General features: G+C 44.9%; 6 protein-coding genes and 2 long non-coding RNA genes across 30 annotated transcripts in view; 4 read left to right on the forward strand and 4 right to left on the reverse strand.

Annotated features, from left to right (window-relative positions):
* Positions 1 to 290: 290 nt before the first annotated feature.
* LOC121077556 lies at positions 291 to 968 on the reverse strand. The gene is made up of 2 exons (XR_005824151.1): positions 828 to 968; positions 291 to 672 (listed from the first exon to the last, which is right to left on the reverse strand). It is a non-coding gene; the product is annotated as an uncharacterized LOC121077556 (long non-coding RNA).
* A 4-nt stretch (positions 969 to 972) lies between these two features.
* Positions 973 to 101,685, forward strand: MBNL3 (muscleblind like splicing regulator 3). Of its 21 annotated transcripts, none has more exons than XM_040572826.1 (10): positions 973 to 1,092; positions 35,857 to 36,831; positions 65,012 to 65,176; positions 74,350 to 74,550; positions 76,065 to 76,301; positions 84,378 to 84,528; positions 86,839 to 86,874; positions 89,130 to 89,224; positions 90,754 to 90,827; positions 93,374 to 101,685. In XM_040572826.1, exons 2-9 carry the CDS (start codon positions 36,658 to 36,660, stop codon positions 90,808 to 90,810), a joined length of 1,116 nt encoding a protein of 371 aa, XP_040428760.1. In that variant the 5' UTR covers positions 973 to 1,092; positions 35,857 to 36,657; the 3' UTR covers positions 90,811 to 90,827; positions 93,374 to 101,685. The 21 variants fall into 21 exon arrangements, 16 of the variants coding, with proteins under 16 accessions (XP_040428760.1, XP_040428768.1, XP_040428763.1 ...); XM_040572834.1 differs by having other exon boundaries at positions 84,483 to 84,528; XM_040572828.1 differs by lacking the exon at positions 973 to 1,092 and adding an exon at positions 1,604 to 1,731.
* A 4,239-nt stretch (positions 101,686 to 105,924) lies between these two features.
* LOC121077557 lies at positions 105,925 to 110,099 on the forward strand. The gene is made up of 2 exons (XR_005824152.1): positions 105,925 to 108,134; positions 108,704 to 110,099. It is a non-coding gene; the product is annotated as an uncharacterized LOC121077557 (long non-coding RNA).
* A 3,546-nt stretch (positions 110,100 to 113,645) lies between these two features.
* On the forward strand, positions 113,646 to 122,986 carry RAP2C (RAP2C, member of RAS oncogene family). The gene is made up of 4 exons (XM_040572482.1): positions 113,646 to 113,786; positions 113,874 to 114,273; positions 116,094 to 116,413; positions 120,529 to 122,986. Exons 2-3 carry the CDS (start codon positions 114,001 to 114,003, stop codon positions 116,370 to 116,372), a joined length of 552 nt encoding a protein of 183 aa, XP_040428416.1. The 5' UTR covers positions 113,646 to 113,786; positions 113,874 to 114,000; the 3' UTR covers positions 116,373 to 116,413; positions 120,529 to 122,986.
* A 9,178-nt stretch (positions 122,987 to 132,164) lies between these two features.
* FRMD7 (FERM domain containing 7) lies at positions 132,165 to 143,308 on the forward strand. Of its 2 annotated transcripts, none has more exons than XM_040572492.1 (12): positions 132,165 to 132,520; positions 136,652 to 136,760; positions 137,124 to 137,168; positions 138,383 to 138,461; positions 139,168 to 139,265; positions 139,366 to 139,480; positions 139,645 to 139,792; positions 140,927 to 141,022; positions 141,140 to 141,303; positions 141,523 to 141,591; positions 141,680 to 141,755; positions 141,896 to 143,308. In XM_040572492.1, exons 1-12 carry the CDS (start codon positions 132,464 to 132,466, stop codon positions 142,937 to 142,939), a joined length of 2,100 nt encoding a protein of 699 aa, XP_040428426.1. In that variant the 5' UTR covers positions 132,165 to 132,463; the 3' UTR covers positions 142,940 to 143,308. The 2 variants fall into 2 exon arrangements, with proteins under 2 accessions (XP_040428426.1, XP_040428427.1); XM_040572493.1 differs by having other exon boundaries at positions 138,428 to 138,461.
* A 4,077-nt stretch (positions 143,309 to 147,385) lies between these two features.
* Positions 147,386 to 179,449, reverse strand: STK26 (serine/threonine kinase 26). Of its 2 annotated transcripts, XM_040571884.1 has the most exons (12): positions 179,169 to 179,449; positions 178,931 to 179,050; positions 162,880 to 163,110; positions 156,574 to 156,630; positions 154,776 to 154,884; positions 154,530 to 154,687; positions 152,025 to 152,210; positions 151,263 to 151,411; positions 150,591 to 150,684; positions 150,075 to 150,137; positions 149,849 to 149,985; positions 147,386 to 149,392 (listed from the first exon to the last, which is right to left on the reverse strand). In XM_040571884.1, exons 2-12 carry the CDS (start codon positions 178,934 to 178,936, stop codon positions 149,368 to 149,370), a joined length of 1,215 nt encoding a protein of 404 aa, XP_040427818.1. In that variant the 5' UTR covers positions 178,937 to 179,050; positions 179,169 to 179,449; the 3' UTR covers positions 147,386 to 149,367. The 2 variants fall into 2 exon arrangements, with proteins under 2 accessions (XP_040427818.1, XP_040427819.1); XM_040571885.1 differs by lacking the exon at positions 179,169 to 179,449 and having other exon boundaries at positions 178,931 to 179,072.
* A 21,068-nt stretch (positions 179,450 to 200,517) lies between these two features.
* IL13RA1 (interleukin 13 receptor subunit alpha 1) lies at positions 200,518 to 217,348 on the reverse strand. The gene is made up of 10 exons (XM_040571887.1): positions 217,106 to 217,348; positions 213,456 to 213,613; positions 211,486 to 211,621; positions 210,163 to 210,283; positions 207,753 to 207,937; positions 207,203 to 207,354; positions 205,830 to 205,962; positions 205,327 to 205,423; positions 204,751 to 204,835; positions 200,518 to 203,349 (listed from the first exon to the last, which is right to left on the reverse strand). The coding sequence occupies exons 1-10, from the start codon at positions 217,191 to 217,193 to the stop codon at positions 203,230 to 203,232; spliced, it is 1,275 nt and encodes a 424-aa protein (XP_040427821.1). The 5' UTR covers positions 217,194 to 217,348; the 3' UTR covers positions 200,518 to 203,229.
* Positions 217,349 to 220,500: 3,152 nt separating this feature from the next.
* Positions 220,501 to 285,569, reverse strand: part of DOCK11 (dedicator of cytokinesis 11) — an 82,368-nt gene continuing 17,299 nt past the window's right edge. Inside the window, 54 exon segments of the mRNA XM_040571979.1 lie at positions 220,501 to 224,750; positions 227,351 to 227,489; positions 228,955 to 229,055; positions 229,701 to 229,891; positions 230,181 to 230,391; positions 231,445 to 231,591; positions 233,864 to 233,977; positions 234,889 to 235,011; positions 235,982 to 236,088; positions 237,477 to 237,534; positions 237,616 to 237,831; positions 239,542 to 239,655; positions 240,367 to 240,549; positions 245,564 to 245,701; positions 247,525 to 247,640; positions 248,290 to 248,432; positions 248,966 to 249,013; positions 249,497 to 249,563; positions 249,711 to 249,822; positions 251,839 to 251,942; positions 252,267 to 252,342; positions 253,023 to 253,139; positions 255,131 to 255,309; positions 258,869 to 258,980; positions 259,412 to 259,495; positions 259,937 to 260,083; positions 260,486 to 260,557; positions 261,123 to 261,248; positions 261,328 to 261,397; positions 263,803 to 263,921; positions 265,375 to 265,464; positions 266,804 to 266,890; positions 267,326 to 267,447; positions 268,107 to 268,206; positions 268,208 to 268,231; positions 268,647 to 268,709; positions 268,711 to 268,740; positions 268,913 to 268,987; positions 269,089 to 269,162; positions 269,165 to 269,272; positions 270,409 to 270,485; positions 270,666 to 270,788; positions 271,831 to 271,913; positions 272,804 to 272,926; positions 273,463 to 273,672; positions 275,326 to 275,392; positions 275,394 to 275,464; positions 277,412 to 277,495; positions 278,062 to 278,141; positions 278,602 to 278,776; positions 279,902 to 280,036; positions 283,094 to 283,186; positions 285,452 to 285,466; positions 285,468 to 285,522. Of these exon segments, the coding sequence (XP_040427913.1) occupies positions 224,628 to 224,750; positions 227,351 to 227,489; positions 228,955 to 229,055; positions 229,701 to 229,891; positions 230,181 to 230,391; positions 231,445 to 231,591; positions 233,864 to 233,977; positions 234,889 to 235,011; positions 235,982 to 236,088; positions 237,477 to 237,534; positions 237,616 to 237,831; positions 239,542 to 239,655; positions 240,367 to 240,549; positions 245,564 to 245,701; positions 247,525 to 247,640; positions 248,290 to 248,432; positions 248,966 to 249,013; positions 249,497 to 249,563; positions 249,711 to 249,822; positions 251,839 to 251,942; positions 252,267 to 252,342; positions 253,023 to 253,139; positions 255,131 to 255,309; positions 258,869 to 258,980; positions 259,412 to 259,495; positions 259,937 to 260,083; positions 260,486 to 260,557; positions 261,123 to 261,248; positions 261,328 to 261,397; positions 263,803 to 263,921; positions 265,375 to 265,464; positions 266,804 to 266,890; positions 267,326 to 267,447; positions 268,107 to 268,206; positions 268,208 to 268,231; positions 268,647 to 268,709; positions 268,711 to 268,740; positions 268,913 to 268,987; positions 269,089 to 269,162; positions 269,165 to 269,272; positions 270,409 to 270,485; positions 270,666 to 270,788; positions 271,831 to 271,913; positions 272,804 to 272,926; positions 273,463 to 273,672; positions 275,326 to 275,392; positions 275,394 to 275,464; positions 277,412 to 277,495; positions 278,062 to 278,141; positions 278,602 to 278,776; positions 279,902 to 280,036; positions 283,094 to 283,186; positions 285,452 to 285,466; positions 285,468 to 285,522 (5,821 nt within the window). The 3' untranslated portion in view covers positions 220,501 to 224,627.

The following is a 285,569-nucleotide window of genomic DNA, read 5'->3' on the forward strand; positions in this document are numbered from 1 at the left end:
AGGCAGGGAAACTAAGGCACAAAATGCTCAGGATGGGCATTTTCCAAAAGCATCAGGTGATTTTGGGTTAGCTGTGGATTAACCTGCCATTTTCTCTCAGGTGGGTCACCCCACCGGCTGCTTCAGAAAAAGCTGGCCCCATCGATATGCCCGCAGCCGCCCAGATAACCGGCAGCAGACATAAACAGAAGCCAGACCCCAGAGGCACAGTCCTGTGATGCAAACCTGAGATCGTCCTTCCTTTTTTAGGAGCTAATCCTTTGTCCTTGCAGCAAGAGGCATAAATGCAATTTTTTTACACATCATTGTGCGTTTAATGTTTAACAGTGGGATCGTTACAGTTTTATTAGCAGTATGTAATGCTTTTTCATCTTCAACTGACTTTGCAAACATTAACTAATTGATTTCAACTATGAATTGGCATGGTGGTAACTAAGAGAAGTGATCTGCTCCTGGCCGCAGAGGAAGTCGTTCTCAGAACAGGGTGCAGAAAGCAGGGCTCCCGGTGTGCTGCTCAGACCGCCAACACCGGCGCGTTTATTACAGTCATTTCCATCGGTGCTGTTTTCAGGGAGGGCCATTCCGCATGCGATAAGCAACCCTCGTCTGCCACTTTCAGCTTCTGGTTGAGCTTGACAAAATGTAGTATATGTCGCTGAACCCCGTAAAACGCTGGTTTAAAAACAAAAAAAAAGAAAAGAAAAAGGTGATCGACTCAGTTTTCTTATGTGATCCAACGGTTGCTGGTTGTTTTCAGCTCGCCCTGACAAAACGCGCAATTAAAGTGTAAGTATTCGTGGGAATGAGACGCCAAAGTCAGAAATTACCGGGGTTGCTTGTAATCAAACAGCGATATCTTTAAGGGCCGCTCTGGAGAGGTCTGACTTGAGGCATCCTGAAGACGTCTACCAGGAAATTAGCTCCTCGTCCGCAGCATGCAGAGCGCGCACGGCGGCTTTACGATTTACTCCCTCGTCCGCCTCACGCTGCGCCTCTTCTCCCTCGCGGCTGTCCTGGCGCAGGGCGATTTTCTGTTGTAAAACACGAGCGAAAATGAGCACTGCGGTGCGGACGAGCCGCGCCGCTGCCGAGGTAAGGGCGGCCCGGGCTGGCGGGGACACAGCCCCCTCCTCTGCCCGAGGGGGTGAAGTGACGGTAGTGCTGGGGACCGGGGGGGGGGGGGGGGGGGGGGGGGTGACGGTGGCTTTGGGGACAGCGGGGCTGCAGCCCCTCGGCGGGGCGACACGGCCCGCGGCTTTGGCGATCGGGACGCGACAGGGCGAGGGGGTCTACGGGGGCAGAGGGGATGCCCGGGACGACTCCGGGGACAGCGGGGGCGGCGTGCCGGCGACTGGGCCGCTGCCCCTCGGCGGCAGGACGCGAGGCCGCTTTTGCGGGGACGGCTGCGGGGAGGGAGGCGGCGGGGGCTCGGCTGGGCCGCGCTGCCCCCCCCCCCCCCGGTGAGCGGGGCCGGGCCGGGCCGGGCCGGGCCGGGTCGGGTCGGGGCTGCCGGCGGGTTGCCATGGCAGCAGCCAGGCGGCGCGGCGGCGCGCGCGGCCGGCGGGGCGCGGCGCGGCGCGGCCCCGGAGCGTACCATGTGCGCCCGGCGGCGGGAGGCGGCGGAGGGGCCGCGACGACGACGACGGCGACGGCGGCGGCTGCTGCTGCTGCTGCTGCCGCCCTGCTAGCTCCGCCGCGGCGGGCACGGCGACCGGGAGCCGCTGCGTCAATGTAACGGCGGCGGCGGCGGCGGTGGAGGGGAGGGGAGCGGGGAGCAGCGGGGAGGGGGCGCCGCTGAGTGACATTTCCACGCCGCGCGTGGCCGGCCGCCGCGGGGAGGCGGGGGGGGGGGGGGGGGGAGGGCGGGGAGGGAGGCGTTAAAATGGCGGCGCGCAGCCGGCCCCCGTGCTAAACCGGCCCCCGTGGCTCGCCGCCGCCGCGCGTGGCACGGAGCGGCCGCCCGCTGCCCGCCCGCCCGCCCGCTTAGCGCCGCCGCCGCCGCCGCCAAGGTAAGGCCGCTCTCCCCCCCCCCCCACCTCCCCCCCCCGCAGCGGCCCCGGGGAAGCCCCCCCCCGGGGGAACGGGGAAGGGGGGGGGGGGCACGGAGACGGCGGCGGAGCGGGGGCCGGCTGCGTGCGGGGCGGCGCCGGGGGGAGCCGCGGGGCCGGGGTACGGGCTGGGCCCCGGGGGGGGGGGTTGGGGCGCTCCGGGTCTTTGTCTGAGCCGAGGCTCGGCGCTGCTCCCCCCCCCCGAAACACGCCCGGCTGCTGGCGCAGGCTGGCGGAAAGCATCCGCAAAAGCTCGCCCCTGGCTGCTGTTCGGTTCTGGGCTTTTATTTAAACAAACGAGCAAACAAACAAGAAATAAAATTAAAAAAAAAAAAAAAAAACCAACCCAAGCAACAAACTAACTAACTCGTTTCTGCAGCCGTCGTGGCTGCTGAAAGTGTGCCGGGCGGCTTTCCGCGCTAATAGCGCGTGGCGTAGCGAAATTTGCCTTCAGAACGAGGCCGAAGCGGAGTTTCAGTTCTGAAAAAGCAGCACAAACTGTTTGGTGGGCTCCCCTCCTGCTACAGGAACGAGTGGGGGCTTTGGAGGGGGGATTTTTTTTTTTTTTTTTTGGACTCTTATTAAGACATGCGCATTTGTTCGTTCTTGCCACTGCACTGGAGTCTGCCTAGAAACAAAGAACACAGCCTGGCGAAGTTGATGCTGGCTCTGAAAGTGTCTGGCTTTTTTTTTTTTTTTTTTTTTTTCTCCTTCATCATTCACTTGTGCCGTAGTTAAAAGGCTCTAGATATTTCCATGAGTTACCTCCATGTGCCTGCAGATAGATTTCCCCCCCCCCCCCGCCCCTGCCCCCCTCGACCCTGCCAGGCCAGGTCTACGCATTTCAGAAAGTGCAGCCATGATAGAGAGAGCAACTTCTCCCATTTTCACCCAGCCCTGTGGTATGACAGTTCGTGGTAGGTGTGCCTTCCGACCGGGAGCCACCCCCTTGCTGAATCATTGCGGAGCGATGGCCGGACAGCTCGTCTGCTCGGGGAGCAAAATATTCCCCTGTGGAGCATGAGGTGATGGCGAGGCAAGAAGAAAGTAAGAGACCTGTTAGCGTTCGGTTCGGGCTCGGCCGTGCGGTCGCAGGGAGCGAACCGTCCCCTCCCGCGGCAGCGGGAGCTGTAGGTGCAGTTTGGAGCTCAAAGGCGAAATGCGCGCCGCTGCCTCTGAGGTAGCGAAACTCTGAGGGCCTGATCCTGCTGTGGAGGCTCCGTGTGTATCGGGACTCGGTGCGAGATCGACACCGGCTTTCGGGAGCGGCGTGGGAATTGGGGGGTGTTGTGCAGCTACGGTTATAAGCAGTAATCCTGGGACGTGTTTGTGTAGATAAGCGTTTGAGCAGCGCCGTGTCCGTGCTGTTTGCCTGAAACTGGGTACTTGTTTATTCTGCACTGGTGAAAGTCGTCAGCTTCATTACTGTGAAGAAATAATGACTTTAGGGGGCTTGGGGCGTGTGCACGTCAATTAGTAAAGGGCTGCTTGGTGTTTCTGCCTTTATTCAAAGGATGCCAGAAAGTATAGAAGTGAGAGGTGGGATGAGCAATTTTGAGCTGGGGTGTATCAAGCAAGACTAAATTGCAGTGGTTGTTGGACATGTAATGTGATCCTGTAATTAGAGCGAGGTAATAGTCTATATACCATGTTGAAACTATCGAGTGTCTGAGTTGGAGCAGTCTGAATTAAGCAAGTTCTGCTGGGATTATGCAGTAGCAGAAGTAATGCAGTTAAAGTTTCCATAAGCAGCTTCAATGGGGTTGCAGAGATGTTTTCCCCCTATGGGTCCTCCTTGCGGGTATTTCGCTTTTAAGGTAGCGCGTAGAGGCTGCAGCGGTGCTGCTCTCCAGGTTGGAGAAATACCTTATGTGGCACAGTCCTGCTCCTTGGAGCTTTATTTACAAGTGAGCGCCTGAATTGCACATCTCGTTCCTAGGGGGAAGAAATAACCTCCCGAAGGAAAGGGCTCGTGGGTTCAGCTTTGTGCAGTTCGCACAACTGAGGGGGATTTTAAGGGCTCTGTAATTTGGTCTTAAATCTTCCCTGCCCCCACCACTCTATACCCCAAAAAGATCTGCGTTACCAAGAGGTCTGGTCTGGAGCCCGCGGGCCGTGGTCTTTCCAGCGCTCCCTGCCAGCGGGTGGGAGCTGGGGGGGCTGTCGGACAGGGCCTGCCTTGCTCCGGGGCTGCGCGGCTCCCGGGCACACGCAGTGCGAGTGCAGAGTTCCCGTGTGTGGGCACTAGCCCTTCTTACAAATGCTGATTTCCCCTGGTGTGTGTGTGAGCGCATAAATATGGTACATATTTAAATTAAGTCATTTCCAAGTAGCGATGGCCCAGAAAAGTTTGAGAGCTATTTTGGCATTTGAGTGTTTCTATTTGAAAGACAGTGGACTGTACAGAAGCTTCTAGCTATTATGGGATGCATCTATAGCGAGAGAAGGTGCAGCCTGTTCTCATACGCAGTCAGTCTTCCCGGAGCAGCTGCGTCTTACGTACCTGTTCAGTCTGGATGCATCTATAACAGGTCTGGTACTATCTTCCAGGAGGTTTGTGATAGACCCACTGGGGTCCGGAGCAGCCCTGATGGTTAGGGAGGAAACTAACCCATAGGTGCTGTGATGCTCAGCCTCCCGCAATGTCTGGCCGAGTCGGGAGAAGTTGGGGTGCGACATCCTCTTCCCCACTAAGGGGGAGCGAGGGCCCTCCAAGGAGGGTGAGGAAGTACATCTAGTGACTGGCCTCTTCCCTTAGCTGCCATGGGGAGGTTACCGAAAAGCAGGGGTGCTGGGGTGTCAGTGCTGCAGTAACGGATGCAGTTTGGCATCCACGTAGATGATTTTCTAGTGGTTTTCATGCACAATTCCACTTCATAAGCAACAGTGGCCTGCTCTGCCTCCTTTTTTGATGAAGAACGTCTGGCAAGAGGCTTAAGTGTTTTTCTTACATTTTACAGGTCTAGAAGTTTTGTTCTGTGTGTTTAAGGGAACATCAAAGTGGGACTTAAACTTGCGACCCCGAACTGGGGGGCTCTGGCTTTCTTACCTCTTGCAGTGTAGTTTGGAAATCAGTTTTGAAGCTGGTGCTGCAGTGGAAAAAGTGGTTCTGCTTCCAGCCTTTTGCTCTCATGCCTTTGCCATCCTTGCTGCTTAAAAATAATCTTTCAGAGTAACAACAAAGAAAGTGACGCTCTTTCAACAGTCACGGCTTCCCCGGTTTGTTTTTCCCCGTAGCCACACAAACAGTTGTGCTAGCACACGGACCTGGGGTATACAAGCAGGACAGGATGAGGCCGGACTGCCGCTTTTGTTAGCGGCACTGACTTATGCCAAGTTAAACTGATGGCAAAACTGCACGGCTGGTGTCTTGTAAATGGCCCTTTCTTCATGAACAAGTCAAACCACGGCTTTCCTAGGCACCAGTGTCTGCAGCTTAGTCAGGAGCCTGAAAGCAAATCAAGATTTTTTTTTTTGTGTGGATGATGCAGGCACAGGTGATGATTATGAATCTGCAGTCAGAATTTGGTTACTGATGCCTGCAGCAGGACACCCTTGCCATACCAGTGGTAAGAGCTTGGCTTTGGCAGTGGAGCAAACCATTGTGTGACTCAGACATGTTGGGAAAGAATATGCAGCCTTTATAGGAGCAGGCTTTTCTGACCATGAGTGTACTAGAAGTCACGTGTGGAAACCGAGTACTAGAAACACGATGCTGCTCATTCAGAGGGAGGCTGTGCGCTGAAAAGCAGAGTTTGCCGGGGTCTCACCTTCCAGATGTAGTTATAAGAGCTGCGGCTCTTTCACTGTGCTGTGAAAACAAAGTCCAAATGTCCAACCAAAGATCTGCCGTCTCAGACAGACACGGCATTGCACATTTGGGTTACCCAGGTCCAGCCTCCTGGCTGGACCCAAAGCACAAAATGTGAGAAAAAATCTTTTGAAACATGATAGAAACGTTTGGCTGGAGGGTGATCATAGCCTGGAAGGCAGAGGATGTCTTTCTTTGTTGAACAGTGTGTGTTTGCTCTTAAAATCCCTTAAAAGCTCTGAAGCTCAAACTTGCTTGATTTGCTGTGTTTGCCACATGTAATATCTCAGTGAGAAGTTTCAGTTCTGCGTGGCTGAGTTAGTGCAGGAACTGTTCCCTTTTAGGTGATAGGGAACTGGTTTACTCACGTAATGCGCTGGTTTGCTTGTTGGGTTATTTTCCAACTGTCTTTTCAATCAGTATATTTCAGACCTCTGGGCAGTGCATGTGTCCTTCCCTAGGGCGTTGCTCAGGTCCCACTTTGGCATATGTTTCAAGCACAGACGCGTCTCTCTTTGCTGAAGTGCGGTCTTTGAGCTGGAGCCTTTATAATACTGAAACATTTTGTAATTCTCTGTTCACCTTTAATGCAGCATCACGGGTACTCCAGACTTTGTACGTGTGTCTTCTCCTGGAACAGACTTCCTCATTGTGTCCACTGAATGTAGAAATGGTATAAACCGTTCCTTTTAGTTTGCTTTCTCTAGGCTCATGTAGGCATGCAAATTGCTGCTCCTGGGTAGGTTGTTTGCCTGAATCAGTGCTTGTGACATTTCTGCAACTGCGTGCCTTTTGCCTGCGAAGCTGTGGTAGTGCGTGTTCTCTTAAAAGGTGTGTATCCTCCCATTTTTCCATGCCATCTTCCAGGAAGGATAGTCTACCCAGAGCGATGTTATCTTCCCCCATTTTAAGTGGTGTCAGCAGATATTTTTTTTCCTTTCTCCCGTCCTGATGCTAAGTACCCACCGCTGGGATGAGTCGTCTTGTATTACTCACTTGGAGCAAATCTGTGGCTTGGCCTCCAAATTACATGGCCCTGCTCAATAAGGGTGAGGTCCTCGGGAGCCCAAGTCAGGGTGCCAGGATCTGCTCATACGCCGTTTGTAAAAGCACGTATGGTAATAGCAAGCCAGAAAACCAGTGGCCTTCAGAGCTCAGTATTTTATGTCTGAGGGCTTCTGAATGCATAAAATCAGAGAGAATGTGTCTGTGTAATCCGATCTGTTCTTGAAAGCCTTGCAGAGGGCTGCATGCTGCAGACATAAGCTGTGTCAATAAGAACTCTATTCACTCTCTGAAAACAGCCTCGTGATCGGGTTTGACTGGCAGGCTTCCTAAGGGAGGGCCTTTTTTGAGAAAGAGCTTGGATTTTGGCGGCAGTTCTGACTGCCTTTTCGGACTCCCACTTATTGTTCTTTCCTTGGCGTGATAAACTTGGATTTTGCTGGGAGGCTTCTTGGGTACAGTGAGAATTTCATGCAGCGTGATAACGGGAGTGCGGCGAGAGTTTCCTTCCTCACAATGCAACCCCTCTGCCGAAGCAGCATTTAGGAACACGAAAGTGACAGATTTAAAAGAGTATGAGGTAGGACTGGAAATTGCTGTGTGGGGGAGATCGTACTTGCGTGCACGCTCAGGGTACTTTATTGCAAAACAAAGGCACAAAATGCACGTCCATGTAAAACTTGTGGATTGTAATGGACAAAATGTATGCTTGTGCACATTTATGTGCCTTTTTTCTTCGTTTCTGCAGATGCCTGTATGGCCCAGAAGTGTTAGAGGGTGAAATTCTGCTTTCACTTATGCTGGCATAAATCTGCTGCAAAGCCAGTGTGGTATTAATGACCGTAATTTGGCTGGTTGTGATTATTTAAAAAAAGAATTTAAAAACAGACAAATACAAAACAATATTCTTATTCTACTTCATGAAGTTTTCTAGACCTGTCATGTAGTCTTTTAAAATCTTGTAGTAAAAATCTGCTTGATACAAGCAGTGTTTATAAGATTTCTTCGGAAAGCTGAATTTTAATCAAAATATTAGACTGAGCTGCAGTTTAGTATGTAATGTATGTGTAAATGGCTTTTTTGTTGCATTGCATGAGTGCTATTCAACATTTCTTCTGCTTAAGTCAATGTCTTTGGCATTTAGTTACCATTTTTAACAAAAGAGGTGCTGGACTATCAGTTTTGTATATATAGATATATATATATTTTTTTTTTCTTGAAGATCCCTTGGTATATCTGGCATTTCTTTAAAGCTTCAGCTCCTTGACTCAAGTTATGATTTTAAAATTAGCTCATCTGTATGTCTTTCTGGGTTATTCTTGTACCTGCAGAGGAAAACTTGAAAACATAATTAGGATGTAATATACATAAGCTCAAAAAAAAAAAAAAGTAACACAGAACTATTGTTTAAAAGAAATGCAATTATCCTTTAAGCCGTTTGAGGCTTGACTTAATTTCTCAGGGTTTGCTGGTGACAACGCAGTAAAACCAAAGTTGACTCCTGATAAATGCCTGTACTGAGTCAGGAGTTTCACTGCCGAAAATGGAGACGGGGCCGTGGGACAGCGGAAGCCCCTCGATGCCTGGAACCAGGCGCTGGCCCCGTGAGGTTCACACCCCAATTCCTGTCCGATAAAGGCCCGATCTTCTCTGTGAGAGCTGTAGAACAAACTGGTAGCGGTTCAGGTGGGATTAGGACCAGGCCCTAGGAAAACAGCGAGCAGACGCGGGCAGTGGTGGGTTGTGACAGGCACTGACAGGAAATGCTGGTTTCTCTGCTGCTGCTCAGAACTCGGGGAGGCCGCAGCTGGGTAATTTGTTTTTACTTCCTGTTCCCAATCTGTTTGGGTCAAAAGTAGCGGTGTTTTTCCATATTATGATGTTTGGCTTCATTCCACGAGGCAGCAATAAATTTCACACCGTGCACAACGTGTTTCTTATATTTCGGGGGCTCTTTATTGCTGCCCTGACTTTTAATTTGGATGGTGAAATCTTTATTGGTACCTCTCTAATTGCATGGACCTGCTTTTCAGGGAAAGCAGAAAGCTTTTTTTTTTTTTTTTTTCCTTTTTCCTTGCCGTGTTTTGGAAAGCCTTCGCAGCCACGGGAAGGCCGCGCTCCGGAGCTGGCGGTGGGGAGGGAGGCAGGCAGCAGGCCTGGCGGCCATCGTTGGCCTCTCCGCAGCCTCGCGGGGACAGCTCAGCCCAGTCCCGCACTCCCTGCTTGCCAGGGGATACGCTGCCAGGGCTAATTGGGACTGAACTCGTTAATATCTGTGAAATGTTCTTCCCGGAGGAAGGTTCTCGGGGCGCAGGGCTGCGGTGCCTCTAGCGGGGTGCGTGCGCCTCGCGAAGGGCAGGCGGATCTCGTTCTTGTGGTGGCAGAGGTGCCGAGCTGCTACGTGTGCGTGGCTTCCCGGCGGGGAAACCTGTCCCCAAAAGAAAACCCCTGAGAGCAGGAGTGTGGCACGTGCTGTGGCGCTGCTGCTGGGCATTGCGCTCCAGAGCGCTGGGTCCAGGATCACCCTGCGGGGTGCGAGGCGCTACCGCGGGCCTCCAAGCCCAAAACTGGTGGGGAAGGGAAGGGAAGCGGCGTCCTTTTGCACACATTCTTAAACAAATGAAAATAAGCAGCTCCCCTTACATTTTTAGATACCCTTTGGTAAAGTTATTTTTGTACAAAAAAGAAACAGTAGCATGGAGCTGTTAGCAGGGTTACACGGTAGCACTAAGAGGTAACTGTCTGTCCTCTTTCCCCCAAAGTTTGCAGATGCCTGCACCATACCCGCTGAGGAACCCAGAGCGTGCAGGTGCCTTCCTGCCCTCGGACAGGCTTCCCGGGTTATGGCACTGCCCCCCTGCCTTGTAGTTGCTGCATTTGATTCTGGGGTCCGGAACCAAACACCTCAGTCCTAGGTCCTCGCTCGACCTCGGTTTGTTCCCCAGACCAAGTCCTCCACCTGCAAATTTGGCGTGGCTAATTGCTGAGTAAAGTGCTTTGTGCAAGAGCCCCTGCGCCCTTCCTTGTGCATGGCCGTGGTAACAGCTCCCGTGGGCTCTGACGTGCTCTGGCTGATGCAGCAGCACCTTTCATGTGGGGCTTGAGGAAGCAACGCTGCAGGCCATGTAAATGAAGCTGACCAGAACTGGGCTGGGGACTTTCCAGCTCTGGTGGCTGTGTCATAATGTGACACATTTGATAGCTGATGCTTGGACATCAAGGTTGGAATGCTGCTGCTGAAAGTCAAATTCATCATGTGTCCTACATTAGGTGGAAGGTTATACTTCTGAAAAGACCCTGAGATCAATCCATAACATACAGGGAAGTTTCTGGTGTATCTGACAATAGATTTACTTATTTACTGTATGGTGCCACCATCTCATCCCTATAGTGATACCAGATTTATAAATTCAGCACAGCTGTAGAGTCTGTTCCAGATTCCCTTGGGTGGGTGACTACACTATTTTGCATACCAGCTTACATTAGAAGCAGTTTCTCCCCCAGGTCTTGGAGCATCTCCACCTGCTCAGCCAACCTGGGGGACGCAGTATCTGGCAACAGAGCATTTGGTTGCAAAATGCTGTGGGATTTATCCTTATCATAGGGTCTACAGCCAATTCCTCTTGTGTCTCTGATATAGATGACTTCCAGGTGCAGGTAAAGAGAGAATCAAACTTGTGTGGAACTTGTGTATGTGGGGGAATTGTGAAAGCTGCGTGAGAGAAGCATTGCCAAGGCTGCTTGAGTACCCATGGGCTCCACATGGAATGGAACCTGCTGTTTCATGCCCTTCAGAGGGGTTTTGGCACTGAAAGGTACAGTCTCTTTCCTCTCTTGCAGTCCTCATTCCTCTGCCTTGTGCTTGGTCTCATAAATGTTTGTCCTGGCCAGGAGGGAGGGCAGGAATGAGTCCTGAGGCCCCGTGGGAGGGCACAACTGCCCAGGCTGATGGCAGCCTGTGCTTGGGTCAGCTGGAAGTGGTGGTGAAATCTGAGCTGGAGGCTGCCCAGGCCTGCAGGAGAGCGTCTGCACAGGTGGGGCCGAGCTGCTCAGTGACAGCCTTTTGCAAGGTGCTGTTTTTTTTTTTTTAATTCAATAAAATGCTAACTGTTGTAGTTACATACCAATTATTAAGAGTAGTGCTTAATACAGCTGTTGCACGAGCCTGTGAGCGAAGGCAGGTGCCTTTTACCAGTGGCAACTCCCTTTTTGAAACAAAAGGACTGGACAGTTGAGTTGGACTGATCGCGTGCTACTGGAATTCGCCACAAAAAAAAATAACTGCACACAGGTGCCTGCACTGAAGGCTTGGAAATGTGTTGCCACTGTGGGGACCGGGTGAGCAAACGTGGGGGCTGAATCACGGAGACTGGCCCTGCAGGCAGCAGCCGCGGCCCCGCCAAGTGCTCCTGCTTTGGGGCTGGCAGGCAGGGACTGGCAGCTTGGCTGCCACGGAGTTGCCTTTCCTACAGTGAAACAGAGATGTAAGCACATGCGGGAAGCCTTTCGTTTAGAAGGGCGGCACGGAGAGGCGTCCTTAGGTTGAATGTGAACGCTCATGGAAGCCACCCGAGTTCGAAACCTCGGTGTGGTCACCGGTAGCAGACGCTTTGTTGGTGCCCTTTGTCTCTGGTGCCTGTGGATGGTGCCGAGTGCTGCTGGCTCCCCCTCCCCGGCAGAGCCCTGGGCTGGACCGTGGCTGTGGCGCTGGCACTCGCTCGTTCTGCCTGAGTAACGCCGTGCTGGTGAGACTTTCCCATTGCCTGGTGAGAGGGAAGAAAGCCGTTAGAACTGCAGAACTTATTCACAGAGTTATGCAGCAATTACCAAAAAAAAAAAAAAAAAAAAAAGAAAGATAGGATGCTTGTTAAACTAACACTACAAATGCTTTTTTTTAAGACTCCTAGTACGACAAAACTGCTGAGGGGGAGAAGTCCATTACAGTGATTGTAGTCCAAACATAACATCTTTGTGATAGGCAGAAAGCAAAGCTGACTACAGATAGGAGCAAGACTGGGAGGAAGGTTTAAAAAGGAAAAAAACAACAAACACTAATATTCTGAATGGTAGAAGAATGCATTTAAATTCATTTGATGTCAATAATCTTTGTTATTAGCTGTAATCTGCTGGTGGGAAGCGCGCAGTCTTGACTGTCCCCACCCCGCTGCTTCCCCAGAACTGCGTTAATAAGAACAGAGTTTCTCCTGACCTCTGCCTTAAGACTATGAGCTCCCAAGAGCACAAATTACTCTTCTGTATTTTTGGACAGTATCTGCAGGTAGTGAAAGCTGCCACACACACACACACACACACACACACACACAAAAGATAGCAGTGCAGCTAGGAATGTGCTACTGCAGTCCCAGATCACTTAGGAAGGGCCTGGTCCTGCGTGATGCCTACAGGAGGATGGAACTGGGGCTGTGACTGGATCTCAGGTACGTGGCTGCTTTTAGTCTCATCCTAAACCTGTCTGTTTCCAGAGTGGTTCTCAGCAGGGTGATCTCGGGAGGAGGCTTGCTGAGCTTGGAGAGCAAGAGGGGATACAATCTGCTGTGTTTGCTGGTGTACACCTTCCTGGGAGATGTACCGAGGGAGAAATATAAATGCAACGCTGCTGATGTACCTGATGCAGTAATGTTAGGTAGATTGTGGTGACAAAGAGGTGAGATTGGCTTTAAGATTGTTGTTTGCAAAGATTGAGCTTTTAGTGTTGGGAGAGCGGAGCAGCAGCACCTAATACCTTTGGGTGGGAGGTTATCACGCTTGTCTTCACGCATCCCTCTTTTCTGAGGGAGAGACTGGCAGTCATCCCTGTGCACGCAAGTTTGCGTAGATTTCTGCGGTAATGTGATGTTGCTCATCTTGGAGATTCAGGCAAGTGAGAGAATTAAAGTGTGAGATCTGCTTGCTCATGACCTGAATCCCCTAATCACAGCCTCATGTAAGTGAAGGTCTTAGGCTGGATTGAGTAGAGGGCGTCTCCATGCAAGAAAATGTACATCTGTTCTCTGCCTTCCAGAAGTAGAGCTTATTCGTGATGAGATGGAGTGGTCTCCTTGCCTTAAACCAGACCTGCTGTGTGGGCATTGCTTCCCCCGTGGTGAGTGCTCCACAGGAGCCTTGGCGAAGGTGGGTATGTGCCACCTGAGCTTCCCTTAGTGGGGGAGCCTCACCCGGGTGCCAGAAATGCCTCTGGGGTGAGTCTGTGCCTTTTGGAGCTGTGCCTTAATAGGATGGACTCAGATTAGAGCCTTAATTTTATTTAATTTGAGCTTTGTGCTGCTGGTTTTTGTTCTTTAGTCTGGGAAGGAACATTAGCGTGGTTCATACAATAGTGTGGCCGCTTTCACTGACCCTGTAATTTGCTTTTGACTGTCTCTGCTTTCTGTGGATGTTTTTCATAGGGTGCTTCACTAATGCCAAGCCGGTGGTAATCCCACACTTTGAACTTTGTGTTCAGCTAATTCCAGGTTGTAAGACTGCAGCCAGAAATGTAAGACTAGCTGTTTTTTTTCAAGTAGGTGGCTAAACTGAAAATTCAATTAAAAAAGAAAAGGATTTTATTCCACTTTAGGTAAACTGGTAAAGAGTCTTTGGCTTCAGTGATGAGCTGAAAAAACAATCCCATTTTCTGGCATAGAGGCATAGGGAAGAGCATTTTTGTTGAGAAATATATAGTTTGTTTATTTGTTAGATGAAAGGTAGAGATACTTGGCCTTGAAGCATAGTTTCAGCTGAGGTAGAGGAGGAAAAAAAAAAAAACAAGTGAGAAAAACCTAACGCTGCTTGCCTTTTGTGAAGAAATGCTCCGATTTTTCTTTCGAAATGATCTGAAAATTCAGGTTAGTCGCTAAAGCTGAATAAATAATTTCCCTGAAAAAACACTACCTAGCTTGCAATCATTGCAGACATAAAGGCGGGTTAAAATATTTTGTGAAAGGACTTAAAAAGCACATTCGGCTGGAATCTGTCGTTGTGTAAACAGAGGGAGCATCTCTGATTCTTGTTTTCTGAGGATCTGGCCCGCATCTTGTTTTTAATCTATTTTTCTCTCCCTCCCCCACCTACTCCTGTGATATGAAAGGTGAGGCTGTGTGGAGGCTTTCTTGCAGCACGTGTTTGAGGAATGCTGTAGAGCTCAGAATTTGATCGGGAGGCTCCTCCTAGCCCCAGTGGGGTTTTGTTTACAGCTCCTGTGCACCGAACATTAGCTCAGTATCAGGCCAGACACTAATATTTGGGGTTTTGATCATCCCCCCACAAACTTTGTAGGAAACACCATGCAAATGTCTCTGAGAACCAAGAAACACCTGTGGTGTTGCCTGAAGGTTGGTGTGAGGGTTTTTTTTTTTTTTGTCGTTGTTAGCTGGCTGCCTCCTCAAATAAGCTGATAAGAGATTAGTTGCTAATATCTCATTCACAGGTTGATATTTCCACTGCTGCTGTTGATATGCCGCTGGGGCCGAGGTTTTCTGGTCACGAGGTGGATGGAGCACAAAACCAGGCCAGAGGCATGGGGGTCCCAGCAAGTTGGAGACTCAGAGCCACACAGGCTGTCAGAGGTGTGTGGTAAAGGAGATTTTGCAGGTCTCTGCAGGTGAAGGCTCCCAAGGCGCAAGACACGAGACTTTTGATGGCAAACTGAAAAAGTAGGGAGATGAGGTGGGTGGGAGTCAGGATTTTGAGGGGGGGGGATAGTTAGCTTTGAGAGTGAAGACGGGGAGCTTGTGTGAAGGGATAGATGGAGGAGAGGGGTAGGAGGGAGAGGCAGGGCTGGGGCCCAAACCAGAAGAAAGGTGTTTGGACGGATGGCAGCATGGCAGGGGGGAGTGTCAGGGGTGTCAGCAGGGGCCTCTGTGTGCTGGGCTTGGAGCGTGACTTAGTGCCGTGCAGCTGGGTCTGTGCCCGTGCTCCCATTGTTCCCCACAGGATCCGAGGCAAATACCCTGCTTGTATGATGTGTCTGGGCGAGACAGGACAAGCTACTGTCCGTCTGCCCCTGGCCTGCAACTCCTGCGTGTCGGCTGTGTGGTGTGGGGACAGAAAGGAACGTGCCGAATGCGAGGTGGCGTAAGAGCCATGAGCTAGCTCTTAATTTGTAAGTACTGTTGCAGCGAGTAGCTGGGCTGGGCTCGGTGAGGTACTGTTACAGGGTGACATGGTAGCTGGCTGAAGTCCTTTGTGCTAAATGAATGTACTGTGTTGATGTCTCTTTGCTGAAGGATGAAAAACCTTTAGACGAAGCTGGATGTAGCAGATCCTTCGGTGTGAGGCCAGGGCTGCATTTGAGGTAACTTTTTTGGGGCTGTTAATTGAAGGTTCGTGTCCTGTCGTGCAAGTGCTAGGATGGGGACTTACCTTGCAGAATGTAAAGCCCGTGTTTCCCATTTGCTTTCTGTCTCCTGAATGCATGTGTGCTTTTAAAGAACGTGAGGTTCTAAGGGAGCCTTTTGTCAATAAACATCAGCATTTGTGCAGCGTGATCAAGAGTCTCGTGGCTCTGCAGGCTGAAGGGGAGACTGAGCAGAGACAGGCCCGTGTTGGAGTCCCTGTGTGTTCGCTGTGCCCTTAAGGTAAAGGATTAGGCTTGCAGAAAAGGAACGGGGTCAGGTCTAGACCAAGAAGTAGACTCTGGAATCCGGCCAAAAGCGTAAGTAAGGTTTTTCCTGTAACAGCATCCTAGATGTGGCAGTTGTGTTGACTTAGCCGAAATGAGGCTGACATCTGTAGGTCAGGCCTGATTAAAAGCAAAGGAGGGTGGAGAATAGCTCCACAGAGTAAAGAGGATTTAAAGATAACGGCGGGGGGAGATGCATAGCCCTTACTTGCAGAATTTGGCTTGGCCTTGGGACCTTGGGACTCTTGCCCTGTCTGAGAGCTGGGAGCTCCTGGTCGCCTGGTTTCTTTGTGAGCCTCCAGAGTGCTGTGGCTGCTGCTCCCTTCTTCCCTGGTTCACAAATGTTTTCTGCTTCATCCCTTCCCTCCAAGTCTGTGAGTCTGTGGATAGAAGTCTGACTCGAGCTTTCTCCCTCTCCTGTTCAAGGAAAGCCTTCCTCGCAAACCTCTGGCTTGCTCTAAAACCCCATGGCGAAGGCAGCACCCACCCCTTGCTTTGTTCTGCTAAAGGGTTAAACGTCTGGGCCTTTTGCTGGGTGCAGATGAAAGGTGCTGTATTGCTGAGCCGGGCTGCGTTGCTGAGCGTTATGTGCCAGAGGCTGCTTCAGAAAATATTTCTGTGTTCCTTTTGACCTCTGTTGCATCTTCCTGCCCACCCTCAGTTGTGCTGGCTGCTGAGGATGCTGGAGACTGTTTCTTTGCTAAGAGGGGAGGAAAGAAGGCAATAGCACTTCTGGAGCAATAACGCTTGTGCTTTAATAGGGCATCGTGTTGTTTCCAAACTGTGGTTCACTGTCACTAGCTGCTTCTTAACTTATGTTTTGAACATGCTGCTTTCCGAAGGGTTTAACGCAGAGGATCGGGATCGCCATCATTTGGGGTAGGTGAACTGAAGCATGGAGAGGTGACATGACATACTGCAAACTCAGTGAAGGAGCTTGGTGCTGCCGCCACAGTCAGTAGCGCAGTTAATCGGTCTTTTCAGCGCTTTCCTAGGAGGGGACAGTGAGCCAGGAGGGAACCGGGGCTCAAGCAGGCTTTGAGTGTGTTTAGGGAGGTCTGCAGTCTGCTGCCAGCCTTGTGAAAGAGGTGTCCGGCTGCCCTCAGCTTCCCAGCTCCAGTGGCTGTGTCTGAGCTGCCTGGGCTGGCCTCTAGCCTGACTCCATAGGAGGGCTCGGATTTTCTTGCTGGGGACACCGGTGCGGTCTGACCGCAGCTCCCCGGGTATTCACGTTTATTTGATTGGAAGCATTCAGGGACTGGTCCAGTGTTCGGACTCTTCCACTGAAAGAAATCGTCATGGAAAAATGGCTTATTTGATTAGATGAAAATTTATGTAGTAAGAATCTGAGAGGAAAAGGGTTCTTGGTTTCTCCCTGAAGCAGGGGTTTCTAAAGTTTCTAAATGAAGTTTCTAAATGAAAACCGTTCTTAGCAAGATAAAAATAGAGAATTACTTGATGGGGAAAGTACTGACTTCCCTACCAACTCCGAGTGGCCTTTGGCTGGGAGGAAGTGGGGAAATTAGATCAGACCTGGTGGTTTTCCAGTGAAGTAGCTAGAGTTACACCAGGGCCGTGTTTTGCCCCCCTTAATTTAAGGGGTATATGAATTGGTATGAAAATTTAATATAAAGTCCTGCCAAATAATACTCTCTATAGAACTTGCCATCTGCACAGCATTGCACCGTGAAGTGTCCACAGCGCTGCATGGCAGTGCTCTTCCCGTTCAGGCGCTCAGTCCAGCTAAATGGCACCGATAGCTGCGGTAACTGTTCACGTCAGCCCGTTAATAACTTTTATACTTGGGGAAGTAACAGCACAAGCCCTAATACCCTTGCATAGAGTTCTGGGCCTCTCTGTCAGGAGAGTGGCAATTGTTTGATGATTTTGTGGAAAATAAATGATCTCAGCTCTCATTGTAGTCCCTAAATTCATTTTCAGCTGTGACAAGAGCCAGGATTTAAGCCTGGGTCCCCAAAAGTAAAATGCAGTTAATTAGTCCACTCTATCATGTAGCTGTTCTCAGTTTACCAAAGGCAGTACATTCAGCCAGGCAGTTCTTGCTCGTAAGTGACGCTAACCTTTTGAGCTGCACGTATGGCAGTGTGCTTGCTCAGAGCCTAAAGTCCATATGTTTGCATCCCTTTTCAGCCGTGCTTCTTAACCCCTCTCTACAGCCTCATTATGATGCTGCTGATCTCCGGTTGAGAAACTGCTGGCACCAGTGTGTGTGTGTGTGTGTGTGTGTTAAGCTTGGGTGATGATTCGTGTTACGGCGGTGGCTGTGGGTTCGTACCATGATCAGTCTGCTGCAGAATAAAAGGGGAGAGGGTTTTTACCCTGAGGAGCACGTAGCCCTCAGCGTGGACATACAGCGCGTGGTTTCTGGGCTGGAGGAGGGATGTGTGGGCGCTCATCCTGAGCCCTGGCTTCGTGTTGTTACTGGACCAGATCTCCTCTCAGCCTGGAAACCTGTTTGCATCAGATGCTGGTAAGCAAGAGCTCCGCACTGAATGCTGCCGTGGGACATCAGGTGTGGTGAGGTGCAACCTGCAGTAAGCCAGCAGAGTGAAGAAGTGCTGTCACTGGGCGCTGTGCTGCACTTCTCCTGGCAGGTCGGGGGATGTAGGGGACGATTTTGCTTGCCATCTCCCCGTTGATACGGGTCTAGCCCATAGAGAGGATGGGGCAGGGCAGCGTGCTTCCTGAACAGGACAGGCCGTTGGGAAGTTTTCCTACGCAACCACTGACCTCAGGCGGGGCACTTATCTCTCTTCTGCAAAGGGACTAAAGCTTGGATTAAAGTTTCTTGATGTTCGAGTCCTTCATAATACCACAAGGGTATACAAGCTCAAAATATTATTTTTCTTCGTGTAAATATGAAAGTTTGTCCGTTGCCCCTGTAGTGTCAGAGCATTTAGTAAACTGGGGCCGGGGGAAGGGTCCTTAGTCTGGGTATAACTGCTGGCGGTTTTCCAGGGGAAAAAAACAAAAAAACAAAACAGTGCTTGCACTTTAAAAAGCATGGGGCCTTATTTTCAGACCCTGGCATCTTTTTGATAGAATCGTCATAGGATGGCTCGGCTTGGAAGCGACCTTAAAGCCCGTTCAGTTCCGACCCCCTGCCGTGGGCAGGGATGCCACCCACTAGGTCAGGTTGCCCAGGGCCTCTTCCAGCGTTGAACACCTCCGGGCGTGGGGCGTCCACAGCTTCTCTGGGCAGCCTGTGCCAGTGTCTTGCCACCCTCTGAATATTTAGATTCAGGCTGCTCGGTAAGTGCACGTAGTTGGCTGCTTACAGAAATGTGCACTCGCTGGCGTCGTAATCCAGAGCTTGTGTTTGCAGGCAGTGCCTCTTGGTTGAATGCAATCCCTGCACAAAAAATCGTCTGTATGTAGATGCTAGAATGCGAACAGTGCTGGCTGTGTGACTGGATAACGGGTCAAGACCCCCTGAAAATAGAAGCATATTGATGTTGTTAGCAAAAGCTGTGGAGCATGTTTTCCTTGAAAATTGTTATTCAATATTGTCCTTGGTGTCTTTGAATTAAACATACCGTACGAAATGGTTTGCTGGAATTTTGACTGTACTGGAGGATTGGATATTGGGTAGTCATTAGCAGCAGCCAGGGATGGTAGCATGGCCTACTGAACAGACAGCAAGATGCATAGGTGCTAGCAGCAGGGAAGTCTAAGATGAGAAGGCATGGAAATATATGTACAAGGTAAAACTTGCGCAGCCAGCCCTTATGCAGCAAATAAAGCAAGGTCTTACTGACCTTGGCAGCTGTACAGGGCAGCCTTTGCATAAGAATGACTTGTGCTTAATATGCTGGAGAAATTATTCACGGACAAATATTCTTGTTTCCTGCAGCACTGGGGATGCGATCTTCTTACTCCACCTCCGTTTGCAACGTAGAAACACGAGTGCATTGTGGACAGGGTAAAAAGAGCACCCGACTCCCCGCAAGCTCTTTGAGTTTTTTTTTTCTGTGGTCTGGAGAAGAAATCTGGTACCATCCTGCCTGAGCTGAGCTTTTCCAGTGCCTTATAGCAGCCACCTTCTCTTGGAGACCTGGCAGTGGCTGGATATAAAGGCAGCGTGGGGGGTGTCTCCCTTAATTAGTCCAAGCGGTTTGTGTCTTCTAACAAGAGCTCTGCTCTGTTGCAGGCACGCAAAGTAGTAACAAGGAAGATTGATAGGAAAATGCTAGTGTGGAGGAGGGTGGCGTTATTGCTCTGTGAAAATGAGGTTTTTCTTTTTACTCACAAATCTAGGTGTCTGCTTCTCTGGAGCTGGGTCAGGGCTGGGACTGTCCAGCCCCCTGGTAAGCCCCTGCAGAAAGATTGTGTTCGTGGATCCCTGGGGGCAGAGCTCGGGGGCAGGACGGCACGGCGCCTCAGAGGAGCGCCTTGCACTCCACGTTGTGCTGCGGTGAGGCAAGCAGAGGGACCTCGACCTGCAGGCTGGCACGGTGCACGCTACGTGCCGGGAGATCCTGAGCTGGCAAAGCTTTGTTTTCCCCGACTTCCCTGTCAGCATCTCCCGTGCTCCAGTTCTTGCGTGCGGCTCCGAAGCCGGCCAAGGACAGCTCACCCGCTGTTCCGTGTGGGCAGGAGTCGCCACGGAGCCTATAAACGGTGGCTCCCCGCATCAGAGCCTGGTCCCTCTCCAGCTGAGACGGGGGTGGGACAGATGGACCCTGAGCTGGCTGGAGCCTCCGCTCGGCATGTCCTGGGGCCTGGCCAGTCCCCGCGCCGCCGCCGGATTGGGGTCTGCGCCTGCTCAGCTCCGCGTGGGCTGGCAGTCGCTTCCCCTGCTGAACCAAGTCGGCGTTTCGCCCAGCTCCGCGGCTATCTGCTAGTGCAGATTCTCGCTACTTACTCGGCGCCGTGGGTTTTTCTTTCTCGTCCTCGCCCACTGAAGAGATCAGTGCCGTAAGTGCCCGCGTTCAAGAACAAATCCCTCTCGCGAGTTTTGTTGGAGCGAGGTCTGCCAGGGCTGTTCCTGAGGGATATCGGGAGAGGGTCAGAGATGGTGTTTGTTAATAGTGATCGTGGGGAGTGTAATTAATGTGGGTATAAAGTGTTAAATGTTAAATTAAAATGGGAGATTTGAAAGCAGTCAATAGATCAATTCTGAGGCTGGGATGAAATGCTCAGACTTTCAAAGAATAATCAGATTTCCAATAAAATCTCCATTGTGTATAATTAAAGGGGTTGCAACATTAAATCAGGTGTTAAGGGAATGATATTTAGAGGATGCTGACAGAACAAAGATCCAGACAAAAAGAGCCCTCCTATCTGCAAGCAGAGCCCCTGACTGGGCAGAAATGGTGTGGAGAGTGGGGAATGCACTAAGCCAGCAACTAAAATCACAAAAAGAGGAGAGCGATGGGAAAGCTGCCAAGTCCCTGCTGCAGTGCTCAACATCAGGCCGGCTTTGTCCTGGTAGGTCCCTTGTACTCGATCCGTCCGTGTGCGTGCACATGTGCCTGAGGTCCTCGTGTTGGCAGGCCAGCCTTCAGAGAAGCGAGGACAGCATGTCAAAACCCACCCCAGCAGGGACTATCCCACGCAAAAGTCTTCCCAGGAGAGAGGGGAAGAAAAATATTAAGTTACCAACCACCACGATGTTTCAGTGATATCCCAGCTAGTCGATAAGAGCAGAGGCGTATGATCAGTGCTTTGGGAGCTCGCAGAGTAGCAGTTAAGGAGAGGTAAAGTTAGGCTCAGCTCTACATCCAGCGGGATGTATGGGGTGTCCGAGGGCACGTGGTATTTCCAGGACGCGTCTTTGAAACTTGTGTTTTTTTTCCCCTTGCCCTATAATTGGTTCAGTCGCCATCCCTGGAGGTCTTTAAAAGACATTTAGATGTAGTCCTTAGTGATACGGTTTAGTGGAGGTCTTGTTAGTGTTAGGACAGAGGTTGGACTAGATGATCTTGGAGGTCTCTTCCAACCTAGACGATTCTGTGATAATCTGTAAATATGTAGGAAAGGGTGTGGAGTAGCAACTTCATAGTTTAACTGGCCTGTGAGTAATGGTACCAAACAAGCCCTGCTTTGTGGGGCAGCATCAGGCTTTGCTCTTCCAGTCAGCTTAATTTTCCGATGCCGCAAGCCACGCGGGAGGCCGTAGGAAGCACCACAGTACCCATTCCCCAAATATGTATCTTTGCTCTAATCCCTAAAGGGATAATTCAGAATATAGGACAGACGCAGAATTTGCTCTGGGCTCTGTACCTGTCAAGGTAACATTACCATGAGATGGAGGGGGAAAACACTTCTGTGCTAGGTAAGATGAATGAACTTGCTCATTAGCCCTGGGCATTTATTTCCTAACCTTGTCCTGTACCTGTGATGTGATTATCTGTGAAGACGTAGCTGTAAGGCTCTCCAAAGCCTTGAAAGACGCGTGTTTCAAGAGTATGTTCTCATTTTGTTTTTATAATCCCGGTGGCAGCCTCTGCTGTGTAGTTGTGGAGGTTTAAATGCTGATCAGGTTAATGGATTGTAATGTAACCCCACCCAGCCGGTCATCAGCCCCTTGGAAATGCCTTGTGACTGTGATCATTATTGCTTAATTGCAAGCCCTGCCTTACCCGTGGACTTGGCGAGGCTGGAGCTTACCCTGCTCCTTGAAGAGTGGGCAGGGAGGTGTCTGCAGGGGAACGCTCTCCCGGTGCCTTTGTGTAAAGGTCCCTAAAATTTCCGCTATGGCCTAACTGGGCAGAGGTAACGTGATCGTTGGAAAAAGTGCCCTTGTGCTGTAGCCCACAGAAGAGCTTCTTGATCAACAAATCCTGAAGGAGGGTTAGTTATATTGTAGGCCTTGTTTTCAAGGTCACTCCTAATTATTTTTTTTTAATTGCAAGTTTGCTCCCAGATCTGACATTGCAAATGAGACTTGCTGCAGTGAGCGTCCCCAAATGGTTGGGAACTGTGACATTTCATCTCGAGATTGCTGTGTCACCCTGCCACTCCTCTTTATCTACGAGAAAAATAAGCTTTACAAACTGCCATACGCAGACTTTAACTGGAAGCTCCTAAAAAGAGATGTCTCCGAGAAGAGACTGGTGCTCAGCCTGCAGCATATCATAAAAGTACGGGGCGGGCAGGGAGATCAAAGCGTGACTGTGGCCAAAGGCTCCCGAGGAGCTTCATCTTCCTCCTTCACAGAGGAGCTCTTGAGGTCCTTGCCGAGAGAGGCCATGGGTGTACAAAGCTTGCACAAGTGTTGGGGAGGCCAGACAAGCGCTAAGTGGGGAGCTGGCTGGGGAATACCGAGCGGGCCAACCACAGCAGGCTCAGGAAATCCTCCGAGTTAAAAAATAGCGGGTGGCTGGGTGAGCATCACGCTGGGAGATCGCGCGTGAGTGCCTTGTAACTCTTGGGCGGCTGCTGGGCTCCAGGGGGAAGGAGGGCCGTTCCTCCAGCCCTGTCTGCCCCCGTCCTCGGGTGCTCTGAGCTGCGCTGTCCCGTGCTGTCGCTGCCGCGGTGAGGACTGGAGTTTGGGGCCAAAGGTTCTGCTCCGAGGAAAAGAGCAACCTGCTCTGTGGGAGGGTGGGGAGGTGCTGCGGTCCTTGGCGGGGCAGCAAGGAGCTGGGGTTAAGCGGAGCCTTGGTGTGGACCTGGGGTGTTTTTCTTGCGGTCTGTGCTGTACGTGCAACGCTGCCGCTCGTATACGTGTCCTGCCACCGACCCGACTGTGCCCTTTGTAGTGCTAGAGGGGCTCCCCAGATTCAGCTGGGCAGTGTGCTGCTCAGGGGGATGTTCCCTCTCTGCCTGCGCCTGCTCGCAGGCAGGAGCAGAAAGACTTGCAGGCAACGTACCGCTCAGAGACGTCGTGTTGGAGGGCTTGTGTGCTGGAAGACGAGTGCAGCCTCCCGTGACCACCCATCAAAGAGCAGTTTCTTGCCCTCCCCGGGTTGTTCCTGTGATTCTGGTCCCAGCCTGCTGGATTCCTCCACCTACGTCTTTCTTCGGTACGAGCAGGAGACCTGGGCGGCACAGGAGGGGTGAGGGGGTGCTTTGCCCCAGTTCTCCCAAAACCGTACCCCTACCAGACAGCCCCCCGGGTTAGCCCTGTCTGTGCTCGTTTGAGGGTGAGGACCCTCAGAGCGCTGTTCCTGGTGGGCAGAGCTCCTCCGCTTGGGCTCCGCTGATCCTGGCAGGGCAGCAGCAATGCGTGCGCTGTGCCCGTGTCGAGTCCCAGTCCTGTTTTTCCTGACCTGAGCGCGTGGAACAGCTTGTTCTCTATTGTCTGTTAACCCTTACAAAGACGCTTAATCTTGTTCTCCTTTGTTCTGCATTGGTTGTGCTCGGCAGGGTCAGGTCCCTGCTTTGGGTTTAGGGGCAGAGCCGCGCTGAATAACTCCGTGCTCCGTGGGGCAGAGCCTGTGACGGAGTTAATTGCCGAGTGATGACGGCCCTCCCCTGCTGAAGATCTGCTCCCATGAGCTATTTAAGCCTCTGTTTCTTGTATCTCCGTGCCAATCAGATTAGCCAGTGCCAGGAAACAGACCGTGGCCTGCTTGCTCTTGAATGCACCCTTTTTCCTCCTTACCTGTTTATCCCAGTCAAGCCACTTCCCGCTCCACCTTGGTTCTTTTATTTAGTTTTGTTTCTTCCTTTTCATTTTCAGTCTCATTCTGGCTCGTCTCTCCCTGAGGCTGTCTCGCTGCGTTTTGACACCCAGCCTTAACGCTTAACAATAGACTAAATTCCGTTCCCTGCCCTGGTGCGGGATGCTCTGTTGGCGGCGTGTTGGTGCACCGTGCCCCTCTGCTCTGCCATGTCGTGCTTTTCTTGCTCTTGCTTTTCTCCGCAATGCTCGTCCTGCTGTAACTCGGATTCCCCTTAACGTGCAGAAGTAGAGATCTCAAGTTCACTGGAGCTACTGGAGGTACTCGTCTTTGCAGCAAAGAAAAGGGAACGTGGCCAGGAGGGGAGAGCGTTCTCTGCTCATGTGGCTAAGAGCTGCTCAGCTGCGATCGATCCCCGTGGCTGTTGCTGCCCAAGCATCCAGGCATCGCGCTGCTCGTCTCCGCGTCGGACTCTCCTGCTCTCTTGCTGCTGATTTCAGTAAAAGCTTTGCTGTTGCAAAAACAAGCTCAACGCCCCCCAACCTCACAGGACCAAGCGTTCCAGCCTGGCCGTGTGCCCTAAAACGGGCCCATCCCCTGTCTCTTGCAAAGCCCCACCTTTACCCTTATTCTAAAAATAAAACGCAAGGACATTCCTTCCCAGTTACCCTGTTCTGTTGGTGTGACCTCATTAGACTTTCCCAATAGAAAATTTCATTGAACTCCTCTGAGTGGTGAAAACAAACAAGACCATTAGACTTCCTCTGGAAAAAATGCAACTGTATCACAGGGAATTGCAGGGAGCCAAATTTCCACAGCTGAGTTTGTGCTGTATGCATATGTTCCCTTGTATGCATTTTGTAAACAAAGTTATCTTCACACTTAGAAGAATTTAAAACAATTTTTGTCCTTTAGATCTGAACTGATTCGCCTCCCCGGTTTGAAATAAATAGCTTCTGTAACGTTATAAGGAGCAGAGTGGCTGCTACCTGGGGTTGCAAGAAGAGAGGCTTTTTTTTCTCCAGACCCCCAAGCTAAGTATATGTTTGAGGCTTATGTATGTGCACGTACGTAGGATTGATAGCCGGGTGATGGATTGCTAAGCCACATCATAAATTCAGTTTGTCGGACACCTTTGATTACCTCCTCTGCACTATGCCCGTAATCATTCTCCTTCAAGCACCCTTCTAATGTTCTTAACAGCAGCCAATTAAAACAAAGACTCCTCTTGCCATCTATCCCCTCTTCCCTCTGCCATCGCCCAAGCTCCTTCTCTTAGGGGAAGGAAATAAATGCGCTGATGGAGGTTCTGAGTGTGTGCTCAGGGCTTGGGGGAATATATCCCTGTTTAGTTTTCGTCTGCTGCTTTTAAAGTCAGCTGACAGGCACCAAACGAAGCGGGGGTGGGTGCTTGTATGTCTACATTGCTGCTGACCCGAAGCAGCTGGGGGCTGCAGGGTGCCGGCAGGAAGGACAGGGCAGGCAGAAGGCGCCGCTCATCTGGACACAGACCCTGGCTAGCCGCAGCCCACCTCCTGGTTCTGGTTCAGTGGTTTCGTATTAAGTCAGATGTTTTCTGGAAGAAAAGAATGCCGCAGGTGCTACGTGGGAAACTGGAGGTAATTCAGGTCCCCGAGACTTCCATGGGGGAGAAGTTGGAGGCCATCACGGTGTGGATGCGGGAAGGTGAGATAACTGAGGATTTGAGGACTTCAGCTGAAGTCCGTGACTCAGGCATCTTAGAGACAAGGGAGGGTGTTCAGTCACTGGGAAGCTGATTCATCTACCTGGCAATGAGATGAAGAGCAACGAATAATAGATTTTGGGGTGTGTGGAAGGCAAGAGAGGCCAACGCGCTAATTCGAAACAGCTTGGAAAGTGCCTCAAGGGTGACTTTGACTTCTCCTTGCCTTTTTTCAGGGCTTAGCTCTGTTGGCTCCTCTCGGTGCAGATCCCCAACCGTTCCCTGTCCCACGGGAACACCAGGCGGGCAGCCCCTGGGGCCTAGCCGAGCAGGTGGCACTGGATGCCAGAAGTACACTTCCAAAACTGGCACCTAAACCTTCCACGTGCCTCTCGGCTTGGCTCTTCCCCCCACGTGTGCTGCAGCAGTGCTTCCCTGCCATGCCAGCGGGGTGTTTATTGCTGTGCAAGCAAGACTGGAGCTGTTGGACATGCCTTTCATCCTGTTGCAGCCTGCTGGATTAATGGGGCAGGTGTGTGTGCGTGCTTCCCCTCCTCCCTTTCTATATCCTGTTTCACGCTGTAATGGCCATGGGGTCCGAGAGATCGCTTCATCTTGTACTTGCACAGCCTTTTCCGTAGGCATTTCTTAATGCCCAGTTGCTGTTCCTGGGTTTCACGTGCCAGGCGTCGTGGCGGGGATAAGGAAGTAACAGCCTCCATTTGCAGAGAGATTGAGCAACTTGTCCGGTGTCCCTGCTGGCGCCCGTGGCTGAGGTGGGGTTTGGGGCTCTGTCTCCGGAGTCTGGCACTTGCAGACTAGAGCACCTTTCCTGTGACAACAGGTGTGAAAATAACGCCTCTGGGGCTTTGGGACGAGGCTGCTCCAGATTTTCGCTAGCACTTGGAAGTGGAAAGTAAGCCCTTAGCTGTTGGTATGTTTGCTTTTCCTGATCTCCTCTATGTTTTTTTCAATCCTGAAAGAAATTATCCTAATTATCTTGGATGCTTTTGTTGCCTCTCTTTCCATTTCCTTCTGTCATTGCATATTTGATTTGCTACCTGAAGATGCTGTTACAGGTTTGAGCTGAGGAATAATTCAAGGCTTTCCTTTTCCTGGGTCCCGAATCATTTCACAAATGATTCTTCAGTACCTTTCTATGCTTTGTGCCCTTCCGTGTAGCTCAGAAGTGACAGGTACGGTCATCATTGCGCATGGCTCCTCATTTTATAACGCGTCGTGTAATTCGGATGGACTTGAATGTAGTAGCATAAAGACTTTGGAGGCCTGCCCTGTGCGAAGGGGAAAATTACTGTCTGGCCCAGAGCAATGGCTTTGTGATGACTGCATTGTGTTCTGGTGCTCTGTGTTTGTACCAAACTGGTTCGCTGCCAGGTTACTTACGGCTTATCCAAGCGCTCAGTACAAAGAATGCCAAAAGAAAAACTATTTTTTGTTTTCTGCGAATTCCTCCAGCTGGGAGCATTCAAACCGCTGTCCAAGTGGCTGTGTCCTCTCTCTGCAGACCTGTTTTCACCAGGTCGGGCACAGCTAACGTGTTACTGTGTGAATCTACGTGGGGGGGGAGTGCGTGTGAGAGCACATTTTACTTTGAGGAGGTGCAGCACGAGACCTGAAAGGGAGATGCCTCCCTGTTATTCCCCTGGAGGCAGTGGTTTGCCTCTTGGAGAAAATCCGTCTCCTGGAGCACCAGGCTCGGCATAATTGGCAAGTCCGGAGCGGGCTAGCCGTAGCCACGACTGTGCTGACCCTGCAGCATTTTTCCTCAGCTCTTTCTTGTGAGGAGGCTTCGCCTCCCTCCTGCAAGACCCGCCGCCCCTCGGTGTCGCAGGTGTGCAAGTCGTCGTTCCCCGTGGCCGTCCCGTGCAGTGGGCCGTCAGCGCTGAGCCTGGGGAGGAGACCCGGCGGCTGTGCCGGGGAGCACGGTGCTGGCACCCAGCAGGCCGTCCCCTGGGTCAGAGGGGAGCAGCGGGGCTGCGCAGTGGGAATGTTTTAGGCGCGGGGCCGTGCACGTGGGCAGAGGCACCCGTGGGGCACCAGACCTGCCGAGCCCGCCCCGTGCGGTAGGGCTGCTGCCTTCCTGAAGCTCGAGGCCTTCTGTGCAGCGCTCCGAACGACCGAACCGGCCTCGTATTTCAGTACTTCTGCTCTTTCGTGGCATGCATTGTCTGGCTGAGGGGCTACGGCCGTGCTCGAAGCTTAGGAAGGGCTCGTAGGTTGCTGTTGCCAGCAGAATCCCACAAAGGGCAATTCAGTAAAGGGATTCCTTCCCGTCAGCCGTGTCCCTGTCGGCCTGCCCAAACACGCGCGGACACTTAGCTGATTGGCAAGGACCTTGGGGGTTTCTTGAGCACTGAGCAGGATAATCAGATAGATTGTGGGATACATCTGCTTGATCCTATTTCTTATGATTACGTGGTGGGGAACAAGCCTTAATGAGCCTTGGCCTTTCCCGTCTCCTCTGTAAATCTGTTTGACTCAATTGAGCTCTCTTTGTGTGCGACATCTCTCTTTGTGCTTGGAGATGGAAGCATCTACCTCTGAAGCTGGCTGTGCTTTGAGCTGGGGTGTGGATTAGCTGACCTCCAGAGATCCCTGCCAACTTTTTTTTTTTTCCCTTTCTTTTTTTTGCGTTTGCAGATGGTGTAATTGTGGTCCTAACCCCTTCCTAGCGGTGCTGGCAGTGGAGGGGATTTTAGCACCAGCTCACAGCAGCATGCCGGCTGTTTTCTGTGCAACAGAGGAAATGCTGCTTTTGGGTTAAGCACCTTGCTCTAACGTGCTCCCTGGCCCTTGGTCCCAGGAAGCTGCCTCCCGTGTGCTGGAACGATGCTTGAGCAACGCTCCCGGTTCACTGCCTGCACAGCAGAGCATCCCTGGGGAACACCCGTATCTCACCTCGGGGCGCAGGCAGTCTCCATCACTCGTAGCAGAGAGCACCACAGTCCTGTCCTCCACCTGGTCCCAAATAAGCTGATAGGAGGAAAGCAAAAGCCCGCAAGAACAAAGATGACTGTGGTGGTGGGGTTGCTATTTCTAACAGTAAACCTATTCAGCAAAGCAGGGAGAAGTTTCCTTTGAACCACTGTACCGCATGTGGCCCCGAAACACCCTGTGGAAAGGCATTTGTTCTGCTAGGCACGCGTGCGGGTCCAGCACGGTAGCTTCTCTCGCTTTGTTCAGAGGCAAACAAATAAACAAAAAAGATCCTTAAACTGCAATGCGTTTGTAATACCTTTTTGTCTTAGAATTTCCCGGCAGATAGCGGCAAATAGCTGTAAGCCTTTTGCCTGTGGAAGCATTTTGGAGAAGAGCTAGTCCTGCAGGAGCGAAGGGGAGAGGTGTTCTTTGGACTTGAACTGGACAGGAGGTGGTGGAGGTTGGTGATGAAGAAAAATGGATTATGAGGATTTCAGGTGGCTGAGGGAGTAGGAGCACCACAGGGAAGAATGATAGATTTCAGAAACAATTTTTTTCCCCCAGATGTTTCATTAGATTTGGCAATTATTTTGCCTGTGATTGTTTGCTGCAGGTTTTAAATGCGAAGAATTGCATGTGTGTCATGGAGGGTAAAGTTCCCAAAGTTTATTTATATTTTTCTCTGCACTGAAGCACTTCCCTCCCTCACAGAGCTTTATTTTATCTGATGTTTTTTTTGTCCTTCTCCCAGTAAGAGAAGTGCCTAGGTCAGCCTAGGTCGTGCCAGAGCCGTTATGAGCAGCGTGTAGCATCCAGAGGCCAGCGATGGATGATCCATTTTCCCGAGGACACCAGCACAAAGCACTGTTGTCCCTGCAGAGCACCACGTCTGTCTTCTGGGGTGCCATAAATCCTTTAGCAAGGTGCTTCCTGGCAAGCTTTCCAAGGTGCGATTTGTGCAACTGCAGCCGCTGAGGAACGGGAGGATTTTCCTCATGCTGCTCTTTCCGTAGAGGTCGTGACTTGGTAACCCACACCCTGTAAGGTTGCTCCAAGCCATAGACGTGAGTGAGTGTGGGGCAACAGGGCTGAGTTGTTGGTGGCTCTTTGAGCGTGGTATTTACACGCCCAAGCATCCGGCTGTCGTGCACAGCCACTTCTGTCGTTGGTTTGTGTCCTGTCAGTGAGGCTTTTGCGTTGCAGCAGCGTTGGGGGGCGTTTTATTTGTGTGTGTGGTTTCTGGGTTTGTCTGTCCTTTTCTGAACAGACAGCAATGAGGGCTGAAGCTGGCTCTTGGGCACACAGTGTGATCCTTGGTGATTCGTGGCCCCCAGCGTCTGCCATTAGGCCTTGAACGGAAACTTTCCATGCGTGGCCACAGTAGAGAATCTGCTCTTTCTGTTTAACTGGTAGAAGGAAAAAAAGTCTTTTTTTTTTTTTTTTCTCTTTTTTACTAGCTACGAAGGTCTACCGTAAATTAAGTAAACTGTTCCCTGAGGGAGAAAGTGTCCAGGTACAGACTGTTCACAAAGGAAATATTCAAAGTGTCTACTGAGCTCCTAAAGTGTTTGCTTTAAAGTATAAGAGCCAGAGCGATAAACAGAATATTTTCTTATTTGAAAGCAAAAAATACCTCTTGCAGGTGGCAGAAAATACATGGACCTTCTTCAGACTGTATCCTGCAGCCCGTGAAGTGCAGAGGCAAGGAGCAGGAGCTGTTGGGAAGCCGATCCCTCTGTTCCTAGCACACGGGGTGTGCGGGCCCGGGGGTGGCACCCGGCCCGCTGCCTACACGCTGCTGGCACTGGCACAGGAATTTGAGTCTACAGCAGCTTGAATGCTGCTGATTTTTATGGGGTGTAGGGTAAGAGCCCTGCTAATCTGGACTTCAGTAGTGGAGGATCCGTGCCTTGTTCTTACGGGGCTTATTTTTGTGGTACAGCCTTGCCAGTTCCACTTGTGAACCACTCCCAAGAGAAGCAGAGCTGCTCTGTGATCCGGTCATGGCAATGCCTCACTTGCCATGGGCTCTTGTGAGGCTCAAACTGAATTTCTTTGATGTCAGACAACTGAACTAATGTCATCGTGTTCCTGGCTTGGTAGGCCCTGAATGAAGATACATGATTTTTTGTTTTTCCCCTCACCGACTGTGAAAGCTCCCTGCAAACGATGTGGCTTACCTTTTGTCATGCATGACTGCCATTAAATGTGCCAGTGCGGCACTCCCCAGCAAAATCTTGTCTTTGGCTGTGCCCTTTTGGTTCCCCTGAAGAACAAGATGCAGCTTCCCATGTCCTTCTTTATTCCTGCTGTGAAAGTGGAGGAGAAAGAAAGCACTGGGGAAGATGCTCAGGCTTGGTTTTCTATGGGTATGCGAAAATCCTGTTGGATGGTAGCAGTGTTCTGAAGGCCTTTGTTTCTCTTTCAGAACAAAATAGTTCAACGTGCTATTTTTATTGTTCCTGTTTCTCTTTGCCATGCAGTATTTCCAGGAACACGTCGTTTATTTGGAAGATATGTTTTTGTCGCTGAAATCATGCCGCTTCAGCCTGTGAAGGAGGGGTTTCACCATCCCGGCTTACCCAAGGAGGCGGGAGTGGTGCCCTAAGCTTCTCTGCACCCGTCAGAGTGCAGTGAAACGCCAAGGTTCCAGAATCATCTACAGGTGCAAGGGCTGAAGAGTGACGGTGTCACTTGTGCTGTCAGATGAATTTAGTTCTTTGAGGAAAAAGCCATAGGAAAAAAAAAACAAACAGAGTTTTGCTGGCTGAAGAGCAAGGTTTGTTGCTGCAGTGAAACAAGGTATTTACCCATCCAGGCTGGCTTGGTCTGAGCTTTCAGGGACAGCAAGTCGCAGAACTGCGGAAAGTGTGCTGCTGTCTGGCGGCACAGAGCCGAGCTCAGGCTCATGGGAACGTGTCCTTCGTTCCTCTGGTAAGTGCTGGTGGCTCATGTTGAGGAAAGGAGCATGGAGAGTGCTGGCTGCAGCAAAGAAAACACCGCTGGAGCTTGGCTTTGAGAAAGCTCCAGTGCCCCCTCACTGTCTGCCCTGGCTCCTTTCAGCTGAAGGGAGATAGCTGCCGTTCTCCCTCACCAGGGCTGTCAGCTTGGATGAAAGCACTTCTGCTTCTCAGCTGAGCAGTCATGACCTGGAAATCGTTGAGGGACAATTAATATGGAACCCCACCTTGCTGCTTTTCCTGAGTCACTTTTGTATTTCTGCAGGAGAAAACAAACAAACAAAAAAACACAGAAAAAAGGGGGGGCGGTGTGGGGGAGACCGCCCCAGCTCCTTAAATAGCATCATTTATACATGGAAGCTGCTTGAATCCACCCTGTCGCATAAATAACCATCTCCGAACCCGGCTGTCAGGAAGCATGCTCATGAGCTGACGTCCACGGGGGGTGGCAGTGGAAGGGGATCGGTTTCGTGGAAAGCAGGAGGAGTTCAACCGTTGAGTGAATACGCTTGTCCTCACGTTACCTCAAGCGGCGAGGGCATCTCGGTCCTGCCAGAGGCAAGCTCCGGTGTGACCTTCGCTCATCGCACTGCCCTTGTCCTGTTCCCTTCGGTAGCCGCAGGACTGGGTCTGACGTCTGGAGCAAGCCCCTGGCCTGCTGCATTTCAGGCAATTAGCGCCTGGCCCAGCAAGAGGCCCTGGAGCAGGGGCGCTAGGGTTATTGTTTCCTTAAAGGGATAAAAAAAACACTGGCCTGTCTCTCTTTTGCTGCTTTTTTTTCTCCAGCTTTGCTGCTGCTGCAGTTGCAACGGGGTCGGTCCGTCTGGTAGTGGAGGAGCTGAGCTCTGCCAGACAAATCTGGCTTGCTGAGCAGCAGCGCTGGGAAGGGTTCAAAAGGCAGCACCTACCCTTTGTTGTATTTCCTGCAAGCTAACGAAACCAGTGTTTTGTGGAGCTACTTTGTAACCTTGTTATGTTGGTTTTGGCATGGATGCTTTTATTCCTCCTGTTTGAAGTGAGTGGGAGAACAAAGTGACTGAAATGCCAATTCCAAAAAAAAGGGTAATACAGCGTTGTAAAGATGTATCGCGGTGAGAATGGTTGCAATTGTTTGCTGCCAGGAGTTGAAACGCAGGGAAGTGAAACTCCGTAGCGTCAGGGGTGGGTTTCTGTCAGATGTTTTTATCTTCTGGCTGCCTGCACGGAGTCTCACTGCAGTGTTACGAAGGCTCTGTGCGATGTCAGCCTAGAAAGCACACGTTTTAGGCTTTTCCCATGGCCACATGGAGAGGGAATTTGCAATAATCCAAACATTGACAGAACCGTATTTGTTGACTTGCGGAAAATCCTAGCTCGTGCTCCTCTGGGCCGCGAGCGCGTAAGCCTGAACACGATGACTTCTGTCTGCGCTTGCTGCTCTCCCGGCCTCAATAAACCTGGGAACCAGATTCATTTATTTAGGCCCCGATTCAGCAGAGCACTTAGGTACAGGCTTCAGCTCTCTCCTTCCCAGCCAGCCTGTCGGTGTGCTCGGAGTGAAGCGTGTGCGCTCTCCTGAGCGCGTAACAAGCGAGCGAGCCGGGGCAGCGTGCGCCTCGCCTGTGCTTTCCCCTTCGTCAAGCAGGCAGCAGAACCGATGTCCTGGTATTAACGTGATTTATTTAGCTCCCCCAGTACAGGAGCCCTCGTGCTAGGGTCTGAGATGGCGGTCTGCCCGCCTGCAGAGCTGGGTGGTTCCCGTGGCACCGAGTATTCCTTGTGTCCTGCTCTTGCCTGTTGAGCAGACCGTTGTGCTCTTCTGCAGGGCGTGGGGCAGGGGTCCCCTTTCTGTTTCCATCAGCAGAACATCAACAAGTGTTTCTTCGTAGTGTGTTTTTTTTTTTCCGTAACGGTTGGAAGAGAAAACATCAGTCGTGTCACGTGTATCTGAGTGTTTTGGTCTCCGTAGCTTAGCGTTTCCTAGGATTCACGTGACTTACCTTCCATTAACGCGCTTCTCCTCATTGCGAGGATTCTCAGAGCAGCTTACTGCACGCGTGTACCCGTGTGCCTGTAAAGCCCGTGCGTGCACACGTGTGTTCCTGAGTTACGCGGGCGACGGCAAGGTGAACGTTTCCTTTGTTGTGGCCGTAGGGATTTCTCAGGGCGAAGGTGCTAGGAAGTGGCAGTTGCAGTGCTGCCTGTACACCTGGCCGTAGCTGCGTGAAGTTCAGAGCCTCGCTTCCCCAGGAGTGTGAGGCTGCGGAACAGGCAGCTCATCCACAAGATTTCAGTCTGCTCGGAACAGCTCCTGAGAGCATTCCTTCTAATCCCCACCCATATTTGACCTGTTCTGGCTCGTTTTGAAGAGCTGCACCCAGCCTGTCCCTAGCTCTCCGCACAAAGCTTTAGCACAGCTTTTCCTGTGTGCTGAGCTCATTTGGACTGGGAGCCCAGAGATCAGCGAGGGGGATTCATGTATAGATTTGCCCCACTCGCAAAATCAGAATCGATTGAGAGCATCTCTGTTTCTTACGAAACCCAGAAGACGTGAGCGTGGCTAGATACGCTTTTTTCCTTTGCTTTGAAGTTTAAAACATGCCTAGCAAATCTGATCTTTGCAGTCTGTTCCCCACCTGATGTGCAAAAATGCAGAGGTCTTTCCAGAAGCATGGGTTCGCTGAATCGTTGTGCTGAGGGTGCCGTCCTGAACGCAGAGGTCTGGGCAGTTTCTGTTATGAACTTGACTCTAATTAGCCTAGACAATACTTGTAGCGTAGGTTTAGCCAATGTTGTTTTTAATGTGAAATAATTCAATCCATGAATCAAACAGCCTCCCTGCCCCACCCCCTACAGCTGATGACAGCATCTTCCCACACTCCTTCCTCGGTAGCATTGTTTGACTGTTCCAGCTCCAGTAGGTTTCAGTTACCAATCAGCGTAATTGCAACAACACACCAATAATAAGAGGAATTTAAGCTTCCTTTTCTTGTAGTTGAAGGCTCCTCTGCAGAAGTTTGAAGTCTTAATAGCGGTCACACGAGCAACACGCTGCACCCGTTAAGTGGCTGCAAGGGGGAACGGCAGCGCTTCAGGAGGATGAAGGGCTGGATTTGGGGGACTCAGAAGCAGCCCGGTCCTATCAGATGGTGGTGGTACCTCAAATATGAGAGCGGAAAACTCTTACGGATGGCTTAACGTTTCGGTGGATGCCAAGGACACCTTGAACAGGGACGTTCTGGGAATTGCTTGCTGTATAACGCAAGTTGCTGGGATGGGAGCAATCAGAGCTGTCTTTAGTCTCGCAGAGAAGTACGGCTGTGAACAGCGAGTTAATGTTTTCCCCTTGCGCGTGGCTCAAGTTTCCCCGTCAGGTTTGCTTTTTGTTCTGCAGGTTCCGAATTTACAGAAGGCACGTGAACTGGTAGTTTGTGCTCAGGGGGCGTCCCGGCCCGCTGCTGGGGCAGCGCCGCCGCCAGCAACGGGTTAAACGCAGCACCTCAGAGCAGTCGGCGGGCTGAGCTGTAGCAGCTCCTTCTGCTTTGTATACAAGAGAGCCACCGGCTGCTCTTCCTGCCAGCACGCTTCCTACAGAAGGGGGAAGGAGGGGGGAAGACAAATGGAAAAAATACACATATCGAGAAAGACCGAGCGGCGAAATATTCCTCCTTTGTCTGGGAGGGCTGCCCGCTGGTGCCGCTCCCGGCCGGCCTCCTCTTGGCGGAGGCGCGCAGGCAGTCGGGGGGTCGCAGCCACGGGTGTCGGGGCGTGGGGTGCCCACCGGGGTCGCTGGGTGGGTGGGTGCGTGGGCGGGCGGGCGGTGGCCCAGCGGGGCTGGCAGCAGCCAGCGGTGCCCGGTGCCCAGTGCCCGACGCCGAGCCGTGTCCTGGTGGTGCCGGCGGCGTCGGGCTAAGGCATTTTCTGTGCAGCGGGCACAAAAATGAACGTCTGCCAGAAGAGATCGATGTGAAACCTTCCCTTTTATTGGGTGGCCGCCCAGACCTTCTGCTGCAACAGTAAATGTAATTGGTTGCTTCCTCCTCCCATGCGCAGCTTCATGTGGGAAATGCCCTTTTCATCTACAATGGCTGACTGCGCGGTGCCGCACTGCCAGTGCCTGGGGAGCCCCTCGCCAGCGAGTACGGCTGCTGCTTACGGCTCGAGTTCGGAAAGGGGGCGATTGTCTTGTTGTAGCTGATTCTATTTCTCTTTTTCCTGCAGGTTGCTGAAAAGTGCCTTTCCTGAAGCCACCGCTGCTTGGATTTCTGTCTAGGGCTGCCTCTCTCTTCCCCCTTCGCCCCCCTTTCTTTTTAATTTGGCGTTGCTTGCAGTTCATACCCTGACGGCAACTCATCCATCCTCTTCCTTTTTTTTTTTTTTTTTTTTGCTCCCCATTTACACACAGTTTGCTCAGCCATTTTTCTTCCCCGAGTATGTAGCAAATATTTTAAAAAAGGAGAAAAAAAAAATCTAACATCCTTCTGCTTGTTTTGATGCTCGTGAACCGTAATTTTTAGAAGCAAGAAAAAGAAGGAAAAAAAAAAGTTTTCCCCCTAAGGACCGAGACCATTCCACAAACTGAAGTGCTGCCAGCAGCATATGCTTTTTGCAAGAATAATTGAAACCATTAACTGGAGAGCACAGAATTCTTTTGAAAGTCTGCCAGTTATTTTCAAGTAACTTAGGCAGTGGCACAAAATATAACACTTATATTTTAACTTCTACAATTGCACTTTTAGGAGCTGGCCTCTAATTTGATTTTCAGTTGTTCTGATAAGATTTCTATTTTATGATTGGCTTTATGTTTAATTCTTGTTTAAACAAACACGATTTGACTTAAATGAAAACCTAAGTGCTGATGAATAGGAGTTCTACCAAAGCAACAAGTTAGTTATTTCTTCACGTTTAACTTGAATTCACTTTTTTACCCTTTTTTTAAAAAAAAAAAGAAAAAAAAGATCAGCAGTAAATATTGCCCTAAAGAAGGGTGTGATTGCTTGCATTTTAATTTTTGTTTTTAATATGGCTGTAAACGTCTCCCTGGTTCGTGATACAAAATGGCTGACATTAGAAGTGTGTCGAGAGTTTCAGAGAGGTACTTGTTCTCGGTCTGATGCAGAGTGCAAGTTCGCCCACCCGTCACGGAGTTGCCATGTGGAAAATGGTCGAGTTATTGCCTGCTTTGACTCCCTAAAGGTGAGGACTGTCTAACACATGCATTACCTAAGCTCACTTGCTTTCCTTCTCTTCTGAATCACTCGGCGTGCTGGGATATGGGATGTATAGAACAACTGGGTTTTGTTCCGTTTCTGCGGAGAGGTTGCTGTTGGTGTGGGATGTAACTCCCGAAATCTAGGTTAGCCAGGAGTCTGCTTTTCCTTTGTTCAGTCTCATTCAAAAACTGGAAGTTTCAGACAGCTTTTTGTTTAGAAATCGTAGTGATAGTAGAAATAAGTGATGGGGGGGAGACTCTGCAGCAGTTCTGTTTTGATTGAGTCTGACATCAGGTGCAATTGCATGAAGTGTCAGAGATCACAGGGGGAGAGAGAAGGAAAAAGAGGATTTCATCCAGAGCATTTTCTGATTTGTACCTCAGGTCTGATACAGTTCTCCTTGAAATGGAGAATTCGTGTGGGCAGCAAATGAAACTGAAATGAGAAAAGTAGAGAACTGAAACCCAGTGCTTTAATTTGTGTCCAGAGCACATTGGCTATGTATTCAGTGCAGGGATCTGAAATGTGCTTTTAATGAGCAGAAATAAAAGCAGCATTTCAAGATAATGAATCAGCGTTATGTGTATTTCCTGGAGACGGAGTTGCAATTGCACTCTACCACTGTCCTGTAGATGAGGAACAGGCAAAATATTTGGAGAGTGGTGCTCACAGGGAAAAAATGGTTGTTGGGAAAATGCATTCTGCAAAGGATATTAAAACATGATTGTTCTGCTAGTATTGTCTAAGTTAGAGCTGAGCCTTTTTGCTAGTGATCATCTTTGTAAAGTCAATTTTGCAGGGAGTAAATGGTTCTTGGTTGCTTGTCACTGTCGCAGTTCCAGGGGTAACTTTCAAAACTTCTGAAATAGTCAGATTGTGAGTCAGGGCGGGTTGACAGGGGACACTCTCTGGGGCACTTCACTGGAGGTCTCTGGAAAGGAACTTTTTTTTTTTCCCTCTCCCCTGAAAGTGGGGCCCCTCAAAGGTGTTTTAACTAGGATGATAAAAACCTTGAGATGTCACGGATAAGTGATTGCTTTTGAGAACTCTTGACATTGTGTTTAATGTTTTGATTTGAGTAATTAACCTGTTTGAATATCTAAAAGGAATCTGGTAAATTTTATCAGCTTAAAAATTTTCCCTTGAACTTCAACTGTTGCTTGAAAAGCTTTGGGTTTATTTTTACGAGCACAATGACTAACAGAACTGGTGGAATTATGTATGTGCAGGTTCAGACCAGGACTGGATCTGGTCTAACATGGGCTTACCCATTTTATTACTGTTTGTGGCTTCTTCATAGCTTCACTTCTCTTCCCTTTTACCAAGAAGTTCAAGCTTCCTATTTGCATTTGGTTTTGCTCTTTTTAATCTGAGTGTATACAATGACTTAGTTGTACAGTGACTTTCAAATGTTCATTTACATTGTTGGCCTGCTGACAGTAAGAGACAGAAATATTCTTTATCAGAGGGGGGAAAAAGTAATGTTCTTTATGCCCTTGAAACTTCTTGAATTGTGGCCAGTGGCAGCGCAGATATTTTGAATGAGGAGATTAATATGTTTACGTTTTATAGCATTCATTTGTGAACTGAAAGGAGTGCTGGAATGCCATGTACGATGTTACCACGTCCTTTGCAGCACCTGCCCAATGCTTGCAGCTTTCTGAGGGGGGCATCCGCTGCGTAGCCACCCCTCTCGGTTTGGCACTGAACTACCCTGAAAGCAGTGCCCAGCGCACGGCGATTCCCCGCGTGCACTGGTTGCAGCACGGTGTTTGTAACGCGCCCAGGCTCTCTGTGCTGCGCCTTCCTCTTCCTCTGCGCAGCTCAGGCTGCGGGATGTGCAGGACACGGGTATTCACAGCTCAGGTTCAAGTCCCTGCTGCTGGCAAGAGCGTGCACTTCTCCCGCATCAGCACTGAGGAATGCGATGGGGAACACCGTGTTGAAAAGGGGGAAAAAGAGGAAAAAAAAATCTGTCGTCTCTATTGGTATGGTCTTCTACAGCTCAGCTTGTTTCCTCTGTAACCGGCTGTTAATAATGTTCTCATTGCAGTTCTCTCCTGACACAGTAGCAGATGCCCAATGTGCGCTAGTTATGGGGCCTGAATTTTCATGGGAACAGGTTCTCCAGATTTTTCAGGCTTACGATAGCCCTGCGGAGGGCCAGCAGCTCTGCCTCCCAGGAATTACAGCTGGCAGAGAGCAGACCGTTCAGCACATGGCCAGGGGTTGGGGGGGGGGGGGCTAGTTCTGCACCTCCTCTTCCCCCCCGCAGCCCTTCCTTCCTCTACCCCACAGCCCCTCTGTGTAGCCCCGTGGGTCCAGGTGCTCTCGTTGGGCAGAGCCGGGTTCTGCCATCCCGCTGAAGGGTGCAGCTCCCAGCCCTGCTTTCCCGGCCGTCGTGGCAGGCTAACAAGGGTGGCTAGGTGGATGTGTGAACGCGCACCGCCCGTTTCCCAGCGGAGATAACCGCCCTGGTGACTAAACGCCCGAACAATAGTCTTTCTGTTCTTGGCCCTTGCAAGCCCGGCTCCAGCCCTGTTTGCAATGGTATCGAGGGGCTTGTGGTCATAACAGCGGCCTCCCTTACCGGCGGCCAGGGCAGCGTTACGCGCATGTCCAGAGCTGTAACCGCCTCCGCTGCCTGGGCGCGTAACTATTCCCTGATAGTGGCTGCGATGCGTAGAAGTTCGTCTTTGTCTCTCACCATGCTGCTGCCTGCCGGGGCGGGGAGGATTGTCAGTCCTCAGGCCCACCCCAGGGTTGGCCCAGCGTTGTGCTGAGGCCCCCCCGTTAACGCTGCTGCATTCTCAGACCTGTTACAGGGAGGTTTTCCCTGCCCGTCCTGTGCACATCTTTGTGCGCACAATTGCTCTTCCCCTCCGACAGCTGTTGAACACCAACCCTCTCCTCTCCTGCGGAGGGCTTTATGACTGCTTAGTGCTCTTTTCATCTTTTCACGCCCTGCATTAGCCGAACATCTGTGTTGCTTTATTGGAGACAGGATATAGGATGCTTGCCGCTAATAAGTTTTCCCGTTGTCTTGCAGTCGCCCAGGGCTTTGTTCAGAGGTTGCTTATCTGCATCCATTGTGTAGTGCTGCCGCTTGTTTTTTCTCACAGACCTCTCAAGCCCGAACAATGCGTTCATACAGGAACTCCTGATAACCCAGCATACAATGGTTTCACCTCACTGGTAGGTCACGCACAGCATCTATACGCTTACTGCATCTCTTTTGTTTTTTCCTTCCCCAGTCTCACACAGCAGTTCTGCTTCTGTCGCAGTGGTAAGAGCAGCAGCGCTTCCAGAAGTAGTCAGAACGCTTTGCTGTGTGTTGGCTCACGTGTGAGGGTGTGCTACCTGTAAGCATTTAAAAAAAAACCAAAACAGGACTCGCGGTGAGGTAATGCAGGGGCTTCGTTGATGCACCGCTGGGATTCACCAGCACGCGCTCTGCAGGAGCCATGTGCAGTTGTGAAGAGCTTTGGTCGTGAAATATTTGGGTCTTGATTAGGTTGTAAGTGCAGGGCTTGGATCTTGTTGTCCTGGAACTGTGGTTCTTCGAAGGGGGAGTTTGCACATTTGTAGGCAACAGAAGGAACCTTTCTCAAGCAGATTGATACGAAATTTAAAAATAGTTCCTGTGAGAAGCTGTTCACAGATTTGAATGAGATGCCAAGAGATCTCTCACTCACGCTTCCCCCCCCCCCCCCATTAGTCTTTAGGAACAGTGTTATTTGAATTAATTTGCCTGAATGGAAGGGCAAGTCTGCCCTGCTCGGTGAAGGGCAGCTCAGGGGTACCCAGTCCAGCTGCAGCCGTGCCGGCCCCGTTCCAGAAGGGAGCACAGAGGCAGCTGGGCAGTGGCCAGTGCCCTGCAGTACCCCCTGGGCAGGTCCCGCGAGGACACTTGGGCATTACTTAACAGTGCCATTGAAGAAGAAAGGTGTGGTCTTCGTGAGGTGCCCTTCACATGCAGGGACGTCGGTACAGGCAACAGCAGACTCATTTCACAACAACACCATGGGCTCATCCTTTTCCAGAGGGAAGACCTTGCCGCCACCTCCCCCCCCCAACCCCAGCTGCTAGTTGGTGAGGTGGCGTGAAGTCTGTTATGTTTCGCTAAGGAACATTTGTTTAAGAAGCTCTAAAGTAGAAAATAACATTTGAGCAAAGGAGAAGACTGTACTGTCGTCGCTGTAAACTGAGATGCCCTTTGTGTTCATTCATCAGCTTTTCTCCCAGGCTCGGTATGCCCTGGCCCATGCATAGCTGGTGGTTTTTATAAGGGTCAGGACATGGTTTGCTGGCTCATGGCAGTTCCTACAAAGGCTCGTCATGGCACTGTGGTGGGCTGTCTGCAAGTGCTCATGGAGTCATTAACCTTCCTATTCAGATGGGATCAGGCAGCCGCAGTATGAGCCTGTCTGCTTCTTAGTTCACTGGCCAGCAAATCGTTAGTTGTGTTCTTCGGCCTCTAAGGATGGCAGGAAGAAAAAGGAAAAAAAAAAAAAAAAAAGGTTTGCTTGAAACACAAATTGATAAGCAGTAAGCTGATAGAAAGAGCATTAGTAGATAGTGAGGTGGTATTTAAAGAATATGTGGGTGATACACACCAGGTGGTCAAAGAAGCTTGAATCTGTATTGCTCGTAGTTTGGGCATCTGCATCGTGGCCTCGTGGTTTAAAAAAAATACAAGCCTAGCTTTGTGGTTTTTTTATTTTGTTCGAATTTGCTTTATAAATAGGTGTTTCCATATGCAGATTAAAGTTTTGAAGAGCGCTTTTGAAGGAAAAAAGATCGTGTGGTGAAAGTTTTAGGGTTATGAATTTTGACTTGAGGAGATCAACTTTAAAAATACTCATAAAGCCGCTAGGTGTTTCAATGAAATTCTAAAGAAAAGTTGTCTGTGAACATGCATGAAATCAGTAATACGGTTTTGTTTAAATCCTCTGCTCTCTAAAAGAGGTCACTATCTGGTAATAGTATTCAAAGTCCCACAGCAACCTGAAAAGCTGACTGTGTCTAGGCCTGACGCTGGAGTACCTGCGGTTGTTCCTTCCAGTTTTCATGCTAATTTGTACTTGTTTTATGCTGACTTCATTAGAACTATTTCTGATTGTTACTGATTTGCAATCAAATCTTTTCAACTGAAATAAACTACAAACTGGCAAACAACTGAAAACGCCCACCAAACTTAGCATATGGTTACACTCTTACAGAGGAAGAAAGCAAACGAAGCCATAGAGATATTTCTGGGGAGACCCTGACTGTGTATCTCAGCTCAACATGATGAAGGTGCAAATAAGTCAGGTGAACAACTTTAAGCCAAGTTACCTTTGTGAGAAACCTTTACTTCCCGTCAGTTAAGTCACTTACCTGTGTAGTGGCAGCTTTTGATGATAAGACAGATTTGCAGCAGCATGCTGTTGACACTCGGTGTCTCGTCTGGATGCTTGCAAGTCTTACGGCACGCTTTAAGTGCCTTTTTTTTTCTAGTGAATCAAATATCTGGAAGAGGGAGAAATGTATTTAGACTAAGTTTTTATTTATAGGAGCTGTTGTTAATGTATTTCTCTCAAAATAGTCACTTCTGCTTGAAGCACCGCTCTGGTTTTGACAGCGGAAGCTGGCATCACACACCTGTGTGTGCTGGTGAATCTTGCTCTGATGGTTTAAAAGGATGCTGTCCTGAGCTGTCCTCTTGCTACTCTGCCATAGGTTTGTACCTCTACAGCAGGGTTAGCTGGAGGACAGTGTGCCTTAGGTGCTGAATAGCAAGTTGAACATCTGAGCTGAAATCCCCGTGGTCCTGGCTTTTTGTTAAGGTGCTGGACGGGGAACTTAAAGCAACTGGAAACAGACCTGTGTTACCTGCTGACTCTGCAGAACAGTGACGGACAGCAAGGGGCAGGAAGGCATTATTCATTGCAGCTATTTGCAAAGATGTAAGGCAGAGCCTTTGGCAGGAATCTCTTGTCTGTGCTTTATAGCAAGCAGGTGATTTTGAGGCACGCTATGGAGGGAGAAGGGGTTAGCCCTGTCCTTATCTCCACTGGGTCCTTCTGCAGCTGAGCAGCCTCAGCAGGGAATGCTTTATCTTGGCCTTGATGTTTCCAAGGATATGTGGCTTGTAAAAAGCTGGTGTTGTCCAAGGATAACATGACAAGAAAGACAAGATGTCCATAGATTTCCTTGTACATAGTCTAGTTTTGGTGCTACGCTGGGGGGGTGCTCCCTTCTTAGTTCATTGCTAGAAGAGCAGAGGAAATATTGAGAGTATCAAGTAGCTCTGGTGGAAACTGAGAAGCGAGACCCCATCCTAGCGTAGAGGGCTTCTTGGGGATTCCCGGAGATTCACACTTTCTTAACTGATTAGGTTTGGGCGACTTCTTCCTGAAAGCGTTGGTCCTGGTATGCCAACTTGGCCTGAATGGCCCCAGACTCTTATACCTGTGGAGGGTGGATTTTGGGTGCTTGCTTTCCCAGGAGTTCACGTGCTTTGCAGCGGGTGCTTGGCAAGCTTGGTGCTTGCTGTTACGCCGGGATTTAACTCGTCAGGGAGATGCCGAGCAGATCTGTGTATGGCAGTGTACAGTTGCCTGAATTTGGGGTGCCGCTCTCACATGTGGTGTCCTTGGGTCAGGTTCAGAGGCTGGCAGAGGTGTGGGTGCAGACTTGCACTTGAGGGCTAGGCCCCTGAGGCGGTCTTGGTGCAAGGAGCCACACAGGACCTCCGTGGTTTTCTTTTGTCATTTAGGTACATGATTATTTTTTTTATAACTTTTCCTTGGGAGAGTTTCTCAGGTGTGTTTGCATTTTCCCTTGAACATGTCGGAAGGCAGAGCCGTGGCAACAAACTTGTCCTGAGACCACACTTTGGAGGCCAGCCTCTTAGGGGAGACAGGCCAAGCAAATTCAACAGTGGGATTTTCCTGCTGACCTCTCCTCTCCTCATCAGCCAGCCCTGGCAATGCGGGGCCTCTGCTCCTGTCTGCAGTTCAAAATGTCCTGATCTTGTCCCCGTGGCGTGAGCAAACCACTATCCCAAAAGGATAAAGCCAGCAGCATTTACATTATTAATATCAGCCAAGAGTAACCTTGGTTTTCTGGTTGGGAAGATGATGGTAAAGTGCTGACTGCTGCTCACAGTTGCCTAAAAAAGCAGGAGAGAAATTCTTTTGGGATGTGACTCTAAACCCTTCTGAGTTACGGCGTCCGCTTAAGCACATACATTTTGAAACCTTTTATGGGCATATTGCAGTGTTGCATGGGCCATGGCATGCCATCTCCTGCTCCTGAGTCTTCCTTCCCTTTTGTAAGGGCAAAGCCCTCCAGACCGACGTTCCAGTTACGTGAAATACTTAAGTCTGACTTTAAGCGGTTCAGAATTACTGTGGTAGGCGATGAAGTCCTTGTGCTGAAGTGAGCTGTTGAATCAGGTTTTGAGAGAGGGAAATGGTCCTCTCAGCCCTTATGCAAGGGGAGGAACCGCCTGTAGTTTCCTCTCTTACCTTTGGCTTCCCAGTTCAGGAGAGCTTTCTTCACACATGCTCTTGGAGCTCACAGTCCTGCCAGCTCTGCTCGGATGTGCAAGTACAAGCTCAGTGCCTGTGACCCAGCGCAAATGCAACGCTGTGCTCGGCAGGCCCCAGGGGTTGTCTCTGCACGGAAAGGAGAGAGATGGGGCTCTAAGACCCAGCTGGCAAGCTCTAGGAGCTTTTACATTTACCCTCGTGTGTCTGTGAGTCAGAGGCAGGAGCTGGCCAAGGGAGTGCAGAGGGGTTGGTTGTGCCTAAAGTGAGCTCTGGCACCTCAGTGTGCACTGTAATGTAACCTGCAGCGTCGCCAGATCCACGTGGGGAAGGAGGTTCAAGCCTTCCTTCTTCTAGCCCTGATCCGTAACAGTGGCTGACGCTGGGATTCAAATCGATGCCCCAAACCTGCAAGTCCCTGTCCCCAGGGGGGGTTGGGGCAAATAGGATCCTTGTAAATGTGGAGCCACACTTGGGCATGGTGTCCCGCCTTGCTGCTTCGTCAGCAAATCTACCCAGCTATTTCTCTTGATTGCATTAGCCTGATGAAGTTGGCTGCAGGGAAGAGGGTGGAAGATTCCTTCAAGGAGAATGACACCGAACGAGCACATGGAGTTGGTGGATTTCTTCAGCAGTGTAGCATCGGTTTGATGTAATCCCTTTGCTGACGATAGCATTCTGCTGCTTGGTTCACTCATCTGAAAGAGGGTGCAGTAATGTGTGTTTATGTAATTGAGCTGTTTGGAAGCTTTGAAACAAATACAAACAAGATGTGCCAGGTTTTCTGGAGAGCCCATAGTCTGACATCTCCCACAGAACATTTAAATAAGTGGTTAGATTTCCAAGTGAGGAGCTGAGCTCTTTGAAAACCTGCCCCTATAAATATTGTTAAGCTGGTATTAAAATAAATGAATTTGAGGCACTTGGGTGAGTGTTGCCCCCATACAAGCACAGTTTTATTTATGGCTTATTAATGTTGTTTTATTGCTGTTTTTAAAACCGCAGAGAACCGTGCAGTGACCACTTCTTGTCCCATTTACTCTCTCCTACTGTGTCAAACGATGGCCTTTTGATTAAAGGAAAAGCCAAGGATTTGGAAAAACAGCATTCGAAGCCTTGCAGCCTGCTTTAAAGTGTTGCAATGCCGGTCTCCGTGCCTAATTGCACTTCTTGACCTCTCAGAAGCCACACAAAGAAAATGCCTTAGAAGACCGAGTGGAGTTGAGCTACTGTAGGAACGAGACTCTGGGTGTCTTAGATGTCCTGACTGAGTAAGCATTTCAAAACCTGACTCTGTCTAAATGAATAGCTATCAAATGTGGTTAGTTCTGCAAACAAGACTGCGTGTTATTGAAAGCCCTCTCTCCTGCAACAGAAGGGAAAATATTCTGCTTAACTCTAGCTAACGTGTTAAGGGGGTAAAATATTTCTACTGTCCGTGCGCTATAAAGTACGTGGCACAAAAGGAGTGGTGATCTGTGCTCTCAGGAGCCTTGGCACTTCTGACATCTGACTCTCTGAACATCTGCTCAGTGTCTGGCCTTGGTGTTGGCTTTCAGTGACTTGGTTACTCTGTCCCCACCGCCAGAAGAGTTGGAGGCTGTGATTCTGGGCTGGTGGATTTTAACCTCGAAGTGCATTTTCACTTCTGTCTGAAGCTGGCACCTTGGTGTGGCTCTGTGCTGTTTCCTGTATTATGCTTGAGCTCCAAGCTGGAAAGCTGGGATCTAGAAGTGCCTTTCTGTAACGCTTAGTTTAAAACCGTGGGGGAAGGTACCTACTCCTGGGGGAGAAAATGGGCTTGCTGAGAAATGAGTGTACTCAAACCAAGCACACTTGCAATTCCCAAAGTTTGTAGCGAAATGTTATAGCAGATGGCCCGCTTACAACGTGGGATATTATTAGAACCATGATCAGTGCTAATAAGGTCATTGACAGTGGGGGAGGAGGTCGGTGTCTGACCTTGTTTGCAAGGTGGCAGCCTGCGCTCTAGGGGACAAGTTTTTCTCTTGCAGGAGTAGAACGTGAATGCACAAAACAAGCTACTTCTGCACGCATTAATATGGCTGCAGAGGAGACAAACACCCGCTGCCCAGCCCTGCACATCTGCTGCAGGGACACTGCTTGCTGTGACCCTTGGCTGAGGTAAGCTCACGAAGCACCCTTAAAAAGTGGAGACAAATTCTGCTGACAGTAACAGCCCCAAGAATGGGAGCCCAGGATCAGTTTAGCTGGTCCTACAGAATTAGTATGCCATCAAAGGCATTGCCTGGTTCCCTGCTAACTGGTTAGTGGTGTGCACTGAGTTATGTCTTGCCTCTGCTCTCAGCGCTCCCTCTGGGTGGGTCTGCTGGAACAAGCCTTTCTTTTCCAGGCACAGCCTCTCCGTGTCAGCGAGTTCTGGTCCTCAGTGCATGGGGGAATTGGATCATCTCATAGCAGAGAGATTGGAAAAGTAGCTCAGGTTTAGAAAAATTAAGACTTGGGCCTCCTGAACCTTCTCTGAGCCCAGCTGGAGAGTCCCCATTTGGGGTTAGCAAGGCTTAGCTGCCACTGGGATGGCTGGAGAGGGCTGGTGTGCATCACTGCTAGGCAGGAAGGTTTGAGGGAAAAGGCAGCTCTCATCCTCCCAGCTCCTCAGTGAAGCAGTGTCTTTTAAATGGATCAACTTGAGGCAGGCTTATCTGAACACTACGTTAACACAGCGTTTGCTTCTAGCTGGTCTCTTCTAAACGGGGTGTCAGAGCAAACCACGACAGACAGGAGTTTGGGGATCAGCTGGGTTGTGTTAGTGGTGCCCTTGTCCCTGCCCAGCAGTACCTACACCGGGCTCTGATGAGGGTTTAAGCCCTTAGCCCAGATGGTGATGCTTTAACTCTGTCTCCTTGCTTCTGCTTTGGATGGGCGGGTAGCTGCTCTGGAGTGCTGTGGTCAGATCCGTGCGCTTATGGAGAGAAAACAGCTCTGCCCTGCCTGCGTGGCCCCGCCGCGTTGAGGGGCTGCAGGGAGAGCACGTGAGGTACCTGTCTGCTTTTGCTGGGGTCAGGATTCGGCCAGGGCAGTGCAGCCACAGGACGGTTGCAGCTAGCCTGCCTGAGAGCGCAGCCTTTATGTGACGGTGGTTCCTAAGTCCTTGTTATCCGCAGGGGCACGGCTGGCGCTGGGAACAATCACATGGAGATTAGCTCCTTAAAGAGCCCCCGCCACAACCGAGCAAAGTTTGAAAACAAAACCTCAGCGTGTAATCTCAACTGCACCGGCTGATCCTGCTGGCCGGCATGTCTTCCTATTGCTGTTAGTTACCGCAGGATCAGAGCGTGAGCTGAGCTTTCTTTCTGACCATTAAGTTCGACTCAATCGTGCATGCTCCCTTTGCGCAGCGCTGTGCCACGTGCAGTGCTGGGGCTCTGCTCCTGGGGGTCCCTTCTGCGTGGCACTGCGGATACGGGGTGCTGGCTGGGCTGGGTGAGTTTGGCAGGAGGAAGCGGGAGCCTTGCTGGGTTAGGCAATTCAGCCTATGCAGAAATGCCCGAGTAGCCCGGACGGCAGGGAACTGAAAGCAGGAAATGGAGACGAACCTTCAAGGAGGGCTTGGAAAGTCACGCAGATATGGCAGAGGTGACTCTCAGAGGTTTGAGGCCAACTGTGGGAAGTAGAGAGCTTTACTCCCTGTGAGGGAATCTTGTTTCATAAAACAGTGGATTTCTGAGGCGCAGGCTTGTCTTCCGCTGCGGTGTTGCTTCTTCCCAACCTCTGGAGCGGCAGGTGTTAAAAATGCAGCTGGCACTTTTTGCAGGAGTCCTCCCAAATCTCGCTCCCATGTCACAAGACTTGCAGCCTTATTCCAATGCCCAGCGTCTCCTCCTTTCTGCTCCGTATCCTCCTCCCCTCTGGTTTTATTCGTCCCCAAGTCTTCCTGCGGCTCCGCTGCCCTCTCCACCCCTGTCATTAGGTGGTGGTGTCTGTGGGGACTGAACGAGGCAACCTGGGGAAGTCTCTGCCTCTCCCTCCTCCTGTTGCATCTGTGGTCACTTTTTAGTTCCCAGTGCATCTGGTACACTCGCAGATAAGCAGTAATCATCACGGTTACCTCCCCGCAGACTTTGGCTCCCTGCTGCGTCAATCGTGTCGCCTGCAAAGCCCCCGTAGCGTTCTGAGGTGTAGGAGCTGGAACAAGGCAAGCAGGCTGAGTGACTCAGAGGTGCTCAGAGCTGGGGAGCTGTCAGGTTGACGAAAGTAGGCCAGAGATGCCTGAAATGTTCACGGGGCTGGGAGAGGTGGGTGGCAGGTGGTGGGGGCCACTGCAGGCAGGAGGGGAGTAGCTCCGGGGGGCTCCCAGGGCTGGCACATGGGGTGGGGAGGCTGGGCACGGGCACGCCAGCCTGAGCGGCATGGGCTGCCTGCCCACCGCGCTGTAGCAGGGGGGCGGATTATCCAGCACTGCCTCCCCGCCAGCTCTGTGTCACAACTCTGTCACCGGAGCCCACTCAAAGGGTTTGTGAGCCACGGTTCGGAGCGTTTAGGAGAAAAGTGCCTCGGGGGCGCTGAGAGGCGCATGGCCGGGGTTGCTTTCAGCTGGCGATGCGGAGGTGGGGAGAGCGCCCTGTCTGCTGCTGGGAGGTAGGAGCTCAGCACCGAGGGCCACGTGGCTGCAGCCGCAGCGGTCCGGCGAGGAGAGGCTCATCTGGAGGCTCGCTTCCAAGTGAATTGTCTGCCTGAGTTAGCAAGTCTTTGAGGAGGGAGCGCAGAAGCGGTCTCCTGCAGAGCCTGTGCGTGCAACTTGCAGACTGAATTCAATTGCCTGTATGTAAAATGCAACGGAGTCAGTCCTCCTGCAAGTCTCAGCAGAATCATAGCTGGATGCTTTCCCCCCATGCTGCCACACGGCCTCATGGTTATGGAGGATCGGTAATTTGGAGATGATTCATAAAGAATGGTAGCAAGCAGTTCTATATTGTAGCTCCCTGCAGTGCAGAGAGGCCTGGCAGAGAAGGGGACTCTTCACGTGGCAGATCTGTGGTGTGACTGAGGCTTCTCCCAGCAATAGTGTTGTTTTTTCCACCAAGTCTTGTGTATTGAGACTGTGAAAACTCTTCAGGCAAAGACCGTCTTGTTCTATGTTTGGGTAGTGTTCGGAGCAGGACCCAGAGCTGTCTCATCGATGAGTATTTGTGTTCCTACAGACAAAAAGCCCCCGTTGTGGCCTTGTGTGATGTAGCGCAGAGTGGATTAAAAGGATTTTTTATTGCTGCTGTTTGTGTGTTTCTCTGTGTGGGTTTTTTGAGGAGCCCAAGGTAATGTAAAATCTTTAGAAGCATTTACACAGAATAGAGCTTACGTTAGCTAGGATGAAAACACCAATGTAAATGATTTTTGGTGTCTTCATTTGTGCCGCCTCTAGGAAAACGACTTTAAGCGTCCTCTGAGTGTAACCCTGTCAGGAGTAGCCCAGCAAGATAAAAAGTTTTAGTGCTATTCTTTAAATGTTCCTCCTTTGTATCAGAGGTACTTAGAGAAAAGTTTGCATGGGATTTCTGCCCAGGCTCCATCGTAAGTCCATCTATCAGTTTAAACGAGTGAGAGCGTTTTTTCCAGCCGGGTGTTCACTGACGTAGGCACCGGTCGTGCTGCATTCCAGCCTCGCTAATGACACTGGAGCTTCTTTGCAGCAGCTACTCCTCTCACGTGGCCAGAGAGGCTGCAGATGTCCTCAGGAAAGGTCACGCTGCCTTGCAGAAAAATCTTTCCTCACCCCATGCGCTATGGGCCCCGTCTTGCTTAAACGCAAATTAACGTTTGCATCGCAGCTGACTCTCATCCTGGCTCTACCTGATCAGGGCAGTGGAAGGTCTTTTTCTTGCTGTCCTTTTAAGACAGGATTGTGCTGGCTCTGAAGGTCTCTCTTGTTGGTGGCAGCGGCAGAATACACGAGGTCGGGTGTCTGCCAGCTTATGTAAGGAAGTCATATTGTCAAGATAGCTTTTAAAGGCTGTTTTCTATTAGAAAGCAAATCTTTGCATTCCTTTGTGTCTGCAAAAGGTTGAATGGCAGGCAGGCTGCATTGTACGGGTGACTGGGACAAGGATAAGCAGCTCAGAGTGGAAGTTGAGGGCAGGAGTTTGGAAAGTAGAGTGGTAATATGGAAAGGACAGAAAAAAACCACAGTAATTTGATCAGTTTGCTTTTTGCGACTGAAGCCTGAATAAACAAGTGTGTGCACATGGATGTGCTTTAGTTCCTTCCACCTCCCTCAGCTTTTATGCTGTTGAACCCAAATAGATGAATCTGGCAGTTATTAAAAACAAACTCCAAAAAACCAAGCGAATGAAACGAAAGCTCTGGTCAGTTCCATTTCCGTCGGTCTGCTGAGATGGACAGACAGACACACACACACACACGTCACGTTCCCCTCTTTGCTGTTCTGTTACTGAGCAGTGTTATTCTGGGCTTGTACTAGTGCCGCTCAGAAGAGAATTTAGGTCAGGATTTCTGGCAGGGCAGAAGTTGCATCCTGCAGGAGAAAGTGGACACATCCACCAAATAAGGCTGTACAACCTTTTTTCAGCGTCCTGTCCTACAGCTCTTGTTACATGAGAGGGAACAGATCTAATCAGCAGCTACATGAAATTAACCTTTCAGCGTCTGAAATTGTTTTCCAGAAAACACGTTATTAGTTAATCCCCATTGCTGGCATTGTTTGGAGAAAACAAATGTTACTAGATTTTGGGGTCTTTGGGCGGTACGTTGCCATAGCTGCTCTGATTTCCGGGCCTGTAGGTCAGCGTGGAATAGAGGATGAGCAAAAAGCCTCCTTGAGCAAGCTGCCTTGCAGCCTCCTTTTGGCTTCTGTCCTGGGAAGGGTTTATTGTCTGACTGTGCTCTGTTAGGAGCAAGACTGTGGATCTGCTTCGGCTGAGCAAGGTAGGGAGCCTGAATTTGCACAGACCCTCAAGAGACTCTGGATAGCAGACTGGGAGGAAGAAGGGTCTACAAGGAGCTTTGTAACGAGGACAGATCATCAGAAGTTTTTTTCTGTGGCTGAGGCTGCTCTAATAAATCCATCATAAATTAACAGATTTTCAGATGCTGGCACAGAATTAGGCATGCTGTCCCTTAAGACTAGCTGCCCCTGTGGTACTTGTGACGAGCACACATGACCTGCAGTTAAATACGTCCCATAGTTTGCAGTGTGTTATTGACCAAATTCTCTTTGCCCACAGAGATGGCATTGCGTTGTCTTAATGTCTGTGGACAAATTACCGTCTGTAAAAGACTCGTCCCCTTGCTGCTGCAGCCCATGTGCTCCACTGCTGCTGTGGTGGAGTCACTGCCTTTACCTTCCTTTCACTTGGGATTGCAGCAAAGATTGGTCACAAATCCGCTTTCTAGTGCTAGGCATTTCTTAAAGAACACATCTGAGGGAATTTTCTTAAATGAAAAATCCTCCGTGACTTAAATGTGCATACGTTACTGGCTGTAATAAAGTGTAAAGAACACAATCCAATCTCCAAAAGCTAACCAAGGTGAAATATTTGCCTGGGGCAAGGCAGGTTTTATTTTTCTTTTCCTTTATTATTATTTTTTTTCCCCAGTTCATTTCTTTTCAAGCCTTGCTGCCTCGTAGATAGAGGAGGCCTGTGCTTCAATGTCACTTGGCCTGGATGCCCCCCTTGGAAGCTCAGACCTGTTTAAGGTGTGCGGTCCTTCCCATTGTGCTTAGCAGGCTGGAGGAGCTCTCCTGAAGGTGCTTTAGGTATCAGCAGCTTTAGTCCTCTGACTAGCAGCAAGTCCCTTAAATCACAGGTGTGAAATCTGAGGCTCGGCGTGCTTTATTTGCACCAGTCTCAAAGGCCTGTGGGAGGTGGTGGATGGTCTCCAGCTGTAGCTGACACCCGGGAGTGTAGCTGCCAGCAAACCTGAGCTCATCAGCTGTGAAGTGAATGCTAAGCGAGTATCTGGGAGCAGATCTTACGGTGGCAGCAGCTGAGGACATCACCCTCTGCTGTGTCTGCCTGTAGTCACCTTCTTCAGTGGGTTAAGGTGATGGACGGAGGGGCCATCCTGTGCTGTGCTGACATCTGTTGGTGTCACCAGCAGAAGGGTGGAAAGCTGGGGTTGGCACTTCTGTGGTGTGCCCCCCTCTGATAGCCGCAGCTATCCGAGCCCAGCCAGCATCTTTCCCTGCCCAGAGAGCTGCTGGCACAACGGTGCAGCTGTGTTACTCCATGGCAGCCCCTCGGTAGCTGAGGCTGAAAAACATCCTGCCAAGTTATTTTTCCAGACTGAGGATTCTCCCTGTGAATTGTCAGCCCAGATGGAATTAATTTTTTAAAACGTTTTCATTATTTTTTGAAAAACAGGAATCTGCTCATGCCCATTAAGCTGTTGCTTTCAGAGTGAAGCAACGACACAAACAAAAAAAAATTGGGCTAATTCTCAGATGGTAAGATGTTATTTCCTGCCAAGTTCTAAAAAGGAGATGGGGGAGAGAGGTTTTTATTTGCAGGTTCATTTTCTGTGTTTTTTGTTTTGTTTTTAATTATCTCCAAAGCACAGGGAGGATGAGGCTTTCTGAGCATCACTTTGCCCTCCATAGGACAGGAGAGAGGCTTTGGGGGTTGGACTCTCAGTTAACAGTCTGTACTTCCTTGTTTGTCTTTTCCCTTGTGTAAACTCAAGGAGTGAGGCAGCCAGAGGTGGCCACATGTCTGATATTTGTATTCATGAACACAGTGCTTTAACATTTATTCTCCTGGGCTTTAATGTACTTCGCTTGGTTCTGTCTACGTGTGGTTTGCCTGCTTCAATTGTAATATTCAACAGACTGTAGGTAGAGGAAGGTCAGAAGCATCAACTTTCCATATGACCTTGGCAGATTCAATCAGCCAGTGAAAGTTGTGGAATTGGATTATGGGATTTGCGATGAAAAAATGGTTTAAGGGGCAAGAGAAACTACACTTCTCGTTTTCAAAAGCTGGCCTGGTGTAATAGCAATCTGGAGCAACATTGACAAAAGGTGTAAAACATATTAAAGAATATTTTTGTGGTTTTTTTGTTGTTGTTGATTTTAATACTGTAGTTGTGCAATATTGTTCGAGACTGGCATATTTTTTGTAAATTATTACAGAAAAAAAATCAATGAAATGCCAGCATTTGTATCTTCCAGGTAGAATCGATTTCTTTACTTACAAATATCTCCACACAGAAACGTTCACCCCTAGGAATATTAACATTGGAGGATGTCACCTGCTTCATGTCCTGCTCTAAATACATGCAGTGATCCTAGGGCTAAACATGCTTTTAAACTTGCTCTCTTTACGGGGCACTAGATGCATTCTTTCATAATTGTTATTGATCAGTTGCTTGAACAGTTCCAGGGCTAAGGATGTCTATAAAAGCTTGTTGCACTTGGAGAAAACCTGCATTTGATACTGTATTAAAGAAATATTTCACTATGCTTTTAACATTCCTGAACCTAGGAGCAGAGCAGAATACTTTGAAGACATCAGATATGATCAAATGATCAGTTCAGAACTCCAAACTTGATGACACTTCGGTTCCGTTTTAACCTCATTTCAAGTATGTGGTGTTAACAGATTGTGAACAAAACATAACCTGATCAAGATGTATTGCTGGAGAAATGTTAAAAAAATATATATATCTTTTTTCCTCTTTTGTGGAGTGAGATTGCTGTTCAACACAAGTAGTAATCTCTCACATAAACATGTTTTCCTGCTCTTTGGCTCTGCAGTTCATAAAAAAATATGCTTTGACAGTGCTGTACTCTTTCAATATATATTTCTTGGACTTGGTAAACACTGTCCATGGCTTGGAGCAAGCAAAAATGTTCCACAAAACAAAAAACGTAAAATCAATACACGTTTTTCATTGAGCATAGCAGAGCATGCCATTGGCCTGAATGAAGAGAGCTTGGCAGGAGAACAGAGCTGGAAAGAGTTGTCAAGTTGTAAAAATATAATGAAGGAGCTACAGGGCTTTTCCCCAACAAAATAACTGGTCTGAGTTTGTAAGAACTTCAAGTATAACAAACAGCTTGGAATGAAAATCCTGCATGAAAGCAGGACAGCCATGACCTCTTTGTGCTGTCCTGGGGAAATTCGGCAGAACATTGCTGTATTCAGCACTGTGCAGAAGTAAATTTCACCCACGGCAGCTCTCAGCTTTCCTAATTGCCAGGTGAATGAGGAGTTGGGAGACTAAGCTGGTGCCCGTGGCTACTTGGAGTCTACCAGAATACAGCAGAGGCATGTCACCCTTGTTTCTAATTAAAATTTTTAAAAAATGGCCAGGGCGATGGTACTTGTTTAAATACACGAGCTCCCTGCTAACAAGCCATCCCGTCTGTGTGGAGCAGGATTTGCCTGCAGAGTTCCGTGGTTTGGAGTGCTTGGTAGCAGTTAGGGCTGTCACTGGTTAGGGTGATACCAAAAAGGGTACAGCGATGTAGAAATGTTGCTGTGGTGGCGTTGTTTTTCTCTTGTGTTCTGTTATGAGCTATGTGACAAAACACAAACATTTTTAGGCTGCAGACTTTTTAAGGGAGTCCTAGATAAGCGTGTTTGTATCCCAGCAGAATGCCTCTGATCTTGAGAAACCCCTGGCCCAAGTGCTTTGTAGTTTTGTACACACCGTTTTGAAAGGACCAGTGTCTGCAATAGAATTTGTCCACACTGTGCATCTGTCTCCAGCCTTTTGCTTCCGATGACTACTTCTTAACAATATTTCACTCACAAAAAAGTTGTGCTTAGCTTCAAAAGTACTGGTGAAATTGTTTAGTAGCTGAACTGTTCCTGTCCCATGATGGGAAGCATGTCCCCTGTTTGAGCAAAGTGCTGCTGTTTGTCACACAAAGCCTGTTGATGAAGGCCTGTCAAGCTGTAGGACAGGTGCACGACCAAAGGCCCGTCAGCTTGGGCCTGTGTCAGGTTGGAAGGGCGGCTTGCTTCCCTGTCCTGGGGTGGAGAAGGGGTTGCAGTGTCAGGTCCCCGGAGCTTGCCTGGGGTGCTGCGTGGCCTGAAAAAGCCACAAAGGGGGAAATAATGTGTTTGCTTAGGTGAAAACTCCTTCCTGGGTCATCAGCGCAGCTGTTGTTTAGTACCTTGTCTCAGCTTCTGAATACCCTGCTTGTCTGTCTTCAGCCCAAGGCTGATGTTGGGCTCCAGCACAGCACGTTCCCCCGAGGCAGGGGTGTGCAGGGACATGGTCTCTTCAGCTTTGGTGTGGGCTTTCGTGGACAAAGGCCTGAATGGCAGAGAGATGGAGGTACAGGTCTGCAGCACTGTTAGTTCAGCAGTCCCCTCAGCGGGCTGTTGATGGCTTTTGTCTGGACTCAAATGTACTTGCAAAAATGATGCTGACGTTTTGCTTCCCCCGGCCTTCCTTCCATCTCCCTGCAAAGCAAAAATATTCTAGCAGAGCAGTCACAAGGGTCAGACGGGGAGGCTGATGAATGGTGCCAATGTGCTAGAGCCAGGGATTTTTGTCTCAGCTTCCCATTCCTTCTGCATTTTTCTAATTTACTGGATGTAAAGAGCCTCACTAGACTGAAGTGATTATATTTGCCCAATCTGCCTTTTTAAAAGCTGCAGAGGAACAGAATATTTTTGAAGCCCAAATCCTTGCTTACCTCCTGGTTGGCCTCCCAGAGCTCTGCCCACAGCTGTGGGGAGAGAACAGGGCAGAGCAGGACTGGAGAATGTACCAGCATCGTTTCCCTGGGGTGAGCACGATGTGGCTCCTTGGTTCGCTGTGAGAGCTTGCTAGCTCCCCTATGCTTGCACCTACCGCTGGGCTTTGCTTTGAGCTTTCAGTTCTAAAAGACCCAAAACTCTTCGGAGCTGCCAGATGTCACCTGCTTTCATTTGAAATCATGAAAAACATCAGGGTTCACTCGCTTCAGTCAAAATCACATCTAGGCTTGCTCAGAAAGGGCTTGACCTGGCGCTCATTGAAGCCAATGGAAATTCCGTTGCTATTTCAGTGACAAGCCTTGGTAGCTCCGGGAGCTTGTGGCAGAGGCACAGTTTTTCCCCTGAAGTCTGTGGATGTCTGAGGCAACTTGAGAATTTCTACTCCTCTATGGGAAGCACCTCTTCAAACAGTACGTAGGAGATGGCAGCGTTTCTCTTTCTGCCAGGAAATAAGATGGGGGGTAGGGTGAAAGGGAGGTCTGACTTGCCCTCTGTTCCCTGACGAAAGACATGACCTTCTTCATTTGAGCAGCCTGCGTCTGAACTGACAAGCTGCTGCTGCAGCAGAGAGCATCGTTTCATCGGAGCACAAGCTGCAGCGTGGTTAGACGCCTCGGCACCAGCCCTGAGAGGGGGGGATTGCTTTTGTCCCTGACGTGAGGCCAATTTAAGTGAATTGCCCGGTGACGTGTGGAATCATTTTTCTTGTTTGTAGCACTCTTCTGAGTTATATGATAGCAGGAACTTGAAAAGCATTTGGCTTTGTTCTGTTTGCTCCCAACAAAATCTGAAGAGGTTTGTCTAGCTACTGCAGGGGGAGCTGACTTAGGACAAAAGAGCACTTGGGGTGTTTCCAGCACTTTTCTTCTAATCTGTCTGCACAGGCTCGGGGAGGTGGCTCTTTGGATCCAGAAGGTGAGAAGTTCAAAGAAGTGAGGCAAAGCTCATCCTATAGACATTGCAAAGCTGTGGCTTTGTGATTTTTATGGATTGTTTGAACTGTATTTCCAGCAAATTACATATTCATGAACTGTACTCATTCTTAGCTAGACCATGCATTTCACAAAAGCTGTATTATCTGTGACTGGAAGTTACCAGATCAGCTGTAACTCTAGCATTTTTATGCATATAGGTTGATACTTCTGAACAGTAGGAAATGTGTGTTGCTCCCCCTCTGTTCAAGGCTGATCAGCCATCTGGTAATTCTCACTAGAAGATACGTTATGCTTTTTCAGCTATGAACTGTTCTCAGCAGGGCTCTACATCTTAACAGGAGTCTTTGGGCTACTGAGAGGTAAGTGGGTGTTACGCCTGCATTTGAAAAATGTCAGGTTAAACCAGCACCTGAAGAAAAAAACAAACAACCAAAAAAACAACCCACAGATTTGCTGTAGTGTTTTATTACACCGTTGCAAGTAACTTCAGACCAATAGTTCCGTTGTACGAAACATTATGTACAAATGCATGCTTGATTGCAAATAGGAGTCCTGTCCCAGGACGGGTGCAGACCACTAGCTCTCTAGCATCCCTACAAGGATGGCGAGAGAGGAGCGGAGGAAGCAGTAGAATTTGAAAGCCTTTGGGGTGGGTTATTTTAGAGACATGGAGTTGGAGCACTGGCATTTGGTTTGGGAGTCTTTGTGATATGGCACAAATCAGTTTCCAAGCAAGACAGGGAATAAAGCATAGGAGAAACTTCTGTGTGACAACCTGTAACTGCTTGGAAGACTGCTAAGAGTTCAGTAGCAGCCTGGAAGGATGTGATTGGCAAAACTGATCTTTTTTTTTTCTTTTTTTTCTTTTTTTTTTTTTTCTGATGACTTGAATGATGGAATAGAGATTGTGTTTGTTAAATTTGTAGGGTGTTCTGAGCTGGGAGGAACTACAGGCACTTCAGAGAACCAGGTCTAGAGTTGCAGATAATCTCGATAAGTTGGGAAAATGATCTAGAAAAAAGGTATAAGTACAATAAATCAGCATGAAATGAGAAGTAAATAATCAGCTGCCTGATGGAGGCTTGTTGAGAGTCAACCAAAAATGTTATGCTGCTACAAGCAAAGAAAATGTCATACCGGGATGTATAAACAGCAGCATCATCTACAAGGCAGGTAGGGGAAAAAAAGTCAAATCTCCACAGCAATGGTAAAGGGTTTTCTGGAGCTCTGTACCCCGTGCACACACACATCAGCAGGGGTGCAGGGTGACTGGAGAAAGCTGCTCCTAATAATGGAAGGTTTAGAGACCACGTTCAGAGTTGAAAGAGTGTGGTTTGCATAGTCTAGAGAGGTTTGAGGAGGGAGATAGATGTGACTGCAGTCATTAAGTATGGGCACTTTCTCCAACAGGAAAGGAATGATTGCTGTTCTGGCCCTCTGGGGTGAAACAAGGAGTTTGGGACTTCAGTTACAGGAGGAGCAAAACTGCATTTGGGAATCAGGAGTAGCTTTGTAGCTGCAGGGAGAGTGGTGTCTTGGAGTCCCTTGCCTGGGAAATACTAAACAGGGGGAAAATAGGTGGAGTTGATCTGTGTTGGCCTAAGGATGGTCTCTCACTTATCCAGGTCCTTCTAGGCTTGCTTGTTAAGATCCTTGTAAGTGGGCCAACAGCCACTGAGAACAATGAGAACACATTTGTGAGGAGCAGGGCTTTGTACATAATCATATTCTAAAACCTCTTTCTGAAAGTCAGCTGCTCTAACGCTACAAGGAAAAAAGCATTGCAATTAAGGAGAAGTTATCTGATGTACTGTGCTTTGGTCAATGTTCAAGGGAGGCTACAAGATTGTACTTCCCACTGACTCGGTTGGCAGCGTAACTTCAACATTTCATTAGTCCGTAGAAAGGAATTGCAGATAAGGTATGTACAGAACTAGTCTTTGAACTGCAGCGAGTGACAGCTTGGCTGCATGAACACCAATCCGTGAGACAGCACTTGCTAATGATCAGGCTGACTTGTCTGCCCCAGCTTCCTTTGTTTTCCAGTTGCACTGGAAAACATGCCATTTCCATGCTATTTGATGTTTGCTAGGCGTTTCGCTCCCGCAGTGAGATGGCCAGCCTTCGTCCTCCAGCACAACCCTGTACCTGTGCGGGAAGAGGAATGTGGCACCGCACTGGAGACAGCAACACGAGCCACACGGTGCAGTAAGCATGCTAGTTGTTCATCCGTGGAACAAGTTGCTTAGGGACAAACTGCAGGGAGCATGAAACACTTGAGTTAGGGGAGTGGGTGGGCAGTATTCCCAACTCCCCGGACATTTGCATTCCTGGGAAGGTAGCTTTGAAGCTGCAAGTCCCCACAGGGTTGCCAAAAGACTTGGAGCTTGGACCAGGTGCCAAGTCTGCCTGCCAGTGTCTCTGTCATCTTAAAGAGCAGCTAGCAATAGGGTTAGACCTGGGGCAGCACACGCGGCTCCGTACATGCTCATAGCATGGGCACAGGGGATGAAGCCCGGAGCTCCCCTGTTGCTGGCTCCCACCATCACGTGATAATTCATGCATTGTGGCTACGTCTGCTGCCTGGTCTGTGTCTGCCCTCCAGATGCAGTTGCAAAAACCACGGTGGCCGAGGTTGTGTTGCACATCACGCACGTGAATGCTGTGCTGGGCTCTGGCAGGAGCGAGGATCCCCCCGGCTAGGAGAAGGCCTCCGTGCATGTGCTGAGTGGGTGAAAGCAGAGCGCTTCGTGCCGCAGAGCTGGAGCAAGAGGCACTGAGTAAGCAGGGCCAACGCATCTATGACTCTGCCTCCCCACGGAGTTCCTCTGAGGGGGGAAAATCTGCTGTTTCATGCGAGGAAAAGTTGTGTAGACAAGCTGTGTTTCGGTGCCTGGTTTTGTGCAAAACATGGAAATCCTTTCCTGCCTGGTCTCTTTTCATTCCTTTTCCTGCCAGTCATTGCACGTGTCACCAGTGTCTGTGGAAAAGACAGCACAGCCAGGGCCCAAGACTACTGCAGCCTCTAGTGTGTGAAAAGCAACATTAGCTTAAAGATTTTCACATGAGAACTGCTGGTGATTGACAGGACGTAAAGCACAGTCATTAAAACCAGAAATGTGTCTGCTCTGGAACCCCTCACTGGCATCCTGAATTAAAGTGTATAACAAACTTCCTAGCAGCGTGGTGCAAATGTGAGCACAGCCTTGGGTTTATACTGAAAGTTTTTTGTTTTGGTAGCATGGTTTGGCTCACTTCGGCAGCCAGTAAGGGGAGAATTTGTGCAGCATGCTTGGGGTTGGCTCCCCCAGCCGTGTGCGGGTGTGCAGTGTGCTCGTAGCCGCATCTAGCCCCGCTAGGGTGCAGACGACCAGATGCAGCCCAGCAGACTCCAATGAGGCAGGTGTAATACAGGTATTCTGACTGGATTTAAGTGCGTTGCCATCAGTGCTACACTCAAAACAGCTGGCTTTGTTACCTACACTGCAAGCTGCTGTCACGTTAGCTCATGTCAGATGCCAGCCATTTACAGCATGCGCCATCACAGCATGACTTCAGTTGGCAACACAGAGTCAATCACATGCCAGCAGCCTCCTGTAAGGGTGGGGGAGTATGTGGGAAGAAGGGGGAGAAGATACTCTCATAAAATGCTTTAATGATTTATTTTTAATATCCATTTTTTAAGCCTGGGGAATTGCAGTCCATATGCTTTTCCCTCCTGGCTCTAGTTGGCAAGGAAGCTGATGAATATGGTCCTTCATACTCCTTCCATTTCGTGAGGAGCCAGAAAATATGGCTATATTTAGCACGTTTCCAAGGCCAGCAGCAGAGTCTGTTGCTGGGTGGTGATTCCCTGGCTGGAGGCTCATGTGCCACCCTGGGAAAGGGTGGGAATGTGTGTTGCCTGGAATCGGTACTCGGGCTGAAATAACAGCACCAAAACAAACTCCACCAGTTCCGGCGCAATGGATGCAGTGGTTACAGCAGGCTCAGCACGCTGCTCACTGACGTGGGTCAGTCTCTCGCCGTGCCTTTCCTAATGCACACAGCCGTCCAGTTCAGGTGCTTGGTGGGCGCTTTCCTGTGTGGTGCTCAGTGCTTCTGTGTAGGGCTCTGAGACCATCTCGTGCCCTTGTGCTGAACATCGATATGCTGGAGCCGCAGCTACTCACTGCATCAAAACAGTCGGTGCCTTTTAGTGGTAAAAAAATGTTCGTCTGAAGCTTAGGAGCCTGACTCCTGTTTTATTTTCGCTTCCCATTTTCCTAGGCCAACCCAGGTGTAAAATGGAGCTGTCCTTATTTGTCCCCATCCCACTATCCACGCAGCAGATTTGCTACCAGTTCCCTGTTGTTTTCCCCGCTGTGTTTCAGCTGGTACTGAGAAGTGAATAATGTCAGTTCCTCCTTCCTTCTGGCTGCTTTCGTAGAGCCGAAATCAGTCTTGGAAAGCTTTTGTGTTGCTGAGAAGTACTGGGAACTGTGGACTTCGTGATAGAAGTGTAGAAGAAGAGATTAGCCCTACCAGCGTGGATGTTCAGTAGTGCCCATTGCTTTAGAGCGATTTTGAAAGTTTTTTTCATAGCTGGATGTCTGAACCGGGGTTGCCGAGAACAGGAATGTTTTGTCTCTGTCACACCATCAGTTCCTAACATTCATCGTCAGATGAAGAATCGACAGTGGAGTTGGAGAGTGAAACTCTTCTCGATTGTGGCTTTTAAGCAGTCATGGTGAAATGCAGCAGTTAACGATGCTCGGGACCAAAATGATGACAAGTGGGAGCGAGGTTGAAGGTGTGATTTTGAATTTGCATGCCATGGTGATTCATTTAGTCTTCCTGGAGCCGCAGAAGGCCTGAACGACAGCAGTGCTTGCACTTTGCAGCCTTTGCTCTGCAGTAGCATCTCTGCGCACCTCCGCAGCTCTTAGTTCCTTGCAAACGAGTATCACAAATCCTCACTGAAACCGGTAGCCCTCCTTTTGGGCACTGATTTCTGCTCACGGCTCTGTCTGCAGACAAGGCCTCATGTCCTGTGTTGTTTTCTTGGTAACAAAAACATTTTGTTTTCAGAACCCCCCAACCGGAATCAAATAAACTCTGTTTTGAAGGGGGAAAAAAAGAGTCAAAGCTTGACACCAAGCTGGGGCGCCTGCTATCAATGACATGCAAAATTTCAGTTAGAATAGCAAAGTCCTTTTCTAGCTGAAGTAGACCCTATAAGTATTACAAAAACGGTAGCTGTTTTATCTTCTCCATTCCTGCAGTGTGGAAGCAACTTCCCAGATTTATTCCAAATTTGGTAGAAATTTAGTGTTTTCCCAACACAAGGTACTCGTGCCAAGTTTCGACCAGGAAGAATTTCTAGGATTAACGTGTAAGCCCTTGAAGGCTGTAGCTTAGACGGCACGCGGCTCTGAGTGGGTCTGCATCCCTGCAGAAGCTGTGGCGGTGGGATGCTGCAGACGTGCTCTGAGCCTGAACGCTGGGCTCCTGTTTGGTTCCAGGTGATGGGAAGGGCTGCGGAGGGACCTGGTCCTATGGAGCCGGACAGACGCCACCTTCTTTGTGAGCTCCTCGGTGCACACGGGTTGGGGAGGGGAAGGCCGTAAACAGATCACAGAAACAGCTTGGTTTGGAAAAATAAATTCAAGATGGTGTCTAACGTCACCTTGAGGCAACGCGGTTGCTTTTGCTGGTCCTCCTGTCTGCAGGCAAGGTGAGCAGGGTCAGTCTGGGAAGCAGGAAGGGCAACCCAGGCCAACCTCATTCCAAAGGAGTCTCCTTCTCCTCCTGGTTTAACGCAGTTATTTACCTTTTAGTAGTGCTGTCTTATCTGGGCACCAGCGAGCTGCGTGGTGCCATTTTACCCTCACTTCAAGCAGATGTAAGAAAGTGTCTGGCGATGAGGATTCATGTACTCAGGGCCTGTGAGCAATTAGCTCGCTGCTAGGGATCTGGTGCTGTTGGATTGCAGAGAAGCCAAAAGGAGAGCGTTAAAAAGCCTCCTCTTTTCCAGTTTGGTTGTCAGGAGACACTTAGCACCTCCTCTAGGAGCAAGGCACGATCAGAAGCCTGCCTTTGCAGAGCGAGAAGTTTGCGAGCGTTTTTTTTCCTGTCCCAGCAGGTTTAGCACATCACTCCCTGCGTTTAATTATTTGCCTCTAAATAACAGTGGTGAGCCAGGAGTTTTGTTTAACTGTGCTTGATCGCCTCAGAGCAGGTAAGAGGAGTCTGTCTCCGGTCTGACACTCCGTTGTACAGCCCCTTCCACGCTGCAGACCAGCTCTGCAGCCCTCTTCTCCGCAAAGTCCTTGTCCCTACCAGGAAAGGGGCGGCAGAAAGCACACCTAAAGCTTGCAGCTCCAGCAGCCTGCCTCTCCTGGTGTGCTGAGAGGGTTAAAACCCATCCTCTCCAGTGTGTCACTGGCTTTGTGCAGTGATTCCACCTGTACTTTTGTACTGGCAGAGACAGGCCTTAAAAATCCCCAGGGGAGCACCCTCAGTTCAGGCAGGGGACGTCGCAGAGAGGTTTCCACGAGCCTGAGGAGCCCTGTGTCCGGTGACATGTAACGGGGTACGGACGTGGATCTGGTTATGGGGTTATGGTTATGCTGTGTGTGATCCTGCCAACAGGCAGGGACAGGAGATCACCTCGTTTGCCCTTTTGTTTTTTCGAAAGCACACTTAATTATACTGAGGCTGAGAACTCGGTGTCCAGCCCTCGGAGAGAATGCCCGGGACACAGGCTGGGTAATGGATGGTCCTATTCCTTTGCTGTCTGCAGTCACAATTCTTAGTTATTCGTCATGTAACAGCTCTGCGTCCCTCAGGTCTGGCCCTGTTCTGTTAGGCTCTGAACAGCCACAAGGAATTAATGCCCCCTGCTCTTCCCTCCTCCTCCCCCTCCAAAAAAAGGCACAAAACCCAAAACCACACAAACGTTTTTGCATAAAAGTTACTTATAAAACTTGTGCATGAGTTGTACAAAATGTCTCTGTTATTCTGTGTGCCTCTTTTCGAGGAGGAAAAACATAGAGAAAGGGAAAAAAAAACCACGTTATTTTTAAAGAATTATTTATTCTTAATGTTAAAATTTGTCACTAGTTTTGTGTGCTTAGTGGACTATTGGCATTTATTTTTTATTTATTTATTTTATTTTTAAAATTTTTGTTTTATTTATTTGAAGATTCATATGACTGCTTGCAAACACTATTAAAGCAAGGTACTGTTTACAGATGGTTTTTGAAAGTGATTCTTTCAGTTTATTTCAGGTAATTTGTGTCATTCGTGATACTCTGCTTTTTTGGGAGCCACAGGTTTCACTTGTACTTTTGTTTATTTAGGGGGGAAAAGTAATCAGTGACGCAAAGTACTGTGGCTTTTAATGAATGAAAGCACAAAGGGGAAATTGTTTTAGTTATTATTCCTGTTACTGCTAATCTTCAGTATCTCAGGCTACATGTATGCTGAAGATCAGAGGTACTTTTTACAGAGAAGTTGTCTGACGTTTTACCCAAAGCAGCTGGGGAAGTAAGTGGTAGAGACAGTTTTGTTTCTCGCTGTCTGGTTGTCAGGGCCAATTAAGTGGCCTGGGGTTGGAAGGGAGGGGAAAAAAAGAATCACAAGAAAATGGGGAATTTTTGACGTTGCTTCTGGAACTGTTGTTGCTGGCTTCTCAGAATAACGGTGTTTGTGTTTTATTTTTTATTTTTACAACAATTATGTTAAGGTCAGGAAGCTTCACTTTTGGATTTAGCTTGATAGCGTTCAGTTAGTGTTACAGCAGCAGAAGTCATGTTGCCCTTTTCTTCACCTAAGTATTGCGTTGCTACAGGAAAATCACAAAAGTAGCACAGTAGGTACCAAAATGCCTCTGCCCGGATGACTGTGTTGTTACAGTAACCCAAACAATCCGTAATTAAATTTCTCTGGCTGCCATGAGTGTTACATGCGCTGAGATGCTGTTTCATTATGTTTTTCAGGGCCGGTGTACCCGAGAGAACTGCAAATATCTCCACCCTCCCCCACACTTAAAAACGCAACTGGAAATAAATGGACGCAACAACCTGATCCAGCAAAAGACAGCCGCAGCCATGTTTGCTCAGCAAATGCAGTTCATGCTACCGGGCGCGCAGCTACAGCCAATTGTAAGTTACAGCAGTGGATTGGGTTCACGCTGCTCCAGATTTGTTTCCTGTTTGCTTCTGGAGGCCTCAGCCCTGCGCTTGAGCTCAAACAGGCAGATCTTCCTTCTGCACCGACTCCGGCAGCATCTGGGTGGGTGCTGAATACTGCCTGAGGGCATCCAAGTGTGGGACTGAAGAGCTACAGCAAGTCTGGCCTTCGGGTTGGTCTCATCCAGTCTCTGTTGTCACACGCTGTAAGCAGAGGGCTCTGTGATGCTGCCTCTGCATATTCTTGCAAGGTGTGGCGCTCCTTTCCTCTGATAACTATGTGCCTGTGAGATTCAGGGCATCAAGTGGAAGCATCTTAGCGCTAGCCGGGTTTTTGACCAGTTAATTCATGTACATCGCAGAAATTGAGTGTCTTGATTCCAATGTGTCATGTTTTGGATATCTGTTTTGCACTGGGATGAGGATGCTGGAATTCTTCTCTTCTGTGGCAAGAAGCCAGCTGAGTCCCTTGGACCAGGCACATTGCACTCGAGGGCTAAAACCAGGGAAGATGAATCGCACCCAGACTGTAAGGTATTTATGGCTGGGAGTGAGATGAATTTCATTGCAGTTGCCCCTACTGCACGGTTTTTCACAGTAATGCTGCTTTATACCTACAGCAGGAAAGTTTTACTTCTCTTCAGGTAGGGAGGGAAGCCTGTGGGAGATAGGTGTTTGCAGAGCAGGTGGTTTGATGAAGCCTTCATTAGCTGTCCCTGCTGTGGACTATCAGTTAAAGCAGGTTTTCAGGCTGGAGAACCCTGTTAATGCCAGGGAGAGAATGGCTTGTGCCTGCTGGCTGGTGTATCTGGGAAGAGGCAACAATCGTCTGGTGAGTTTGAGTCTGTCACTGCGTATATCTTTAAGAAAACGTCAGAGGTTTTGAAGTAGCTCTTCAGTGCTGACATAAATAAGCTGCACATTTTTAACCGTGAGCCTAATTAGGAATTTTCCATTTAAAGTCATGGCTGGATGTCTTTCCTGGGGCGGTGTGCACTTGATGTGCAGTTGCTGGGTGAGGCTCCTTGGGCTGTGCCACACAGGAGGTCTGACTAGATCCCTAGGACAAACTCTTCTAGCCTGAAGACATACGAGTCTGTAATCCAGCCTGCACTTGGCCTCGTGGCGTCCCATCTACAGCGCCTGACTTCTCTGCACAGATGGGGCTTCAGACTCAGCATCCATCACCCCACTTTTGACAAGTTTGGGTATCACTGGTTTATCTTTATAAGACGTTGAGGGAGTGTTTTTCCTGCTTGGAGGCTGTTGTGCTGTTTGCTATAAGAGTTTGTGGTGATGCTGTGCTTCACTGTGCCACTGGACTGAGGCATTTCTGCAGTTTGGCACGTTCTTTCTTTCTTGTGAAGGCTATTCCATGATCATCCTGCATGTGCTAGCAGCTTTATCTTCACCCTGCCATGTAAGATAGGGAAATGCTGTTAATTCTTCCAATTTCAAAGGTGGGAAAGTAAAGCAGAAAAGAAAATGGGCCACAAGAAGTCATTAGTTGCTCTGGATCTTAAACTCAAATCTGCTGCAATCTTTGCACCTCTTTTTGTGGAGTTTGCTTTTCACCGAAGTGCATGTACATGAGAAGGAAATCCTGGATTCCCACAAAATGGTAGCACTGGTTTCCTAGCCCTGTGTCGAAAGCAAACCTTTCCCATTTGGGGTTTTCCTCTGTGGGGAATTCACAGTGGATGCTCTTTGGCTGGCTGTTCAAAATATCTTTGGGATTTCCTCTTTGGAAAGTTCCCATCTTCCCACTTCGCAATCTTGCAGGTCCAGTTCACTTCTACCACAATTTCTCTGCTGCCTTTTAAATTGCCTCTGAGACCGTATCTGTTGCTTTGTCTAGTTAGTGCTCTCATTTCAGAGGTAACCTTATCTGATGAGAAAGGTCCCTGCTTTCTAAATTGTGCCATGAGGGAGACATGGGCAAAGAAGAAAAATAAAAATTTGTTCTGCGACAACTGTTCATTTCCTGCTTTCCCACACGTTGCTCAGAGTAAACGAGCTCTTGTTGTAATTCCTGCTGCCCAACTTGTTCCACACCAGTTTCAGGACAAACAAGAGACTGCTCTTTCACCTGCCTTTGATTTTCCAAAGATGCTGCCAGTGGAAGCAGGCTTTGAGAACTTTTTTTTCTCTCTTTCTAAATGAGAAGGGTGGGGCCTCCTTCTGGCTACACATGAAATTCTTCAAAGCAAAAAGCATTATATCAGATGCAGCAGCAGAACAGATCCCATGTGATCAGAAAGCTGATCAACGGTATGCCTGCTTAATTGGGATGCTTGCCAGAGACGAGATTTGAAGCAGTATATTTGATAGCTCCGAACAATAGCTGAATGCCTAGACGTTTTAAAGTGCATTTTCACCAGAAGAGCTACTGTGTAAAAACAGTACTTAATTTAGCAGCTTTGCATCGCAATTCCTGAAATGGCATTGGATGTGTCTGTGTATGAGCTTGCATCTGAACATTCACCATCAGATCTTCTTGCACCACTGCTGATTAGCAAGAGCTAATCTTCCCGTTGAGCCAACAGTCAGGACCCTCATGATGCCTGTTTAATGAAGCCACTGCTTGGAGAACTGTGTCCCAGGTGGGTTGCCTGCTGCACACAGCTCACAGAAGCCTACTAGGTGCGAATTAATGGTTGCTAGCGTGAGCCTATTTCTCTGAAGTCTCTGGTTGCTCTCTGATGTTGCTGTTAACCATCCATGCAAAGCTGAGAATCACATGAATGTTTGATGCCCATGATGCAGTTTTAAACAGAAGGCTTCATGCAGCACTTAAAAACAAGTCAGGCAAGGACACAGAGGAGAGTGTTTACTCTGTATGTTATACTCCTCTTAGAGGAACCGTGGGGAGATCACACAGGTGCCAAGTAGGAAGGCTTTGTAGTAAAATTTCAACTTTTAGAAGTCCGAATTCGCCTTAACTGCTGGCTTTGGCTGAACTGTGCTGGAAGCTCTCTGGGATGGTTTTGCCTATGTCTCTGTTGAAGACCAAGTAGAAGTCAGCTTGAAGGTGGATAGAGCTGGGTTCTGGCATTGACACGGAGAGCCGTTTCAGTCAGTGCTCAGATGCGGTTACTTTGAGACGTGTGTGCAGAAGTAAGGACACCAAAAGGTGATGCGCTCTGGGCCTGATCCACACCCTTTTCATTCTGTTTTATCCCTTTGCAGCGGTATGAGGCAGACTTCTGGAGCTGGCCATGGAGGTGCTTCAGCACTGACTCCTGAACTGACCCAGCGGTGCCTGGTTGTGGCTTGCGAAGTGCTGCCCTGTTAGTGCTGTCTGAACGGATGGCTGCATAGAGCACTGCAGTGTTGGTACAGCTGCCTCTGCTGCCTTGCAGCTGCTTCTACTGCTGCCCTGGGAAGTTGTTTCCCCTCTCTGCACTCTTTGCTTTCAAGCCCTACATTTTTTCTTCCTGTCACGCTCTTTGTAGACTGAACTGTCTCTCCAGGTGTCTTGACGTCACTCCGTCACATGCACCCCCAATGACAACCTGATCCAGGCTTTAACCCAGCCCTGTGTCTCTCTCCTGGTGCAGCAGGTCTCTGCCACCGCCCTGTGGTACTGATCGAGGGGATAAAGCACAGGGTGACCAACTTCCTTGGCCGGTAGCATGGAGTAAGTGCAGCAGATTTGAACTGGTATTTTGGGCACATGCTTGCTCCGTGCAGCAAAAAGCTGGTCCTCTGGACCTGTAGTCAAAAGCATAGTAAGAATGGATAAGCACAAGTACCTTCGCCTGCCTGGGAGCTGGTATCTGCCAGCAGCCGGTGTCATGGGGCATTTACACCGGACTTTTATGCAACAGCAGCCCAGTCTTTGAGCTAGGAGTGCGTCTTTGTGGTCTGACTGGGGAAAGAAGCATCTGTGGTAACAGGCAGCTGGACACTTTGTCCAGCTGGGTTCACTCCAGCATGCTCAGCCTTCATGCTAAAGCAATTGTCTTGCAGCAAGTCTCATGCAGTTGCATTGCATGGGAACACAAGTGTTTGCTTTTTCTAAACAGTACCACTTGTGTCTTCAATATCAGGGTCTTCAGCCTTGTCAGTACAAGATCCTTATCTTTTATATTTCCATCACCAGACTGTAATAAAAGCTGCCTTTTTTTTTTTTTTACTGGGTCTCTCATTTTCAGGCTTTCCCTTTTTAGGGGCTGAGGTAACTCAGAATCAACACTTCCCGCCTGAGGCAGCGCTTGTGCTGTGCTCAACAAAACACCAACCGCTCCACTGCCTTCCTCTTCACACCCACTCTGTGTTTCTGCTGTAGCTTTAGCACAATTTCTGTTAGGCAAATTGAATGCAACTTCTAGTTTGTTAACAAAATCAGCTGTTCCAGGTCATATGTCATTCTGGTGACACACGCTCCTCCCTTGGACAGTCCCTTCTCAGTGCTCACACCTTCAACCAAACACCTCCTGTGCTCTGCATCTGGGAGGAGCTCAGAGCTGGGCAGTCAAACGGTTGCTGTGGACAGAGCCGCCTGAGTCTTTGGCAGGTGTTCCTCTGCGAGATAGTCTCTCAACACCCATTTCAGCTGTTTTCATTCTTGCAAGCATTTTAATACTTAGTAAACGAGTCTTGTGAGCTGCTACTGGTTTGAACCCCTCTGCTACTACACGGTAACCTGTTTTCCTCTGCTCAGGAGTTACTGGTAGTGTTTGCATATGCTAAGCTTAATAAAAGGCAGTCTGCGAGGAAACCTGTCCCTGTATTTGCTGAACTTGCAAGAGCTCTAAGGGGGGATAACAAGGGAAAGTGGTGATGTTTTCCATTAGGCTGTTTTACCCCAGAGCATACCAGTACTTGTGCAGATAGCAGGCTCCTAAGTCTGACATACATGAAGTCTTCAGGGAAGAGTCATTTCAGTTTCTTCAGACACACCTGGTGGAGTTGATCCCTAATTCTACTGCAGCCGGGCTGCCTGCTCCCAGGGGCTTCCCTCTGTCCTCAGTCGGCATGGGGACCTGCGGGCTGCATGCCCTGGTGTCCTGCAGCTCTGAAGGTGATCATCTGTGCTCCCAGTCGTTAAAAGGAGCCTATTACGCAGGTCTGTCATTGAACCTTCTTAATACTGTCCGAGCTGGCTGTTGCCTGTGTCGTAGCAACCTGTGTCAGACCTCACGCTGCTCAGGCAGCAGGCAGAGCTGATGGCCGTGCTGATGCCTGGCAGCTCGAGGTGGTGTTGGGACTGTCCCATGGTGTCTCCAGTGTCAGCGACTTCACCCAGCCCACCGGGCGCTTCCCTTGCATGTGTTTGTCACAGCCTGTACCGCCACGGGTGCTCCAGGTGATCGCCTCAAGTTACAGTGGCAGTCGTTTGGAATTTCTGATAATCTTCAGGGCAAGCTAAAGCATTTCACCATTCCCACAGAGACGGTGCTTTCAGCCTGCTATTCAAAAGCTTCGTCATGATGCTTCATTAGTGTTGTTCCTTCATCAGTGATTTGGAGTTGCATTGTTGGGTTTTGCACTGAAACCACCTTAGCAGCCCTCTATCAGGGGCTCACAGCGTGTGTGCCTGTCCACTGATTGTAAGACTTTTTTTTTCATAGCGTGCAGTCAAAATATTGATCTGTCAGGCAAGTCTTCTGCCCAGATGCAATCACAAGAGATGGATGGGAGGTACGTTAAGGGGAAGAGTGCTGTTTGGAGTAGAAATTACAGTTGGGTTCTGGCTGCAAGGAGGAAATTTGCTTCTATTCCCTCGGGACAGGCCTGGCACAGGGGACCTGCACAGACGTAAAGGGAAGAAAGATTTGGCTGGCAACATCTTTATTACTGGTACTGATGCATAAGCCAGACTGGATTTCCCAATCCAAGACAGGCAGCCGGGGCTGGCAGTGAGCACAGCCCATCTTTTCCCCTCATCAGCCACAATAAATACAGAGCTCCCTGATGCCAGCTTACAAAGGAGCAGTTTTCAGTGCATTTAGCACACATCAGACTTAGACACCCAGTGTTTTTAGGTTTAATGCATTGAGTGAGGTCTGTTCATTCTCTGGCTGTGCATCTGGATTTTAATACAGCCTTCCCCCAGCTAGGCTTTGCCTCTGCTCTCCTGGGTTTCCTGGAAGGAGGAGCCCTGGGTTGGCTTCAGGCTCTTGTTCACATATGGGGTTTTCCGGGAAGATCTGCTGACAGGTGTGGCCTGAGGAGGGCTGGGGAGCTGCATCAGCGTCCAGCAGGGCAGGAGGGGAACGTGCGGGTCTCCCGGCGACAGTGCCCGCACGGCTCCTGAGTTTCAGTCCCCTGCCCTCGGGCAGGGTGTGGAGCAGAGCTGTAGCTTTCAGTCAGCAGCATCAGGTGCACGGTTCGGGCAGGCAGAATAAACAGCTATAAAACCTTGGGAATGCTGGAGCAGATGCCAGGCAGGGCATGGAAACGGGTGAATAACTAGTAGCAGGAATAAAATAAAAACCGTCCTGATCCTTCGTGCACCCCTCTGTAGGCCCCAGAACCGGGAATAAATAAATAGCGCTCCTTAATTGCTCTTCATGGACGTTTCTTTCACTTGCTTCACATCAGGTTCAGGTCCATTAGCTTGTGTTTTGTGTTGCTTGCTCCCAGTGAAGAAAGGAGATGCCCATGAGAGTACGGCCTCGTAGATGGGGACTGTGTTTCAGGGAGCAAAACCTGCCTCCCAGCTGTAGTGGTTTTTGTGGAGAGGCTGCAATATAATCTCTTTGGGAACATTTCAAACATCCTCCTACATGTTTCTGGTGAGTTCATCCACTGTGAGGCATTGCAAGCCCCCAGCCTTACTCCCTGGCTCCACAAATGCCCCAGCATCTTCCCCTTGAGCAGTGGGAGAAGTGCTTCTCCCTGCATCCACGCTGCTCTCTCAGGATACCTGGGTTTCCTGCTGTATTAGGTGCTGGAAAAACATGAAGTAGATTTGCCCACGTTTGTGAAAGCCACGTGTACTGCAAGGTTCAAGCTACTATGGATGCCTAAAATAAGTGCTGACAAAGTGTGTCAGGCTCTAGCATAATCCTGTGCAGACTGGCCAGGCTGAAGAAGCGCCTTAAAATAGAATTAACAGCGTGCATTGTGACAGAAGTACAGCAAATGCCGTTGTAATTACTAGTGCTCGTAGGAAAGAAAGTAGTCCAGTGGATACTGCCTTCTCACTAAAGTGTTCAGGGAGTCACGGTGTTTGAAGATCCTTAAAGAGCTTTTCTAGCAGCAAAAGGTGTAATATGTCTGGGAGCCACTGAGAAGTGAAAGAGAGAAGAAAATGATTTAATGAAGGGCTGTGGACTGGAGGATCTCTGGGTTTAATAGTTAGTCTCCCATCAGCTGAAGCAGGGCTTGGATCAGGCTCAAAAGAAGGAACATTGGAGATCCCTCTTAGAGCATTATTTGGTTCGCTACACTTAAAACACCAAGGCCCCCTGATTCAGGAGGCTGTGTCTTGTCATTGTGGAGGAGAAAGTGGGATGTATGCTGGAGGTGACCTTTCCTATCAGCACGGGGGCTGTTGCTATCACTCTGACCCTGAGAAGAGGCCATCATTAAGCTAAAGATAGGTTAGGTCAGCTTAGCTGGTGTTACTGTGGGTTACGTTATTCCAGACCACAGCAAGCAATGTGTTTTCTAGTATGTCAAAGTACTGGGATGAGTGTGCTTTCAGGAAACAAACTGTTCACATACATTTTCTTTTAGAAACCCATAGGACTGGACATACAAATACAAAGGCAAGGAAGGGGTGATGCGAGTGGCCAAAGACACGCCTAAGGCCTTTTTGTAAGCACACTTGTGTTTATCACTAAGCAGAGGCTCTTGCTACTGAGGACAGTGTCACGTATGCCAGCAAATGTGATCAGGCTTTAACTGTAAGCCAGAGTTTCCCATGGAACAGGTGACAGAAGGAAAAATTAAAATAGTTGCAAGTCACAGGCTGTTTCCCCTGGGCTTTGTTGAGCCACTGTTAGGAGAGTAGAAATGCTTCCTTGCAGGCTCTTGCCATCTGGGTGGTCGGGGGTTACTTTACGTCAACTGGAATTGGGTCCATTCCCAAACGCACCTCAGATCTGGCGCTTTAAAGTTTCACAAACTCCCTGACTATAGGGGCTACTCACAGACTTAACCTTCAATACCTGCTTAGGAGTTTAGTATGATCTTGCCTACCTAGGAGAATGGAAATTCTTCGAACAGACTGGAATTGCTGGAGAAGTTCAGGCAAGGGAAGCTGGTCTGGCCACCTGCGCTCTCCTCTGCTCTTCTTGCAGGGCTGCCTAGGGCACTTAAGGATTCAGGAACAGTCAAGGTCTTTATGGCCTGATGTTCTATCTCCTCATGGGAACATCGCTTCTCGCAGCAAAGGTGGGGTCCTGAACTTGTTAATGGCCCACCTGAACGAGCCATCTCACCTGGCACGCTCTGACCACGTCGCTTCCAAGCCAGCTACCCATCTGCTCTTGCAAATCGATGAGGTCTGGCATGTTGTGTCACTGATGATGTTGGTGTCCTCTTGTAGCCATTCCCATGGAGTGTAGGCGCGGGATGTTCCTGTAAAATGGCTTTTGCCTGGAGGATGTTGACAGTCTGAAACCTATCAATGTGCAGAATGGTAGACCTTGAAGGGTACCGGAGCAGAGATGCCTCATGACTCTAAACGATCCAGTTTGTCTACGTGAGCCAGACTGTCCATGGTAACATGAAACTCAGTGCAGGTTTATAGTAAATTCAACCGTGTAAGTAATTGGGTTACCTGCTTCTAGGTCCTGAAGCTTCAGTTTACCTTGAGGTCCCTCTACAGCGTTGTGTAGACATACAGAAGCTGAGATATTTATTTGGAAATGAGAAGTCTGTTTTATTTGGGCCTGCCCTAATTGCTGGCATGAAATCCTTAATTGTGTCATTAGACTATAAAGATCATCAATATGCTTTGATCTGACAAATAAAGATGCCTTGTGTTCAGCATGAGTCACGAACTTGTGAGTCAGGAGAAACGGATAGATCACAAGTAAATGGCGATAAATGAATAGATTGAAGAGCACAGCATTTTGATGTTGCTAATAGAATTGTTTAAAAGGATTGAAGTGCTTCAAGGCTTTGACTGGATAATCCAAGACAGAGCTCTTTAACTAACATTTTGTTTTTCCTTTTTCTATACACAGACGACGTTTCCTGTGACTCCATCGCTTGCAACAAGCCCCACGATGGCTTTTAGTCCCTACCTGAGTCATGTCTCTCCTGGGATGGGCTTAGTTCCTGCAGAGCTTTTACCAAATACTCCTGTCCTGGTTTCTGGAAATCCTACTGTTACAGTACCAGGAGGCTCTGCTGGGCAGAAACTGATGCGTACGGATAAACTGGAGGTATTTGGATGTCTGATTTGATACTGCTAAAGGGAGTGAACAGGGCATGTGGGTCTAACTGTTGCACTCTGCTAGAGTGACCTCATGCAGTGCAGCGCAAAGTTAAACTTAGACCTCTCCTAAAACCGGGCTGCTGCACTCTGCTTGGGCAGACTTATTTGGGGACTGATCCCAAAATCTTACGAAGTTACTGGAAAATTGGGAGTGCTCACTCTTCTGATTTCAGTAGGCATTAGAGCAGGCATGGGATTGTTGTTTTCTGTGTGTTATCTGCCACGCTTACAAAAAAAAAAAGGCAAGTAGATAGTCTGCCCTTTAACTGAGTTGAGTGGGAGATGTTTTGGAATGAGAACAAGAGGGTGGAAGTAACAGACACTTCCCTTGTCTTGAGACAAGCTTACTAAGTTTTTACAGAAAATATCAAGCATTATGCTGTTGGGATTGCTGAGTACGGGGCATTGGAAAGACATTTCCCCTGGCAAGCTTGCCCTGACAGTTGGCTGGGCATGCTGGGACTTAGTGTTGGAGGAGTTGTGTATGTCTTTCAGACCCTGAGCAGAGGCTCTGTGGGAAATAAGGGCTGAGGACTTCAATGCAGAGGCTCCCGCAGGTGTAAATTAGAACACAGGAAGGTAGTGGAAAAGGGTGTCATTTCAAAACATATTGTTTTGTGTTATGTGCTTTGTATTGCATTGCTGATTGCTTCCTTTCTCACGTGACGTCTCACCTTTCCCTGCACAGCGTACTGGTATGTGATTTATGCCACTAGCTATAGGCCTTCTTTCATACCTTCAGACAAGGAAGCCTTGAAGATCCATTTTGTGAAACCTTTTTCTCTACCTTTGCTGCTTCAGTGCTCATAACTTATGGGGAGCTGCACGATCTTTTTAAGGCTAGCAGTTTTGGCAACTCCTTATGAACACACTGCAGTGCAATCAAATGCGCTGTCATGTAACCCCAAGGTCAGAGTTTTATTATTGAGGGCAGTGAGACTATTTACATGGAAGAGGTTCTTTGTATTTAAGAATAAGTACCTATTGCAAATACTACAGCTTGCAACATTTAGAATTAGAAGTCCTACCCAGGAGTATGCTCCATAAATATATATATATATATATATATATATATGTAAAATCCACCTGAGACACAAATGGCAGAGTTATTAAAATCTTTATTAAAAGCTTTAGAGGCTGGGGAGGAATACTGAGCTCCTCGAGTTTTGGCAAAACACCATTGACTTTCCAGGTTCAGGATTCAGGTCACTTTCCATTTTGTACAAATTCTGTATTTCACTTACATTTGGTAGTTGGCATTGGTAACAATGAGTTTTCCTCATACTGTGAACCAGTTATGAGTAGCACCAGTTGCCCCTGTGACCGTCTAAGTGGTACCCAAGAGCATGGATTTAGAATATACCCATAATTTAATTCAGCCAATGAACTGATATTCTGTGTTGAAAATTCTAAATGAAGAGTAACATGATGTCCTTCTCAACACTGTGACTTTCTTTTAAGGTTTGTCGAGAGTTTCAGCGTGGAAATTGCACACGTGGTGAGAATGATTGCCGTTATGCTCACCCTATAGATATTGCAATGATAGACACAAATGAAAATACTGTTACAGTTTGCATGGATTACATCAAAGGTCGATGCTCTAGGGAGAAATGCAAGTACTTTCATCCCCCTGCACACCTGCAAGCCAAAATCAAGGCAGCTCAACACCAGGTGAACCAGACAGCTGCAGCTGCAATGGTAAGTAGAGCTCTTATCAAGCTATATTTCTATTGCTGAGAGATTTCATTTGTGTTATATGTGTCATTTGCGGAAGAGAAGAGTATTTTGTAAATTGCTGAATAGAGAGCTGAGAGCATGTGCAGCGTGAATCCCATCTTTCCATCCTTTGTATGTGCTTGCTGTAGCATGAAGCACTGAGTGAGGCAGTGCCATCTCGCCAGTTAGGGACGCAGTGTTGAACCCTGTGATTTTCTGACAAGACATCATGAGGTGACGTGCATCAGGCCTGAAAGCAAGTTCAGCAGTACACGAAGCAAACACCTTCCTGCTGAGACGCAGGTGTCAGGTTAGCTTCCTCTGTACACAATGAAAGGAAAAAATGTTCATGTTATAATAAACCCTTTGCAGGGGAATCTTGGCCTGTCGAAGTCAGTAGCAAAATTTCCACTTACTTCAAAGCAGACAACATATCAATTGTTCCAGCCTAGCAAACAGAGGAGGCTTGTGCCTATTACTTTTGCCAAGGCTTAGTGAAATGGCAAGTCTCATATCAAGGATGACTTCCTGATCTGTTTGATACTTAGAACCTGGTAAGGATGGTCCCACCTACATTTTAATTTGAGTTGTGACTTCTAATACCTAGAATTATAAAAAGTCAAAGAAAACTTACCAGTGTGGATCAAATTCCTAGGTGGAGTGAATGTTTGCCATTCTGTTGACTTCCATTTAACGACACCTTTGTTCTAGCTGGAAACTTGTCTTCTAACAGCGCAATAGAAAAATCTAGTTGCACTGTTGAAATTGTCCAGAGTGGGGACAGTACTGCTGTTATGAATTTTTCTTGTGCCCTCATGGCAAACAGGGCCAACAGCATCCTGGGCTGCACTAGGAAGAATAATGTCTGCAGATCAAGGGAGGTGATCCTTCTCGTCTCATTCCTGGTGAGGCCATAACTGGAAGGCTGTAGCCAGTGCTGGGCTCCCCAGTGCAAGAGAGACATGGACATCCTGGAGTGAGTCCAGCAAAGGATTCACTCAGATCAGTAGATGAGTAGTTCAGATGATGAAGAACTTGGAGCATCTGACACACCGGGAAAGGCTGAGAGAGCTACAACTGTTGGAGAGAGGGATGGGAGAGGGTAAAGAAGACAGAGGCTTACTCTTCTCTGCAGTGCTCAGTGAAAGGACAAGAGGCAGTGGGTGCAAACTGAAATACAGGAAATTCCATGTGAATGTAGGAAAAAAACTTCTTTACTGTGAGGGTTGCCAAACACCAGAACAGGTTGTTCCATCCTTGGAGATACTCAAAACCTGCCTGGATGCAGTCCTTAGCAAGGTACTTCAGCTGACATTGCTTTGAGCAGTAGGTTGGGCCCTTCCAGACTCATCAGTTTTGTGATTACATGAATAACTAACATTAAAAAGGTTCTTGCCTCCTTTTTGATTTAGAAGTAAGGATACTAAAATTTTTCTAAATACCTTTTTTTAAGACAGTAAGAAGGTTGCTTATCATTCATGGTGAAACATAGTACAAAAAAGGGGAGGATTCACAAATGTTTTTCTGTTAACATCAACATTACCTGGAATGTAATTTGAAGAACCAATTTATAATGCAGTATTTATCTCTCCTGAACAGTTTATTTGTTATATCTCTTATTGTTTTTATTATTATTGAAACAGCAGCCAAGTCTGTTGAAAAAGACCCTTCTGAAATTAAACTCTTGTGTTTTTTACAATTGATGCTTTACTTTTTCACTAATTGTCTAGGACACTGCTACTTAACTAAAGCCAATGCATGTTTTATTCATGCTGTTGGCTTCTCTTAAAAATGTAATTAACCTTATTTGTATGCTGTTAACTAGAACCTTTAAAATATTTATTGATGGCTTGTTGCATCACCCTTGCCACCAAAACAGCTTACATTATTCATTGACTTCTCAAGGTTTGATGCACTTACTGTACCTGTTGAGGAATAAGACTTTATTAAAGCGAAGACTGGTGCCCAGTCTTCTTGGATCAAAAATCACATGCCAGACAAATGGGTGTAATAAGCCCTTCTAAAATAGATTTGGAATGATTTCAAATCTAAATTCAGAAGACATTTCTGAGGGACACAATCCTGCAGTTACTTGTCACACGCGAGTAGTAGCTCTACTCTCTGCAACTTGGCTCAGGTCTGTGCAGCACAGCCAGGTGAATTGGGTCAGGCTCACTCCCTGGTTCAGGATCGCACTTAAGCAGTGCCTGAACCTTCCTTCTTTACCAGTGGTCCTTTTCCTGCCACGAGCCCTCCTGCTGACCTCCGCATGTAGCTGCAGAATTAGGGCTGGAGCCCAGTGCGAGTCCACGTGCAGGCGCTAATCCCCAAGCTCTCCTCACCCGCTGTGCCAGCTGCAGTGAAAATGCTCTAGGGCACACGCCCATGATGTTATTTCTTTAGTTTTTGAATTTTACTGAGGCAAAAGAGCTGACTAGCCACTGGGCCAGGTAATTACTCAGAAATCCCATGTTGTGCATGCCTCGTCTTTTTAATATATTGTATAATGCATTCATTTTTATTTTTTTCTCTTCACCTCCCCCAAAATATGGCTCTCTTGACACACCTCTGCTTGCTGTTTTTTGTTACTGTGCTTGACCCCCCTCCCTGGCCCATTGCCATCATGTGCTCGCTGCCTGCTAATTAAGACTCAGCCAGCTGTCAGATCACTGAAGCGACCGCTCGAGGCAACCTTTGACCTGGTACTTGGACCTTTCACCTTCTCGCTTTGCACGTAACCATCTGCATGAAAGCCTTCCTCGCTTGGTCTGTTGTGTTAGTGCCTGGGGAGACTGCCCATCCGGGTCAGAAATGTTGCAGTGTCCTTTCAGACATGCCGATCCTGCACCCACCCACCACCCATTAACCACGTGAGCTTTTCCTCCCAAAGCCCAGGTATGTTTTGGGGGCACGGAATAATCCTGGGGGCCTTTGTGGTGGCAGGCAGCTCAGGGTTTTGAGCTTTTTTTTTCCAAACGGCAGCAGCAGAGTTGTGAAACACGGTGTGTTGGTGAGGATTTAACTCGGTAGGTCTGCACTGTGCTGGATATGCCAGAGGACTGGGTGGTGCAGGATGGATCCTGTTCCTGCCACTGAAGACAGAGAGGCTTTTTGTGGTATGCCCAACGACACGGCCTTGCCCGGCAGTGTCATGCTGGTACTGCCCTTGGCAGGGTGTTCTGTTCAATGGGCACAGACCAAATTTAGGACTTCTCCAATCCTGGCTGTTCCCAGTGTTGAGAGAAGCAGAGAGAGAGCTAAGCAGCATCACAGAGATTTGTGCTGGGAGCTGAAGGAGGTGTAAGGCAGGACTTTGATGGTGCGTTGGGTAAGCTGGGGAGGCCATGGCTACTGCAGCTGGCTCTGGCTCTGGTTCCTCCCCCCGTATCAGCAAAAGCCCTGGCTCTGGGTGCCCGTTTGTTTCTGCCTCAGGCATGGGATCTGCTTTGCAGCCTTCTGCCTGCAAATTGCTTTCATGTAAGCTAATTTTGATAATTTTCTAAGCCCCAGATATGTTTACCCATCTTTGTGATCCTCATAGTAAGGCAAAAGCCATCCTCCCAGCCTGCTGTCAGTCCTGGCTCTGTACAAGACAATTCCTTCTCAGTCACCCCAACGTGAGGGATTTAATGCATCCTAAAAAAAATCTAGTCCCAGAGCTGTAGGGGGAAAGGGAAGAGTGGACACAGAGGAGTCCTGAAACCTCCAAGCCACTGTTGCTCGCCGTTCCCAGCACTGGGAAGCACAGCTGATCTGCTCCCCTTCCCCTCTGGCTGGGCAGATTCCTTGTACGAGCAGGGGCTCCCCCACCTTTCTCACTGCCTGTGTCTGGTTGTTCCTCACCCCCAGTCTGAGCAGGTCGTCTTCCCAGGGGTCTCAGTGGGATGAATATTCCCTCCAATGCCAGTGAATATTAGCTCAGGCAGGGAGGCTGTTTTTCCCAGAACGGGAATGTTAGCGTGTTTCTTTAAGCTCTGTTTGGGGAAAATTTAAATGAAAAGAGGTTGTGTTGAGTTTGGCCAGAGGCAAAGCCCCTTTGGCAACTTTGCAAGACTTGTGTTGTTTTTGTTGGTGGTTGTGGTGGTTTTTGTGTGTGTGTGGTGTGTTTTTATGTGTGTTTGTTTTTTTTTTTTTCTTTTTGATAGTCAGCAGGCTTCCCTGTTGTAGCTTTAGACAGCAGCACGAGGAAATCTTGTTAGGGGCCAGCTTCCGCCAGCAGGCTGGAATTACACTGTGACTGACACAACAGCCTCTCGGTGCTCACTGCTGGCACAGGCACAGCCCCAAAGCCAGCTTAGACAGTGACCTCCGTAGTGCCTCGCTGCCCTTGCCGAGAGCCACCTCGCTTAGCAGACAGTCCGGCTGAGAATGGGAAAGCCCTGTAACTCCCCTACCCTCCTGACCTTCCCCGCTGAACAAAACCTGATCAGATAAGGGACTTTTAATAGTCTTCCTGCCTTGGAACATCTGAACGTTTTCAGCTGTAATGTTGGAATATGTCACCTCCTCTGAACCCTTTGTGAAGGCTGCACCAGAGAATGATTTACAGTGCCGATAAGAACACACACAATCTTCAGAGGAAACTGCTCAGATTGGTTCCCCTGCTTGCCAGGGAATGGGTGCAACCTCTGCCCTCTTTCAGATCGTTCTATCTGTTGTGACTTGGACTGAAGCAGCAAGTCAGATACGGAGCCAACCCCTCTAAGCTAAGTGCAAAGGAGTGAAAGTGTGATCTGCTCCCAGGAGATACGGATCTGAGGGGAACTTTGAGGCGCAATTAAATTGTTTGTTGCAAAGATTTAATCCAGTTCCTGTCTTGCAAAAAAATAACAAGAGAGAGTTATTAACCTGCACGTGGGAAATCTTGATTTAGGCATGCATTGCATTTTTGTCTGTCATTCAGGCTGATTTATTTCTGTGCCATGCAGAGAAGTGACAGATCTTTTTGTTCAGATACTCATATTCCAGCAGGAATGTGGCTTTCCCAGCCCCAAAATGGGAGACTGCCTGGCATTTTTGTAGTGGGAATTGTTCACTAGGATCAGTTCGGGCTATCAAATGGATACTGAACAGGGGAAAAAAAATTAACCCCTTCGTTAGTGCAAATGGCCTGATCATGTTACAAAAGTTGCATACCTGTGTGCACGTGGAGACGGTAAGAATCAGAAAAGGTTACTGTCAGCTATCAAAGGTTACTGCTACATCTGTGTTGACTGAGGCTTGTCCAGAGGGCAATGACAAGCAGCATTGTGTACCAAACAGCAGGGCAAATTGCAGAGCCGTCACTTGTCCACTCTCAGTAGCTGCAGTGGTGACTAACTCAAGAGTTAGATAGGTTGGCAAGAAGAGGGGTTCTGCAGGGCGTGCTCCGGTACGGATGCTTCCCCCAGCAGCTGGCGTGGGAGCAGGACGCCCAGAAGGCTGTCAGAACAGGAGCAGGCCAAGATGGGCTCTGACTCTCGTGCCCACGGAGCTCAAATGGCAGAGCTGGCCTCCGGGCTGCACAGCGTGAAGCCGGTGTGCTTGCTTCTTTAGAAGACTGTAGAAATGTTACATTTATTTGGGCTTCTCCACCCCAGCTGCTGTGTAGGCATTTCCCAAAGGTGCTGTTCAGGCAACAGAAGTGGAATTGCTGTAGCTGCATTCTCTCCCATGCCCCCAAGGGGCTGAAGCTGGGTAGGAGGAAGCACAGTGTTAGAGAGACAGTAGGGCAGGCTGTTGTGCCTTGACACCCCTGTGGCTTGTTCATGTTTATACGCCACCTCTGACTCCAGTGCTGGGCTCAGGAATTGTCCCGCGTGTAAAGAGACAGCACTTCACAGTGAGGTCTCAAAGCCTTCAGCCATTCTGCTTTTGGCACTGACAGTAGGGATAATGAACTTTTTGGGGTGGTGACAGCCTTTGGCCAAGAAGCAAGGAGTCAAAAGTCCATTACGTGCTTGGCACAGTTGCTTTGCTATAATTAGTAATTTCTTTTTTCTGAGGCAGATTTTGGAAAAAGCATGTTTTGCAATCAGGCGCAGTAAGGAATATGGATTTAAGCAGCACGTTCTTCAGTTACTGTAAATCTGTAAAGCGCCTCTGATGTCGGTGGAGTTACTACAGTCTCTACAAGCTGCAAATCTGTTTTGTGCCTGAAGGAACATTCATGGAACCATCATTAAATAGACATGATGTGTATAAAGACAGATTTAGTGTAGATACCAGTGGGGGCTCCCCTAAAAATGGAAACACTTAGATCTTTACCTAGAAGATCTCATCCTGAAATACAGATCTTAAGCAAGAGACTTTGGGTTCTGTCTGAGAATGTTGGCTCATGTTTGACTGCTGTCTCTTGATACTAGCCAGAAGAAATCTAGAAAGATATCATTAAGTCGTAATGCTGGCACTGGATGTCTGCTAGCATTAGCAGAGGATGTGTGCATGTCTGAGGGCAGTTTTGCAAATGCAATGTCTTCTACTTATTTATTTTTTTAATATTAAAGCTACCCAAAAGCCACCATGTGAATAGCAATAGGTTGGAGTAATGTTTTGCCTGGAAGTATCTTGCTTAACGTTTCTCAGATGAGCAGTCTCCTGTAGCAAATTAAAGTGAAAGCTGTTTCTAGATGGTGACAAACCGTTGCAAGCTTTTGGTTATATTCTGTTGTGTGTTGATCTTCAAGATATTTTAGAATATCTCTTTCCTTGTGTCCTTTCTTACAAGTGCTATGTGTTTGTAGCCTTAACTCTTCATTAGCTAAACCTCCTCTAATACCCACCCTTCACTGTCATTTACTCAAACAAAAACAAAAAAAAAAAGGAGTGATAACCCTGTGGTTCAGCCATTGCTTTGCTACATGATATAAAACACAACTAGGCAGAAAGGACCTGATTCTGCATGACTTCCACGTGCGTAAATCTCATTGACGTCAATGGGAGTGTTACGTGCAAAAGGACTGCAGGGCATAATTAAGAAGGACCCTTTTCTATCACAATGTGGAAAAAAATGTGTTTTTTTGCTTGGGTACAATGAAAAGCTGTAAATCATTAGACACGTTTCTGTCTCCTAAGAACCTGACATACTACTTTGCTGTTGAGACATGCTTTTTGAATGATGAGTACCTTACTGAGAAGAGTTCCTGAGTTGGGTTAATGCTTTTTACCAAGTCTGATCATGAAACAGGTTTGACGGGCTGGAAGAGGCACTGTGGTGTGATAGAACAAAAAGAAAGGATTTGCCTGATAGCAAGACCCACCCAAATCTTGTTCGAACAGCAGATTTGTCAATGGCTTTTTCCACTGTTAATAATGAGCAAGCGGTATTTAACTGTTGGAGGCCTTCTTCTAGTGCTGCGCTACTAGAAATTGGGAGCAAGTCCAAATCTGCTGTTTGTGAGCTGTGCAGCTGTTGCAGGCAGCAGAGAATCAGGCCTATTCTTGGCTATGTTGCTCAGCCTCGCTAATAACAAGTGGAAATGCATTTTACTATGAATGTGACATTATATGTGTAATTGGCAACAGCTTTCACTTTACCACCTGAACACACAAGTCATCTGCATACAAGAGTGCACACTCCCACAAATGTACACATCCATGCAGGCAGGTATTGGAATAAGCAGAGGCAAGCATCCCTAATTTTTCCATGGCACTTATTACTTATGCTAATCTTTTTGTTTTTAAATAGTCATCTACTGTGTTTCTCTTAGCTGGTACGTTTTTTAAATGCTTGTTGCCTGCAATTGTGCTTTGTGGTATCCTGTCCAGATGATCACCTCTTCCCTTCTTCCCCCTCATGCTTTTTTTCCAAGTCGGTCCTACTGAAAATCTTCCTTAGTGTTTCCTCATCCTGGACTCTTCCCCTGTCTCCTGGTGCATTTACTAACTGCTTACCTAGTGAAGCTGTGGTTACACCTACCACTTTTACTGTGATTTAGCTGCTCTTCTGTTTCCTGTCTGCTAAGTTGATACAGTTGCAGGTGATTTGCAGCCAAGACCCCCTATTATTTATTGCATGCTCTGTCTGCTTTTGGGTCGCTTTTATATTCCACTTGTCTTTAATGACTCCGTTATCCACAGGCCCTGCCGCCTGGTGCACTTCAACCTTTACCAAAGAGGCCAGCACTTGAAAAAAACAATGGTGCCACCACAGTCTTTAACCCAAGCGTTTTCCACTACCAACAGGCTCTAGCCAACATGCAGTTGCAACAGCCTACGTTCATCCCTACAGGTAAGTGTTTCCTTGCTTTCCCTATCATCATTGCTTTCTTTTTATGGCCTAGACATTGAGCTAATAAGCAGATTTATAAGAGTCCTTCGCAAAGGAGTATTAGTGTTTAAAGTTTCATGTTAAAAATCAGTGGAAAGTTAATGTATGTTTGACTTTTTTCCTTCACCTAATACAATTTAGAGCTTTTCACTTGTAAAGATCCCTTCTTAGCCTTTTCTTTTTTTTTTTTTTAAGCAGTCAAACTAAGAAAAATGTCTGCATGTTTCTGAATTCACACTTCCTGTTTCTCCTCCTTATGGTTCAACTAGTTAATCCCAAATTAATTCTTTGACTCTTGTGTAGCTATATTATGGACTCATGTTAAAATGTTTGGCGGACCTCTATGTAGAGCCGTCCGCTCACTTCAAGCTGCAGGTATCTTTCTAACCTTCTATCTCAGTGACCTACATATTCCAGCAGCTGTGGTGTTTATGGAGGGAATGGCTCATCTTTAGTAAATACAAATTACATAATCCTCTTTAAAGTCATATATTTTCCTCTTGCTTGTCTTTTGACCAGTATGATAACCTAAGATTTTTAAAAGCAATTTAACTCCCAGCTTTTATTGTACCTTTAAGGTCTCAAAGTAAAATTGAAAGATGCAGTTCAGTAATTCATACAGAAGCTGAAATATTGACATGGCAGATGTGACAGCTGACGAGCCAATTAACCTTTTCGCTGCAGCCAAATTAAAACCAAAACCTGCTTAGAGTAGTAAGTTCTGAAAGTGGCTGAAAAAGGAAATATTCCAGAGTCGATAGCTCGTTTTCAGTATCATTGTTTTCATCGCAGAGCATCATATGAAAACGACTGCCTGAAGTTTTTAATGTCTAATGCTGTATTCATATGCCAAATTTTATATTTACAAAAACATACAAAACCTTTCTCTGGGCTGGCCATGCAGTGAACATGCAGTGGACCTGGACCTTGGCCTTGCCATTCCCTGAGGTCAGGGGAAAAGCTTTAAGAGATACCCCAGTATCGAGACCAAACTGCATTTTAGGTGTGAGCGTGGATCCAGAGAGCTGAGACCTAAACATTGGATTCATGTGGCCTGTATGTTATGAGAGTACTTGGAAATATTCAGAATTCAGTAGACGCCAGAATGTTTTTCCAGGGCAATGGGGTCTTGTATGAAGAGATGGAGGGAGGGACTAAGCCGGAGCCTTGTGCTCTGCAAAGTGCTCTTGGAGTGGATTGGCTCTACCAACCTTACCACAGCTTTTTCAGATGCCAACTAAAATACAACTTCAGAAAACACTGACACTTTCTAGAAAGCGAAATCTATGAGCTGGCTACGTGCTTCCTTCCCTTGAGGTCGCAGTCTCCAAAGCTGACATAAAGACCTACATTTCTGATGCAAGCACTATAAATTAGCTTTTACCCAGAACTCTTGTAGTGCTGTTGTGCCCTGTCTCTTGGGAATAGAATTACACACAGGCAGATGTGTAACAAGTCTATTTACTGGCATCTGCTCTCATCTGAGGATATTAACACTGGTCAGAGGAGTGAATTTCCAGTCACAGAGTGAATCTCTGATGAATTTACACATCCACATTTTCCCTTCCTGATGCATCAGGCTGCAAATCTGGTCTAAGCCTTTGCAGCACTCTTGAAAGCAAAGCAGAGAGGTGGCATTTAACAACTCACATGGCTGGGAGTGGAAGTGAGTGGTTGTTTTTGTTAATTTCACCTCTTCAGTTATTGAGAGATCAGCATCATGGTTTCCCACGGAGCCAGGAGGAGTCAGAGTAGTGAATATTGAAAGTGGTGTCAGAACTGCAACTGTTTCAAATCTAAAAGCAACTGCCTCTTTCAGCTTAAACTAGAGACTTTGAATCCCAATCCCTGCTTTCAGGAGTAAATTGTTTTTAGAAAATTGGTTTTAACATGAGCGTGTTTTTTCTATAAAGCAAACTTGTCTGTTGACATCATCAGAAAAAAACCAACACACTTGATAGCAAAAAAACAAAAACCACCAAACAGCCCTGATTTGTCGGATAGATCACATCATCTAATACCAGGGTTGGAGAAGAAATACTTTTTCTACTACCCAAGAATTCAAGAATTAATTTGGTTTGCTATGTTCTCTTAAAACTGAGTTTAAACTATCTGTGTATCAATATGCAGAATCTGTTTTGCATGTGCTTAAATATTGAATGCTGCAAAGAGAATACCTGCTTTTTAGTTAAAGTGATTTCTAACACTGAAGCTTCACTAATGAAATATCCCTTTTGTTCATCTTTCCACGCTTCAATGCATGGTGTGCAGGGTCAGTTCTGTGCATGACACCCACTGCAAGCGTTGGTAGGTTTTTCTACACAAACTTCTCAACTTTTCCTAATCTGAAAGAGACAGCAAATTAGTATGCATCAGTGAGAACCTGGGTGGCTGAGTGGTGTGATTGTCTATCCGCTGTCTTCTTTGAGGCTTAAATGGTTGTATCCCTTTTAATTTCTGTGCAGTGCAGTGTTTCGTGTGACTAATATGAGAATCCAAGGCGATGCATTCCCACCCCTATTTAGTTCTGCTGCAGAGACAAAAATCTGTCAACCTAAATGTCTTTATAACCCATTTAAGTCATCCAACAAAAGAAATATCAATGAGAGGTTACTGATGGTTTATTATTTTTGCATCAGGTGTATTAGCATTCAGATTTTTGGTTGTCCTTCCGAGGACATTTTAAGAGACTGTTTTAGTAAAGGCTTTAAGAAGGAATGCATCCAAGGTCAGCCCCTTTACCAGAGCAGGGTGCTGCTTGTACAGCGAGTGAAGAAGAGCTTAAACTGTGGACCAGCTGAAGATTCATCTCTTTAGTAAATTGTCAGCTGTGCAGGTGCAAGTTGCTGTGAGGAGGTACCAGGGATGCAGTGAGGCTGAGAACACGCTCTCTGCTGCTAACTTACAGTCTCAGGATCCGGCATATGCTAGGAACCTGTGTGGGTCTTTGAGGGACCCTCCCCTCTCTCTACGGCTGCTGGGTACAGCAGGATGGGTGAAAGCTGAGATTTCATCCTCCAGCCAAGGTTATGCAAGACTGCAACCATCCAGGAGCGCACCTGCTTCAGCCAGAGTGAGAAAGAGGGGAGCAGGAGCTTTGGGGAGAGAAGAGAGCAGGGCCTCCAGGGAACCATTTGGGGTAGCCTGAAAGCCAGCAGCTTTGGCAGAAATGGCTGAGCACTCTGCTCTTGAACCTCCCCCACCCCTCCAGGCTGCTTTATCCACCTGAGGGTGATCCTGCGGGGCAGGAGGCCCTGTGGGCACAGGGTTATCCCGCTGCTGAACCCTGTGATCGCTCCTGCAGGCCCCAGCTCCCAGTCCCGGCGGACTTTGCTGAATCCCATGTCTGTGCTGAGATGGGCTGGGTGGGAGCACACATAGCAAGCTATGGCTGTGGATATACCTGGGTGACTGCAGTGTCTGAGCTGTCCCCATGGAAGGCCAGGTGTGTCTCCTGGGTTTTGGTGCCAACAAGTTCACTGCTGTCTGCTGCTCCGCGCCCAGCTCTTTCCTGGCCAGGAGGAGAAATCAGTGGCTGCAGGTTGGAGTGATCCAGGGCAGCATCCTCCCCATCCTTCCGTGGGTTTGGGGGGTGGCTCTGTGCACCCCAAGAGCATCCCCTCCAGCTCCGCGCTCCATGGGAAGTGCAGCTTCGAAAGGCTGCCGAGCTCCCTGCTGCTGCGTTGTCCTTTCAGATGCTCTTCCTGCGAGTTGTGACTGTTGGAATGCATTCGGGAATTTCTCCCTCTCGGCCTCCTCCCCTTTCTATTCCCTCCTACCTCGCGAGGGGGGAATTTTGCCAAATCCTCTAGAATTAGAGTGGAAAGGAAGCACGCTGGATTTGTGCGGAGAGAGCTCGGGCTGCTAGCCGCTCGTCTGCAGTGCCTTCACCCCTGTACCGTGCCGAAACGTCCCCGCTAGAGAGAGGCGAGAAAACCCGGTTGGAGAGCCGATACGCGGCTGCTGGCCCGGCGAGATCGTAGCCGTGAAATGGGCCCTGCCAGCGGCTCGCTGCAAAGTGCATCATGTACCTCTGGTTCCTGGCGGGGACGGGGAGGGGAGGGAAGGGGACGAGCTTTCCAAGGTGGGTGGGAGGGTGCGCTTGCCAAAATGTCCCCACCCAAAGGAACGTGCACTGGCTGTGTCTAACTCCCCACGGGTGCGAGCTGACGTGGGCTTTTGCTAGCACACCCGCCCTCCCCCCCTTTGGAAATTCGGCCCTCGGAGTCTAATACATCATTGTTCTGCTTATAAATGTACTAAGTGTTGAGAATGTTTTGGTTTTTTCCTTAATTATAATTGTAATTGGCTTTTCCCCTTCTCTCTTGTTTATTTTTTTTCCCAACGCTGTCTTGCTTTGCACTGTGATTGCATGCTGCGCCCCGATGTGTCCTTCATGACGATGTCACATGGCTTGTTGCTGTGATTCCTGCCACGCCCCCAAATCCACCACATGTTGCCATGGTTACATTAAAAAAAACAAAAAAAAAAAAACCAAAAAAAAAAAAAAACAAAACCGCTCCACCCTCCCGTATGTCGCTTCCATGGTTCCCTTCCGAAAGTGCCCATGATGCACGGTGCTACGCCCACCACTGTGTCTGCAGCAACAACTCCTGCCACCAGCGTCCCCTTCGCTGCAACAGCTACCGCCAATCAGGTTTGGCCCTTTCAATGGCTTTCTTTCACGTGTTCAGATCTCGAGGACCGGGCGAGGGCCGGATCCTGCGCGGCGCCGAGCGGCTCCCGGTGCTGCTCGGCTCGGCGCAGGCTCGGGCGCGCAGAGGCAGCGTGCGTGTGTGTGTGTGTGTGTGTGTGTGCGCGCGTGCGTGTGTGTGTGTCTGGGGATCGGTGAGGGGGCACCCGGGGTGCTGGTCCTGCCGCGGCGGCTAGCCCAGCTGGAGCGTAGGGATGGGCGATCCGCAGGGGTGTGCAGGCTCCCGGAGGTCTGGGCGCTTCTCTGGCAGCGTGTCCGGCTTCTCCAAATCCCCCCCCCCGCCCCGGGTCCTGAAAAAAACAGGCTGTAAAACTCCCGACGATACTGTCTCACTAGACCTGCAGCACTTCTGCTTTCAGTCTCAAGCAGAAATACCACCCCGAGCATCCTTCCCTGTGGTATTTTGGCATGTCCTCTCCTGGCTGGAAAGTGGAAGTGGGAACACGAGGAGGCCTACCCCAGTGCAAGATTGGACTCTGAAAACAATCCCCCCACTCCCCTCCCAGAAAAAGAAAAACGGGAGTGAGGCGATGAAGTCTGAAGCTTATTTACATCAGTAACATGTCACCCATCCCTACAGAAATTACTCTGGATGTGCAGTACGTGCCGTTGTAGCACTGCCATAAGTGTACAGGACTTCATGCATGTCTGCCAAGCCATAATTCTCTCCAAAACTTTCCTCTGAAGATACTGAGTTGTGATGGCTGCTTCCGCACCAGTCCTGACCTGTATATGCACAATCTGTCCTAGTGATGCTTCCTGATAATTTGGTGTGCCACAACTTTTTCCAGTTAGACCAGAGAAATTTCGAGTGCTTTCCCCACCACTCCCCAATACCACTTGTAGCATTTTTTAGTTCTTTGTCCTGCTCTCAGGTTTAGAGCTGTAGCAAAGAAAAATGGGGTATCACTTATTGAATAGGATGCTATTAGGCATGCTGAACGCCAGCGTTATCTCAGGGGATATCCTGTAGTCTTTTGCTAGTGCAAGGTCATAAAGCTTTCAGAAGAAGTTTTGCCTGCATAAGTCCTCAGCAGTTTTTTACTGCTTGCAGTAGGTATTGCTATTCTTTTTCTGTGCTTTGTTGTAATTTTCAGGTAGAGAAGGTCTTACTCATACTTGTATCGGTCATGAGAAGAAAGCAGAGATTTCTGTGCAGTGTTGCTCTGTGGCTATATGAGTCTGGACAAAGTTATGCTCCTTATGTTTCAGCCAGCTAGCTTCAGGGCATTTTGTCTTACTTGTAGTCCATGGAGTTAAAGTCCCAGTACAATTAACCACCACTCCATGAGGCATCAGTAGTGATGCAACCGTGTTGTACTTAATGTGTGGCAAAATGAATACAAGTTGGGAATGGATCATGTTTTATAAGACACTGATGTACTTACTAACCTGAAACTGAAGACAGAATGAAGAGACTTTTCTCGAGACAATGTTTTAATGTGTTGTGTTCTTTGTTTGTTTTGCTGTAGATATCCCAGTTATCAGTAGATGAACTGAGTAGCAGCATGTTTGTTTCACAGATGTAGAAGTTCCCGATAGAACAGTAAGTTGCTTTTTGGTATTTCTCTTTACAGCGGAGTACTTTGTACAAGGGCACTGCGTCCCCCAAAAGGGGATGGTTTGGGCAGAGGGACTGAGCCTGCAGGACCACGGTGGCTTTGCTCTCTGCCAAGTCGACAGAAAATTCAGCAGCTGAAGCACAGATATGGACCAGCCTTGTGGCTTACAACAAGCCGTGTTTCGTTGTGTCTAAAATACCTGTTTCGTGGTATTCATAGCCGCCTGTCTTGCATCCCCCTGAGCCTGGCAGTTGTGTTTACAAGTTACTCTTGCTCCGCACAGCTCCCAGCTGCCTGCAGGTGCCTCAGGGGGTTGTGCTATTGATGGTAAAGACTGCTCTGGTAATGAGTCAGCTGAAAAGGGGAAACTTCTGTTTTGCTGTTAGTGGCATATTCCGTTTCCTGGGGTAAGCAGGACTGGGTCATCAGCAGCTGCTGTGCATCAGCAGGACTGGCTTGGTATGGGCACGGATCTGCTGTTAACTGCAGTAGGGGCCTGGCCCATGACAGTTTGCTTTAGGGGTCCTCGTACGTCTTTAAGATGAATGCCACAAGCAGCATCCTTCACACTATATGGAGATCCTGGGCTTCCCTAGGCTGCTGGGTTTCTCTGAATGGGAATAACAAAGTTGTTTGTCCTTTTCCTTGACTTACAGAGTGTTTTAAGGCCTTAGCAGCAGTCATTTTTCCATTGCTTTTATTTGTAAACATTAGCTAATGTTCATAAGAAAAAGATCCCTTGGGACTTTTAGTTCACTGCTGTATTTTTCACCCCAAGGCATGAAAGAGTAGTTCAGCCACTTCAACAAGAAATCACCAGATTTTCCCAATGCAGGCCGTTTAGTGTACACAGATAGGCAACCTATTTCTTCCATAGGTCACATTTACAGGCAAGTACTTAAAAGCTGGAAATTAATTTGGCAAGCAATTCTCTAGTTATATCTTCAGCAAATGACAGAAGTTACTCATGTTGGTGGTGGCCTTTATCTCTGGTGACCTAAATAAGCTGTTTTGTGTATAAATGGCCTGCTAACTGTGGCCGTGGACCCGTGTTAGTCTAGGGGTGAACACTGAGGTATCCCTGTCAGTTGAAAATGTTGTGCGTTATACAACGTACTGCTCTCCTAAACAGCAGACAGGTGTGCCACCTGACATGTTACACTATTTCCATAACACGTGCGAAACAGTCTGTTCCACCCAATAAGGAAATCATTTGCACTGGAAGAACCTAGTTCTTGAACTCTGATTTCATTATTTCAGGAAACTTATTTTTTCTGAATTATTTTCATTTCCATGTGAGTGTGTTCTTAAATTCACACTGTCAATAGCTAGTGATTTCAGAGAAGGAAAGGAAACTCCATGAAATATATTTAGCAAACAGGGAGCATGGTACAGTCTGTCCGAACAAAGCATCAGCCGTGCTTTTAAGGGCAGTGAAAAATACTTACCTGAAAGAAGTATGGTCAGCATTTCAAATGTGATGGGTTCTCTTGGGGATCAGTCTACTGGGCATGGAAAGCATCTGTGTAAGAAGACAAGCCCGTTCTTCATGAGGGAGCTGTGACCATGTGTATGACCCACCAGTCTGCCAGAAGCTCTTGGCCTCTCAACACCTCACAGCTGCAGGGTGTAAACCCCCTTCATAGACTGGTAGAAAAGGGCTATTTCCCCCACTGTCAGGAGCCCTTGTGTTTTGATCCCATTTCTGTGTTGTTTCCCACCATATCCATGTGTAAACTAAAGGCCAGCAGATCTCTCAAGCACACATCATTTCATGCTGCCACCCAAGCATGTGAAGTTGTGCGTGTGCTCAAGTTTTTTGCCAGATAAGGATCTTCATTGACATTTCTCAGTGCCAAGGGGTGAATTCCCAAAGCTGCTGTGAGTGGGAGTTTTGTTATAGAAATACTTGCTGCTCTGGCAGATGTTGTTCTTTTTCTCCATGGTTGACAAGGTCCTGGTAGCCAGGCTGGCTAGCCTAGCTCTTTACAGGGAGGATTTTCAGAAGTATATCCGAGGAGAGGAGATTTGCTCCCAGAAGAGGGTAACCTGAGCACAGGGTTTGTATGTTCCTATTTTGTCTCTGAGCCTGATTCATATTTGGCTCCCTAGGATTAGATTTTAATGTGAATATCTATGGCTGCCTTCAAAGGAAACAGGAGCCAACGGTGGTCAGGGATTCCTCCGGTCCTCTCATTAGTCACTCTCCACCTGCCTTCTTGTCTCACAAATGAGACTGTTATTCTCTCACCTCCCTATTTCATAAATTGTTTTTTCAGCACGTGTGAAGCACACTGGAAATGGAAAGCCCCAAGTGCAGATTAAAGAGGATGCCAAATGTGTTATTAGTAGTTTCATCCTACATCAGAAAATTAAGGGAATAATACATTGTCTCTCCGCAACATACAAATGGCAACCTGTTGGGCAATGCAGTGGGGATGTAGATATATCTTAGTAGAATGACTTTATTGAAGAAAATATATAGCTAGCTTCACATTCTTTCTTCGTTCTTTTTTTGTTTCCCCTGCAGCAGACCATGTTGAAATTCTGAACCGTAAAATTATGGAGCACCAGGACTTCTTGGTGGGAAGCTGCGCATGGCCTTTCTGTATATATTCCCTCTTCCCTTCTATCGTTCTCTACCACCTCTACAGTAAGCCTGTTGCAGCCTACATGTTAACCAAAAACTGATCAATGGGAATGTCAAAAAAAAAAAAGGAAAAAAAGAAAAAAAAAAGAAAAAAAAAGCACTATAGAAACAATTAACAAACAGCGCTCTGTTATATGAGATATACAAGTAGAAAATTATAATAGACTTTTATAACACATTACTTTAACACACTTAATCATTTTATGACTACCATCCTGATAAGTGCATCTGCACAGCGGACTGTTGGTTTACTGTATACTATCGATGGATAAATGTTTGTCTTGTTTTTAAAGTGTTATCTTACTGTTTTGTTTACATCATAGTCTATTGATTTGTTTTAAAGTGTACATCATTATCAAGTATACTCAATACCATTTTTTCATTATTGTTATGTCTTAAGTTTTCATATACTGTAGGTTTTATGGGGTTTTGTTTGTTTTTTACTAAAAATGTTATTGTGGGAAACAGGAATTATGTGCTTGAAAAACACGACGCAGGAATGTTCTGCCCTTTTCTGGATTTTGCAGTTAATGTCAGCTAGAGTTGCTTGTGTTAAATGCTCCTTTTATCATGGAAAATTTGCCTTCAAGCAGAGTCTCCAAATTTTTAGTACAAACAATATGAAAGGACAGCTGTCATTTTAGTCCAGTTCAGGGTATTTCTTTAAATACAGTGAGCTCATTCTGGAAACTGAAGAAAAAAGAAAAACACAAAAACCCAATCTCAGTGAGGGGATAGGAAAGATTTGCTCAGATTATGGTAGGCATCAAGGAATTTCTGCAGTTCTGTTGTACGTTGAAGTGCATTCTCAGCTGCAAACGGCGCACAATCTTTCTTGCTGTTTTCATGGTGCAGTAAAAAAAAAAACAACACGTGGATAAGTGAGATGGCTTCAGTTGGGCAAAGATGCATTTGCATTGGAGAGCAACAAATGCCAACTGTTAGCTATAAAACATGTAGCTGGAGCAGGCCCATAATCATGACATAGCCCAAGCTGGGTAATACCGTGAAGACTGGGCTTGTCTTCCCTAAGCATGCTGAAACATTTCCGCCTGAAATCCTCTGTGGCTCTTTGAAATTTTGTCAGCATGCACCAATTTTTTAATCACCATTGTTCATGATTCGGTGATTTTTCCCAAGATCTCTGGCCCTTTAAAGCAAACACAGCAGTAACAAACCAGAAAAAATCGAAGCATAAGCTTTCTACCATACATAAACGTTCTTTTTAATGGGGTTCTTGTAGGTCAGGGGATGTATTTTGGCACCTTCAACTTGATCAAGACCAACGTTTGTCACAACCAAGGGCTAGTTTTCAATACCTCCTCATCAAGCGCATGAATAAAACAGCTACCAGCTGAGCATGCTGGGCAGCACGGCCTGGTGTTGTGCTGCCTTGCTGAACAATCTGGCTACACAGAATGCATTTTAGTTCAACAATGCAGCTAAATTCATCCCTGTCATAGCTTCATAGTATCACTGGCATTATGGAAGAGATGGATTTGCTCCTGTAAATCCACGAACTCCATAAACGTACCAAGTGCTAGGAGAAAGTCATTATTAAATACAAGCAAGAGACAAGTTCCTAGTGTCCTGCCTCCCTGAATTCACAGTGGTCTTGCAGAGTGCCAAACTCTGACAAACAGGTTATATTTTCTTTTCCAAGTTCCTTGGCCTTGGTTAGAGAATTTCCTTGTCCCCCTCTCCTCCAGTGCGGGCACAGATACATTGATAGGCACGTACCTACATGGACCACAAGTGATAAAGGGGCGTGTGGAGCACAACAGGTTTGCCCCTGATGAGGCTCTGACCAGCTGCTTGTGGCAATTTATTCACAGCAAGAACCTTTGAAGAGTCCAGCTCAAAAAGGCCTTGAGCCAGAAGGGATCTTTCTATTCATTTCAGCAGGCTTTGAACCAAACCCTGAAAGACGGGAAAAAAACACACACCCCTAACCCTCAATCATGAACCTCGTGTTTTGACAGTCACTTGTGTCTGTAGCTGTTTCCCAGCCATCACCATTCAAAAGCAAGATGGTGTTGCCTGAAATTAGTGACTCTCATTTATATTGGCTACCACATACCTGTTCTTTTAACCACTGAGTTTCTGTTTCCCAAAACCATAACATTGTTAGTGGAAAAAGTGGATTTGAGTACTTCCTGTTTGAAATTATTTGTGTATCAAAATGGGTTTTGCACAACCTGTGCCAGTGCCTCAACAAAGAACAGAGCTGATCTTCTTAAGCCAGAAAGGATGCATTCAAGCTTGTATGGCTTTATGAGTTAAAGGAGGTTGGAACTTTTTCAGTGCTAAATGGATTTTTGTATATCTTGACACTTTGATGTAACCTCCTATTTTATTTATCTACTTAAACATCTGGCATAGATGTGCATAGAATGTAAACCTAGAATACAGCTGTTTTCACGTCACATTTAAAGCACTGAAAAAAAAAAACGTTTAAGGATTATTTTTTATTAAAGAGGTCCAATGAGGGATGTTCAGGGTAGTTATATTAGGTGCCACAACAGTTTTTATATTGCTGGCAAATTTAGAGTTAATTTGTAAATGAGTTTAAGGAAAGAAAAGCTTGAAGCACTAAACTTCACCAAATTCAAAACAATCTCGGCAAAATGCCATTTTGAGGTAGCACTATTTAAACTAGTTGTGCAATGACTTGCTCTAATTTTCTTTGTTCAAGAAAGAAAAAAAAAAACAGTCGACAGACTATAAATTTCCTAAATAGACTATTACAAAGTCACCAAGGTAGTTAGTGACTCTAAACAAATGTCATAAAAGCATGAATATCATCCTTTATTTGACAAGAGATGTATGTAAGTTTGTTTAAATCAATATAATTTTAGTGACATTTTTATAAGCTTCCCACTTTCCATGAACCTATATTTTTTATTTATCCAAAGTTATTTCTCTTTGTCCATTTCTCTCAGCCTTATGCAAACAATATGCAAGAAATGCTGAAACTTGGATAAAACGGGTCATGCAGAGGGAAAATGAAAGCTGAGATTGATCATTTTCACGAAAAGGTTGTTAGTAGTTTCAATAATAAGTACTACTACTAAACTGTAACATAAGCAGACAATAAAAGAGGGATTTAAAATAAAATGGATTCATAAAACTATTAAGATTATTTTTGTTAAATACAGTGTTTTTAGTAGTTTGGAACATGATTTCACAATCAGCCATGTTTTTTAGTTGGAAGTTTCTAGCTGATGATTTTTGACTTTGTATTTTTGCATCGTGATGTTCTAGAAACCATTACCTCCCTGGCCAGCCCGCGCCGGCCCCGTTCCTGAACACTCTGAAGCACTTTCCTCTCTGCCATACGTGTCATTTCGCACTGCACTCGGAGTGTTCACGAACAGCGGCGCGGGCGGGCTGGCCGCGCGCTCTGCAAACCACAAGCGCCGTGCTCCTGCCGCGGCTCCGGCAGCGGCTGCGGAGCTCCGGATTCCTGCGGTGGGGTCCTCCCAGCGTGCAGTCGGCTGCGGACCACGGCGAAAGTCCCGCCCGAGCGGCTGGAGCTGTGCAAACCGTACAGGCAGCGATGGAGATGGGTATGTGTCTCTTGTAAGGTGCATCGGGTCGGATAAGGAGACGTGTGTGTCTGATGAGATGTCTTCTCCACCTTGCAGACTCCTTGCTAACGCAGTAGAGTAGCTCTAGGACATGCTAGTACACAATGATTGAGAAACTGGAGTCCTCATTTTTTTTTTATCCCTTGTACATTTCACATACATGAAAATTGAAAAAGGTGAAATTTATGAGGAAAATCTAATTTCCCATTCCTGTTGAATGGATTTAGTTTGATATTGACCTGATTTTACCATGTGCCTGTTGAAGGCCTTAGAGTATATACTGTATGTTAAAGACTGTAATAACATTAAAAAAAAATAGTTGATAGCCTAATCCAAATGTAAATATAGCTACAACACATTGTTACTAGGCTACAACGCATTAATTCATGTCATATATTTTCATTTCTTTACCATTAGTTTTTAAGGTTTTCATTATTGCTTTTTTGATATCTTTAGTAACTAATGAATTTAATTTTGAAGGAGAGTTAGAGAAAGTTTAAAATTTTTACTACATGTATTCAACCCATTTAGTTATATTCTAAACCAACACTGAAGCATGGTAAGGTATAGAATACAGTCCATAACTAGTTTGTATAGTTTACAGTTTAAGAACAAAATTAACTTTGTATGTAACTCCTACAATGATAGATTCATTGTTAACTAATTATATTAAGTTGTTGTTGCTATGGCAACAAAACTACAACATGGCTACCTTTGTATACATTATTTGTGAAATTTTCACATGTAAATTAAAAGTGATGTGTAACAGTATGAGCTTGTTAAAGGTACAGTTCGATACTGTCAGATAAAGATATGATTGAATATTTTTAAAATCCCAAAGTCCCATGTGAACGCTGAATTTGTGTCTTTATGTCACTTTTTCAGTCAAGAAGTTTACAACACATGGATTTAGAGTCAGGTTTTATAGCTTGTAGAAATTGTTGTGTGGCAAGGGTTATTCCACAGTATTTTAACTTTGAAAACACGACAGCCTGTATTTACGACATAGTGACTGGTCTTTCTTTCATTTCACGTTCACTTGCATTGTGGGAATTCAGAATTAATCCGTTTCAGTACTGTAGCTCTGCTTGCAATTTTGGTTTGTTTTGTTTTCCTGAAATTGAACACTCACATGATTATGTTACGATCAGGGCTAAATAATTAAACGTGTAACTATTTTAATACTAATTTATATTAGCAAAAACTGTACATAAGAAAAAATATTGTGGAATGACCCCGTAACAGTGTTGAAGATACAAATATGCTGCAGTTAAACTGATTCAGTTAGTGTACGAATGTGTGAGACACACCTTTTTTGCACTTATGTACATAGTCCACGAAAGAAATCCTTGGAACTTATTTTGAATATAAAAAGTCTGTAATAATACAGGAAAAGTTTGTAAAAGAGATAGGTATTACTAAGGCTTTGAAAAGGAGGAGTTTTTTGCTATAAAACTTATCTGAAAGCATGATGTTGCTTTGCTGTTGTAAAAGCTTTGTAGTTTGCCATAGCTTATTATACAGCAGACTGATAACAGGTCAGCTCCAACCTGCAGCACAGAGAAATGGGAAACAGTGCTTAATTAATTAGTAAGGTCACTAGCAAAGATTTTTGTAATCAACCTACATTTTCAAACACACCCTAGGTCATGTTTCTGATGCTCTGTATTCTCGGTGAATCCTATTAGGACTGATAAGTCAGTGACAGCATACACACGTTTTTCCTGGCACCTAATCCTATTTCTAGCTGGAAGTGCTTATCTGTTATAGGTGGCTGTCATTGCGGCAAGTGTTTTAAATCCCAGAGGGAGTTTGAACTGGTGCAGCATGCTGGTTTGTTGTTTGTTGTGGTTGTTTTGTTTTTGCTGATTTTTTTTTCTTCTTTTCTTTTTTTAAACCTTTTGGGGCAAGCTAACAAAACTGAAGTGACCAATGAGCAGTGGAGGGACAGGAGCTGTTTCATATTGTCTTGGGACGGTTTTCTCCTGCTGTGCCCCCTGCCTTAGCGTTCATCTGAGAGAGCCAAAGGTCCTGGTCAGACGGCAGTGCTGCACAGCGCTGCCTGCCGTGAGGAAGCTGTTGGATGGATGCCGGGCAGGGAAGTGAACGCTAATCGTGGCAGCGTGGCCAGCTTGGTGCTTCTGGCTGGATTTAACAGTCCCTGTTGACTTGCCATCAAAAGGGAGTGCAACCATCCCGCCCAGCCTGCTGAGCAGCAGCACGGTGCTCCTCAAGCATCTTCTGGGTAGAAAGGGGCTGCCCGGGGCCTGAGGGGCGCGTGGCTCTGCCGCTTCTCTCCCTGCAGTCGGTCACAGTTTAACAGAGAGAACTGGCGCTTCCAGGAGGACCTGGCTGTGCCTTCCCCGTCCAGCCGAGGCTGCCCCTGGTTCTTCGGAGCTGTCAGGCTGCCCTCTGTACAGCGCGAAGCAGCCCACAGCCAAGTGTCAGGAATCCCAGGCAAAGCCCTGTGCCCTTACTAGCCAGGAGATGCTCTCATATGCGGAGCTGGTTGTCCTTTTGTTCGCTGCTAAGCAAGGTGCTTTCCCTAACGAAATGTTAGTTGTAACAGAGAAAACAGAAGATTAATGGTGTAAAATATCCTTCCCCTGCAGCAGATTCCTAATTCCCAGCAGCCCTGGGTCCCTGGGCTCTCTTGATTCCCTTCCCACTGCTGCTCTGTTGGTTGTACTGGCAACTCTCTGCAGTACTGGGTGGTTTTTGGAAAAGCTGGAGGGCCTGTATTGACCCACTTAGGTTTCGGTTGGAACCAGTTGTGGGGTTTTGTTTGTTTTTGTTTGTTTGTTTGTTTTTCAAAATGCAAACCTCAGATTTGCTTGGGTAAGGTTGCTGGTTTTGCCACAAGGCTGGTCCCAGCTCAAGCTGCTGAGCTCTGAACACCCCAGAACAGTGCCAGTGGGTGGTGGCACCCGGTGTCCCTGGCTGCCTTTCCTGCCCATCCCAGGGCTGGGGGCTGTTGTGTCGCTGCCAAGTGACTGCTCTTCAGCCACCGCTGCCGGTGGCTGTCTCAGAGATTGCTCTCTTGACATCGCTGACAAACGTCCCCTACCCAGACTGTGTTTCACCACGTGGTTTGTTTAAGCAGGTGGTTTGATGAATCAGAACCTTAGCATCATGTGGTCCCAGTGTCTTTAAAACAGCGGGAAAAAAATCAGATGTCTCTTTGTGGGCGTTACAATAACCTAGATTTTAATATGAAATAATCGGCAAATTCTAGCCACCGTGCTATTAAGGCTTCCCTTTGCTGTAATCAATTTTATAATCAAGCTCTTACTCATTTCTAAGATTGAGAGAAAAATATTTTGCACTGTGCGAAATGAATCGTAGCTGGTAAAACTTCCTTGGGATATGAGGATGATCATGACAACACTGCTAAAATCTTTGCTAGTGATCTTTACTGACATCTCTATCATCAAAAATAACTCTATATGCCTCTCAAATGGGATATTTAAACATGCAAAATAACACAACTATTAAATAAAATGAAGTTATTTTTTCCAAACACACAACAGAGAGAATTACCTGACACCGAATTACAAGGTTCCAGTTCTTTATTACTGTACACAGATGCTATTTGATAGTGGTGGAAGCCAAATGATTTTGTTGCCATGGCTTTTGTATCCTAGCAGATGAGGGGATGATAAGACCATTCTTAGATTGGATTATGGGATTTTTTTCTTTACAATTAGCTTTCTTTCAATTATATTTATATTTTAAATCATGAAAATGAAACTAAACTCCCCATGCTCCTTATTATATCACCTGACAACAGATCACTTTTTTTTTTTAAATAGAGAATTGTATTTTAGGCAATCAAATCAAACAGAGAATGTTCTAAATTGTCAATTTTTAATTTAAATATATAAAAACACTTATACTGTACTGTGTAAAGTAGATATTTGAAGCACATTCTTCTTTTCATAGGCATTTCTGGTAAAACAAAGTAAGGGAAACATTAGGAATCAATTTAATGGTATAGTTTAGAATATATACAAACAATTACAGTTAGCCCTGTGGAATTGTAAGAAATTAAAATATCATCAGATTCAGACAGGCATAGGCTAATGCAGTATTTCAGTTCCATAACACAATAGTTCATTCCCTCAACTGCTACCAACAGGGTGTACGCTTTGAATTTATTTTTCTTTTTGCCACGTTATATTGCTGTAGTGCTTGTACGTGCTTTAGAAATGTGCATAATGCTACTCATTTTAGTATGTTACTTCTATATTGTTATTGTTTATTTTTTGATCTTTTAATAAAGTGTATAAAATTCTTGGTTATGTTTTTTATGGATCCATATCTACACATTAATAGGAGTTTACTTAAGAACTTTTCAAGTTCCAGTTTATTAGTCCCAATCTTTAAAGGTTCTGATGTAAAAATAATAACTAATGAATTTGATTCAATGTTATCTCTAAAGTGTAGAAGAACAGAATAAATTTCTTTCCAGAAAATACTTTCAGTATTTTGAATTCTGTAGCCAGTGCCTCCTCTTTATTGGATGCATTAGGCCTATCATATTAAAGTTACTAACATAAGAAAGAAATTTGTATTTTAGAAAAATAAAAGTAAAACTTTCCAGATGCTGCCTTTTGGTTTCTCTTGTGCCTTAGACCTTCTGAGACACATGTGATGTGTTATGTTTGTTTTGTATTTTTCCATGCTTCCTTTCTGACCCTATCTATGATGTGATTAGAGAGGAGATCAGAGCTGTGCATTTGAAGATAACCATGAAGAATAAATTGAATATAATTCAAAGGCCTGCAGCTTTTTGTAGCACAGTGATGTGTGTATTAATTTTTCTCTTTCAGCATTTGTGTCAGATACTGTTTTGAACGTCCCAGTGCAGTAATACAACAGTAATCTCCCTTTGGCAGAGTCATGGATTCCCAAACTCTCCTCCAAGTGCCCGGCTCTTCCCCTGGGCTGCCCGGCCGAGCCCCGCGCCCCCGGCTGCAGGCGGCCAGCGGGGCTGAGGTGCCTCTCACTGCACCTGGGGCGACTGCAGCGGCGCTTGGTCTGATCTTCCTCATGGGAAACCTGCTTCTTGCTGAGACACGGAGGTTTTGTTCCTTCTGTAGCACTGAGTAGATGTAGAGATGAGAACATCGTTCCGCAGCGTCTTCCCTCCTTGGTTGCCACCTGTGTGCCAGCAGCATTGCTGTAAAGGGGACTTTTGCCCCTAAACTGTCCTGAGGTCACCACTTACTCCCTAAAAGCATTAGCCTCCATTTTCCTGAGCCCCAGGGGATTCAGGTCTGAAAGCGAAGCAGAAATCATCTTTCCTTGTGATGCTGATCCTGACGTGCCTGGGGTCCCCTCTGTGAGCTTGATGACAGCATCAGGGCCGCGTCCTCCTACAGTGATCAGAGGGAGCTGCACCGGAGCCATTGGAGGTGCCTCTCCCTCAACCACACCGAAATGCAGAATCTGCCTTGGCCAAGGGACGGCCAGGGTTGCCTGTGATGGCACAAGGGAGGGGACGGGGTGTGCAGGGGCTCCTGATGTTCACTGCGAGCTCTCCTCTGGTACCAGCTGCTTTCGCGCTCACGTGTTGGGTCCAGACGGAGGCGCCAAGCCCTGCGGCATGGCTTTGGCAGGAAAGGCTCTCAGCAGCTGGAAAGGACACCTGGAAGCCCCTGGAGATGTGGAAAGCTCTCATCTTTGTTGAAGTCTTGAGTCGTATTTTGGCCTTGGCACCCAGGCTGCTGCAACACAGGTGATGCAAGACGACAAGCGGGTCAAGACCTGTGCAACAGGAGGTGTTTAATGCCAACACGAGGAAGGGGACTGCAGCATGGGCATGGGCGTTGTTGGCCATTTTTGCTACAGGTTCCTTGGTTGATTTAACTAGATCCGAGGCAGGTTCTTTGCAGCTCCTGGGCAGCATATATGTGTGCATGCCCAGCCAGGGATGGCATCTGACCTGGAGTCCTGCCTCATAGCCCAGAAAAACAGGGTGGGAGACCAGGTGAACTGTTCTGCATTTCACATCTTGGTGCAAGCCGCGTGGATAGTAAGGATCTTGGTTCCCAAATGTGTTCAAGAATCTGATACCAGGGAAAAATAGGAGTTTTAAAATAAATATGTCAGGCTCCTGGTCTACTAGAGCTGCCTGGTGGTGAGCAGAAGCAGGAGCAATGCTCCCAGGCACGCACTGCTGTTCCCCATTGGCTTTTGTAGGACACACTGTTGACTTTGAGAAAAGACAGACCAAGTCTAGGACAAAATTATATAACTGTTTCTTTTTCATCAGCCTGTTTCCCTGTCTTCTCCTTGCAGGTTAATTGACTCTATTTATGTGTCAAGGCCACTTAGATTTTTTTTTTCTATAAATGACTCCTGCCTAGTCTGATGGCGTAATTAAATGTCTGTATTTTTTTCTGAAACAAAAAAAAGAACAGGGGAAACTGAAACTTTTCTAAGCAATGGGTGCTTTGGTGTTCCACTAATGGTGTGGGACCATTCCTGAATGGTTACTCAGTTTTCATTACCAGCTTTCCTCTGCTTCACTTTCCCTGCTTCTAACGCTGTGCTGTGGGTCAGTTGGAGAAACCCAAAGCTTTGGAGCTGAGAAACGTTGATGGGTTTAATTTTATGGCCCTGTGTATCAGAGAGGGTGATGCAGCCACGGCTCTTAAATGAGTTCATACCGAGCTCATCTTTTGACCAGCAGCAGCAGGCAGGGTTTTGCTGGGCTGGCAGTGCCGTGGGTGGCTGCGGGCAGCGCTGGGCTGCAGGCAGGCTCCCAGCCCTGCAGGATGGAGCCACTCTGCTGCAAAGCTGAAGCCTGCTCAGGAGAGGCAGAATCCACCTCTCAGCTGACACGAGCCCAAGGCAGCCAGTCCACCCCTGCCAGCTCGGGTACGACCGTGCTGAGATTGAGGTTGGGCATGAGGGAAAATGAGGCCAGAAGAAGAGAGCTGCCAGCGTTTTTTTGCCGGCAAGCCAAGCACTCCTGACTGCTCAGGTGCAATTACTTGTCTTGAGCCAGGACTAGTGCTTTATAGATGAGGTTGGATTAAAGAACCTGAGCACACCATACATGATGCCGTATTTATGGCAAGTGTCATCTGGAAATATTGCAGCACCCGGCCTATCTATCTTCCTGTCTGCTGGGGCATGTTTGTGCAGGAAAGCCAAGTTTAATAAAAATCTCCATTTAGCTCTTTGGCTATTGAAACTTCAGCAGGAAACCCAGGGAAAATATCTATTTTTCAAAGCTTGCTCCATATTAAGATGGGCCTCTGTGGTCCAAAGCCAGACAGTTTTTACCCAGTCTGGACTTAGTGCTGGATAAATAGATCACTTTGATCTATTTATTATGAGGAAAAGGAGGATGGAGAAAGACGTGTTTGGCTAATCCCCCGTGAGTTGTGGATTTAAAATATTTTCGCCAACAAAAGCAGCCAGTTAACCCTTCCTGGAGGAGGGAGCATGCTCAGAGCAAGCTGTGTCCCAGGGAACAGCCCGTGTGTTCTTGCTTGTACGATAACTGTGATTGCTGTCAATGCACCAATTAGCCCTTTTCAGCCAAGGTGGGTCCCTCCCTCAAGTACATTTCCCCAAAAAGCAACACCTGTGAAGGGCCCAGAAAGTTCCTGCGGCCTCTGTGGGCAGAGGGACCTGTGTGAAGGAGAAAAACCGCAGCCCAAAGGCCATGCAGATGGGCTTGGAGGAGCAGATGCTCCTCCAGGTTTGGCTTGGCTGGGCTACAAGACCTTTGCTGTAAATGCCTTTGCCCTTTCCTCCCCATTTTGCCTTTTTCAGGGTGTTTCTGCCAGTCAGTGCAGCAGCAGCAGCGCGCTGTCCTGTCCCCGCTGTTCCTGCTGTCCTTGCCTTGGATCTGGAGGTGTAAATCCAGCCCAGGGCGATGGGACGTGTGCGGCAGCTGCCACAGCAAGGAGCAACACAGCCAGGCAGGAGGCTGCGGTATGATGCTGCACCGTGGATTTCTTTGGAGCTGCACCTGGGTCACACAGAGGTATTTCTGCTTCCCTCCGCAGCGCATGCAAATTATTTGCTTGTAAATGTTATCTGCACCATCCCAAAGGAGCTGCTGCTGCCTTCCTCCCCTCTGTAGCCATCACGTTCTCAAAGCCTGTGTTTATAATCGATGTAGCTTCTGCTTTAACGCTCTGCCACCATAATTCAGCTGATCTCAGTGGTGTGGTTTCTGCTGCAGCTTCTGTGCACAAGCAGCGGCTCCAGACAGTGTGGGCTCTCCAGCGTGCACTGTGTCCCCGCTGACAGCCCCATTTCTGCCCCCACACCTGCAGTGTGGCTGCTGTCTGGAAGGGCCCTGGCTTGTGAGCGGCTCCTGGCAAAAGGTGCAGAGGGGTGTTTTGGGGTGCATGCCTGTGTGTGTCCCATAGTAACAGTACTCACAGCTACTCTGCAAGGCTTCTGGAAAATGCCTGTCAAAGAAAAATACTGTTTGACTTCCACTGCAGAAACCCAGGCCGGAACGGCAGCCGCCGTCCTTCTGTCCCTGCAGCGCGACCCTGCCAGAGGGACGTGGTGGTGAGGAGACGTGTGAGGAGATGTGTGACGCACCGCCGGCGCTCAAGGGCACTGCTGAACTGCCAGGCAGGTTACGGCACGAGAGGCCCAGACCGTGCCACTCCAGCGCCCCAGTGAGCCCCGCGCTGGGCTCGGTGTTTGTCCCCCACTGGAGCAGGGGAAGCGGCAATGGGACCCTTCCCAGGGCTCAGGGGTGTGCTCTGTGGCAGGGGATGTGCCACTGCCATGCTAGCCCCAGGCCTCACCCTGTCATTTTTTTTTTTTTTTTTTTAAATCTTTCTTCCCTCAATTTGCTAGGAAACGTCTTTGAATTTGGTGACCTCGGGCTGAAATAATCCCCTGCCCTCTGTGCCAAATGCTAAAGGGGCACAGCTCCCCTCAGATCTCAGTGGGGCAGTCTGGGGGACTTGGAGGGGCCAAGGGATGACAGACGTGGGACCTGGGGCTCGTGCCCAGGAGCCTTGGCACAGGTCTGCCCACGCCATGTTAGCACATCCCGGCTGCAAAGGGCACTCCCGCTCCACGCAGCTACAGAGGCTGCTGTATTTAATTGATTGCATCGTTCAAACGGGGTCGCCTGGCTTATGCTAAAGCCTGGAGCGAGGAATTTAAGGGCCCAGCACTGCCTAGAGCAGGGCAGCTAATTGCAGGGGGTGACCCCTCATAAAGCAGTTGTCCTCGCTGGCCCTGGGCGCGTTACTCTGCGTCCCTCACTGCAGCCCTGCTGAGCCGAACAAGAGGAGGCAGCACCCACCTGGCCATGCCTTGGGCTGTCCCTCCCGGTGGGGACACTGCCCTGCAGACGCCGCTGGGCTCTGTGGAGCCCTGGGGGTGAAATGCTGTGCTAGGGCAGGCGCGGGGCAGGTGTTGGGGAGCCCAGCCAGAGTTTTAGAGCAGATCTGACCCCTCAGTTCAGGGAGCCAGAGGGACAGCTGGGATGTACCAGGCACTGCCCCTGACGCAGGGTGACAGTGGGAGCCTGAGGCTTGGGACTGGGCAGGATGAGGCCTTGGAAGTCTTTTTAATTCCTAGTCTGAGGGTGGGGCTGTGGCTGGATTTGGACCAGCAGGGACAGGCAGAGCGTGGCCCGTGCTGGGTGGGGAGGTGGGCTGCAGTTCCCCCTCCCAGGCTCTCACCCCTCTGCCAGCTTTGCTCAATTATGGGAAATCCTTTAAGCTTTTGCATTAGTGCTGTATGTAGGTCTGCACTGTATTAGGACTTGGCACAGGAAGCGGAGTCAGATTTCTCACTTAATAAAGACCGTTTTAAAGGCATTTGTTGCCATGGCCCCGGCACTGCCAGCCCGGTGGCTGGGGCATGACGGGTGCTGCAGGAGGGGAGGGTGCTGGCGCTGCTGGAGGGCTCCTCACCAGCCACGCCTGGCCCTGGCAGAGCCAGCCCTCTTCCCTGCCTCGCTCCCGTGAGGCTGCTGGGCTGGCAGGAGGCCGGTCCTGCTGGCAATAAATGTTTCATCAGGATGCGAGCAGGGATAACGAGTCACGGACGCCCACCGCCAGCCAGCCTGGTCCTGGCACAGGGCTGCAGGGCAGGAGCAGAGAGAGTAGGGATGCTCCAGCCCACGCTGCTGCCCTCCTTCCCTGCCCCTCCCAGCCTCTGCGCTGGAGCTATCAGGCAGGGGTTGTCCTGTTTGCGGCATTACTGACCTATGTCTTTCCCAGGACACAAAACGAGGGAGCATCCTTCCTGCCTGGTCCTGCTGTGAGGTTTCTGGCAGTGCTGACCTGGGGCTGGGGTGGCAGCACGGGGACACAGCGGTACCCCAGTGTCCCCGCCCGCAGGTGCCTGGAACCGCCACAGCTCTGCCTGCTGCTGATGAACAGCTGGGCAAGGATGGGACCGTGTGTGTCCCCTGGCCTGCAAGTGGCTGGGCCAGCTGGGGTGCGCTGGCAGGAGCGGGAGAATCCTCCAGACTCCCATTTTGGGTATGCACACGGCTGTGGTTTTCACGAAGAAGTCAGGAGACAAATTGTGGCTGTCGTTTGAGCAACGTCCCCTGGGCGAGCCTGGCACAAGTGTGTGCTTCCCATCCAGCCCTGCAGCACCAAGCAAGGAAATCCAAGGTGAGACGGATCCTCGCAGATCCAGTGCTCGTGGCACCTGTGTCTGGACCAGCCCCAGCACATTCTCTCCCCAAACTTCCCCAAACTCCAAGGGGATGGAACTAACCTATGGGGCATGCAGGGACAAATTCCCTTCACCCCATCCCAGAGACCATCAGCATCAGCTGGGCTGCACAAGCCGGGCCACAAGGCGTCAGCAGATACTGAAACAGAACTTAAAAGGCTGCTAATTGCCTTTTATCCACCTCTAATCCTTAACTGAGCTGCTGCCGCTCTTCTTGGTGCGATGTCCATTCCTATTCATTGTAAAGCACTGGATAATGGAGGATAATTTTCTTTCTAGGCAACATGCAAGAATTTGTGTCAAGCAGGCATAATATGCAAAGAGCTCATGTTTAAATGATCAGAACATAGTGGTGGTGCAAGGTATGAAGTCTAAATGCAGAGGGATTCGAAACACTTCACAGTGGGGAAGAAAAAAGTAAGAGACTTGCAGAATTTTAAGAGGATGAGGAAGAATTTGGCATGGGATTACTTATTGGGGAAAAAAATAGAAAAGTGAGAATCAGGAGATGAGAAAAGCCCTGGGGATGAGGCAGTTGCACCAGATCAAGGAGAGCTGCCAGCCCATGGATGAGGATGAGACCACAGATGAGCCTCAGCACTCTCCCCCCAGCATCCCAAATCCGCATCCCCCAACTTCCTGGGCCACTGAGCCGGGCTGGCAGATGCGTCCCCTGTCCTCCACCACAGGGACAAGGGAATTGCGGATGGGCTGGGGCGGGAGCAGGGCTCAGCTCAGGCAGGGACAGGGACAAAGGTTTAATATTTGCACCGGCCTCCGGGTCCACTGCGGTACAAGGCAGAGGCGAGAGCATCCTCCCCCTGCTGCTGGGGCAGCTGGGCTCGCCCAGCGCCTGCTGATACTGAGGTGCCCGTGGGCCCTTGGCTGCAGCTTTTTTTGTGCAGGGCTCTGTCTCTTTGTCCATCTGCAGGGCCGGTGAGGCAGCTGGCTGCACTGAAGGCCGGGAGGGAGTGCTGGCCCTGCCGGAGCCACGCTCACTTTCATCAGCCCGCGGTTTGATCCTCTCCAGACTGAGCGAATTAGGAAATTCTTTGAAACGTCGAAGCGCTGCTCTGCAAAACTGGAAGAGCCAGCAGCCCTTCACTGCTGAGGGCAGGGAGACAGCTGGGGTTTGGATTGCTAGCTTTTGTCCACAAAATGAACTCAAGCAAGTTCATAAACTGCAGAACAGAACACTAACGGCTGCGGGCAACTACTGCAGAGACCTGGTGAGTCCTCAGCAGCGCGGAGAGCCCCATTCAGCCTGCTGACGGCCCCTGCTGCTCCTGTTCCTGACTGGCAAATATTAGCTCTGTTTTTCAAGTCAAGAAAGTAACTGCTTTGCAACCCTGTCCAATTTGAATGCTCCAGTGAGGCCTCAAGGAGTTTCCCCATCCAAGTGCTTCAAGTCCTCGGCTCCTGCGCCGGGCTCCCGGAGCAGTGGGGCTCTGAGTTGTGCTGCTCCAGCTCCCCTGGTGCCGGACGCCACGTGTTCTCCAGGCCGTAGCTTTCGGGGGTGCCACGGAGCTTCTCGCCGTCACCTGGATTGCCTCCAAGCAGCCAGGTGCTGTTTCCAGGGGAGCTGACAGGTTCTGGCAAGGAGGAGGCGCAGCTCGGCGCCATCGTCCTCCCTTGCCAGGAAAGCTGATAAAGTGTCTCCTAATGAGATTGCTGTGTTCTCGCTTCGCAGACAGCTTTGTTAGCTTTCACAAATGCAGTCTGGGGAGAATCTCTGGCTGTCTGGACACTACTCACAGCTCTGCCATTACACTTGTCTGGGAAGTCTTTTCCTCTGGCCTCAGGTTGATCTTCTGCAGAAGCATCTCGGCCCGGTACCTGCCTCCTCCCTCCAGCGACAGCTGCATGCAGCGCGGTGACCTGGGGACACGCACACGAGTTCTCCTCCAGCTTTGCCGTGTGTGCGCACCCTCAGCTGCCACAGGAAAAAAGTGATGGGTGTGAAGGAGAGTGCACAGGGATGGGGCACGCTGCACAGCTTTCCTCAGACCTAGAGCCAGCCCTGGCCACATCTCCCACCCGGGGCTGCACAGAGATCTTAAGAGCCTTGGTCAGCGTGCGCTGCACAGGAGCACAGCCTTGCACCCAGCACGTGTTAACGGAGTCTGCATGGAGGAATCAGCATCTAGGGGTAGTGCTTGTCACCTTGCTACAAGGAAACTGTCAAGTGCAATTATTATAAAGAATATACAAATGTTTTTGCCAATGAAGATCAACATAATATTAACGTTTTTTCACAAAACCCCATTTGGGTTGAATTTTACATTTTATCTCTCCCTTCAATGGGAATAAAGCAGAGAGTTTCACTCTAACTGTTAGCTGCTTGAGTCTTTTATTCCATTTCATGCGCAAGTTCGCACGTTTCTGTAGCATTTGAATTGTAAGTGCCGCAGGAATATGATCTAAAAAAAAAAAAAAATCCATGGAATTTTAAAAGAACTCTTCTGTTTGGTGTCAGTTTAAAATTGCTTTATTTCCACAAATCCTAAATACATCCTGATGGTATATTAAGCTTTCCCCACCTTTCTTTTCAGTTCAGGTTTAAAACAACATGTTTGGTTTATTTGTTCACTGCTGCCTTCTGGCTTTTGAGACTTAAAGAGACATATTTTCAGCTTCACTCCAGGACAGCATTGTCTGGAAACCTTTCTATGTATTTGTACAGAGGGAGGCTGTCACACACATTGGTGATTTGCCAAGGTAAAGTTTGAGGCCATCCCTGGCCCCTCAGCTTTGCAGGAACCAGAGGAAGCTGGTGCCTGGGGAGAGCGTGCCATGCGGGCATCGCACGGTGCGCGGGATGGGGAAGGCGAGCGGTGTGGATTATTTCGGCGTGGACCATGAGAGGCTATAAGGAGACAGCAGATCTCTGTGGCTGGGCGCAGGGCTGGGGATGAGCACGTGTTGAAAACCAGAAAGAGCAATGAAGCCCATTGCTGGGGACAGCCCTGCAGCTGTGTTGTCCTTGGGGTTCCCCTAGACCTGGCCAGGGCGGCAGCAGCAGGAGGAGCGGGGCTGTGTCCATGGCTGCCCCCAGGAGCCAGCTTCAACCTCAAGTTGAAGCAATGACTAATGCCTGGGCCGAGCTTTTCTAAACTGCTTGTGGTCTGGTACCATGCCTGGGAAACAGAGAGCGATGCTTCTCCTGCCCAGAAATCATGGTCACCTCCTTGTATCAACTGTAATTCAGTGCATCCCCAAAATCAGTAATTGCTTTGGAAAAAGAAATCCATAACTTTTTTTACTTGCCAGCATGCCTTTTGGTGCTACTAAAATAATGGCTGAAAGCTGCATGGCAGAAATACGAAATTTCAGAGAAAAGTCCTCAGAATTTGCTTCTAGTCATCTCTACGTTGGCAGGAGAAGCTGGCAAAGAAGAAAGTATCTCTGCAGGTAATACTGACTGTAACGGCCCAGGATTAGGAGTCTCGGCCAGGTGAACACGTCCAGCCCCCAAGACATGTCTCACTGTACTCCGAAGGAGCTGAAATAGAAAGCCATCTTTATGGTTATGTGATCAGTACAAAGGGAACACCTTGAAAAAGCCGTATATGAAATCAAACCCAACACCTCGACAGCCCTCTGGCCCCGAGGGTCCTGTCCCTGCACTGCATGAACACCATAAGGCACAAGTGGATTAGCAAAAAAACGCTGAAAGAGGTGAAAAAAAAATGACACAGGGTCTTAAGCTGTTTTTGTGTGTATTCATGCAAATTATGTGCTCAGCTAGAGGGTAACAGGTGAAATCTTGGTGTCCGCCCTGCTGCCTTCACTCAGCTGCCTGCTGTATGCCTGCTGGCAGAGCCTGGTGCAGAGCTTGGGCAGCGGCAGTGAGTCACAGCAGCCGGCCGGGCAGTAATTACAGCCTGCAAGAGGCACCAGCAGCAGCCAGGCAGCGTTCGTGCTTTGTCTGGTGAGGAGGATGCTGCAGTATCCCCTCCAGGAAAGATGCTCCAGGCACTATCCCTCCTTCCAGAGGCCGGGATGCTGCTCTCTGAACTTCAGGGCAGGGCAGGATGCTGCCCTCCGTCCATACCTACCTCACTGCAGGACACGGCACTGTGCAGGAGCTGTCTCTCACGTTCGTGAGATGGGGATTGCAATTATTTCTGGCCCTTGCTTGTGCCATCTGTCCATTCCCCGAACATCCCTGCAGGATCTGTGTCTTAGCAGGTTAATTTAATAAGAGCCTGCTTTATTGTTGCTGGCTGCGGGCATGGCACAGAGCAGCTGAGTCCATCAACAGCACAGAGCAGCTCGGGCAGGAATCAAATCCTGCCCAGATGCTCATTTGGGAGGTTTCTTTTGCTGAGGGAGCACAAGCCCTCCCAGGAGCCGAGCCTTGCGTTTTTCTCCTTGGCAGGAGCTGGGGAAAGTACAGCAGCAGAGATTAAATCAGGTCTTTGACCCAGGAAGTGCTGCACCTCACGGGTATGGCGAGACAGCGCCAGTGAGGGAGCAGCAGAAAGGCATCACTGGCTGGAGGTGGCCGCGTGGCTCACGCAGGGCTTGGCCATTTACGGGGGCAGCAGCTATTCCCATCTGGAGCTTCAAAGCCTTTACATCACCAGCAATTTTCGTGGCTCCAGTGCGTGGTAGCATACAGCCCAGTGAGATAACCCAGTGAACTGATGAAGGAATTACTTGCTTTAAGGATAGTGAGCAATCGTGTGCGCTTTGAGCTCTACCTTTTTTTTCAGACGTAAGCTATGTAGGGGAAAGTATTGAGTGCTGTATGCTGGAACATACATCCCAGGAACTCCAAACTGATATCAATTATACACCAAGGACCTGGAGGAAAAATCCAAGCTCCCAATCCCACACCACCCCCTTGGGCTGCCCACTCTGCCCACAAGCAAGGCGCTGCTGGTTAAGTCGAATCATCTTGAGACATAAGGGTTTTTTCTTTGGCTTGCCCCACCGTTGTGCTCTTTGCCCCAGTCCCTCTTCCTTAGTCATTCCTCCACCCATCCCACACATAGAGGACCAGCAGCACCACAAAGACGTGCACACAATGGACCTAAGTGACCGTGTAATCTTATTATTGTAACCCTCATCCTTCCTTTCCCCTTTTCCCCTTTTCTTCCCCCCCCCCCCCCCCCCCGTTTGTCACCATTGCTGACTGTGTCACGGTTAAAATCAGGCAGAAGCTCCTCAGACGCTGAGGGTACCTTTCTCCTCTTTATCCCGAGCACCTTGAATGCATCAGGTAGTTTGCACCGGCTCATGATTTATAATGGAGCAGAGGCAGGGGGCAGACGGTTTTAATGTTCACCTTTTTACAGTTTCGAGCTGATTCACCAGCCACATGAGTATCTCCCATCCTTGCACATCTACCTCGCGCCAGCAATTCACCTGACAAAACGACGTCGGAGGCAGCGGCAGAGGAAGGAGAGGAGTTATTACTTAGGTGTAATAAAGAGTGACTCAAATCACGTCCCCTACCGACACCTGGCGCCGGCTGCCGGCCCGGCACCCAGCGGCCTGCCCGGCTCCCCCACGGGCTGCGCCGCGGGGAAGGACTCGGATAAAGCGTAAAGAAACGAGGAGGGCGTTTATTTTCTCACAGGTTTTATTTTATTACCGCACAGACCCGCGCGCCCAAGCCGAAAAGCGCACGGCGCTGCCTCCCCTCCCCACCCCCCTTGGTTTTCCCTCCGGGGGGGGGGGGGGGTGCAGCTCCAGGACGGAGCCCCCAGCCCGGCAACGATCTCCCACGGCCCCCGGGGCTGCGCGAGCCCCGGCGCAAGGCCCGCGATCGCCCCCCGTGAGGGACCGGGTCCCGCTCCGGGGCGGGCCGGGCGGCAGCCGCCATTTTAGGGCGGGCCCCTCGCACAGGGCGGGGCGGCGGCGCGGTGCCACACGCAACCCCTTCCCCCGCGGCGGAAGCGAGCCGGGGAGGGGCGCGCCGCGGGTGCCGCAGCGTAACCCTTCCGGGCGGGGCGGCCGCTGCCGGGCGGGTCCCGCGGCGCGATGGAGTGAGGCGAGGCGCGGCGGTAAGGAGCGGAGCGGGGCGGCGGCGGCGGGGCCGGGCCGGGCCGGGCCGAGCCGGGCGGCCCCTAACGGCTGTGTCTCCCCTGCAGGCCGTCGCGGGAGCAGCGGGGCCTCGCCCTTCTCCGCAGGCGGGCCGGGGCTATGCGAGGGCCGCGCTGCCGCCTGCCCTAGGCCCGGGCCCGGCGGGGGGGAGCGGCTGAGCGGCTGCGGGGCCCGATGCGGGAGTACAAGGTGGTGGTGCTGGGCAGCGGGGGGGTGGGGAAGTCCGCCCTGACGGTGCAGTTCGTCACCGGGACCTTCATCGAGAAGTACGACCCCACCATCGAGGACTTCTACCGCAAGGAGATCGAGGTGGACTCGTCCCCCTCGGTGCTGGAGATCCTGGACACGGCGGGCACCGAGCAGTTCGCCTCCATGCGCGACCTCTACATCAAGAACGGGCAGGGCTTCATCCTCGTCTACAGCCTGGTCAATCAGCAGTCCTTCCAGGTAACCTCGCCGGGCCCGGGGAGGGAAGGCGAGGGAAGGGAAGGGGAGAGGAGGCGGCCGGCCCCACGCAGCCCGGCCCTGCTGAAGGCGCGGGGCCGAGGAGGAAGTTTTTGGGTTGGCCGTCCGTGTCCACAGCCTTCCTCCAACAGGCAGCGAGTTAAAATGTAACACCCCCCCCCCCCCCCCTTGAAAGTGCCTTTAGGAGCCCTGCTTCCCGATGGAAAACTGCTTGCCTTGCAGGTACTTATCGGGGTGCCACCATTGTTAAATCCCACGCAGTGCTGGAGAACAATGACCTGCTCCTACTTCCCTAATAGAAATGTTTTGGCAATCCCCTTCTATGAAGAAACCACTCGGTATTAAAATCGAGACTTCCGCCCTTTTTTTTTTCCCCCCTTCTTGAAAGGCATCTGTCTTCAGTTGCTTTTGAAGAGAGAATTATTGTTCTTCAGTTACGACTTGTTAAATAAGCTGTTATTTTCCGCCCCCTCCCCCCCAAACATATTCCTGTCCAGCATAAGCTCGATGCTTTCACAGCGTAGGTGGTGTACTGAAGAAGAGAAGCAAGCCATATGTGATAATCTGTGGGTCTGGATTTCATTTCTACTGTTAAAACTCTTGAAAAAATTGAAATGTTTTGGCCGGTAACCGGTCTAAGCTGCCTCTCGAAATGAGGCTTTATTTGAGGGGAACACATGGATTTAGCAGCACTGCATGCAGCGCAGGGATTTGCAACTACTGCGTTGGCTTCAGTTTCTGAGTTGGGTGTATTCCAGCTGCTTGGCAGAACCTTGCACACCCCCACTGAAGCAGAATGTTTGCTTCTGCTGAAGGCTAAACTTTATCTTAGCAGAGACCTTGATGCAGCTCAAGTGCAAGCTGAAGACATTCTTTAGAAAGCAACAGCAATGACATTAGCATGCTTCTCCTCTCGTTTTCACACATTTTTGGGACCAATGAGACCTCCTTATTTAAGGAACGGGCGTACAGTTAGTAATCCACTCTGTTAATATTTAGTTATTCTTGTCTGTCTATAGCATGTTTACTCCAAACCTGTAGGCGTAAACCACTCTCTATGGTTCTTTTCCACAGTAGTAACTTCAAAGCTTAATTGCTTTGTCTCAGAACTATGCCAGAATTTGTAGAACTTAGTGACACTGATAGTAACACAAAACATGCAGGGGGCAGAGGAGGCTGACTCAGACTTTCAAATGTAAACTCCTAATGTTAGCTCGGGCTTGAATAAATGCATCTCTAGGTAATACAGTATTCTTACAGCATCTAATTTGGTTGCTTACATGTGATTAAATGTGTTCACAATGAATTATTTTAAGCATTCCAGAAGTGAGAAGTCTCTATTTAAAGTACAAACTTTCTCAAGCTGTAAACTCAATACAGGTTTCCTAAACGATTGTGTAAGGGTATGATGTTGCTGATGTTACAGGTTTGCTGTCATTAGACTTGAGACAAATTTTTCAGAAAACTGATAATCAACTTTTTCAAAACAGCTGTACTGTGTCTTCCTCTGGCTGAACCAAAAATCTCTCTGAGTGCAGTAGTAGTTTTCTGTTTATGTATAATGTGTGTTCATTTTATACAATGTAATTCTTACTTTATATACATGCGTATAGCTTACTAAAAGTGGGTAATGAACTGTCTCTGATTTCTAGATCCACGTGGATATGAATTTAATAAACCTCCTGGAATATTTTCAATTTTCAGTAGCGTGTGAGGGTTGATTAAAATGTGCTTTTGTAGTGTTTATATGGCAATTTCATATGATTGCTTGCACGTACTAACCGCTTGGATTGTTTGATCAGGACATCAAGCCAATGAGGGACCAGATTGTCCGGGTGAAGAGATACGAGAAAGTTCCTCTGATCCTAGTGGGAAATAAAGTGGATCTGGAGTCGGAGAGGGAGGTCTTGTCTGCAGAAGGCAGAGCTCTGGCTCAGGAGTGGGGCTGTCCCTTCATGGAGACGTCAGCCAAGAGCAAAACAATGGTGGATGAACTGTTTGCTGAGATCGTCAGGCAAATGAACTATGCCTCCCTGCCTGAAAAACAAGATCAGTGTTGTACAACTTGCATCGTCCAGTGAGAGAAATTAAGAAAAACCTCAGTCATGGCCATACAGAGCAGGTTGGTTGAACAGTCATAACTAATTGAGGTGCATGAGCATGCTGTTGAAGTAAGCAGATAAAATGTGACAAGGAGTCTGAAATTAAGTAGCCTAACTTGGAGGTAGCTTTCCTCTGGAAGAGACGGAAGCTTGTGGATTCAGTGGCACATAAGTACTTGAGTCAATGGACGTCTTGCATTACTGCATTAGGGTTAGTCAGGGAACACTGCCTTTACTTGCAGCAATTCTGCAGCGAGACAAAGTGTATGATCTCATCCTCACCTATTTTGACTGTCACTGCTGTATTTGACATTACTGTGTCCTTAATAATGTTTTGTGCTGTTGCAGTGGGATTCTTCGTTGGTTCCACTTGCTATACTGAAGTATTTGCAAGTTAATGTGAATTACTTTGGACCTATACAGGAGTATTGTGATCAAGTTTTCCACTAATTATTCTGAGAAGACTTTTTTTTTTTTTTAAAGGGAGTGGGTTTAAAAACAAAACAAAACAAAAACTGTGGTACAGAAACTGAGTGTACTTAGAGTACACTTCTGCCTTATCAGCAGACTAAGTTTAAAAGAAAACTACCCCGGGCTGTAAGGAGTGGCTTGAAGCCCACACGTAGTAGTCAAGGACATGTGCAAAGTGCTCTTCATCTAAAAACTCCAGAGCAGAGAACACGTGATAATGGCTTCCCAATGCAGGACTCTTTCCTTTCCCAGTGACTCATAAAAGGTGTTGCAAGAGTGCAGTGTTCAGAGGGGACCCTGAAGTAAAGCTTCGCTAGTCTTGGGTATTGCTTCGATTCTTCTGCAAGGATAGCTGCTCTTGGCCCTTCACATGCGTGGTCATCTTTCTGTGCCATTCCTTGCCTCTCACGTGACTGTGTAAATGGATCAGCTCCTCCCGTGCGAGCTGCAGCGCTGGCATGCCTGTGCGAGGTGGTACTGTTACCCTTGCTCTGTATTCCTTGTAGTCGTTGCAGGTGCAGTTTCACCATCAGCTTGAACCCGTGCTGCTGCAAGGGGCTCCTCTACATCATCGGCACGCTTTTTGCGTGGGCTCTCAGTGCAGCCAGGTGGTCCGTTAGACCTGCAGTTGTCTGTTGGATCTGTCTCGGCAAACAACTTGATGTAATCTATAAGGGCAAGTGCAGGGATGAGGGAGGACATGAAAATTCAGGGGAAAGAACCGCTTGTCTTGACAGCTACACTGATTAAAGCTTAGGCTCTGACTGCCGTGGTAGTAACTCGAGTCAAAGGAGCTTTTTGTGTCTGAGTGACAAGAGCGAAAATAGGTTATTACTGGAAGCTTTGGACTATGTATCCTCTTTAATCTGGAGTGTGAGGTCAGAGAGTGAAGTCTCAGAGCTTGTCTCTGAGATTGTTATCAAGTGCTTTGTGAATATAAAATTTTAGGTACTCATGACCCTGGTACTGTCATGCTGAAGATAATAGACAATATTTTTATCTCTAATTCTGTGAAATAAGGAAAGACTGCTGTCAGCATGTAAGAGGTGTGGACAGGTTCAAGGCTTTCTTGCTGAAAGGCGAGCAAACTGCTTGTATTGGAGGAGAGCAAAGTACAAATAAAGTGGTACGGGGTTAATATCTTGGACCACCTACGGTAATGTGGTTTCAGCGAGTTCTAAGGCAGATTCACAAATCAGAGCATCTGAACTTAAGGTATCGCGCTAGAAGTTCTGGCAATTTTTTGGGTTACTAGTGGTTTGTTTTGTGCGGGTTGCGATTTTCAACTCTGACAAAATCAGGTCATTTATCCGTGGAATTTATACTTCCAGAGTTGATTACTGCTAAGGGAAGCTTCCATGTAACCAGACCAGTTCTGGACTTAACATTAAATACCAAGTTTAATCTTCAAGTTGAAATTAAGGGGGAACGGAGCAATGTGTTACTCCTTTGAGTCCTTCTAAGTTATGCCTAGATTTGATGAGCTTCCAAAGCAGAGCATGCTCTTGCTTTGCAAGAAACATCTGTATTTTTATGTCTGTGATCTCTTGAGATAGAGGATACTAAGCTTCTGGTATATGGATTTCTTCTTCATTCTGCTTTGCTCATGTCACACAAAACCTCTAGAAGCGAAATACTTCCATGGTTCCAGGAAACGCTGCTTCTGCCCAATACCTTGCTTCAGCTTCACGCTTTTGGGATATTTTCTTCTTCCTGGCTCCCACTCTGTCCTTGTTCTTTGAGTAGGTGTAGGATCTCATTAACTTTATGATAAGCCTTTGCTGCCTGGTAATATCTGTCTAATGTGCTCTAGTGTAGGAGAGCTGCTGATGGTGTCTTCTGATAGCTGTAATCTTCTCTGCAGGGATAAGTGTTCTTCTTATCTGTGATCCAAGGGACAATTGCTGCTTCTCAAACATCTGCTGTAGCAGTGACCCCTCCTAGGTATAGTGAAAACAGCTGTCTAAAAACCTGTGTGTAAGAAACAGGCTTGAACGGTAGCTCTGTCCCAACATCATCACATCTGAATTCTGCAACCTGTCTGTCTAGGGGCAGTCTTTGGTCTGAACCAGTAAGTCACCTCAGGATGAGGTATATACAAACAGTTTTTCTACAGTTCTGGTGGAGAAACTAGTGGGTGTGGAGGAGGAGGGGTGTGTGCTGGGCCTAGACTCGTCTAAGGCTGTTTCAGTATCGGTTTTAACTAGCAGTTATCACTTCTTTTTAGTACGGGTACCTCAATCTGTATGTGAAGTAGGATGTTGTGTAGGTTCTTTTTTGAGTAGGTATTTTTGAGCTTAGATTGCTGTTTCAGTCCTTCCGGTGAAAGGGAGGATGGAACGTAACTACATAATCAGAATAACCCATAGTTCCTTTTAAAATGCGTGTTGTTCTTGCATCCTGTTTCCCCCTCCTTCCCTTTCCTGCTTCTGCAGTGGTCTTCTGTCATCTCGTTGTTGCATTCAGAGATGTGAGATTCCCAGTAGCTGCCCTCTGTTGCTTGCTCAGCATTTCTCGAATTTTCAGTATGATAGTGTCTTTTTATTTTGCATCATATTTAAAATACAGTACCTGTTCCAGCGTTGGTGTTAAAGGTATTCTGTAAGAGGTACTGAGCAGATGGAGAACATTTGATATTAGGGTGAAAGATTGATCCTGATTAATGATTTCTGCCCCTTCCATTCATGAGTAACTGAAATTAGCAAGTGGTGAAGGAATAGTTCTCTCTAGGGAGAAAACCGAAAGTATGCTGGCTTCTGGTTTGTGTGGCTGTGCAACACAGGCAAATTTATCCTACTAGTCTACTACCTCCCACCCCTTCCTGCCTGCTTGCAGAAGAGAATAGAGAATAGTATAGGAATGTCATGGGCAAGTAAGGCCAGATAGGTACAAGTCAAGAGTTGAAAAGAAACAGTATTGTAGGAAAAGTAGAGTCCTGACTTCTCTATACTTGAAGTAATTTCTCAGTAGACTCATCAAAATTCCCTCAAAAGTCAAGCATCAAACTAATGAAATGTATGCACGTGAATATGGAGGACTGGTTTCAACACTTTGAGCTTCTGCTGAGCTGTTTAGGATCTCTGCCAATAAATCGTGTGAAATGCAAGCAAATTATCAGAAATACAAAGATTTATTGGTCAAAGCTGGTAGAACTTTGTGTGCTTGATTAAGAAAAGCAGCGTACAATTCTCCCAGCTGAAGCTGTCTGATAAATGCTAAGGGTTTTTTGGTAGTAATTTAGGGCATCTGAATGCTGAGGACTCAGATGTCGAAACTGAATTAGTTGGGATCACTGCCTGTTCCCAGAAGTTGTGTAAAATACCATTGCTTCATGTTGCTGAGTGATGTAGTGCCTCCTTACCACCAATGCAAAGCCCAGTCTATACATCACTGTACAGGAGAACTTAAATTTCCTAGCGGTTTCAGGTCTTTAGAAGCAGTTTAGTATCCCTTAGGGCGGCTGTTATGAAGTTAATGGTTGTTGTTACCTGCTTGCCTTTTACGTTACCAGAATTAGATGAAAAGAAGTTCAAGAATGCCACTGTAAAGCAGCGCTTTCAAGCCCAGTGTGGACAACGAGTTGTTTCGATCTATGGGAGAAGCTGAGTTCACTTTCAATATGTATTGAATGTGGCTTTCATTGGTTATTTTGTTTAAATTTCAGATAAAACTCAGAGGAAACTTGCACAGATGCTGCTTTGGAGAACTTTCAGCCCAGGTTGCAGAGCTGAGCCTTGGTAAACCTGTCTCTATTACAGCACATTGCCATACATCTAAGTGCGTAAGGTTGGTGGCCTCCAGGATCCACACACCTTAATCAGAATGCTTAGCATGTTTACCATAAGTTTAAAATCTGTTCTTTATCTATCAGTCCTTTTATAGCTTTCTAAGTTCATATAATGGCTAATATGCAAGAGTTCATTTTTAATATTTTAATTGATTTCTTTAATCAATTTCTGAACTTGTATTTATTAAATACTTAAACTCAGTATTACCTACTCAATGCCTTTTAAAAGAGAGTTTTAATGGAGAATAAATTGAGCCTTAAACAAATGGTTACTTCTGTATATTACCTCGCATCAGTGCTTATTTCTATTTGCAAAGTTTTCTCCTACAATGTAGTTGGTCATTCTTTGAGACTTTTTGTTTACGTGTGACAGTGTCATGAAAAGATACTGAGGGCACCTCTGTATGGATGTAGTATCCCTTTTCTTGGCAAATGCAGCTGTGATATTGTTTGTTAACTGCTCTGATTTGACAATAGGGATCACTTGGAACGGGATGTAAAGTCTCCGGCTGATGTTTCTTTTCATGCGATCATGGGTTTCTTAGACTCATTTAATCAAAAAAATGACAATTGTAGCATTGCAAAATGGCAGCACACTTTTCCTCCTACTGAGTTTCTAAACTTGCTTGTTTACAAGTAGCTTCTTCATGCCTTTGAAAAGGGATAATGTATCCTTCAAAATGGGCTGTATGCCTAGTCAGAGTCAGCTCAGCTTTGCCTGGCACATTGAGACATCTTGTAGACCTCTGCACATGTAAATCTAATGCAAATAAGATCACTTTACATTTTATAGTTCCTAATATTGTCTTTCTGAATAATATTTTAAAGCAATATTTGTTAAAGTTTTTCTTGCACTGTCACAAATTGCTTTTTAGTTTTTTTTCCCAATAAGCAAGTTTAATATTAGAGACAAGTTGGTGTAACAAGGGGAAAAGCACCAGGTTTCAGTGATACTAACTGCAAGCGTGCTTTAAACAGCCATTGCCTTCCATATTGTTTACCTGATCAACATTTTCTCTGAATACTTGAAAATTTTAACAATAACACAGGTATAAAGAGCAGAATGAAAATGTACAAAGAACAGATGAAATCTTTTTGTTCGGTTTTATTAACATGTTGCATACATGAGAGCTTTTTCTAGCGGTGGTTTAAAATGTGTAATTTTTTTTTTTGCAGAAGTTTAATAACTGCAGCTCACCTACTGCACCAAAGTTCTAGGTTTTTAGGAGCCCAGCTTTAGTCATTTGAACATGCTTCTAGAAATGTACATTCTTTCCCTGTAATAGCTAAATAACTTTGAGAAAAGCTCCAGTAAAAGCAGTGATGGATATATGAGGTTAAGCAGTTTAAATCTCACAAAATGTATTGTGGATGATGGCATTTGAAACAATAAAAGATCACCGGTACAGTATCTCAACATTAATGTGTTTTATTGGTAATAATGCAGGCTGACTTTACAGTGTTTAGCAGAAATAAAGGTTCTGAGTCTACATCCAGTGTTGAATTTGAATCCTGAAAAGAAGAGAATATCAGGTTTTCTGCTTGGGTATCAAAACACCTGATCTTTTCCTGTGGGGTTACTTGAATTTTTTTCCCCCCTGTTTGTACAAACTTTATAAACAGGCTGAGGCTAATATTTAGGTTTGCACTTTAATATCAGAATTAAACCAAACCTTGTATTCAAAGTAGACTTTTAAGTGGTGGTTGTTGAACTTTTTTTGTAGGTTGTAAGGAAGTAATAGGAAATAAAAGTAATTCATAAAGATCTTAGTTTTGCTTTGTCTAAGGGGGGAAAAGTTGGTTAATATTAATCAGTGGTTCATTCCTATGGGTAGCTATCAAGCCAGTGTTCATTTTCATCGACCTCAGCAAAAAAAAAAAAAGAGGAAAAAAAAAAAAGCTTGAACTAGCTTAGAGTGACAGGACTGGGAAAACGAGAGATGGTTTCTTCAGCACACTTTGGGGGGGAAAAAGGGACCAAAAGTTATTTTAGGCTTCCTCAATAGATTGCATGTGAAGTTGCTTATTAGAGTAAGAGGCTAATAATAAATGAAATATGTATTGTCTTTACTATGGCATCTGTTTAGGAGTTGTTCAAATCACTGCAGTAGGGCTCTGCAAATAAAAATGTAACCTAACATCATGTATCTAATGTACTGTATCTTTATCAGTGATAGGTGAAATCTGGAATAACAAGTGCAAAAATGGAACAATTACCTATAATGCTTTGTAAAAAGTTTTTTCCAGTAGAAATCATTCTTGTCATTTTGTAAGACAACCCTACAGTCCACCTGTTTGTAACTTTTTTAATAAAATAGATACCTGTATTACCAAACTGGGGTGACTAGTCTGTGTTCAATTTCTTCTGAAGTGGGCTGAATAAACAAGCCTCTTATTCAGTAACTTTTTTTTTTTGAGGTACTGGTTATTCCAAACACAGTAGCTACACCTGAATTGTCATGGATTACAACTTCTAGCTCAGGGAAACCGTGCAGACACCCCTGCTGGGATGGCATAAAGCGCTATCTCATGCGGTGAATAGAGAAGATGGGGTCCAAGAGCTGCAGTGGTGCTTCCGCTCGCAGGCTGGTATGGTGAGGCTTTGTTCAAAAGTATCCATGTTTGTCTTGTCCAAATCTGTAATGTCCTTATTTTTCATACAGGCTTCTGCGTTCATAAAGGTGACAATGGGTAGGGGTCCTGACGTCATCTTACGGTGTACCTGTAGCTACTCTCCCTCACAGTAACCCTGAACTGGCATCTTTCCACCACACCATCCAATAAGCACACTTGGAGCTCTGCCTCAAGAGAGGTGGAATATTTGTCTACACAACCTTTCAGCTGAGAGTGCTATTTGATAGCCATTATCTTAAATGCTCAGTAAAAGCCTTGAATTTGCTAAGTCAGTGATTGAATCATCTAGACTCTATAACAAAAAGTGCATCTTCCTCAGAACTTAATGTCTTGGTACTGACCCTTTATATTGCTTTTGTAACTAAAGCCATGTATTAATGTGAAATGTGTTTTAAACTTCAAAAAAAATAACAACAACAACAAAAACTTGCTACTTTAGCAGCACCTTTGGTTGTCTGCATTGTGTCGGCAGGCAAAATCACCTAGCACACTTAATGCTTCTCTTCCTGGTAAAAAGTGTTAGCCTTATCTTGTTGGTAGGCATCCATACTGTTCCTTCCTGCTCCTCAGACTTCCTCACTGAGACAGGGAAATAATTTCCATCTCAAGGGAAAATGATAGAGAGGAAAGGTAGGCTCCCGTTCTAAATGATCTTGGAGTAAATGTATGCTTCCCCTAACCTCCTCCTCTCAAGGAGTGTTGCTCTGACTAGCACTGATGCGTCAGCGAGTGTGTTAGCTGACAAAGGCTGATGTGCATTCAGATGTAACTAGCTGATTGCTCGTTGTCTATGTCTGTTTTCTCATGCAGTTTAAAAAAGGCGTAGTTGGGTGATAATATTCCTGATTCTCATGGCACTCCAGTGTAACTAAGCTGCTTCCTCTTCTCACTCAGGCCAGGAACTGACGACAAGTGCAACCAGTAAGTCCCTGGGACTTCACAGCACTGGTTTGTTTCAAGGTGACAGTAGAATCATTGGGGCTGGGGTTTTAAGGAAGTGTGGAAGATTTATGTTTAAGGCCATTATATTTCAAAAGTCTTGGTGCTGAGAGTCAACTCAGCTACTGCTGTACAATTGTTGAGTAGTGTCCTTCATAAAACAGGTGTGAGGGCTTCGTGTTGTTTTAAACCTGGGCTAGCTGGTTTAGAGGGCTGTATAGATGGGACTTCATAGGCAAAGCTTTATTTTTGGTGGAACAGTTCCTGCTATAAAAGCGCCCGTGCCATGCAGAAAGCTGCCCGGTGTCCCACTTCTCCTGTGTGGCCAGGACGGGTATGGCCCCCAGTGTATTTGGAAGGCACTGGCTAACCACAGCACAGGCTAGAGGACTCTCCCACCCCGCTCCCATGTAGCAGGGTGACACGTAAACGAATTGCTAACGAGGGCAGAGCTGGCCTTGCAGCCTGGCTGGCTGCACTGGGCTGTGAACCAACAACCGCATGAACCCTGCAGTGGAGACGGCCCTAGGAGGAAGTACACACAGGGTACCCGGAGTGGGTGGGGTGCGAGCCGGCCGCCACACCTCGTGTCGGGTAGCAAGCTGTTATCTGCCCTAATAGGCTTTACTGTAATTACAGTTCTGAGCTAGGTGGAAGTGTCTAGCCTTAATTAAAATGAGATACGGGTTCTAAAACAGTGTCTATTGACCTGTTTGAGTTATCTCTGCTGAAAAGTCAGCAGTCCTGCTAGCTCGGCTTGCTGGTAGGCGCTTCAGTCGTTTGTTGGTTGAGTCACTGCTCGCTTAGCAGCTGGAGGAAGTGTGCGCACAGCTATGCGGCTGCGGGCAAGTTCAGTCAAGGGATGAGGTGGCTGTGGCCCTGTGCTCTGCACAGTGTGAAAGTGAAATAATAAAGGGTGCTTCACTTTTAGCTCTGCCTGGTCAGTACAGCTGTGAGGAGCAGAGAAGATGGACTTTCAGCTGTAAATCAGCAACTGTGTTTTTCAATTCAAAGGTCAAATCCTACCTGTAATTATTTCTTGGCTCTGTTGAGGGCAGCATTGAGCTTACAATAGCTTTGCTGGCAGCACTGATGCAGTTCAACTACAAGATTGTGGGGGATAATTTTTTTCTTTATGGAGCCAGTATATTTAGCATGGAATCAATCTTAAAAGATCACCCCTCGAAGCTGTGGTTCTCCTCATGTCCCTTCAAAAAGTCCAGAGTTAACTGCAGAAACTGATGGGGAAGAGTCTCTTGTGTTGCAGGAACCAAAAACTACTCAATGAAGGGAAGCATTTGCTGTTTATGTTTGTTTTCTGATGTGTCTGTGCTCTTTGGTGTTCTGCAGGTTCTGTTTGAATGTGCTTTCTAACAGTGACTTACTTCCTCCAAATCATATTTTCAGTGATGAAGCTTACATGGCATTTGAGGCTCTGAGACATTGCTGGCTACTGGGTAACCTCAGTTCTTCATTAGAAGAAAAATGTTAATTTGGGGGGCATAAAGTGAAGACTGCATTAAGGCTCCGAGGTGCTCAGGCTTACCTGGAATCAGATGCACTGGCGTAGTAGAATAATTTTCATATTGCATAGTAGAATAATTTTGACGTTTCATTCTTGAATGTAAATAAAAAAGTGGGCTAGATCTAAAAATAAAAATGATTTTTTTTCAGATTTATGAGAAGTCTTTCATACTTTTGTAATACCACGATAGAAGTGATTTAGACTTCTTATGCTTATGCGAAATAGAGTAATAACAATTGACAAAATAAATAAGTGAACACAGTAATTCAGATAGTCAGCTTTCTGGGAAATTTCTGGCTCTTCAAGTTTCTTTTTTTTTTTCTTCTGCCTCTAGGCTGACTATTTTCTCCATTTTTATGTCCTTAGAAGATCTGCCTTGACATTAGATTTAAATTATCTGGTCAGCCCAGAAAAGAGAAAACATATTTGCTGTTTGTAACATTCCTTAAGGGCTACTTGTCCCTTTGGGAACTGGCAGATAGGATCGTTAATTGTCAGCCTGGGATTCATCCTACCACTGTAAAAGAACTTAGACAATTAAAAGCAAATTAGGAATGTCCATGTAATCATCCGTAGCATGACCACTCTGGGAAAGCAAGAAGAAATAAACAGAATTTTCAGCAAAGCTGATTTATGTTGGAAATCAGAGAAAACCTCTCACTGGATGGCTGACGTGCTGGAGCAAGCTGCATTTGGAGGTGATGGAGAATTTTTGAAGTCAACACTGGATAACCATTTGCTGAAGGAAGGAGCGTGTGTGGTATGTGTGGCTCCTGCCTCAGTATGCTGGGTTGTCATGTGGGATCTCCTGAAGTCCCTTGCAGCCCTGTATTTCTATGACCTCAGTCCCATTACTGATCCTGGCACTGTTTTCCATTTGATGTTCCAGGAATTAGCACAGACTTGCCAAATGCCTTATGTTTAATCTCAGTAATGCAAATGTATTTTCTAATAGGTTTGAATAAAGATTTTAGCTTCAGGGCCTGTCCTAGGGTCAAGCTGTGGTTGGAAGTACTTTGGAGTCTGGCTGTGAGTGGTTTCTTTTGGGGAAAATCTGCTAGTTACCTCTCTGAACAAACATTTTAACTATGTAGGCCATTTCTCTATTAACTGTCAGCACGCTATCTCGGGCCATCTGAATTGTTTTATCTTGTGGCCAAAATTAATGATTTAGAAAGATTTTATGAATGTACCCCTGAAACTTTTTGCCAGTCATGGTGTAGGAATGTTTCCTGTTCTTTGAAACACGTCTGTCTTTCAGCTTCCACCCTCTGCCAGAAGGCCCTGGAAGAGGAACTGTAAAACAGGGATTGCCTTTGATCACTACAAAATTACCAAGTTCCCAGCTTCAGATGGATGCTGCTCTATTGTCCTCTGCTTCCTGCTGTGAAGAATGGCTTTGACTCAACTTCAGCTCTGCTTTGAGCTATATACTTGGAATTTGGTGGGCCTTAATAGGACTGAAGTGTGATAAGGGTTTTTAAAGGAAGAACAAAAGCAAAGGAAGTGAGTGGGAGAAGAGAGACTACCTGGGAGGGAAACATGTTAACAAAATGCAGGATCAAGATCTATATGGTGAGATGGGTCTGATCCATTAGCCTGGAGGCACCTTGAGAACACGTGCGTTTCTTTGCCTAGATGTAATCAGGGCTTACTCAACCAGAGTTAGTTGTCTCCAGCCAAGAGGGAAACCACATCTGTCATGAAAATAAGCAATATAGTTCCTTAGAAGTCCATCCTTTTCTCTAGGGTTCAGTGTCTTCATCTGGTACTGCAGACTTAATTTGGCAGCTTCCTCAGAGTCAGCCTTTAGCTGTAGGATCCTTCCTGATGATGATCAGCAAAGGAAGCTGCCTTTATTACCTTATCACCTTTCATTCCCTTCTGAAGAGTTGCTGCTGTTTATAGTCTCCTAACTCTCGATCGCCAGAGCTGCGTGAGCAGAAGAGCAGACACTACCCACCTGTTATTCAGGTTTCTGCAGAGTAGTGCGTGTATGTTGAAATCGATATTCATTCCTAGCTGGGGTCTGATGTTTTCTCCCTTTGGGGCGTAAGTTGGGAAAGATCTGCATGCTACCCTTGGAGAGCCCGAGGGGGAGGATTGCTTGGTTTGTCTTCCTGACAACACTCACAAGGACAGAGAGCCTAGGCGTCCTGAGACCTTGTCACAGGACCGCTGCATTACAGGTAAATTTACCTTTACCTTGTTGACGTGGAGACATGCAAGTGGACCGTGAAGTATTCATGCTTGAAGCACATTAAGGATAGTATATCCTTGGCCGACTTTTTGTACTACTACATAGATGTAGGGAGATGCATCTCCCCAGCCAGAAATGACTGAAAGCTGAAACACTGAGTCTATGGAGGAATCAGTGCTCCTTTGACTTGATATGTTCACGAGGCTTTCTTTTTCTGTATAAATTGCTTCCTTGTGTCTTGGAAGCGATCTGTTAGAATTAAACATCACTGAGTGCTTTTTATCTAGCTGTGCCAACAATGGAGCACAACGGCGCATTAAAATGAGGTAACGTCGTATTCTGGATAATACCAGAGTTGTACCATTATTTAAGTTTCTTACATAGCATTAGCATAAAGCAAGCTGCCTTCTTCACTGCCTGATAATAGTTTTACATAGCATCTGAAAAACGAAGAAAAGCTAGCAGTATACATCAATGCATGGTAGGTAGTGTTATCACTGCGCTGAATCGCTCATCTGTGCACACCGAGTTGTCACCTGTGCTGTCTGGTTGTTGGGCACAACAACCACGAGGGGGAGCTTGGAAGCGAGGATCGGTTTCCTCCTGGCAATGGTCTTCATAGCGCGGGGCTGTGCTCTGTCCCCGGAGAGCAAACGCGGTTGTGTACAGGTTGAGAACAGAAGAATAACTGAGATAAATTTAGATTCAGGACTTTGGTAGCATGGTCAGAGTATCTTAATAAGACTTCCAAGAAAGTTTTGCACTTAAAGTTAATTTGTCTATTGGGTGTCTGGAATTGCAGATCACACTCGGAGACTTTTTGTGCGTGATTAAGGGTTAATTTTCTTTTCCTACTCTATTATTACGTCTTGGTAAAAAGAGTTATTTACCTCAGCTGCTGAGACAGAAGCAAAAATGTCATCAGGAGAATAAGATCTGATATGACTGCTTCCTTGGGTATCAGAAATTGTAAGTGGAAAAAAAAAAAAAAACAAAAGCAGGAGGAGCAGGGTGATTGACTCTTAATTTGACTTAGTGCTTAAATAAAGCTGAACCTACTTTTTCTGGTTCTGTTTGTTTGGTTTTTTTAATTGCAACCTGGTCCAACAGCTGAAACGTCAACATGCTTCTTACCACGTCACGGTCACCCTCTGCTCCCACACAGACAGACGCCTGCAGGTTGTGATGAACAGGGTCTGCTGGTTTGGCTGGGATGCCTGCTGCAGGAGAGCTGCCTCCACAGAAGCTGGACCACTCCGAAAAGTCCCATCCCTTGTTTATCTTGCAATACTTCCCAGCTGAACACTGATGCAAATAATTCATACAGCTAGTGCGTAATTGTGTCATCACCTGCCCTGGCACCGCCTGGTGAGAGACTGGCAGACGGCACAATTCTTCCTTATATTGTCTCATTTCCAGCCTAACGCAGGGGTGTGTTGAACGTCAGTCCTCTCGTCAGAGTTCAGGCATCGAGGCTGGTCCCTCCTGCAGCCTCATCAAGTTTTGCAGACAGAATTATTAACGTTGATGAACACCGGGGTGTCTGTGGAGCTTCTTTCAGTGAGTAATTTGTGATGTTGCGTTGCCATAAGTACAGCTCTCAGTGGGAATTTTAGCAAGAAGAGCAGTCACCAAGCATCTGAAATACTACACAACCTTTTCTTGGGTAGGACTGGGGCAAACCGGGGGCAAATTACGCTGCTGCATAATGTCACCTTCTGGTGTCAAAGCAAAGCGTGGCCTGATCCTGCTGTTGGAAGCTAATGGGCAAAACCTACCTAAAACGCAAAATTAAAAATGCAACCGTTTCTACTTTCCCAGCAATTACTTCTGAGTAATAAGTTACAGCAGAGTGATGTCAGACTGTTTAACTGATGTTTGGCAAGAAAATTTGATGGAAATGCAAATGTATCATTGTTTATTATATTCAATAAATAGAATGGTTCTGGTGCAGAAGTTTCTGGAAGGGCGGGACTTGGCTGGTCAATTGTAACTGTTGAGATATGCTCAAAATATAATGACTTGTGAAATCAGTGAAAAATAATAGTCATTGTTAAAACTTTAGGGAACTTTTTTTGTTTTGGACCAATCACTGATATATTTCTGAGAATAGTCCTATTTGAGAAATGTCAATGAATACCGCTTTGGCAGTTGTCCTTACGATCTTTTCTCAACAACAAATTAACGAAGTATTTATGTACAACCTTCTTAATCCAGGGATGGGCCTGTACTTTGACAGTGTGAGGTTGCAGAGTGGCGGTGCGCTTGCTGGCAGCCTCCCACTGAACTAGCAACATAAACGCTTTCCTTTTCCTTCCAGTTGCTTCCCCTGCCCACACAGGTCTCCAGTTGTCATCAACAGCAACAGGCATTCCAGGAATGATTGCATCAATTGGGAAGTCTCCTTACTAATGCAAGACTGCAAGCAGGAGGCATCTGTGCTCATGCATGGAGTCAGAGACGAGGCTGGCTGAAAGGACGCAGCTCATCCTTTCCTCGGACCCGTGGCAGGGCCCAGTTTGCTTGGACTGTCTGCTCTAGTATTTCTCCTGCCTCACAGTTTACAGGTCTTTCTTAGCACCTAACTCAGATCTTTTCTGCAGTTTCAAATTATTTCTTTGTTTCCCTCATAGCTCAGGAGCCCAGCCGGCTGGTCATCCTGGCATGGTTCCGCATATATCAAGAAATAGACCATTGCTGTTTCCTCTCTCTTCTCTTTTTATTTTTTATTTTTTAAAAACAAGTTTAGTTCTTTCAGACTTTAGTTTTTGAAGTTACTTTTTTTTTTTTTTTTTGGGGTGGGGGTGGGGGTGGCGAGGTAAGACATTAAAATAAATAAATAAAGCAGCTCGTACCTAAGCCAAGACCCCAGCATAGAGAGCAGGAACACTGCAGGAATCCTGTTCCAGAAAGAAACTTAACTGTTTTGCAGTATCAGTGCCCTACCTCAGGCTTTTTAACCAGCTGGTTAATGAACTGTGCTCCTTGTGCCTCACGCTGTTCAGCCAAGACTTCAGCTTCACCTGAGCCTGTGGCCAGAGGCAGCAGCCAAGCCACTGTGCTGCTTCCTCAAGGAGCTCCCTGCCTGGGTGGAAGGTCTCCGGCAGCTCCGTCTGGCACGGTCATGCTGAGGAAGAGGCGATCGGTCCTCTTTGGGAGGTCTGCACGTGACACTGCCCCCTTCCAGTGACACAACGAGCATGAATCCTGGGCCGAGGCAAGCACTAGACATTCAGTCCCACAAGGCAGTGACCAGACACTTGGCACAGCCAGCCCCTTTCCCTCGCCACTGGCAGAAGATTACTTCACCTGCTTTGCAGAGCAGATTCACATGGAAAAGCAGATTAACGTCAATTTACATATATTTATTTATTTATTTATTTTGTCCCAGTCAGTAGAATACTAACAAGAAGTTGGGTCTGTAGGTTTTTCCTCTCTGCAGCCCAGAGAGCAAGCTGAGCATGTGCCCTGACAGGCTCCGTCCCACCATTGCCAGGAATATTTGGGAAGTGTAAGAGGGACCACAGCAAATGGCTCAGCTGCCTGGAGTCACTGACAGTGGATATTTCAGTGGAAATTGAGAAGAAAGCAACAAGCAAAATCTCAGCAGCACTTACTGTGGCTTTTTTCTTTGCTTTGAGTCCCCCAGCACTGGGAGTGGTTGTGGCTTTTTCCGGGAGCAGCAATAGTGATCCCCTGTGACAGACCAGTGGCTGCCTTTTGGTGCATTCATGTACTCACTGCCTCTTCTTTCTGTGAGCGGGGGCTCCCATGCTGCCGTCATCCAAGCACTCAGGGAGGGGGACAAGGGGCAGTCAGAGGAACAGGGCAGAGAATGGGGTGGAGGAGGGCACGCCCCAGGCCCTCCTCTGCCTCCCCAAGAAGGGCTCCCACGGCATTTTGGTTCAGCAGGAAACATTTTCGGGGTCTCTGGTGAAGTCCATCAGCCCTCCTGCCAGGTTCACATGCATCTGCTGGGCGGATAGGACCTGACCTACCAAGAGGCTCGCCACACCAGCCAAACACAAGACTGCTGGCGAGCAAATGTTTCAATGCACCTTAACCAGAGCAAAGCGCAGGTGATGCTCGCTGCTCCGTGACTTCTGCAGGAGAGCTGCTCCCTGACCCTGCTGTGTAAAACCTGGGCTCGCTTTGCCCTCACATTTCTCACCAGGAGCTGTAAAACTGCATGTTTATCCGACACTGTCTCTTCCCCATCGTTGCGACGCTTGCAAAGCTGGTGCACAGCCTTCTCCCCTAGCGACAGAAGCATCATTCACAGGGGGCAAGTATCCTGCAGTGTAGTGGTGATGTTCAGACCAGGGGAGGCATCAGTAATTTTTTGACTTGGTTTTAGACATTCCTTTCCTTTGCTGCAACCTCCACTCCACATCCGTGACTGCAGCCTTCTGCATCCAGCTGAGAAGGAAATTATTTATGAGCGAGGAGTCAGGGCTCCCTGCTCACAGCACTAGGACTCCGCGCCTGCTGCACACTCAGCCACATGCTTGAGGATGCTGCATCTGAAAGTCCAGTTCCTGGATGACTCCCAGAAGATCTTTGTAGTTGATGTAAGTGGGTATGATATTATTGGTTTTGTGCTAATTAATGAAGTCATTTCTACTCTGCAGGATTGCATAGCTCTCTAATGTTCTCTGCTAGCTTCTGGTTTTCAGCTTTGCAAAGCAAAAAGACAAAACAAGCAAAACAAACAACAAACAAAAAGCTTAAAAAAAGCTCACAGTGCTGATTGCTAAGTGTCTTTCAGCACCAACACACTCCCACTCTCTCCTCTTATTGGAATTACTTATAAAGAAGGAGGAATGGCTTTTATTTATCTGGTGTTATCTTTTGGAAATCAGCTAATATGAAGTGATGTTCTTGACAAGTGCGGAGTTCTCTTATTTGTCTGGCTGCCAGCATGAGCGTTCAACAAGGAAGAAAAATCTGAGAACAGAATAAAAATAGCAGTAGTTAAATAAACTACACTACCCATGGTGAGAAACATCTGTATGCTCTCTTCTTGGGCATTCTGTTGAAAAAGAAAACTGGTTTGGGGGATAACTGAGGGAAAAAACTCACTGTGTCTTGTTTTCTGTTTGACAGTGTCCCAAAACACACTGTCATTAATAATTCTTATTTAACAAATACTAGCTTTGAATATTGACTGCTGGGATGTATTTTAAATGTCAGGCATCAATATCTATGGTATTAGATTTATATATATGTGTGTGTGTGTATAGATAACTAAAACTAAATGTAATGGATGTCCTGTCTATGTGTTAGAATTACAAGTGTCATCGAGCACTTGCTGTTGGTTAGGATTTGATAATCACAGTAGCTGAACAAATTAGATAACTCAGGTAGATCAGTTCTAGTCCTTACCTACATATCTTATGGGACCAGTGTGTTTTACAGATAACCATTTTTTTTCAAGTTCTTTTACATTTCTTAGACATTCCTGTCCTTTTTTATAGCATAGCCTAAGAACTACTTGGTCTCAACACACTGTTCAGTTTCTTTGCAACGGCAATTTTGCACAAAAGAGGATTGCAAAGGAATTTCATCTCTTGGACTGGTATGGAAGTTGTCTGATTTAGTTTAATTAATGTATCATAGACCTGGAGTCTGCTTAAAAATGAGATTAGTCTTATTTTTATTATTATTATTATTATTATTATTATTATTATTACTATTATTATTATTATTATTTGTATCAATTAGATCAGGGCACAGTAAAAGACAATCTGAAAGATGCTGCTGTTACAACATTGCTGCATTTTATCCATCTCTGCTTTCTTATTTCCCAAAACACTTACAGTCCTACAGCTCAACACAACATGTTATTGCAGCAAATGGCTTCCATTAGAGGGACTCGGAGCTGATTCCTTTTTTAGCAAGGAAGGGTCGTGGAAACCCCTTTTAGGCATTCTATGCATTTCATGCTGCGTGGTTGCGATAAATGAGTAGCTGAATTAGTGAGGTCTCCATTATAACAGGACCGCTTTGGGCTAAGTCTTGAGCATACATTTCAAGCAACTCTTCCTAAACCTGACTTTGGAAAGCTCTTTTCAATGGCTAGTACTTCAGTATAACGGCTGGGAGAAAGACAGCAGGGAGAAAACACGGTGGGCCTGATGCCTTACGCTCACCGTGTGCATTTGTACCTGCCTTGCATGGGTATGGCAGCTGCCAGCACGTGTGGCCAGACTTTTGCAGGTGGCCAGGACTGGTACCCTCCCTGCGGCCACACAGCAGGGCCAGCTCTGCAAGAGGGCACTGCGGCTGCACTCCCCAGCTGGCAAGTTAAAATCTGCTGGGGGGGTGTAACGAGGTGATCCCAAGGCAGGGGAAGGCATTAGCCTGGTGCCGGCACATCCCTGCATGCTCCAGTGGGCCCAGCACCTTGCACTTGGGAGGACACTGGGATGCCCTGCCCCAGTGCCCTGGCACCCAGACAGCCCCGCGTCCGCATTCACTGGCCTCTGGCACTGAGAAGAGACCTTGCAAAGCTGCCTCCCTACTTCTCTCCCCAGCCCCAGATATCTAAAGCTGTGAACTGGCGCGTGCTCTTGCTTATAAAGCCACTCTTCTCTCTGGAAAGGGTTTAAACAAAGCAGCCCTGAGCCCCTGGAGCCTTGAGAGAAGCACAGAAAGAGCATGATCCACTTCGCAGCTTCACAAAGGCTGGGTGTTCGCAGGGTTCGCGTCTTTGCAAGTAGACTTTGCTACAGGGCAAGATTCATTGGGAAGGAAAAAAAAGAAAAGAAAGAAAAGGGAAACCAAACAAGCCAGGGAAACTAATTGCTGGAACTGAGCGAAGGACAAGGTCTCCCTTGGTCTCATGTCCCTTCTAATGAGAAAAGACCGGAATTTTTGAAAGGAGGTGCATAGAGCTGGCTGCACGCAAGCTGGTTCAGCAAGGGGGGTGGGGAGCACCGGGGCTTGGCTTTTGGTCGATGGTGTTGCACACCAACTGCAGCCACACAGAAGACACCAGCATGGCCAGCGTGGGGGGGGGGGGGGGGGGGGGGGGGGGGGGGGGGGGGGGGGGGGGGGGTGGGGGGGGGGGGGGGGGGGGGGGGGGGGGGGGGGGGGGGGGGGGGGGGGGCATCTCCCAAGGTGGTGGGGTATGGTCACAGCAATTCACCCCCCCCAAAACACATTGCTGGGTGCAGCGACAGGAAAACCACTGAAATGTGGCTTTGCCCTTGGAGCACGTGTGCTGCCAGGAGGTCCTTTGGAGAAGGCTGCGCATGTCCCTGTGCATCACACGTGCAGCTGTCTGTTTCTGGACAGCCACTCCATTTCATACCCTGCTTACAGCCCCATCTGCTCCCAACATGTAGAGGAAGGGTGCGTGCAGCCCCTCCTTTCTATCGGCCTCACTCCTGAGGTTTCTGCCTGTGGGTGCTGCCCTGGCCCTGCCATCATTGTACGCACCACCAGTGGCACATTTAGGCTGGGACGTAGGTTCCAGTCCCGCACGTCGCACGCCTGCTTTGCAGTGCAGCACTGCCCCGTCTGCACGCGCCAAGGATAGCGGCTCGCTGCCCGCAGACGTGGTGGCTAATAACCTGGTAGGAAATGCTTGTCTTCCCTGGATGCCTGACAAAGGCCAAGGCCTTTCATGCTGGAAAATTCTAGCTTGGAAATCAACAATTATAATTGTTTTTAATTACCTCTGTGATCTAGTAATTTTGAGGAGAACCGGGAGTGCTGCGGAGCGAATGCTGTTATTACGCTATCACTTTCAGCAGCCTTACAGCACGGAGCTAGCAATTTCACCCAGGGGAGAAGCTGTGAAGGCGGTCATTAGCATGCAGCCCCCGCCAGCACCCTGGTCCCCTCCCACCCCTGCGCAGGCCGTGCAGCACGACTCCCCTACCCCACTCCTAGCCCAGCTGGCCTTTGCACTGGCCACTGCTCATTTCTGGGCTGCTTTTCCTGGGTTAATGATTTAGGAACATGGATTTTTGCTGGGTTTGGTCTTTTCCGTGGTCATCTTTGGGGTTTTTCTGGCCTGCCAGGTCATTCCCCAGCTGAGTCAGGCAGTGTGGTGACAACGCCAAATGCCCTCCAAGTGTTTCTGTTTCCTGGGTGTACATAAACCTGGCCTCCCTTATCAGTGTGTAGTGCCACTTAATTAACATCGCTGAAGTTCACAGATGACCCAGGGCCCAATGCACAGGATCTCTGCAAGGTCCAGTTGCTGTTAATTACCATTAATGGCAGCTCATCCTGGCCATCGCCTGCGGGGCTGGCCGCACTGGTGGCGTGCCCGGTTTGCAGTTACCTGTGCACCTTTGCCTGCCTGTCCCTGGTCCAGGCAGTGTGTCTGTCCACAGGGCTCCAGCCAGGGACAGAGCTGTCCAACGGCTGCAACAGGCAAGGTGAGACTGAGATTCTTTCCTCTTCCTTCCCTCCTGATTATTAAGTTCCTTATAAAGGTGAGAAGTGGTGGGGAGGAATCTGACTTCCAAGAGCTGAGGGTAAATGTCATACAGCTGCTATTCATCCTGCCCGCATACAAAGCCATCAGCATACTGAGTAAGGTTTTGCTGTGGCACAATTTGGAAAAATCCCACAGCCTATCTCAGCTGAAGGGAGGGGCTAAATCGTCTTCCCAATCTCCCTGAAATCCTCTCACCACTGCTTCAGCATTGCCTAACCTGCTGCTTCCTGGTGTGTTTGCTCACTAGCAAAAATCCTGTGGAAAAGGGCTGTTTAACCTCACCTGCAGCCACCTCAACCTGGCGGAGAAGGAGTACTTCGGGCTGGAGTTTCGCAGCCAGGCCGGGAACCACGTGAGTGCAGTTGCAGCACGGCCCCATTGCAGTGCCCACAGCCAGGCAGAGACAGCCCGCACTGCTGCAGGTGCTGGAACTCCACGAATACTGGGTGGAAAATCAAATTGGAAAGGCTTGCCATAATGCTAAAAAAAAAATTGGAAATGGGAGTCGCAAGCCATGACCTGGTCGGCAAAAACCTGGCGACAGCCACAGCCATAGGGTTTATTCCGTAACTGTCTGTGGCAAGCAGCGCAGCCCCAGCGGACAGTTTGTGGCAGTCCCCAAGTAGCCAGTGTTCCTTTGTGGTGTTCCAGCACGATGCTCTGCTTTTATTCCCACTGCCTTGTGCTGTTCATTCACCCAGTTCATTGCCTTATTTCAGTCTGGCTGGAAGCCACTAAACCCATAACAAGCAAGTCAAAAGTAAGTATTTCAAAAATAAAATTCATCTCAGTCGCTACCAGTGGGGGCACATTTGTGTAGTTTCTTGTGCTTGAGGACGGGAGCTTGGGTTTTCGGCATTTACCTGAGCTATCCGTATGGTGTGAAGCTGGGCAGAATTGTTTGCAAAAACAGCATTGTCCACATAGAATCCTGCAGAAACGCCACTGCCTTTGCAATCTGCTTTTTGCACCATTTTAGGCCTGAGCTGTTAATACCCTGACAGCTTGGCGGAGGGGCAGGGGCGGCTGTGTGCATGCGCGCGTGCATGTGTGTGGATGTTGCTGTGCTGGCAGAGCAGTAGGAATTGCTCTCTGAGTGTCCTCCTTTCCCCTTTGCAGCTCTTAGCAGCCCAGATGCCCACACAGCGCGAGCCCTGTGTAGAGCAGTGTTAACCGTGTGCCTCGCAGGCCTGCGGCGACCCCGCTCCCCTGCAGCCTCCAGACCCCCACGCCGCTGCACAGTGATGCAGCGCAGCCTTACCTGAATCCATGGCCCGTGTTAACACAGCACCTCTATCAGCCCATTTCCACCCCCATAATGAACCAAACAGTATTTTCCCCAAATACATGATGACTAGCAAGTGGTCAAGAGCACGAGGCCATGACCCGTGTGTTTACAAGGGGGAGTCCCGGAGCCATCCCGCGGTGGCCTGGGATGGTTGATGCCTACACAATCGCCTCCCTGCACTTTGCCTGGGGTTTGGCTGCTTGCTCTCGCCCATCCCACAAACCAGCTTTGCCCAAATGGCCTCCCCTGAAGCTGTTGCATCCCAAGTGCTTGCAGGGCTGGGTAAAGCCCAGGGCTTTTGCTGAGGGTTTAACGTACAGCTTCTGATGGCTGCTACAGTGGGGCTCTAGTCACACTTCAGAGCAGCACCCAAAGCACTGCTCCAGTGGGGACCCATGTGGCAATCCCGCTCCTGGCGGGGGCCTTTACAATTTAAAGAAATGCTGGGGCATTTTTTCTGGAATAATTTTGAGGTGTCCGACTCCCTGTTTGCTTCCATCCTGGATGCCAGGGGTTGGGGCATGCTGGTCCTTCCAGGCAGGATGGAGATCCTGACGCTCAGGGCTTCCAGCCCTGGTTTGTAAGTGACCAGGGTAATTTGCTCTGTAAGGAGACAGCATGTGTGAAAAGAGTTGTAAATGTTCTCAATAGGCACATAAAAGAAAACTTATGTAGATGTTGTGTTTTAAGATCCTAAGGAGGTTCTTTTCAAATTTATGGTGAAATTTTTCCCAGTGGACCCTGGACATCTGAGAGAAGAGCTGACCAGGTACTGTGTTTGTTCTGGTCCTTCCTTATTGCACAGTCCTATGTTTTTGCAGTTGCAATGCATGTGTATAAAAATCCTTATCTTCATCCAACCAAACCTGTCTGTTAGCAATGGTAATTCTAAGTATTGCCAGAGCTCTGTGCTTTACAAAACAAAACTGCAAATAGTATCTTGGTGCTCTATTTTTATATAAAACCCACTTGAAAATCAGCCATCTTAAGAGGCTGCAGTGTGTTTACTGCCAAACGTTTTAGCAGTTGAGCACCAAGTCTGACTTTGCTCAGTCTAGCTCCTGCCTCAAGCTGTGTTCTGAAAGAAAAACCTTAATTTTATTTTTAAAAATGACATTGCTAGCTCTTACATTTCAGAGAACGCATTGCAAACAGGAACTAAGAATAAAACCAATACAGTGCTTCTGCAGAACATTAGCCCTGAGAGGAGACATAAATGCCCTCTGAAGCATAAAGGAATGTTAGCTCTGAAACCTATTAATGGCCTTTTAAACGGCAGGGGCATGCTGCTCATGGTGGTGCCCAGCTGTACCCTCGTGGAGGGGCCGCACACTCCTTCTATGACCCCCCCCAGACCTGCATCCCTTGTTTTGGGGCACAGGCGAGCACTGGGACGGGCATGGGGACAGCCTGGCTGTGCTGAGCTGGGGCCTGAGAAGAGTCCCCTCTCAGGACAGCTCCTGTCCCCTGCACAGGTATCTCTTCACGCTTCAGATCAAGAAGGACCTGGCGCTGGGGCGGCTGCCCTGCAGTGACAAGAGCGCGGCGCTGCTCGTCTCCCACCTGCTGCAGTTGTAAGGGCAGGCACATGCCTGCAGCAGGGGGCACCAGGGCTTGCTTTGACTGCATGGCAAGGGCTGCTCCTAACCCCACTCTCCCTGTGCCCCCCACAGCTGAGCTGGGTGACTTCCACGAGGAGACAGACCAGCAGCACCTGGCCACCCACAGGTACCTGCCCAACCAGGAGTACCTGGACAACAAGATCAAGCACTACCACCGAAGGCACGGGTAAGGGCTGCTGTGCACGGGTTCCTTTCCATCAGCACACAGGGCCAGCAGCGGCATGGGTGCTCAGCACCCTGGCATGCACACATCCAAAATGGTGTCTTTTCAGCCCGTTTCAGCAGTTGCTTTTTCATTCTTGTCACTTCCCAGTGTGTTTGTGTCTCCAGGGGGAAGACGCCAGCTGAGTCGGACGTCCAGCTGCTGGACGTGGCCAGGAAATTGGAGATGTATGGGATTCGCCCGCACCCTGCCAGCGACGGCGAGGGGACGCAGATCAACCTGGCCGTGACACACATGGGGGTGCTGGTCCTGCGGGTAAGCTGGGGGCTCAGGGTGGGCTCTGCAAGGACATAACCTCACGTTCTCAGCCTTCTCCCCTCACCTGTTCTAACCCCTCCCTAATCCCTCGGAGCAAGTGCACCCTAGCAAACCTCGGGCAGGGAGGTGATGCTTTGGGATATCACCCTGGGCTCAGCCCCAGCACCTCTGCCAGCACTGGCTGCACACTGCTGTGCCTGCCCGGGCTCTGGCAGAGCCCTGCTGGCCCTTGTCATTGCAGGCACAGCCGTGTAAGCACCACAGGTTACATGGCTGCGTCACATGCATTCACCGTATAATCTTCCAGCAAAAATAGCCACCTAATGTCTGTGCAATTACATAACGTTGTAATCACAGCATAGCTGAGGAATAAATACAGACTTCCTCGCAGCCGGCGTGAAACAGTGCTTGCCTCCCACACTGACTAATTTCAACCTGGGAACATCTTGCCAGAGCAGAAAAAAATCCTAACTGTGGGTCTGCTGTTCATAATTAGTGCTGCCAGACCCAGTTATTTATTCAGAGCCATAAACACCCCTCGTGTGCATGCATGATTAGAGCATCTGTGAGCCCATGGAAATCTGGGCTCTCCCAGAGAGCTGAGAGGGTCTCAGTGCCATAGCACAGGGTAGCACAATTTTATCTGTTCCTGCTGTGATACGAGTGTTGCATGGCTGCATCCAAATTGATGCATAGCAGTAATGAAGGTAAGGTATGCTTGCAGTCTGCTTAAGATGGCGTTAAAAGGTGTGGAAATGAGCTGAGCTCTGCTGCGCTTCCCATCTCACTTCTTTTGGGAGGCAGATTCTGCATTAACACCTCACCTGCCCTGTGAGCTGGGAAGGATGGGACACTCTGCCTTGACCTCTGAGAGTTTTCTCTTGGACTACTGCTGTTTTACAGTTAGCTTCATTAGGCAGAGTTCAGCCCTGAGCCTTAGTTCCTGCTCTTGGGATCAACTGATAGCGAACTGAGGGTTAAATGCTAAATCCCCATTGCCTCTTCCCCAGGCCCAGGGGCAGTGAGAGCTGTAGAAATGGCTCACGTGGTGTCCTGAGAGCCCAGGTCTCGGCCAGTCATATTTCTGCATCTTGCCCCATCCCAGTATAACTGCTGTGTCCGTCCTTGCAGGGCAATACAAAGATCAACACATTCAACTGGTCCAAAATTCGCAAACTGAGTTTCAAGAGGAAGCATTTTCTCATCAAGCTCCATGCAAACATTTCTGTAAGTAGGTCTCTGTAAGCTGCTAAGGCAGCTGCCCAGCTCAGGACTGCGAGGGCACATGGCAGAGCCTGGCCCAGCGTGCCCCTGACACCCGCGTGCTTGTCCCTGGCCACACAGGCACTGTGCAAGGACACGCTGGAGTTCACCATGGCGAGCAGGGATGCCTGCAAGGCTTTCTGGAAGACGTGTGTGGAGTACCACGCATTCTTCCGGCTGTCTGAAGAGCCCAAGTCAAAGCCCAAAGCCCTTCTGTGCAGCAAGGGCTCGAGTTTCCGCTACAGGTAAAGTCCCAGAGGAAAAGCCCTGGTGTGCAGAGGCTCTGAGCCTCCCCTTCACATCTGTCCTGGCTGGGTGCGACAGGCTGACACCTGACAGCTGCTTCCCTGGTCCTGCTGATGCCACCCCAGTCCTGTCGCGTCCCCTCACCTCCCCCAGGGTGCGGGGCCGCCCAGGGCTGGGCTGATGGTGCTGCTCACACCTTTTCCTCCTTGCTGCTGCAGTGGGAGGACACAGAGACAGCTGCTGGAGCACGGGAGGAAGGCGAAGATGAAGAGCCTGCCCTTTGAGAGGTACTGATGGCAGGGAGGGGGGCAGGACTGAGGGGTGTGTGTGGGGGGCATCCTAGCCCTGCATCCACCCATGCACTCGGCCTTGCAGGAAGCACCACGCATCCCGCTATGACGAGAGGCAGTGCCGCTCTTCCCCGGACCTCCTGACAGATGTGTCCAAGCAGGTACGTCCCCGCAATGCGCACAAGAGGCAGCCAGAGTCCAAGCCACAACCCTGGCTCTTCATCCTGCTGCCGGCCCTGCTCTGCTCCCCCTGCCCGCCTGGGGCTGAGCAGGATGCCCACACACCCTTTTTTTCCGCCAGGTGGAGGAGCTGCGCCTGGCCTATGGCAGCCGGGGCTCCTTCCGCACTGCCAACGGGGTGCACACCTCGGAGCCCACGCTGGACAGCCGCTGCTGCAGCTCCACCACGGAGGTGACATTCGCCGCCGAGCTGGAGCGCTCCAAGCCTGAAGCAGCCCCCGTCTTCCTGCCCCACTCCAAGAGCAGCTCCGCCTTCCCCCTGCTCTACGCGGAGCTGGAGCTGGAGCGGGCGTGGGAGCCCGCCGACCTCTTCGGCTCCAGGAACCCCTTGACATCCTTTCGGCCCCACCACAAGTTTGCTGGGAACAGTAAGAGCACCTCGGTGGGCAACATGCGGGAGGTCAGCACGAGGCCGCTGGTGTACACAGACGTGCCATGCCCCCAGCCACTGGCCACCCTGGCCCCGCAGGTCCTCTTTTACGTAGACAGACCACCACAGCCCCTGTGCCACGTGCAAACGCCCAGCCAGGAGGCAGCAGGAGCAGCCGGTGGTTGCATCCCCACGGCCACAAAAACACCCAAGTGGAGCCCAAGCACTGCCTGGACGGGGGAATTACAGCACGAGGCTTCGCACAGGGCTGTGGGCACCAGCGCAGCCCCAGAAGGGGGGAGCAGGTCGCTGGCTCGCTCCTTTGATTATGGCCTTCAAGAGCAGCCTCCCAAACGGTCCTGGAGCCAGTCGGACATGAAAACCATCCGCTTCCCCCACGGCTCGGAGTTCAGGCCCCTGGGCCCACGCCCTGCCCTGAGCAGCCGGAAGGCAGGAATCCTACGGCACGCGCTGGCCCAGCAAGGGCTCACGCCACGGCCGCGGCACCCTGCCGAGCGCTACGTGGGCAGCAGCACTGAGTCCAGCGACTCCGACTCCGACCTCCTGGCCGCTGAATACTGCTCCCTGTACGGCCGGGTGCTGCGGTCGCCCATGGCTCGGGTGCGGCTGTCCTCTGGCAGCCTCCAGCTGGAAGAAGAGGATGAAGAGGTGTCCTGCGCGACCGGCGCTGCTGAAGAGAGGACTTCCAGGGGGGCCTCCAGGTATTTCACTTAGGTGCCTCACACCAGCTGAAAGGAGCCACAGGTGGCCAGAACTGATCCGGACCCACAGAATGGTCACAGTCCTGCTTGCAGGGCTGCTTACTGCTTGCGAAACGTTGTGATGGACTCATGTTGTGTGAGTGCTCTTAGCTGTAGAGGAAGTGTTAAGGGACAGCTGGGGAATGTTCAGAGGTACCCATCTCCTGCATCACACCTCGAAACTGGTGCATCTCTGCCACCAGGCTTTTCACATGCAGGGGTCCAGCTTTAGCCAGATGGGCAGGGACTCTCTCTTAAGCCCTGCACAGACACTGCATCCAGTCCAAGCAGGCCACGCTCAGAGCTCAGCCACTCATCAGTGAGGTGGAAGAAAAGAAAAGAAAAAAAAAAAAAACATTTTATGGAAGATCTTAAACATTAGTTTTTCACAACTCCAGGGAAGCCTGATGGTGGGAAGAGTGTTTGACGCCCATTGGGAGAGGAGCAGGATGGTCAGGGGAGGCTGAGCAGAGATGTCTGCTCTTGGAGCTGTCAATGGCCCAGCACAGAGCCTCCTACCTCTCCTTGCGCCAATGCTGCAGGAACACCCAGTCCTCAGGACAGGGTGCCACACATGGGGTGCTCTTTGTGCTGCTTGGAGCCATGTAGGAAGTAAGCAGCTCTGTCTTGTCCCTGGCCAGTTTAGGGCATTATCCTTCCCAGGAAATATATCAGCACTCGTAAATCATTAAGCAGCATCTCACTCTGAGCTGTAGTAAGTGGGTTAATGAATGATGATGTATAGCTCCGCTCTTCTTAGGCCTGTTAGCTGTTATTTTCTGTCAACAGCCCCACAGCCCAGGCACCTCAGTGTCCTGCTTAAATTTGGGGGGAGTGAGGCATGCAGAAGATGGTCTTGCTCCCCCAAATCAGGCCTCCACCAAGCAGCATGGGGAAAAAGCTCTCAGGAGGGGGGCAGGAAAGAGAGGCAGCTGGTGCTTACCCTTTTGGCATTAGGAAGGCTGCTGTAACCATGGTGCTTCTAAACGTTCCTGTTTGCTACATGAATGCAATGTTATTTTTACCAGGGCCGTTTCTAGTTATAGAAGAGCAGGAGAGGGAGCTTCTCACCATCCATAGGGCAGCAGGAGGGAGATTACTTATTTATGCATTGCTCCCTGAAGTGAAAAGGCATAGATACTTCCTAGACGTGTTTTTATTACAAAGAACTTATTACCCTAAAAACACAGGGAATCTACTCTGGAAACAGGAGAATGATGCTACTTCTGTAAGATGTTTAGAGAAGTTCTTATTACTTTTCTTTAAGAACAACTCTCTAAAACTGCAGGACATGACTATGAGGAGAGGAACAGCTCCGTAATACCTATGGTTGAGAAAGCAGTGCAAACCACTTGAAGGGATTTCAGGAACAAGGAAGCTGGGGCAGGGATGGAAAATAAGTGCGAAAAAAACTAGGTTCATGGTTACTGCCTCACTCTGTGCGTTGCTGTCTTTTGTTTTAGAAGCTGGACAATAAAATAATAATAAAAAAACAGTTGTTCACACTAGAGTTTTCGTTTCCTCCATTTGGATAGGGCCCAAGCTGCTGCAGCTAAGGCAATCTGCACCTCAACCCACCTTCCCCTACAGCTCACAGCCCCCAGGCAGCCCTCATTGCTCCACAGAGCTGCCAGGCTGCTTTCCCTCTGTGCGTTCATTGTCTTAGAGGCAGCTGAGACTCACTGAATGCTGCTGAAAACAACCACATTCTTGGTCAGCTGCCCAAAGAAATGTGTTAGATCAACAAGAGAGCACAGTTTGCTTTCGCTCCAGGTTATTCTGGGCTGAAGAAGCTGTGAACTACCTGGACCCCACATGCTGCTCTGGGACTGGCACATGTTCTGGTGAATGAAAAAAAGGAAAAACAAACTCTGCATAAATAGAAAGTTTACTTTCTCCATGCTCTGTATCTTGGAAACAGCAAGAACTGCCATTCAATGCAGCATTTAAGTATGGCAATCTACATGCATGGTGTGGTAAGGGGAAAAAATAGCTGTAGTGATTCAACTACAGAATTTACACGTAGTCCCCAGAGAACATCCCTTAAAGGGTTATTATACCTTAAGCACACAGGCAAACCTACAATCACTGTTAGGTCCTGAAATCATGTGGAGACATGGAAGGCTGGCCCAGGTCAGCTTTACCTTGAGCATAGCCCAGAACAGACAAGCAGCCTTACTGGGAGGGATCAACGTAAAACTACAGTGCACAAACCTCCAGGAGTTCCTAACTCCGACATTCGAGACTGCTGGGGACACTGCAATGAGATGGAGAAACAAGGACTTGGGAACTATTTTTGGATTTTTCCATTGACTAGAGAGTACTGGGGCACAGCATGTACGCTGTGACTTAGCGCATCATACATAATGGTCAACAATAGCAGAGGAACAAAGCAGTCCTGAGTAAGCAACAGAAATTAAGCTAAAATCATTGCATAAGCCAGCTTTGCTGGGACTGACTAGAATAAAGGAACAATCTCAGTAAGCAGCGGCACACATGCAAAGGAACAAACAAAATAACCCTTGCATCAGTCCTTCCCTGTGGTACCTGTATAGTTCCTTCTCAGCCCTGTTCACCAAGAGGCAAGAATATTGAGTGTGTTTCACTAGTAAAACGAACAAAAAATACTGACGATAGAGAGATGACATGGACTGCTGATGGTGAAAGACATCAGTACCTGGGAAAATGCAAACTTACATCCCTGAAGCAAGCAAGCAGTATTAATTGGGTGGGGGCACAGAAGCATTATAGCATCAAAACATTAAGCTACTCAATGCATTTGGACTGATGTAGCTGGGGCTCATAAAATGCATCACTTATAGATAAAGCTAACCTCGAGATTTACATGCAAGATATTCAGTTGTTTCTTTAACATATAGGTGTATGTATTAAGTTACAAAAGCATCAAAATGTACGCAGTATATAAAGAACATTAGTTTGGAGCAGTTCTAAGGTTCCAGCAAATTTAACTAATTTCTATATTAAGTGTAACTTCATTTATTGGAAAGATGTGAAATAAGGCAAGCCGACATACATACCATTAAAACTTTGTAAAGAATAAAATAATTTTATTCCAGTGTTAAGTCATAAAACAGTGTTATAAAAATGAGACCTTTAACAATTGCTAAGCCTTGTGCAAACACATCAAGAATCTATGTACTTTCCTATTCAACTAGAGACATTCAATTGAATGCAAGAACAGGTTTTTACAATACTACAATGCTTACTGTACAGAAGTGTGCTAGAGGAATCAAGAGACCAGGGGTTTTAAGAATGATTACATTGATAAAGGACTCATCTACCCAAGAACAAATACATTTCTCTACTCTGTGATTCAGACTACTTTGATAAGACTACTTCAATATCAATTCTTCTCCATCTACGGTGGGAAACCTAACAAACCAAACACACAAGAAGATGATTCCTAAATGAATATCTTGATATCTCTTCCCATTATCTATCTGCCAGCAACAGAATACTGCTGATTAAGTTACACAGTTCATCAATATCTAACAAGTCATGGGGAAAAAGAAACTGTTCTCTGGAAACCAGTAATACAGACATCCATTCTTAAGAGTTACAGTCATACAATGCACAGAGACCTTAGGTGCAAAAATGCCACGTGCAGTACAATAAAGCAGTCTTTAAATGGACTGTTCTTACAAGAGAATGAAGCTGTTTGATGCATACATGGACGATTTTTTCCCCCCATACTGTCCTGTGAGGTAGGCATACGACCCACCCATTTCACAGGAAGAGGCACCATAGTTCAGTAACTTGCTACAGTCTTACCACATAAATAGGACAGATTAATTAATTCACTAACCCTGGCTACCCAGAACAGGATATGGAGTTGCATAGATTAAAGACTCTGTCAACAGGGTATAACCACCAATTACAAAATTCAGGAGAAATTCTTATCACCTCTCCCCTTGGTCTCATTAAAAAACAAAAACAAACAAAAACCATACCACACGTTAAAGGAAGTGACATAGAAGTAAAAACATGATTTAATTCTGAGAAATGAATACGGAGGTCTTTACAATAAGATTTGGGATGAGACTGGTGAACTAAAAGCTGAGGTAACTGTGGCCCTGGCCTTTTTGTACCTTCACTTTACAATGCCAAGTTCACAATTAAGTCCGTAGAGATATTAGGCCACGCTACGTTGTCACAGGCCATGCACATTCGTTTGAGCACATAGATCCTGAACACTCCTCTATGGGACTGAAACCAAAACTGAGCCCTGGAGTTGCTCTGTCTCTCTAGCATTCCCTGTTGCATAGCAGCTGGTAGGTATCTTCCAGACAAGAACAGCATGGGGGGGGAGGGGAGAACGACCCAAAACCTTTTCAAAACAACCATGCAACTCTGTGCAAGGAACACCTTTGCTAAACCATAACACAAGATAGGAGGTATATGCACGCCTCTGCACATTTATTAAAATCCAGAATAAAATGCACAACAGAAAGAGCTCATGAAAGTTTACAGAACTTAAATATTTATTTTTAAACCATTTAAAACCCCCCAAAACATTGAAATAAGCTTCATCTATAAACAGATTTACAAGACTAACAACTACAGAAGCTAGAGAAGCACTACAATTTGTTTGTGATGCAGTTATTTTGTAAAGCTTCAGATCAACTGTATTTACAACTTTTGCTGCTTTTACATTTATAAAAATATTTATTTAATCCATAACATTATTGTTTTCAAAAACTATTTCCAGACTTTTTCTCAGATATAAATTCTAATCGAATTTCAGTTATATAGCAGATGAAAGTTTTAAACAGAAACACTTCTTTAAAATTAAAACAAAGGTTTTTTTTCTTTTTTTTTTTTTCCTTTTTTAAATTTTTTTACAGTGTAGGCACCATTGAAAATAATTGTCCTTGGCATATCTAACCACCATCTCTCACAAGTGTCCTTTATATAAAAACGATGTAATGGCAACATTTGACTAAAAATGCAGTATTTACTTGCACACCATTACTTTTTTAATATTTGGCAGATATATTTCAGATTTTTAAAATGACTTTTGTGCAAAAACAAAATGTGCAGGTCTGAACCATAAAATAAACACACCCAACCTTTATCAAAAATAAATTTACACCAACAGTTCCACAGCTAAGTACTGAAAAAAAAATCCCAGTTCAAAATTTCAGCATAATATACATACTGGGTTGAAAAAGAAAGAAAAACAAATAATAACAAAAAAATAATATAAAACCAGAAGAGATTACCCAGTTAGCAGTACCATAAATATATAACTGAAAGCAACTTTATAATCTTACCTACTTTTTATGAAAAAAATCACTCCATACTGCACAGTACTACCTTTTTGTGAAAGAATATCTATAACTCAGTTATTTGCATATTAACTGGTAAATACATATTTAAAATACACTTTCAGAAAATTATAAACAAATTATGTTGATGTACTGTATTTAATGTATTTAAGAACAAAAATGTGTATAAATATCTTACAGGAGAAACAACACCACCACAAAGAACGCTGGTGTTACACTTATACCTGCTTGTGAGGTATGTATCATGCGACGCTCGGCTTCTCTGGCTCCCTTCCACCCAGGTATGTATACTCAGAGGAAAAAAATTAAGTTAAATAAAATTGGACTTCAGTTTTTGTCCATTATTGCCAAAAGCCCCACCCCCTCAACTGTATTGCTTTAATTTTCCTACCATGATGATGTAAGATTGAATTACTACTTGTTCTAAAAGGTAATACATATACTGTACATCAGGATATACCTGTTGCTACATACCACCTGCAAACTATTGACATATTGCTCTCAAATATATTTAATCATAGAGCTGCCTAAAATACTGTACCAATTTAGAATTATAATAGATACTGTTGCAGGTTTATTCTTCAGGGCACGATAACTATATGCTGGTTGAAGCAGGTGCTACAGCAATACCCTTGCCACTACAATACATGTTTTGAATATGCTTGTGAAAAAGCAATTTTCTCTGAAGCTTGTTAGTGATTTACAAAAGTTTAACTCATGAATACAAAAGACCTGTACATCCCTGGGTACAGGAACAAAATAGCATCAAAACATACTGTACTTGCACTTTCTATCAACTAAAGTAATGGTTATTTCTAAAAGCAAAACTGCACCTCAACATTTATCAGATTAAACTGGTGAAACTACAATATTAAAAGTTGTTTTTTACAAAATAATTTCCTGAAAATATAAAACCATGTGCACTGCCACAAAATAGTTGAGTAGGTTCTTTCAAATCCTCAAATCACCATCAATATGTTGCAAAGATCCAAAAGGCACAAGGAGCTCATGAGCTAAGCACTGCCAAGCTTGAAGTAGTTTTGGTGGGTTTCACTGGGTCCATATGAAACAGCAGTCAATTATGTGAAGTTTCTTAGGATGAGTCATTAACAGAAAATCTACGGATAAAAAGTAAGTAAAGTTTTTGTTAATTATTGTGTCTCATCCTGGCAGACAGCAAGTAACTATCTACACATCATTAAACTAGTAAGAATTCTCCTGCTCCCTTCCTTGCTATAAATATGCTTGAGATAAAACTGCAGGTTAAATTAAAGGAAGCAAAATATAACAACTACAGTAAAATTGCAGAGTGTAAAGACCAAGCAAAAAAAGTTACTGTTAGCTTTAGTTTTTCTTTCAATAACCAGAAGTGTTATATATAACTACTGAAGCTAAGAATGTAGAGCCCTGGATGTAACAGATCTATCACTTATCAAAATACTGTACTCAAACTTCCCTAGCATATGAAATGCTTGAAATCAACTAGCTTTTCCTTAATGGAAGTACTTCATTTTTTTTTTCCCCATAAAAACATATATATTTTTTTAAATGCATGCAAAACTTTCTTCACTTACTTCTGAAATTTCTCCATAAGTTTCTTCACCATCTTATCTGTGATCCCTGGACATGTTGCTTCTGCCATATTGATGCTTTTCTCAAGTTCCTCAATTGCTTTCTTTCTGCTAGCATTATTTGTGTCCTGCTGTTTGAGCTGAGTAGCAAACCGAAGCAGATAAAGCTTACAGAATTCATCAGGTGCTTGGGCAGTAACTTAAAAAGTTCTTTGAAGGTAAAACTTACCTCAGCAAAGACAGGGGTGATTATCATAGTTAAACAACTCAGGGTTTTAACAAGATCTTGATCCTAAAAATTAACAAATAAGGATATCAGTATATTCCTATACCATACGTATGCCGTGTTAAATGCAGCTTACAAGATTTTGAAAGTTCAGCTGAATTCAGCACAGCCCTTGTAACATATCACAAAACAATGAAGGTACAGTACATCAAAAAATGTTAGGAAATATGGAAATAGATGCCTGATGACAAGTCATTGTCACACTTCAATTTCTCTTCTCTAATATTATATAACAGTTTAAAATTCATATATCTTTGAACAGATACTGTTCTATTAGTATGTGGTATCTTTTGCAATTAATGCTGACACAGGCATAGGAAATGTCACTAACAAGCATTATCTGTTGAACTACAAAAAAGTAGTCAGTTCTTAAGAAAACTGAATAAATACAAAGTTTTAACACTACCTTACGATGGCTTCAAAACCGGCTCTTAAAGAAGAACTCTTTAGACTACATACCGTCCCATTCTGTAGCTTCTTTGCATCTGGTTTCTTTCGAACTGTAGTAAAGCTCCACTCAGGATGAGAGTTGTTTTCTTTGTTACTTGACTCCCTAAGAAAAAGGATATGATGTACATAATACTAGCCACGGCATAATGCTAGCAACCATAGGTAATCCATATAGATTTACTATGTATTTGGGTTATTTCTGTATGCCTTAAAACATGGGAAAAAAACATATGTTGAAACGTTAAATGAACTTCAGAAAAACAACTTCAGAGACCATCTTGAAATACAATCAAAGCAACCAGAAGATGCCTACTTATAAAGCTTACCTTCTCCTATGACATCCCATTTAAAAGTTATCTGACATCCAGAAAAGCAAGACACTTACAGAAGGCATGTTGTTCCACCCACATTGTGCAAACCTCTTTGTACACCTCAGCCTTGCTCTGTGGTATTTCTAATTGTAATTCATTGTTTTTGGTATAACCACTAGCCCCAAACTAGGAGATACACAGCACTTAAACAGCACTGAAACCGAGTTTAGATTTAAAAAAAATTAAAGAGAATGAGTGCATAGCTTGATTTATACATTAGTCTTCAGTTTCAAACAGAGGATTTCCTTGAAAGAAGCCAATGCAAAACAGAAAAAGTCAGATAGAGACTAAATTGTGAAAATTAACTTACGAATCAGAACCATCGGAATCAGTTTCATCGCTACTATGTCCCTCTGCTTTCCATCTCTTAAACCTATCAATTAGTTCTGTCAGGTATGAAGTCTTCTTGGCATTTTTCATAATGAATTTGTGCTTCAGAAGTTCTTTTGCTGTAGGGCGCTATAAGAAACACTTAAGTATTTAATGTTATGCTAACATTTTGTGACTTTAAATGTTAGTAAGGGAGATTTAGTATGACAACTGACTTAGCTCATACAGCATCAGGAAATTAGTAGAAACAGGAAGTTGAGAAAAGCCAGTAATCCACATTTACAAGCACTCTAAAAATATGATCAAGTAACACACAGACTATTGCTTACCCTTCTATGCTAGAAAGTACACACCCAGGAAAATGACTAATCAAATTTCTCCACTGCAACATTTCCTTGTAAGCAGAATTCAGGCAGACAACAAAAGTTCTGCTAGGGAAGAGATCTAGGATTCCCTCCTCTTTCAAAGCTTCTCTTCTGACCTTAACCTAGGTTCACATGCGTTGTAGGAAGTTGCCTCTGCCATCATCAATTCTTCTGCCCGCCCCCCCCCCCATAATTTTAAACAAAAGAGGCTGGGGTGAAGAGACATCTGTTAAGAAGTACCATTAATATTTACAGTCAAAAGTATAGTCTCCAAAATTATTAAAATCAACTAGGATGTACCGTACCAGCAGAATACTTCACAAACATGTATTAAAAAATATAATTATACATCTCTACACACACACTTATCTACTCACAAATGTTGGATCCTTATTCAGACATGCATCGATGAATTCTTTAAAAGGTTTACTGAATTCTCCTAACAAAGTTGGAGGATTGTTTTTTGGAATGAGAAACAGAACTCTCATTGGATGCATATCAGAGTTGGGTGGCTCCCCTTTGGCTAGTTCAATAGCAGTGATTCCCAATGACCAGATGTCAGCCTGAGAAAGGAAAAAGTTACTTATAGCATAAAGTTAAATGATATCACAACAAAGCATTTAATAACTGAAATCTGCATCCATATAATAAAGTTAACTTTGGTCTCAGTAGAAAACGCATAAAGATTCTTTTTTAATACTCAAAGGCTATAATTTCCAAAGACCTAAGTGATTTAATCAGTCTTGAATAACTTTGACCGATGTATACAACATCGGTATTGTTGCATTGTCTATTTCTTTCCTAACAGACAGCTTTATGAAGTTTGCTGGAAAATGATCAACAACTCTGGTTAGATATGAGACACCAAGTTGGCAGTAAAAGTTTCTGAAGAATCAAGTGATACTGTTTTTACCTAGAAATAAGCCTTATTGATACAGAGACAAATTTTATTCGTGAAACTATGAAATCTTCCAACTTAGAGATTTCTCCCAAGTGAAATATTTCTCAAGTGAAATATACATCATTTACATCTTTTTAGATTAGTTACAAGAGCCATTCAAGTCACTATAGGTGTTTCTCATTAAAAATGGGAATGATTGACTACACTTGGCAAATTAGTCATAACCCAAAGCTGCCCATATAGTAAAGAAGGGTTACAAGTTGTATCACTCCAATACTCCTTTCCTATTCATAAGAAGAACTAAAATATCTGTAATTTAATATTGAAGAAATAAGCTAGCTCGTAACTGGAACAAAACATTTTGAAAGAGGTGGGGCTTGTAAGTCTGTTACTATAAAAGTGTATTAATTTATTTCATTTTCTACTATTCTGCAGAAGGGAACAGAGAAAAGTTAAAATTCAGTCCAGATGCCAAAATGCTTTTCAGTATTAGACTAGAAATCAGTGTATCCTGTCCAAAACCTTTTCATCTGTCCTACCCAAAGGCCTGCCTCTTTCATACTTTCCCACTAGACTTCTGGCTAAGAAAGAAAGGAGAAAGGGCATTGCTCTCGCAACAATAGTGAGGAGATACGAAAAGCAGGAGATTAGGTTGCTGGCAGAATGTAAATGAAGGGGTGGTACAGCTGATTTACACACAGGGCAAACAGAAGAGGAATTATTTTCACTTGGACAGGACAACATGCATTTTTAAAACAAGCTAGAGAAAAAAGCCCTAGAAAGAGTATTACAGTTGTACCACTGGAACTCTACACATGAAAATTACAAGTGAATGTATATGCTCCTTATTATCAGCAAGAACCCCTGATATGTACAAAATTTCTTCAAACTTGAATGATTCTGGGAAAATCCGTGGATTTTTAGTACATCTCAGATACTCAAAAGGCTTTTATGTTAAGTAAAACTGCACATTACAAGTATGGTTAAATGCTTACTATTTGAGAAAAACATATGAAAGTTACTTTGCACTACCAAGACTTTTAGATTTCTTGCTCCTACTTGAGGATGTATCTAAACAGTGTAGAAAATCCAGTGCCAGCACCAAAATATACTGTCATTTCACTAACCACACGCTCTAGACCATTTTGTGGGTATAGACACAGGAGTAAAGGGGATTGTTCCTTCCTTATAGTGATTTTTAGCAGCAGCTCCAAACCCGCAGAAAACATGGCAGGGATACAGTGTCTGCTTTTCTACTGTTTGTTCACATTGAGAAACTCTCCCTTCTAATTCGTCTGCAATTAGTTGAAATCTTCAGAATTACACAGAAATACCTGACAGTGAGTTGTAGAAATGCAATCACGTATTAAGAGTCCAATGTTTACTGACAAAACACAGATGAATACTAAAGCTAAACTTGGTCTCACACAAGTCACCCTTCTGTAGATAATGGAAAGACAGGCAACCCATTCAATTCCTTTTCCTTTGACAGTAAGAGGAAGCCTAGAGACCAACTTAAATACCTGCATCTAAAGAGATTAAGTTCAAATGGTAAGATTCATGTCATATAAAAGAGTGAGAATAGAGTAAAATTTCAGCCCTGATCTCAGGTTTAAAATAAGGTGATAAATTCTGGTAGTATTCTGATTTGAAAGCTTTATTACTGCTTGAATAAAATGGGAAATGCTGAATTTAAATTAAACAAAAATAAACCCACAACACAAAGTATCCAGGGAGTTTCTCTAAAAGAATGTTAACATGAAAGCATCAAGTTTACTTGCTGAGTTTTCATGGATCTTGCATGGGAGTACAGTGACATCCAATTACTGTAATAACAGTTTAATTGTTCTTTTGTTACTTAAAATCCCGTAATTTGAAATAAACTTTTTTTCAGTATTGATACAGCTAGAAAGACAAAAAAAACAGTGCCTTCTGTTAGATCTGCAGATACAAAAAAAAGATATTTTACTCTCATACTTACTTTTGAATCATACGCTGACTGCTGAATAACTTCAGGGGCCATCCAAAATGGAGTTCCAACAAAGGTATTCCTCTTAATTTGCGTGTCTGTCAGCTGCCCAGCAACTCCAAAATCAGCAAGCTTAACATCACCTTGCTCTGATAACAAGACATTGGCAGCTGCCAAATGGAAATAATATAACACCTAATTTAGAACGCTGCTCCCATGATTTTTAAGGGCTTTAACAAAGTTACATTTTAAATGCACCTTTTATATCCCTGTGAATTTTTTTCTCTGAATGTAGGTAGTCAAGACCTTTCAAGATTTCCTTTAGCATGGTAGCGATCTGGAACTCATCAAATGGGCCAGCACGCAGCTTTAGAGAAAAGACACAGTAAAATGGTTTTATTCTTGTATATAATTTCTGCCTTGTTATTGATTTAATTAAATATTAACTTGAAACATTTTTAATGTAAAGAGCTAAAAGAATTCATAAAATGAAGAATATTGAGTTACTTAATCAAATCTATCAGAAACAGGTGCCATTAGAACGATCATCTTCACATCTCCTCTACTGATAATACATGCAAAGTGCTGCTACTTTTCTTTTATGCACAGTACAGTCCCCTCAGCATGCAACACACACGAAAAGCTAGAACTTCCTAAGAAGTTTTAGTTTTCTATCAAACACAGTAGACTGAATTTTGCATTTTAAAATGTGTATGAAGAAACAGTTTATTTCAGAATAAATGTCTATTGAATGCTGTTTTTAAAGTTAACGATACTTTTTTCCTTGTTCCAATATTTTTGATTCCATGCTTGCCTTTGCAACAACAACATAATGCACTATCATAAAGCTGCTTGTATGGGGTAAGTTTTGCACATTGGAAAGCTATGTAACTAAAACAGAAGTATTAAGGTGTGTGATTCTACTACAAAAACAAGAATCAAAAAACCCACACAAAACTGTAGTGAAAGAGAAAACTGTAACATTACAAAAAATTGAAGCAAAATGAAATAAGCCAAAAATTAAGGTTTTATCCTTCTAAAGAACAAGTGAAACCACTGAACACTACTAAAAAAACCTACTTCATTATTTCCTGACAATCCACAAAAGACTATAAATTATGTGAAAGTGTTAAAGAAGAATTATCTCAGTCTCTCTCTCAAAAAGACTAAGTTCCAAAGCTACAAAGCACTATACACTATACATAATTACTATGCTTTTGCGTTCCTAGACTTGAGCTGATGTGATGTAATTCCATAAAGTTTAAACAGATCTGTAAAGTTAAGCACAGACTTAAACCTTTGCAGAAAGGAGAACTGGTAGCAAATATATAATTAACACCATGTTGTAATACTGAAGACATGATATCTTTCCCTTCAGAATCACACAAAGACTGAGTTATATTATCTTGCAGGAAAGGGTGGGTCTTGAAGCTTTACAGTTGAGGCGGAGCTGTACTGAAAGTATGGGGAAACCACATCCACATGAAGTGGACTGTGCACTTGTTCTGTCTAAGCTACATCCTTCATGAATGCTACACAATCTTAAATAAAAGGTACTTCCATGTTTAACAGAAAATGGAAAAATTAACACCTTCTAACCAGTTAAAATTAATTATACTCTGTAGGCACACACAATATTAATTCCTGAGACCTGATCGTAAAGGAAACATTTTGTATGCAACTGTAATGAATACCCTGATTTGGGGGGGACTAGACACCAACACAAAAAACTCCACACTCAAGACAAGTCACCCACCCTCCTACCCCCTCTATGGGGCAAACAGTACTTCTCATACTAAAAAAGAAAGACACCACAATTTGCCTTCTATTTGACTGAGAACAAGAGTTTCCTAATGCTTAGAGACAAACAGTAAAACAAACAAACAAAAAAATTAACACCAACATGTAACAGAACTACCATGCAAATCAACAATTTTGGAGCACTGTAATGTAGCAGTGATGCAACATTAACAGCCTCCAGGGAATTGATTTCATTAAGTGATATGAAAACACAATTAAGTAGGTTTTACTCATAATGCAAATATTATATACTTACAAGATCCAAAGCTGACCCTCCACCCAAGTATTCCATTATTATCCATAGTTTTGTGCCCTGTAAAAGAATGCATGAGCTGTTAGAAGTTCAAGGGTGCCACAAAAAAAGTCCTTCAATGGACTACCAGTATACTGTTAGGAGAATACAAATATAGAAACCCATTAATCATTAAGATGCATCTAATTACTTCCTGCAGAATGATCACATAGCTCCTGTGCAAGATGCCTACATATCAATTAAAGTTTGACTTCCATATAAGAACAAAAACAACACCAGAAGTGATACACATCACCACCTTCCTCCTCCCCCCAAATCACTTTCCTCTAAGCTGATCTAAAATAATTCCACCTAAAGAAACGGAACTTAAGAGGAAAAAAAAAGATTTTGGTGGGTGTTTAAGTCTAAAGCCAGCATTTTAATTTAAGTCTTCTGCAAGAACTACAATCTATCTTTGCACTGAAGTTATTACTTCCAGCTATTTGCTGTACAAAATCAATAACATTTTAACAAAAAACTTGTAACATCACCACAATTCTCATCTGAGGAAAATACTCAGAACTTAGAACTGCTTTTGGGCAAGTGCGAGAACACAAACCTCTCTTCAGACAACAGAAATTTAAAGACTAAATGGACATAGATGCTAGCTGTCCCTCCATCCACATGTTAATCGTGCAAGTGCGTATCTATCATGTCTACAAGTTCCAACTTAAGTTGTGGGAAACAAATAAATGAAAATTCACAGCTCTTGTATCTATCATGAAACATGCCTGCTATCAGATAGGCAGCTCCAATTTTGAGATAGTAAGCAGCACTGTAAGCACCAACCAGGAGAAACTGCACTGTTAGACCTGGAAGCCTACAAAAACATTCATTATTTCCTAGTTTTTTAGACCAGACATTCTAAATCAACCACTAAAAAAGGTTGGTAAGACCAATATAATATGACTTAAGGAACCTAACTTATAGTTTGTTTTTAAGTTGCTAGTAACACTGCAAAGTTCACGTATTCCTTCACTATGTACCATTTGAATCTTCACTTCTGTGAGCTGCTGTACTTTCTTTGTTGAGATGTCTCAGCTACAGTACTAGATTTGACATTCTTCTAACGATTTTATAGGTGCTGAGTTCATCCTTAGCATGCAATTGCAAGGAGCAGCTGATTCATACAAACAAAAAATTGAGAGATTTGTTATGAGATCTACAGAGCGTATATTTCAAAACTGGGATCTGCTACTTGCCACAGCCCCCTCAGAAGAAGAAACAGATATGAACCTACGGGCTACGACTTTAAGGAATTCTGGGAGTAAAAACATTTCATTGAAATCAATACCACAGCTATTAAAAAAATACTAAAATAGAGCAGAAACGATGAAGTACCATGCACAGTGTTTAAGCAGCAAGTATTTACTAGCACTAGTTCCTTATAGCAGAACACAAGCTTATAGCTGAAGTACTTTTTAAAGCCTCTTGCTAGGTTGTATTCTGTCCTACCCTGTTTCCTGACTAGTGACAGAAATCTAAAGGATACAACAAGCAAATAAAGGTGCAGTTTCTGAAAGTAACACATCCAATTATGTTAACAAAGTGTACTCTGTTAGATTTATCCTGAATTTAAGAAACACGCCATTTATGAGAGTCTATTCCAATATTATGAGATCAGCAGGGAAGGGCTGGCTAATTTTAGCAGTTTTTATAAAGCCCTACTTTGTCAGTTGAGAAGACCTGCAAGGAACTCCAGTTTAAGGCAAACATTGTGGTTACCAGACATGTTTGGAGGGTTTGACTATTAGCTGAAAACACTAAGGTGAAAATGAATAAGTACTGTGTTTCTGAAATAATGTCTCAAAGAAACTGCTACTATCCAGCCTAACCGGGTGTGGATATTTTCTAGCCAAGCATGTACAACCTTTTTCCTAGCTATTTTAGGTCGACCAAGTATAAATAGACAATGTAGAACAAACAATATCTTTAGACGGACTCAAAACTTTGCTGCACTAACTTCTGTACAGCTTTGATGGAAGTCTCTGGATGCTAGTATGAGTTTTCCATACTGAAATCCAAAGAACTAAGTAACTTCAGGTTTGTTTAATTGCAAAAGAAAAGAACAATTCTAGGCAGCTATGCTAGTTACAAGGACAGATACTTAATTCCCTACTCCAAAGGCTACATAGCACAAATACAGAAAACAATCATGGTATTTCAGTCATCAAGAGAAGATTGCTCTCTATTAGATCAAGCAAAAAAGACAGTACAATTATTTTATTAAGCTTCACAATTTGACATAACCAAAACATACGAGAAGTGGAGTAACCTTTAATACCTTTAATCTTTTTTTTTCCATAAGGTAGTAATACCAACATTTTGGCAAGCCATAGAGTTGAAGAAGATACTCACTTTAGCAGTCTCGCTTATCTTACACTGCTACATTGCTATGTTTTATCACTTTGAAGGGTACTTAACATAACCTGTTTCATTTACTGAGGTATGATGTTAAATGCAATACTGGATGACAAGAGGAATTTAGACCTTTACCTACCACAGACATTAACATCTACAAACAGATACATCAGGATTTCAGTTATCTTACCTACAAAAGTTCCATTAATACAGCTGTACGCTTGCACAATACTACACACATTTGTGAAAGGCATTATACAAAAGGTGAATGCTTTTCCTACCTACACGAGTGTTTACTGTGGTGCATTCTTTGACTATATACTTGTACTTCACCTACCAATGTTTAGAAAATACTGGTGATCTTGCCAGACACCCAAAGAAAAACTAAGAAAAAATAGTAACAATAGCAAAACTCTAAAATTAAATCAGTGGGAAACTCCCGTTTGAACTCCAAAATTCAAGATACACAGGTGTCCCAAATTACAAAGATGTGTCTTGTTTTGTGGGGTAGGTTTTTTTTTTTGCACCTTTTTTGCATCACAATAATGGAAAACTGGCATCAGCTTTATCTCAAGAAGCTCTAAAAAAGCAAGCCTTACTATCTTTTATCAATGATAAGTTTTTTGAAGTGTCTAATAACAGATAAATAACTTCACATTGTTAGGTAAAAATATTCAAGGACTGTCCATATTTTTAAAACCACATTTAAAAGTCAGATGTAAATATTGTAGCTAAAGAGCAGCTAGGCTGCAGAGCATTAGAGTATCTTAATGGCATCTGCTGAGCTGACTAAGTTACAAATTAGTTAAGTCAAGCAATCAAGATAAAAACACTCTTTCCTCCCCACTTCCAGATGCTCCTCCAGCTAAAGCAGAAACTGGAAGAGCCTGCATGTTGCTGACAAGTCCCAAGGCCCAAGATTGGGTCAGTCCATTCCTGTCAGTCACAAAGCTGCTTCTGCATCAGGAACTGTAGGAAACTAAACAAACTGTAAAGCTACAGAATACTTAAAATAGACCACACAAAACAAAAATCACTCATCTGAAAAGCTTGCCATTAGAAACCCTCACAGTTAACATCTCTAATTTCAAGTTTTAATCATAAATAACATTCAATTATCAGCTATGGTATCTTACAGAAGAAAAGTTGAGACTGACTAAACCTCGATGACAGTAATCATCCGCTTGTTCAAAGTTTACTTAAAAATCAGTCAATTAACGGGAGTAAGTTACAACAGAAGATGTTCAGTTACAGTTCAATTGGATGAACAGACAAGAAAAATCTGAAGTCAAGACATGGTTTCAAGTGTAGTTTCTTCAAAGTAAAACCCATCAAATCGTGTAGGCTTCATTAACAGCAGCTTGCAAACAGTATTTTAAAAGTGATCCGGATTATTCAACTAAAATATATTAATAAGCACTGAAAGCAATTTGACCATCTGCACTGATGGTTTGCTTTGGTACAGACAGGAAAAGTCTCTTTAAGCAGTGCAAAACTGCAAAAACATTTCTAACACCATTCCTAGAGCTTCAGAGAAAGCTACACACATAATTATTATATTTCAGTAAACTATTTATATTCCATAAGCATTATCTAGAAGAGGTCAATCGAGCTCAACCCGTTTGTTTTCTGGCAAATAAAAGATGCAAACAGAAGAAGAGTATTATCTTTTATGTTTTGAAATGTCTTCTATTTAGTGTATACTAATGCTCTTTTAGCCACTACCTTAAAGTATTTCTAGGAGTTAGTTATATATATATAAAAATCAGTGAAAATAAGTATTCACCAACAAACCTATTTGACTGCTTTGAATGTGATCGTGGTACCAGTCATATCCATAGCAAACTGCTATTACTCTCAACAGCCTAGGACTTTGCTTTCTAAGAAATAACGTCTTAATTTTCAGAATTTAGCCTCAGTGTTCTTTAACCCTTAATTATAAAGTCATTTGGAACAAAATTGCACATACTTCTGTTTCCAAAAGAAGTCTACAGTGTATGTAGAAATTAAATCCAGAATTAAATACTACAGAGTTGAATACTTAGGCTGACAGCCATTCTCAGAATAATAGTTAACAGAAAGTTAAAAGTTATAGCAATTAAATTCTAAAAAGTAGACAGATACTACTCTCAAAATACCTGTTATTACCAAAATTAAAGTCAGCATAAAAGATTCTTTGCACATTTATAGCAAAGCTAATACACTCTTTCCACTGAGGAATCTCAAGTTGAAAGCTCTAGTATTAGCAACCAAGAATAAACCTAACCTTAGAAAAATTTGGAGCCAAGATACTACTTAAGCAGGGAACAGCAAGCAATAGAATTACCTACCAGGCTAGTCTGGGATGAAAAACATTCCTGTGGACTTTTTTTTTAAATGAATTTCTTAAAGGAATGGAAGAGTAACCAAAATTCCACAAACACCTCCCTAAACTTCACAGAAGTTTTCCTTCCTCAAAAATATTAGAAGTGCGAAAAGTAAGCAGGAGATCAGCATTAATCTTTCAAAATTTATCCATCTAGAACAGAAATGGAAAGAACTCAAACAGTGGTGAGGAAAGTAACGAAGCATTAATATACGCCCATATTTGCCAGGAAATTTTAAAGAGTAAAAAGCCCTAACCAAGAGTTGAAAGTTTCATAGCACTGACAAAATAGCTACATATATGTATTTGAGAAAAGGGGAAAAAAAGAAGACTTGCACAAGAATGGCAAAGACACTATTGTTAAGCACAGGTACTTATTTAGATTTGGAATACGCTTTTAGCACCTATGTTACTGTAATAATAAAACGACAATTTTCTTTCCCTGTTCAACTCATGGCTTACGAAGCTTCCTCCATCCACTACCCCTCAAACAATGTCTCCTCCCCCCCACTAACCAAGTCAAGGTTTCATTTCCCCATTTACAACTGTTGAAATCCCTGTCTAATTCTGAACTAATTCCAAGCAAAAACACTTCCAAGACATACCTTGACACATTTGTACTTCAGGGCAAACATTTAGGTTTTATAACTCAAAGTAAAAATGATGAACAACCAGGAGGATAACATTTAGGACCTAACTCAGAGAACACTATTATATAGATTCTGCAAATAATTCTATAGTATCACTCTCAAGTGTGACAACTTATCAGAAATATCTTTGGAATAACATCAAAAACAGTATACCTTAACCCTCAAAAAACAAACCCCACACCAAACATTTTAAATACCAACTACGGTTAATGCTTTTAGCTTTTTTAGAATGGTTTTAGTTTTAAAAAGTCACCTAAAGCATATGCACTGCAGATACTTTAAGGGATATTTTAGATGATTACACCTGGACAGTTTCAGAAATTGAAAAGACTTTCTCAACATTTTGGATTTCTGTAGGGTTGTGGTGTTTGTGTTTTTTTTTTTTTATGTTGTAGGTTTTTTTTAAAAAAACATTTTTACAAATATAACATTTTACAAAGTGGTTACATAACGCTGATGTCAGTTCTACTGTCTCAGGCCTACTATATTTCATAATCACAAAGGTATCTCTACAAGGTGCACGATTTCTTTCCATATCAGAGAAAGGTTTTTGTTAGTATAGCTATGAATGTATTTTTCCTTCCCCAGAAAGGCCACAAAATTGTGCTAGAGATTGTAGGGGAAGAAAGAAAACTATGGTCCAAAAGCAATAGCAATGGCAATCCCCTATCCGCAGGACATGTAGCCATTTTATGCAAATTCTAGACTCAAAGAATATGCAGCAAAAGAAGCAAAACAAAGTGAAAAGAACTGTTCAAAGAAAAACTAAAAAACAACTAAAAAAGTAAAAGTTGGCATAACAACATATCCTCAAATTCAGATTTTTTTTCCCTAGCAGCATTTGAAACTGGGTGACATACTGCCAGCAAATATCTGTGCAATACTATATACTACCTTTAAATATGATCCATAGTATTTCGTTACATAAGGACTATCACACTGACTTAAAACAGTTATCTCTTGCTGTATATCTTCTATTTCATCTTCTGCTTCCTCAAGGTCTATGATTTTTATAGCAACCACTTGCTGCGTCCGATTATCAATTCCTTTAAAGACTTCACCAAAGGAGCCTTTCCCAATGCGTTCCAGTTTTGTGAATAGCTCTTCTGGGTCTGCTCTATGGTTCTGGAAAAAGAAAGAAAAAAAGGGGAAAAAAGATATGAGTTATCTTAATTTACTTCCAATTTATTAGCCCTTATTACTTTCCAAAAAGCACATCATCCAGATTTATTATTAGAAAGATCATATCAGATAAATTTGTCTCCCATACACTAACTTCTAATTCAACTGTTAGTTACAGAATATACATTACACAATTATATTAAAGGTACATGAGTCTCACCAAGGAGAGAGTCAGGTACAAATCTCATTTCATTTCCCCACGTAACACTTTAAAAGGAAAGAACAGAGCCATCCTTAATATTAATCCTACCCGTGCATAACTCAGAAGACTGGGGAACGCAATTACTGGCACAGAAGCACAAACATCATTACTCGGGCAAAAAAAGGCTGGGCTTCCTACCTGGCCAACAGCCTGGGGCAGACAAAGCACTACATCAAACAACACAGTATAGAGTTAGTTGTGAGAGGACCGCAATACCAGTGTTCACCAGCAGCCTCCAACAAGCACACCGGGCTTCTGGTAAGGTTGTACATGTTCAGGTTAGCTGAAAGTGCTGACAGGTAGTTGAGCAAAAGGGATCGAGAGAAGTTTGAAGGAATAAGAATGCTGAAGTGAAACTGAAGCACTGATCTGAACTTGCTGATAGCACCCAAGCATGCCTTAGAAGGGGGAGCAGAGCACCAGACAGCAAAGCACTGCTGAGGACATCTGATCTAGTCCCTGGAGGTTAACTGCTCTAACATCAGCAAAGAGTGATATCATATAAAGATTTTTTTTTTAAGACTTCTCAGCTTCGTTCAAGTAGACAGGAGGGAAAACAAACAAACACCCAGCAAATTCTCATTTTTCTTTCAAGACAAAGCATAACACAACTGCTGAGAGAACCTTGCTTACCCAAAAGCTGCAGCAGTGACTTAGGAAGGATATGGATAATTTGACCCACGGTTTAAGTACATAAAACTTCAGAACACAAAGTTTTCAGAAAGGTGTTTTGAAGAGGTAAAACAGACATGTTAACACAACAGCCCATGCTTTGCAGAGTAAGCAAGTTAAATATATTACCGTCTACTGAAAAATACAACAGGATTTTGAGAACGACGACCCCTAACACTTCACCGCAACTTTGCTACTGTTCATTTGCTAATGCTGTCAGAACTGGGCAATTCATTGCACAGATCAAGCCTCAAACAAGAGGACTTTGCCAAAAAGCCCTCTGATTCAAAAATCAGCTTTTGAAAATACAAAACGAAGATAATTTGAGATCTTTCTCATACCCCTAAACTTCTTGCTCACTGGTCAGAACAAGTGAGCTGTCATGAAAGAACCTATCTAGCAAAAGCAGATATTTAAGCCAGTGCACAGATTACCTTGCATAACAAAATACTCCAATACCAACATGAAACTCCAGAAAACATCTTCACATCAATCCTTTTGCAAACAGATGCAAAACCTTTACCAGGAAAACAAAAACATTGCTATTTTGTTCCTTTTGGACTGAACTAATCTCATTTCCTTACTGGCCCCTTATTATTGTTCCGTTCCTTCGATCAAGACCAGAATTTATTCCACAATATGGTGAGATGAATCCGAACAGATTACCAAGGATTTAACCATATGATTTGTCAGGTTTATTTTCAGCAGAATCAATTCACTGCTCATATATACCAAGCTGTCATTTGTGCTATCACAAGAGGAGGGAACATGTAGTAGTATGGCAGGTTCATGCTGATCTGTGTAGCTAGATTTTAGATTTTGCAAATATACAGGACACGTTGTTCCTGGGTAGCACATTAAAGCGAAAAGAATAAGGAATTTCTCCTTTGTCTACAAAGAGCCCTTTACTACTTTGCTCCATTAAAACACCACGAAACAACAACAACAACAGCACAAAACACACCTTCAGAGAAATAATTAAGCAAAAAAATGTGTATTTTCATCTGTTGATAGATCTGAAGGACTTGAAAGATAAGCAAATACACAATCAAAGCAAGTGGAAAAAAAGATAAGTACTATTGTGACCTGAAATCGGAGATAATTAACATTGTTTTAAAAGGAAAGAAAATGACTGTAGGCCTCAGACGCTTGGAAAGTTTTCAGTTAGATGAAAGAACGGTAAATCTTCAAATTACCCAAAGACAGTCACAATGATGGCAGGAGTTTATGCAGTAGTGTATGGCATTTTATTATTAAGACTATAAAAATAATCTGAATTCAAAGTTCATTTTTAGAGCTGTTTCAAAAAATATTTTGGGGACAAGTATGGCAAAAGCAGCAGCAACTGCCACCCGGCCTTCTCCTGCTGCTAGTTAAGCTGCAGAACTGTTACTTAGCTAGCAAACTAATGTGTTTCTGAACTACGACCCCAGTTGGGATAAGAATGATTAACCAATAGTTCTCTGTTGACATAAGCAAAAATCCCCCAGAAAGAGTGAAGAGAGAGGATTGGCAAAACTTTCCATTAACCCCTAAACAGTCATCTTCAGAAATACCAGCTTCACTTTGAGATGCTTAAGAGCCTGGGATGCCCATTCGAGTTAATTAGTGCTGTTGGATTGGATAGAAAACCTGCTGAACTCTTCCATATAGGTAAAACAAAAGGGACCTAATCCCACACACAGGCAGCTGATCTAACCTTTACAAGCATTTGATGAACTCAAAGAGCTGCTCTTGGATTTTGCTTGGGGAGAAACCTTACGTAGAAGATTCCTCTGGGATCCTCATGGGAAATGCACACCACTCAGCCTTATACAACCAATTAACGGTTGGTCATCAACAAAACGAGACAGGCCTCACAATTCCCCCAAGCTACTTCAGGTGAATCACAGCTTTAAAAGCTATTTTAACTTCCGGCAATTCCTAATGCCATCACGTGGGAGTGCTGGAGTACAGGCAAAAGATGGCACCACAGAACTGTGCACACCCAGGGGAGAGAGAGGTGGAACAAAGGCAGCTCAGAGCCGAACAAATAGTGCGGAATTACTAAAGGGAGAAGCTGAATCTTTGTTCTGAGCAAATCCCTTTACCGCAAGCAAAGTCAGTTTTACAGCTTCTGTTACGGCTTCCGAGGCTGACAAGCATCTGTAGGATGCTCCAGGACGAAAACAAGTATTTCTGAACAACTATGGCTAATGTTGAGATAATTTCTTTTGGAAAGGCTTCAACCTAAGAACCCTTACATTACTTAAAACACAGGCTTAGAACAAAGACTGCATCTTGAAACATATTTGCTTTTACCTTTCTTTAATTACCTTGTCTTTAAGGTTGTTCTACATGAGTATTTCTTTACATCTGATAAAAACAAACAAAAACTAAAGACTACTACTTTCTAATCAAAGGCAAAATTAAAAGATGCAGCAATGCCTATTCTCTTCCTCCTAGTACAGAGAAGGGTGGAGATTTATGTAAATAAAAGTGTGTGTATATACACCCCCAATATAGATCACCGAAATTTTGCAGTAGAGATGCCAGCTAAGCTTCTAATATGGTAGAAATTGAAATGCAACACTATTAATACTCCTGACCAAAACTGTTATTCTATATTCTTTCACAGATATTTCATTGAATAGCAAAAAGGATTAGAAGCTTTGCAAGTTGCCAGCATGAATAACAGCACTTTTTTTTTTTAATAGGTTCCTATGGAGAGCCATATCTGCTGAAGAGCAGGTGGTATCAATAGGCAGTGTGTGAACTCCATCATCACCTCTGGTAAGATAACACCTCTAAGTGGACAGGTCAGGAAGAGAATTTATGGCTCTTCTACTCCCTAAATCTGTTACCACAGACAAAAGCAGCAACAAATATGACAAGCACAGGCATATATACATGCCAACTTCAATCTATCCAGCATGAGTAACAATAGCACCAGCACGAGCATGACGATACAAGCCCTCTGCATAGCTTAGGAAGTCCACCATTTCACCAGTGCAGCACAACTACACTGCTTGCGCTAGTGTTTAGCGAAATCTCTGCCGTCCTCGTATCCAAATATGTGCCATTACTGAGTTCATACACATATGCATCTACACACATGGAGTCACGGGATCATACCACATTTTGTCTTGGAAGAGACCTCAAGAGGTCACCTAGTCCAGCCTGTAAGACCTGAATTGGGTCTTCCTGTAAGAAGGTTCATTAATGTATTTCATTAACGGGTACTGAGTACAACTGGATGAAAAAAGAGAAGCTTCCAAGTACCTCGGACAGAAACTGAATTAATGCCTTGCATCTAACTAAATCAAAAGCAGCATCCTCCAGGTCTCCCAAAGCAAATAATTTAACAGTCACATTAGATTCCTATGTAGTCCATCCATGTGAGAACATAAAGACTGTTGTCTTAACAGTATTTCTAAAACCTCACCCATAAATGGTGTTACATTAGCTGGATTTTTCAAGCATCTCCCAGGCTTTATTTGGAACGGAAGTTCTCTTAAAATTGTAGGAATAATACAGAATAGTTCACCTACATTGTGAAACATTGCAGAAATACACAGTTAAAAGATCATTTATAAAAATATAATTAGCTCAGATTTTCTAAGAGGCTAGTATGAGAAGACTTGAGTATCTACTGTCATATTTTTCACGTATCTGCTTCAATGACACCCTAACATATAGTGGTATCTTTGGAAGTCATCAGATTAGCCATGTGTTTAAAAGACATTTCAAACAACTGCTACAATAAAGGCCTGACCTTTAGTCAGGTACAAGTCAAAGGCAAACTTTAAGGAAAAGAGTCATCTTAAAGAAAGCTTCCAGAAAAGATTACGTTATGGCAAAACATTAAAAGCAAACCAAACCAAACAAAAAACATCCCTGTAATTAATTTGCTGGGCAGCCCCACAGCCATGTTAGCATTAAAATGCCAGATCAAGAACATGTGCCAACTTTGTTGCTGAAGCCCGCAGATACTGCACTAGGATTTCTCTGAATTCCCAATACCTGAGTTATTGCTGACAATAAGATTAAGCTAGGCTTAATAATTACTGTTATCTGTAAAATCTCCAAGATACCACTTATTGTCTTAAGAATTCATACCTGAAATACAATGAAAAGACACTTGAAAGTCAGTAAAAAGAAAACCAGATTAAAAATTAAGTCACTTAATCTAGTCTCAGCATTTATCAGGCTCTTACAAAACACTGAATCTGGGTCAAGCACATTGAAATCATAGGCTATCCATCCACTCATAGATATTTATCTATTCTCAGAGAAAAAGTTACCTCTACATTTTTATTCTATTCAAATTCCAAATAAAAATGAAATTAAGAGGGGAATAGGCATGGTGAAACTAACAGGGTACAGGACAACTTTAGAATAATGTTTTACTCAATAGATATAGTAAAAATATCTTGACTGAATTTCTTTTCATACATTATCTACATGCAGTTTCAGATATGAAATTAAGTGTACACTATGCGTATTCTAACATATACGTGGATATATATAGAGAGAGATAAGTTTCTGTATTTCATCTGCACAGGGAATATTCTACTTCTTTACAATAAAGCCACCACAGGTAGAGAGAGTTTTTTTTATACTTCCTAGAGTTCCTCCCCCCTCCACCCCTTCCATTTTCCTTTAAAATCCTATTACGATTAAAGTTACTCATACACACAGTGCCATATGCTTGTATATATATATTAAAATACCTTGAAGTCAATAAAAGCACAGGTGCAAATCCATTATCACTTACAAAGAGTCAAAAAAATTAACCTGCAGACATTCAATACAAGGGCGGAACCCGTAGCCATGTTTTTTCCTCCATCTTGTACATACTCTGGCTTCTCACTGACTTTTGCATGGACCTGAACTCTGATGTTACCCCACAGTCCTTTCTCAGACTCAATCATCAAGATAATAGATACTTTATTATATTTACCATAACTGATAATTGCTGAAGGAAAAAGTGCTTTTGACAACAAAATTATTTCATTATATAAAGTATCAAACCTTTACACTAACTTTTCTGTACCACAGGTAATAAAAACTAGATCTGAGCTCTATCTCCTTAGATGGGACCTGACCTGTTACACCCTTTACAAAGCATCTCCCTTATCTGACAAGGGCAAGACTCATTGCCATTTTCAGTAAAAACCTGAGAACATTATTATAATACAATGTTCTTTAAAAAGCAAGCAGAGAAAAACCCATATGGCTTTGTTTTCATCACGTTAGCTATACGGCCAGCTGCTTAAAAATTCTTATGACTATCAAATTTTAAAGTCTGCTTTCATTCTCGCCCATTCTCAGATTTTTAAGGAAGGAATCACCTCCATCCTCCAACCCACCCTCTGACCCATGGCAGATGCATGCTGTCAATTGCACACTGCACTGAAAACGGAAACAAACAAACTCACTTCCTCTGTTCTTAGCTATTCTTCCACTTTGGTAACACAGCACAAGAAGCTTAAGGAATAGGATAAATAAGCCAAAAGCAAGAATTACAACACGTTTTTCCAAAGATTAGCTCTTTGACACTGGCAATTAAAAAATTACACCAATTGTTTATGTTGAGTATTCTGCATAGTGGAAAAAGACAAAAAGAAAGTCCTCATGCCAGTGAGCTTCTCTGTAACTGAAAATCCTTACAGATACATTTTAACTATCCAGTATTGTAAAATATTTAAATAAAAAGTCCTCAAACCTCCGCATACTGCTTCATATCTTTCTGTTTGCTTTCATCAGTGAGCATGGCCTAGCAAGTCAGGGGAATGTAAAGGGGAGGAAAGCCACAAATAACGGTGACTAGATCCTTACTGTGATTTGGAAAAGAAAAAAGCCTCAAGTGACAGCACTCCATAGCTAAGATGGATGGGTGTGCTTTGATGGAGACAGAAGTCAGTCAGAATTCAACAGATTCCTGTATCCCAAAATGTTCAAATTCCATTCTGCATTTATTATGGAGTTCAACAAGCTGATCTTTCAAAACAAATTTAATCTCCTTTGTTGAACAGCGCAGGACAAATGACTGTTGAATGGGTAATTAACCCACCTCAATGAACTGCCTGTACATCTGAATTACAAGTCAGAAGACTACTACAGCTTCTTGTTGCTGAAGAATATTTGTATTCGCCTAATTTTACAAACTGCTTTGAAATACCCAATATGCAGAGAGATTACAAAAGCCACGTCTAACAGGAACACGGAAAAATAGCCATTTATGGGCTGCAGTCTGCTTTTAGCACTATGCCTTTCCTTTCAGCTAGCAGCCTGCTTATCAGTACATAAACAATTTTTTTTTCAATTTTTGCCACACCCATTTAAAGGAACATCTACGTCAGCACTCTACCAGCAGTAAATTATATCGTTTCGGCATTTGGGCTATTTTCCCAATATTTGGAGGTTTAGTACCTGCAACAAGATACAAGATGGCACCTGCTACACAAATTTCAAAGGCCTCTTACTGCTCTTAGAAGCCATTTTAGGACTCCTCCTGTGCAAGTTGGAACCTGGTAACACTGATTTCCCTCCTGTAAAGTAAGGCTAAACTCATACAATAATCCAGATAGGACAAAAACAACAAACTCCACCTTTTTAACATGCTAGTTCCTAAACTAGAAAGCAGCAACAAGACCGAGTTTAATGCACATATAAGTATCCTTGTTAAATCTCTCTAGAGAAGCAGTCACTACTTACTTTTGGGCTAAACAACATTAAAACACGGCAGGAAAACACTGGCTGGAAAAAAAAAAAAGATGGCTCCAAAACATGACACGGGGGGAAGACCAGGCCACAACTTTATTTACCACTGATAGCTCTCTAGGAATAACCACTGCCTGCAATAACCCCAAATGGGAACCCACAGTTCAAGGATATCATACTATTCCTTTAGTTTTGGAGGGGACCGTTTTGAGAAAGGACAAATAATACACCAGTCTACTGGATTCCTAGATTCCTGTCCTCTCTCCAAGGCTACGTGACCACTGGCCCAAAAGCTGTGGTCTGCTCTTGGACGCTGGCCCTTGATCCTATCAATCACACTGGACCTGAAGCTACCAGACACATGGAATCATGGAATATCCCGAGTTGGAAGGCATCCACAAGGATCATCGAGTCCAACTCCTGATACCACACAGGTGCCCATTTACCACAACCCTTTGAGCCCTGCCCGTCAGCCAATTGCTCACCCACCATATGATGGTTTTGTTTAGCTGCATGCTGGACGTTTTGTCCAGTAGAATCCTATGGGAAACTGTGTCAAAAGCTTTGCTGAAATCCAAAAAGATCACATCAGCTGGTTTCCCTTGACACACACAACGGAGGAGGGGAGAAAAAAAATAAAAAAGAGAACTCCAAAATGAGCTACAAAGGAAGTGAAAAACCTACCCTACCAGAACCAACCTGGCCATTTCAGGAAACTCCTTTTTCCAATTACTCTGCAGCTCATTCATAGCAATGGCAAAGCATCTTGTTACATAAAAGGCAAAGGGAGGTGGAGGGGAGGAAGAGAAACACCCTCCCCCCGCTCCCCCCAAAAAAAAGATTCTTCTTGACATCTATGCTGGAATAAAGCTGAGCAGGAATGTAAAAATGTTCTTGTTGTGACCGGTTGCCAGATAACACCTTCCTAGGTGAGAGATCAATGGCAATGATCTCCCTGCCAGTCTGCCCCACCACACCCAACCTCTGCTGGAGGGCAGGTCCAGCCAGCAGAAGTCTCTGCCGACAATGGCAATGCACTTACACCCCTCCTCCCCTCCCAGTTTCTCTATATGCTTTTAAGTCAATTTACATCAGTGGAATTTCAACCTTTTTCGCTCAGCACTTTACATTCAGGCACTTTACAATAATATTAGTCATTCTGAGGTACGCAGTATTTTTGGTTTTGATTTTTTATTATTTACTCTGTGTTCAGCTCCTGAAGCTGAAGCCTGCACTGAAATACAACTTGACATCTAGCAAGCATATAGCCTCTGACAGCCCCCCAGTAAACATTATTCCAACATTCAGGACCTAACAGTATCCAGTTGAATGAAACGCCCGCAGAAGATGAGGAGGGAGGGAATACTAACATTGAACTGAACAGATGGTTCTTGACTTCTGGTCCATGAAAAGGGGAAGCCACCCTGGGCTCTCAGATTCCCATAGCTCAAGAGTTACACCTGCAGATAACATTTCTCATTCAAGAGAGCATATAGAATTCATGCAGATCTGAGCTACAACACTCCATGAAGCTTCTCCAGATACACTGCCTCAACCAAGACCATTCAAATCCAGACTTTAGTAAGATAAACTTTGCTTCACACTTCTAACACTGAACTATGAATAAAGCTTTCAAGAACTGCAATCAAGAAAGATCTACGCTGAAACTCCTTCCTGAGCTACGGACCTAATCACACACACAGTATATAGCATCTCCCTGCAAAACCACATGCACAAGGTATGATGAAGAACAAGACCAGCAAGCTACTGTTACCTTGTCAGACCCTTTATTAATAGCTTAGCTTCTCTGATGGAGGTTCTTTCGCCCTATTTATTTAGGTAGCAATCCCTCTGGGAGAATAGTTTTCAGTGACTATCACTAGATGGGCACCCTTCTCATGAGATTTAAGTCTCCTTCAGAACTGAGTGTGCTCAGTGATCCTCACCTAATCAGCAGAACAGACTTATTCTAGAAGAACTGCCGAAAGTTTAAAGAACAAATGACAGTTCTTTAAATAGAGTTTAAAAACACCAAGAAACTTGGTGAGACAATATTAGGAAGGGATGTGATTTTCAGCAATTTTAAGTTAGAAAGAAATAGCAGGACTTGCAACAGCAGCTCACCTCATCTACTCTTTATTTCTGCAAAGAGAGCATACATGTAGCCACTAATTACAGCGTGCAAGAAAATTATTTGTTTCACAACCAATCTTGTGCTGTTTATCCCCCAACCCATCCTCCCCCAAAACCCACCCCTGAACTCCGAGTGCCCGGCAATTATTAAACTCAGTTCCTAAGGCTGGAAAAAAGAAAAACAAATGATAGCCTCTTATCACTTTTCACAGTTGGTGACCCTTTCTTAAATCTGAAGTTAATCACCAAAGAGTTAATGAGTGATGCAACCACTAACGGGTTTAAATTCATCCTTTCACTTTTGGAGAAGATCGAAAACCGTATTTTCGGGGCACTAAAACCAATGAAAACTGAGGATAATATGCTTGCCCATCCTTACTAAGATGTTTCACAGGCCTCACGTTACAAACATCACTGCAGTGGCACAAGTAGCCATATACTCTCAACGGCATGCCACGAAGTAACCATGCATCTTCACGGAGAGGGTGGTCAGGCGTTCCCTGGGGAAGTGGGAATGGCACCGAGCCTGCCAAAGTTCAAGGAGCACTTGGACAACGCTATCAGACACAGGGTTTGGTTTTGCGGTGGTCCTGCGTGGAGCCAGGAGTTGGACTCGATGATCTTTGTTGGTCCCTTCCAACTCGGGATATTTTATCATATAAAGAATCTTCCCCTCAAAGTAAACATCTAAATGAGATTTATTTTTTTAAACAAAGTGCAATACAGCACTGAGCTACGAATGTATTTTCTCCTTCTTGAGAAAAGGAAGAAAAAACAACCTTTCATCAGGACTTGTAAAACCATAACAGCAAGCTGTTGGAGTTCAAAAAACAGCCCATATGAATCTTTTCAATGTTAAATTCAATAGAATAACCACTACCGAATAAAATAAGAATTATGTATTTTTAAGTTGAATTACCCTCTGCTCAAAACTGATAGCATCAGATGGTGCAGAAAAGCAAAGCAATTAAGGTGAGAAGAGTTGAGTTTGTTTTATGTATTCTCTGCAGCTTCAGCAGATTTGCTGAATTCCAGGTCAGTGCACTTAACAAGTGTATAAAACTGTAAAATCTGCACAAAAAAAATAACAGGAAAAGACTGTTGAGGATTTTTTTCTCCTGACTGATAAAAGCATCTGCTGAATTCCAGTTGGTTATACCTAATATAACTTCCATGCAGCAAACACTTTCCAAAGCTCACTCTATCCTCCTCTGATAACACTACGACAGTTCAAGTATGACTGAGCCCTACTTTTCTTTGTCATCAGAATAACTTATCACAGTGCACGAGACAGAAGGACCAAGCTCAGCTAATGAAGCCTGACCAGAGTTAGCAGACTGTTACATTCAATGCAGCTTGTACATCAAGTACAACCAGGAAAAGAACAACTGCAGTGCTGAATTCCACAAATACTTTTATGTGAATCTACTACAAGTAGCAAAGAGGCATGCTCTCCACAAGTCATAAATGCTATCTTCCTGCAGTCTGACTGCACTGTGGGTCAAAGCACAAATCAAGGAACTGAAACAGCACCAAGGTATTTATCAGAGTCCATTCGTGATCAATCACAAGGAATGCCAGTTTTTTAGGCACTGTGTAAGTTTTCCGGTGACCTTCAAGTGCTAGACTTTCCACTTTCCTCTAGGTAAGTCACATTTCTGAGTGTAAAAGCCTTTTCAAACTCGCTGTGGCACTATCTGGATGCCAATTCAGATCTGTGGACAGTAATATATTAACAGATCCTTGAACGGATCCTTTTTCAAAGGTTTAAGTTCCTCTAGTGCACACCCTCTAAACATGTAAGTACCTGACAGTAACAAATTACTTGCTCTTAGCATAAGTCTCACCCTTGTAACCATAATAAATAAGGTTTACTAGCAATCTGACACACCTCCAGCGCTTATCTTTAGGCACTGCGCATAAAGAGTCTGTTTCTACAAATGCACCAGTTTAAGAGAAAGTGTATTTTTCTCCCCCCTCAGTCTATGAAGTCTACCACTTCCAAGTCTAAGCACTACTACTCCTGTCATCTTCCTATATCCATCCAACAACTAGATTGTAACTGATCTGCCCCTGAGCATCCCGCAGGGATAGAATCTCCAGCTGCCAAGCTCAGGTTGTTCAGCGAGCAGCACCTTACAGTCAGTCTGTTCACTGGCAGCACAGAGAGCAAAGCTCACCTGTACATCTGAGTTTGCATTTAATCAAGCAATCCCTCAACTATGAATCAGAGTACACTGGCTGACAGGTCACATGTTTCTAGCTGCTCTGCTTTTAGAGGAAGGTAGGTTCCTTATTGCAAGATAATCTGGATGCCAAGGAAAGCAGATCAGGTCTAAATAACCTTGCTGGCTGCCCTGAAGACTACTGCCACACAGCATCAGGAGATGAAGCCATTAGAAAAAAAGAAAAAAGCGTTTAGAAGGATAGCATAGCATAGATACAGAGGTAACAAAGCCCCAAAGCAAGTTCCAGAGACGTGCATACTGACAGGAAGAATAGAGCAAAGAATCAACATTTCCATGAGTTAATGGATGAGTATTTCAGACTTATTTTGCAGAGCAAGTTAGAATAGGAAACGTTTATACATAAAAAACTGTAACAACTAAAAGTATTACTTGAGTGAAGTTCCATTGTTGAAGTCTACGAACTAGTTTGGAAATTCAGGATGCTAATAGCAAAGTTTCCTCACTGTCCGCCTTAGAAAGGTTAACCGTCACTTATTTGTAAGCTTACAAGAGAGGCTGGAGGTTTTCGAGTAATTTATAAGATGCTGTCAATAACATAAGCTCATCAGAAGATACATCAATCTGAAGTGACTAACATACTTTAAACTTTCTGATCATTTGAAACAAACATAATCCTTTGAACTATGCATCTTGCCAGCTGGAAAGGAGAAATGCCAAAGCGTATGGCTAGCAATAAAGGGTCCAACACCCTCACTCCAGCAACACTGTCATTTTCAGTATAATCCCCGGGTTGGTAGAAATACACAGGTAGGCTCAGCTCTAATATCTCATCTGTCTTGCATGCCCTGTCCAAAAACGCTCTGTATCAGTTCAATTGGATTCCTCCAAGACACTGCCACAGTCAACAAGATGCTCACTTCACTGTGAGATTTCTAAGTATTTCAGCCTAAAAAATATTTTGAGTATTTTATCTCATTAGAAAGAGGACCCAACTTACAATGGCATCACTGAATAAAAACTCCAACCTGACTTTCATAGCAAAGTGTACCTTGTGTAATCAGGGCACATTGGTTGTGCTCACATAGATCCATCAACCTTGTTTTTCCTTTTAATCTTGCATTCTGTATAAAATACCATAACCTGGAGTATCACGCTCAGCTTCAAAGCACTCATTTTGTACATTCACTAAGCACTCTGACTATATTAAACAGTCTTAGAAGTTTGATAGCTGGGTTAAGTTAACATCATACAAGTGGTCCAAATGGAGCCTTTCCAAAAAGCTGAGGGGGGAGAAAAACATCTTTAGGAAGTTGTTTGCGCAGGCATGAATTGTTAGGTATAATACTTGGTTTTGTTAGGGACACAAGACAGGATAAACGGAATGCCACTACTATATAAACAAATGATTCTGTAACTACTCACAAGGGCAACAGACAATACTACCTCTGGGTCTTCCACCGTTCTCATGGCACTCAAAGTCAGACTCCAACTTCACCAGAATAACCCTATGTGACCTTCAGTAATTTTTCTATGTTTGGATTTATTTTTTTAAAGGAAATCTGACACTTTATTAGATGAAAGATCTTAGAACAGTCAAAAGAGTTTCTGTAAAACTCCAAAAAGAAGAGTCTGACAGTTTATCACCAGTCTGAGTTTTGTTTTTTAAATAATGAAATGGGATATAAATCATAGGATTACCATAAAATAGAAGGGTTCGCACCTGTAACACATTCTCTGGCAAATTCAGTTTCCAGCTGTTATATTCAGTAAGTTATTTCCCTCAACACAGACTACAAAATAAGGGGTTTGACATCACATGCGCTTTCACACAGTGCTAGTTTTAAGGCAACTAATAGATTTTCCTCCATCACAGATGAACCTATTTATTCCTTCTTCAGTCACCATGCACTCATTTTAATGTTGGGCAGAAGCAGGGATGCTTTTATAATCCCTTAGATGATCCTGACTGAATATTTCAAATAAGTTTAAAAAAAAAAAGCAGTCCTTATACTTCAGACTACCACCCTCTTCCAGAGCTTTTTTTTTCCCCATAAACTACTCTTCTTTAAGAGCAGCGAACAGAGTAATTTTGCACCAAAGCCTATCCCTTTTTTACTTTAGACTGTCAGAACTTGTGTATAGTTTCATTAAAAAAAAGTCACCTTGATAAAGATTTCTTAATTCTATGCAGCTGTACATACCTAACAGTTAAAAAAGGTTTTGCTTTAAACCTACAGATATAGGTTAAGAAACTTGGGTTAAGCTAAAAACACTCGTGGAACTAAGTGCAGTATTACATAAAGTTTATTTGTTTAACAATGGAAAACAGGACCTTAAATAATTTCAAGGTCCTTTTGTGATGACAGGGCAGCTACGGGAAATTGGACAGCGATACATTAAGCAAATACAAAAATAAAGAATTGACAAACTTGGATTTTGAAATACAAGTCTCCCAAATATGAAAATACTAACAAAGGCAGAGGATATAAATAAAGAAGCTCAGGCTAAAGCTTGTAAATCTTATCACAAAGTTTCTTTAGCTTCCCATTGTTGAGGATGTACCAACCCAACAGTAACCTTGACATATCAATAGAACAGGGAGGCTGAGTGTAGTTTATGTCCTTTTATATAAACAAAAAGTCAGTGGATGACCAAAATTTAACTGATTTTAAAAGGCCTGCAAGCTATTTGAAATCAAAAAAATTAAAGCAAAACCTTGGTATTGTAACCGACATAAATTAATACATAAATACTCTTTATAACCTCATTCTACACTTTCTAAAGACATGGAAGATACTTGACCAAAAGAAGTTTTAAATATCTGTTCTGAAACCTCCTAAATTATTAACTGTACATCTCACATATATAGAGATGTATCATAAAGGCTTCTGTGTTACTGGAACAAACAACAAAAAATTAAAAAAAAACTTGGCTGTTATACAGGCAATGACTATCCTAACAAGCTGAGAGAAAGCTGGAAACGCTGACTGGGCTGCCAGTCTTTGACAAGCAAAGCCCAATGCTGAAATGAGCATAGCTTCTCTTTGCTTGATAAGATCTTTGACCAAACTTGTATTAGATTGTCCAATAGAGTAAGAATGAAGAATCAGAGGTATTCCCACCTTCCTATGAAAAATCAGCTATATACTAGCTCATTTTTTAAGCAAGTGCCACAAACATATAAATGACACAAAGCCTCATTCCCAGCCACAGAGAGGTGGAAGTTTCTCACAGGATGATGGCTCCCAACAGCAAGGTGGCTGCTACGCTGCGTGAACACCGGACCCTCACTTTTCCACGAGCGCAAGGTCCTCTGAGACTCTGCACTACAGGCCCCAGCGCCAAGTGCACGTCGGTGGGGAAGTCCTGCAGGAGGTACGCCTGCCAGCGAGGCCGATATGTCATTTACAGCGCACCCGCACGCCCTGCGATTAACTTCACTGCGCCTTTAATCAGTTTTAGAAGCTCTTTACGTGCTCCTGGATGCCTGAACAAAGGGGGGAGGAGAGAAACCCTTCGCCCGCCAGGGGCCGGCTGCCGGGACGCGGCCGCCGCAGCGCTCCCTCCCCCAAGCGGCTCGCCGAGGCGCGGCCCCCCCCCGGCCTCCCGTTACCCTCGCGGCACCCCGTCCCGCGGGGCCAGGGCTCCGGCCCGCCGCCTTCCCCCGCTCCTCCACAGGCCGGCGCGGCCTTTCCGCGGCCAGGCCGCTTCGCCCACCCCGCTTCGCCCGCCCGCGGTCCCCCGCACCCGGCGCCCCAGCGGCGGCCTCCGCCGGCGGGGCCGCGGAGCGCCGCTTCCGGAGCCGGGGGCCGAGCCCGGGCCCGGCGCCTCCATTTTGGGGCCGGCGCTGCGCGGAGCTCACCTGCATGCCGGGCACTTGCACCGCCACGGGCGGAGTGGGCCATGGCGGGCTGCGGCGGCCGGGCGCCGCCGGCTGCTCCCCTCTCTCGGCCTCCCTGCTCCTGGGCGGCGGCGGCGGGGCCTGGAAGGAACAAAGCGGCGGGGAGCGGCTTCAGCGGCGGGCCGTGCTCCCTCCTTCCCCTCCCCGCGCGGCCCGCCCTGCCCGGACGCCCCCGCCCGCTCGCCCGCCGCCGACTCACCTCGCGGCCGCGGGGCTGGGGCCGAGCTGCGAGGCGGGCGGGACGGCGACCCTAGCGCCGCTCTCCTCCCATGCCTGCCGGGCTCCTAGCAGCGGCCCTGCCCATGCCCCAGCTTCCCGGTGCCGGCGCGGGGGCGGCTGCTCGGAGCCCCCCGGAGAGGCGCGCGGGTGGCGGCTCTCGGCGCGGCCGGGCTGGGCTCAGAGCGCCATGTCGGGCTCCGGCAGGAGGTGGCGGCTGCTGCGCGGCGGCGGCGGCGGCTTCTTCCGTCTCGGCTCCGGCCTCGCGGGGCGGAGCCGCCGCCGCGCCGCCGCCACGGGCCCCGGCGTCAGCTGCCCCGCCTCTGCCGCCGCCCGGGCCGGGCGGGCAGAGAGTGGCGGTCGGGCTGCGGCGGGGCCCCTCAGCCCCGCTGTCACGCCGACGAGGCCGCCCGCGACGTCGCGCTGCGCCCTGGGCCCCTCGGGCTCTGTCGCACTGCCCTGGGCCCCCGGGCACGCTGTCACACCGGCCTGGACCCCTCAGGCGCTGTCACCGTGCCCCGTCCCCCTCAGGCGCGCTGTCACAGTGCCCTGTCCCCTCAAGCACACTGCCACAGGGCCGTGTCCCCCTCAAGCACACTGTCAGAGGGCCATGTCCCCTGCAGGCACGATGTCGCTGGGCCCTGTCCTACCAAACAGCGTCTGTACCTCTGGGCAAACAGTCGCTGCGCCCCGTACCCACAAACACACTGTCACAGCACCTGTACCTCGGGCTCCCGTGCCCCAGAGACACACTGGTGGTGTAAGTAATCCAGTGGACGTTTTATGGGGTTTTGGCTTTTGTGACACACAGAGGTGGCATCTTCTTGTCTTGGGGGCACTCCTGGCAGCCAGCCTCTCTAAAGGTAGTGTGGGCAAGTCCAATATGCTGTGGAGGTGCAGCATACAGTTTGGGGTGGGTTTTGTGTCAGCAGAAGGATTTCCCACCGAGGCCAGCCCTCTGCCAGCCTGGCCCAAGCTGCTACTGGACCATCCAATGACCACTTCTGCCTCTCACTACCATCTTCCACATCTACCCCAGATTCTGCAAGGGCCTGGAGAGGAAAATTACAGTGTTTTAAGGCGACATTTTTCTCATTCATGTGTGAGTCACCTATTTGTGTTGCATGATTCACATTCCTATACATTAAAGTTTTGCCAGTTACTCAAGCGAAGCTAAAAATGACATCCTTTATGCCGCTGGTCTTCCCCTTACCCTCTGCAGAGATATAGAAATCACATGGGGCGGTCACACTCATGCTAACTACAAATATCTCATGGGTTCTTGAGTACTTTCCTCAAATTCACAGATCTATGGGTCTGAAAACTAAGGAAAGTGTAAAGTAAACCGGAGACTTAGGATTGTTGCCCATGCTGCACCTACCCTGTTCAAAGGGTGGTTCTCTTCAGAAAGGATGTGACTGGAGGGCAGTCTCCCTTGTTACGACATGGAAAATGTTGCACTGTGGCAAGGAACACAAAACACCCTGTTTAAGGTGAGGTTTTGCTAAAACAGGCTAAAGCCAAGAATTTCAATGTTAGGCAGTCTTTCCATCCTCAACTCACTGTGGTTTGAATCAGAAAACAACTCACAGTGACATTAGTTAAGGACAGACTTGTGGCTCATGCTGGAATTACTTTATTTCTGACTTGCCATTTTGTTAAGTCTTTACTGTTATTAAAATATTTAGATTATTCTGCACCTTTTAAAAATATATAGCAGTAAAAGGTTTTTAAGTGACAGTTATACATCTAAGTTACTTAAGAGCCTGTAAAGAGGTCAGTTTAATGGGTGGAATAACTAAGGTATGTATTTTCTGAAAGTTTGTGTTGTAAACTTAAATTCAAAAATATTTTTATTTAATAAAATTGAGGAAGAAAGAGGGCTTTCTATTAATGAAAAGCTTTCTAAATTGTATACAGTGGCTCAATGAATAAATGAATGAATATCCACTCATAGAACCTCTGAATCCTGCCTGGTTCATTCTACCCAGACATACTTAAATCACTTCTCATCTTACATTTTAATGACCTGTAGAACTTAATTCCTAAAAAATCCTGACAAAGGACATTGGAGGGTTTTTGTTTCAGCTGCTAATGCATTACCATTTTGGTTTCCTCTGTTCCTCCTCTGACTCTGAGGCTCTGCTTTTCTTTTTCAATCCATTGGTTACCTTGATTTTTCTCCCTAGAATCCTCCTGACTAGTTATCTCAGCCTTGCCTGGATTTTATATTCTCTCTCTTGATTGTACCTGTTTACTTTATATCAGAGAGAGTACTGGTTCCAATCCATGCTTCCTGTTTGGGGACCATACACTGAGACTTTTGGCCTTTTATGCATTTCTGGCTTGCACACAACTGAATATAAAATGACCAGGACTAAAAAAATATTTAATAGAGTAAGAAGAGGATAATTGATATGCATGGTACAATGTTTTCTCCCCAATAATTGTATCTGTAGTTAAAACCCACCCGCGGCAGACTGGCTGGGAGAACTGCAGTGACAAGAACATAAGCAAAACGTTCTGCAAAAAGGCCACTCTTGTTTATGCCACACTTGCTCAGAAAGCCCTGGGATGATACGGTGAGCAAAGCCAGGAAAGAAAATCTGTCAGGGAATCTTAAGTAATCAGTCAGTCACGTAACGACTGAATCATCAAGCCAGGCTGTGAAGTAAGGTAGGCTAGCACCATAACATCTTAGAAAAGGGTTGTAATATTGTATGCCACTCTGTAATTAGCAAGATCTAATTTGTTCATTAAGAAAGTCAGATGGTCAGTTGCTGATACTGCTGTATGAAAGGCCTTCCCTGCCCTCTCCCAGCCCACTCTGTAAATACCTGTTGCTGCTGTTTTCCAAGACTTAAAATATGTCTATAATTCACATAGGACATCTCTCAGGGCCTCACAGTAGCAATGTGACCCAATTCAGACCTTCTACTGTTTTGTGCATTTAGGTACTATTTTGATGTTGCTGGTGTGAAAATACAGTTATTTTTACACCAGAAAAAGTAGCAGGGAGATAGTAAAAACACTAGGCTCTTTGCGAGTGCCTGTACCATGTTAGCTAGTTTAAACTCACCACAAACAGTTGGGATTTCTCTCAAACTTCCAAACATAAAGTGTCATTACACTGGTAAGTAGGAAAATATTGTATTTTAGAGCTGCGGACTCCAGGGACTCCTCCAAGTGATTTTCTGGGATGAGGGAGGGAGTGGATGTCTGATCTCATTCCAGTAGAGCTGATGCAAACTCGCTATTAGCAAAGACCGCATCAGACTCACATGTCTGTCTAGGAAATGGAATGCCCGGTTTCTACGTATAAGCGGTGGGTCTGGGTATTTAAAACTCCTTAGTGCCTTTGCAAAGTTCAGCTGGCCAGTGCAGTACTGTCCTGGGCTCATGATGATCATCCTATGTGATGAACTTACAGGTCACTCCACAATTTTCTTCCTTACACCGTTCTCATAATACAAGCAGTATATCTAAAGGGTCATCAAGTAAAAGTGGAAGACCGCATCCCAAACTTGTAAAGTCCAATGCCTTTCATGTTTTTCCATTTGAAACACCTGCCAAAGATGTTTTGGAGCTTAAAAGTTGACTGAGATGGTAAAAATGGGCTGCATATTTATTATTAATGAGAACACCAGAGATGTTAAAGGAAGAATGAAAATGTTTTTGTAAGGGTATAATTTCTCCATTCTTCGACGTATATCATTCTCTGACTCATGGGCACTAGGAGTCACTTTGTCTTAGAGGCAAGTTATTCAGCAGCTGCAGAATTTCCAGCACTGCTGCTGGAAATTGCGGGTACTTACTAGTGTAGAAGACAGATGTAGCTCTCATCAATCCCATATTACAACTTTGATATTTCTACAACTAGTTAATCATTTAAAATGACAAAACCTTGCCGCTGGTCTAGAAACAGTACCATAGTACATCCACTTCTGCCCAGGACTTTCCTTTCCTTTCCATGCCCTGTATCCAACCTCCCTGCCTCCCCTCATTCTCCAGCTCCTGCAGCTTCTGCCCTTCTTTGTTTCCTCTCTGACCTGGCATGGTAGCTTCTAGCCTCCCGCTGTCTGCATGCACATAGGTGAGTGCCAGGACATAAAGTACAGGTTCCCCTTATTCCCAGCACGGTGATAGCAGCTCAATGCCAACAGGAGAACTGGCTGTCAAAAGCCTTCTCCAGGTCTGGGTTCCCCTGATCAGCAGGTGCACAGAGCTCCTTCAGCACAAATGAATTGTTCAGAGAATTCAGCTGCCAAAGTCTGCCAGTGTCAACTGAGTGTTCAGAAATGGAATTTTTCATGTAATATGGCCAAATTGTGTGCTTTATCCTGGAGACAACAATGGCACATCCTCAACACAAAGGTGATTGCTATACCGCATTCCACATCCTCCCTTAAAAGCAATGGGGCACATTTATTCTTTTTCTTAACAGGGCAAAGTGATACATCTTCCTGCAATCTTCTTAGAAACGGCTGAACTATTTTTTAATTGTCACTTCCTGCAGTTTTAAGGAAAATAATCAGGCTGAGGTAAATGATCAGGATGGAAAAGGTGGGTGAGGGATGCTTGTTCACCATCTCCTTCAATGCAAAGACTAACGATCATTAAATCAAACAAGCAGGTGCCAAGTTTAAAACAAACAAAAGTAGATACTTCTTTGCAGAGGTAATAGTTAAACTGGGGAACTCCTTGCTACAGGCCAAAAGTGACTGGACAATTTAATGGAAGAAAAAAGCATTGGGAAATACTATTTATAAAACTAGCACCTCCGGTTGAGGAAGTATGTGAGCTGCAAATCCCTGCAGGCATGTGCAAGCATTACCCATCCTTACGCTGTTCTCACGCGCTTCCCTAAATCACTGCCACTGGCTCCAGTCAGAGATGAGCTACCCTGGTAGACAGACTCCCATTCTGGCATAATCTGCCTGTTCCTGTGTTGAACTTTCAACCTGGAGGGTTAGCATTGGGCCAAAGAGTACACAGCTGAAATGAAAGGAACGATCTTGCAATCAAGGCAAAGCTGCTTGCTAACAGAACAAATAGACCTGGTACCCATGGTACCAAATGAGTCTGTAGCACAGTTTTGCTGTTTCTTTCCTGGGAGTTTTTCCTTGACATTATAAAAAGATCAGTAAGTTCTCTTTACACAGGTACTAAGCTAACAGTGAATGTGTATTGTACCTATGTGGCGAATGGTGAGTCACTACGTGATTAAGGATTATGATAAATTGAATGGCCTGTTTGCAGGTTCAAGGACAAGCTTTACACCTTTGTCATAAAAAGATCCTTGTCCTGGTGAACTTCATATTTCAATATAGTATTTGGCTTAAACAAGCCAGTCTTCTGTAGGATAGTCCTGTCCTTCCAAGGTTGCAACAGAATTGAGATAGTGTTAATATTGTGTTTCTGACCTCTTCATTACAAATACACCCTACTTATACTTCCATTTGTAAAATTAACAATATGCTCATACATATATATGTAATTATAACCAGTTCAGTAGTTTAACATCACAGAACATTGATCTTCTCAAAAGAATGTTCTCTCATATTATCCTCCCTACCTGAAAATATGTTTTATTCTCTTAAACAACTTCCCTGCTCTAACTTCACCTTAGCATGAAAACAAAATTTCAGCAAAGCTTGCACTCTTGGAATACCAAAAATAGTTTGGCCACAACAGTGGAAGGGGTGAAGGAAGTGAGAGGCCCTGCCTGTGGGCAAACAAAATGCCAGCCCAATCAGCACAGTGTCTTTGCAAAGCTGGTCCAGCCATATATATATATATATATTTAGTAAAATACATACAATATTTATAGAATTAAAAACATTTCTATATAAGGAAATGGCAACAGGAAGCTGGGTCTGGTAGAATTCCTATACTAAAAAAGCAGCTGCTCCACAAGGGCTGATAGCCCCGGGCAGGGAGCTCAGGGGTGAGCTGGAGAAAAAAGAGAAAGACAGGATGGTTCAAAGGAGAAAGACAAAAGAGAAATAAAGAAATTTTTTAGGAAAGAAAAGGAAATGGAAGGGAAGGGAAGGGAAGGGAACTGGTACCTCTACTCAGTAATTCTCACCTGGAATTGTCCTTAAAAAAATGGATCTGCTCACCTTTTCTACCACATCTTTGGTCTTTTTCGGTGTTTGGTTTCTCTTGCTCTCCAGAAGAGGATGGTCTCATCAGCTCAGGCCCCAGGCATACTGGTCCAGGCCTACAGGAAGGCTGCAATGATTTGATGACGGCAACTGGGATGAAAAAAATAGAAAACTTAAGTTCTAGGAGCACTAGCTAGAAGTGGGAGACTGCTTTTCCCTAGCCTTGCCAGACTGTTAGCATCAACACAAGGACATGCAAGCACATGTACATGCACACACGTGTTTGCAAGCAGACATGAACACAGAAGCACACCCATTTTCAAACAGTCTCCCTGTCTCTCCTGAGAGGCTTAAAGATCTGCCAGGGCCATCAGTTAGCTTTGTACCACTCCGCCACATGCCTTGTGAGCCCGTTTCCCTCCGTGCTGGCCGCAGCAACAGTGCCTGCCTGTTGGGCCCTGACAGTGCTTGGCTCCTGGGAAGAAGTATTCACACATGATGGCAGCTCAAAAGAAAAGTTGAAAAGGAATCAAAGCCATCTCTGTTGAAATAAACATGCTCTGCGTTCAGTATCGTGGCAACAGGGCTCACAAAATGCACAGGCAGCCCTCCAAGGGCTCCTGGCACATCACAGCTATCAGTACCTGCTGAAAACAGGCTGGCGGAGTGGTCACAGCCCGGTGGGGAGCGCAGATGGGGATGTTCGGAAGAAAAAAACTTGGGTCAAAGCTAGAAATAACTTCACAGTTCCCTTGGAGGAATACAGCTTAGAAATTCACCACCCCTGCAGCAACGCTGGCAGATAGGAAGAGACTGCGGCAACATGTTTTCTTCGACAGGGCTGGGGCATGTGCTCATTACCCTGATCTGTGACCGGTTTCTTCTCCACTGCCCCAAAGTAGCGAGAGGAAAAAAGCAGTGGGATGCGGCTGTGGAAGAGCACTTATTCCTAGAGCCCACGCGGCAAGCATTTGGTAGCTCTCAGTTAACAGCACCGTGCAGTTCCCCAGGGAGCAGTCAGGGTGGGAGAGACCCATCGCTTTTGTCTCTGCCTACAGCTTCTGCAAGGCCAAAGCAGGACATTAAATGCAAAACCCTATTCCCCTTGTTGCTGTCTTTGAATTCCTGTATCCCTGCAGAGGCAGGGCTGTGACACAACAGCAAGCCGAGCCCAAGTGGCACGGTGAGCTTGAACAGTTGGGACTCTGTTACTGTCACAGCCAGTGGACCCGAGTGCTGTATTTGTCTTCTATACCTTTGTTATTAATGATGATGGCCTAGTAGGGGTAAGACCACAGCTTGGCTCATGGAGACCCACCTGAGCCTCCAGACGGAACTTAGTAATGTTGGCAACAAGTCTTTTTAATAAGTGAATTGGATGTGTTTGAGCCAGGAATCAATCTGAAGAGACAACCTGATAATACCCCTGTTACTGAGCTCCTTCCCAGAGCAGAAATGCACATTAAGCAAAGGAACACGATACCTTCCTGGGAGAGGGAACAGAGAGATTTTTGTCTCTGGTCTGATTTACCCAAATTCCTCACAGAGCACTGAAGTGACAAACATGGCCTCTGCTGAGAGCTTCAAAAGGAAATTGCTGTTTGCATAAAAGACATGCTAAGTTGAGTTGGTTGTTAAAAGGGGACTTGAGCAAGAGGAGAGAGTGGAACAAATCTCTTGGAAAAATGTCCAAAAGCCACTGGATTGTGGGAAACAAAGCTCAACATCTGTGTCCCAGTTGGGCTGTCACTTGATGAGAACAGCAAGTGCCCGGCTTTGGGCGTGCTGTTAGACACCACAGATGGTGGCTCCTGTGTAGGGAAAATCAGGAGATACTCAAGACTTCAGCAAGGCCAGAAAGGGGAGGGGGGGGGGAAGAGGGCACTAAGAAGCTGAGAGGGTGAGGACAGTTCAGGGTTTTGCTAGTTTTACAGCAAAAGGGAGTGAAAAGATAACAGAAATGAAAAAACACAGGGCTACCAGAAATTCCTGCTAGCTTTTCATCTCAATTTGAATATGTAAGTAGGGTGATCTGGAAACTTTCCTGCCTTCACAATTCTTGTTTCCAGGAAATGAAGCCTCAAGCAATGCTGCAAACCAGCCCAGCTGCCCGCACAGCAGCGACTAGTTAAGGGTGCAAACGGGCTGACAATGGTACTAACAACTCTCAGTCTCAGTTCTGTAATCAGACTTTTACAGGCAGTCTTGTAGGTAAAATATAACCCCACGCAAGGGTCTCTCTGTGTGAATGGATGAGGCCAAGGCACCAACATTGTCATATGGTCTTAGTGGGTTCAAAAGTAGACTGACTGCAGTGAGGAAGGGAAAATTCCAGTACAGCCCTGTTCGTAGGGAGTCATTTTTCTGCCAACTAGGAGCAACCAAGAGCAGATGACTCATAAGTACACTTCTTTCCCGACTGCTTTGGAAGCTCTCCTCTATCTGGTCCAACTGCTAGTACATTTATCCCTTGTGCTGACGAGGAAGTCAGACGTAAATACGTGGATCAAGGCCAACAAGGCTACTGGTAAGACTGTAAATGGCATGAGAATGGCAGTGTGACTTATGTGGTAGAAGACTGCATCCACAAAGGGCACGGTAGTTGATGTATCCGCTGTGTGTGCTAGTGTTTGACCAGGTTTGCATCCATGAAAGGGGGCATGCTTTTAAATAAAATGTAAATAATAGTGAGACTTAGGTAAGTACCTTCTTCTACAAGCAGATGTTGAACAGCACATTCAGTCCAGGAAACTGCCACTACAAAGGTTAAAGTACATGGAGGATATGAGTGAGAAAGGGAAGAGGAAGCCTTGCAGACCCTATTACCATTCACTGCTAACGAGCTGCTGAATACATGGGCCATTGGTTCCCTCTTAATGTGTGAATGAGGAACGACAGCAGAATAACCTACCAGCAAGTACGAAAGGATCCCCAGGAGACGTGTCAAGAGTGCACTCCAGAGCCTGATCTTCCTGCTATGTTTGGAGAGGCTGCCACAGGGCGAAATGTTTACTAGACTGACTCAGATACTAATGGGAGTCAGGGGATAAGTGGGAGAAGAGAGAAACAAAGAAGTCAGTGCAGCAGAGGAGAGCTGAACTTTCATAAGAGGGAAGTGAGGAAAGCTTGTTTATGAGCTGCTTTGTCAGGAAGTCCTGTGACTAACCTTATTTCACTTACTGATTTTATGTACCAAAATTGTATTTATTGCAGGCAGGAAAAAGAGTACACCACAGTGAAAAGGTATGCTCACCTTCCCTTTGCAAGATAGAGCCAACTCCCTGGAAGCTCTCTTGCTGTGAGCATGGCCCACCAGACAACGGCTTTACCTTTGCAGCTGTGACTGTTGTGGAGGGGCCTGGAAGCAGATTTTGTAATCCCAGGGAGGAAACAAACACGGTTAAGAGCTGTGTCCTCTTGCAGAACTGTGGGTTGGTTTTGTTTTGTTGTTTGTTTTGTTTGTTTGTTTTTTAATTTAAAATAAGAAAATGTGATGTGCTGCAGCTTTGTGTTGTGCCAGTCTGACTGCTCCCATGCAGCATAACGTGGCATCTCTTCTCTTTCCATTCTCCCTCTCCTGCATCTGTTCTCTCTATTCTCTGAACTCAAAGGAAAGGAAAACTGTCATTCTGTGGTTTCAATGGCAACTTATGATCACATAGGAAATGTATAGAACTGCATAGGAGCCTTCTCTCGCAGAGCTTTCCACTTTCTGTTCATACCATGGAGTGAACAGAAGGCCCAGCAACAATCTGGGAGTTTGTGCAAGCCAGACAGGATGAACATGAAGCACAGCATCACCTTGAAAAGCGTGTGTTAATGGCATGGCAAGTCAAGGAAGATGCTGACAGACTGAAAAATTCAAGGGAGGAGAATAGGGAAGGCTCAAGGGCAACAGGGCTAACACACAAAGATTATAGCAAAATACGCTTAACTTGGTTAAACATCAACTCACAGATAAGAGGAACAAGCCAGCCTCCTGAAAGGGTTTGCACAAGCCAAAACAATGAACAGTAGGGCCAAGGCCCTATATGCATGTACAACAAAAACAAACAAACAAACAAACAAAGCAATTTTTGGAAACAGGATAAATAACAAGAAAAATGTTATGGTGGCAGGAGGTACTAGCCTGGATGGCAGCACCCAGTGAGCGGCATCTCAGCTCTGTCACTGCTGTCTTTTGCTCACGCTGCACGCTTCCATGGCTCTGACTTGGGCCGCGTGGGGACGAAGGACTGGTACAGGTACTGGCAGGTGAGGTGAGCAGGCGCCTTCAAATGGCCTTCCTGCCCCACATCCTGCTGCCATGGAGGGGAAACCCTACAAGGCTCTCTCCTCCCCTGCCAGCTCCCCAAGGGAAGATGGGTCACCGATCTGCAATTGTAAGGTCAGAAAGGACAAGTCACATACCCGGCCTGGCCCAACACGGTGTCCTTGCTCGGAGGTTTATGCTTCAGCTGCCTGCCACAGCCCTCCTGCAGCCTGTGAGCTGCCTGGTGGCGGCACTGAGTCCTGAGAGACAGGCCCTGCAGTGAGTTACCTAGTCTAATACTCTCGTGGATTAGGTAGGTCCAACCTGGCCACCTTATCTGCCTACATGTCTTCTCTGACACATCTTCCCATGCTGTCGTTTGGTGGTTTATGGCTGCTGTGATGGGCGCATTGCGGCTGCTGGCTGGCTTATCCCTTGGAAAACACCAACCTAACTAGCCGGTTTTGAATGGCGTGCTGTTGGCACGATAGCATGGGAGGGAAGACCATGCTGTTTAATGGGCCCATGTCTTAAGTTGTAGTGCTTTGCTTTCATTTCTTGCAGGAGCGGGCCAAGTGAGTGGAAACCTCCTCTGCAGTGGAGGGGTACAGAGAGAGATGGGACTGGACTTGGCTAGCAGCAGCAGGTGACATCAGAGAGAGAAACACTCACTGGGGTGCAGGGACTCCTCATGCTTGGTCCTGGTGGTCCCCCTGCCCGCACCCCTCTTGCCCCTCTTTCATGGTTGATGCCAGGGCAAGAGCTCAGCATTCCCTACCTCCCTCCAAATTTCTGCTGTGCCTCCAGCCTGGGAAAGGAAAACACAGCATGTCTGGCCCCGCACTCTGCAGGGTGGAGGAGGACAAGGGTTAGAGTCAAGCAGAGCAAAAACAGGAACCCACCCACCTCTGTACCAGCTCCCAACCAGGGGACCATTCCCATGGGTAGCTGCCCATTAAAAAAGCTGCTCTGAGAATAGTTCTGTGTCCCTGCAAAGGTCCCATTTCCCAGAAGGCCACTCCACACCAGCCCATTCCATCCAAAAGTCCCTACCTGCCTCTGCTTTGGGGAATAAAGGGAGAGAGGAAAGGCAAGCAGCAACCAAAATCCTGCCAGGTGTCAATCCTCACTGTGGTTAGCTGGGAGAGGCAGCAAAACTACAAACACGCTTCTCAAAGAGGCAGTGAGCACCTGGTGAAGCTAGGCCTCTCCCCCAGTTATTTCAGAGATATTTATCACATAGCACTGACACCTGCACGGCACCGGCTTTGAAGCTGATTTGTTTAGGAACCAAAATTGAGAGAAAATAGCCAAGTCACCTGAGGTGTCTGAGCACGAAAAGAAGCTCAATAGTCAATTAGCTCTACTCTGATGCCTGAAGTGGATGAGATTTGGGGGCGGAGGAGAGATATAAGACAGCAGATTACACCGACTTTCATTCATTTGCAGGTTAGGCCGGTTTTAGCAGGATTTCTGGCTGCTGACATCAGAGTGCTCCGTGAGCAGAAGCAAGGCAAAGCCAACATATTAAATTTTAAGGAAACGCCAAAGAGACTGTCATTAGTGGCTATTAATAAAATATCACTCTTCTCTGTCATCTCAGGCTTGCGAACAGGGCCTGGGCACCCCATTCTGCCCCTCTGCCCTTAAGGCCAAGTGTACTTTACTAATTTGGGCTTTTCTGGCTGAGCAACCCCAGGTGCTTTCCCATTTAGGCCAGAACAGGGGCAGTTTGTACAATTGCACCAGTGCTAGGGAAAAGGAAATCATGTTCGAGCTCAATCCCCCGGGACACCTGTGGTGCTGGGGCACCCGCCGAGGGCGGAGAGAGGCGCAGTGGCGGCTGGGTCGGTTGCTGAGTGGTGTGCGACCGCAGCACCCATATTCTGGTACTGGAAGCCCTGAAACAGGATGCAGCACATCACCAAACCACAACCTCCCAGAGTGGCTGGCCAAAGGTCACAGGCTGCTTAGTCCCACTTGTTAGAAAACATGGATTCACTTAAAGCAAGGAAAATGGGTTTTATTAAAGTATCAGAGACTGGCTGCAGGAACCCTCTCTGCAAAAGGAAATGTGAGAACCTGCTGCCGACACTGGGTAACTCTTGGGTAGTGCAGCACATTTCTCAAAAAAAAATAAAATAGTTGGAGCTGGATTTGTAAACTGCCTCCCAGCAGCTGCACACAGTGAGCGGCCATCCATCTCTCTGCTCCCCTCTCACCGTTTCCCGTGCTTTGCACCTTCACCGAAGCCGTTTCCTGTCTCACCAGGTGCTGCACAGAGCTGGGACAAGGCAGAAAAAGAGGAAGAGCAGGAGGAGCTCACCACGAGGTGTAGACCAGGTGCATTCCCTGCACTCTGAGAAGTTATTCAGAGCTGTTAATTACTCACCAGCCACATGGCCTGGTCTACCCGAACAGCAGGAGGGATGTGCATCCTCCATTTACCTTCACCTAGCCCCAGCCTAGTCCATGCCCTGGAGCACACGGGCACGCCTTGGAGCAACACCTGCACGCCCCTGAGCACGCCCGCACACCCAGCCCTGGCAGCGTGGCCAGCTGCGAGGTGTGCGGGCTGCCAGGGCATGTTTGGGGTGGGGGGGGGCCAAGGCAGGCCAGGGGGGTGCCAGGGCATGCTAGGGTGGGGGGGTGGGGGTGGGGATAAGCATGCAAGGGGGGGGTGCCAGGGCTTGGGGCAGCTAGGCATGCACTGGGGGCTCCTGGACGTGCACAGGGGGTGCTTGGGCATGCATCGGGTGGCCGGGCGCACAGCACAGCCCGTGCTGGAGGCGGCGGGCTGGGAAGGGACAGGGCAGCACCGTGGGCACCGTTCGCGGGAGGCTCATGCCCCCCAGCGCCGGCTGCGGGCCAGTGCCGCGCTGCCACGGCCGGCAGGCCGTGCTGGGCGCTGCTGGTTTTGCAGAAGCAGGGGTTTACATCGGTTCGACAAGCAAACAACCACCACAACACAGCTGTCAAAGAAGCATCCCAAAACCGTGCACGAAAGGGACAACTCCCTGTGGGTGATGTCCCCCTGCGCTGGCCGTGCCAGCCGGCCTCACGGCTCCGTGCCGCTCTCTGCTCATATAGTCATCTTGCAATGAAATGTTGGACTGCACTCAAATTTTACATTCCCATTTCTTTCGAAAACCTGACTTTTCAGAGGTGCAGAGAGAGCTGAACATTTCCATCTTCTCCATCATCACTTTGGGACTTTGGTCCGCCTTTCACCTGACTGGGAGGGTTCCTCCACCCGTGGATTTACTCCTACCAGCTTGTGAAGACAGGAGATGGATGAGGCCCATGAATGCATCCCAGGACAGGAGGGAGAGCACATACCCTACCTGCCAAGTGGCTGTCAGGGAGCACAAGGCATAAATCTGCAGGAATCAAGGCTTCATTTGGTTCAGTGCTCACAGCCTCTCTCTTTGGCATGAAAAGCATGACACCTTTCTCCCTGTCCCCCCTTCAAGCTAAGAAAAGAAAATGTAACAGGAGCCTAGGCTCTCACTAGGAGCTAGTTATCCTGCAGCATTAATAACTACAGACATGTTCAAGCTGCAGCTGGCAAGAGCATTGCCTCAGAATATCTGTAAACTAGGTGCAAGTAACACCAGGGCCTGACATGAATCTTGCAGTGTTTGACATTTTCCCAGAGCTCTGTGTCCCAGAGATAAATGGCTACAGCTTCCACTAGAAAGCTTTTACCTTCGTTATTGTTAAGGGAGAGCCAAGAACTGACTTGATTACACCAAAAAGGCAAAGATCCAAGGGAGGGGAAAAAAATTGCAATGGTGTGACCCATCTGTATCTGTTTTATATCAATCCTAACCAGTCAGCTTGGTTTCTGAGAAGTTTAACATAGTGCATCTCCAGAAGCACCATGTTATTTGGATTTAGCCTTTAAAACAGAGGCTTTTACTTTTTTTTCCCCTGGCAAAGTGGGAGGTTTTACTCCTGCTACTCAGGAGTCAAAACATACTACGAAAAGGTGTATAGTTTTAGCTTAAACACAACAGCAACCTTCCTTCTTAATTCTTTCTGTATCACTCACTCAGAGGCTTCACATAACAGTTAAGCAGCATAAAAACATCAATTGTGTGCCAGTTCCTGTAGAGGCCGCACACAACTCATTATAAGGGTGGCAGGAGCCTCTGTTGAGAATCTGCTAACAAGACTATCCTTGGTACGATGAGCTCTGTGTGCTGAAGGAAAATGCTGCAGGAAATGCTGCTTTTGCAAGCTTATTTGCTATCTGACCAGCATGGTTTTTGGCTGGGATAGAGTAAACTATCTTCGCAGAGGTTTGTATGATGCTGTGTTTTAGATTAAAAGAGTGGTGATGGGACACCAATGTCTGAGTTGTTGCAGAGCAGTGCTCACACAGAGCCAAGAACTTTTCAGCTTCTCGTGCAGCTCTGCCAGCAGGGAGGCTGAGGGTTTGCACCAGGAGCTGTGAGGGGACACACCCAGGACAGGTGACCCAGGCTGACCAAAGGATGTCCCACACCATGTGGTGTAACGCTCAGCAATAACAGATGGAGGTGGAGGGCGGAGGGGGGGAACACTTGGAGTAATGGCATTTGCCTTCCCAAGAAACCCATTACATGCGATGAGCCCTGCTTTCCTGGAAGTGGCTGAACACCTGCCTGCTGACAGGAAGTGGCAAATGAATTCCTTGTTTTGCTTTGCTTGCACACGCAGCTTTGCTTTATCTGCCTTTATCTCAACGCATGAGTTCTCACACTTTTACCTTTCCGATTCTCTCCCCCATCCCACCTATGGAAAGTGAGTGAGCACTGCCTGTGTGGTACTGAGCTGCCTGCCGGGGTTTAAACCAAAACAATCACCTAGAGAGGGAGAAAAGCAGAAAACAATTAACAAGTCAGGAGATAAATGTAATAGAACAGCAGTATAAGCAGCAGCACACTTACAAAACCTTTAGAAAACACCCTTGCTTATCATGTCTATAATTACATATGAAGAATCATGGTCCTAGTCCAGATGATTCAGGAAGACACTTCGTGCCATTGCACGAGCAAAGTTTCTCCTTTGTACACTGATGCTCAGGAAGAAAAATCAAAGGCTGGGAACGGCCATGCCCCAGGGCAGAGCACACTGGGTGCTGGCAGGAGATGCTCAGAAGAATCGCACGCAGAGACCGGCTGCCTCCCGCACCCCTGCCTGGGTGCTCTGCTGTGGACACATGGAGCAGAGCCCATGCTGGCTCCTTGGCCGCTTCTCAGCTGCCATGGCTGGGGACACGCTGGAGCTTCTGCTCTGAACCAGCCGGCATGGTGTCCCTTGGGGCTGTGGGAGGGAAAATAGCTCAGAGGTCTGCTCTGCACTAGGACAAAGTTCTCAGATACTTCCCCTTCCTAGTTGCTTAAAAAAATAAAGAAATTACATTTCCCAACCCCAGACAGGGTGTTACATTTCCTCAAGAGGAAGAAAAGCTGTACAACGGCTGAGTCAGCTCTGGGTTGTGTAAGCTGTACCTCAGTCACCCTGGGAGAGACATTCACTCTAATCCCGCTATTATTGGCATCCATAATCTGCATGTGTCACACACATTGTAGAAAATTAGAAACTCTGGAAGACTTTGCTTAAAGGGGACAAAAACACTACCAAGCCCATGTGCATTAAGAAGATGCTATACAACGTCCCAACATACAGATAAAATAAAGATGGTAGCTATAAATAAGAACATTTAAAGACCAGCATCACAAAGTTGGGCACTGGCAAGTTGAAATCTCCTGTTATTTATGTAGTTACTTGATAGGAAAGTAACAGAGCCCTGAGCTCTGTGGCTGCTGTTTTTTTTACAGTACGCTTCCCATTTTGCTCTACTTCTAGAACACAACAGAGCAAAAATCCACATTGCATCCACTTCCACATATTTTTTTAAAGCTACAATTGACAAACACGCAAAAATACGTGGCATGTTAAGAAGACAAGCTAGTGAGTGACTCAGGAGAGATGTCGAAACACCTTTGGGAGCACCGGGAGCAGGGGAGAGCTGCATGAGACCTGGTTTAAGTCTCAGGGCCACTGCGCGCTGCCGCCAGACCTTGTCCTCCGACCATATTTGGTAGAGCAATGAGGATACAAGGCAAGAACAAAAAGCCTGGCTTGGCAGGCAGTTGGCAATAGAGGCTGTTTTGTGTATGCTGTAATTTGTGGTCACTATCTCAGGGAGATCTGATGCGTTTTGCTCCCTCTGAGCTTTCCCTGCCTCTGCCCTCCAGCCTTCACCTCACCACGCTCTGTACTGCAGCGGCCAGCATGACAGCCCAAGGCTAAAAGGCATCCTGATTAACAAAGGCAAAGCAGACAAGGAAAGAACCTGCGCATACCCCACAAGCTAAAGGAAGATGAAATGCAGGCTTATGGCCCAATGAGAAGGGTCAGAACGAGCTGGCTGCAGTGAATCTTGGTGCATTTGATTTTCCTTTTGTTTTAGTCCTCACAAAAACTATTATCTATAATCAGAGTGCGTTAACTTTAACAAGCAAATAAACATACATCCAGAGGAACAGGCTGGAGAACACTGAGATAAAGTGCATATCTTCAGATGGGCAGGGCCATATTAATCCCTGAGTGCAGGATGACGTAAATACTGAGGCCACCTGAAATGCTGGCAGTTTTCTATGAACCCTGCGGCAAACAGGAGAAGACTCTAAAACTGAAGAACAAACATTATATTTGTTTTCAGAAAGGAAGCCTCCAAGCAGTTATTCATCCAGTTATCCAACTTTTATCCCGAGAGAAATCCTGGAACAAAGTAAACATTTTTGTATTCCTTCTTTGCTTTGTTTACGAGCCCTTAACAACAGTTTGTGCCAAACCATCTTGCTTTTTTCTTTCTTTTTTTTTTTTTGATAACCCAAATATATGGGGCAACATCCTTATAATCAACTCAAAGAAATACAACAGTTAATCACTGAGATAGCCACACAGCCAGCTAAAAAAAAAAAAACAAAAAAAAAACCACACCAACAGAAAAACTCTTAAAGAGCACTTGACCACCCAGCAGGATAGCAAATGCTGCTATTTCACAGGAATCTGCCAGGTTAGCAGCTTTATTCAGCATTTTAAACATTTTAATCATGTGAAAGATGACACTCCATGGATTATATTGAATGAGAAATGGTTAGAAAGATGTCCAGGGACACAGAGTATAAAAGTTTGCAACAGATTCCAAATGGCACAGAAAGACAAGTGACAAAAATGCAATTCAATAAAATTGTTAAAAGCATTCCTCTTAGGCAGGAGAAGTCAATTTTGCAGTAAAAAGTGACTAACAGGGTAAGTAGCATCGCTAAAATGATCAAAACTTGTAGAAAGCCACAAACCGACTGTATAACAATCCATTGCCACAAAAAGAAGGAAAAACTACTCATTCTGGACGTACTTGGGGAAAGGACTGACGGACAAATAAGGGTAATTGTTCTGCTGTTCTGGGGATGATGCAGTTTTTGCTTAGAAGCAATACACACAGCTATAGAGAAGACCAGTAAGAATGACAAAATGTTTAGAAACATAATTTAGGAGATGAGTTTGAAAGATTTGGGCTGTTTCAAAGAAAAGAGAAAGCAGAGACTGAAGTCAAGGCAGTATATCAGAGTGCAAAAAACAGCTGCTAAACAGCCATGGCCCCCGGCAACGGCAGGAAGAAGAACAAGAATCAACTTAGTTTGCAGCAAATTCAATTTAGGTCAGTTACTAGGGGAGTTTTCTAATTAAGGCAAATAAGTAGAACAGAATATTTGGGAGCCTCCTTCATGAGATTTTTATTTTTGTTTATTAAAAAAAACCAAACAACAAAACAACAACAACAACAAAAAACAAGCTTAGCAAACAGACACTATGAGTGCTCAGTTCTGGCACAGAAGAACACAGCAGGTGTTGTCCTGAGACCTCCTCCAGCTGTACCTAAGCTTTAATAAATGGGTTATCAATATCATTTTACATAGCTCCTATAAACAAAAAAATACCCCACACATATTACACACCTAATAAAATGATCCAGTTTTTCCAAGGATGCAGGTTTTTGCTCCAAGCTAAGCTTAAACACAGTCCCTGAAGTCCAGCATGCAGATAGGCAGACTCCTTTCTCTTTGATGGGTGTGTTATCAGCTTTTCTGCCTTGTATTCCACCTAGGAAAACAAGTCAAAGTCTTGTGTACAATGTAATAGCTATATGAAAATCAGCTCTTGAAAAATGTCAGCTAATGGTTCTGCCTTAGTAGTTGCCAATCTAGTCAGGGTTATCTACATTTGAATATTCTCCCGGAAAATGATAGGATGTAAATTAAAAACCAAATAGCCATACCATGAATAACGTTCCCTGTAGCTGACACCTTGACATTTGAAGGGCTGAACAGTTTCATACCTTTTCAAAAAGTACCTAGCTGGCATTTTCAAAGTTTCTACGCTGACATTTTGTGTAAAGGAAGGAAACTAGTGAGGCTAAGAGGCTTTGACGTGTAGGAGCGAGAAAGGTTCCAACAGGCAAAATAGATAAATACGAATTAATTTCAGTGCTTCCACTGTCATTGCCAAAAATCAATGGTATTTGTTTGAACTTGCTTCATTAAAACAGGTCAAAGAGAAGTGGTAATGACATATTAAGTGCGTTAAGGAAGCACTGGCTTTTTATAATTCAGACGTTACAGAATTGCTCTGTATACAGGCAATGAGCTCCGAGACAGCAATAGCTGATAGCATGTGATCTAATTGGTCTTTGATTAGATCAATAGGAAAAGATGTCCATTGCACACATCAGTTAGTTTTTTTTAGGATGAAGCACATATTCAGGTGTTTGTTGTGTTGTTTTTATATCACAGAAGATGTAGGGCCAGCACTACTTTCAATACGAGACATTAGTTTAACTCTGGGTTCAAGTTGCCCCTAACTTTCAATTTAGCTTGTTAAACTCTGTGTTCCAAAAAGTGATACTGTCTGAGTTTAATGAGTTTTTTGTGTCTACTTTCCATCTCATGCTTTTAGCCAAGACCATTTTAGAATGTAATGCAAGTTAAACAAAACGTCAACGTAATAAGCTAAGAGTATGATTACTTGAAATACTTGTTAGCTGGAAAGCATCTTTTTGTAGATGCTTTGTGCAAGAGTCATCACAATAATTCCAGTACTTTGGCAAAAGCAAAACAGGGAGCCGGGAGTATTACTAGAATACACTGGCTGGCTTACAGCTCTGCAGTGACAGCAGTGATCAGCTTTCACTGCTGAGTTATTACCTTAAGAGCACTACTTGGAAATAACTACATCAGAGCTGTAGTTGGGATACTTTAATGATAAATATGCAAGGTTTACAAGCAAAGAGAAATTATTTCATTAGCCTAACAACATAAGTGGAGAAAAGAGAAAAGACCCAGAAGGCATCAACAAGCTTTCAAGCTCTCACACGCTGCAAACCTGAGGCACCGTTTCCGGACCCAAAAGAAAGTTTTTCTCTCCCCTGTCCCTCCCACCCAAACTGATATTGCTTTGCTGTGGTGAGAGTGTGGATTTATTTACATCAAAGTGATCTTAAGTCACTTACTTTTCACCATGATTCAACATAGCTAGTAGCAAACTCGTCCAAATAGAGTGATCTTAATCTGGTTTTGCATTTGGATTTTAATTTTTATCTAGAAGCCACATTTCTACAGCTGGCAGCACAACCACTGGGGGTTGTTCCAATAGAATAGTTTCAGCATAAAGCAAGCGAGCAAAACCAAAGTATTTGGGGATCACCAAGATGAATCTTCAATAACCCTGGCAGACCTCTTGTTCCTACCAGCCTCACTCTGCCAGTTCCTGGAGCTCAGGCACTCAGCAGCTGCCTGAGCACAGTGCGGGGGGGGGAGCAGGAGGGAGGTTTTTGCTGTGCCCTGACCGTACCTGGGCTTCAAGTCACCTACCTCCTCCTCTTTCTTGGGGTGAGGGGAAAATCCCTCTAAAACTGATTTTTTTTTTAAATGAAAAATAAATCAACATTTCCCTTCCAATGGAAATTCTGAACATTTGAAGTGCCAATTCAGAACTAAATTTATTGAAGACTTTCCAGAGAATGGAAATACCCAAACTGTGAATAGTTCTTTCTACCTACTAAACACTGAAACACCTTGGTGTACAACTCAGTGTCCATCTACTGATTACTTTAAAGTTATTCAACTATGTCATACCTTAATTGAAATTAATTAAAAATATCACAGACAAATCAAGTGTTTAATCTTTCTAGACATTCCAAATACAGAAAACTTCAATTATTTTTTATTTAACATGATGTATTAAAATAGGGAAAGGTTATTGAAGGGAAATGTTTAAAATTAGTGGCCATTACTGCCATAAAAATTGTAGAAATAAAAAACCAGATTGTTCAAAATTAAAGAATAAACTGTGAAGTTAAATAGCAAAAGTGTCTGCTCACTGAACTGAAGGGAACAAAATGTACTTTCACTGAATCTATCAAATAATCCATCACTAATGTGTTTATTTGGCACTTGAACACATTTTGGTCTAAGCAACTAAGCAATGGCTATCATCAGGTTAGCAACCTAACATTTTCAATTACTTCAGCAGCTAACAGGCACATTAAATATTTGAACTACTCTGAAGGTTACAGAACACTCAGTCAAATTTCAGTTTGAGAATTTATTACTACAGCATTATGAAAAAAACATGCCAATATAAGAAAATAGTGTTGCAATGAGCATGCACAGGGCAAGACCACCCCCCTAGTGCACAGCCCTATCTCCGTTTCATTACTCCAGCCAAAAAATGGCAGCCCCAACATTCCCCACTGATTGTGCAGGCTGAGTTCACAGAAAGAGAAGAGGACAAAGCAACGCTTTTTTCTCCCTCTGTGTTTTGCATGCCTTAAACACTTTCTTATTAAACCATTGGCATCTTTTCTGTCTCAATTTACTTTCTCAACCAAAGAAGAGTATGCCATGCATCCATATTGAAAAACATTCAAACATATTTATTCATTCCTTAAACAAACTTACAAATCAAGTAACTGCAACAAAGAGCAAACATATGATAGCAAAACTTAGAAAAAACTAACCATAAACAAGACAAGATTAAAATAAACTTGAACAGTTACTTTGTATGCCGAAACACAGGCTCAAGAAATCCATCCTTAGGAAGTGTGTCAATTACTATTATTCAGAAAACAAAGTATTACCCAAACATTTCTATTCTGATTAAACCATCCTTTGCATTTAAGCCTTCCTCTTGGCCTAGTACTTCACCTGTTTTTCCCTCTTTTTGCTTTATGAAGTTTTTTTTTTTTTAAAAAAAAAAAAAAAAGCTTTGGCTTTACTATAAACATCAAAACAAAGTCAAATGAACTTAGGGTAAAGTACCAAGGATCATCTTCCTAGACTGCTGTACTGAAAGCCACAAAACTTTAAGCTGTTATGCTTACTGATATTGAAATCATACATTTCTGTTTGTCTCGTGATCTACAATGAGCAACATTCAAGATGAGGTAGATTTGAGAAATAGTTATCTCTCCATAGTGATGTGAATGTTGCGGTGGAGTGGGAGTGAAGTTGTTAAAGAAATGAATAACCCTTTCCCCCACACTGTTCCTTTACCTCTGGAATATCAAATAGTGCTGCTAGCTGACTTTATATAACCTGAGTTTCATTATATCTCACTGAAATCCCTGAGACTTCTTGTTTTGTCTCATTAACCAATTTTTATAGTGTCTTTTCTTTTAGCCTGCTTGTAAAAGATTTAAGCTCTTATGTGGTCTGCTAGTTCTGCTACATTTCTTCTCCCCTTTCTACCACCAGAAACCAGAGGTAGATAAGAGATGTGGAAGAAACTGCATATTTGAGAGGTTCAGTGGGGACTGAGGAAAGAACTGGATTTATTGAGGGAGGAAATACATAGAAGGGTAAAGAATGTAAATTTGTAGCTAAAAAAAAAAAAAAAAACAAAACAAACTCCATTAGTTCTACTTCCCACTGAACAACATGTTCTAAAAATTAGTATTTCATTTCAGGATTTTGATTGAATTGAGTTTGAGGAGAGGGCTGAATTTTACAACACTCAGTGGCTACAGAATTTGTTTCCAAATGAACCTCTGAGGAGATCTTTTCCCAGTCTACTAAGAATCTGTGTCTTAATGACTAACTAGCACTTAGCTATTGAGGGAGCTAGGAGGAACAAGTTCCTCAACAGTAAACATCTGCATGGATCCCTTTCTCCCCATTACTTTCTGCCTCCAGTACGATCAAGGTACTTCTGTTAACACCCTTGCAGCACAAGTTAGAAACCAATGCTCAGAACTCAGAGCAGAGAAGTGTCACAGTTGTATCAAAAAACTTCTGTTGGACTCTGCTGGGTAAAGAAACCTCAAAACAAAACCATTACATGAAAACAAGTCAATTCATGATTTAAAAAAAAGAAGTCATCAAGCTGCAGCAGCAAATATCCAAGAAATTTTTTTAGAAGTCCAATAAGCACCTTTTTTTTTTTTCAATTGCTAATTCCCTAGAGAAGAAGCTAAAATTAAAGCATCATCACTACAGAAACAATAAAATTTGTCCCCGAGAAAGCAGGCCAAGTTTGTCATATTGTCTTTCCACAAATCCATCGGCGTAGCAGTAAGGATGAATCTTAAAGTCGTTGAATTCATCAGTTGCTGTGGTTTAGCATCTTACTAAGCGATTTGTACACAGCTCCTTGGACATATGCATCCATCCTGGTAATTTTGCTGGACAGACTCAGGATGACTCAGCTTCTAAAAATCAGATACTTTCAGGCCAATATGGCCAAAGCGGAATCAGTCCGGTGACAGTCAATATAGAGGTATCAGCCACTGCGCAACAGAGGTAAAGAATTCTTTTTATAATTTTAAAGTGTGATTAACCCAAGAAGCTCATGAAGGCCTCAAATCTGAAAACAGGCACTTGAAAGAATAAAAAAAATAAAAGCCTTTTCGATGAATAGTCCGAATACCAGCTGTAAGGTGAGGAGGCTTTTCACATGTGTTTTTAAAGAAAAAGCAATCCTCTTATTGGGTTTGATCAGCCCACAGCTGAAACACATCAACTAAAAGCTTATGAATGTCAGTCCATTAATGTCCTCTGGAAAAAAAATTGCCCTGGAGCACTCAAAATAAGCCATTCACAAATGGTCCATTGCTCTGGCATCCTATCTGGCAACAGTTCTGTGTATTAACAGAGACAGCTCACCTACTGCAAGCAAGTCTTGTCTCACCTGCTGCAAAACAGAGCCAAATACTTCAAAGTCACAGTGCCTGCTCCAAAAACATAACAAAGCAAAGCAAAACCCTAAAAACAATGAAACCAAGAAAAGCCAACATTTACAGCCTAATGTGGGGCTCAAACACAAGTGCAAGTGACAAGTAAAAAGGCAGAGCTGGTTGGAGCTAGAACAAGAGATGCTGCAATGCAGTTAGATGAAATTTATGTACATATTCATCTCAAATGATCCAAGATGAATTTTTCTAGCAGAGATGGAGGGACGGCCAACATTAGCAACTCATCTTCTGAGCATCAAAGTAATAAGGCTCAGAAAGGACTCCGTAAGGTAGAAGTTGGTGGTGAATGTCTTGCAGGCCTCTTCACATCTACATTGTCACCTGAGGTAAAGTAGCAAGAATGAAAGTCTTTCCTTATCTATCATTGGGAAAGCAGAGTTTATCGGTTTTCTTTTTCAGAATTAGAGGATTCTGGAGTTTCTGTTAAAATTAAAGAATGAATTTCTTCTTCCTTGATTAACCTGTCATAAGCATTCATAGAATCATTCTTTGCACAGCTCTGAAAGAGAAGAACAACATTTTAAACATAATTTCTTCATAGTAAGTATAGTTTTTTTTCAACCCCCCAAAAGTAAGACCAGTTTCACAACATACAGTATGTATTGTGGTGAAAAAGCAAAGATAGCTGGGCAAGAAATCATTTCTCAGGGGCATAACTTAGTCCCAGCTGACAGAAGAGTTATGCTTTCTGGTGACAAGGAAGAACTGAAGGTTGGCCTCTACCTTAACAGAGTAATCCCAACTACAGCTAATGTGTGAAGGCCAGGCAGGAAGGCAGATGAGTGAAAACGTATGCACTTAGCCCAGTTTTCAGAGACCCTGAACATATAGAGAAGGTCAAGATAACACTCTGAGGCAAGAACTTGTGGCAAAGCACTTGTAAGACAAAGTGCAACAACTACAGCAGTTATGATCCGATGGCCAAGAGCTCCATCTGAGTCCCACAACGATCAACACATGCTGCAACATTTATCCAAAAAAGTAGTAAACTAGGAGGCCAGACCCATGTTTTCCACACAGTTCTAGCTTTCTATTAGGGGAACTCTGTATACCCCTATAGAAGAAAGGACTACTGTATTTGGACTCCACTTCAATTGAAAACATCCACTACACATGCAGTGCCATAAGCCCAGATGGCCACTATCCTCTACAAAGGTTTCACAGGTAGCATCAATTTTGAGATGCCACGGTAAGTCAAAAGGTCCTTTCCATACAAGGATTGTGTTCAGAGAACAACATACATTGCCTCATGCCCAGGTTTGAATTAGGGCTTGTCAGTGCACTTCCCTTAGGATTTTTTAAATCTGCTGAGTTAGTTCTGTTTAGAAACCCAGACACAAAAACTGCAGAAGAATTTCTATAATCAGTATTATGTTTCCTGAAATAAGGATTCACAACAAGACTTCCATCAACCAAAGCTAGAAGCAGCTATATTATACCTATAGTTTTGTTCTTTTGCCAGTGAAAAATTACATGTCTTTATTTACCTCATAGCTAACTGATGGCGATAAAAGTAGAAGTGCTAAAAGTGGAAGTTTCTGGAAGTCAAATATGAGTAGCTTTATTCAGCATCATAAATATGAGGAATGAGCAAAGACCTGAATGTTCATGAAAAGTTTAGTGCAGTTGCAAAAGACCCAAACCAAACTTGAGGGCCTAGCAGGCTGTGAAATAGCAGAATAATGAAATTCTATTAATATATCTAGAAAATATAAGCAATTTAAGGAAAAAATCTCTCTGATTTGGGTAATTGTTTCAGTACAACTCTTTCCATTGTAAATACTTAGTCTGAATATGATATACTTACATATATTAAGTTATTTTTTAGTATGAAAAAGAAAACTGGAAGCTTACAGATTCCAGCTCAACAGACAAGGTGTCCAAACAGCTTTGTACTAACCTGGGGATTGTCATTCTGCTCTCCAAACATGCGCTTAAGTATTTCTCTAGGGTCCGGGATTGGTGGAAGAATTAATATCTTAAGCCTTTAGAAAATTAAAAAGAAAAGCTTTAGAAGAAAGATATATTAATTTAAAAATCACTATTTCAAAGTAATACCTGAGTGCAGTCTAGAAAATGTGTGGAATCAGCTTTGATACCACTGGCTAGCCTTTATCCTCCGTGCAACTGTAGCCCATTTTTTTAATCCCATAAAATATATATATTTGCTTAATTTTGTATTTGGATTTCATTGCTTAAAGGGGGGGATGCAATGTCCACGCTACGAGAATCTAACTGTAAGCAAATATAAGCAATGTTACCAAAGTGGAAACAGAGCATGTATTTGGTCTATAACCCTAATGACTAAGTTATGATTGCGTTGCCATTTTTCTTATTCAATGCATGTTACTCAGAAAACAGCCACTGTTGAAACATGTAACATCATGGGCAGTTATCTAGAAGAGATGCATTACAATGGAAGTCAAAAAATTAATCAGAAATAATGTATTGACAATAAAGAAATATAATTACCTACCTTTTAAGGTAAACTAGTAGGACTATTGTAGATACTGCTACTATTAATGGAATGGTGACTATTAAAACAAAATAGAACGTAGAATCTGGATTCTGACCTGGAAGACAAAAATTGTTGAAGTTTAGGGATGTCTTGGGAGGCTTTCTGGGAATAAAGACAATAAATCAAGTCTCTAACTAATTCAGAGACAACGTTTTTCAAATACACTAACTTTTGTAGGCAAGAACTCATTTTTCAAAATATGATGTTATAATGTAGATACAGTTGATAAGACAATGAAAAACAGAGTTGGGTCTGAAAAATCAACAGCTCTAGAAAGAACTTATTGCACAGTTAAATGGATGGCAACCCCATCAACATATGTAGTAATGCATGTAGTAACAGAAATCCCTTGCTCGTACATAGGAAGATGATCTTGGACTCCCATTTACTTAGCAGACAAAAGTATGAGATTACTAACAGATGAAAAATGAAGTTCAAATTCAAGGAACAACTGTTCTCACCAATACTCTTTTCTTCACTCCATTCACTGCAGAGCTTGCTGCTGTAACACTCAGGCTTTGGTTGTGCTCTTACTTGGAAGGTATACTTGCTATTAAGATCAACACTAGGAATTGACGTACGATTAGATGTAACCTAGGATACAAAGAAAAGGTTATTGACGTTGTTCGATTACTAACATATTCTCAGTCATTTACAAGCCCATTTTCATCATGTAGTTAATGCATTCTTAATGTTTAGATAGAAGATCTATTTGTAAATACCAAACTTCTTAAAAAAAAGAAAAAAAAAAAGGATATAATAGCATTTAACCAGCAAAGACTGCCTAAATAGAGATTCCAAAGCTAAGATTTGAACTGACTCAGTGCTATACCTATTATACATCATTTGGCATAAATGATTAAAGTAAGACTATGTCTGGAGCAGAGCTTTTTGTTTTGTTTTTGAGAAACATCTGTGATTTACACTGCCTTCCCCTCCCTCAGTCAGGGTAACAATGTTGATCTAATTCTGACCATACAAAAGTTTTCTGTGATGCCTCTACAGACGGCTAAGATGGAACTTCACTTATTTTTGATCCAAGAGGCCAGTTTTCTGAATGTTGATATAATTCAGGTTTGCTAAATTTTAGGTAGTACACACAACTAGAAGCTCTGCAGGAGAAGACTGACACTTTTCTTTTAAATTTACCATATTGTTTACCATTCTGATCAGACAGCAGTCAGGCTGATTACGCATATTCAGGCATGAGTACATCCAGACACTAAAGCCAATGTTTTTTATATGTATGTCAAAATTGGCATATCTAAGAGTACACACTTTTTTTTTTTTCCCACCCCTGCCTCCTACCCTCAGTCTTTTCATCCCCTTGACTTTCTGTATCACTTTCTGTGCATCAGCAACTAATTTTGCTTTATGGTATTCGAGTCATGTCATCCAAGGACAAGTCAGTCATCTGACAGAGAGCAGACCAATAGCATGCAAATAAAACAAGAACAGACCAAAGTTCCATACCAAAGAGAAGTAAACAGGTTATACACACGGCAGTATATTCCCAGGTAAGTGCTATTTGGTTTAATAAATACTTCTTTATCAGAGACTCTTTACATGTTATTGCTTTGCCACAATAGATGGTAAAGATTTGGAAGACAAACACGGATTAGGTTGGATAGATATTACTACCAGAAAACTATCATATGGAAAAAAACCTATTCAATCCACACAACACTTTCAGCTAGTACAACAGACAGACACATTCACATGCAGCATATGCAATCATTCATTTTCAAACAGCACATTTACTATGAACATCAATACAAATTATAGAAGATGCACAAGAAAAAAAAAATGTTAACTGTAAGTAATGAAAACTTACTCGAATTGTCTGAGCAATGGTCAGATCACCATTGTGATATCTCAATTCATAATAGAGACAGTTTGCTGGAAAGGTGTCTGATTCACTCCACTGTAGATATATTCCACCATTGACATATGATACTTCAACTATTTTTGGTGTAGCAGGTTTTACTGAAATATAAAATAGAAATAATTGAAAATTATATTTCACTGGTTACAAATGTGGTTAGAAGTCCTGTATTGCATATTATGCATACACAGTTTAGCAACAGAAAGAGGAAAAAAGCTAGCACCAAAAAAATAAAAAAAATAAAGAAGGAATAAAAACAATGGAACAGTAGGAGTAGAAAAGAGCTAAAAACAAATGACATCAACAAAACACCCACCTCCCAAAAAACCCTATAGATTACCTACATAATTTCTAAATCAAAAGGTCAGTAGAAGAGAACATACCATGTTGTCTGATCCACAACTTGCAAGTGGCAAGCTTCTCAAGCACATTGATATACCAGCAAGCTTCATTCCCCACCCCCACTTTTTTTTTTTGCGCTATGTAGCATTAAACTTACCAAGGGTGGTAGGATTTTTACTTGCACACACAGGCCTAATTTCTTCTGAATCATCTCTAATCAAAATACTGATAGCTGGGTAAGTATTGGTAAACCTTGGGAAGGTAAGACTGAATGTGCATTCAAAGCTGCCTTGGCTCATAGAATAGTTTTTGCATTTCTTAGGATTTTTCAAACCATCAAACCTATAGGAATAAAAATATATATATTTTTAAAGAACTTCAAAAAATAGGATGGTAGGGAGTAAGCTTATTTTTAAACCTGTTATGAATTCTAAAGACTGATCTTATATTGTACTATAACATTTATAAAACTAAAGCTAAACAAAGTAAGATGCTTCTCGTTTACATCAAGCTTTAGGAAGAATATTATTTTCATAAAGTGTCCAATATCAGAAAGAGAGACAGGTTACAGTGTTTATATATCCAAGCAAAGATAACGGTTGCTTTCAGCTTTAGTTCACATTTTCCCTGTGGGAAAACAACTTCAAGGAAAAAAAATAAAAATCAAACCAATCTGGATCACTTCCCATCAACAGAATTTCACTTGTGACAGGATGAATTCACCAACATCCTTTAGCAATGCCTTAGGTATTGCTGCTCTTGCTTCAGATGGTCGAATTTCACCTGCTGCATTCATTTGCTTTTCAAAATGTCAGTATTCACTTACAATAACAGAGAAGCTATGTCTACCTTCTTCCTTGTTTCTGTCTTCCCTAAGTTCCACTGTAAATATTCCAGTAGCTTTTCCTCTGTAGAAAATTAGGGAATCAATCTCTCAAACCAGTAACCAAGGCTCCATTTAGGAGCACAATAGGAGTAAAGTTCCCCTATTTCACATCGCTCTATATAGGGGATGCCAAAGCCAAAACTGCCTATTTTTAAGCCCCCTTTTCTATCTGTCCTTCTCATCTCTCTAATCCAGGTCTGATGAAGACGAGAGGCATTCAGAGCAGACAGCACTATGTAGGGACATCAACCTGCTCTAGTAAGTCTCCTTTTCAGCAATTATTCCTATGCACTGTCAGGATTTGTTAGTTCTATGCGAGTGTTATAATCACATTCACTTCGGATGAAGAGATACATTTTAGAAGAAAATGTTAAAGAAAAATAACATAAAATAAAACAAAACTAAGCAGTATTTTTTCAGGTCATTTTTCAGTCATTTCTTAGTAAAAAACAAACAAACAAAAAAACCCCTGACCTCTCCAAAAATCAGTGTCCAAAAAGTCCAAAAATCAAGTGTTTCCTTAGTTTTCAGCCTTAAAATTTTAAAGTATCTTTTTCTTTTTGTTAAGCAAAACGTTGGACTGAAATGGAGAAAAGGTGTTTGACTTTCAATTATTTTTGCCATAAATTCAGTTAAGCAGCAGTAATCAAATCACTCTGATGTCGCTGCAGCTACATCTTTTATATTAAGGGGTAAGACTGAAGCATTTAGTTCTCATCTAAAGCATTATTCCAGTAAGTATCCATCTACCTACAAATTCAGGTCTTCAACTCCTCATTTTTACTGAACAAAAAAGCCTCCTGTGAGTAACAGATTAGACCATTAGAGAACAGTCCTCCAAGCATTTAACTAACACAGGAAGTTTTCTGCTGTTTGCTGTCAAATTGCATTAAATAGAACAGTCTGTGAGACTGACACTGAAGAGGGAAAGACTTATTTAGTCCATTCAGATAAGACACAAAACTGATTTAAAAACTACAAGGGACTTACAAAAATAAAATTTCAATATTTCTACAGAAACTAATACAACCTGGCATTTCACAAGCCCCATCAACATGCAGAAGTATGCATAGATTAGTGCGCACAGATCTTGCTGCCAAGTTTTTGCTCACACCACAACTCTGTTCCTTTGGAACAAGAGTCTATTTATGGCAGTCAGCTTGCAAGCATGGATGATGATAAAAAGATGTTCATTACTTTCATTGCAAATCAGTTATTTATGACATAGAATATACAAACAAAACTACTAGATGTTAATGCTTCCATGCCATTTTCCAATGATTTAAGAGATGATATATGCATTAGTGAGTGATTCTGACTTAAATGGCCCATGCTTATTGGGCTTTAAAGAAAGGAATGAATATACTGTTCTAGTGCAGTTCTTCTTTTTCCTTGTTTGAATCCACAATTAGAAAAAAATAGAAAAGAAATAGCAGTTATTTTTAAAATAACTACAGAAGCAGCAAATCCTTCACATAATAAACATATCAGCTTCCCAAACAGACTCAGTAGTGGCAACTTCTTCAGTTGCTAAATTTTCTGTTGGACAGTACCCAACACTAACTTGTATGCAGTGCTTTTGGAATCTTTCAAAGCAACAGGAAATAAAGTAGTAAAACAAAAGTAATGTAAAACTACAGATTAACACTAACAGGGTTGGCAACAAAAACTAAATACTAACCAGTAGAATAAAGTATAATTGGTATCACTACTTGCATTCTCTCCAGGATGCCACTTACAAACCATGTACTCCAAATTGTGCCAAACACAGTTCAAACCAACAGCAGCAGTCCCTGGAATACCTACAAAAGAAAATTGAAAGATGTCAACATTTATTTTGCCAGCAAATTCTTATCTCAGTTTCCAAAAGTAAAACATCCCTTTTTATGTAACTAAAGATGCTCGAAAGGCAAAGATGGGTTACCTCTCAAGCCTGCAGTCTCAGCGCTATAAATCCAGTTGTTTATTGAAATCTCACCAGGACAGCTTCTAAATGTCAGCTTAATGTAACACTGAATCTCAAAGTTTCCACAATGTCTGAATTACTACTCAGTTATCTGACACTAAGCCCAAGGGGTGAGTCAGAAACAATATTTTGTTTCTATTAAACTACTGATACTTTAAAAAGAATTAAAGTAATTACCACTTATAGGGACAGTGCTAAGCTTTGTTATAGTTATTACGGACATCTCCATAAAAATAGTATTTAATTATAGTTATCTTCTCCAGACAAAGTATTAGCTTCTCAGTATTCTAAATACAGAAATACCTGTAGCTCTTAAATAAGGACAAAAGCAACACTGTGGTTAAGTTGAATTTTTAATTGACACCCATATACCTCTAGACATTTGACTTCTTCAACATATTGAAAACACAAGTTATAGAACATAAAATCAAAACACAATTTTGCTTAGTGCCTGCTTCATAACTTTTGCTATGTAGCCTTCATTCCTGGACAACAAGAAACAGAAAATATTTTTCTCTACTCATTTTACTATTCACTCAGCTACCTTTCGAAAAAGAGAGAACCTTACTGTAATTAAGTGCCTTTTTTATTCACAGACTTGTAAAATTTGCTAGATTCATCCCTCCAACGTTTACAAATGTAGTTTAAGTAGTCTTGCTTGTATAGAGAAATCATAGAAAATATATTTAGATTTTAGTGATAAGTCAGCAGGCTTAATCAACATAAGTTCTCTCATCTCACAACCACGGGATGGCAGAAAGAAGATTAGTGATGGGAATCAGGATGTCTTGGAAGTGCACTGAGATTTTAAAAGCTTGCCAGTAACATTTTAAGTGTCAGAAGAATACTTTGGTTTAAACGTACCAAAGTCATTTTACAAAGCTTTGTCAACTGACCTTTCCATTGCCTCTGGTATCTCTCAGACATTTTGCTCTGATATAGTTCTAAGATATTTTGTTAAAATAGCACAGATAAAACTACATCTCCTCAGTCCAAGAGAGGCATGTCTGTCTCAAGTCTTGCCTTTTTGCACGTTACCTTTTGGTAGAACAGAAGTCTCCACCCATCGGCTTGGTTCACTGGCATTATCATGCTTACATTCACTTCTCACTTTGAAACGCATTTCCTCATTCAGGAACGTATCCGTCACGCGAAAGAGACTCTTACTCCACTGCTAGGTTTAGATGGGGAAAAAGAAAACCATAGCATTTGGTATATTGTATCAAATACATGGAAATTACTGTTAAAATAAAAATACATTAGAGTCCATCAAAAAAGCTGCAATTCAAAGGCAAACGAAATGAACGTCTGATAACATGGAAGTCTCAGTGTCACTTAACTTTTCTTTTTCCTTATCAGGCATGCTCAGAAGTCACCAAAGGAAAACCTCTCTTTGTGGCTATTGGTCGTATTTATTACTAACTGGAGTGAGAGACCAAGGAACTAGTATAAGGTGGAGGAAAATGGTCCTAGAGTAAGTCTGCATGGGTAATGCAAAATACACCTGGTTATACTACAGTTATACAGAAAGAAGCTTACAGATTTAACCTTCACACTGCACATTCACATGTGCACACATACAGAAAGAACATCTGAAATAATAAAAAGAGTCTACAAGGATATAGAAGCAAAGAAAAAAAAATCCTCAAATGGTTATTAAGTACAGTGACATCACAGCAGGACCAAGAAGTCCACGAGCTTCTATTTTTGCAAAAAAGTATGTGTTTGTGCAAACAAAAGGCTAAACCTTTTCTCATGCACTTTCTTGATCATTTTTGGCTAGGGTGATGCCTTTTACTTGACTGGAAACAAGATAGAAAAAAAATGTTATGATTAAAGAATGGTATAACCACTCTTATGCATTGTGTGTATAGAAATAATAATATTGGCACTAATGAAAGTGCAAGGAAATCTAACAGCTATTAACAAACTACATTCTACCAACTGTAATGCAAGACAACAACAAGACAAAACACACTCTCGTTTATCCTGTTACATGAAACTGTCTAACAGCTCTTTCACTGCTGCTGACCTTAACATTTGGTAAACCTTTCTACAAATTAATTCCACTTATAAACCAAGCAGACTTTCAACTTGTTAATGAACCTATTAAAGAGGTAAACAGGTTTCTGCTGAGTTGGCAAGTTCAACTGGCTCATATAAAGGTCTGATGAAGATCATTAGAGGAGGGGATGTCAAAAATGAAATATCACCCTTTTAGCAGCGTCCAGCCATTAAATCTGCTCAACTGTTTGTGAAACTGCAGTCTTACTTCAAGTCCAGCATATCCCGTAGCTATCAGAAAGAATACAGCAGTCACAGTGAAGAGGCCATTATATCGGGCCATAAAACTACAAGAAGTGCTCAACAACAAAGGACTATTTCAGGAGGCATCCTTAGAGGCACAGTTTCTTTTTCAGGAAAAAAAATTTGTTCCATGTCGTATTCCTAACACAACACCCAGGAATAAATGTAAGCACAGGTGCTGGGATAGAGCAAACGTGGGAATACGTTAATACTTGGCATTACTTCCAAAAGCCTCTAAACAGTCAAATCACAATTGGACCAAGATTAACGTGCAAACCTCTTTCTTGAATTGAGCTCATAGTGAAGCAGGTTGGCCTTTGCAAATTCACATTTACATCTTATACATGTAGGCTGCTCTGTGTGTGTATATTGTGTATTTTCCTGAAAGGCTGTAAAAAACAAAAGATGGAAACAATTCTTTTCACATTATTATTATTGTACTTCTGCGTTATCAGTCGTAGCTCGATTATCAGAGAGCGGCAGAGAGATTTTTCTAGTCTCCATATTCCACATGCTGGTATGACTCATTTTTGAGGTTTTGATCCCATGACGAGAATTAAGGGTTATATTAAAACTATATTTATATATATATATATATATATAAATATATATAATATGTATATAAACATATACGCACACAGTTTTATCACAATATTATATTCACTGGAGCACAGCACAGCTTCAAGACATGAGGAACTTACTCTTTGGTCCTGAGGGACCTCATCAATCACTATGTCACTGGAATATTCCAGGTCACAGCTACCGCTGATGTTCTCTGGGGGATTCCACGTCCAGTTCAATGTACAGATTTGGATAAATGAATAATTTAAGTTGGATGGAGGTGGAAGAACTTTTGCTCCTAAAAGAAAGGAGAAATTGTCAGTATAACAATCCTGTTGGTCCACATTTCATCACTGATAGATTTTTTTTTTTTTTAACTCTCCAAATGGAAAGAACACAAATGAATTCTCAACTCTGTCTGTTCCTACTTGCTATCAGATAAGTTACTGTCCAAAGTGTTTGTACTCTTCCAACTAATAGAGTCCATTAATTATTTAAATAATTATAAGAAACACACCCAAAAAACATGTTTTAACATTTTATAGGAAATTGCAGCATGCAACAATATAGTGCTTGTGGTAATGAAATTTATGTTGGCAGAGGGAAGATGAATCTAAATGCCCTTGTTTTTCAGTTCTTTCTTGCTGTGAGTTTGCATCATTCATGCCAATTTTTAGTAAATACATTTTTTTAGTAAATACATTTAAATTATGAGAAGCAGTTAATGCTTTATTCTACTAGTAATTAGCCTTCGATACAGTTTTAGAAAGCACTTTACAAAAGACAAACAACAAAACTCACAAGTAGCAGTTGTAAGTTACAACCGCGATTTAGCCCAATATAAGCAAAAACGAGAATATTAGAAAAACAACCAAAAAACCACAACACTTTTTCAATTACTCACCTATTAAACTTTTAATGCTATGCTCATGCACAGTGAGCAAAATCAGCGTGAGAAAAAACAGTAATTTACTGCTGGCACACTTCACTGGTAATTTTTTTCACCTCCCCAAAAACAAGACAGAAGCCGAGGAAGAGCCGTGACTCAGAAATACTTGCTGGGATAAATCCATTTGTGCCTTGAACCTTCCTCACATTTGTGCACTGAGTCACAGTCTACTCAATATCCAGTCACACAGCTTGAAGGTCAGATTAGAAAAGGAAGAATAGAAATGAGACAGAAAGTAGAAAATTGCCATGAAAGATTAAAGTATGAGTCTAAGTCAAATTCTAGAGAAAGTTCGCAATTGGTAATTCCCTAAGAAATTGAAAGTGATTAAGCTTCCCCCCTCCCTCCTCTCTGTGTACTATTAAAAGATATTAATTAAGAGGTCAAATGAGACTGCTTCTCGACCGCATTTACAAGTATCACCACTGAAGCACCACCACCCACTTGTCTGTGGAAAGAGAGTATCCCTGTAATGCAGCAATTTCATAAACACTCCCAATTGATATCAACAGCACTGCAGGTCTTGCTCATCCCAGGAAACCTGTCTCAAAACCCCTCCAACTTTTGGGAAAGTGTGTATGGAAACAGCAAATAGTTACACCGAGATGCAATCTCCCATCCAGTTCACTGTGCAACCACATTGGCTTCTGCTAGCACAAGGAAGAAGATGGATGAAAAGGCGAAAAAGGTTCTTTCAGCAAGATTTTTTCCTAAGTGTCTGTGACACAATTATCTTGCATTCCCTGGAGCCAGAGCTGCTAAAACTTGAAGAAAATCCATGAAACACTTGGAGGTTTCATAGACATAGCTAAAGAACAGGCAATAGCAGAGATCAGACGCTATCACCATTTGTGTGTCCGTGTATGCGTGTGACTATGTTCACAAACAAACGAGAATAGTTATTAGGATTTGCTCATTTAGTCTTACTATTCCTAGCTTTTCTGAATGCTTGAAACTTACAGGATTTTTTGTTTTTAAATGCTGACCACAGAAGCAAAGAAGAGAACATGTAGCTCTTCAGAGCCAGTGAACTTACAAAAATAGCCTCCTCTTTGAAAACTAAACCTAGCCAGCTAGCCAGAACATCTTTACCTAATATCTGTTCCACTAGCAAACTCTCTAGTGAACAGCATCAGGGCCTGACTTTGCAAGTACTGAGTGTTTCTTGCCCAAGTCCTTTAAAACATGTAAACAAACAAACAAACAAACAAAAAAAAAACAAACAAAACAGCACATATTTATTCATAATAACTACATAGCTCCAAACATTCTCTTCTCATGATCAACTTTTTTGTTACTACCTACAAAAGCCACGAATCATTAAAAAATATATAGTTTTCTCTCTGACTGACATTCTGAAGTTCTGCACATTTCCTTTTAACGTGTCTGATGAGAAGTAATGATTTCTAACTGCCCAAAGTAAGAACTGTGAATATTCAAGATTTATAAATAAATGAATAAATCACATTAGCATAAAAAGTATAAATCTGAAAAGTTTTAGGTTAAAGGACAAGTTTAAGAATTCTGTAGATTAATGTTATATTCAGATGAAAGTTTTCTTTTATTCATAGGCTTGGCCAATCCCATTTTTTTAAAATATGAAGATATACATACAGTCTAATACTTTTGCTATTAAAATCTCATTGGTACAGCACTTCAGGAAAATATCTCAAAGACAAATTACAAAACATATGAAGGACATTAGTATTTCACTCTTAAAAAAAACAACAACACGGTAATGGTTTCTGAAAAAGCATGGCAGTAACTGTAGCAGAGATTAGCAGAAACAATCCCGCATTTAAAAAAAAAAAGAAATGAAACGTCTTATTTTAAAGAGCAATAAGATGGAAACATCAATGAATGGTTTGTACGAAGTACTGTAAAATATCATAAAATACTTTCTACTTGCATTTTGTCCTCCTATGTTTTCTTAAGATTGATTTCACCCTATAAAATTGAATGACAGCCAGTTAAAAAAAATAGCAATTCTTTAACGTTTGTTACTGTGGTGGTGCATTAACAGCGGCTAAGATAGAGCAAGGCTTCATCCCCCATTTCCTATTAAACCCTCTCACGCATTCACTCTTCTTTTCCTACTACTAAATCGTCGTGCTTCCAAAAGCGAGGAAACCAAAACTAATGGCAAACTCAAGGTACAAGGCGTACAGTAAGGGAAACTGTTTGTGCACAGAGCTCCAGTAAACAACAAACCCAGCTCCTTCAGTGCTGTCAGCGACAGCCTTCCTGATTTCCAGGAATCTGCCTCAAGACACACGCACGGAGAAGGCGGTGGGCTTCTGCTTGGATATTTAAGACAGAGACAGCCCCGGGAACCGAAGACAGAGTTTAAAAGGTATTCGCCGCCCCTGTCAAACGCTGCCTTACAGAGCAAGAAGAGCGGAGTTGTACGCATCCCCTTTGCCCTGTCTCGTAAGACGCCGAGGACGCTCCGAGTACTGATCTCGCCAAAGCTTAGGCGATCTCCACCACGAAACGAAAGCACTGGGCTTCGGTACGTGGACACGAACGTCTCCGGGCCGACCCGGCCGCCCGCGCCAGCCCCGCAGCCGCTCGGCAGGGGCAGATCCCCGCACGGCGCTGCCGGCACCGCCGCTTCGCCGCCGGGCGCTTCGCCCCGCGGGGCCCCCGAGCCGGTTACGGGCTGGGGCCGGCAGCGAGGCCACCTCGGCCCCGGCCCCGCGGGCGAAGCGCCCGGCTGCGAAGCGGCGGTGCCGGCAGCAGAGCCGGCAGCGGAGCGGAGCGAGCCCGGCGGGCTGCTCGCAGCCGGCCGGGGGTCCCACCGCCACCCACCCACCCGCCCCAGCCCGGCCCGCTCCTCACCTGCCGCCGCCACCGCTGCCACCGCCCAGCAGACGGCGAGGAGCAGCCGGCCCCGCAGCAAAGCTCCGAAGGGACCGGCGGGATCCATGGCTCCGCCGTCCCGGCCGTCCGAGCGCTCCCCTGACTCCCACTTCCCGTAGCGGGGGCCGGGCCAGACGGGAAGAGCCGCGGCGCGGCCCGCCCAGGTAACCCGAGCCGAGCGGGGAGCGGCCTCGGCAGGGCGGTGGCGGCCGCCCCGCCCCTGCTACCTGGGCCGCCCCCGGCCCGGCTCTGCTGCCCCGCACCTGAGGGTGCGGGCTGTGTCTGCCCCGCCGGGGGGGGGCATCCCCTGCGGGGCCGGGCCCTAGCCCTTCCACTGCCCCCCACCTCCCTCCGTTGCCGCCTCTTGAGTCCCCCCCGCGCACCGCCTGCCCGTGCCGGCGGTCTTTGCTGCCCATCGCTTCCTCAAGCAGCCCCGCCACCGAGCCACTTTTCTCGTCCCCGGCGCCTTTTGTGCTTCCCAGGGGCCTTCCCCAAGTCCCGCTACAGCCTTGCCACCAAACCAGAACTTCGTCCGCGCTCCAGGCTCCCGACGCTGTCTGTGCATCGCTGTCTGGGGACCACAGGCACCCTGAGGCTCCAGGCTGTTTCCCCCGCTCCAGTGGCACCCCACCGTATGTCGACTGCACTCTCCCCCAACACCCTGCCACTTGCCCTCATGCCGTGCTCAAGGAGAAGTCCCCTGGAGCAGTATGGCCATAAACTCTGCAAGATCTTGTTTTGAGGGTCAGAGTAATTTTCCTTTTAAGACCAGATCTATACTTGTCACCTACTACTATTGAAATGTGCCCAAGACATTAATATCCTCTCACCAGGAAAATGTTAGCAAGTCCCCTAGTAGTTCTCTTGATGTTACACCTAGTTATTCAATTCCCTGCCCAGCAGAACTCCCTTCTTCCCAATCCCTCCTGCAAATTCATGCCATTGCTAGAGTTCTCATCTGTACTAAACACACATATTGTTCATTGTCTGATCTACTACCACTGAATCTTCCTTCTACAAACATCCCCAAACTTCCTCCGCTTCAGCTCTTTTGCAAGCATGATATGGTCGCTTGCACTATTGCTCTCATTTCTACTAGTGTAATATGGCAGCAGTTTTCCCAGATTTCCACAGAGGTGGAATATCACACAAGTGATCTTTTGATATATTCCCGGATAAGAAAAAAATTGGGATAAGATGTTTTCTTCTGAACCTAGATTTTTGTGGTAGCTAGCAAGCTTGCTCCTAGTTGTCACCCAAATACAGATATAAAAAAGCACAGAAGAAGCAGAAAGGAAACTTTGGCTAAATTTCAGGGCAAACTGAAATGAATTAGTGAAAATCACTTATTCCTAAGTCAACTGCACTGTTTGGTATTTATTCAGCTCTTCAAGGAGTTTTGCAAGAGTTCATCTGCTTTTTAGAGACTCATTTTAGAAAAAGGGAAGCAGATCTTTTTATAATAGGGTGGGGAATATCCTGTGTTAATGCTGTAAATTTTCTTTTCTGCCTGCTTGTTTTTGTACTCCTGGGAAAACAAGAGGATTTAGCAAATTTCCTAGTTGCTGCTAGAAAGCACCCAAAGACCTGCAATTATAAACAAATGGAAAGTGTGACTTAAAGTTCCAGGACATGAATTTACATGTCAGGCTGTATAACTGCACATAGCTGGTGTGGACTGTGGTTGCTACAGATGACCTTCGTAGACTAAAATTGATCTGAGACCCAGTGGCCTCTCCCTTGCTTTCAGTTTCCTTGTTAATGCTTTCTTTCCTTCCTTCTTTCTGTTTTGTCCACTCCTGCTCTTGGGGGACACAGTGCCAAGCCCACATCCAATGCTTAGCATGCTTTTGGCTGCCTGCCCGTAGTTGGAGGCAGTTGAAATGTTTTTCACCGGCAGCCTTCTCCCTCCCCCCTCACTCAGCCTGTCGTCACTTTCCCCTCCCATGTCCCAGTGCACGGCAATCAGAGCTCTTGCCAAACCCTTTGATCCTTACCACCTCCCCAAGACTTCACGTTTCTCAACCTCAGTGAGTCCTGTCCTGCATCTTTCTGTTGCAAATCTCATGCTTCTTGATGTTCTTAGATAATACATCCATGACGCAGTGACAAACTCATGACAGACACACCTGAGATATTTCTAAAAGACTACTAAATAACTACTTGGCACATGGCATCATATTAGGTGTAAACTGGTTTAAGATCATAGTGGTGATCTGCCCATGGCTGTGTGTTCTTGCCATTTCCACCCATGTTAAGATAGAGATCATGGGCTGTGTAGCAAGTCTGCTGATGCATTAAACAAACAAACAAACAAACAAACAAACAAAACATATATTTCTCTACATGTTCTCTAAATCAGATTAATAAATGAGTCTAATGTGTATGACTGCATGATTACTAGGTGCAAGAAGAGGCAGCAGTAATTAGCAGTGGGAGGGGAGGGGGAGTATGGGGTATGGGATTGTCCCTTCTGGGAGCAGAAGTCTTCAGTTGCCCCCACACTGACCATGAAATTCCTCCTCTATCATTTCTGATTTTGCAGCAACTTCTGTGAATACTTTAGATCTCACCTGACATAATTAAAGGCTCTTCAAAAGATGGCTGCGGTCAATCAAAAAAAGAGCTCAGTCAATTAGAGTACAGTTGGATCAGAAGCATAAAAATCCAAAAATGTGAGCTGAAAAAATACGGTCTGACTCACTGGGCCTCTCCATTTTTGACCTCAGTATTCTTTGGGGGATGTCGAGAGTTTTGGAGTACGTGTGCTCAAAACAGCCATGAACTCTGCAAGTTCTCTCCAAGCTGCTAACCAAGCATCACTGGAATCCAGGAATTATGTTGAATAAAAACCAATTCCCTTGAAGAGCCCTTTGGGATAGATTTAGAACCAACTATGCTTGTGCAAAAATTGTATCCCTCTCCAAGAAAGAGCTACTGTAAATGCATGCATCAACTTTTCTGCTCAGTTCCCCGAATATCAAGGTCTGCTTAACTTGTCTATTTATTTGGCAAGGGAGTAAATCCTTTGCCTCTTATAACTCACAAACGGAGGCCAGGAATATACTTTATTCTGCAGCTGTTTTGACAAGACTTGCAAGAACCCTGTACAGAAAGCCTTGAAGGTAGAAGAGAGCAGTAGAAAAAGCAATTTGTCCTTTATCAGATGGTGTGAGGTAAATAGCAATGGTATTACTGACTTCCGTTACATAATGTAATAGCCTGTGCTTGGAATATTTATTAGTATACTGGCAACTGAATCTAGCCATCTAAGCCGAGTTAGTTGGAGTAGAGCAACCATAAACATATTCCCAATGAGCAGAAGTGTGGGTTTGAAAATTGGAACTACAAAACACAGCAAAAACATGATCATGAACTTACTGAACTTACTTTATAGGAAATTAGGCTGATTTGCCGTGACATTTCTTCACGGGTGAATCATACTTTATTTCTATTTATAAATTTGTATACATTCCTGTGTCTCAGTTGTTGGTTTCCTGAAGAATCGTATTTCCAGGATGCTCAGAGAAGGATGTGTGGCATTCATGCTCCTTTGGTATTTTTGAATCAACATCTTCTATTTGACAATGAAAAATTCAGTGTTAATGATTACATTTGGTGTACTTATGTATTTGAAGTTTTTTTTTCCTTTATTTTTTCCCTGTTTTTTTGGAAACAGTGTATGCAATAACACATTTGGCTAGGTTCCATGAATCTTAGCATGGTATTATCTTCAGATAAGTCATTCTGTTGCTCAGTGAAGGGAAAAAAAAGGAAGCCTATGCAAAGTGTACTGACTGCAACACTTATTTTTCCTGACTTTGGGGTCTTTTTGTGTGCCCTAGAACAAATTGTCCCTTCTTTTATCAACCAAAATATGAATTTGTCCTTGCTTCTCGTCAAAATTATTGATTCTTCAAGAAAAAGAAAACAATAACAAAAAGAGCAATATAGGATCACTGGTGTCAGAATTCTCCGGAGTAGCTTTGTGTATTACTCAGTGCCAAAGTTACACCAGTTAATAACCAAGTCAAACAGTATGTACCATTCTGTCATCACAAACAGAAAGTTAAAGAGAGCTTGTACAACACACATATAGGCAACATGCACGATAAAAACACTTCTGCTATGACTATGTGCTAGCAGATGTTATTTACATGAAGAGAGAGTAGATTATATTAGGTGTATATCATAATTGGTTCACCATTGCTTGACAGAAGCATATTATCTAAAGGGTATGTACTACAGTATGTGGTTGCATAATAATTAGTTGCATACGGTATTCCCAAATCCAGTAAGATTGCTTTGTTTAATTAGGAGAACTTAGCTCAATGAGTATCAAAAGAAACTCCCCAGACACATGCTACTCTCCTAAAGTGCGCAAATTAAGTAAGATGGGGTTTAATTTGTATGATACTTTGAGCCTATGATTTCCACGTGTTTTCCTCTTTTTTTTTTTTATATGTTATGTGAAGTTGGAGAGGGAGAGTCTCTTTCTCCCCTTTATTCTGAAGCCTGCTGCAAAGTCAATGGGATGCTGTCTCTACAAGAAGGGAAAACAAACATACTTTAAGATAAAACGCATTATGCCTATGTAAACTCTTACTCTGTATCAAAATACCATGTGGTATATGTTCAAAAGGCTTCTGAAGCAAGATGTTCACGTTCACACACTACAGATATTCTCACACCAATGATTTCCCATTTATTACCCTATCTCAAGAAAACGTCAGTTCTCAGAAGAAATTTAGAACATCAGGTAGCATGTAGAAATATATCCTTGGCTGTAGTAAATTCTGGGTTCCAGACTATTTTATTTTATTTTTTGGAAAGAAACATACCTCTGAAGTCTGAAAATACTCCTTACTAATCTCTCTGCAGAGAGAAAAGCAGCATGTCAGAGATGACAGTAAATGTGTATGCTTTCTCACTCTATCCCACACAGGTATATAAATCTCTAAAAGCACTTCTTGAATATAAAGTGCTGGCAGACCCTGTGTTGCTCTTTATGTCCTATCTGCAAACGATTTGGCTCTAACACATACTATTATCCAAAACAATCCTGATACTGACAGTAGTCAAGTGCCTCATTGCCAGGCATTTTACCCTTTTTCTTCTCCCTTTATGCAAACAAACAATTAATTGCTAAATTACCAATGCATCTGTTCTAAAGACTTGATAGAGAGCAGTTTTGTAGCAGAAATTATAAGAAGTCTTATATAAAAAAAGTCTTATATATAAAATATGTATGTGCAGATACACTGGTATTAGAAAGTGTGCATGCCATTTGTAATTTAAAATATGTCTAGTAATTATTATAGACCAAATGACTCCCACTGTTCCTTAGTTAGGCAGTATAAGAAAAACTGAAGTGCTAATAAACAATAAATATTTATGTTCTTCCAAAGAAGGAAGGACTTGTATTAAATATTTTTTTTTTGGCTGAATTACTGAGACAGGTTTCCATATTGATATTAAAATGAAATGATAGGATAACTCCAATACCAACATTAGGTTTAGAAATTCAGACAAAATTTCATCTTGGAACATTAAAGACATCCAGACACACGTACAAGAACTTCACTAGAATTTCACCAAAAATAAGGAATAACAATTGAAAATCAATCCATAATTTTGGAACATTACGGACATCCAAGAATTTCACTGCAATTCCAGGAAAATTGCTACAGAAAAATGTAACTGATAAGAGAGTGATAGTTCATGAACTTTAGTGAATTCTCGTTATTGCTTCTTGTATTCAGAATAGGTCTTTAGTACTGATGTTTAAAGTATTACTAGCTCCAAAAACAAGCTTTTAATGTATCCACTATTAAGCAGCTTCATCACCTTTTAGAAAAGTAATTTGGGAAACTCTCACTATCTGCCTTTAAACATTCTTTGCTGAAAGATGAAAATCAGTAAGGTAGTAACCATATTTAAACATTCAAACTCTCTTCCTCTTTCTGTTAAACTAAATTTAGGGCTTGCCTAGCATAAAAGCACATAGAAGCAGAAATGTGAGCTATCTGTTACACTGGCATATCTATAAGTTGCTTGCAACTGCTAGTGGGTGAATGTATGGATCACAACATTTGTTTCTCAAAAGACAATTAATTTCAGGTATTTCGAATCATGCATAACGAACATTTTGAAATGTGGTCCATTTACTATTGGAAGATATTTTTTGTTACAGAAATTAGAAGCTTAACGTTCTGTGGACACTATGGCCGAGCTAAATACCTAGGCTGGAGTCCTTTTATTATGGCATTTTGTTACATATCATTTAAAAGAAACAAACAAAACACCTTTCCATATCAACTACTGGAATCATATTTACAATTTATGGGATTTTGAAAATCACAGACATTTAAATGTTGCTGGATAAAAGAATTACTGAACTGTTTTCTTCTTCCTGGATCTGAAAGTGTCTTATTAAAGGAGACAGAGCTAATGTACTAAAGCTCTGGGGAGGGGAAGACGGAATAAAAGCATTATGGAGAATAGATTTTCTTCAACCACTTCTTGGACAAAAATAACAAGTTTGCAGAAAACAGATCTGTTTAACGGGAGGGAACATGCATGTCATATGATGTTAAAACAATACCATTTATGCATGAGTTACTTAATTGCAATGCACTGCACTTTTTTTTTTTTTAAACATCTCATAGATTATTAGAATTATATCGAAAGACATTAAAGCACTTTATAATGCCCAACTCACTTTAAGGTGTTCTCAGAGTTTATATTTGTGTGAGACAATGAATGATAAAGAGGAAAAACTGGTATCAAATGACAAATCTGTTAGGTTGTCCTTAGTGACTACAATCCATCCTCTTGGAGACATGAAAGGTTAGCCAAAATTCAAATCAGCTATAGTATACTCAGTTCTCATAGAGGTCGCTTTACAATTACCTGCCCAAAGGATGTACAAAAACTATCATTTCTGATTTAGGTTTTAATTATTCCAGACTAACGCGAGTTTACTCTCATCGTGTGAGGGAAACAGGGGTGTCTGGACCCCATGTCACTTTCTAGACAAGGAAGATCTCTTACAGGTGAGATCTCTTAGAGCTTCTCCGTCATCTTCCCTGCCCGAGAAAGCTTTTAGCAGCAAATATGATACAGTGCTAATTTCTATATACTCTATGCTCCTTCTATTTACAAAGTAGTTTTACATTTTATCATATTCCATTGTACAATTTTACATAGTACCATTATCATTTCAATTCATAGTTCTGCAATTCAATACATACTTAGATAACTGCCTTTCCATGTCCTCTTACACACTTTAAAAAAAAAAAAAAAGGTAGAAAACAAGCACAGTGGTGCAACGTCCAGGCACTTTCAATGTTGCTCAGCAAAATAAGCAAGCACCCTGTTTGAAAGCATAGTAACTTTGGAGGAAGAAAATGGTAAATTCACTCATCATGGAATTTTTTTAACATCCTTTGTACAGTTCCAAATATTCCTGAGAAAGCTCTGTAAAATATCGCTGATATGTTCATATTTCAGCAGTGGGTCTGAGTGAACAGTAACTTCCATCACCAGATGTCCCGCTGATGGCGCAGAAGACATGTAAGGAGTCATGCATCCATGGCGAATGCATTGTATCTTCATGGTACATCTAGATGAAACAAAACAGCCACAAATTCAGTAAATGTTTTAGTTCATTATTATAATCAAGCTCTTTAAAAAGGTATGTGAAAAAGATATCCAACCTTGTCTTCAAAGCTGTTTCACAAAGGCAGCACAACAAAAAATGAGAAAGAACAGTAATTTAGCAATTTCTGTAGCATTCATATATACATTCTTCTGCACATTACCAGATAGCTTTCCGTTATGACTATCCAGTCAAGCAAAGAAACAATTCTCTCTGTATAGAAATTTTTTATTATATCTTAGCAGCGATAGTTTTTTTGGTTTTGTTTTTGTTTTTAATTAATTTATAAGCATGGGGAGCATATGCAGCTAAGTATAACAAACACCCACTATATCTGTGACAAAATTTTGTATTTTATAAGCTGAAGGATGGTCTCACAGCATGGAATCTAATGTACTGCTAGAGCTGCTCTAGAGCAGACTGGGTATTTGTTTTTCACTCTGTGGTTCATCAGCCAAGAAGTTAGTCTTAATTTACATCTGTGAAACTGAGATCACTGGCCATCATAAACAGTTTCTGGACATACAGTATTCAGACACTCTCTGAGGCTTCTTGTACCTATTCGGGTGCAGTTTACCAATTTTTTGTTTTTACATTTCCCTAACTTAAAATATCAGTAGATAGGTCACAGGCTGACCCATCTGCCCTGCCATCTCAAAATAAATGCACTGCCTGTGTTGCTTTGGGGCACTGAAAAAATTTAGAAAAGGATTTGTTATTTGTAATGAGAACCCTAAATTAATATAATATACTTTTTACACTTAACTGAGCAATTTTGCAGAAGAAAATGTTTCATTGTTTAAATTGCTAGTTACTTGGCTCATTTGATGGCAATACAAAATTAATGTCAGCAGTTATCTATATAATTTTGTACAATGATTAAGAACAGTGCTTGTAAACATTACGTTTTAAGCTGTTTTTGATCAATTACAAAATACTAAAGCCCCATAGAAGAAAGTGAAAATATCTCCTTCCCAGTGAGCAATTCACTTTGACTTTTCCGTTGCCGTAATATTTCACACATTAACAGAAGAGAACAAGACATTGTATTTGTAAATATGTAAAGATAATAAGGTGTGCTTTAATAATGCTTCTTTGTTCTAAGACAATCTTAACTATTATACTGCCACAGTGCAGAACTGAGTGATTTGTTTTCAATTTGACTATTGCAGAATTCAGAAACCACAGAAGTTCCAGCAGCTGCATGCAAATCAAATGTCTTGGAGAGGATTACTTGCAAATAGCGTAGAGTAAGCAGGTGGCAACTCCTATGGCCAAACATCTCTGAGCAAAATTCAACAGTGAAGTAAACAAGGTAGGGAATGTACATGAAAAAATGAATGCGCTAAATGTGCAAAATAGTAGTTTGCACACTAGGAAAATGATGGTCACAAGCAGAATATTACTTATTCTCAAACACATCCTCCCTTATATTTCTATGACAAAATTCAGCCACGTCATGAGACTACGCATCCTGCTTCCCTGAAATGATAAGGTACTTTTCCATAAAAAAAAAACAACTTTGTTTGATTTTCATAAGCATTATTTTACTGTAAATAACGTGACTTACAAATAGCAGCCTGGTGCAGTTATATTATTTTGCTACTTGCACATTTTTCTTATGTACTTCTCAAATTATTGTGGAATTTGTCTATTTTTAGGGACTTAACGTGCTACATTTTTAATTGCCACACGTGGAACTGTTGTATAAAAGGTAAATAAACTATATTTAAGCAGTATATCTACCTGTGGCGTGAGAAGCTAAATGACTTTGTAGAGGAACTAGGAGATTTTGAAAACATTCTTCTAACTTTCAAGACCTATGAATCACAACACAGTCAGAACCGTTCATCTTACATGCTTGATACTATAAATCTACATTGATTTTTCTTTTGTCATAATGAAGGCACAATTCAAGCACAGAGATAAAGAGGTTACTTCAGAAAACCAGTTTTCATCTGATCTCACAGCATGATACTAGATAGATGTGGAATTGTTCCCTGAACCTCTCACCTCTCTGATGTTACAATTCAAATGTGTTTTCCTAGAAAGATCCAATAAAACATTAAAACATGGGTCACATAATTTAGCACAAATACCTTATCAGTGCATATGAATAGTTGGCATTAAGTCAAAATTCAAAGAAAACATCCTTTAAAGAAAAAAAAAAAAAAAGGAACTTAAGTGGGATATAACAGGAAACGGAAATTTTGCCAGAGAATTTCAACCTGTGACTTATCACAGGACTTTTCCAATGCAGAAAGCATGAAACAAAACACGGCACAAGATTTCTGATGACCAAAGGGGCCAGGAAACTAATGATATGTGTCACTGAAGACTCCACTGTGTATACCAATGCCAGGATGAGGCTTGCAAGCAACAGAAACCGGTTGTTAGGAACCTACCAAGTGTATCATTTACTTTTCACGTTTAGTTATTTGCCTTCTTTGAATTTAGTTAAATTACATGAGGTGTTTTCATTTAGTTTTCAGTAAGTTTTCAACGTTAGCTAATTTTCAAGCACAGAGAACCACTTTTGTGGGCTCTTGACATGCAGTACATGCCTGTTCATGGATGATATCTGAAAGCTCTTTCACCATATCCCGGAAGTTTGATTTTAGTCCCTCATGGTACTCCACTTGATCCTCCTTAATGAGTCGCTCGTTGAGCTCCAGAGCAATTCCACAGGCTTGTATAAACTTCCTGGGGAGGAAAGGAATTAACTTTGTGTATTACAATTTCCCAGTCCTTTTCTACGGAAAGAAAACAGTTTTTCCCTTTTCCCCAATGTCTGGGACAAGTCACATTCTAGGGGCATCCCTGGCACCGTGGGTCAGTGAATGGGAAGGGACTTCAACACAGGATCGTGTTCTGCTGTGCTCCTTTGAGCCTGGGTGCTGAATAAAGGGGGCACACACACCTGCAGTGCACAATGGTCTCTGACCTTCTCCAGAACCTGTGGCACCACACACAGGTTGTAGATCTCAGATGAGCCCAACCAGCAGCAGGTGGGGTCACAAAACAGGGGCAGGCCATGCTCAGGCGCAGGAGGGAAATCAATTGTACAGGGCTTGATAAATCTGGATGTATGTGGTGCAGGACGTGCACCACACGAGGTCAAGTTGCTAACAGCAGACAAGAAATATAGATCATGGGGAGCTGTAACACTGTTTTCTTGGTTACTGTTGCTTATTTTCTTCTCTTATTTCACAGGCATTATTTCTCTCTCTCTCTCTCTCTCTCTCTCTCTCTCTAATGAGACTATAGTGAAAATACTACAAGCATGTCTGGGATTTTCCAGAAATGTATTTATTTATTTATTTTATTTTTTGCATGAAACTGATTATGTTTGTCCTTTTCCTCTGTTCTGCAGCCATGCATGGCAGGTTTTCAGTGATTATTCCCTTATTCTTTCCATGGTTTGCTAGATTACACAATACACTGAAGATACCTAGAATTGGCCCTAATGCTGCTTTGTCACCAGCAGATGAAATGGGTGTCACCAGCACCAAGCCATGAATGTAGGAGCCAGTGGGCAACTGGTTGCTCCCGGGAGGTCCAGAAAGTAGTGTGGCAAAGTGTGGGAACACGTCATCCTGAGGTGAAGCAGGAGCTGCTGGATTATATGGGGGACACTTTCAAGTGGGAAGTAAAAGGCCATGGTCTATGCACCTATCCTGTGGGACTGGAGAGAGTTAGAAAAATGCCTGTGCAAGTCATATGGTGTCCAAACATAGCAACAATCGAGAATGATGGTCCCCCATAAAATGGAAAGGGATTTGCTTTAAAATATTTGAAGTTCATCATTATCTAGTCAAAAATCTCTTTGGCAAGATTGGGAAACAATGCACAAAATGAAAGAGTCCTGAACACAAGACTATCAGACCTCTAATTTTCAAGCGTACTTTCTATAAACTCAAATACCCACACAAACAACTGAAGCAGGTATTCAATCATGGTAATCACAACCCCAAGACTGGGAACACTTGACATATATAGTTACAGTAGCTTTTTTCCATGTCTGAGCAACCATGGCACCATCAGACCTGGATCTTTTTAAGACGTGAGCATTCAGTATTTGCTGATTTTGGAGACACACCAAAACACAAGAAAAGCAAGTACCACGTTCCAGCCAGTTGGCAAGTTTTTATTACATTAGAAGTCCTACCTGAACATTTCTTTCAACTCATTCACCTTCTTAGCAGGATATTTGCTGGACTGGCTGTCACTTAGGAAAGCCCTGGCATAGGCCAAGGGACCAGCATTAACCTGGAACCAAAGAAGTAAGGAATCATTTATGATAGAACTTTGACTGAGTTGCTAAAGGTAGTTAAGAAGCGTATATATTTTTTTTTCTTGAAAATAATTAGCTTATTATTTGAATGCTACCAGCTCTACATTACTAGTATCACCAGAGGCACCTGAAGTCTCAACACTTGAGAATTGTTTTCCATCTAGGCTTTTTAAGACCAAAAGATAAAGGGAGATAAAAAACAGAGAGGCAATCTGTTTCCTCATACTTTCCTCTTATTTCCGTTTGGCAAGCCGTATGGTCTGAGTCTTAAGGTCATGTATCCGGCTGGAGAAAAGTCAGGTTCACAAAAAGGTTATTTCAGCCTGATATTTACAGTACAGTCTTCAAGAACTAAATGTATTTTAGCATTCACCCATGGACAACTAATGTGCAGCTACACTTGGACTTGGCACTGCAAACACCACAGGACAAAACCCTTATTGCCATGAACCACCCACAAATATATGTGGCAAGGCAAGCTGCGCTGGCAGGCTGATGGCTGCAGTGCTGCAAACAAGGTAGTTAATGATTTCTGGAAAGTAAATGTGCTGCGTTGTGAAAAGATGACTCACTCTGAGATGTGTATATAAATGTAATTTTGAATAGATGTCAAGCCTTACCTGCACGGAAACACAGCCTTGCAGTTTGAGCTGCAGCTGGATCATGTCAACATCACCAGCAGAGCAGAGTTTTTGCAGCTCTGCGGTCTTGTCTTTTATTTCATCAGTTGCAACATCAATTGGTTTTAAATTAACCTGGTGTTCATAATTGACTGGAATTCTCTTCTTTACGTATGGAAAGGAGTTTGAAGCTAGCAGAAACAGCAAATGAGGTTTATAGATTGAAAAGTCTTTTAGCAAACAGGAGTATATACAGATAGATCCTTATGCTTTACATGTTTTACTTGGTGTGTGTGAAATCCTGAACAAGGCTATAATTTAACATCACAATTTATTCATTTGTAAAAATTTGCACATAGAAAATCCCCCTCCTAACCAGAATATCATATCACAGTTTTGATTAAGAAGTTTTTAGGAGATAAAATGGTCTAAAAACAGTTGCTGATACCTACTGTCTCAAGTTCAGATGCTTGTACTTACTAGTTAGAATGGTCCTTTTTTTACACTGTTCTTCCACACTGCCATGTTTTTTTCCAGATAAAGTGTAAGGAGTCTCAAATACAAATCTATTGATGTTATGATTTCTTTCAAATTCAGTCCGTCTTTCAGAGATTTCTTTGTCTTCAAAATAGGGCTTCACGTAAGTCACTTGAATATGAGCATACTTAGGGTCAAGGTCTTTAACATTGACCTGTGAAATAAGAGAGTTTCTCACTAAAAGAACAAAGGTTAGCAATTTAACTTACAATCATTTAATTTATATACTGGGATTGGATGTACACTCTGATTCTCTGCTGTCCTGGCCCCACTGCATGCATGTGAATGACACATCAAACACTCTCTTTAACCTCAGCTGTGTTGGTTAGACCATCAGCTAGCAGACATACAAGACAGTGAGGCTGTGGCACAAGAGATACCACATCTGGTGCCAAACAAGGTATACCTGGAAGGGATAGTCATATTGTGCTATCAATCAATGCAGCACACTCCTGAACTTCCAATATGACCATATTGCTTCCCAGCCATGAGCTAGCATTTATGCAGCACTGTGCTGTATCGTGCAAATCTGCAGGTTTGCACAAAACAACATTTGAGGTCTCTAGCATTGTCTTTAGTAACTGAGACATATCCACAGTTGCAACCCAAGAGTGTGCACAGCCCTTGCAGTGAGCATAAATAGATATTCTATAGGGAAAGGAAGCTATGACTATGAGGCCACAAAAGATTTTCTCTTAGATTTGGAGTGTCAGAGCAATGACAAGTAATTCTCCTTCCAATCATCTGCTCCTCTGTGCTGGTTCCCAACACCTTTCAGCAACAGGGCTGAGAGAGATGTAAATTGCCATTTCCCATTCATAATTCCCAATTCATTTATTTCCACCTGGAAGACAGATCAGCACCACACTGCCAAGCTATGCACCTTGTCCACGTGGGAGCATAGGAATGGGAGGGGCAATTGCAAGCAGGGTGCCTGTAAAAGGGCAGAAGACAGGGCTTGCTCCTCCCTTTCTACTGGCAGAAGGAAGGGATGCTCCGTCATCTCCCATCTGTCAGGTCCACAGAGCAAAGCTCATTCTTCTGTGCTGCATTTGCACAGTGCTTAGAGCAGTGTAGTCCCAGGCCCTGACCAGTATTAGTAGAATACAATTGATATTTTTGTCAGTGCACTCATCAGTGCACTCTCTACTATGTGGCCCTGACGTTCACTGCATTTTGTTAGCTTGATCATGCATTTTAAATTTACCTTGTTGGAATCCTGGATAATTTTTACAGTTTCCGACCCAAACTTTTCTCCATAAAGTTTAAGAAGTCTGAGGGAGATCTCTGATAGGCCTGTCAGCTTGGGCTCTTTATAGATATATTCCTTTCCATCTTCTTCTTCAAAGAATGTCTAGTAGTAATCATAAACAAGTCATGAGGAATGGATGAGTTTCTTCGCTTAGAAAACATTATTTCAGATTTGCTACTTTGAAAGCAACTTTCTACTAACATTTCAGAAGGTGAAGAAGGTTTAGAAGACTATGGCTTGCACTAAATCTTGCAATGTGGTCTGTTTAAGACTCCTTCAAAACTTGTGCAAATAAATTTTTAAATTCCTCAACAAATACAAGCACGTCATTGCTAAACACAACGGCGTTAGTATGACTAATGAGAAATCTAAACAATGTGGAAGAGGGATTTGGTCAGAGGTTGTCTTTTAGGAAGGTTGGAAAGAGGCAACTAGGAGAAAAAAACACCAAAACCAGGGTTAGAGAAGGAGTAGAAAGACAAATTTGCCGAGCCCTGAAAGCAGAGCCATGTGAAAAGTCTAAAGAAAAGGATTTTGTGTAAGCCAACGGGAACTTCAAGCAATAAATAAAGAAACGTGCTTCCACTGTTTTGATTCTTCTTGTATTCAGGGAAGTGGAACTCAGTGTTTTTGTTGTAAACAGAAACAAAATTGCACCAAAGGTTGTGCCTGTGTTACCAGTTCTCCCTGTAATGGAAACAGCATGAAAGCTTCATGCTTTGGCAAGTTGCTCCAATCAAAAATTGTGACATTATTAAAACTATCTTTATGTAGCTGACATATAAAGCTGACAAAGCTTTAAAGTGCAAAACTGGATCAAGTATTGTTTGTCAGGATGTCACGTTGCTTAGTTTTACGGGTTGATCCAGTTATTTCTAGATTCTAGAAAACCAAACTAGCAGTTGTTTCCTTTTATCTGTTGCTAACCTTATGAACTTTTTACATACCCAAAGTATGAAGTATGAAGATGAGGACAAAATGTTTGCTGCAGCAAAAGTCACTGATCATAGAATCATAGAATGGCTTGGGTTGGAAGAGACCTTAGGGATCATCTAATTCCAACCCATGAAATTAGAATGCCATGACAGAGAGTCCCTTCCCAGACTTTCTGTAGCCCCCCTTTAGGTACTGGAGGGCTGCTATAACGTCTCCCTGGAGCCTTCCTTTCTCCAGGCTGAACATCTCCAGCTCCCTCAGTCCGTCTCCATAGGAGAGGGGCTCCAGCCCTTTGATAATCTTTGAGGCCCTTCTCTAGGCTCATTCTAATATGTCCATGCCCTCCTTGTGCCGGGGGCCCCAGACCTGAATGCAGAACTCCATGTGGGGTCCCACAAGAGCAGTGCAGAGAGGGAGAATCGCCTTCCTCAACCTGCTGGCCACTCTCCTTTTGATACAGCCCAGGATATGGTTGTCTTTCTGGGCTACAAGTGCACACTGCTGGCTCATGTTGAGCTTCTCATCAACCAACACTCCCAGGTCCTTCTCCTCAGAGCTCCTCTCAATAAAGATATGTTGTTCGTGAAATGACAGTGGTGTTCAAAGGTACAAACCCATGATGGTTTCAGGGGTATTCATCACATCTTCTAAAAGAAGGAACCAGGAAAGGCAGGGCTAATATCATTTACATAGTATTTTCTAAAGAGGGAATCTGCATTTCCCTTGGGGTTATGGGTCCATAAGCAGAAGAAGATAGTCCAGAGATGCAAGGGAGATGAGAAGTAACACACTTTATTTGATTAACTGCTATAGGTGGAAGAAAAACACATGCAACTACTTTCGGGTTCAGAAGACTGCATCAGATATGGTAAGATCACACTCTTTGGGACTGAGTCCCAGATCTCCATTTTTCCAACTACCTCAGCTAATGAAAAATATTACCTATCCCTAAAAGTATGAAACCAACTCTGATACATATTTTGCCTCCTGCTTCTAAGGTAACCTTTTACTTTGTTAATATTTAGATGGGAGCAGCAATTGTCTGCAAAAGAAAATATCTGTTACTGTTTATAATCTATGGTTGAATACTATTACTGCTTATATACTATACACGCTAAATTGCGTTTGTGTAACTTATAACTACTATAATTTAAAAAAAAAACGTTTTCTGAACCCGCTAAGTAATTTTCTTACTGCTGAGTTGCTTTCTGAAAATCCCATCAGCAGAAACAAAATTTATAATAAATCAAGTGCTCCTAGAGAGAGATACGAACATTCACCTCAAGGGTGCAATACCGAAACACTCACAAAGACACAACAAACTAGTGGAGCACCAAAGGAGCTAGTAGGTTTTTCAGCTTAAGACCTGACCAAGCAGCAGCTTTATGGGTCTGGATGCCAGGTGAGCAGTAGCTGGCAAGCCTGTGTATATACTTACTTGTCCATAAAAGGCCACTCTGAAAAAAGTTCCAAGAAGCCTCTTCCTTGTGTGCATCACTTCCAATATCTTAGCATATGCTCCATGAAGCGTTCTGTATAGTTGAGTAAGTTTCTGAAAAACAAATCTTGACATCATTAAAGCAGAATTACACAAGCAGGAAATTCTAGCTAACACTGGAAGCTACTGAGTATTTGATCACAATCCATTGGAGAATGCAAATTAGAATTTCTAAAGAGGTTGAGTTCACGTAGTTTCTTTCAAAAAACCTCAGTCTCAAGTACATTCTTGGCTTCAGGTCTGAAAGGTACAAACGCAATAAAACCACTGTCTTTCGAGAGAAGACAGCCTACAGTCTCAGCATGTTCACTGACTAAGCCTTTAAGGGTAGACCAGCTTGCAGTATTTTACTCAGAAATTCTTTTCTGATTAAAAACAGCTTTATGTTGAAAACAATAGATCAAGACTTCTCATAGCTTTATTTATGTAGCTGGATGCTTTCCTGACATGGAGGGGATCATGGGAGAGGAAGGGAAAGGGGAGCACTGATCAGCATTTGAGCCTCGCTGGAGCACAGATCAATGCAGGTGTTGGGGAGTAGCAAGACAGTGACAGCTTCCTTCCTTCCTCTCTGCTAGCCACTGAATTACTTGAGGATCCAGTCCTCTCTTTGAACAGTTCACGCTTTTCTTAACCCTTAAAACACTCAAGTCTCTACGTACTAAAGGACAAAAAGAATCTATGGCTTTGATGAGCATATGGGAATGACAGCTTTATTTTAGGGAAAGGAAGATGGGCATTATTCACTAGTAATGGTCTTCCACATCTAGGAATGCTTTAACTTTAATAATTACGCTCCATACCACTGCTTTCATTCATTTGTTTAATGACCAGCAATGAAGCAAAATGTGTGCTTTACAGACTCCAATCCATTAACTCAGAATGTGAGAAATAGAAGTGTCTTGCTTTTTCCTTAGCAACCTATGAAATTACCTGATACATACAAACTACTTCAAAATGAGTACCTCAAATTCACGCCGTTTTTCATAAATAGGAATGATCAGTTTGGAAACTTCAGAAATTGTTTCGTAACGCTCTGCTTTCCACAGACCATCTATACATTGCTCCAGCAGCTCCACTAGGACCTCCTACAAGAGCAACCAAATGGGTGTTGTTAAGTCAAAGAGAAGATAAACCATTTGAGCTACAGATACTTTAATAGGTCCCAGTATAAGTGGCCACAGTTACATAAGTTCAAACACTTTGTGTTCCTGGCCTTTCCAAAAGTATTCTAAACTGTGAAGGGGAAAAAAAGTTAATTTTTAAAAGTTTAATTCTTAGTAACTCATCAGTCAGCACAGTAGCCAGCAAGTATGCCTTGGTTATTTAGCTACCTCCCTAAGAGAATGCCAAAACTTTGGGAGGATATGGAGATGAAAGTTCTGGAAGAAAGAGGTACATAACAAAGAGGAACATGCATGTTCAAGGAACATGCATGCAATAGCAATGGGATGTACTGCTAAGGATCCCCAAGCCTAGTCTTGATGAATGGACAGTCAAGCAGCAAGGCTGCAGGGCCACCTCACTCACGCACGTGGCCCACCCAGTTGCACATGGATGGAGCAGAAGTAATCGTGACTCTCTGTAACTTACGGGAGGATCTTTCTGTTTCCCCAGTGCCCTGCTATGGTCTCTAGATTGTTCTGTTACCATGGTGTCCTGCAGCACAGCCCAAACTCAAGGGAAATCTAAACGGACCTCTTGCTCGGCAGAGCTTGACTTACATTCTGTGCCTCAAAAATATCAAGCTGCGCTGTCCTATGCTGGCAAGGGTTAGCATTTGCATAACGTGGCAGACAAAGTTTGCGGTGTAGCTTTTTCACTCTCAGAACTAGAAAAGCCTTTCAAAGGAACCAAGAACTTGCACCAGATTTACCTATCTGAATTGTACACATAACATCTGTCAACGAAGAGTTCTCTTGGGAAATTGCCATGGAACAGCCTTCCTTACAGATGACAGTGCACAACTACAATTTGCTAAAGCTCACATGAGCACAGTCTAACACTAAATCCTATTAGGTTATCAAATTTTCCATATTCTATACTACAGGACCTCACCTCACTGTAATGTACATCCATCATCCCACCATCTTCTTTCATTGCACCTTCTTCATCAATATTGGGAGTGATTTTCCTGAAGGCAGTGCATCCACTGGGGAAGAGTTCTGTAGCAGACAAAAGCAAATGAATTCACAGAATAACTTTTCTCAAATGCATCATGCTTCAATGGCCAAAGAAGTCCAGTTGATAGCAAAGTCCTACAGGCAGCAGGGGACCCGACTCCCATTTTTGCTACTGATTTGCTGTCACGGGATTGAACACATAAGAATCTCCCCAGCCATTTGCCAAAGGAGTCATTCCTAGTATGTGACTAACATCAACAACAGATCTTCCAGTGTACTATCTGGAAGTCACCTTTGACCAACCCATTAGGACGGACCAGGGTATATTTTTGCAAAGAAGTTGCAAGGAGAAAGCTACCGCTGGATGCTGGAGAGCAGGATAGGAAGTGAACAGGGCAGTATACTCCTAGCAGAAACCATAGTTATGCACCCTGAAGCTTTGAGTAGTTCAGCCTGTATTGAACTGTTTCCAGCCTACGTATATGTAAACAGTGTCACTGACAGAGATAACACAAGGTATATCACTTGATATTCCTTCAGACTTGGTCCTCTTCTTTTTTACCACTGGTTGTAGACAGCAGCCTCCAGGGTACAAATAAAGAAGGTTCAGCTTTCAATGTTCTCCCCTCTGCAGCCATATGAAGTTTATATACATATCAAAAAAACATGTCCTGATTTTTTCCATTTAGCCAACACACAGAATTTGGAGGGACTTCAAGCCCCCTGAGCAAAGCACTAAGAGACCTTTCCAGCCAAGGCAGTGCGCACAGTCAACTTCTGTGCGGCTTTAACTTTTGAAAGTAGTAGAAAGTTAAGTCTCTTTCAACAATACTCCCTTACATGGAAATGACAAATGGGGTCAATATATCAACTGTGAAATAAATTTTTACAAGAAAACCTGCAAAATGTTATGCTTTTACTTGAGAATACACAAGTTTGTCCTGTTTTACATTAAACCACACCACTCTCTTTTTTCCAGTTGCTCTTTATGTATTTGTATAGTTAGGCTATAGCCTCATTTTTTGACTGAATTTTGACTGTTTGCTTCTATATAGTTTTCTGTATTGCCTATATCGATACTTCTGATGAACATACATACAGCCCGTTTGTAAAATGGGCTTCCCCTGTGAGCACATTTCCTAATGTGAAATACATCTGAACATTTAAACTGAGACATGATGTATCAGTTCTTATTTTTCTCAGCAAGGTGCCAACATGACTGTCTAAGAAGACCTGGCCAGCCTAGTAGATGCCTGTGTTTGAACACTTAGATTACTTTCTTTAAAAATACTCACCTTCTTCTACCTTCATCATGTCACACTGCATTTTTTTCCTTTTTAGCATGTTCAGAAGAGATCAATAAATAATAATTTACCAAATCATCATTCACCACTGCATTGTCTTGTGCCTCTTAAACAGTAAACACTTACTTTTCCTGTGCAGAAACTCTGCAACAAGGGCTGCTACATGAACATAACACATGGCTGCCTGCAAAGTACAAAGGAAAAATTAAAATGTCATCTGTACATCTGTCTTGTTAGGCACATTGTTTTTAATTATGTAAATTACCTCTGAAAAGTCTCCATTTTTCACATGTATCTTTGCCATACTGTCCAGCCATGTTTTCCGCAGCTCTGGGGTGCTTGCGTAAGATTTAGCTAAACTGTACTGTAGATCTATCAACATTTCTGGATCCTTTTCATGTTCTTTCATTTGGGCAGTAGCCATAAGTACTGTACGGATTCTCTTTGTCAGATCTTTGACTTCAGAAGGAAAAGCAGTTGCCTGATACAAAACAAATTTAATTAGAAGCAAACACAGAAACAAAAGGTGTTCTAGGCTTTGTCAAAGACCGTTGGTACCCTTTAAGCCAAAACTCCACTTGCTGTCAGTCTGAAAAAGCAAAGTATAGGGGATAGCACTGACTGTAGCTTTTACCTACTGAACTCACAGTTTATAAAGTAAACAATATTTCATATTCAATTAGAGATATTTCAATCTGAGCATGCACAGGGCCAATCTCTCCTGGTTGTGCACAGGATATCAGGCTAGCTATTCCTGTGCTGAAGTGCAGCAGGTACTTCTGCATCCTGAGGAGCGGGTGTGAGGGCGAGACAGAGGTGCTCCTTGCACGTGAATGCCACAGAATGGAACCGTAAACCACTCCTGAAGCATTTTTCTCTTCAATCAACATCTGGCTTGTTAGTATCTGATGTGCTCACTCTATAATTCCTAAAGCACCAAAGGCATTTGTAGAGCTTCCCACCACTGGCATGTATTAGAGAAAAAAACACAGGTTCAAGTCTGATTGTCTGCTCTGAACAGGATCAGCACTGAGTTAGAGCAAGGCTTGTCCAGCCAAGTTTTGATAATCTCCAAGGACAGAAATCTGACCTCTCTTCTGGCCCCTGCCCCACTATCCTGGAAAACAATTTTTTCTTTATGTAAAGTTGGAATTTCCCTTGTAGCAACTTGTGTTCATTGCCTCTCATCCTGCCCCTTTGAGAAGAGCCTGACTTCCTCATCTCTATAACCTCCCTTTTTGGTAGTAGAAAGTAACAGTTAGATGCCTCCTCATCCTTCTCTTTTCTGTATTGAGCCTGGTTCATTTCTCTCTCCATGTGCTATGTCTGGACCTGTGCATGGCATTCTCTCCACCATAATAGAATCTCTCTTGTACTGGGAAATCTGTCTTGTCAGATTTTCTTGTCAGAAATCTGTCTAGATATAATGATGGTCTCATGATGAGACCAGCAAAATTTAGATCAGTGAAAACCCTATAAATATATGTGTGCAGAAGAGAGCTGAAGTTTTTGTCAGGTATATCCTAACTATAACTTTGCCATATCAAAATTCAACACCCAACTGAGGTTCCCATTCCACCTTTAGGTCATACGATGGTCATAGAATTATAAAAGTCTTCTTTTCCATTTTTCTCAGTCCTACACTGGCAGCTACACCATGCACAATGAAGCAAGTTGTAGTGATGATATATTGTTCAATAGGTTAGGTAGAAGCTGTTCATTCTAGTGCAAAGAGAGACTCTTATTTTCCAAAGAAATAAAACCATTAATCTTTACAAAAGAGGACTTTCATAATATTACCATCAATTAATTAATTTTAATTCCTGCTAATTATTTCCTTTAGGCAACAGGCCCTCCCTTGTCATTCCTCTCCAAGCTGGATGTTCTTAGAAAGCTCTTTGGAAGCCCTTGAAAGGAGCACCCTATGTGATGCGTAACCTGAATTACTGTGCTCTCTCCTCTTGCCGTTAGGCATCACAGTGGAACATGACGCATGGTACAGCTGGCCCTACTGCTGTTGCTATAATTCTTGTTTACTGAGCAACCAGGACAGAGTGTGCTTATAAATCATACAGTTAGAATAATTAGGCTTACCCTTAAACATGAGTATGCACTTTCCTTGAGTGCATACATACCCCATCTTGCATTAATGGCTGATAGCACATAATGTGATTTATTTTCTCCAACCTACCTTCATAGGCCTGTCACTGTTTGCAAAGTTGTTAATGATGAGCAAGGAGTCCTGAAACCTCGTCCCACCGCTGAGTGCCACATCTGCTATTAACTGGCTCACTGCAATTATTATCTGTTGGGACAGCATAGGGGCTTTCTTTAAACAAGCCCTAACAGAAAAGTTTTATTGTCATAGTTACATAAAAAGCTTATACAAAAACATGTCTTTCCCACAGTGTAAGCAACGGTTGTTGTGGCTTTACTGTCTGATCTCCCATGGACAAACAGTCCCCAGAGGACCAAGCTGCTTTGCTGAATGGCAAATTCACAGAATTAACAAGATAACAATCATAACATAAATCCTGACGCAGAAATGAGTACATTGGTTACCTTCTTACCTGACTTATTACAACCCAGAGTGTGTTCATCTGCCCCTCTAGGTATATAAATTTGCTTTAAAAAAGCAACGCTTCAAAAGCAGCTCCAGAAAAATCCCTCCTCCTGCCCTAAAGGTGGCTCTTCTTGCCATACCTCGCACCCCATCCCAGCCAGCACCTGAGGCAGAGATGTGTCTTGTAGTTGCAATTCCAAAAAATCAACAACTTGGAGTGCTTGATGGCAGCGTATTTCACCCAATGGGCGCTAAGCCAATCACTGAAAACAGGGATTAGGTAAAGCCTGGAAATCAAGAGGCATTTTGTCCATATAAAAGATTGGCAAGATTTGCTCTTTTTTGAAATACACGACAAGTTCCTCTGCAGACATGTGGTAACATAGCTATATCGATATATCTGTTCATTAAATCTGAGGTGTCCCAATCCCTCCCTTTTCCCCAGTAACTGACCTGAAGATGTGTTCTCAGGAATGTTCTTCTTTTGGTGAACTCAAAGTTATTTCTCATCAGCAGATACAGAAGAGCGGAGGCTTCATTCCTTGTGGAGGCCACCTTCGAAGTGCAACACTTCAGAATCTCATAGCAGAGGGCAGCGCACATGTTCACCCTTCCCTTGAAAAACGCTGAGGGAAACTTCACAAAAGGTATGCAAATATTAGAATATACTCCACAAAATATTGCCTACAGAGCTCAGATGAGCAGGGGCATGGAGCAACACAGTGGGCTCCAGCCTGGACAGCCTAAATAAAACTTCTGCCAAAGTTTCATGCTCAAAAGTATTTGTGGGAATGAAATCAGGATCTATTTTTAACCACATTTCCTAAAGCAACGTGACCTTAACTGTCACACTTTTTGGGGATGTGCTTGTGTATGTCCATTTATCCCTACCCCCAACAATTTTTGGTTTAGTGCAAATTCTCATCATATCGGACAGAGAGAATTCTGTCTCATGCTTTTGCAAAAGCCATAAACACAGGCAGCAGGGCAGAGACAGGAGGTCCCACGGACATTCCCACCACAGGCTGCTGTGTGAGGTATCAGAAAATCTGCTGGACCTTGCCCACAAGTCCAACCCTGCTGGGAAACATGACCTGTGATGCTTGCACAGCTACTTCTACAAGTCCCAGAAAAAATGCCTAAAGTCATGACTGCCCTCAGAAATTCAGGAAAGCAAGTAAGGGACACACTTGTCCCAGAGTGCCTAAAATACACAGTGACCCCGCAAACTGAGCCAGCCCCAGGAAGCAGCAGGACCAAGCCAAACCACAGCATGAGCTAGTTTGGTTAGAAACAGGGCTTGGGGATTTGCAGCAGGGTGAAGAAAAGCAGAAAGGGAAGAGCAGCAGCCTGCACTGCCACAGCACGTCTGTCACCTTAGCAAACACCTATTTCAGTGCATGTCTGCGGGGGCGAGCTCAGCCATGCCTGAAAAGTAGACAGCTGCAGCAGTGCATTGCCCCGATTGGCAGCAGCCTCCATGCAGGGCTTGCCGGCGCAGGGATGCCAGCACGCATCCATCCGTCCTTGGTCAGAGCGGTGGCTGGCTGTGAGGTGGGACTGCACGCTGCTTCCTTCCACCCCCACCACAGTGGGCTGGGTGCAGAGTAGCAGAACAAGGCAAGGTTTTGTGCTGGCACGCAGCCGCCTCCACAGCCACCACAGGGACTTAGCTGGAGAGGGGTGCGTCCTGGGGCGAGCAGAGGCTGTTCAGGCATCATACAGCAGCACTTTGCTCCCTCTGCCAGGGACCGAGCCCTAGGGAACTTCCTGGCACGAAGAGGTAACCATGTTTTCTGTCTATTCGGGGGAGAGGATTTGCTCAGTTCATTCAAGACACAGTGGTACTGAGGGGGCATGGTCTGTGAGTCACTTCTCTCTGTCCTACCACCTCCCCAAGGGAGATGACAGTAAACGCTGTCAGAGTATTCACTCACATCCTCCAAGTCAGAGCCTGGAGATATTACCTTGGCCCTCTATTCCTTGCATTAAATATATATGATTCAGAAAAGCTCGTAGGTACTGCTGTGGCCACCACCATGGCATGCTGGTGGACAAGTTTTAAAACAGGAATCTAGGAGCTGCATCTAGGACGACTACAGCATAGGGATTACACTGAGCCACATAGGTTACAAGGCAGCATGAAAATACTGCCCAACTATTTGATGTTCTCTGCCTCTTGCAGTATTTTCAGGAAAAAAAAAAAGGGAGAAAAGAAGCAAATAAGTATCATAGTAAAACAGGGCCAAGAGGGTCACGTGTGCGCTTGGGAAAGGAGTTATTAAGTAACTGCTGCCTGTTGTAATGCAATCCTCCCATAGTGAGATAGGATCACACTAGTAGTTGGGATTAGCACAGAGATGGCCACAGCGATGTGAGATTGGGCATGCATGGGCAGCACAGGGGCACCCAAGAAAATATGTCTGGCACTGGCTCTCTGCATGCATCACTGCTTGCCTGAAGAGATTTAGTGAACATTTCCAACTCAGTGCTAGGGAGAAAACTTTGCCTGAAAATCTGCTGGGCAACAAGCCACAAATCTCTCCCTGAGTACTCCTCTCCACTGTGCACCAGCTCCAGGAGGAAAAGCTGTGGCCTGTTCATAGCCAACCTGCATCCCTGAGCACCTTCCTCCTGGAGACCTATCCCAAGCAGATGCAATCACATGTGGTGCCAGGGCTGCAGACCCAAGGGTTTATACCTGCTGCAGCTTGGACCAGGTGCTGACTGCGGTCCTCCAGCTGGCAGAAGAACACAAGCTGGGAAGTGCTGGGAAACGTTGTACGTGGCCATGACCCCATGTGCTCTGGAGGAGTATGTTTCTGGTCCGATCCTAATACGAAGGACTGAAGCAGGAGTCAGCACAGCGAGAGGCTCCAGACCAGCCTTGCCACAGTAAAGCAGGGCAGAAAGCTTTATGCGCCTTCCTGCCTTTCAAAGTTGTGGGCATCAGTTTGGACAAATCACAGCCTGATGCTGTGAAATTGCACTAATGGGGAAGGAAAGCAAGGCTTGACATGGTCAGATGCAATCAGCTGTTGCAGGAAAGGAGCAAAGCTCTGCTGCCTTCGTACTCCAGGGCCTGGGAATGGTGATGCCTCTAACAGGCCCTGATAGTATGAATGCACCAAGGGACAGAGAGGCATGGAGCTGGCAGCTACACGGGGTTCCCATCACTCTCACATCCACTTGTCTCTTTAATGCAGGCAAATTATCTCAGCCCTCTACTTTGTGCATCTTTTCCTTCATAACCCTTAATTTAAAGGTCATTCCCAAGCATACACATACGTATTCATCTATCTGATGCTCTGAAAAGAGATTTAGATTTTAAGAAAACCTGGGATATTAAACAGGAATATTCTAGCTATTATTGCTTCTTCCCAGCCAGTAAAGCAGACAAATCTCCCTTTCCAAATTCCTGGCACACATGCATGCAAGCAGCGTTCATTTTAAACCCAAAACCAAACATGTAAACAATTATAAACCTCCTTTGTTCTTGGCTTTCTTGCGACATTTCTATTCTGAATCTCTTGCCTATGAAATAACCAGGTTTAATGAAGAAATAGGGGTACGTTTAAGACAGATTTTGGGAAGTGAAATAACTCTCAGGAGGTTTTCCCTCCAACAACCATTTGCTGTGACACTAGATAAAAGGGGGGGCCTTTTCATTTTAATTATCAGCTGCAGAAGGCCATAAAACTGACAAACAGTCTCTACTAGCTGTGTCAGAGGTATAATTCACTTTTGGTTTTCTTGAAATTAACACTATTTTATAGCTAGCAATGATACGCAACTCAAAACAAAACAGCTCAACTTTCATATTTCAAAACAAACTTGCAGAAAAACATGCCATCTTTGCACTTGTCGTGAAACGCAGTGATGCCCCATCTATTTTATTGTTGCTTCGGATCTTAGAAAAGTCTTTCAGAGGACTTAAAAGGAAGTTTGGGACCCATGTGGTTAAGGAGTTGGCAAAGAAATCACTTCCTTATAGATACCATCTGCTGGGCTCATATCTTGCTTTTACAGAAGCAACACCATGTCCTGTCATAGGGGAAACGTGAGAAATTAACTGAAAGCAATTTTTCAAATTTCCAAAGACCCATAATGCCAAATTCAGTGTGGATTCAGGATGGCAGAAATCCAAGAAAACCACCCGAATGCCTGTCCTCGCAGCTGCCTGGAATGCAGCCTTTGTTGCTGCAATCAGCATTTCGTACAATGAGTGTGTAACCCCTGAAGGGCTCCAGGTTTTGAAGGCTGATGGTGAGATCAAGTTGAACAGGTGTGCAGCTTTGGCTTTGCATTTAAACAAACACAGAAAATTTGCCAAGGAGGCAAGGAAGGTCTCTTATTTGCTATAGGCAAGAAACAATACTTTCATCTATACAAACTTTCAGCTAATAAGGGGGACAGAGGTGCAGAGAGACTATGTTCATGTGGGATGTATGTAGATCTACAGCAGGATGTATTTCAAGGATAAGCAGATCACAATCAACCAGAAAACTTGAAAGATACTGGGAAAGGTAAAGCAATAAACATATATTAGAGCCTGTAGAAAAACTAAGTGATTCCTGCTGGTGACAGTTGACAATTTGGCAGGCTTTAAGAAGCCCCATGGAAAAAACATCATGTAGGAAACCATGCTGTCTGGAGCCAGATAGGTAGCTAGTGAGACTTCTGCATTTTCTGGTTTTCACGTGTCTGGTCAGAACAAACCAAAAATCAGCCCTAGACATACTCATATTAGTTCTTAGCTTTTATGTGTAGTTATAGTAAAACAATCATAGTACAGATTTTTTCCACCTTTGAAAAACAGTTTTAGCAGTCGCTGTCTTTCATCAGACTTTGTTCAGTGACTCATGCAAGACCTCCTTTGGAAACAATACTTTTCTGCATATCAATCACATGCTGCGCTGCCTTGCTGCAATCTCAAGCCATATGAATTTACCTCATTAATGAAGTGTTGCATTCAAGTGATTTGAGAGCTTTTAATTCATTTTGAATTTATTATAACTGTGCAGCTTGGAAGCAGCGGAGTTTGCGTGTACATCTGGTATCAAAAATGTACTTATGAGAAGTGGCAAATTTTGATACACATGAAAGGAAATGTCAGCAATAGCATCAGTCACTGCTCTTGTGTGGTTAGCTGTGGCTTTGTCACTGCATGAGCTCAGGGGATTAAACAGCCTCATAGCTCAGAAAAGTGTAGGAAGAGGTTCTGCAGGTGCTACCCTCGGTAAAATGCAGCTCAAGGCTAGAGGATGAGCGGGTCCTCAGTGCAAGTACTATTCAAGCAATAGCACTGTTAGTAATATTGGCAGTTTGGGGAAAAAATAGACAAGAAGCATCAGCTTTGGGTAGAAAGGATACTAATCCTTAATAGGAGTTGTGCAAACCAGGCTCATGAAGGAATTCCTTGTGATTTCTCATTTTGTTTCCTGGTATACAGCAAATAATAATGGTTGTAATAACTGTTTTAAAGACATGCCCTGGTTAAGAAGCTATTTTCTAAATCTTATCTTCAAACTGCACAAAATGGCAGTTTAACAGGAGTTAAACTTTTTAAAGTTAACTTAAGTTAAATATTGTTTTATTCTGTCATGCCTATGCAAATTCTCTTGCACCTTGGGAGTTATGCATTACATACCTTGCTAATAAAAGCTCTCAGAGAGGCAAACACATGCTTAAGAGCTGCTTCTGACTGCCCATTTTTGAGAAAAGCAAGATGAATATCAAAAACCTTCTTCATGAGTGGATTATGGCCATCGTTGCTTAAAAGTTGGGTCTGGAAAGCAATAAGAGAATTTACTTTGCAGCAATGTTGTGCCTGAAGCTGAAAATGAAAGAGAGAATTTTGCATAATTAATCACACCAATTCCGAAGCCAGAGAAGGAGCGGAACCTTTAGTAAAAATATAACCAGAAACTGTGACAATCAGTACAAACTTACACTGTTTGGTCAGATGCTATTTTAATAGCAGAGAATAAAACAAAACATTTTATTATTATTGCATCACTAATTCCAAAACCTAACTCTTTTAGGTTTTGGACAATGTTCTGTACAACGTTCATCAATGGTCTAGAGATATTTTAAATAAAACAGGCTGCTACCAACATAACAGTTACACTCTTTTTCCATTTCATTTTATGAGTCTCAACAAGTGTTTTATTGCTGTAGTAAATCAGTAGATCACTTCCCTCGTCTTTTGCAGAGTTTTGACTACTTGCACCTTCTGGGAACCCATCTCCCTTTTCCCCCCTCCCCTGTAGACAGATGGCAAAACAGAATTACCTAGAGAGGATTAATATAGTTTCATGTCAAAGTTATCTTGCCTATGCCTCTGCTATCCTTGCAGCCACTGGGCAGGAAGCCTGGCACATTGTGGCCACCCAGCAGGAATTCAGACGCTCCGTATCAATAGATATGTTAGATATGTTAGATATGTATAGATATGTCAACAGTCCCCTGTATGATTGTCAGCCCAATCGACCTTCTGTCTGGCTTGGATTTGTCTTTGACATCCTATACACATCTTGCAGCAGAGCAAGTTTAGGATCCATACTTTTAGACTGAAATTATTTATATTGTCAATAAGAACAGCATCAGCATTTTTACTGCACACTTCTGTGTGGTAACACCATACAACCATAAAAGCAAAGCAGAAGCCCATTAAAGCGGAAGGGAATCCAGTCTATCCTGTGGTTTGAAAATCACATTGTTTTGTGGTTCAGCTATATTAAAAAAGAGGCAACTGTGAATTCAAGCAAGGTTTAACTCTTGCATCTAAATCCTTCTGCTATTGCCAAGCTATTATGGAGTAATTTAATGTATGCACCAGGATGGTCTTTTTGCTCCATAACAGAAGCAGAGGATACACTTTGTCTTCATGTTGTTCAATACATCTAAAAATGAAGTCTTCATTGAGCTTACTCTGAAATACAGAGTTGTTCCTGCGACATTATGAAAGACAGATTGCTATGAGCAGAGTTCCTCCAACCACACTTCAAGAAGAGCTTTTCTGGAACGGTTTTTCAGTATTTTCTTGCCAGCCTAGGGTTCTCTCCATCACAAAGGCTTTCATTCATGTAGGTGGCAACAACTGCCAGGAGTGTGAATCACTATATGGAGGACAAGACTTCTGCCAGCAGCACTGGTCCTATCTGGACCAGCAACCACATGTGGAAAGCCTCTGCCCCTGGGACATCCATGTACTACAATTCAAAGAAATCTGGGTCTCACTTCTAGGCAATTTATGACAGAAAACAGTGACTATTGTAAGCATGTTCATTTCCCTTTCCTCTGGTCCCTACTTTCTATATGATGTACATTTCCTCTTACTCTATTTTTGTAATGCCTACAATCATGGTATAACATCCACGTAATTTTCTCTGGTCTTGCAATTTTGAAGAAATTGTGAGATTGCATAAGTGCATAATTACTTGTTGAGCCTGTGAACACTCAGTATTTTGGAAAATAAACAAGCTGCAAATGATTTACTTTTGTAAATCCTTTCACAATCTGTAATTCTAAGAGAATGGGTCACCAAAAGCAACAAGCACACAGAAAAACAGCACTCTTTTCTCCAACACTTTTGATTTCAAAGCTGACCTTGAAACTCTGAGTGAAAAAAGAGATGGTGTCCAGAACTGTCAGGCACACTTCAGTGGCTATATTGCCCTCCAGTAATGCTTGGTGCACAATATCTGCTTCTGAGGTGCCTGCACCTGTGGACAGAAAAAAAAATAAATCAGGAGGAAACAGTATTCAGCACTTCAGCTCCCACAAGATTTAAATGCTGATATAGATAGGTTCTCCCTTTACACTTCCCTGGTCTTGTGAGATGAGGTGCACATAGCAAGATGCTAAATTTGCTGGCTCCATTTAGAGAATGCCTCAGCCTGATGTCAACCAAAAAAAAACAATGTCAGTATTTCCCCTTAATCTGTCTTTAAAGCCAGACACAGACTGAGGTGTACAAGTTGCACCCACAGAAGGGAAACGGCAAATACCCACATGGAAAGGTTTAGAGAAGATCCCAGCCCAGGTCTCTGTGTAGGGCTGAACTGCACACCAGGGCAACTCTTCTGCCTGCCCTTCACTACCCAAACCAAGGCATCACCGGCGCTCACTCCCAGCCAAGAAGCTGAGCCATGACAGGCAAGGGGAAAAGTCCTAAGTCCCAGGGGTTATTTTTAAGGGGCTGGCTCAGATATCTCCCCTTCAAATCTAGGAATGTTGCAGGAGAGAGCGGTGACCACCACAATTCTGCAGAGTTCGAATATCCCCATGCAACCAAGAGCAAATAGCAAATGGCTGCATGAAGTTTTCAAGAGGCTAAAACTGCATGATCCCATCTTGCTCCACTGTACATACTGTGGTTGAGTGTGAAGGATGTGTCCAAGCTGCCCAGGTGCTGGAGCCGCACCTGCATCCCACCAGCTCTGCTGCGGAGCACTGGCATCGTCTGGGATTTCCTATCGGCTGCCACATGCTTGGATAACCAGGCGTCATGCACCCTGCAAGGGGAAGTGAAGGCTGTGGGATGGGACAAGGAGCAGAAGCCACACCACTACAGGATTACACGAGGTACCCTGCCTGGAGATCTGGCCTCCCTCCCACAAGCTAAAGTGTCTCATCCCAGACAATCCCAGGACTGACCAGGCTACCTTGGTCCTGCCTGCTACAGATAGATGGCCTTAGAGCAAATGAGACAGCAGAGCTGCTGCTCAGGGACCTGAGATGGAGCTGTGACTCGTGTCTCACCTGCAGCCGACTGTGGGGGACATTGCAAACCTGCACAGGCATCCAGGAGTGCCTGGGGCTGGGGGTGTCATGCAGGAGCTGGAGGGGAGGAAAGGGGCATGGTGCTAAAAGGAGGGGACTCTGCTCCCTACGTGACACTCAGCAGAGTCCTAGCCCCGGCCCTACAGGCTTCCTGCTTGCTTGGGTTTGCCTGGCGTGGGTGTGCACGCTCCCTTCCTGCCTTTGCTGTGGCAGGGAGCATGGGGAGGGCCCCCTCACACTGGCCCCAGATGGAAGAATACAGTACCTGGCAATATTTCTCTTCCCCACATATCTGAAGTGAAATAAACACACTCTAGAAAGAAAGAAAGAGAAAAAAAAAAAGTATGTTACAGATCCTGCAGATAGGAAAGATCAAAACATTTCAAATCTACTCCAGCCATGTCTGTTGCATGAGGGTTTGGGGTCTATATTTATGCATTACTAGACCTCATACCCTTGGTTTCTGAACCCAGTGGTGCACCCGTGTCTCCCACCCACCTGCTCCACCAAGGGGGTGGAGGGTGTGCTGCGCTGTGAGCCAGGCTCCCCTGTGGGTAGTGGGACACCCTCTGCACAGCCTGCACTGAGCACAGGGAACTGCCACTTCACCCTGCTCCCTCCATAGACACCTGCTTCTCAGAGGGAGGAAGATCATCTCATTGTACCCTGGCCAGACACCTCTAGAGCTGCATAGGACCATGTGCACCCTGAGAGGCAGCTGCACTCATTTCTTCTTCCTTGCCAATGCTGCCAGCACAAAGGTGCAGTGTTTGAATTGTAGCCTCAGAATACTCACTCCAGAAGCACAAGGACATTGATCAGCTCCTGGGGGGAGAATTTGTTCCAGTAAGCTAAAAGTGTATCTGAAAGAGGGAAAAAATTACACTTTGCTGTTGTCATTGTTTTTTTAATAAAAAAGTGACTTTACAGACCCAAACATCCAGTAACGGACTCTTTGTCTTTCTGGCTGCCCTCCAGTACGCCACCCTCAGTAAGCAAGAGCCACCAACCTTCAGAAATCATCTTCACAATGTAGAGGTAGCACATCAGGAGTGTTCGGATCTCAAACTGATCCAGGCGGCTGCAGTGTGACACACTGCTCCTCGTGGAGCTTCTGCGGATCTAACAGGACACAGATGTCACATGGAGGCCAGTGGCTCTGGGTGCCTAGGCTGCACCTGAGCGTGGGCACAACAAATCCAGCACATTCCAGATACAGCAGCATGCTTCCTGTCCCCAGCATGTGCAACCCCATCAACACCATGTGTGGCATGCTTTGGAGGCATCTCCACCTTCGGGGCTGCTGCCCATGCAGGGATGGGCAGTCTGGAAATCCTGGGCTCACAGCCAAAGTCGTCTTCACCCAGAAAAAAAAGTCTGGGCAGAGAATGATGACTTATCCAGCAAAACGCACGGCAGTCTTACTTTCACTTCTGCTCTCTACAGCATCTAGGTTCCATGTTTTTTAAGTCAGTTTTTATCAAACAAAATAATTCGTTAGCTTTCATGGTTTAAAACAAGAATCTAACTTTCTGCCAAATACGTACACTTCAAATCAAAATGACAGTTATTAAAAAACAGGAACTTTCAACTTAAGAAACTTTTTTCCCCTCCTGATTTTTGGGAGTGGCGTTTGTGTTCTTTTTTTTCCTCCTATTTGGTGAATTACGCAAAGATAAGTGAAATCCTTCTGGTGAGTCAATCTTTGTGGGAAAGGCCCGGGAATTCTGTGGTGGAAAAGACTGGACTCCTAACATTTTACCATTTTTTTGCGATCTCAGTGCTTGCCCTAGCTGTATCCCCTGACAAATGGATACAATTAAGCTCTAAGGAGGGTGCTTCTCTTAAAGCTGTGCCTCAGATGTTTGGAGACTGACCCACAGATCATATTTGTTGTTTATTCTGTGACAGGCTATGGATGTGAGTCATAAGAAAACAGATTTAAACATTCAGATTAGGGTCGGAGATGCAGTGCTATAGCCAGAACTTTGCTGTTGACCATGCCAAACTATCAAGTCAGCACACAACTCACTCCAAGGGAACAGGCGATAAGTAACGTCTACCCCAGTACAGCAGCCTTAAAGCTGTGCTCCTTCACATGGCATTACTTTTACAGGGCTTTGAGGATATTACATTTAATGACAGAGAATCTATTTTCAGCTACTCTGAAAAATATTCCTTTAAGGACACAGAAGAGGGTGTCTGGCTGTGGGGATAAGCTGAGCTGAAAGCCGTAATGCTTTCTGCAAACCCAGCCAGGTGTTGCTGCCAGCAGGGTGGAAGCATACGCTCTGAGCTCTGCTGAATATGAACAGTTTGATACTCAGGCGTTTGGCTATACTTGGTCTTGTAGCTTTGTGATTCATGTGGGGGAGCGTGAAAGGCCCCACCTCTCCTGAGCATGTCAGGACACAGCCAGCAGGAGCCCTGATAATCTTTGCTTTGCTTGTTGGAAGGGCCAAAGTTTTTCAAGATGCATCAATGATTTATGCCAACCCAAGACATCTGGAGAGTGCCTTGAAGAAAACCAGGGGCTGGTCTGCACAAATACCTGATTTCCATGTGCGCAATCTGCCAAAGAGAGTACACACTATATGAATATTTGGACCAGACCTCTTTTTGGTGTGACCACGGTCACCTTATGCAAGTTTGGGACTGTGGTTATTAACCTGTGCTGATTTTCCTACAAATATCTCATCTTCTCTTGAGTCAGCAGTCACCGGTAACCTCATGTCATGGCACTTTACCGCCCAGCCGTGTGTGGAAGCCAGTTCCCAGTGCCACATACCAGGCACCGACCAGCTCAGACCCATCCAAGCACAGGGAATGCATCTGCACATCGATATATGCAGATGGACTTTCCCCATGGATTTTGGCTTTCATATTTCATAATTTGTCAGCAGTAATATTTTTAGCTCAGAGATTTTTGAAGAGGGAAGGCATACCAGACCAGTGAGTCTGACCTCCTCTATTAAACATGAATATGCCTGTTTCCAAAGAGAGGTTTTTATAAGCTGTTCAACTTTGAGTTTGTTACCACGGGGAAGTCCTTTTCCCTCCCCCTTATCTAAAACAGCCTGTGCACAGCCCACGTTCTGGTGCAGTAAATGCCGTCCTTTCTAACCCCAGATACATTACATTTTCACACTGATCCGGTGAACCGGTTGCCCCTTCTGAGTTCAGGGATCCTTTTGAGTCCTCTCGCTTTATCCCATGGCCATTTGGAAGTGCTGCTCCACTGGCTGGACAATAAAACAAAAAAACACCCAAAATGACACGGTTTGCACCCACACTCCTCAGTGCATCATGGACAATGAGTGGGGGATGCAATTTGGACAGTACAGATGGAGCGTGCAGAAACCCTTCATTTAAAGTAGGTTCATCTGGAAAGGACAGACAGGGTCCCACCACATCCTGGGAAAAGCATGCAAGCTCTTAGAAGTTGCTGAGCAGATGGCTATTTCAGATTTTGGGAGAGAGCTGTTTACCAGCTGTGCCTGCCAAGGACTGGTGATAGTTACATTGAAAATAAAAACAAAAGTAACATTTAAGAAAAGTTAATTTACCTGTATCTTTGTCTGCAATCAGGCTGGATCTATTTGAGGGGGATGCAAAACTGCACATGAATTCATCCCTGGATGCCTGTAAAGCAATATGAGTTTTGTTGTGACCAATGGAAGCTAATACCAATTCTTCTATAGAATAGAATAATGAAATAAAGAAAATTAGGGCAGCTTTTAAAATGCAGATAAAAAAAATCTATTTCCTTTCACCCACAACAAGGAGACAAATGACTTGGGGAACAGTAGAACATATTAAAGGAAATTATGTCAGTGTTATCCCTTTCATGTTTAATCACTTGATTTGAAATTATTATTGTTTCAATATCTTTGTTGTTGTTGTTACTTTGTCCTAAAAAAGGAGGAAAGCCTAGTCTGCAAGGCTGAGTCCACACAGATCCCTCAGGCAGGCAGACAGTCCCCAGAAAAGCTATTGGAAGCTGAGGCTGAGTCCTGCTCCAACTCACTCCAGTTGGAGGGACTTACCTCACCGTAAAGCACTATGTATGCTGTAAAGAAATACATTGAACAATAGCAAGCAAACCAGCAGTACAGCAGACAGAGCAAACTCACAGGAAATGCCAAATTAAATAAACAAGCACATTACTGGATGGCGGGGAGAAAAAAAAAAAAACACAACAACAACAAAAAAACGTGTATCTACAGTTAAGGCTAGCTGCAGGCAGTGGGAGTTGCAACTGGGGGTGTGCAGGGAGAGGAGGTGTAAGGGGGAGCGGTGTGGGGTCACGGGGCTTCACTCACAGGGCTGGAGGCGGCTGCGCAGGAGGAGAGCACGTCGCGGCCGGCCACTCGCTGGATGTTTTCCAGGAGCAGCCCAAAGAGCGGCAGGTAGAGCTGGGCTATTTTTGCCTGCTGGTTCTGAAAAAAGGGAGAAAAACGTAGGTAAGAGCCTAGGCTTTCTACAGTGAAAAAGGGAAACTCTTTAGCCAAAATGTATATATACATACATACATATATATATATTTACACACTGTATGGTGTCTGAGGGCATGGGTTGGTTTGAGTTCTCATCACCAGTTCTCCAGCTACCAGTGGATATTACCCTTTTAGCTACAAGCTTTGGGAAGTCAGGGATTTCGGGGGCTGAATGACATTCCCAGTCATACAGGAAGTGTGACAAACTAAATCCCGGATTTCCTAACTCTTTAACTGGCACTTCACTCACATGGCTTGATTTTCAAGTGCAACACTCAGGAGTAATGAACTAAAAACATTCGCTTTTTGCCTGGTGCTGACTATTGCTTCCAGTTGGGAATTCTCTGTAACAAATGCTCCTAGCTAAAACAGTTTGTACGAAAGGATTAACTTGAATTAACTGATACAGACTTGTTTTTAAACTTCTGAAATGTTCGAAAACAGTCTGTTTGGCTTTTCTAAATGCAGTACTCTTCGACAACCAATTCTTTTCTTGACAAAAATTGATTATTCTGGACTTGACAGAAAGGTTAGAAAAAGATATCTAAGGCTTGCAAATCAAATAGCACATTTTGACTGATACAAGAATCCAACATTTTCTTCTGATTCAGTATGACAAAAGATACAAGAAATCTTGAAAATGACCACAGGCTGAGCAAATCCTCTTTCAGGCATTGATAAAGATGAGGTTTGCTTGGCTAGAGCAAGACTGCAGCAACAGACCCTGCCATGGTCAGCCTGTCCTGCCTGCAATGTGATTGATTCCCAGGACACCAGCTGAGCATCATGCCCTGGCGCCAGACAGCTTCCTGGCCATGTAGCCCAGAGCACCACATGTATAAAAATCCAGAGGGACAATTCTAAGGCACATGGTATTTTTGAGGAGGCTGCACACTGATGAGGCAAACAGCTTCTGAATTAGCGTAAGGGTTTTCAGGCACCCAAAAGAGCAAAAACAGGCTGCCTCTGACCCAGCCTTGGCAGACAGCTGGCAAATCTTTCCCGTTATACCAAGTCTGGCTAACTACCACGTGCTGTAGTTTTGTTTCCAGGCTGTACAAGTCACCGGGAATCCTTGCTGCAGAGAAAAACAAGACCATCTCCTGCTCAGCCGATCTAGTGATGCTGCCAAAGACGCAGAGATGGGAGAGGAGAGGAGCTGGTTCTTGACCATGCAGAGGGGTAGGAGTCCCTGGCACATTTGGGTCATTTCTACCCTTCATGCCCAGGATACTATTCCCAGACAAAACCCAGACGGCAGCAAACTAGGAGCAATTTTAGGAGCTAAACTCTAAAAAGAGGCTTGTTTTCAGCCTACAGCAAGGACAGGTAGTACCTGGACAGGTAGCCCTGTACTTTCAAGGGCATGTACTTCAGGAGGGATCAGCATGCGGAAAGAAAACAAGTCTATCTCCAGGCTCTTTCAGCAATACCGCATGCTGAACCTCTGACCAAAGAAAGCTGAAAACTCCCCGGCGGAAACCCAGCATCTCATGACGATCCACAGATCTTCTCTTGATTCACTAATTAGCCAAACATGCAGCTGACTTGTAACAGAGATCTGTCCTGCTTCCTAATTATAGTATATTAATGCAGGATATTAATTTAAGCCCAAGACCAGAAGAACATTGCCATTGCTTAACTTTGAACAGCCTCTTGGCTAACGACACTCTCAGGTTCCTTACTGGCTCAGAGCTTTATCTAAATACTCAGCATGGATAAGAGCGCTGCAGTTATCTTACTGAATTATTTGTATTCCTAGACCATTTCTCAGAGCTATTTCTGTAATGTCATAAATATCAGTTACTTAAAACAGTTTCCTAAACAGTAATGAGAACATCCTCAGTGCACCATGCAAGATCTAAAATTCTGATGTAAGATTTTTCATAAAATTCAAGAACGTTACATTTAAAAGCCAACAAAATATGCCTGACCTTGTGCTGGTATCTGTTGTCGAAGGCATGCTTTATCAAGAGATTTTTTAAGACTGCAATGGCCGTGTATCTGATATCATAGTTGTCCTGCAAGGCAACGGAGGCTTCTCTGAGAAGCATCCCCACCAGGAAATGATGCCTGCAATACTCATCAGTTAAACTGTATTCAAGATTTACATCTGAAAAAAACAGCAAAGCAATGGTTAAGGAAACTGTTCCAAAGATCTATTCAGAGTGAGACAGAACAGTCGAGTAAGCCAGAACAGTCCAAGAGCACAGTTCATCACACTCTCTTATACGGTGCAGTGATCTTTTAATAAAGCCTGAACTGACTACAGTTTTTTCCACCACTGAGTTAAGTAATATTAAAGAACTTGGCACCTTCCAGTTCAGACTAGACGTGAATTGTGGCCCTCACCATTTCAGCAGCAGCTAAATGAAGGATTAGGACTAATTTGCAAAGTCAGAGATGGGTGAAAGAGGGAAAGACAGCATGACTTCCTGCCTGGGAGCTGACAGGCTCCTTCCACACTCCATGTGACCCTGCAAATCCCTGGAGTGCCCAGGCAGCAGAGGCACTAACCTCCACAGTGCAGCTGTGAGAGTGGTAAGGAGACTGCATGTTTATCACAGTTGCCCAGCTCTGGCAGTGCCATCTCCGCAGCTTGTTCCACATCCTCTGTGAAACCTGCATTCCTTGTCACCAGGGTCAGAGAGCAGAGCGGAGGCAAATACTCCTGCTGGGATGAGGGATGCAAACACGGACGCGGTGCCAAGTGACCTCTACTGCATCCTCCAGCAGTTTACACAGCCAGGCTTTCCAGCCCCGCTGCAAGGACCCGGGAACCAGGGCAGGGTTCCAGGAAGCTGCTTGCCAGAAGCTGAGAGACTCCATTAGCTTCTCACCAACAAACACTCAGCACAGCTTATAAGCAGCCCTGACTACCAGGAGAAAGGCAGCTCAGTACCTAATCAGCTTGGTTAATTAACTCGCACTTTGCATCTCACGTAGATTCAGGCTGTATCTATACTGTGATCAAAGGAGCGGCTGCAACAAGGACGAGGCATCATTTTCACTGACTTGCCTGGGTAATGCAGCAGAAAAGCAACCGAGACACAGATTTCAGGGTGGGTTGCATGCTCACTCAGCCTGCTACAAATGACCTTACCCTGACACCGTTATCTCTTTTGGGCAGCCCATATGCCTAATCAGACCCACAACAGACAACCGTTTGACTGTTGCATTACAGCACTAAGCCTTCCAGAGGGATAACCTCAAAGTTGTGCATTCCTCCCCCAAAAGGGTACAAAACCTGTGTGCTCAGCTCAGATGTTTCTGAAAGCCCCACAAGTATGAAAGCTTTTCTGTGGTTATGCAGGGTGCATACACACAGCTTTGAAAATCCCAGCCAAAGGGTACCAACAGCTTTGCCCCATGCAAAAACATATTTTTAAATTGGTTGATTCATAAGTAGCATTTATTGGTTTGTGAAAATCTGATTCAGAGGAAAGAGAAAGCAATCTGAACTATTATCTCGCTTTCATTGTTAGTCATGTTAGTAAATGCCTAAGTGTCACATATCATGGTTACCTCATTAGTTGGATGCAAGCTAATTGATTGGAGGTTGCATATTTAATTTGACATTAGAGGATTCAGTGACACCAGTTGGACCTACCCACTGAAGTGAACTGTTCCACAGCAAATAAAAAAAAATCTAATTCGTGTGTAAAAAGAAAAGGGACCAACAAAAAGACAGCAAAAGCAGACATATTGGAGAAATTAGAGAGTACGTCATGTTTTAATATTTTTTACAAGCTACTTGCTTAACTTCCAACTTCTGTCAATCTCTTGGGTTTTTTGCTATCACAAGATAGCAAAAACAACTCTGTGCTGCTGACTGAGGACAGGCTTAGTGGTTTGCTCTGGCTGATGAAACACACATGTCCCCAAGGAGAGGCAATAGGGATGCAGATCAGCTACCAGCCTCTTGTCAGTTAAGATGTTTCAAAGAAACTGCTCCAAGATGCAATCTTCCAGCTCACTGGGATGTGCTCTGCCTGCAGGCCCATCTATACCAGCTTCTGCTGCAGAAGCCCTCTTTTTCCATCTTCCTGGAGGCTATTCCTTTTTTTTCCAAGGAACAGAGTACTAGGGGGCTGGGCATGTCCCCTCTCTTCATTCAAATTAAGCTGATACAGAGGTGAGGCTCCCCAGCAGGACATTTCCTTGGTGATGTGCACATCATAACTCCCAACCTCTGAGCCCACCATCTCCTGTAATCACAGTTCTGTCCTTGAAAACAGATGAGTCTGCAATGGAGATGTACCACTATGCCTCTACCACGGCAGGCATAGCACAGGCACTACCACAAAGGCACTTCTGCTACCTGAGGGTATTTTAAAAGCAAAATCTCAACTGTCAGGTCCCAGTTACAGTAAAACAGAAGAGGAAAGGTGACCTGCTCTTATGTCTTTCCAGTTAAACCAATGCAAAGGTGAATGTTAATTAAGAAAGAGCATTGTTATGTTATCGTGCCACTAATAAGCAATGGGGAGGCACTGTGGTTGTGTGTTTTTCTGTTTCTCAGCCATTTCTAGCAGTGCTCTTTGTTAAAACTATGGCAGGCAAGTAGCCAAACTGATGTAAGCGTACACCAGTGCTAGCACCTGGCCCAGAAAACTCAAGCAGTCAGAAACATACCAGAATAAAGGAAACCTGAGAGTTATTGCTGCTTTTGCCACCAGGATGCAAAGGGAACTCCTTTGGGATTTGCACAGCTGCTTCTGGAGGCACAGCCAAACATTCCCTCATCTCCAACAAAATAAATCCACAGGGATTTCACATAGGAAATCCTAAGCCTCACCTTCCTCTTTGGTACTTGTCTTGGCCAGGTTATTAGCACCCAGATCTGGCAATTTTCACTACATTTATCTAGCACAGATGAGAAATCAGGACCCAGAGAGCATGAGGCTATGTCTATAACAATCTTAGGATGCCGGTGAGGCACTGTGCATCCCTACTGCCATCGGTAGCCCAGCTGCAGCCAAATACTTGCACAGCACCTCAGCTCGGACCCTTGCAAACCGCATCTGTCCTGTGGTGAGCAACATCAGGACCAAAGGGGACGTGGCGTGACTGCGAAAGCAGGCTGGGTGCGTGGCGGTGCCACGGCACATACATCCATGCTGTGCACTAAGGATCAGCATGCGTTCAAGTGCTCTGCTGGCTGCCTTCAGCCCAGGCTTGAGTACAAGGTTGAATGCACCATGCACAGCTATACTTGTGTTCAAGATGAAAGCAGAAAGCAACCTAAATCACCTTCTTGTGGCCATAAAGAGAGCTGGAAGCAGAGCAGTGAATGCAATCTTTTCTCCTTTATCTCCATTCACTATGGCCCTGATTGATGAGAAACAATACTTCTCAGGGGATGCTGACAGTTGTAGAAACAAAGGATTACACTTGTACAACCTGTATTTACTGAAATAGGGGCAATTTGTTTTGGATATTGTGAATCCCTTTTGAATTTCAACATGGGAAATACTGAAAGGACTGATTGCAGACCATTCTGGAGCCCAACAAGGTAATATTGCCAGAGCAGCATCTTTTCCTGAGGTTAATGTAAATACGGCTAACTCAGACATAAATTTCCTTGACAGTAAACCAAGTTATGTCTGGTTTGAGGCCATCAGGAATGACAAATTATAGCTTTCTAGCCTGTCCCTTGAGAAAGGACATACCTTGAACTCTCTGCAGCTTGGGTTTGGAAAAGGTCATTGGTAAGTTCAGAGGAATGTAGTGCTCATGATTGCAAATGGTTTGAAGAAATTCAAACTTGTATTCAACCAGCAGCTGAGGAAAAAACAAACAAACAGACAAACAAAAAAATACGTTTTCAGTTTGACTTATTTGCTTCCAGTTCTGTGTGTTTCTTATACAAAGACTGGGGAATATAAATACCATTTAGTGAACTCAGTAATAATTGACCAATTTTTGTGATGTCCTCTTAAACATCACTGCATGCAACTGTCACTTGGGATGTCTCTACCTTTTTCATCCAGACTATTAACCAGTCCCTCCTTTAGTTCTGGCTCTTTATATTGTTTTAAAGCTTAGCTGCATAGAGGCTCTCAGCCTAGACAGAGAGGTCTCTGCCTACAGAAAGCTCTGCAAGAACAGCGTCTAAAGGGCCTCCAAGCGTGGTATGAAATAGTCACTACAGAGCTTTGGCTGAGGTAGACAAGTACAACCACAAACCACCTTTCAAGAAACGCACTACATACCTTAGGGTCTTTTGGGCTGAATCCAGAAATGTAATCATTTATCAGGTTAAAAACAAATCCTCTGTCCATAAAGGTCAAACAACGCTGCAGAAAACATAGTGACCAATCATTAAAGAAGAAAGCAATCATCCTAAATTATCTCCATGCTACCATCCCACCAGCAGCCAGATTTGATCCTCTGGGTCTCAATTTACTTGATCCTGTTTCTCTGAAATTATTTGGATGACCTCACTTAAGTCTCCAGTGGACAACAGAAATATTTAAAATGAGAGCATGCATATTTCATCTCAGGTTTTGAACAGTGTCTAGTCAGGACTGAAAACCCTAGATAACATATTGAGCATCATAGCCTCTCAGAAAGAGAATGTTTCTTTCCTAGGAAAGCTAATCTCTTGAGTTTTCATCATTGAAGAAACCTGTGAGATGAGACACTAAAAACATATTTGTTTGCTTGTTACTTTTTTTTTTCCTCTGTTTTTTGTTTTTTTAAAATTAAAGCCTGGGAGAATGAAAGAAACTGCTGACCTTCAGGAAATTAGCCAAGCTAAAATTGGCATTCCTGGATTCTTCGGGGATTTCGTTATAGCGTATGGTCACGTGAGGAATGATGGCAAGCAGGAGCGAATGCAGGGCATGCTGGTAGGAGTCAGGAAACCGCTGGCCCCTGGGCAGCTGAAACCAAAAGTATGTCGTACACTCAGTGCTGCAGGCAAGCAGCTGGGAGAGAACTGAGCACAGGCACAAGTTCCCTTCAACATTTGTTTATGTTTTTTATATTTATGTTGCTTCCTAATAAAACATTGGCACAAAAAAAGCTGTGGCTGAAACTACAGTAGCTTGTAACAGAAAAGAAAGGCTGCACAAGCCAGAGGGAGATCTGGATTTTTTAAATTACAAAAGAGAATGAAAAAGAGAAAAGAGGGAAAAGAAAAAAAAAAGGAATGATCTGGCTAGCCATTCAGCTTATCTATTTTTTTTTTTTAAATAAAAAATTACATAGTTTTTCATAAAAAAATGGAGGAGAGTTAGTTTGTGACAGCTCTGTAATACAGCATTGAACAAATTCATTTTTACCTTGATTTTGTTTTCTTCCAGTAAGTATATTGCCATTGATTTTGCCAGCGCTTCAAAGAAAAACCACGAGTACTAGAACAAACAAAGAATATTATTTTTTTTCTCAGCAGGACTGAACACGCTTGACTATGTGGGGAAGAAGCAGTGTGGGAGATAGAGTTCGCATTCAAATGGCATTTTGTAAGCACGGCTGTGCTTGCACAGCCAGCTTGGCATGGGAAGCAATCTGGAAGCATGCTTTGCTACCTGGAGGAGTCTTGCCAGCCTTGGGGTGAGAATAGCTCCATCCCTCTGCACCCCAAGGCGCTCTGCAAGCAGCCAGCAGAGTTTAGGGTGCAAGTCCTACCCAGAAGGGCAGGAACTCAGTTTGCTTCCCACGTGTGGCATGAAGAAAAAAGATAAAACCGGCAAATTGGAAAGCCCTTTGCTGTGTCTGGCCATGAGCCTTAACACAGGCAAGTCCTCTGCGAGAACTTGTCTCTGTTGTAAGGGGAGAACCTCAAGGATGTGGATACAAAGAGCTGCCCTGGTAGCTTTGCTCCATGGTGGGCTTGGATGGGTGGAAATGCTGGGCTTTATTCCAGATCCCCTTTTCCTCCCTTCTACCTTTGGCAGCCAAATACTGCCAGTACTTCACCTTGAGTAGCTTATTGATGGCTAGAAAATCTGCTGATTGCTTCAAAATCGTGGCCATGGAAAGGACCAGTATTTCATGGGTCATCTTTGCCTGAGCAACACTGGGTTTCTCAGCTCGAAAGACGTACTGAAAGGCAAGAAGAACAATGTCAGTGGTGTGCCTGCTCCCAGCAGGGAGTTTCACAGAATGGTATGTCATGACTGACCTTTATGAAGGAGCGCAAGTAGTGGTCTAGGCCTTCTTCATGGCACTTGGACACTATGTGCAGAAGAACCCTGGGGAGAAATGTGGTTTGTGTTCAGCATGCAGCACGAAGGCAAGTTCCTCCAGCTCATGAAAGCAGACACCGTCTGTGCCCTATCCTGCTCAACCCCCAAAGCCTCAACACTGGCAAGGCTTGATTGCTGCAAAGGTCCTGGTTTTCCAGACAGTACTTGCAGGCCAGCGTCCCTCACAGCTCTTGTGGCTGCACCATCCTTGCCATAGCTCAATCTATTGACAGAACACCTAGAGCTGAGCACCCAAAGCTTTTTATCCTGATTTTGGACTGGACCAGGTGTCACCCTGACCAGCTACCTTCAATGTTCAATGCCCCCTGCACAAGGTGAGATGGAGTGATTCCCTGTGGAGGATATATCCTATTCATTAGCCTCTGTGCATATCAGGATTAAAGTCTGCAGCTCCTTAAACCCATATTGCAGTGAGCATTAGGCACCTGAACAACATTCAGGGGTTAGATAAGTCAAAAATAAAAATATGAAGTTCATCTGCTCTTTGGCTGGTGTCACCCAACACAAGATGCATATCCAGATGTCTACATGAAGGGGGAGCCAAATTTCACCTTCTGCACGCCACCAATTCATCCACATCATACAGCTTATTGCGTGTTGAGTCTGTCCTCATTGTGAACCTTTTCCTAATGCTAATAAGAGTGATTTCTAACAACCGCAACACTACATCAAGTCTGAAAAATCAATTAAAAATTAAATTAAAAAACAAAAACCAAACAACAACAAAAAAGATCTCTGCTGAGAAATGGAGAAAAATTCTCCATGGTTGTTATACTCTGATATCTTCCTGGTTCCTCCAAATGTATTAATTTTGAAGGCTCTTTTTTACTGAATTGATGTCACTTGTATCCTCCCTTTCTCCTTGTTACCTGTGCTGGATTTTTTTCAGGCTGTTTTCTTACAGTTCACTGGGGATACACAGCCCCTGAAGAACATGCCAGCCCTCTGGAAGCACTCCAGGCAGTTGACGAAGGCAGCAAGTGCCTGGCCTCCCCAGCCAACATCAGGAATTTACATTTCAGTTCAAGTCAGAGGGAACAACAAACTGTTGCACATTGTCATAGACCCCATAGGCCAAACCACAGAGAGGAGTTTACAAGCCGCTTATCAGATAAGGCGGGTTTTAAATTCCACTCTGAAACCCTGGATAGGAAAGCAGTTGTCATTAACAGAGAGCTACTGACAAGCGAGAAAGGATCAGGCCAAGCTCTGTACAAGTCTGTGGAGCTGAACGTGGGAGCTGGTCACCCAGCAGGTAGCTGTGGGGTCACTTATTCCCTTGTCCTTGTCCCCCAGCAATTTAAGCAGAATGGGAAAGTGCTTGGCACAGAAGCAGTCCCCACACCTTCACCCCAGGACTGCAGCTGCAACAGGACCTACATTCTTGGGGAACCAGGGCTGTCTCTGACCTTTGGTTTCATGAGAGCAAGATGCTTTTGATATGTGGATGCAAGACCTCCATGCAGCGGCATCCAGCATTCTCCTAGGCATTGCAGCACTTTATAGAGCAAGAGCCATAGGAGGAAGATGCATGTTTTTAACGCATCCTTCGGTTTATGCGCGTGGTGACCAGAGGCAGGACTGAAAGGTGCTTTCAGACCTTTTGCTCTGTTTGGGAGCAGCGGCACAGCACGGCAGCCAGGCGCTAGGCAGCACTGCCCTCTGGGGGCTGCTGCCACGGCTGGGCAGGAGCTGCTTGAGGCAAACTCCAGGAAGGCAGCACCCCACACCACGGGGTTTTCAGGGTTTGGGCCCCCACCCATGGTGACACCACCGGCAGCTGGGACACCCGTGAACGTTTTGGCATGCCAGTGACCCGGCTTTCCTGGCAGCAAGCCCCTCCAGCAAACCCTGCCCGACTGCTGAAGGGAGGTCTGAAACCTCCAAAATGAAGCCTGTGAGCCAAACGAAGTGACGGGGAGGAGAAAAATCCAGTCCCCAGGTTCCAGGTGCCGCACTGGGACGCCTCACCACAGCAACTTGCAGAACTCTGCAGGGTCTTCATCACAGATGTCATCTAGGACTACTGCTAATTATATTTCTTGTCGTGAGTGAAAAAATATCAGGATGGTTTCCCTGAAATCACTGCTTAAGCGTCCCCTCACCTCCTTGCCATCTCCAGCACTCCTTCTCAGCAGCTATCTTTAAACTAACACATTTTCCCCAGGCAGCTCCCAGGAGAAGGGCCCCACGCTGCCTCATGCCACTTGCCTGTGCCAGAGGAAGACAGCGTCTGGTGTTCCACTGCATGACCGTGCGACCAAGCAGCAGTGGACAGCCAGCGCTGTCACTTAGCTCCCTGTACTGGGAAACCACACCCGGGCTTGCACTGTAGTTTGTGGCTTTGCGATTGCAACTGAAGAAAGACAGATGGTTTACCAGACACTCACATGGTGCAGTTGACAGCTACTTCATCTTCCTGGGTCACATTTGTAAGGACTCTAAATAGTTGCATAAGAATTACAGGTAGAAACTGAATCATTACTTGGATCTCCATGGCGTGCAAACACTAAAACAAATGTTCAAAATACAGACACTTTTAGTTCAACATTTTGCAGATGTTAAATATTTATAGTCCACAGACATTTCTGTGGCAATATGACAGGCATTAGCAAATGCTTCAGGGTTTGGGCTTCAGCCTGCCAGAGGACAGGAGAACTTGGACCCATAGCACTACTTACTGCCTGCCTTTCAGCTGACAGATCCCAGCTGCGTGCCTTCAGGGAGCAACATGAATCACTCATGGCAGGTATTAATCCTCCTCTCAGATGTGCCCAGGCAGCTATGACTTAATTAGAGGTCACATGCTACAGTTTGACCCCAGTAACCCAGAATTTAAGGCTGAAGGTTTGCTTCCAATTCTTCTCGCCCTTTGTGGCAGTTTTTTGATGTGACTAAGTACCATTTTCACAAATGCCTTTGAAGCACGGAAAAATGATGCCTGATAACTTGCGGCAAGACTTTTCTCTAAAGGGCAGAGCTTGCTATTGGAAATGGGATTTAACTGACTTGGTGAAGGCCAAGATCATCTGTTGTACACACCCTTCACCTGTCTCATAGGTCTCTTTTGCCTGAATCTCATGATATGAGTCTAGGAAGGACAGTGTATTTCATTTTCAGTTTTCAAACCTGCAAATCTAAAGAAACGTTCTTAAATCTGTATGTGGGTATTAAAATGACTGAAATTACCGATGTATCAGTGGTAAGAAGCCCCCACTTGTGGCTAGGACATAACGTTTCCCTGCTTGCAGGCTGCAGTGCGGTCAAAGCAACAGTTTCTCTTAGTGCTTGGCTTCAAAACCTGCAATTATTTTTACTACTTAAAATATTTGTACGCTATCTGAAACACACCCAGTAACTTTGTGATGATAAATCCTCACCACTGGAAATGGAGTTGTTGCTACAGCAGCAATCTCAAAAACAGGCAGTTATGGAAGGAAACAAGGACAGTAAACAGCCAAGAAATATATTCCCTACAGAAGCTTTGTTGGACCTGCTCCGAGGCCCTTACTCATGCTGCAGCGAGTGCTGAAAAGCTAGGTCTGGGTCACAGGCCATCTGTGGTCAAACTTCACTGAGTTACAATCTCACAGATCTGTTTTTAGCCTGAAAAAAATAATCCTGTTTCGAATGGATAAATTTGTGAAACCAAGGAATCATGCTACAGTTTTAAAAGTTTAAATCAGATCTACGGCAGCAGCAGAGGAGTGTGCGAGCCTATCAGGAGGAGGGTTTGGCATGAGCATGGCAGAGCAGCGCCGACTACATGTTTCTTCTACTGGGAAAGGCAGCAGGAAGCAGCACACAGACAGCAGACGGTTGTGTCAGTAAGCAAAGGTAAGGACCTTGCACAATGTACTGGTCCCAGCACTGCAGTGAGTGTGTGTTCCTACAGAACAGGGCTCTGGGTATTTACTGATGGTCCAGAAAACAAACAAAACCTACTGACAGGCACTGTTCACCTTTAGGTATTAAACAAGCTCTCCAGGGACTTCCTTAGCTCCCGCCTGAACCAGCTGGCAGTACTGGAAGAATTTGTGCAAGTGCATGTCCTGGAAGAGATGAAAAGTAAGTTCAGTGCAGCAGCCTCTGTTTTTACCAGCCCCTACTTTCCAGCTTACACATGAAACTGCTGACAGACCTGCAGCAGAGAGCCAGGAGCATGTACATTTCTAGCAAGGCTCCTGTCACTAGCAGTGGCACTCCTGGTCCCCAGCTGCCACCCCCCAGGACGACAGCACAGCTGTGACTCTTTCATACTGCCTCGCTGTCTGCCTCACTGACCTCCTGCAGTCCATCTGAAGCAGACCTCAGCTCCTTCCTGTGCTTCTCTGTTTCCCTCCCTCCTCTTCCAATGTGAAATGTAATTACTGGGTTACTGAACCCTGAAACACATCTGGGAATGCAATTTGAAAGGCTGTAGAGATACTGTGCTGCTCTTAGTTCTGTACAGAATCAGTAAGACCTAAAACAGGTTTAGATGATGCTTATACCAAGTTGCAGTGAATGTAAATGCAGACGATCCCTCCGGCACAGGACAACAAGCCCTGCCTAGTACATTTCCCCACGAGCAGTGCAGACAGGAGGTGCCCTGGAGCATTTGCTGGGGATCTTTGCACATCACATGAAACTTGGGGAAGTCCATCACCACCATAAGTCAACAGAACACTTGAGGACTAGGTAAAACAGCCTAAACTGGTTTCAAAGGGAAATGAGGATTCTTGTTCACTTGTGAAAAGTGTCGGCTGTTGTCAGATTTTATTTATTTTTTTTAAGTCAATGTACAGTCTATTATTTGGGAAAAACCTCCCATCTCCACCAGTTCTTTTCTCTTTTGCATCATTGAAGCAGCTTATTTCACAGAGTCACAGAAGTGGCCAAGGTTGGAAGCGACCTCTGAAGATCATCTAGTCCAACCCCCCTGTTAGCAGGATCACCTAGAGCACATTACACAGGATGGCATCCAGGCAGATTTAAATATCTCCAGAGAAGGAGACTCCACAATCCCTCTGGGCAACCTGCTCCAACGCTCTGTCACCTTCACAGTAAAGAAGTGCCCTCTCATTCAGCCGGAATCTCCTGTGCTTCAGTTTGTGCCGTTGCCTCTCATTTTTTTTCTCAGATGTTTCCCTTGTCCTGTCAGCTACAGCACAATTGGCCAAGAAAACATCAGCACCTCCCAGGCTCATTCACTCACACAGCTGTCTCATCAATCTAGACAAAGCAGCAGACCCTTATAAGTAATCCCTGCTACAGAAAGTATCTCAGTGCTGCTCTGCAAACATGGGTACCTCTTTCCCACAGCACCTACAGCAGAGCAGCAGCAGAGATGCAGCAGTTGCTTCCTCTGCATTTGTGTTGAAAGTCTACAAGGACAAGATGTTGACTTACCTGGGTGTAAATGGTCGAATCCAAGTGGATTCTGACTTTAAAGAGAGGCTTTGCTCCATCCACCCACTTTGCATCCACGCTGGACTGCTGTGAACAGACAACATTCAAGCACTTGGCCTCAGACTGTGGAGAGAAGGTGGTTCTGTGCGGGCAGACACCTGCTCAGAAGGTAAGGTTGGGGTGGAAGAACGGGGGACCCCCAGTGACATGGCTGCAGCCACGGCAGGGCAGAGGGGTCCACATGAGAACATGCATGCAGAGCATATGCCTACTGTCCTGCGCTGCACCATGTACAACAGCCCAGTCCAGCCTGTCACAGAAATATGATCTGCAACCTATACAATCACAGGAAGTGGAATGAAAGTGTCCCATCTCCCACCCCTTTGAATAGTAAGCTTTGGGGGCTACACTGCTGTGAAGATCTTTCCAGCCATGCAGAGGCACAAGCACAAGGCAAGACTTACAGCGGTAACAAAAGCTCAGCTTTTCTTTATGTTAAGCCATTTTAAATATCCGCCCTACCCTTCGTGACTCTGTGTCCCCGAGACTCAGGTACCCAGGTGGAAGGTTGGATGAAACAGGCAAATGCCGTTCCAGGGTGACAATCCGTCCATCCTTCAGCAACGGGACCCAAGCGTACCCCACTGCAGAGGCAACCGAGGGACCAAAGTTAACAGACACACAGTGATACATGGTTAGCTCAAGCTCCAAAAGGAACTGCATCTCACCCTAAGAAAATCCAACTCACAGTAGTGCAAGTGGCTTCAACCAGGCTGGGATCGATCATGTCAGCCTTGCTAAAACATACTTTACCTGAAGACTCAGTGAACAAAAGTCAGACAGTGCTCAAACAAGATAAGGATTGGTTTTGAGGAACAGAAATGATGTTTGAGCTGTGAGCACCGTGACAAGGATGAGGGTCCTTCAGTTGCCCGAGGACTGGCGGGAAGGAGAAGCATCCCAACCAGGGGGACTTCAGTACGCTCAGTCTCTTACATGTGCCTAGCGTTGGCAGGACCAACCTTGGAGGCCTTAATTTGTGCCAAGTTTTTGTTAGTGACTTGACTGACAATAGTCCTATTCACACAAGCCAAATCAAGAACATGCAGAAATAGCTGTCAGATTGCAGCAAAAATATGAGATTAATATACACAGTTTAAACCCACAATTTGTCTTAGGTTGCTTTCAAAAAGAAAATTCAGATAAGCTACATGTGTGCATCTAGACATACATTTCATGTGTCTACATTTATTTTATCTTGGCCCCTAAACTCCAACAGAAATAATGTAAGCAGTGAACATACCTTGAGTTTCAACGGTGTCCTGTTTTTTTGATGTTGCCTTTGTATTAATTTCACAGCTGACATGATAGAAGGTGAAAAGCAAATGATGCTTTTGATGGAGGGTGAATTGGAAGCTCAATTTTAATCTAAAATGATATCATGATAGATAAGACTGTATTTTTAATCATGGAGTAATATTTTAAGTTCTATTTTATTTGACAAATGTTACATTTTATGCAGTTACACAAGACACATTCCTACCCATCCAGATAACTCCTGGCTAACATTTTTATCACATTTGCACATTAGTTATTAATGGGGGTGTGTGATTGGAGTGCACAAAGCGTGACAGTAAGACAGCAGAAAACAAACCTGCATTAAAAATTGACAAAGTCTCTCACTTTGCTGGGCCCTTCTACTGAGGTGCAAAGGGAAAAGGGCTGGTGTTTTTGGTTTGTTTTTTCCTTTTTCCATATTTCACCCCGCCCTGGAAAAATCCTGAAAAGCCGCTTGGCTTTGTAGCACCCAAGCAAATTGGTTATTTCCCACCATTTGCTTTACCTCATCGTAGAACTCTGGGCTCTGGTTGTGATGCAGCACGGCTGCGTATGCATTTGCTGTCAGGGAGGTGGCCTCCAGGTTTGCCATATATACACTGGAAGTACAAATGAGAAACTGGATTCAGGGTTGTTGCCACCCTAAATTAGCTGACCAAATTGAAACAGCGAGCATGACAACTCAGTGCTTTCTGCCGTCCTGCTCAACTTGGCTGGCATATGGACAGCACAGCAGTGAGCAAACGGCAGTCCCAGTTCCCTAGAAATAACAGGTACCCACCTTTATGGCCTGGCATCAGCTTCATCTGAATCCCTGAACTCAATACAGACAGCAATATTCCTTGCCTGGAATGGGGGAGAACAGGAAGATGAGCCATTGCTCCAGGTCAGCAGCATCACCCCAAAGCCCACCAAGTCTGCCTGCAGCTGTTCTCTGGTTTGCTCACCTTTGCAAACACTTTCTGGTTCTCATACTTCAAATGCAAGGGGTAGACATAAAGGTGGTTTTTGTAGACAGTGAAGGATAACAGTATTTCGCAACTTCTGGGACAAGCTCCTCCACTTCAACTGCAATGTTCTCACAGCTCTTCTCAAAAGGTTTTATAGGAATATAAGAAGCTGTGACACAATCTAGAAGAGAAGAAAAGCTTGGATGAGCACACACACCAGAAACATGGGAAGTACAGCTTATGTGACAGGAAATTTGTGGTCTGAAACTCTGCCATTGCTCCTGAGCACTCAGTTCTCTCCATGCTGGAGGGTCGTATGTGTTGACCAGGCAGTGGGGCTTGGCCCACTCCCATAGAAATGATTAAGGGAAAATTCTCCCCTTGATCACGCAACATCTGAGGTCCCCATCTGCATTAGTAATACTGAGAAAAGACGGGTGCACAGGCACCATGGTGCTCCATTCTCCTTGCCAGAGAGGACTGCAGAAGTGGCACTTTGCTGCAGCTCTGGGCAAAGTTGAAGGGTCTTGTGGCCTACCTGCATCTGGGCAGTGATGGCTGCTCTGCCCAAGACCTCTAACCTGAGACTCCCAGAAATATGACCTGTTAAGTTACTGTTTTATAAATCATGCAAATAGCCTAACTGAAGCAGACAGGTTACTGAAATTATGACTTGAGACTGACTTCTCAAAATGCATTGATTCTACTATGTCAGTCCTTGACTCTCTGCTTCAGAAAGATGCTTGATGGTTAGTTTGCCTGCAAATACCTGTGCATAATCCCCACCTAATTCACTGAGACTCACATCCATCATGAGGGAGAGTTCAGCTCAAGTGATGGTGTTCACAAAGATTAAAAAAAATAATAAATAAATAAAATGAAGGCTGCCAGAAAAGCCTTTTGGATAGGGGACTGGATCACAGAACCTATGACAGGAGCTGGCAAAGGCCCATGGGGTGACACTGAACACATCATGAGTGTGAAGAATCACACCGAGCATGTTTGTGAAGCCCTCTGGTGTTATATAAGCCTGGTGTAATTATAATGGCAAAAGAAGGCAGGTGGCTTCCTTTAGATTTAGGATGTGACAACCAAGCTGCAAAGCAAATGCACCCCTCAGGTAAACCTCTGCACTTGGACCACAACCCTCCAAAGAATCCATCAGAAAGAGTTACAAGTCAACAGTTGTCCCAAATTACTCATTTCTTATTGCAACCCCATGATATTCTTGCTAATGAAACAGAAAAACTCCCCATATAAGTGCTAACTCCTGAGGCTAGCACCACCAGCATTTATTTTCAGATCCAAGATTCTTACTTGTGAAGTCTAGCGGGATGTCTTTGATGACAATATTTAACTGGGCTGGAATGACCTGTAGTTTTGTCTTCTCTGGTCTGCATTAGGAAGAAAGGAACAAGACTATGAATCTTGAAAATTCAGGTGCTGAACACATCAGCAGGGCTTTTTGTTACCTCCTGAGTATTTCAGAAATTGTCATCTCATGCTTACACTTACTGTTTAAAAATGTATATTAAAACGTCTGTTCAGCCTCTGCACCAGTCTCTTACACTTACTTCTTATACTCTGCTAAAAGCTTCAGCATATCTTCATTTGAGAGTTTGCCACTGTCTTGCTTGTACAGAGGTGAGAATTTTCCTTCAGCATCGAGAGTGCCCTGGGAGTCTTTGAAAACTGGTCTGCAGAAAAGAACAGACACACTTCCTAAATGTTGGTAAATATGCAGACATCTGAGGTCTTTGACAGTCTGGAGTATATCAGACAAGAGGTTCGCTGGACGGTGACTGCTCTGATCACCTCCAGACCTCATGATCACTCTCCCATCCTCATGTGGTGTTTAGACCCCACGCAGTCTGCAACGCACTATGTCACATAGAATTGCATGGGACATCATCCACTTCTCTTCTCTCAAGCCAGGTGAGAAATACACACCCAGGCCAGCTCCAAAACTATTCCGCAGTCATAAATGTCCTTCAATCCCCTTCCACTAATACTGTGTGGTAAAGTATTTTCCTGACAGGAAAATCCAGCTCAGGAATACACATTGCAAGCTGTACACCATCAAATCCCAGCTTACCGTGACTATCACCTGGTGTTCTCATATCATTACTGTCACTTGCGTCACCACCAAATGGCAATTAGCAACAGGAGGCAGGGGCAAAGGGTTGAACTTGCCTGTAGGGCCGCCTTCTGATGTGAGTTTTAAGGGAGTTACCACTAATGTACTTTATCAGTCACATAAACTGATAACAGTGAGGGAATAGGATCACTATTCTGTGGTCATTCCCAAGAACATTAATTAAAGCAGAGTCAAAGCTGATTGCCACCATCAGGCCAGGAGGTCTCCACTCTCATCCTTTCCCTGGGAATGCGTGGTGCCAGGAAGGAATTTCTACACCAATTCCCGCAATAGCATGGGACAGGGTAATCCATCTCCAGGAATGTTCAGCCTTGAAATCAGTAACTGCAGGTCAGCGGGAAGGTTACTGTCTTCCCAGCACTGTTTACTATTTATTATTTTGTTTCTAATTCTAGATAGAGTATTTCAGGCCAATCCACATTCTGCCTAGGGAGTCAGAGCCAGATTCTGCCCCCTGTTGCTTCCACGCAACCTCACTGACTTCAGCAAGTTGGCCCTTCGCCCACTCAGCCTAATGGTGTCCCAAATAACTTACAGCAGCAGCTCCCATAGCAGCCAAAGCACAGTCCAAGGCGACTAACCTGGCAGCCCAGCCGAAGGGCATCCTGTACTGCCCAAGACGGCTGCACACCTGCTTGGCCACTTTATGGACCTTCTGGGCTGTCTGCAAAACACAAGAGAGAAGGTGAGCATGTGCCACTGCTTCCACACCACTGGAAAAAGAATAAAGGGTGAAAGAAGGGAGAAGACATTCTGTATTCCACAATGCACAGCCTTGCAAGCACACGGCGTAACACTGCCTGAGCAGTCAATAGGAAATCTTTTGTCACTTCACACCATGCACGTTTATTACTTTTGCAAAGCAGTAACAAACATGTCATGAGCACAGTGCTGTGTGGCTTACAAAGAGCGCAGAGGGAATGCCATCACATACCAGGTATTCCACACGTCAGTTTTCTGGGGACTAAGTTTGATTGGCTGCAGCAAGGCAGCATCACTCTCTGTGCATGCCACGTGGAGCTGATGCACAGCAGGACCAGGGCCCCTCACTGACCAAAATGTGCATAAGTTCCCCCATACAATCATGCATGCAGCAGGACAGAGGCAGGGCAAGCAGAGTAAATGGTGAAGCCTGTGTTCCGCTGCTACTAAAACATCGCTATTCCCAGTGGGAGTGAGGCAGGACCAGTCAGAGATGCTGTGTGTTGCACTATGTAGCAGTGTGGCCCCTTCTCAGGGGATGAAGTGTCCTACTTTCGCACTGCCATACCAGGCTCTGCTTTGTTGCAGTGTAATGGGGAAAGTCCTCCTGCTCCAACCGCCTGGCTCTTTCTAAAAATTGTCTGCCTCCTGCCAGAGGAAGGAGCTGATTCTCCCAGGATAGCCCAGATGATGCCAGCCTGGGAACAGCACAGGTAGCAGAATGGACGAAGACCAGAACTTGCCAGAAAGAAGCTAAAGAGCAGCAGAAACAACCCATGTTTCAGACCACACTACAGCCCACAGCAACAGAGAGCACCCCTAAGCAGATACTCTCATGGGCCCATCCAATACCTTCCCCGGGTCCGAGTTTTTCATGTATGGCTCTGCACAGTGCGTAATGCTGCCCTGCAGCACCTTCTCCACGCGGGCCACCAGGAAGATCTCCACATGTGGGTCGGTCACAGAGAAAACACCCTACAAAAATAGATAGTAGGCTGTCAGACAGTGGGACACCCTACTCACACCACTGGGTTTGGCCCCCGTTGTCTCACATTCCTTGCTGCAGTCCACACAGACACTGCTATGGCTGCTGCCACAGATGGGCCATGTGGGCTCGCAAGGCTGGAGAACAGTCAGCTTCTGAAAAACTTTAGCTGGTACTTTGCCTACCCAAGCCCAAAGTGGCAATCAGCTTGAGACACTGACCAAAACATGACAAAACCCCACAGCCCCAGAGAAAAGCTGACTTCTGCTTTTCCATTTGATTGACCTGTTCTCACTTCAGCAGATGAAGTGAGAGAAATATGGTCAATTGAGATGGCTGATGGCTGTCTGGGGAGGCAATCTTTCCAAGTAGTTTTTAAACCATGGCTCGCACAACAGGGCATGGCCGTCCACAGCGACAGCTCACGAGCACTGGCCCACACAGTGGGTAACACACACCACAATGCTACTGAACAGCCACAACCTCAATGGAGACACAGAATGAGAGGACAAAGTCAGTTCTTCACCCGTTTTATGTAGCGCAGGCAAGACTCGGGTACTCCATGCACAAGGTTCTCTCCCGGTGAACGTCCCTTGCTGTCTTCTGCCCCAGATGTGGAGGCATCCAGCAGCATATCACGAACAGATGGAGGGTTCAAGTCCACGTGGAAGTCAGCTGAAATCTTGCAATTATTCTTCAGGTCAAATAATGCCAAGCTTAGGAAAAAGGGCTCAACCTGGAAATTGAATATATGTGTCAAAAAACAACAACATGGTACTGGCTCAAGAATATTCACGTGCATTGCCTTTCCCACTAGGTTTGCCTTCCGTATCTGTTTGTTCCTTTAGTTTAGTGTACCAGAATTTTCCAGGATTCATATAATCCATGCTTATTTCTATAAATACATAAAACCACTTTTTCCCTTCATCATCTTGCATTTTGATCTAGTCAATTTAAACAAAGCTACTTTAAAAAACAGCAATGTAGAGGGGTTTATATAAATTATAAACTATGAAATTATGAAGAAAGATTACCCCAATCCATCAATTAGAGTTGTGAATTATTTATCCCTTGTAATGTGAAAGAAAGCAACTTAAGAGTGTTTATGCTCACATGCTAGAGAGCACTTCACTCATCACTGTCCCAAGTCCATCAGCTCTGGACAGTCCAACTGCAAGGCATTAACAAAACGTTCCTTGGCTGCTATACACCAGGGCACAGAAGCAAAGTTATAAAGCACCTCCCAGCTAGAAAGCTTGAACACAAGGCTAACACTGCTGGGGGAACCACATGTGCAAAAGCTGCATCTAGGAGGTGCTCTACAGATGAGGGCTGTCTCACACCAAGCTCAGCTTGCTTTGTAGCTACTGACCTTGACAGCACAACGTAAGTGGCAGCAGTTCCACATATTTTTAGTTCAAAGATCCCAGCAGGCATGCGTCCATGTAAGGATAAAAAGTGAAGGCCTGCGATAAGGCTGTAGCGTGTCTGAGACATTACAACATAACTCAGAGGCATTACATCAATACTAAAAATGTCCTGATTAGGTCCAATGCTGGGCTTGATTAAGTACAAATAACAATCTCTGCTATCGGTGGTGCGCTCATCTGCTGGGAGTGACTGAGAAGAACAAGCCTGGTGTATTAACTGATCCTAAACGGACTGTGAGCTGCCAGTGTGAAACCATCACAAAGAGGCTTTTGCAGTCCTAATAGGCACCAGACAAGGTACCATCAGCAGAGACTGGTCAGCTGGTGCTGCTGCCTCTCACATGCAACGCTATCTGCTGCTCCGGGCACCGCTGCATAAAGGGCTGACTCCAGCCACAGCAAGTATAGGACATGATAATAGGGAGCTTGTCTTGGGAGAAAAGACCTGGTCAGTTCAGCCTGGCAGAACAAAGGCTGAGGAGAGATATAATTGCTGTCTACAGACCTGAGAGGCTCAGAAAATACAAGGAAGAGCTTTTTAGGCTAAGGTACAACTTTGGCACAATAACAAATGCATACAATAAAGTGGCTGTGAACACTGTTGGTCTGGGAGTCGGGAGAAGGTTTCAGAATAGGGAAATCCCTTGCCATTAGGGGAAATGAAATAAAACACAGCAGTGAGTGGTTTGGAGATGGAGCTTAATCATTTACCAACAACAGGACTTTCAAACCCAAACACATTTTGGAACACCAGAATACCAAGGCAGACAAATCCTGCAATGACCCTGGGCCAGCAGACACCACTGGCCCAGGTTCCATCACAGCTCATGGCAGAATGGGATGTCTCTATCCACCCAGATTAACATGCAATAGTTTTGCTGTTGTCGTTGTTTTGTTTTGTTTTGTTTTGCCAATGAGTAGAAAGATGCCAAAGCAGGAAATGCCAGAGTTCTCCTTACGTTGGTAGGTCCTCCTTCTGATCGATCATTGAGCTGAGCGAGAAGGTTGAGGGACAAATCCTGGCAGTACCACAAAGCGCCTGCTGCACTTTTCTTCAAATGGCTTCACGTCTGGCTCGATCCCTGAGAAGTCTAGCCTCTATACAGCAAACAAGAAACATGGTCTCATTAAAAAAGAAAATATACACCTGAATAATGTTAAGGGATCACATTACAGCCAATACTATCTTAACCATTTTCATTTAGGTGGTGCAAAAAGTACAAGACATTCACAAATGAGTGTCATTTGGTGATGTTACACAAATGTATTCAAGACATGAATTCATGGGGATGTATCAATTTTTAGCAATCTGGTTTGTATAGCACAGAAAACTAAACCTCAGAATGATTTCAGTTCCTTCCTGCTTTGCTGTAACCCTGGGGATCTTCCCAAATACCATTTAGAGCTTGGGGAAGAAAGCAGAACATAAGCCGTCGTTACACTCAGAAAAGAATCTTCCACTTTGAAGATTTGACTAGTTTAAGAGATGGTCCCTGTGCCTGAAATAGAGAGAAGGCACATGCTGTTGGGATCGTGAACAACATCTTGAACTGGAAGGCATTTCTAGATGCACAGCAATAACTGGCATGGTTAGCAACAACAAAGACTCTGCAGAGCTGGCTGGGAAATCCAAACAGCCTTCATTATAATCACCTCCTTCCTAACCCAGAACACCCATGGCTGGTCTGTGCCACAACGTCTGCCCTCCTCAGAGAGCAGACACATAAATGACCAAAATACCATCAGCCAGAAAAAGACCCTTAGCCTTCACCATACCCATTCTCCTGGGCACCAGGGACACACAGCTACCAGACACTCCTAAACACCAGCACATTTCTTAGTGACAATCTGGCACAGTCTTATTAGTTTTTCCCCCTCACATCCTGCAGAAACCTGCATGCCAAACTTGGGATACTGAAATCTCACAAACAAGTAATTTCAGCAAAATAGGCTGCAATTGTTAATCTGTTTCTGGGAAACTCTTACCACTGTTTTCCCCATTTCCCTTCCATGAGAAAAGTGCATTGCAGGTATATGTTCCTGCTCCCAGTTTCCTTAGCACCAGGCATACAAGCACACAAGTATACACCATACTGCCTGGGGCAGTGATTTTGAATATCCAGTGTTACAGCAGATCTGACTGGCCCACGCCATAATGAAGAGCTCTGTGTATGTAGGGAGGGCAGTGGGAGGGCAGTAAATATAGCCAAAATGTTTAGTTAGGAAAAAAGCATCTCATATGCTCTGCACGCTACACTGAATGATATTTCCATTTTTATTATCTGAATAAAATATAGGAAATTTCTCAAAGCTTCTCTTCAAAACAAACAAACAAAAAAAAAAACCACAACAACAAAAAACCTACAAACCTTTCAAAGACTAATTACATGTCCTTGTTAAACCAGGATGTTTTTTTCACAGGTGTGGACAAGCCAAAGAATGCCAGAAGGAGAACCAGAAACTACGAAACAACTGGGAAAACTTCTCTAAAATCATGTTAACAATTGCAGCTCATTCCACTGAAATCCCACACCTGGGCCTTGGCAGAAAGCTCAGCTAAGAGGTCAAAGCCGAGAAGAAAACAAGCCAAATAGTCAATGAACCCCTGTTCCGGTGCATGAGAACAGCATATGGTGTTTTTTTGTTTGTACCTCCCTCACATCTAAAAACTCTCTGAAGATTGAGGCTCTCCCTGTAAGCTCCTACGATTGTCTCTAAGATCACTGCTCCCTCCTCCAGATGTGTATTGATGTCTCCACTTCTAAAGCTTCTGACCCACCATGGGAACCTCCCAGAGGCCCATATGATGGGTTCGAGATCCAGAAACATCAAGATGCATCACATAAGCCAGCAAAGCTGGAAGGAGGCCCTTCTATCATCTAAGTTGTTCAGCTCATACTGAAAGAAATGTGCTGCACTCCTATTCTCCAACCCACCAAAAAACACACTGCCTCTACGGGCAAATGCTGTGGCCATGCAAGGGAACAGGGTAGGCATGATGCCAAGGGAGCAAAACCTCACATTTGCCAACAGGGGAATGTTTACCTGGACTTCTGGGTCAAAAGAAAAGAGGTTTTGTCTTCCATCATTTCTGCTCAGTTTGTTCAGCTGATCTGTTTCTCTTCCATACTAGGACAAAGAAAAGCAATGATATTACCTGGCCACACAGAGGCAAACATTTGTTATTTGGAAAGAATGGAGCAAAACAAAACATTTTTCAGGTTCCCTTTGTGATATATGAGATAATACAAAGCTTCCCAGCTGTATCTACCAACACCACACAGTCAGAGTAAAGTGATGTGGCTCTGCTAAATGAGAGAGCAAAGAGGAGGAGGCAGCTGAGCTCTGGACCATGCAGGATACAGCTGCCACTTAACTCCCTCTGCACTGATAGCCAGGATAGTCTTCCCTGCGGAGCAGGAATGAGTAGTGCCAGCCACAACAACCCTTCGCTGTAAGCATGGATCTTCCTCATTGGTCGCACACTAAGAGTGAGCACCATGCAGCCTCAAACCATGGAGCTCCCCTAGCTCCATCCTGGAGACAGGGCGGTGAGATGCCCAAGACCCCAGCAGCACTTGGTGCTTGCCCAGCTCGCTCAGAGCTGAAGTCAAAGCACAGGGAAACTCCTGTTACAGATGTGGTGGAGAGAACTAGCTATAGGGCTGGGAGAGCGATCTCTACAAACACAATACCTTCATCAGCTCTGGATGCATGCTTCTCTCTAGGCTCTCCAGGATGTTTTCTGATTTTCCTTGCATACTTGATTCATCATCTGCAAGGACAAAAAAACAGATGTTCAAAACAACTGCCTGAGCACCATTTCATTTCCCTCTGCCAGAAAGCATACTGCAATTATTTGCTACAATAGCACAGAAACAATTTATGGAGACTTTTCCACTTCTCGGATGTAAGATTTTTCCATAAATTACTAGTACCAGAGTGTACTATTAACAGCCTGCTAGGTCTTTCCAAAGCATAACTTCAGCACAGATCCAACTTTCCAGGAGTCTTGAAACACTGCCATGGATTTCCCATCCAGAGGAAGGGTCATGTTTCTCTCCACTTTTATTCCTCAGACTATTGTCTACATTGTACTAAGCCATTCAGCATGATATCCTGTGTCAGCCACAATTCTTGCTATTAATCCAAAAAGAAAAGTATATGCTTCTACAGGCACACTGCTCACATCCTGCTGGAGAATGGTGAAGGTAGGTGTTTATTTATAAACTGACCTTGTGCAGACTCCACAGTATTTTTCTCTTGCACCAAACTCTCAGTATTGCTCTGAATGATCTTTCTCAGAGTTACCAGCCACTCTTCCATCTCCTGCTCAGTTTCAGCTGCGAGATAGTGGCTGTATTTATCTATCGTCTTGAGTTCAAATGCATAGCGGCGCATTTTAGGACACTGAACAAACAAAAAGGGCAAGCTTTGTGTTACAACTTTCCTCAATAACTCAGCATAGTACCTTCTGCAAGGCTCCCCTCTGCTTAAAGCATCCTGAACTGAAATACCATGACAGGGAAAAAAATCACCTAACTTAGAATATAAGAATGTCCTTGCCACAGCACCTCTCCTGCAGTAAATCACAAAGGGCTTTACAGCAGTGATCAAGCAGTACGCAGCTCCACAGTAGCCAGTTCTGAGTGGAAGAAAATCAGACTGAACCACAGACAGCACTAAGGAACAGAAGCAAGCTCCTTCCTATGTCATTGCGCCTTTAATATTTACCCAGAGAAACCAGGAATTGGTTTTGTCCACAGTGATTTTGCACTCCAGCACATTTAGAGAGGCATCTATCTTAAAGGCAAGTGGTTCAATGCAATTTTCTGAGCTCTGCTGGCCTTTAGACAGCACTTTCTAATGAGAAGCCCAGGCAAATCTGATGCAACTTGGGAAGTACATCCTGTACATCACCGAGGCATCTCTACTACTGCTTTTATTCTATTCAGAAAGATAAATGGAAATGCATAGCTCTCACTCATCTACACTGAAGCAAACAGTCAAAGTAATTTATGTTGCCCTGTACCAGCTCCATCACACTTGGTGCTTGAAGCTTCAGCAGAGACAGCAATGGCACAAGACACAAAAGCAATTCACCGTGCACTTCACTCTCAGCATAAAGCAACCCCAACTTAAGCCCAGTGCAAATACCTCCTCCAAGAACCTTACAGGCCATTTGCGGGAGGTAAGACCCAAAGGGCTGTATGTTTGCATAGACCTATCAAGACCTAACTTAAGAACCTAACAAGACTAATAAGAAGCTGGTGCTAACAGCAAACAAAGAAGGTGCCCAAGACTTAGTTGCACCAGCTACTTACTGGCCGCAATCCTCAGGGTGTGAGATATCCCCTTTACCAGGAAGACACCTGGTAAAGGGGATGGACAAAGCAGGGAGACTGACTGGGCAAAACAGCTTTGGGTTAGCTTGTAAATCCATGCTTTCAGCTCTCATGTCACAGACTGAGAGAGCATTTCTGTCTGATCTAGCAATGCATAATCCCACCTCAGTCATGGCAAAAGTACACCTACCTGAACAACATCGTTGCAAGCATCCAAGAAGATACAGCCTTTGGATTCTTTTGAAATTTTCTCATCTTTGTAGGAATTAAGAATGTAGGAGCCATCTGTGAGTTGTGACAAGTAAAAATACCTCCTCTTGAATACCTGCAAAAGTGCAAAGTCTTGCTCATGCAAGTATTCACTCTTCTGTATATTACAAGCAACAGTCTCAGTTTCAGTATCTGCCCTCCTGCTATGGAGAAAACTATAAATAGAAGCACTGATGACCCTAGAGTGTTGCGAATGCACCCCTTTGAGTACGACTTGTTTTGTGCGGGGAGATTTTGTTGTCTTCTTTAATTTTAACGTTCTTGTTGTTATTATAAGTTTGTCCATCTAAAGCAAAGCCCCAGGGCTTCAAGCTCATCTCTCAGCTGGCTCCAGACTCATTTGTCTTCACAAAGTAACGCTGCATGGTAAATTCAGATCAGTACATTGCCTGAAGATTCATCCCGCCCTAGAGCAGGTATTTCCAGAGCCTTTTTGATAAAGACCTCAGTTAGAATTACAAAGCAATTCTCCAGAAGGCTTTGGAGCAGATGTGGAAATTCCTAGCGCTCAAATGCAAGCCAAAGAACACTGTAATCCATGCAACTGCTCAAGGTATTTTGTTGTTGCTGTCATTTTTTCCTAACACACCTATTTTCATGAACTAGCTTTGGCTTAGTATGTTCAATTCTCACCTTAAAAAGCAGTAAATTTGGGAGAAGCATTCATATGTTTGAGCTATTGATTGTTATGAAGACCCCAAATAGATTTAGGAAAAAAAAGCTCTCCAGCTTTTTCTCAGAACACCTTGCTTCACATTTGTCAGCTCATAGGCAGTGTACTATCATTCAGGAGAACATTCTGGCAGCAATTAAGATAGCACCATATGCTGCCAGGTGTGTGAGGAGCAGGGTGCATTTCACAGTTGCTGGATATCAGGAGAACCACAAAGCAAGCCAGGGCAAGCAGCATTGCAAGGCTCAGAGTACTTCCACTGTTCTGAATATCTGGAAGAGCTATGAACGAACACAGCATTTTTCATCCCAGATAGGAGACAGCCAGTAATTTCCTGCACCCCCACCACTACTGACACAATCGTATGTTCAATAAAACCACTTGCTCACTTGCATGGAACTGGAAGGGAGCACTGTGCCTAACCACTCTGAATGGTAACCTCTGGCATCATTTAGATGAGTAGTTTACTGCTGAGATGCATCAAAGTTTGTGGAGCTTCAAATTTACTGAAAAACATGCAACTAGACTCTAGTTTAGCAAAGCATAAAAATACATGGAAATCTAAGTCTGCTGAGTGTTACACAACTTAAACACTGATTTAGCACTTCATTGAATCAGTCTTGGAAACTTTGATAGTTAATGCTAGAGAAATCCATGACAGATCTCTCTCTAGACATTACAGGGTTGATATTCCTCATGGATATGGGGTTTTGTGCAAAACCATTTGTATCCTCTGAATTCTGTTCAAGGGAAAAACGCAGAAGCAAGAAGCAAACACTATTCCTGTAACCTTCCCCCCACTTGTAAGCACTGCTGTCAGAAATAATTGTCAGAAGTCTACAAGCAATTAAAATAAGTAGTATAAACCTAATAACAGAGGGAACATCCCATTTGATCAGGTTACAGACGCTGCGGGTGAGCATGGCAATTGCAGAAGGACAGCTAGAGAACTGGAGAAGTCTGTTATGGCAGAGAGGAAAGAAGAGAAAATCCTGATGCCATTGTTGCAGAGCAGCCTACTGAAGCAGTGGGAAGTTCTTTGCAAAGGAAAGGTTACTCTCAAATAATTTTTGGCAGCTGTAGCCTAATTACAGCTTGCTCATGGGCTGGCTCTCCACAAAATACACTCTGCATGAGCTTAGCAACAGCATGAGGTACCAGAGACTCAGTATGTCACAGCAGTGAAAGAACCAGCACACAAAAGATGGATATATTTGCTTCCACAGTAGTACAGCAGCTTGTTGAAGTGGCGATAAGGGTGAACACTTTAAAAGTCCTCAGATTTCTCGCATGTGCCTTAGGAGGTGTTTTGTAAGACACAGTAGTGACCAGAACCAGCTCAGAAAATGGCCACTCATTTCTGGTACTTTGAGTTTCATGAGAGATTTTTATTAACTGAACTGAAAGCAGTGCAGTTCAGGCATCTCTGAAAAGTGGGTCTAAGATGCTGGGCACTGAGGCCAACAATACCACAAGAGGCTCAGTCAAGAATGGACATAACTAACTGCTTTAAACATGTATGGTAATACCTCCTCCTCCAGAAGTTACAGGAGCAGAAATGACTTCAATCTTGCTGCTCAGAAAAGCAGACAAACAGAAATCCCTGCTCTATTTCCTTCAAGTTCACGAGGAGTCATTTTAAAACTCTAATTAAAATTAGCCATATGAACTAATCTGTTCCACTTATGAATGTAAAACTTGTTGAATTGAGCCTTAGAGCAACTGACCTTACAAAGTAAAGAACCCCACTGCAGCCATTCCTCAGCTGCACAGTTGAATGTAATTACCTAATATTCTTTCTCTCTATGCTTTAAGAAGGCAACTGCATGGTGGAGCAACAGAAAGGCCCATTGCCACAGCAAAAACCTTCAGTGGAACTATAAAAAAAACTTCCCCTGCAAAATCTAAGCAATGTCATGTCAGATTATGTACAAGGGAGAACAGGAGACAATGCAGCTGTTGCTTTTAGGTCAGTAATGCTCCGTCTCCTCAGTGACATCATCCCTGCTTTTAGAGCAAAGCCTTGTCATTTCAATTTAAAATTGTTCTCTGTACATATTTTCTACCGCCAAGGAAACTATCTATTCATAAAGTCTTCATTGCAGGGCAGCTGTTTCAGTTATTTAAATTGCCTTCCTCTTCCTAGCCTCAGCTGCTCATTATGAAAACAGTCTTGGTTTTCTAGAGCATGCTTTGCCTTTTTCTTTAGCTTGCCTGTCATGATTTGAAGTGCATTGGTCTTATATTCTTGGGAGGGAAGGGTCAAAAGCTCCTTCCAGACTGGGTTTTCCAATCTACCTTGGGATGCTCTACAAAAGGAATGGACACCCAACTGAACCTGAACCCACTGCTGCACTCCTGCTACCTTTAGAGATGCGATCTGAACTTAACAGGGGTTATGTCTCGTTTCCGATTAACATAATGCTGAATCAGTCTCACCTTCATGGTAACAGTGATTGTGCTGTTCACATTTGCTTTGTGCAACCAGCCTTGCTTTATCACCCCCCCCTGGGAGCACAATGATGAGGAATCCTGAAAGAGAGCAAAAGATCATAAAAAGAGGAGGTCACGTGAACTGCTTTCCATGTAAAATTTCCCTTGGGTATGAGGTATGTCTGCACTGGAAAGCAATACTGATAACTACAGCAACACAGCTATCAGTAGAATGTACACATGTACAGCTACATTTACAGTGTGATTACAAAAAATATCAGGTCATCTCTTTCCAACAAAGAAGTGAAACAGGCTAGTTTTGGTCACCTTTAACAAGGAAAATTACATGTAGCTGACAGAGCTGCATGTGGATTTTGCAGTGAAGAAATGCATGGTTCTTAGATAGTATTTCAAAAACCCGGGGAAGCACAAGAAATTTTCAAAATGGTCTGTTTGGACAGTGCAAAATGCAGAACATTAGATTTATTTCATCATGTTCCTTTTGTACAATCAACTTGCATTTTAAATTTAGGTAAAAGAACAGCAAACCCAAATAACTGAAAAGTAACTAGCGTATTTTACATCTACCGAAATGAAAAGTTTTTAAGTGACTCAATTGCATTATTCTTGGCATACTGGCTGGATTTTCTATCTTTTGTCCTGTCCTGTGGTCCCAGAATGGGGTGAACAGCTCTCCATCCATATCCAACAGTGACCTCCACTAAAGATGGAGGGAAACAAGATTCTAGACTGATGAAAAAACTTGCCCTGGTCTTTCCAGTGACTCAGCAGCAAGAGATGGACCTGGACTGACTGTTGATGAGCTATCAAGGCACTGGTTTATATCAATCTCCAGCATCTCAAATGGCAGGTTTTCACTCTTTTCTTGTCAAACTTCCAGTGAAAAAGTAAATTTCTAATGCTTTATTTCTCGGGGTAGAACAACCAATGATTTATCCTTTATAATGGTTCGCCCTTTTTCATTCAAGAGATTTCTTTTACTCAAATTTCCATGCATAGTTCTAATGTAAATGTTCTGTCAGGAAATTGTAACGAATCCTTTAGATAGGGCCAAGCCAGAAGACATAATGTCAAAATATCTGCCAAAGTACTTGGAATACTCTCCCATTGTCAACATTCAGTAAATTCACTTGTTTGCATATTTGGGACACAGATCAGAAGAAAAAAAGTCTTCCACCAAATTCTGATAGCATATTTTATCGCTTTACTTTTTCAGAGGCATGCTGATAAGCCTTGTCTCAGCTCTGTCTCCAGCCAAAAATTAGATATATTAAAGAAGTAACAGTCTCAAGTTAACCATGTAATGAAAACCAACAATGCAGCCAAAAAAAAATAAGGCCAAACTTGACAATACATTTCCATTTATGAAAAAGTCATCCCAGTCCAGACATGAGGTGTTGGGACATGCATAGCAATTGTTTTAAAAATGTGTATGAAACAGCCCTTCAAAGTCTACAGTTTTGCAAGACAGAAACTTCCCTGTTCCTCAGCAGCAGCACCTTGGTGCCATGAGGATTTTAAACAGCTGGACTAAATTCTTCAGACTGTAAACTAAAATTTCTTACTGTCAAGTGTGGGAATTAAACTTCACATGGTAATTGATAAAGAAATATGTTAACATGCCCATGCCCCAGCCCCAAAATGCAATATGCATGGGGAAAACATGGCATGCATATTTCCCGAAATGACCTGCCAGGTTTGAGATATCCCCATTGTCAGAACCCCCAGCTCCTCCAAGTGGAAAAGCTCTCAAGCTGCAAAACCTCCCCTGCAGATAGGTAAACACAAAGGCGCCAGCTTCCAGAAGAGGTGAATGCCTCTGAATATCTGCAGAGTGTATACAGAATTAGACTGATGTGCTGTGAATATGTTGGGGAAAAGTAATGGTTAAGAATGCAGATTACCAGGCAGAGCGCCGACCTGTTGAAGAAGAGGACCCTGATATTGCTGTATCACCATGTAGCTGGAAACTAAACTGTCACTTTAAATTATGGTCACATAAAAGAATTTTTTATTTTTTTATATTCACACAAAGAATTTTACTTAGTAAATTTCTTGGCTTCCTTTTTCTTATTTCCTGTATTTCATTGCTGGACTCTATCAAGTGAAAAAGCCATGAGAAACATTAAGGCTAATCTTCCACCTAATTTAGGAGACTCTTGGCTCCAAGAGATTATCTTGTCACACTTTCAAATGAATCACTGTCTCAGTTTTGGCCCCATATCTGCAGTATGAAGCATTTCACCATAAAGCCATTCCTGGGAGCTGAATTCTGACTTTGTCTTGTGAAATTTTCGTTATAACAGATCTTAGTGTGGAATATGTAAAAAACTTTCTCCTTACCTCGTCTTTTTCAAAGGTCTTCATCAATTTCAAACACATGACTTGGAATCTTGTCTGGCCTAAAGGATTTGCTGAAATCACAACATTTTCATTTTTTAATGACTGGGAAACAAGAATG

The sequence above is a fragment of the Cygnus olor genome, chromosome 13, assembly GCF_009769625.2.
Source record: "Cygnus olor isolate bCygOlo1 chromosome 13, bCygOlo1.pri.v2, whole genome shotgun sequence".
Taxonomy (NCBI): domain Eukaryota; kingdom Metazoa; phylum Chordata; class Aves; order Anseriformes; family Anatidae; genus Cygnus; species Cygnus olor.

What these genes read in the sequence shown, in the direction of transcription:
- RAP2C (XM_040572482.1), top strand. Translation starts at nt 114,001, where the DNA reads ATGCGGGAGTACAAGGTGGTGGTGCTGGGCAGCGGGGGGGTGGGGAAG. An exon ending in TCAATCAGCAGTCCTTCCAG is followed by an intron (nt 114,274 to 116,093) that starts GTAACCTCGCCG and finishes TTGTTTGATCAG; the next exon opens with GACATCAAGCCAATGAGGGA.
- MBNL3 (XM_040572826.1), top strand. Translation starts at nt 36,658, where the DNA reads ATGGCTGTAAACGTCTCCCTGGTTCGTGATACAAAATGGCTGACATTA. An exon ending in AGACAGCTGCAGCTGCAATG is followed by an intron (nt 76,302 to 84,377) that starts GTAAGTAGAGCT and finishes CGTTATCCACAG; the next exon opens with GCCCTGCCGCCTGGTGCACT. An exon ending in GACACCCACTGCAAGCGTTG is followed by an intron (nt 86,875 to 89,129) that starts GTAGGTTTTTCT and finishes CCCTTCCGAAAG; the next exon opens with TGCCCATGATGCACGGTGCT.
- IL13RA1 (XM_040571887.1), bottom strand. Translation starts at nt 217,193, where the DNA reads ATGGATCCCGCCGGTCCCTTCGGAGCTTTGCTGCGGGGCCGGCTGCTC. An exon ending in GGCAGCGGTGGCGGCGGCAG is followed by an intron (nt 213,614 to 217,105) that starts GTGAGGAGCGGG and finishes CCTTTCTTTTAG; the next exon opens with GAGCAAAAGTTCTTCCACCT. An exon ending in AGCAGAATGACAATCCCCAG is followed by an intron (nt 203,350 to 204,750) that starts GTTAGTACAAAG and finishes CTTCTCTTTCAG; the next exon opens with AGCTGTGCAAAGAATGATTC.
- STK26 (XM_040571884.1), bottom strand. An exon ending in GAGGGTCAGCTTTGGATCTT is followed by an intron (nt 154,885 to 156,573) that starts GTAAGTATATAA and finishes TTTTCTCTAAAG; the next exon opens with CTGCGTGCTGGCCCATTTGA. An exon ending in AATTCACAGGGATATAAAAG is followed by an intron (nt 154,688 to 154,775) that starts GTGCATTTAAAA and finishes TCCATTTGGCAG; the next exon opens with CTGCCAATGTCTTGTTATCA.
- FRMD7 (XM_040572492.1), top strand. Translation starts at nt 132,464, where the DNA reads ATGCTGCATCTGAAAGTCCAGTTCCTGGATGACTCCCAGAAGATCTTT. An exon ending in CGTCTCCCACCTGCTGCAGT is followed by an intron (nt 139,266 to 139,365) that starts TGTAAGGGCAGG and finishes TGCCCCCCACAG; the next exon opens with CTGAGCTGGGTGACTTCCAC. An exon ending in GGCTCGAGTTTCCGCTACAG is followed by an intron (nt 141,304 to 141,522) that starts GTAAAGTCCCAG and finishes TTGCTGCTGCAG; the next exon opens with TGGGAGGACACAGAGACAGC.